The sequence below is a fragment of the Balaenoptera musculus genome, chromosome 12, assembly GCF_009873245.2.
Source record: "Balaenoptera musculus isolate JJ_BM4_2016_0621 chromosome 12, mBalMus1.pri.v3, whole genome shotgun sequence".
Lineage (NCBI taxonomy): Eukaryota > Metazoa > Chordata > Mammalia > Artiodactyla > Balaenopteridae > Balaenoptera > Balaenoptera musculus.
Window position 1 is genome coordinate 13,759,668 of NC_045796.1, and position 288,358 is coordinate 14,048,025.

The window sequence follows — 288,358 nt, forward strand, 5'->3', positions numbered from 1 at the left end:
ATTCTCTGCAAAATTCAGTATTTCTACTTTACCTTACCTCTAGAATGCTACATTCAGCAGTACTTTTGGCCCATCTTTGTGCACTTATATCATTTCAAGTGTTTCTATTTTTCATGTGCAGATCTGTTTGCTATGCATGAATGGAGAAGAATTTTAAACACCTATTTGTAGGAAGAATAATTTTATTGTTGATGTCCAACTTATAATTAGATTTCTCTATCGTGAAAAAAAGTAATGCCATGACACATTCTTTGTTACGTCATTAGGCATTTCCTGAGCCTCTGTTAAGTCAGTGTTTCTTTTTAATTATATCTAAAGTCATGTGGATTATACATCTACACCACTATTTTCACCTTTATCCCAATACCTCTTTCTCCTTAGCTTTCAAGATTTATAATCTAATGAGGTTTTCCAGTCACATATAAAAACATAAAAACATATTCCCCCACATTTTAAAACTTGTGTCCGCAATAAGCTCTTCTATTAATCAAGAGCCTTCCCAACCCTGAGGCTGACCCAGACTTAGGGTAAAATTTCTCAAGTTTTTCATTTGAGTAGAAATTACCCAAAGATCTTGTTAAAATGAAGACTCTGACTTGGCAGATCTGGGCTGGGACTTAAGACTCTGTATTTCTAGTAAGTTCCAAGGTGGTGTTGATGGGATGCCAATCTGTGCAACCATATTCTGAAAACAAAGGAGTTAATACACAAAGCATGTGCTGTGCTGGAGCCTATTTTTAGCTCATGGGAGCGTATTTATACATTTCAGGAATTTTGCAAGCCAGTGGTTAACATAGCCATTATTAAAAGTTATATTATGTAAAACTTCAATTAAATAAATTGTATTAAACAAAGAAAATATGTATCTAAAACTCATTACTCCCTAATTCATTTCCCACATTTTATTTTTATCCATGCTCTTGAGGTTATTCACACCTATCATGTCTGTATGATGAAAATACTTACAATGGGGTCCTCCTACACATCTTTTTCCAACTCTCCCTTCAGTAACATCACATTGGTCTCTCGAAATGGCCATGGTGGTACTATTTAAAACACAGAAATTGGCAAACACTACAAATCAGTTCCCCCGCTTTTTCCAAACATTTACCGGCACACAACTAGTCCCTTAATCTAAGTGAGATTTTGGTCCCTCATCTAAGATTACCCAAAGGGTAGACCAGGTAGATTCAATGCTGGGTCACTGCACCCAAATCCCAGTCTTGCAAGAGAGAGAAATAGATGTCACTTGAATTCTCCCATACCTGACAAGAACTGCACTCTTAGGACTAAAACGCATATTCACTCTGAAGAGAGCAAAAGGATACATTTAGGGGTCAAATGAAATTCCTGACGACAAACACGTGTTCAACCCAATCACTTAGAGCAGCGCAAGACTCATAATAAATACTTTGATGAGAATATTGTTTCTACCTTTATACATTAAAGCGAACCTTTATATTTGTTATTTACGATAATGTCTTTGTCGCATTATAAATCAAAGGGTTCTTGAAATATTTCTCTGAAATATTTGGCTCTTTTGCTATGCAAAGAAAATGTTTTTTAGTTTAATGGAGCTTTCTGGAGTGAAATTTTTGTAAATTACATGGATTAGAATGTATCCAGGTTTTAGGAATCTATATTAATATTTGAAAAGCTTTGGAAAAAACTAAAGTCCCCTCTGGAATGAGACTTTCCACAGCTGATGGCTTTATTTACACTTTGGTTGGTACATATACTCATATATTCACCTTCACAGGGAGTTTTCCAACTTCTAATTTTGTCCTACAATACTTTTAGCCTTGATGTATGCAGGAACACCTGGGTAAAAACTGACATCTGATAGTAAGTTATAAGTATATCAAATTTATTCTTTAATCTGTAAACAATTCACCCATTTAAGCTCAGGGTAAATATTTCCCCACTCCCTTAATCTCCACTGACCTAAAAATGTAGAAATACTCTCTCCCACCTCCCTCTGAATTCCTAGAGTATTTCCTACTTGGAGAAGAAAATCAACTAGAGCACCATTCAGATAAGACTTTATTTGAAAATGCCTGGCATGAGGAGGAGGAGTAAAGAAGCATCTGAATTGCAGAAGGGGTGGACTGTTTTATGGGGCTTCATCAGGAGGAAGGATATCGGTCAAAGTTCAGCTGGTTCTGGAAACAGGAAAGGAGGGATGTTTCATGTGGATTAGCAGCCATTGTTTGGCAGCCAGGATCTTATCTAGAGGATGAAGAGGAACAGTTCAGGATTCTGTCCCGTGCAAGGGTGGGTGGAACAGCTGCCAGGGCAAGTGCATACAAAGGCCACAGCGGAAAACTTTCGGCTCTCAAGTCCTTCGGTTTCTCTCACACACACCTAGCATTCGACATTCTTTAATACCTTATAGTTAGGGTGATGATGAAAGTGATCTCCAACACTAGGAGAATGAAAAAGAAATGCTACCAATAATTACTCCAGGAAAACAGGCATGAATCATATGGTCATTATACACTCAGTTAATTTTATCTTTTTTTTTTTTTTTTCTGTTTGCTCTGTCAGATTTTAAACCTCCATGTATCACAATACAAAGAGGCCTTTTTAAAAAAATCACTGGATTGGCTATAGTAAAATGATAAAAGTAAGACTCCTCATACAAAGGATTCACTCATTTTAGCTGCAAGGTCCCTTCCGGTAGTTTGTTTTTTTTTTTTAACATCTTTATTAGAGTATAATTGCTTTACAATGGCGTGTTAGTTTCTGCTTTATAACAAAGTGAATCAGTTATACATATACACATATCCCCATATCTCCTCCCTCTTGCGTCTCCCTCCCACCCTCCCTATCCCACCCCTCTAGGTGGTCACAAAGCACCGAGCTGATCTCCCTGTGCTATGCGGCTGCTTCCCACTAGCTAGCTATTTTACGTTTGGTAGTGTATATATGTCCATGCCACTCTCTCTCTTTGTCACATCTTACCCTTCCCCCTCCCCGTGTCCTCAAGTCCATTCTCTAGTAGGTCTGTGTCTTTCAGGTAGTTTTAATCCAGTTCGTGTTTATTACATTCTTCACTAGGCACGCCTGCTCTTTGTGCCCCTACGTCTCAAGGGTATCACCGTGCTATTCAACTAGTTTCTATGATACACACTGGCCCATTATTTCCCTGCTTTTAGAATTCCAAAGGGAGAAAAAAATTAACATTACTTCCCTAGGGAAAGGAGAAATGCAACATATATGAAAGTTAGTAAAATGGACTGACTCTTATAATTTGTGGAAACTCATTACAGTTTCTATCAGAACAGTCCTAAATTCAAGAGTGGTGGCTTTCAAAATACGTAACCACAGTATTTTTAAAGTGTTATAAATTTTTTCCAAATCCTGTATTTATTACAAATGTGTATATAAAAAGAAGGCTTTCTATAGGTTATTTAGAAATATATCAACGGCTATGAAACATAAAAGAAGATAAAACAAGATCAGATCAAATTTCTTAAACACCTGAATATTCAAGATGTCCAATTAAAAAGATACTAACTAAAGAACTCACTTTCAAAGTGTTTTATGTTATTGGATAATTTTATAAACCATTTACTCCTTCTAAAAGTTTCCATCTCTGTAATTGAACTAGAATCAATTCATTCAACTCAACAAATGTTTAACAAGAATTAACAATATGTGAAAACACGTAACTAGCTAAGCATTTTGTTTCTCTAATATTAAGAAAATAGGATACCTACAATTGAGGGGCTTATAGTCCAAGAGATAAAAACAAATATGTTAACAAATTAAATATATATATTTCTTTAGTGGTGACACAGTAGAACTATATCTAATTCTCCTTGGGGAATGAGAAATAACTTTGAATTAGAAAAATATTCAAATGATTCAAGCTAAGGAAAAAATCCTAAATTGCTTTCCTTTCAGTATTGGGCATTTTTAAAACACATTTTATTATAAAGTTGATTTATTATTATAGTTAATTTTGGAAATATATAAAACAATAAAATGAAAGTCACTCATAATTTTACCATCTCAAAGTATCATTGCTATTTTTTATATTTCTTTTTATTCATTTTTCTTCTCATAAATATACTTTAAAAATAGAATTTGAGTAATGAAAATTGATTAATCTGCTCTTTTTCATTTAATACTATATTATGGGGATTTTCTATTATTATATATATTTCAGAAACATAAATTTTAATGGCTGCAAAGTATTCCACTTTCAAATTTGTCTTTAGTAAATACAATAAAAAACCCTTTTTTTTCTAGCATAAATACATCTGTGCTGAACTCTTTTATAACATATTGTTGTGTGAATAAATTCTAGAATAAATTCCCAGAAGTGAAATTACTGAATCAAAGGAAATTAATATTTTAATGCCTTTGATAGGTTACCAAATTGCCTTCAAGAAAAATTGCTACTTTATATGCCTGTCAACAATGTATGAGAATTTTCAATTACCTGCACACTCAAAGATGCTATTATTATTTTAAAAACAAAATGACACAAAAAAAAGAGAGACCACATTTTTTCAGTTTAGCAGGTGAAACACATTGTCATTTTATTTTGCATTTCTTTGATCTCTAATGGGTTAAGCCTTTGCATGTTTGTTACTTTCATTTCCCTTATTTCCGCTTCATTTTGTGATTTACTTACTTTTCTCTTGAGTTGTAAAATTATTTTTATTATTTTTAAGAGTTTTAATATTAAAAACTTTAATCGTTTGTCATAAACATTGCAAATATTTACCCAGATTTGCTAATACCTTTTAATTGTATTGTTGGTTTGTCTTTTTTTTTTTTTTGGACATGAAGAAGGTTGAAATTTCGAAACTTAAAGATCAACCTGTTTTTCCCTTTATGTTTTTGTCTTTCTGACAAGCTTAGAAAGCCCCTGGCTCACTGTAAGATTACATAATAATTGACTACAATTTTATTTTGGTACTTTACACTTTTATTTTTACATCAAAGTCTTTAATTTTTCTTTGCCCCACTTAATGTTCTCCAGCCATTTTACCTAGAATTCTATTGATACATATCTGATGCTAATATTATAAACCTTCCATTTTTGCCGATAAAATTACCTGTTCTTTTGAAACCCTTTTGCACTTTTTTATATGACACTCTTTTAATTAATTTGATTTTTTTTACCTCACCCAAGAGCTCCATTCTTAAATTAAAACAGCCCTTCTGAATTACATTTGTTACATGCTTTTCAGATTTTTTCTTTATTTTTGTGTTTTTAAAAATTGCCACGAAATATCTAGAGTGGGTGTCATTTTAATGATGTTGCTTATAATGACTGAATCCTCTCAGACAGCAAAAACTTTTTTTTTTTCTTTTTTCTCAGCTCAGTTATAGCGCCTGTGTTTGGTCTGGCTTCTGTTATCTTGATTTAAGTTCTTGCTATTTTCTTTACCATGTGGCCTTTTTTTGAAAGTTTTATTTTAGTTATATAATCTACAGTGTTAGAAGACATATATTCTATTGTAGTAGTGCTAACCTTTAAATTTTTCAGTTTTCCTCATTCACACAATGGTCTTTATTAACATAATTTAAGATAATATATAGCAACTGCTATTATATGATTTTTAATATTACATATTTTAAATGCCTTTATTTTTGCGTAGAAATGTTTTTACTTTATTCCATTTCCACATTCTTCATCATGCCACTTAATATGACAATTTATTTATTTTTTATCTTAGCCTGTCATCAGCCTTTGATTTTTTTTTCACCTCTTTCAACTGATGTGTTATGAAGTGATTTTTCTTTCGCGAATATTATATAGATGTCATTTTTTAATAAACCATTTCTATATTTGAATATATTTTTTATCTCCCTTCACAAGCAAAGATAAATCACCTGATTATGTAATTATTAGATCAAATTAAAATTTTGCAAAATGTGCTATCTTTGGCACATAGCGTTGCATCAGACATTTTAGTAGATTTTTTTTTTCTGCATGGATATTTATAAAGGATCTGTGGTACTGGAGAGCATAGCCCGTTTGATTTTTTATTTTGTTTTCTTTTTGCAGAACCAGGATATGTCGAAGTATGAATCTGCTCTCATTGCTGTTGCATGTAGGAGTATGTCTGTTTGTTCCTGATCTAGCTCAAGCATCTAGATCAGTGTATAGCAGACAGCAGGTGCTGAATAAATATTTATTAAATCCATTAATACATTGAATATCTTCAAACAATAACAGTTATTCACAACTCAACCTCCCTGTATAGTTTGTGGCATACCTATAATTTTTTAAATATTTGATTTGATAGCATTTACTGAAGGGTCACAAGTAAAATCAGTGTTTTGGGCACACCAATCGATTATCAGTGTCCTAGGACAATGAATAATGGACCTGGTATTTACAATGGTGCCACCTCCCTTATCCAGAAGCGCCTGTGTCTGCTACCTTATACCTAGGAAAGGATCGAGTACTAAGTATCCACAAGGCATCAAGCTGCAGTCTCCTGTATAAATTCCTACTCTTAATGAACCTTCTTTGCTGGTTTACTGGCTTTTCCCACAAAGCTCTCCATTCTGGCTCCCATTGTATAGTCCCTGTCAGCCAAATTCCCCAGGGTGTGATTCTGCTCTATCTCCCTTATGACTGTTCAGACTTCTCAGATATGAGACACAGAGGTCAAGGGCATGAGACCTGGAGCCAAGTAGCCTGAGTCTGAGTCCTCACCTGCCACTACTTGCTGCACTTCATTTGCCTTCCTTGAAATTTAATCTTCTGTAAAATAGATCAAATGACAGTGTATATCTTATAGAATTTTTGAGGCTTGAAATAACAAATGCATGCAAACTATTTAATAGAGTATTTTCAAATAGTAAGCACTCAAAATGTTATGTATTATCGTTGTTGCTGCTGTTAACTGGCCCTGGCATCCGAGACCAAGGATGAATTTTTTTTTAAAGACCCTCGCAGAAACCATTTGTTTCACTCTGTTCCCTTTAAATTGGCATCAGCTACCCAAAATTTTATTTTCTCTATTTCCTTGGAAATCATAACTTGGCTGCAGAAAGAAAACATATTTGTAGATAAAACTAATTTTTATCTAATCCTGCTCTCCACCGAGGCTTCTTGCTCCCTGCTCTTTGGAGCTCCTAATATGGCATGGCTATGGGCGCCAGCGTGATCCCAGTTCTCCAGAGGAGAAATGTTTGGCTACCTGGCACTTAACCTCCCCAAGAGAAAGTTTATTCTGCCCTATGGGCTGTCCTATCTCTAGGACGCCAACTGTGTATATGAATCTGCACTTTGACTTGATGGATTTTTATCATTTTGTCCCTAATATATCTGCTTGTGAGGTTACAGAGTCATATAAAAATCATCTGAATCGAATAAATTTTGTCCCGCTTTGACACAAATCATGATTATATATGGGAATAATATGAAGTCATGCAAACTAGTTTTATCAATGTATCCCCATATTTGACAGCTTAATTTGATAAAACTTAATCATCCCCTATTATGTGCCAGTCTTGAACAAAACATACATGGTTCCTGCCTCAGCATTCTACAGTATAATAAGGCAAACAGATCTCCAACAATTAATCTCCAACACTGAAAAAACTATGAATGCAATAGCCTGAGATATAACACAGTAAATTATTAGTTTCATTGTATCAAAACAAAGTTGCTTTACCAAGTATAGACATTGCTACATCCTAAGGATCCTTAGTTGTTTTAATAAGCATTTTCATGAAATCTGTAAAATGACTTCTTTATAATCAAAGAAATGTGTGAAAACACAAACCTGTAACTTTTCTTCAAAATTCCTGATGAGAAATTCTTGTATGCAGTCGATATTTTATGAATCCATTTTGACATGAATGCATGTATCTATACCTATCTTTTACTTACAAAGAAACTTCATGAACAGTGGCTCAGCTCTGCAGCTCAGCAAGAAGCCCATTTCTTTGTAGCCTCAAAATTTACTAGAAAAATTTCACATTTTACCTAGATTTATGGAGTGTTTGATCCAGAAACAATTCAGTATGTTTAAGAGTCTCCTTCCAGTACCTTTGGCTTTTTGCCCAGTTTCAATCAAAGCAACATTTTTATTATAAAGTGGTTTCTTTTTGTCCCTTTGATGTAGCTTTAGCTTGTTAAATGCATGCTCAGATCATTCCTTTCCATCAAACATTTTCTCAGGTTGATTTCTAAAGGGAGACAGTATTTTTAAACTCTACACCAGCTCTTCCACTTGCTTTGTATCAAACCTCATAATTGCAAACAGACATTAAAGTAACTAACCATCAGGAGGGAAAAGGGTACGGCAAGTGTTGATCAAAATCCAACATGCTGATTCGGGAATCTGACCAGAGTGAACCAGTTACCACATTTCTATTTTCTCAGCTGGAAATTAAATCAAATATATGTGCCTCATCAAAATCCTTGGTACCATTAAGGTTTCAGAAAATTAACTGTAGCTTCTTTTTGCAAAATTTCGAGAACTCATATCATTTGTACTTGAATATTGCTGAGAATCCTATTTTACAGGGGTAATCTTCAACTGATGGTTAAGACTGTCCATACTCTCATTTATTCACTTTATTAATGCCAATATTTGTATTTGAGAAATCTCATCAATTACTTAACTGTAACTGGCATGGAAGAACACATAAGTCATGGCAAAATCTGTTCACTTACTTGATGCTCTTCGGTTCTAGCTAGATGTTGAGAAAGACTCTTGAACAGAAACTAAATCTAAATTTTCCCCACGGGATCTCCAGGATCCTCACAGTAAGCAGGTTAACACTTGCTCAATAAATACTTCTGGAATCAACAAATGGATGATTAAGTTAACAAATTAACTCTCAAAGAATGATATTCAGTTTCTGACCCAAACCACCACATGACTGGAAACATGAAATCTGCAGTTTGATTATTCAATAATTGCCCACATTTCTGAGCCTCCATATTTTTTGCACCTAAGAGTCCTTCCTAATTTCCATTTTTTAGAAATCTTCGATCTCATGCTTATTTTAGAATTTTGGCTGCTGAAGCCTGGGTCCCTGGCTCCCTCCTCCTCACCAGGTAAACTGAAAGGGTAGTCTTGGCTCTAGTCTCAATTCATGGTCACGTGACTCCTGTCTGAGGCTTGTTGACTTCTCAAAACCTGCCAACAGGGAAACAGAAGAAGCCGAGTCTTAAAGATTTCCGGTGAAATATTTTCTTTGAGGTTTTCTCTGAGGTTTTAAAATTTTTGTTTGAGGTTTTCTCAATTATTCTTTTCCCTCCAGAGACAAAAACTATCAAACAAACAAAAACAACCTTGATTTGCCCCATGGGAAGGATCAGAATTTACTCTAAATGTCTCTCTTACTCTGATCTTCCAGGAAACTTTCAGGAATTCACTTGACAGAGAAAACTGATGCCTCAATTACATCAGCTTAGGATCTTGCTCTATGTCCTTGATGAATAATATTAAAAATGTAAGTAGCTTCATGCATATTTCAAAGCATTATAAATATAGCAACCTAATTCCTTTTCTTTTTAATTTGAGGGGAGTTTACTGTCCAAAGAGGTGTCAAAAACTCATTGTTGGCTTTCTGATTCAAGAATGCAAACTTAGAGCCAGTGTTTATCTCCATCTCTTCCAACATTCCCAGTGAAATGATATTAAATGAATAAACCCATTACATCAGAGAAAATGGTCCATACAAAGATTAAAAAAAAAAAAAAAGTTTAACAAATTTCTGAAAAACAGAAACAGAGTGGAAGCCTGTTAACAGATTAAGAACAGCAGTGCAAAATATGCCGAGGAGGAGGACAAGAAAAAAAGAGAGTTTATCTCTCAAGTCAGACCCCAGAGAGGCTCCAGACTCAGGCTGGTAAGGGCGAGATAAAGCAGTATGATATGGAAACACCTTCAAAACTAATGTCTTTTTTTTCAGTTTTATTGAGGTGTAATTGACAAATAAAAATCATAAGACATTTAAAGTGTTTAATGTGATGATTTGAAATATATATACATTGTGAAAGGATTCACCCATCCAGTTAATTAATACTTCTATTATCTTATTTATTTATTTATTTATATTTTGGGGTGAGAACATTTGAGTTCTACTCTCTTAGCAAATTTCAGTTATACAATACAGTGTTATCAACTGTTGTCACTATGTTATACATTCGATCCTCAGAACTTATTCATCTTATAACTGAAAGTTTGTACCCTTTTACCAACCTCTCCCTATTTCCCTCTCTCCCTGGCATCCTCTCATGGCAACCTCTTTTTTACACTTTGTTTCTAGGAAGAACTTATGTCGTAAGCCTGAAATTTCCTTCATTCTTCACTCCCAAGACAGCCCGGGTTTTCCCCTGGCAAACGCCTGAAAACTCCAAATAAATTTACCGAACTACTACAGAACTAAAAGACTGGCTTCTGGAGCTCCAGAAGAAAGCCCTTCCCATTCTGGCATGTTGGAGACCCCACTTTAAAAACTAGTTTCTCTCCTTTTCATCCTCAAGCTGATAAGGGCAATGATAAGCCCTTTTCCATAAAGAGAGCTCAGAGTAATATTTCCTATTCATTGAAAAGACCTAGTGGGAAAATACCCTACAGACACAACAGGAGAGAAAGCCAGACTAGTTTCCTTCAAATTCAGCTAAGTCCTCAATTTTTAAACATGAACAAACAACTTAAGATCACTTGACATATGAAGAAAAACACAACAGCATTGAAGAAAATCTCCAAAATAACAAACAGAACAGACTCACTAGTACATTTTTAACTTCTTGTAATCAACCTGTATACACAATTGAAATCCTTCTTGTGGTTGCCAAATATAATATAAATGTTATAACCTTGACAGTGTAAAAGTAAAAGTGCAGCATACACGAAGTGGGAGGGACAGGAGAAATAGAGGCAAAAACAAGGGTACAGTCATCAATAGCATCATCTTTCAGGATGGTAGAGGCTGTCAAGATATCACTCAGATTTGATGGGATAAGAAAGAATATATTATTTAAAGGGATAAATGTAGCTAACAGAAGCACTCTATCAAAAATTATGATAAGAGATTGGGAAGAGAGAGTGTAGTGTCTGCTAAATCCTATTCTTTTAAATCTGTAAGTAAGTAGATACATCAATAAATCAAGTGATATAAGAGCAATCACCAGGGCTTCCCTGGTGGTGCAGTGGCTAAGAATCCGCCTGCCAATACAGGGGACACGGGTTCGAGCCCTGGTCCGGGAAGATCCCACATGCCGCGGAGCAGCTAAGCCCGTGTGCCACAACTACGGAGCCTGCGCTCTAGAGTCCACGAGCCACAACTATTGAGCCCACGTGCCACAACTACTGAAGCCCGCGCTCACCTAGAGCCCGTGCTCAGCCACCGCAATGAGAAGCCCGGGCACCACAACGAAGTGTAGCCCCTGCTCTCTGCAACTAGAGAAAGCCTGCGCGCAGCAACGAAGAACCAACGCAGCCAAAAATAAAAAAATAAAATAAATTCATTTTAAAAAAAACAGTAATTGCCAACACAAATAAATATAGAAGCTATTTATATTCTTTTCCTCTGGGAAACAGAACTGGGGATGTTGAGGGTGTACCAGGGACTGTTGTTTTTCATTATACGCCTTTCTGTTCTGTTTCATTTTTTATCTTGTATGCAAATTACTTTAATGTAAAAAATTAAAGCTGGAGATTAGTGCAAAAGAGAATTATTTTCTCTGATGTGTGGCTAGAATTCCAATGTTTGGATGTCATGTGCCATAGCTTACTGAATTCGTTCCTCAATTAGTGCAGGTGTCCCTGGATTGACTAAGTTGTCCTTAGGGACATGAAAAGCTCAGATCCATCTACCCAGAAATTCCCTGTCAAAATCCCACAGGGACTGTCGCAGAGTAGTTAATGTGTGACCCAAAGTGGAGAATCACTGTCTTGGGCATCCAGGCAGCAAGAAAGCCTGAACGCACATCTACTGCCTCTACTCTTGGCTCTGTTCAGTATGCTGTTTTCCCAAATACTCCTGCCTCTGATCTTCCACATTTCTCATTTTTTCTTGACATAAGGCTGACCTCCTTCATTCCTAACTTCACACTCAACTGTGGCTTGTCTCCAGATTCATCTCTTGCTTAATAACTCAATTCTAATTCCTACTTATTCCCTAGAATTATGGTTTGGTTTGGCATTTTTGGTCCCAAACTGCTTTGATGACCCCATCAACATCATCAAAGCCTATATCCCACAGCACGAAACTGGCACAGGCCAAATCCTTTTTTATAAGACATCATACAATCCTGAAGAAATTGTAATGCTCCCCCGCTGACCCCTGAGGCTCATGAATTGACATAATAACTTCGGTAGTTCAGATTAAGGGAATATCACATATCTAGGAATCTGGGCAATTAAATTCATAGAATTCATCATTCTCTGAAGGGTGTTTCAAGTGTATGCCTCTGTTCATACTACATTCTATAAATAATTTTCTGTAGAAGTTATTGTTAGATACTTAAATTATAGTTCATTTTAATCAGCTAACTAAATTAATACTGTAAAATACTATAATTCACATTTCACTACTTAATCCTAATTGCACACATTATAATGTCGTTTGAAAATTATTTGTTTTACTTTAAGCTTTGCATAACAGCATGTATTCCAGGCGAAAAATGAGAGACCTTATAATAATATTAGGTGGAGCATTTACCAATGAGAGTGCTGAAAACTAAAGTGTCATTATATATCTTAGTATTCAACTGGTAATTACCTTCTATTGTTCAAAAAATGTTTAAAAACCTTCCTTTTAAATACCAAAGAAACCCATATAACCATTTATTAAATGAATGTATTGATCATTTAAATGGAGACTAACAAAGTCTTAGAGTGAGGATAATATATGTTGCATTCCTTCTATACTATTCACTAGCTTCAAGAACTTGAACAAGATTCATAATCCTGAACTTTTTTCTTTTAACATCCAAATGGGAATGTACTAGCCAGGGTTTTTGTTTACAAACAGCAGAGACCAACTCAGACTAATTTAAATAGAAAAGGAATGTATTCAAAGGATGTTGGATTGCTCAAAGCCTGAATAGTAGCCTATTAAAATGATCAAAAGTTAAGGAGGTAAAACAATATACAGAAACATTCTGCTTAAGGCATCATTGTGACCTGTACCACAGGCACCTCAGATGCAGTGAATCATTTCAGACAAATGTCCCTCATCTTTGAATCCCTACCCAGGCAGGAATATCTCATCGACCCTGCTTTCCACCTCCCTTGGGAATCCCTGAAAATAAAAACAATAGCTAATATTTTTACAGCACTTACCTCATGACTGGTACTATTCTGAACCCCATGGACATAATAGCACATTCAATCCCCACAACAACCACATGGGGTTTTTCTTTTAATCAATTAACTAATGAGGCTGTTCATTTTTATCTTCTAACTATTGAGGTATGGGATAATTATTCCTCATTCCACAGGTTATGAAACTGAGGCACAGAGATGCCAAGTAACTTGCCAAAGGTCACACAGCTGGTGAGTGGTAATGCTAGAATTCAAACCTGCTCTTTACAGGAATTTGTGTGTCCTCTCTGGTGATTAACATGCTAACCCCACAGATTATCAGGATGCCTGGAACATAATGAATGCTCAGTAATTACGTGATGATTAGGTACTTATGTGATTGTGTGATAATTCCCCTCAATCTTCACGAAGCAGGGATCACTAATAATGAAATGCTTTATAAAGCTTTGCTAAAGTACTTACGTTTTAGGAGGCTGTTTTCCTATTCTGAGTCAGTACAGTCTTTGGAGGAAGACACAAATGACAGTACGGAATAATTGTGAAACAGACCAGGATGTTTGCACTGGAGCGTCCCCAGATCCCCCAAGGTCTCGCCTGAGAACAGAAAAAATGGGTTCTTCAGGACACCTATAATCCATTCCCAGCACCTCATTATGAGTGATGAGCACTGCCCCATCTGCCATAGAGAATGTTCTCAGACGTCAATAATTAATATTTGAGGTTATGTTTTAATGGAATATTCTCTTTTCTCTTTAAAAAAAAAATCACCAAAAATTACCAAACTCAAATCTCCTACTTATCTCATTTGCACAGATCTTCAAATTCATGCAAGCAGTGTTTTCTAATTACGTTATGTAACAAACCTAAACTACTAACACAGAGATTAAAAAGTTTAGAAAACAGAGCTGCTTGGTTACTGCTGATGCTTTGGGTACTTATCTCTGTTGCTGGGTGTCTACCTGTGCCTCCTGGGAAATGTCTTTACATATGTGGCAGGGGGGCGGGGCAGGGGGCAGAATTTCACAGAAGGCAGTGTGGGAAATACTGATTTACATAAAAAAGTCTTCTCTCTTCCCTCCTTCCCTCTACATTCCACTCAAAGTAACGTATTTATACTTCCTCAAATGTGCCCTATTTTCCTCACCTCTGGCCTTTGCATATGGTATTCACACAACCTAAAGTGCCCTCCCTCCTTTTTCCTACCCTCTACCTGGTGAGTAGTCACGTTTCAGCAAGCAGTCACGGCTCGGCCTCCCTAGGACGGCCAGAGGTGTCTTTCCTTGTCACCTCCTATCGTGGCACCTCATTCCCTAGCATATTTGTCTGTTTGCTCGGGGGCCACCCTGTAAGCCAAGCAAAAGTAGAGCCAGGGTCTTGTTCACAGCTGCCTGTACCCCTAGCACCAAGCCTTGTATTCAGCACCGAACGCTTATGGTTTTTCTTCCTTCCTAAATGGTTCATTGCTAATTTCGTATCAATTTATGTCACCTGGTATTCCAGGAATTAACCATATTCTCTTTTTCTGAGGGACAATTTCCTTTTGCATTAACACCATCGGTGGAGAATAAGGAAGTGCGCTGACACTGCGCGGCTTGTTCTTTCTTCACATCTTTGCTCAGAGCTCACCTTCCGGGTGAGAAATTCTATAAACACCATATTTAAAATTGCACCGCCCACAAGAACATCCCTTACTTTTCTCCATAGTACTTATTACCGCCTGAAACATCTTGTCTTATTTATTAATGTATTTATTATCCATTTATGCTCACTGGAATACAAATCCCACAAGGGCAGTATTTTTGTCTGTTTCGTTCACCACTGTCTCAGAACTTAGAGCTATGCCTGCCCCATAGTAGATGCTCAGTAAACATTTGCTCATTCTCTGAGAACGGAGCAAGCAGATTGTAAAGATTAACTCCATGTTATTGAGCACACAGTCAGCAGCTGTAAATGGGCATCCGTGTAGATTTCCATGGGATAAACTGATTCTACACAGCGGAGCACCAAAGCGAGAACACAGACTTTTAAGTCACATGAAATTGTTTCTGCGTCCCAGTTCTACACACACCCATTGTGCAATTTTAAGAAGAATCACAGAACACCTTGAGTCTCAGATTCTTCACATGAAATGGAATAATGATAATAATAGTAATAGTAATAATAACTACCTTCCAAGGTGGCTGTCAAGAGCAGAGACAGTGCAGGTGAAGCACCTAGCACAGAGGCCAGTATATACTCAGTGCTCCCTAAATGGTAGCTATTGCAATTATTGTTATCACTGTTATTATTATTTTGGGGGTTGGAGTGAATGAGAATAATTTCTTGACATTGATATCTATCTGGAAACTCATTCTAAACCACCTGGAAACAGAACAATTTTTCCCCACTTATTTTGTGTGAGTTGGGAAAATGTATTCTCTAGAAGAATTTTTGATGTTTTGTGACCCAACAAAAATGTTGAAGGCATGGAGCCAGCAGCACTCTATTTCTATCCCACGTTCTCTAATCTGAGCAGTGAGGGCAGGAGTGGAGGATCCTTGACAGTTCACAGCTTTCTTTGGTTGCCTGGGTAACCAAAGCCACCTAGAAAACTCACACATGAGAACCTGACCACACTGAGACTCTGGCACCACCCTGCCCACTCCTCCCTGATGGATATTTAAGGGATCTTTAAGACAGCTAAGACTTTACTCCGCTGAATAAAGTGGAAGCCAGGAAAACTGTCACAAGTTTTAAGAGGATAACTGCTTTTAGTGAGACTATTGCATGCCAAAATCAAATCATTTTTATAACAAAGTAAAATATTACAAAGACCAAAAAGAAAGCCCGATGGCTTAAAAAAATAAATCTCTTCCATTGGTTTGGATATTTCTGACCAAACATTTAGTTGACCTTTTTTCAGACACTTTTCTTCATGAAAAACTGTGTGAAAACCACTGGGGCAAGCAACGATTTTCTAATCTTGAGTGCTTTTGAACGCTAAGGGAGAGGAAAGACAGATCTCTCTAATGTGAAGTCGGCTGGGTCCTAAGAGTCTGAAAATCCCTTAAACATGCAAATCAGAGCACAAGTGAGCTCCTCAGCTACACGCAATGCTTTATTAGAGCCTCAAGTGATTCGGGCCCAGGGCTGATTAGATTAAAGTAAGATCTTTCCTTCCCAAAGTAAGAGAGGATTATTAATAATGCATCAGAAAACATTCTCTGGACAGTCCGTGTTTTCAAGATAAAGTTCTCATTACTTGCCTGTACCTGGAGCACACTGGATTTACATTTTAGCACCTGAGCAACTTCAGGCTTCATGGCAACAAGCATAGATAGCCATGTGTGAGGGAAATTCATCCTCTACTAGAACATAATTGCCAAGAGGGTGAAACTTGCATTTAGTAGGAGAAAAGATGTGAATAAACAATATTAATTTTGTGCACTGCTGTCATGGTCATTCATGGTTGCACCTTTTCTTACACTCTTAATAGGTGCTTTCATGATTCTACCCTGATCAAAGATAGTTATTTTAGGAAGAAAATGTGTATTAGCAATGGCAACAAAATTTCAATCCTCAGAACATTCTTTGTTCTGGACGATCTTTATCAAAATCCCTGAATCTTCTGCTACGAGTTCGCCAGCAGTGTTCCCAATTTTGTTTGAAATCTCACCTGATGCAGCCACAGCCTCTGCCTCCCCTCCCACCCTCTCTGCCCTGTGACTTCTCCCTTCTGGAGTGACCACTGGGCCTTAATATTCCCATCCACACCCCAAGCTGGACACAGTGCTGCTCCTACCAGGGCCTCTGTCCTGAGGCAGGTGTGAAAGCCTCTCCCCCAGTGTACGCAGCTTAGCAGCCTAGAAAAGCTAGATTTATGATCCAGCCATAGTTTCCAAGACAATTCATTGTATTCCCCCCTTCCTTTCTACTCTCTGAATACTGCATCCAAAAGCAAATAACCTAATTGAAATTGTTTGTTGTCAAATGAAGTTATGCATCTTTTGGTTCTACAAGAACCAAGTGGGCCTATCAACAGGTTACATGAGTTTATAGGATAAACCATATCCCATTTAATACAGAGATAGAGATAGAGGAGAGGGAGAGAGAGTGATAGTGTATGTGACTATGACATAATGACAGCAATTTACAAACTTCATCAAAAATCATTCTAATTTCTGTGTGTTTCCGTAGATGTCTACATTCCCATACTTCCTCTGTGTATGTGACGTGTATATGTGTATATGTCCATACATTTGTATACACGGGTACCGTGCTGTGCTCTTCTTACCATAAATTCTCTCTCTGGCAGCACCATCCATACTCATGCCCTCCATTACCACCTATAGATGGTGACTCACAGGTGTATATCTCCATCCCAGATATCTCCTAGGCCTGTCTACTTGATATCTTCTCAAACTGAACACATCATTCTATCATCTTCCTTCCTCTTCCCTTGGGGAAAGCTGGGATGAAGGGGAACCTTGGTCCTCTTCAAGTGTTTCTCTCACCCCACCACTCACTGAGCAGTATAAAACATAAATCTGCATCGCCTTCTTGCCTGTCTTCTCCTTCACCCTCAGTACCCAATCTATCGCCAAGTACTGTGTTATTTTATCATGTTTTTTTCTGGCCTAGCCATCATCTCCATTTCCTTTAACACCATTATAGCCCAAGCCACAAAGGAGTCCAAATGAGATGGTTCCCATTGTAATAGAACAAAGCAGGAGCTAAAATTGGGAACATAAAGTAAAGATTACCGCACATTCTAAAGATACCAGAAGACGTGAGGTCCAGATACCTCCTCGGGGTTTATTAAGAAGAATTCAGACCTACAGCCATGATCTTAACTGTCTCCCTCCAGTCTACAAAAGCTGACAGCTTTGAGGAGGGAGAGGATTCAAGGAGGATAGTATTGAAGAGAAGTCATGATAGAGGAGAATTCTGCAGTTTTGTGAACCACTGATCACCCCACCAACACCATCACCACCCCCAGAAAGTCAGGTGAACAGACCAGAGGATGGCTTCTCCCTGGCTTCTCTTTTGCTGGTAGACTTGTTTATAGGCTACCTGTGACCATTTGAGTGAAGAGAAAAAAGAATCGGAAAGGGATGTCATTTCAGAGATGCAGCCGCATTTGTTTTGAATTCCCACATTTATTAGAGTAAGGATGAGTAAGTGTCCCAGCATCCAGTAAACACCACGGAAGTTACTTGGATGTGAGTCACCTAGCCAGCACCTTACTCAGGAGGACTGGCTGCTGGGCAAGGAAAAGCCAGCAGCACGAAGATGTGAGTGGGACATGAAATGTGGGAGAAAGAAGAGTGAAGCAGGTAGGTAGCGAGGGGGTTCTCAACATACCAAAGGAAGACGGGTTAACAGAAAGGGGAGACGGTGCGGAAGCACAGGAAGCCCCCCATCGTTACTGAAAGTTCTTCAGGCCAAAGCTTGGGTGATGCTGAGAGCGAGGTGGGGAGGAGAGTCTGAAAGTGACAAGAGATTTAAAGTTTTAAATGGGCCCAGCGTGAACTGGACCAAATGACTGAAAAGTGTCCAAAAGGTTTGCATGTGTTCAGATGTCACGAAGGGATGGAAAAACAAGATCTGACAGGGTTTAGTTGAAGAAAGTAAGAGGAGAAAGCAAAACTGTTATATTTCATATTTATGCTTAATGGAGCATAGACCTTTTAATAAACTAGATGATGTGAAAGCTACCGACATCATTCAATTAGACCACTATATTAAATTACTGACAGGCCTACCTGCATCCACTCTGGTCTCCATCAAATGTGATCTTGCAAAAAAATAAAAGTGTATCTAACCACGTCACCCTCCCATGTCTAATTAAAACCCTCCCATTTTAATACCCATTATTTTGAAGACCAAGACAAAATGGTTTAGCTTGAACTATGAAGACCTGCCATATCCGGATCCCATCTAACATGCCTTATTCCAGGCTCTCTTCTGTAGCTATTTATTCCTGCCTTCCTTCAATGCCTTCTACTTGCCATGCTCCCCATGCCACAGGGCCTTTGCACATGTACTTCTCCCTGAATTTGTCCAACATTTTGCCTAGTGAACTCCTAATCTTCCTTCAGATTTCATCGTTTTCTCAAAGCATTTTTTCCCGTCCCTGCTAACTACGTTACTTCTCATAATTAAAACTGTCCTAGGATTGTGGATAACTTTTTCTGGTATTTGTCAGAGGTGCACTTTTATAATAGTTTGTACTTTTTTAAGTTATGTCTCTCTCTGTGCTCTTCATCCACCTTAACCCCCAACATTATGCTGTGATGTCAAAGACCATGTCTGTTCATACTCATTTGGTATCCCCACTGTCTAACACAGTGTTGGACACATAGTATAAAGTAAGTCAAAGTTTAATGAATGAATAAATTATAAAATTTTATGTATTATAATCATAAAAAATAATAGCTACTAAATTAAAATCCTGGAGTTCATCAGCAGCTTTTCTCCTGGTTAATCTGGATTCTTTTCTTGAATATGCCAGTGATTTTCAATATATTGGTTAATTGGTCCAAAGCCATCATAATAACTTTAAAAGTTGATACTGATACCCCAGATGCAAATAAGATCTCAAGTTTCGAGCCTATGATCCATGTGTCTCCGGTCACAGCAATGCTGCTCCCTGAGCATCTTCAGGTTAGACCCAGGAAGCACTTGGATGAATCCACTGGTGAATGAAAAGTAAAGGACAGAAAACGAAAATATGCAGACCCACTGACTGGATCTACCTCCCAATGCTAAACGGAAGGGAAATTATACCAACAAAAGCACTACAACAGTGAGTATACAGTAAGGCCCCACTAAATGCTAGAGAATTACTATAATTATTATCGATATATAACACTTTGTTTGCCAAGAAAGTACGATCGTGCACAAAAGTTAATTGCAATATTTTTCATGTTTAATTTTTTTAAATATAGTACTGTTTTTACAATTCTGACCAAACTATTTTTTCTATATTTTAATAGCAGACTTGTCAAAAGTTCCAAATTTTCTTACATTTTTATTTCTATTTTTCTTACATTTTTAAGGAATTCATGGTACACTGTTTGATTAGAATTCAGAGACAGTATTAAACTGACTTAATTCATTTTCTATTTCAATCTGAACAGAGTTGAATCTTACAGACATACAGCAGCCCACCTTCCCAGCACCAGGCATCACATGGAAAACTACTCAGATTTCTCTAAATGATTGGTTAATGGAAACTGTCATGGCCCAGTAGTACTTTGTGTTTCTGATACTGAAGCAATGTTAGTCCTAGAGAAGGTTATTCTGAGTGTGAAATTGGCTGCTCACCTCTGGGAATACCATTTGACAAATAACCTAATGTTTTTAGGGTTATTCTTAGAGTGATTAAATAATTTCCAAATGCCTGCTCCAGCCTGGAGAACTTTGTTCTTTCTAGAAAAAACTTCACCAATTTTCTAACCCCAGTATGTCATCTTTAATCTGCAAAATAGATCATAAACTAAAACATTAAAGTAAAAAGCAAACCTTATATGTCCATCAAAGATTCAGCCTGTGCCAGAGAGTGACAAGCTTTAAAAAGGAAAGAAAGAAAAAAGCCAGAACTCTTTGGAATATAAGTGCTCTAATGCTTCACTAGAAACTCTTTGATTTAAACATGTGGTCTGACCGCTGTAGGCCCAGGAGTACCATATAATTAAAAACATATTTAAGGCAAGAGTTTCTAAAAGATATATTTATGCAATCCTCTATCTTACTTAATTTGAAAAGAATGTAGGTAATCTTATTTTATTTATTTCTTTTACTGAAGTATAGTTGATATACAATATTATATCAACTTCAGGTGTAACCACCTTCACGAAAACTATGGCTTAGCTCTGGCAGTGATAGTTTTTCATTAACTTTTGTTGAGACTAGCAAGGTTAATAAATTAGAATTTCATTGAAATGAAAATGGCTCACTGCTTCTCAGTTCTTTTCTTGAATTTCTGGGTAAGCAGTAATCCAAAATGACTATTCCATGCTATTATTCACGATTCTGCTATTTTATGAAGTCATCAGTATCATTTGTGTGTTTCTGTGGTTCCTGCTGTATAAAGCTATTAGATCTCAATGAAAGTGAAAAAACATGATAAAAATGGCATGTTTTCTTTCTACAAGTGAAGTCTGCAAATGAATCCAAATAATATGAGGAGGGCTGGGATGGAGGGGGGTGGGTAGAGAAGCGACTGAGACCCCTGCCCTTTGTATGAGACTATGACGTTCATGACTCATTGTCAGGAAACCATGCTCTTTAAATTTCAATAATGGTGATGGGTTTGTCCTGAGTCATCCACACTCTTGCCCAGATGTTTCTGTGACTCAGCGCTTAATTTCTAACAAGTGCCTTCCAGCAAAACAAATAGCACAAGACATTTATATTAATTTATAATGTTGATAAAAATCAACAATATATCAAATTACTATAATTTCTAAACCATCTCCTAGAAATATGTGCAGATTTGCTCCACAAAATGATTGCAGCCATCAATATTTTTGAGCACTAGTGATTAAACACTCACCCTCTCTGACTTCATCTCAGCAGGGACTCTTAAGTCACCAAGAGCTAAAAGGACAATTTCATAATACCAGTCACTGGAGTCATTTTACCATCATTCCCAATCCATTTAGGACCACAGATTTTTTTCCCCCTTCATTTCACAAGACAGGAAGCGAAAAGGATTTTGCACCCTGGCTGCACACTTAGAGAGAGTGTTGATGTAAGCTAAAGCCTTCTTTACACATTAGGTTGTATGGTTTCCCATCAAAGGCAACGTGTTCAAGGTTTGGGCCATGATCATGAGTACTTTTTCACTTTTTAGCAGTATGTTCTAACCAATGAAGCCACGAGATGGTGCATTAATTTGAAAAATAATCCCAAAATTACAATCCATATCTACAAAAGTCATAAATTCTTTTATGAATACAAACTTTATAAATAAAACACTGCCTGAAAACAGACTAGTACTGTTTCCTTAGGTTGATGTGCAAAGGAATACAAACCAAGGCAACAGAGTCTTTTGGCAGGGGGGTGGGGACTGAGGCTTTAGGACGGAGAACACAGTCAGTGCTGTATAATTATGGACACTGAAATATTAGGCAAGCCTAGGCCACATGATTTTTGAAGGACTTTTACAACCAAAAAAGGGCTGCCTCTTTTCTGAAATATACCCTGGGGAAACCCTAGCCACAGTCAATCTCTCTACAGATTTCACAGTTAGTGAAGAGAACTGCTGAAACTCCGGAAGGAGAAATAAAAAACAGCAGACATGGAAAACCAAGTGGGTCATCTCAGAAATCATTATGTTGCAAGAAAACTGGTATAAATTTTAGGAACCCTGTTGAAGACCCTTCTCTAGAAGGCATACAGGCATACGCAAACTGACTTATTTTATTAATATTGAGTCTCTGAAGTCATCACATGAGATTCTCCTAAAATTCAAGAACTTCCTCTTTTTGTCCTGCTCTCTTGACATTGATTGTCCAATAAGCAGAGATGGTATAAGATAAAAATCAAGATATGTTTAGCATAGTTGATCCTAGTAGTGGCTTTGTAGTAACCTGCATGTCTACCTGATTTTTCAATATAATACCTTAAAATGAGTAAATTTAATTTTGGAAAGAAAGTGGCTTTATTTAGAATGGTAGACACGTCATGGATAGGTAACTCCTATCCCTCCATTATTTTCCTATTACATTAAACAGAATACACCATTATAGAGATTCATAAAAATAATTTTAAACAGAGGGCATTATCACATCTGCATTTTGAAAAATCCTTTGGGGGAGGCAATACTGAATGTGGCTTCAAGAGTGAAGAGCACAAAATCAATTAAAAGCCTATTTCAGTGAACTCAGACAAGTAGGAGGCAAAGACTGGAGGCCCAGCTGTTTCATTTGTGCCCTAACCCACCACCACTCCTTACCCTTCCGCCACGCTAGACCCTAGCAGCGAGCACTTTTTATCAGGGCCATGAGAATATCCTGACTTCAGCGGTGGGTGGAAAAGAAGCTCTCAAGAAGAGAAGATTTAAAGAAGAGAACTTAGAAAGCCATAGTACAGACAAGCATTGATGTGGGCTGAAAGAATCATTGCAAATCAAGGCAAATTTGAATAACTGATGTACCATTCACTACAAAGCTAAGTATAAGATGATTCTGCACACAGGCATGGGATGGGAAAGCTGGGTGCCACACTTTTACTTGACTCCATTATTTATTTACCTTCCCAGAGTGCCAGACCCACTCATATTCAAGGGGAAATTCAGAAACACAATAGCAAAGATAATTGATTTATGTGTTATCATCCATTTAGGATTATCTGTCCTATTACCTGCTCCAACTATGCAGATAATTTGAAATAGACTAAACTGTCCTTTCAACTCTTTCCAGTTTTTATATTTTGTAAGTTTTCAAGCACTCACAAAGTATCAAACGTTTAGGATTTCATTACTACATAAGTATTCTTTACTTTTAAAGTTACTAAAACTAGACTTTGTTGATGTAAGTTCTCACCATGATTTCTTCCTGATGTTGTAAGAATAATTTGGAAAGGGCAGGGATCCAGATCACTAAGAGCACAGCTTTAGGGCTACATACTTTCATTTCATGTGAGACTATATTCAGATAGAATCCAGTTAAATATCTCAAAGAAATTTTTATGCTACATGTGAGAATAGCATAGGAAAACATTATCGTATATAAGGAAGAATAGTATCTTCACAGAATTAAACCTCAAATGGGGTCAACCCTTATTTTTTATCATTGCTCTCATACTGTTTCCTTCTTTGAGAATGAACAAAAATAATATTCTGATTTAAACATAAATGTAGCTAATTTATTTTAAATACTTTTATTGTGGTAAAACATATATATAACATAATATTTGCCATTATAACCATTTTAAAATATACAATTCAGTGGCATTAAGTACATTCATAGTGTTGTACAACAATCACCACTCTCATGAGTTCCAAAACTTTTTCATCATACCAAATAGTACTCATTAGACAATAACTCCCCATTCCTCCCTCTTCCATCCCCTGGTAACCTCTAATCTACTTTCTGTCTCTATCAAGTTGCCTAATCTAACTATTTCTTATGAATGGAATCATACAATATGTTGTCATTTTGTGTCTGGTTAGTTTCACTTAGCATAATATTTCCAAGGTTCATCCCTGTTGAAGCGTGTATCAAGATTTCACTCATTTTTATGGCTGAATAATATTCCATTATATGTATGTGTCATATTTTGTTTATCCATTCATCTGTTGATGAACATTTGGCTTGTTTCCACCTTTGGGCTGCTGTGAACAATGCTGCAAAGAATATTGCCATTCAAGTATCTGAGTCCCCATTTTCAAATTTTTGAAAGTGGAGTGGAATTGCTGGGTCATTTGATGTCTATGTTTAACTTTCTGAGAAACCACCAAATTTTTCCACAGTGGCTGCATCACTTTACATTCCCACCAACAATGTATGAGGGTTCTAATTTCGTGATAGTCTCACCAACGCTTGGTGTTTTCTCTTTTTTATTATTATTATTATAGTCATCCTACTAGGTGTGAAGTGATATTCTCATTATGATTTTGATTTGTATTCCCCTTATGACTAATGCCAATTTATTTTTAAAAGCCCCATTTAGTAAAATAATTAATATTTATGTTTCTAAATGTTCATTCTGGTATTTTATTTTACAAGGTGGTCTTTAAAACTTTGTATTGTTCGATCAATATTTTAAAATGTGTTGTAAAAAAGAGAATAAATTTACTGACTTTTTTTTCTATTTGTAATGTAATCTAGTATCAAATTCAACAATGTTTTGATGGAAAAATATGGTTTTAATTTTTTAAGTACAAACATTCAGGGAGCATTTCAAACAAAACTGATAGCAGCAGAGAACACATTCAATGTCCAGATATTTTTAAACCCTTTAATAAACACTTCTTATTCATTTAATTTAAATAATCTATAACACTGTTCTAATTCTATGAGAGACTCTAAAATATTATGTAAAGGACTTTCCTTGTATTACCTTTTTATCAAAGTACATGCCCACTTATTTAAAGATGTAGCTTTGTTTAAAATAACTTCAGAATGTTACCTGATCCACATGACTTTGTAAGATATAAATAAAAATATTTGCCTGTCTTCTTAATCCTCTTTCTAATTCATTCTTGTTTTCATATTCTTATTTTGTTTCTCAAAGCGTAAAAATTGAAATTTATTTTCTAAGTGCAGTTGGATATGACAACATAAGAATTATCATATGGTGATTCTAAAAATAATATAGGTAATTAACCTATAATTTAGGTATCCAGTGGTTTTGAAGCATTAAATTCTGTACTCTGTGTAGACGTGCAGATTTTTCCCAATATTAAGTTCTTTCCAAATAATTTTTTTTATTTCACAATTTATCTGCCATAAAAGTATATATTAATTAGGCATTTCCTTTTCTACTTTCCTAACTCGCATTAGGGTAGAGAGAAAAATGAGTAATGGATCAATGTACCTACTATGACTAAATTATATTCAATAGTCTAATGACTATTAAACAAATATTTCTCATTTCTAAATAGCATTCCATTAAAAGTTCTAAAATAAGGAGTAATAGAAGCTTTTATATTTTCTCTTTTTTAAATAAGAGTCATTTAGGAAAAGGATTGCCAATTTATCTTCTAAGTTTTTTCTCTTATCTGTTTCCAACAAGCCATGCTCACCAACAAATGTCTCCCACTCAAAAGCATTGAAATAGACATGCTGAAAATGTGAGAAGGATACATATCTGTGATATGAAAACAGGAGTGGGTTGCTTCACTTCCATCTCCTTCTGTAGGATTAAGCTGATACTAATCCTGAAAAATACGCAGAGAAAATCTCTCCCAAAACATACGCTCACACACAAGTCATTCTAGTAATAGGGGGAGGGATTCTTGAACAGCTCTAACTCTGAAAAAGGGGAGAGCAATTTTCAGTTAATAGTTTTTAATTAATAGCTAAGTTATATTCATTGTTATCTCAATATCAGTATTTAATTTAAAATTAATTAATAATTATTTTTAATTAATAGCTAAGATGATAGTTTAAAACGTAAATGATTATTGATAGGTTGGGAACATTCATTGTCCAGAAAACCCTAATAATGCCCTTTCTTAACAATTTTTTAAATAATAGTAGAAGTAATTGACAGAACATTTACCAAAAAGACAGAAAATAGGCAGAAATAGCTGGTCGAGAAAACTGACAAGCATTGTACTCTTGTCTCAGCTAGACTTACTGCTACCAAGGAAGAGAAAATATATCTGGACAGTATGTAAACTTTTGAGTTCCTGGATAGCATATGTAGTCTTATTAACAACAATAAAAAATAAGCAACAAAAATGTAATCTTAGAGTAACGTTTGTCTTTGATCTTAAAAGAAATGTTTAAGTCATGTCTGAATCTGTTTCATTCCACGAAACGGAATGATGGAACACAATACTTCCCTACAAGCTCCCCTTAGGGTTCTTTTAAGGTCTGAGCGCATGATATACCGAGTAGAGTGCCCCCAATCGTGCCCAAGAGAACTGTAACACCTGACTGACCCCCAACACTCAAGCAGGGGTATTCTCAGAAAGCTCCGTCTCATTTCTTTCTCTTAAGCATGACCACAAGCCCTATGGAGCAAAAGGAGGAAACTCCCAAACCAGAGCTCTTCACTAATTCACTGCCTCTTAGTTGCAAAGAAAACATCTAAGTGATAAAAGGGTCCTGCTCTCAGCTAAGTATGGGGGGTATCCGAGAAATCCTGAGGACTATATGGGCACACACACACACACACACACACACACATCCTTCAAAAGCTTATCTGAGAGAAAGTGGCTGCGATAAGGAGTCAGCTCACTAGTAAATATTCAAACTGTTCTCTAACAAAGAGCAGTGCTTGAATTTTTTGATCAACTATAGTACATCACCTGGAGTTTCTCATTTACCATAAATAAAGAAAATCAAAATAATGGTGTCTCTAAGCATCAATCATACACAAATACTTCTATCTTCTCTTGATAAATTGACATAGATATCTTGAACAAGAATGTATCTAAATGTATTTTGGGTTTTTAAGGTACAGCAAGGAGGGATATGTCTATTACCTAGGAAATCCTGCTGGGTCCCCCCCCCGCCCGGTGCATCCACATGCAGTGGTACAAGAGAAAGAAATAATTCAGAACCCTACAACAAGCAGGATCATCAAGAGTTCAAACCTCTCAGGAATAAATTTCAAGTCACTTGTCAGCTAAAGAAACTGTCCAGTGAGGGTAATGGCTAAAAGCAAAGGAAATATGAACTGAATAGTTAAGAAAATATTATATATCAAATATGACCTTGTGAACAGCTTTATAAATGAAGACCATAGTGTTGACCCTTATTTTTTCTTTGTTCTGGTATGTTCTTATTTGCATATGATTTTTTTTCTTTTCCACTCTCACTTTTACCTATGATACTATACAGGTTGTGCAGGTAATGATACCTCAGTGCAGAGATTACAGGATATCAAGATGCTGCTGAGTTATGAACTAAAAGAGGAATGAACATAAAGCAGAAATTAATGCAGGAACTGATGAGACTTTGTGCCATCACTTTCAGAGAGAAGATTTGTTTTTGTTAGTACAGGAATGAATACATTATGTTAGACAGTAGCAATTTGGAGTTACTATGAGGTTATTTGCAACTTTAAATATTAGAAGATGGGTAGAGGTTGAATGCTGAAAACCAAAGGGATGTACTGGGCAAAGAATGATGCTCACTTAACACCCATTCCAGTCTCCCTTGAACTTGTCTTCCTGTATTGCAGTGATTGGAAGTAGAATTTGTATATTAACATACCAAAGGAGAAAAGAACATTATTTCAATAGACGCAAAAATAACATTCTGTAAAAATCAACTTGTATTCATGATTGTTTCAAAGCTCTTAGCCAACAAGAAATAGAAGTTGACTTCCCTAACCTGATAAAAGAATTTGCCAACCACTGCAGGAAAAATCACCTCATGTTGAAATATAGGTGCATTCCTACTATCACTTATGATATTCCAAACTAACACAATATAACAGGAAAAAGAAATGAGATGTGACAACAAAATAAAACAGAAAGGTGTGTCATTATTTGCAGGTGATAAGTTCATCTTCAAAAAAAATAGTAATGAAAACAATTATAATACTAACATTTATTAAGCCCTTTCTATACTAGGTACTTTTCTAAGCTGTTTGTTTACATAAAGTATCTTAATAAAGAGATTACTAACAAAAACTACATTCTTTACCAAAAAATAGGTTTTTTGGGTAAAATATTGTAATTTTTTAAAGTCCAGCCAGCAGCTGGATACATGAATAACATACACAATGTACTAATGGTCCTGTAAATATTGAACTCTAAAAAGAAAACATGGGATTTAAAAGTCTAGTCTCAGATATAAATGTATAAGTAGCCTAGGAACAACCAAATAAATAACACCTACATGGAGAAAACTGGAAAATATTATTAAAAGACATAAAAATATAAATAGATACACAAACGTCCTAGAAGAGAGGATTCAATATGATGTATATTTCATTTCTCTACAAATTTATCTATAAATCAATGTAATTCAAATCAACATACTAATAGGACTTTTGCTAAAAATTGACAAGCTGATTTCAAAATGCCCATGAAAAAGTAAATGTATGAAAAGCGAGAAATCAAAAAATAAACAGCAAAATGAGAAATCAGGACTTATTTTGAAACTATGGAAACTAAACACTTTATTCCACAGGGATAGACAAATATATCAATGGAAATAATTGGAAACAAACAAAAAGAAGCTGCACATAAATGAAAACTTGATATATGGCAGAGGTGGCATCACAAATTAGGTCAGATGGAAAAATAAAACAATATATGACCCCGAGTGAATCTAAATAAGCAAGTATAAAAACAAACTAAATAATTTAGAGCTCTTTGAAGGAAATATAGCAGAATATCTTTACGACATCAAGAGAAGAAGAAATTTCTTAAGATGTAGGAAGCGCAAATCACAAAGAAGAATACACTACAAAAGTAATATATTCCATATGACAAAAGTAACCCTAAACAAGATAAAAAAACAAACAATAGACTGAGGGGATGTTTGAAATATATATATAAGATGCAATAAATTATTTATCAGAATATATAAAGAGTTTCTACACATAAAAATTGAAAAGGTAATAAAGTGTTCAAACAGTATTTCACTAAAAAGAAACTAAAATGGGCAGCAGGTGAATTTTCCAGCTTGTGTGCATTTAAGGTGGGTCCATGTAACAGATGGATGTGGGCAGAAGTGATGAATGCCACATGTGCTTCTGGGAAAAGAAGGAAATGAAATGGAGGAGGAGAAGGAGGAAGAATAAGGGGAAGAAGACAAGATGGAAGAAGAGAAAAAGGAGAAGCAGAAAGAATAGAAAGAAGAAGAGGAGGAGGAGGAGGGGAGAAGGAGGAAGAGGAAAAGCAGAAGCAGCTGCCTCACCCGCTCTGTGAACCTCCAGCTAACTTTCCCCTCCTACGACCAAAGTTAAGTTGGCAGGGCTACAAGAAGGAAGGCCACTTGCTATTATCTTATTTATTTTTCAAGAAATTGAGAGTTCAGTGTTCATTACTGCAGCATAGCCTAATCTTAACCTATTATGACTCTCAACCCAGTTTAACCACAGTTTCTACATCCCTGTTAACGACAACCCCATCCCTCAAAATGTTCTACCTCCTTTTTTCCTTAATATCCAACATCCAATCCATCAGTGAATCCTATTGCTCTACCTTCAGAAAATCTAACTTCGATAGTCATTTTCCAAGCGACCATCACTTATCACTAGGGTTACTGCAGTGGTAGGGTTACTGCAGTGGTAGGGTTACTGCAGTGGTCTAAAAATTACTCTCCCTGCATCCTTATTCTCCTGTAGTCTGATCTCAACACAGCAATTGTGATTCTCTTGATATGTATGCCAAAATTTCTTAACATGATTATGTCAGCAATGCAGTTGTTTTAAATCTCCCAACCAGCTCCTGAAAACCAAACAGAAAAACCAGTATAGCTAAAGAGAAAGTAGATAACAAATCAGGAGATGGGTATATGCTGGTGGCAAAGCCGCAACAGGATGTGCACAAGATTAGCAGCTGTGCGACAAGGGGGTAAGAAGTGAAAGACAATGAACCATATCTTAAGCTAAAATTACTATATTTTTTAAATGATGGGGGGAGGGAATCCCTTTAGTATCCAGACAAAAGTAAATCAACTATACTTCAATAAAATTAAAATTAAAAAAAAAATCCCTCATAAGTGGACAACTATCAGATTGATATGAGAATTCTCCAAAGCAAAAATTTTATTAGAAAAAGAATGTAGCAACTTTTTAAAAAGATTTTAAAGGAAAGACAGTGTGAGATAAGGATTTTATGTACAGCCAAACTTTTCTTCAAAATAAAAGCCACAGACAGACAGCTGTAAGTTTGGAAGACCTCAAGGAATGTCATTCCCATAATTACTTTGTGACAAATCTACAAAAGAATAAGCTTCAAACATTCATTGTTTGTATACGGTTTAGCAAATATTTAACTTAATGGAACTAAGATTAAAAGATGGGAATAAGGGTGAAAAATTAATATGTAGCTTTATATGTTCAAAAAAACCAATGTAGGAATAGTGGATAATGAGATAAGCTTGCAGATTACCACATATAAATCAATTATAAGTAAAATAATATTACTTGAAGCTAACAAATAAAGTAGTAGAAGCTTAAGTATATTTAAGACTTGAAGTATACTAAGACTTAACAGTATAGCTTAGATTAATAAATGAGGTAGTAGAAGCTTAAGCAATTTATGATGTAAAGATTAACAGTAAAATAATCCTAGAGATTGAGTTTGAAAGGTGAGGGCAAAAGAGAGGAACTAATTTTAGTCTTGTTTGTGGTAGGAAACCAACAAATATTATTTAAAGAAAAAGATAAGTAAGAGTAATATAAAACATTAGTATAAATAAAACTACTAAATCTAACAGTCAAAACTTCCTAAATTCAAAAAGAAATATCAACAGAAAAGATCAAAAAAGACATATAATTGAGATAATTTAACTAGAAATATTGAGCTATATAGAAAATGTTATAAAACAATATAGAAAACTGAGTCCAAAAATATCAATCACTAAGGAAAGATAAATGAGCTTAAATCACTTATTAAAAAATTCAAATTACTAATACAGGAAAACCCAATTCTTTGTCATACCTAAAACAATGGTTTTTGGTAAAGTTAAAAATTTAAGAAAGAACAAAGGTATGCAAGGCAATACAAAATGACACAGTGAACAACATTTTGAGGTGGAATGAAGTCAAAAAGTATTAAATGAGTCAAATAAAGGTCATTTTATAGTGCTAAAAGCTACGTTTCAAAAATAGCATAACACTCACTAATATCTATCTACCAAAAAATATTACAGTCAAAATCTTCCAATTTACCCCAGAGGCAACAGCTGTTCTTGAAATTCATATGAATAAAATCACTTGATTCTGGCTTCTTTCATTCAATATGTTTATAGTTTTCTTCACGTTGTTGTATGTCTCAATATCTTGTTCATATTTTATTACTGAGTAGTGTTCTAGTCTATGAATATACCATAGTTTATTTACTCTTCTGTTGAAGGATTTTTTTTGCAGTTTGGGGCTATTATGAATAATGCTGAATAATTCAGCTGTCTTGTGGACATGCGTTTCTTTTCCCTTGGGTAACTATCCAGTATAGGACAGTTGGGTCATAGGGAATAAATATATTTAACTTTATAAAGAACTGTCAGTTTTCCAAACTGGTGGTACCATTTTATACACTAGCAACGTATGAGTCCCTATTACTCAAAATCCTCTTGAAAATATGATAATTTCAGACTTCAAAATTTTGCCTTGTCTAGGAGTTTCATAGTGGTTTACATTGTAGTTTCCAACTGTAAATCATCTCATTGTGGTTTCAATTTTCATTTCCCAGGCAACTAAAGACATTGAGTACATTTTCTGTGCTTATTGACTATTCGTAATATTTCTTTGTGCAGATTCTGTTCAAACAGTTTGCTCATTTTAATTGGGTTGTTCTTTATTACAGATTTTTAGGAGTTTTTAATAGATTCTATACAGAAATCTATGTCAGATATGTGTATTGTGAATATTTGCTTCCTATCTATTTTCATTTTTTGAACTGTGATTTTTGATGAGAAGTTTGATGACATCTAATTTATCATTTCATTTTTCATACACAGGATTATTAAGAAGTTTTGTATATTCATAAAATCATAGCAATTGTATAATTTTAGCTTTTGGAATTATAATCTATTTCAAATATTTTTTTCAAATATGGAGTGAAGTGGAGGTCAAGATTCTTTTTTTTTTTAATATGAATGTCTGGCACAATATGTTTAAGAACATTCTTTCTCCTTTTGAATTCCATTGGCGACTCTGTTGAAATTTATTTGACTGTAAAAGTGTAGATCATTTCTGGATTCTTCATTCTGTGTCATTGACTATTGACTATTCTCAAGCAAATACCACAATGTCTTCATCTCATCTTTATAGTAAGTTTTAAATCAAGCATTAAAAATGTTCCAACTTTTTCTTCTTTTTCAAGATTGGTTTGTCTAGTCTAGCTCCTTTGTATTTTCATATGAAGTTTATAAAATTGCATTAGAAATACAATTACTTTTCCAAAAATGACTTTGTATCCTCAGACCTTGTCAAATACACTTATTAATTTAAGTAGCTTTCTTTTCATTTTCCTTAAAATTTACCATGTACACAGTCTTGTCATCTGCATAGAAACAATATTGTTTCTTTCTTTCCAGTCCTCATGCCTTTATATCTTTTTCATAACTTATTGCTCTAGGTAGGCCCTCCAGTACAATATAGAAAAGAACTGGTAATAGTGAATTTCCTTGCCTTTTCCTGATCTTAGGAGGAAAACACTTAATATTTCACCATTAAGCATAATATTTGCAGTAAGTTTGTCATAGAATCTCCTATCAAACTGAGGAAATTCTTTATTTTTTTCTTCTTGGACAGGAGGTTTGTTTTTTTTTAATGTATTTTTTTAACATCTTTATTGGAGTATAATTGCTTTACAATGGTGTGTTAGTTTCTGCTGTATAACAAAGTGAATCAGCTATACATATACACATATCCCCATATCTCCTCCCTCTTATGTCTCCCTCCTACCCTCCCTATCCCACCCCTCTAGGTGGACACAAAGCACCGAGCTGATCTCCCTGTGCTATGTGGCTGCTTCCCACTAGCTATCTGTTTTACATTTGGTAGTGTATATATGTCCATGCCACTCTCTCACTTCGTCCCAGCTTACCCTTCCCCCTCCCCGTGTCCTCAAGGCCATTCTGGCTAAGAGTTTTTATCATGAACAGGTGTTGCATTTTGTCAAATATTTTGTCTCAATTTATTTAGATGAGTATTTGTTTGTTCTTTTTTATTCTGTTAATATGGTGAATTATATTGATTGATTTTTCTAATGTTAAACCAACTTCACATTCCTGAGACAACTTTTGTGATGTGTGTATTCCTTTTATTTATTGGTAAATTAGATATATTAATAACTTTGCTGAGGATTTTTTGTTTATATTTAATGAGTGTTATTGGCCTGTATTGTATTTTTCTTAAATATAATTGTGGTTTTGTATCAAAGTAGGTTTACTTTAGCCAAATAAAATCCAGTTGGAAATAAAGGAAAATCTTCCTTTATTTTCTGAAAGCTTTGATACAAGTTTGGAATTGTTTGTTTCTTAAATATTTGTAAAATTCACCAGTGAAGCCATCTAGGAAAAGATTTTTATTGTGGGGAAAATTCTAATTATGAATTAAATTTCTTCATGAATTATAGGAAGGTTCTGATTTTAAAATTCCTTCTCATGTATGATTAGATATTTTGTGTCTTTCAAGGATTTTGCCCATTTCATCTAAGCTATCAAATTTATTGGAAAAAAAATCATGTATTATATTCTTTCATTATCCTTTTAATTGCTGTGCATCTGAAATGCTATCTCTGCTTTCCCTCTTAATTTTGATAATTGTGTTTTCTCTCATTTTTCATTGGTAAGACTTGATAGTAGAGGTTTATCAATATTATTGATGAATTCAAATTACTTGCCCTTGCCTTTGTGGGTCTTCTCTATTATTTGTTTTCTCTTCCTTAGATTTTCTCTCTAGACTATTATTTCTTTCCTTTTTACTTTTGGTTTATTTTACTCTTATTTTTCTAGCTTTTTAAGTAGAAGCCTATTTCATTGATTTTACAAATTTTCTTGGTCTGGTAATATTTCCTGACCATATCTACTGATTCCTTAGAAAAGAGAAGAGAAGTTAGGACTGAAATGCAGAAAGAACACATGCAACTTGGGACATTCTCACAATGCCTAGAACCTTAAGCACTGAAGAAAAGGTAAAAGCATGGCCAACTGACTGCACTACAAGATCAGGGAGATTAACCCTTCAGTGGAAGCCAGGGAATGGGCTAATAGGAGATCATTCCAATGTCATTAAAGTTGGTTACCCTCCTCACACACACTTTAGCTTCCAGATGTAGGAAAGAGCTCTCAATATCTGGAAAAAAATATCCAAAAAAGGTATAACTTAACCTCCACTATTACTTTATATACTTCTGATATGAAATCAAATATCATGAGACATGCAAAGAAGTAAGGAAAAAGAAGCCACAACATCAAAATATTATATCTAGCAGACAAGGACCTTGAAAATACTAATACAGAGCAATTGTAATAAAAGATTGAAAGAATGGGCAAACATATATGTAAAAATACAGCTGGCCCTGTCTATCCACAGTTACACATCTACAGTTGATTGACTCTGTGAGTGAAAATTTTACAGGCATAACTTGGAGATATTGTGTGTTTGGTCCTAGATTACCACGATAAAGCGAATACAGAAATAAACCAAGTCACATGAATTTTTTGGCTTCCCAGTGCACATAAAAGTTATATTTACATTATATGTCTAAAAAGTAATGTAATACTTTAAAAATACTTCATTGTTAAAAAATTTTAACCATCATTTGAGTCTTCAGCCAGTTGTAATCTTTTTGCTGGTGGAGGGTCTTACCTCGATGTTGTTGACTGATCAGGGTTGTGGTTGCTGAAGGTTGGGTGGCTGTGGAAATTTCTTAAAATAAGACAACTATGAAGTCTGCCACATCAATTGATTCTTTCTATCTGGAACAATTTTCTGTAGCACTCAATGCTGTTTGATAGCTTTTTACTTCTTTCAGAACTTCTTTCAAAATTGGAGTCAATCCTCTAACCCTGCCGCTACTTTATCAATTAAGTTTATGTCATCTTCTAAAGTCTGTGATGCCATTTCAACAATCTTCACAACATCTTCACCAGGAGTAGTTTCCATCTCAAGAAACCATTTTAATCATCCATAAGAAGAAACTCCTCATCCATTAAAGTTTCACCATGAAATTGCATCAATTCAGTCACATCTTTAGGCTCCACTTCTAATTCTAGTTCTTTGCTATTTCCACCACATCCACAGTTATCTCCTCCACTGAAGTCTTGAACCCTCCAAAGTCACCCAGGAGGGTTGGACTCATCTTCTTCCAAACTACTGTTAATGTTGATATTTTGACCTCTTTCAATGAATCACAAATGTTCTTAATGGTATCTAGAATGGTGAATTCTTTCCAGAAGTTTTCAATTTACTTTGCCCAGATCTATCAGAGGAATCACTATCCTATGGCAGCTATAGCATTATAAAAAGTGTTTCTTAAATAATAAGACTTGAAAGTGGAAATTACTCTGATCCATGCGCTGCAGAATGGATATTGTGCTAGCAGGCATGAAAACAACGTTGATCTCATTGTACATCTCCATCAAAACTCTTGGGTGACCAGGTGCTTTGTCAGTGAGCAGTAATATTTTGAAAGAGATCTATTCTTCTGAGCAGTAGTTCTCATCAGTGGGATAAAAATATTCAGTAAACCATGTTGTAAACGGATGTGTTGTCATACAGGCTTTGTTGTTCCATTTCTAGAGCACAGGCAGAGTAGATTTAGCATAATTTTTAAGGGCCCAAGGATTTTTGGAATGGTAAATGGGCACTGGCTTCAATTTAAAGTCACCAGCTGCATTAGTCCCTAACAAGAGAGTTAGCCTGTCCTTTAAAGCTTTGAAGCCAGGCATTGATTTCTTGCCTCTAGCTATGAAAGTCCTAGATGGCATCTTCCAATAGAAGGCCATTTCATCCACATTGAAAATCTCTAATTTAGTGTAGCCTCCTTCATTGATTATCTTAGCTAGATCGTCTGGATAACTTGCTGCAGCTTCTCCATCAGCACTTGCTGCTTCACTCTGCACTTTTATGTTATGGAGAAGATGGCATCTTTCCTTAAATCTCATGAATCACCTCTGCTAGCTTTACACTTTTCTTCTGCAGCTTCCTCTCCTCTCTCAGCCTTCAGAGAATTGAAGACAGTTAGGGACTTTCTCTGGGTTCAGCTTTGGCTTAAGGGAATGTGGTGGCTGGTTTAATTTTCTATCCAGACCACTAAAACTTTCTCCATATCAGCAGTAAGGCTGTTTCACTTTTATCATTCGCGTGTTCACTGGAGTAGCACTTTTAATTTCCTCCAATAACTTTTCCTTTGGATTCACATGTTGGCTTTTTGGCCCAGAAGGACTAGCTTTCAGCCTATCTCAGCATTAAAAATGCTTTCCTCACTAAACTTAATTATTTTTAGCTTTTGATTTAAAGTGAGAGGCACGTGACTCTTCCTTTCACTTAAACACTTAGAGGCCATGGTAGGGTTATTAGTTGGCCTAATTTAAATACTGTTCTGTCACAGGGAATAGGGAGGCCTGAGGAGAGGGAGAGAGATGGGGACGGCTGGTCAGTGGGTCAGTCAGAATACACACAACACTTATTAAGTTTGTCAGGTTATATGGGCACAGTTTGTGGTGCCCCAAAACAATTACAATAGGAACATCAAAGATCACTGATCACAGATCACCATAACAAGTATAGTAATAATGAAAATGTTTGATATATTGCAAGAATTACCAAAATGTGACACGGAGACATGAAGTGAGCAAATACTGTTGGAAAAATGACACCGATAGACCTGCTTGATGCAGGGTTGCCACAAACCTTCACTTGTAAAAAAATGCAACATCTGTGAAGTGCAATAAATTGAAGCACAATAAAAAGAGGTATGCCTATCTACAAGGAACTTGAGCATCTGTGGATTTTGGTATCTATGGGCATCCTGAAATCCATACCCCGATAGATACTGAGGGATGACTATACTAAAATGTCTATTAGCAGTAGAACAGATACATAAATGGTATACTATATTCATTGTATTATGGCATAGTATATTCTTACAATAGAATACTATATAGTAATGAAAATAAATCTACATCTCATGCATCAACATGGATAAACTCAAAATCTAATATTAAGTGAAAAAAGCAAGTCACAAAAGAATACACACTGTTTAATTCTGTTTGTATAAAGTGTGAAAACAGGCAAAACTATACAAAATGTTTTTAGCAGTACGTATATGTGGTAAGTAGAATAATGTTCCCTCCAAAGATGTCCTCCAAGGATGTAATCCTCCAAAACTGTTAATATATATCTTACTTGGTAAAAGAGACTTTGAGGATGTGGTTAAGTTAAGGACCTTGAGATGGGGCGATCATCCCGGTGGGTCCAATCTAATTACATGGATCTTTAAAGGCAGAGAGTCTCTTCCAACTGTGGTCAGAAGGAGACTAAGTGGCAAAGTCACTTAGGGGGAGACTAAGTGTGACCAAGGAAGAAGGGTCAGAGAGATGCAGCATTACTAACTTTAAAGATGGAAGAAGACCATGAGCCAAGGAATGTGGAGGTGTAATAGGGGCGGGGACCCTAGGGCAGCGGTTAGAGGTCCCTCTCTGCCAGCTGGCAGCCTTGCAGGGGTCCTCACGGCAGAGAGAGTGGTGAGAGGCGGATCGGGGTTCCCCCCCAGGGCCCTCCAGGCCCTCTGGGCTCGGGCTGGCGGGTGAGCTGGGGGACTCCGGGGACAGGCGGAGGCTGTGTCCTGCAGAGCTCCGGGGGCCTGGCCACAGCAACCCACTGGCCGGGCCCAGGCCTCGAAGCAGCAGCGAACCTCTCCCCCACCCCCAGCTCTGTGAGCTGATGGTAGTGGCCATCTCCATGGGTCTCAGTCCGTGCAGCCCAGCCTCCATTTGGGCGACCCGAGAAGCCTGAGGGCCGGCGGGGTCCTGGGCGCCTGGCTCCCTCAGTGATGACGGCCGGGCAGGGTCTGGGGGCCTGGCCCTGAGGGCGCCAGCAACTGAGATCTGCCTCCTCAGCTGGGCCTGGGCCCTGGCAGGAGGGTGCAGACTGGGTCTGGATGACTGCTCCCGGGCAGGGTAACAGGGCCGTGCAGGGACCCTCTCCTCTTAGCCAGGGCCTGGACCTTGGAGGGCGACAGTTGAGCCTTGGGACCTTGCCCTTTTGTCAGAACAGAGAATAACATTTGTTTCGGTGGAGGTTTACAGGAACAGCATGACTTGACCTTGACCTGACCTCAAGAACAAAGGATCTGACACCAAGAAGTCTGCAACAACTACCCATGCCACTTCCTCACCTCTCCTGCAAAAGAGCTTTGCTGAAAGCTTCCGGGGAGTTCAGGGTTTCTAAGGCATGAGCCACTGTCTCCTTGCATGGCCCTGCAATAAACCTTTCTCTGCTCCAAACTCCGACATTTTGGTTTGTTTGGCCTGACTGTGCGCTGGGCCCATGGACGTGCGTTTTGTAACAGGTGGTCTCTAGAAACTGCAAAAGGCAAGAAAATGGACTCTCCCCTAGAGCCTCTAGAAAGAAATGCAGCCCTGTCAAAACTTTGATTTTAGAGCCAGTGAAATCCATGTCAGAACCCAAACCTACAGAATTGTAAGATAATGTATTTGTATTTTTTAAGCCACAAGTTCGTGGTCATTTACTATGTCAGCAATAGAAAACGAATACAATATACAGGTGCTAGGAATTTCTTTTAATATATAAGAATGTATTAACACAAAATCCAGAATCAGAGAGCATACTCAGGGACAGCTGAGGTACTGGGAAATGTTTTAATTCTCAAAATGGTAAATGCATGGCAGTTACTTTTATTATTTTTATTATTGTTCATTAAATTGTGCATATACGTTATTATGAATGATATATTTTATGTATAAAAATATTTTTAAAGGCAAAGCCGTAGACTAGGGGTGATGCTGTAGGAGAAGTATCACCTTAGTACCCTGATTGGACATCTGCTAAGGTTGTAGATTTGCTCATCAACCCCATGACTAGATGGATGACAGAGAGTACGAGTGACAGGATACCTTTCTGCACTCTCTACCCTTGTGGATAACAAGGTTGTGTGAATTTCTCATGATCGTGTGGACATCGTGAAACTTACCTACGTTGGAGCCAACTTGCTGGCATCCCAGCCAAGAGGACTTCCACTCAGTGAGAAGATTCCAGCCACAAGGGTCTGTGGGGAGACCATCAGTGGCAGGACCTGGTGTGAGAGGGGTTGTGGAAGTGCTGGAAGAGATATAAGGGAACTGTACAGTGGGTGTCCCTGCACGGCCCTCCTAAGAACCCACACATGCTCACAGACAGCAGCATATGGACCTGTGCCATCCAAATGAAAATGCCAGCCCATTCGTGTCTGTCTCCAAAGCACACACACAAACAAGGAGAGCACAGCAGCCAAGACCAGTTAAGTAAAGAGATGTTTGCCCTTTTCTCTACACTTCTCCTCCCTGACTCCTTCCAACCCGGTGGAGCCGGCTCCTAGAGAGAGGAGGTTGGGGACAGAGTGACAGAGCAGACTGTGCCCAGTCTTCATTCCAAGTCCCTGCTGCCAAGAGCCTGTCCTGCATGGGAAGAAAAAGGGTTTTGAAAAAGATAGAAACTTAAACTGGGCTGGGTGAGTTTAATAATGGAAAGTGACCAGGTAATTATGGAATCTGCCCAAGATATCATCAAGGAATGGTAAAAAGGGATTTGACACAGAAAGGTCAAATAAAAAGCTGTCAACCTAGTATTCTACCAAATTGATAACTGCTTAAAAAAAAAAAAAAAAGTAGATTGCTAAGTGTAGTGTTCAAGTTCAAAGCCAGTGGGGATTATAGACCCTGCATCAAGTGCCATAGCTCAGCCACTCTTTAACCCTAGATAATTTACCTAGGCTTCTTTTTTTTTTTTTTTTTGCTCATCTGAAAATGTAGACTAAATCCCCAAAAAGTATATCAGTTTGCTCAATTTCTAAAAAATGATAATAACACCTATTTTATAGAGTTTTGAGGGTTACATCAAATTATAGTCATAAAGTAAACAACAGGATGCTTGACACACAGTGGGCACTCATTGAATGTGAACTCAAATGACTGCCTGAGAGTTAGGGAACTCAGAACTCGGGAAGACTTTCTGGAAATGGTGACTTCTGGGCTACAGGATGAGTAATAGCCCGCAGAGAGGGGCCCCTGTGGGCCCTGGGGGGTGCTGGTGAACAGGGGGAAGTGAGAACCCCATAAGCAAAGAAACAAAGCAGGAGACAGAAGCACTGCGATGTTTGAGGGGTGGGGAGGGGATGGTGTACAAACCTTTTCGTGTTCCTGGAGCATAAACTGTCAGTCAAGGAGAAAAGTCTGAAAAAGGGAAGTAAGGACAAGATCATGAAAAGCCTCAAGGGCCCTACTTCATATCCTTCCATGCTCTGCATCCCATAAAAAGGTCCAAACTTTTCAGTTATTATACATACAAGGTCCTTTTGGATCTGGCTTCTGCCCACTTTTCAAAATTCAAAAGCTTGTGCCATGCACAGACAGGTAGATAGATGATTCCAGCACAACCTGAGATTTCCTGAATGCATTGGAGGTGCCCTGTCACAGAGCTCTGCTCACATCATTCTCAATGCTTGAAACGGTCTTATTCCTCTCTCATGCGGTAAATTCCTTCATTCAAATTTAATGCAGTTGGCACCACCAATGGGAAGCCTTGTCATCCTTTTGTTTTAATTCAACAAATATTCACCAGTACTTCTTCATATGTGGCACTGAGCAAGATGCTGAGGAAGCAAAGTCCTTGCCCACAAGAAGCGAAAGTCTCATGAGGGAGATGACCAAATACATAGGTAATGACTAAACAATATTATGACTCAGATCAGTACAGGGCGCTCGGAGAGTCCTAGACATCTAACCCAAGCCCCTGAGATCAGAGAATGTTTCCCTCACGCCAAGGATTCTCTTCCAGGTTCCTATCACTCCCACTTAGACTGCTAGGAGAGGTAGGAGGAGGAAGAGAAGCAAGTGAAGGCGTGATAGAATTGATTGTGCTTTAATGTGTCAGAAGCTATGATAAAGCACTTTCCATGAATGTCTTATGTAATCCTCACAACAATCCTATAAAACATCTAGCTATTATTCCCATTTCAAAGATGAAAACACTCAAGCTACAGAGGTAAATCAACTTGCCAGTGTCACCCAGCTAGTGAAGGGGAGAGCTGAAACTCTAGCCTCCATCAGATTAATTCCAATTCCCGGCTGTAAAACACTGCACCATGCTCTTTGTACAGCAGCAAAATGTCTCCGTTTTTAAAAGATGATTGTAGATGGAGGGCAATTATCACAATTCACTATAAATATGGTTTACATGTCTGTCTTCCTCACTAGGCCACATCCTTCTGGACTCTGGGAGATTCTCTAGGACATAGGAAATAGAGCTTATGTATTATTCGCCTATTACCTATGGTCTCCAACAGGTAGATGACTCAGAGTTAGCCCTCAGTAAACGTTAATTTAATGCATGAATGCAGATATGAATGAATGAATCCTTAAATGAATGAATTATCTTAAGAGCTGGAAAGAAGTGAACACATGGGAAAAGCCACAGAGCTTTAGGGGGGTGGTGACAGCAGGGAACAGGCAAGGGTCCAGGCCAGGATGGCAAGTTGCCAGCATCAGAAAGGTCCAACGGTAGGCAACAGGCAGGTGTCCTGGCTGCTAGGCAGATCTCGGTGTCAAGAAGTTGGCAATAGGAAATAGACGGACAAGCAGACTGGCAGGCGGTTGGCAGCAAGGACTTTGGAAGCAGGTAGCAGGTAGTGCAGCACTAAAGCAGGACCTCATTCCTTTGAAGAACTTGAGTAATAGAGTGGCACTCCTATTCCAGACAACCAAAGTAGGCATTCAGAGGCAAAAGGAGCAAAAACAAAAGGAGGCGATCTGAAGCCAGGATTCACAGTCAGAGCTGCACCAAGAGAGGCTATAGATGCAGAGCCAACAGGCTCTGCCTACAGGTCTCTCTGTATTGCCTCTTTCTGGAAACCTCTTGCTCTTTGGACCAAGAGACCCTGTAAGAACTGTTGGTTAAGCCTGTTTATAGTAATTTATTGGTCTCAGCTGTGGGGATAGGCGGGCTGTGGAAGAAGGACGTCCAGCACATCATTATTAAAGGAAAGTTTCAGTGAGCAGGCCAAAACTAGTGGAGTCATCCTTGATTCCTCAAATTCTTTTATACCACACATCCAAACAGTCAGCAAGTCCTGTAAACTCCACTTTGAAAGTGTATCAAGCATCTGACTGCTCCTGAAGACTTCCACTGGTACGACTCTGGTCCACACCACCATCATCCCTCATGGAGTCAACTGCAATAGTCTCCTAACCCCACGCTGGCTTCCGCTCTTGCCCTCCTCCCCCCGGCCATAGCCAGAGTGGTCCTATTCTCATTTTGCCCCATTTTCTATTTGGTTGTTGTCTTTTTCTTACTGACAATTAGTAGTTTTTCTAGGAAGTTGTGTTATATACACATTGCAAATAATCTTCTCAGAGGCTATGGCTTCCTTCGTGATACTCCTTTATTCGAAACCCTCTGATGGCTCTCCAATTCTCCAAAAGTATAAGCCAACATCCTGAGCTACAAGGCAGTACATGATTACCTTCTCTTTCTCTTTCTAACCTCATCTCATACGACTCCCCCCATGTGTTCATTGCTGTTGTGACTATGACAGACATATTCTCACCTCAGGGCCTTTGCACTGGCTGATACCTCTGCTGGAATGTTCTTTCTCCAGGTATCCACTAACTCAATTTCTTGCTTCCTTCGTATCTTTTCTCAAATATCACCTTCTCAGTGAGGCCTTTTTGCTATCCTATGTACAATTTCAGAATCCTTTCCAACTCACATGCCCACACACAGTCCTCTTTTACTGATTTACTTTTCCCCCATATCACTTATAATTATCTAACTTACTATACATTTTACTTATTTACCTTGATTTGCGTTTGTCTCTATTACTAGAATATAAGCCCCATATGGTTAGGGATTCCTATTTGTTTTGTTCCTTGCTTCGGAACTTGTCAAGGAGCTTTTCAGAGCCTTTAATATGCATTTATCAAATCCCAAGAAAGAAATTTAGAGATCAATTTGCATTATCCCAGCTTATTTATCAAGTGAATTTATTGTTTCCAGAGTACTGACTTTAAAGGGAAAACAACAGTTTGAGAGTTCTTCAAGAACTATTGTCCTGAATATAGACAGTTCCCCCTTTTTCAAATTCTTTTGACTCCTAATTGACTAGAAGAGAGATTTCAAATACTAGACAAATATAACATATCAGATATTGCTAATAATCACCATCATATTTCTTCCTTAATCTTAGATATGGCCTCAGAATTCAACTCAGCACAGTACTAGTAGTAGTTAATTAGAGTTGGTGTGGAGATAAAATGAATTTGCCATATCTGAGACTTTAACTCCTCTCCCACCACAATGTAACCTCAACTGACATTTAAAACTTTATAACGTTATATAACTAAGCCATACTAATCAAATTTTCCTATACATGTCCTGTAATTCTCACTGAACCAACACACAATCTTGATACCATATTGTGGTTTCCAACCCAAATGCCCTTCTGCACATCTCAGCATGTACAATTGGTCTCTATTCTTTACTGGTCACTCAGAGGGCCACAGTCACTCATAAGCACCTGAGCATGATCTCTCTGGACTCTATGCTACTCAGCACTTCATTTCTTATGTTCTGATTCGTCTACGCAACCTTCACAGAGCCCTGCATAATGCCTTGCATATTGAAGGTGCTTAATATTTTCTAAGTAGCCGTCAACCAAAAGTATAACCAGTAACTTTCTATTTAAATATGTTATATGCTCAATCTCCCCTTTGAATTCTTATTGCAAATCTGCAAGCCATTCTAAACCAGTCCCGTGCAATACAAAGAAAGTTTTACGTGTGCACTTCCATGGGCTGCTTTGATCCTGTGTCATTTCTATGCTGTGCAGTTGAGAGTTCTGACTGTAAAACATGCAATTTCCTTTTTCATCATTCTCTGGGCTACCTCCTGGAAAGAAAAGATAAAAGCACATTATCTTAAGTGTTCTCATTGATTTCCTCTGGCAACTTCATGTATGTAAAGCCTATCTCACTTGAATTATAAATTCTCAATGAAAGGTACAATATTTTCCACCGCATTTCTATTCCCCAGAATGCCAGTACAGATGCTTTCTAAGAGCTTTGTAAGTGAATGGGTGAATGAATGAATGAATAGATGGAAGAAACTCGAATAGGCAATCATTCAGGATTAGGTAAATGCTACTAATATTCAAATGTGAAGACAGGTGGGACTGTATTTTCATATCGTATTTTAACATATTCACACCGTAAAACTAGTTCACAGAAAATCAAGAAATCATGGAGACATTAAGAAGCCTTTTGCAATGTGAGTATAGATTTTTCTGATCTGCAACTTAGGTATATTTCAATATGGAACTCAAAAATTAGTCACCTGGGCCCTTCTGGATACTAGACATCTTTAGCAAACTATTCCTCTCCATACACGTATATACAAAGATCTGTGTTGACTTTATGCACCTCTGACTTTATACTTGCTCTGCTATGAACCAAAACATAGTAAAGATGGTGAGAAATTAAACCACTGCCTGTCTCCTCTCTTCCTTCCATCCAGCTCTGGAAGTAGGTCTGACAAAGCAGAAGCCTATTCCATAATCCCGCAACCGTCATCTACAGGCCTTTAAAAATCTCAAACTAATACAACATTGACCATTAAGTTCTGGAACTTTTCTCCATCCACAAAGAAGCTGACTGTAATCATTGATCATCATCATATTCTCTAAGTGAGATAAACATTTCACTCTTTTTCCATGGAGGAGCAGAGGACTGCTGTCCAACATTACGTGATAGATCTGTTGTACCAAACAGAACGTGAGTATGCAGAGCCCATCTACTGAGAACTTCTATAAAGTACTTAGTGTGACTCAAAAACAGCTCTATATTGTCAAGCCATTGTAGGAATGGCTTGACGATATAGAGTTTATGGTGTACAAAATTGGGCATAACTGATAAAAATCACATGAAGGTGATTATATCTACTTCAGTGGACTCATTCAATTGAAATGTAAAAAATGCCAATTACCCTATAAAATCACTAATGCTATTCTGAAAGAATAATATTGAGCCCTTTAAGTTCAATGATGGTCAGTTAAACAATGAAGAAGACATTAATAACTAATGATTTATTTAAAAATAAAGTATATATAAAATGTGTAACTCTAATTATATCTCATTTTATATATTTGGGAGGCAGTCTGTCTTGTCTTTCTTTCCTTTCTCTCATCTCCTTAAAATGTTAATGAAGAAATACAAGTATTTATTTTTGTCTCCTCTGATTCTGCACATTTCTTTTTTTTTTTACTTTATCACTTTTTAAAAATTGAAGTATAGTTGATTTACAATGTTGTGTTAGTTTCAGGTGTACAGCAAAGTGACTCAGTTTCCATCTAAATAATTTCCCTGAGAAGAGCCTCTCTCCAAAGTTTGAATGAAACTAGCCGAAGAAACATGAGGAGCCCCACTTACTAAAAATAAAGAAAAAGCATGTGTAAGTGGTCATATTTTAACTATCCTTCCATACGTCACTCTGGAGAAGTCTGTCCAGATGGAGCAGTCAGGGTTTCCTAGATTCAAACGAACTTCTTCCTTTTCCCTCCACTTTTCAAAGGTAAAGCAGTTGTTTTTAAATAAATGAGCATGTGGGAAAAGAGAGAATAAAATGTAAAGCTGTTACAGAATTTCCTTCTGAAATAACCTTTGGAGGATACCGAACTAACTGAGGTAGAGTCCATGTCTCCTAATGATGACAAATACCCTTAATTATGAGTAAATGTGCTATAAATATTATGATGCTCTGTGTTTTTCCAGTATCTCATCTGCACATACTTTGTCTTCAAATCTTCTGTCTGCCTCCTATAGCAAAATCTGCTGCTGCATCCGGATTCTCTCTACTTGAAAAACACATTCATAATGTCATGGAGATATTCATGATCAAATGCTGCTTTTCATATTTACCACACAGCTGTTTAGTGATGATAAACCCAGTGAGCTCTGAAATTCTGTATAAAGAGAAGAGAAGGCATCCCCACGGCCAAAATAAACTGAAATCCATTTCTGAGTCACTTATAATCATTTTATATAACATTTACATTTTTTGCAAAAAACTTGAAGACATAATGCCAGGCTGTAGTAGACATTAATAAAGCTTACTGAGTTGAATTATTGACCTATCCATCCTTTGATATCATTGGAACTCCAGATATTTCCTAAGACGCAGATATACACACGGAGGCTGCAAGTGATGAAGGTCATTAAAGCAGTGGCTGGTTCCACCCATCTCTCTAACACTCAGAACATGGCAACGTGTCCAGTTCCTAGAGTGCTATCACTGAAGATTCTGGCTAATACACAAAGGATTACACAACAAGCTACAACTAGGAAAGAAAGTCACCAAGAGGTTACATTTGAATTCAGCAAGTAAATGAGTAGCAGAACAGCCAAGTTGTCATAGGTGCAAACAATTGCCCAAACAGCCATTATTACAACTTAGGGAAGTTCACAGAAGTAAGATGTCTTTCTTATCAGGTATGTTTGTTTTAAAGTTGGTTCTAGGAACACTACTTTGGCATCTAGTTGAGATGTGTATCATTCCATGAAGCCGTCTTTGACAGGATGGGCAGGGGAAACAATATGGTCTATCTGTGCACTTCTGGGAACCAACAGATTCTGACAGGCAGCAGTGAGATCCAAGAAGAAATGTCAGGAAAAATAAAGAATACTTTTTAAGTGTGTTATTTATTCATTCAGTCATGCATTCATTCACTAAATACTTACTGAATATGCACAACGTGTCAAATCCCATTCTGGGCATTAGAGATAAAACAATGAAAAATGTAGGGAACCCTCTTGAGAGAATCTAACGTAAAGGGGCATGAGGAGATAATAAACAAGTAAACAAATGCAAGCTGATTCAGATAGTGAAAAATGTCTGGAAGAAAATAAAGCAAGGGGATCCAGCAGAGAAGAACACTGGAACAGATTACATTGGGTGGTTGGTTAGATAAGGCCTATCTGAGTAGGTGATATCTGAGCAGAGACCTATGGGATATTTAGGAACCTACTATGGTGGGGGGGGGGGCGGGCGGGCAGAGGAATCCAGACAAAAAGAACAGCAAGTACTGTAAGTTAGACTTATTCGAGAAACAGGCCGATGTGGCTATAGAACACATAGGCTGGGACAAGATTAAATAGATACTTCTATGCTGTGCTAAGGATTAGGGTTTGTACTTAAAGTGCAATGAAATCTCATTGGAGAGTTTAAAGCTGAAGCATGACGTGATCTGGTTATGTTTTCAAAAGATCACGTAGCTATTGTTTGGAGAATGTGTTGACAGAGGCTTAGACTAAGGTTATACCAATGGGAAGGGAGAAAAGTAGATGAATTGGGGCTACATTTTGGAGACAACATGACATGCTAATTAATTGGATGTACAGGTGAAAGAGACAAAACAAGGATAACTTCTAAATTTTTGTCTGGAGTGACTGGGGGGAAACAGAAGAGAAATGGGTTTGGAGGGGTTAGATATTTGGAGTTCTGCTTTTGAGCTGCCTGTTAAACATAATAATAGTATCTATCTTGTAGAGAAAACAAGAAATCTATGTGAAACATTTACCTCAGAACCTGGCACACAGTAATTGTTCAGTAAAAGCTATTATAATTATCTTCAAGTGAAGATGTAAAAGTAGTTGAGGACATAAAAAAGCTCTGGAAGAGGCCAGGTGGAGATATAAATCTGGGAGTTATACAGAATTCAGTGCTGCTCAAACCATTTTTGATGAAGGACTTTTTTATTTTCAATGCACCATGCATGGACCAATACTCTTTGTAAAATCCAACAAAAATGAATTACTTTACAAATAAAATAAAACATACAAAGTCCAGCTAACTAATGTGCTTGGATGTCAAGGCAACGCCAAACTGCTATAAAAGTTTCTAAGTCTTCCTCTCTATTTCTAAACATATCTCTCATTAGAGACCAATAAGGAACAATTTGCAGACCAGCACAAGCAAGGGGAATACACTTTGAAGGTCACTAGTACTCAAAGGCAGGGTGTAGCTAGAGAGGAAGGCCCTAGAGCAACCCGAAACACAGTTCAGTCAAGTAGGGGTGGAGGTGGGGGAAGTCTAGGAAGGTGTTCAGTAAAGGAGCCTGAAATCATAACGCTGTTTGAATGCATGAGCACACAAGCAATGGGAAACCATATACATTTACAAGTAATCAGTTTTAAATAGGTATAAGAAAAAAAGCCTAATCATGCCTGCCAGGAACTCACCCCTCTTCCCACAGATGCCACATCTGAAGAGAAAGACACCCGCTTCCCTAATTCACCCTCACAGATATTTCAATCTAATCATCGGAGATGCAATCTAGCGCTGAGGATGCATTAAGTATCCAAAGCTCCTTCACTACCAAGCTGGGCTCCGCTTGGGAGCAGCACGATGATCAGACCTGATCGCTACGGAGCTGTCCGCGAAGGATGCTTCAGGCCCCAAGCATCAACACCTCTGTTAGTAATTCACCACTCTTGCCCTGTCATCAGCAACTCTCACTCAGAACTCTGGCTCCAGGGGTCCTGACGTCTGAGACAGAACATATGCCCCAGACCCGAGAGCATCTGTGATCATTCTTAGGGAAAAGGGTCAGATTCTGGCTGAGGACTTCAGTAAAGTAAAGAACCCTTGATAAAGTCGAGTCTTTTTGCTAAGCACCATTTGCTTAACTTCATGCTTCTTTGGACCCTCACGCAGGGACTGCTTCCACTGGGACCCCGCTGCTGCACCTGTTTTGTTCCTTAAAGACAGGATTCTGGTTTCAAACAGTCGCCTAAAGCGCGGGGTAAAATAACGCGGGCTGCGGGTGAACGTGAAGTTGAATGAGCCTGGGCGCGAGAGCCTGTCTCAGCAAGGGAGGTTCCCAGGTCTCCAAGGTGCCCGCGAAGCCGCGGACCCCCGGCGCCGGAGGCCGGAGCTGCAACCGAGCCCCTCCGCGCTGTGGGCGCCAAGCCGAGGCGAGCGCGCGTGGGCCTGGCGGCCCGGGAGGGGCGGGGGGGGCGTGACTCAACCCGTCGCCCGCCCAGGAAAGAAGCTGCACCTCCGGCCGAGCCGGGCGAGGGGCTGCGCCCGCCCGCAGGGCGCATGCGCGCTGCCGAGAGGCTCCCGCTCCCTCCCCGCCCACCTCTCCCTCCTCCCCCTCCCCCCACCCCTCCCTCCTCGCCTCTCTCCCCTTCTCCTCGCCAGCGGGGTGCTGAAGTTGGGCGGATGGCAGCAAACAGGCTCCGCTAGAGGACCGAGCAGCTCAGCCTCGCGCCCCCGGACCCATCGGTGCGCTGCCCACACCTCCAGGCGACTGGGTAAGATGTTGCCTCTGATACCGAGCTGTGCTAAGTAAATGACATCAAAATGTCTGCTTTGCACCGGTGGATGAATTTTTTAAAGGTGGGTGGGGGGCTGCGGAGGTGAAGGAAAGAGGGGGCGGAGAGTGCAACTGCCTGTGCCCGGGCGGGGCAGTCAGCCAGCGCGGGGGTCTCGGCGCTGCCCGCGGCGCCGCGGGAGGAAGCCGGGGCCGCGCCGCTGGTTTGGGAAGTTGGATCCCGCGTTGCAGCCTCTGCGCGGTCCGCTCGTCGCCCTCCGGCTGCTGCGGACCGGCTGGGCGAGTGTCCTGCCCGTCCAGGGAACCTTCAGTCGGGTCCCCGGCGGAGAGCTGGGCGCCTTGGGGATCCGGCAGCGAGGGCCGGGGGCGGCGGGAGACCCCGCGGGGCGCGAGGACCTGCCGATTGGGGTGGCTGTTTGTTAGAAAAGCGAATGTGAAATTAACAGTGTCCAATCGACCGACCACCTCGGGGTGGTATTTTTTCTTTCTTCACCTTCGGGAAAATGCAGGTGGTGAAGGTGTGAGCCAAAGGGGGTGCAAAAATGCATACCTTGAGCATCGGTAAAATATCGGAGGTGTGTGGGTAGGGGGCGGGGGCCTCTTTTGTTCTTTCCCCTCCCTCTGGTCGGAGGGAAGGGAGTTCTAGTGTGCACGGCTTGAGGTAGGTTTCACAGCCTTCGAGGGGGCGAGGAGGTGGAACGCCTGCCAAGCCCCTAGCCGCTGCCCGGGTGGGTGTATCCGAGGCTCTCTTGCTAGAGGTGATGATGATTCTTTTCATTATCGATAGAATTACAGTTTAACAGCGGCTTGCCCGCCAGCCTTCCTCCTCCTCTCCCTCCTCTCGTGCTGCGGCATAGGCTGGGTGCAGACATTCGGCCGTTTCCTCTACTCCCTACCTCCCTGTCTCTGTGAAAAATGTCGGAGGGCTTGAGGATGGCGGAGAGACAGAGCTGGCCTCGGCAGCCGCGGAGGGGAGACGCTCCTCGCGAGCGGGAGGCTGCTGGCAGGGCGTCCCGGGCAGCCCGCGCAGCCTCAGGAGTCGCTGGGCTCCTGGAGACAGAGCAAGGGTCGCCCGGCCAAAAGGATGCGAGCCGTGCGGGGACCCGCCCTGCGCCCTCCGCCTCCATGCGGAGCCCGGGACACCCAATCACCTGGGACAATCTCGGTCGCTCCGGCAAGTCTGATCCTGGCTCCTGGCATAGTAGTTTTCCTAACCACTCTGACCCTTCGATAAACGTTTCCTTACTTAAAAGAGTCACTTGAAGGTTTGTCTAGAGAACTTTGCAATCTTCCCACAGTTGTTTCTTTTTCTTTTTAAAAATCGTTTTACAGCCAGACTATTTCCATCATGGGGTGGCTATCACAAACAATAGAGAGAAATCTTGTAGTTGGATTCCCATTTAGAATAAGCGTTTCTGAGACTGCCATCTGCATTTCCGGCGTTCATACATACTGGTTTTCCTGGTGATGAACCCTCTGAAAATCATTTAATTGGAGAAATGAGAAACAATTTTCACTCCTGTAATGAAAATTAATGTTTTTCTCTTGGTTTCATAGCTGCTAGACATTATGTGTGTTTAATACTTTTGAAAGCTGTGAAACACTTTGGGTAAATTGTATTTGTTTCTAAAATCCTTTGTGGCAACCATAGCAGGTATCTATGAAATACACACTTTGCACTGATATCTAATGAAAAGGTGATTTGTACTCATAACTTCAAATGAATGAGCAGTTTGACCTCCTCCAGTTAAGTTACTATTATTAAGCTGTTTCTTCTGTTAGCAGGAACTAAACAGTAATTAGCATACTCGTGGGAGAGGAGACTTATTCACTATTTTAATAATCTTAAAAACTATATTTAAAGAAATCGTGGTAGGGTAGTTTATTTACAATTTTTAGAAATGAGAAAACAAGTGTTTATTACTACAAAGGATTAGATGGTATCAGTTATTAAATAAGATGAATCGCCATGGCAATGACACCTGATCTCAGAGCCGTGGGCACTCATCCTTCCTCCTGAATTTGTAGTCTGAAAGATTAAGAGAACCACCTAATTTACAGAACAAACAACATAAGGTGTCTGTTGTGGCAGATTCTACCCTTTTTGCTCTGGTTCCTCAACTACTCCTTGGTGTTTAGTGGCCATGGAAGAGGATTAACAAGGAGGTTAATTTGCTATTCCTGTTCGTTAATAAGGCATCCATTTTCCTGCTCAAATAGATATCTCTCTGCTTTTAGGGCTCTTCCTACAGGGTCCTAATTTCTTTGAACTCATAATGTTGAAAGTCTAAGTCATTATCATTTCTATGGACTTTGTATACTTTTTAATAATAATAATTAAAAAAAAAACAACCAAAACATTCCTTAACATTTCTTACCACTAGGGCCAGGAGCTTTGAAGAAAAAGAGACATGTACATATCCTCACCCATGTGACCTTATTATAACAGCCAAATCTAAAACTAAATTGATAAAAATTCTGGTTGACTCACAGACTAAAAAGTAAGAAAGCATTCACCTGTTAATTTGCAGTTGTGGAGATAGTGGCCTTCATATTAGAGGCCCATTTGCTGAAAGGCATGGACTTTTCTGGAAAAGTGAAAGGTGGACATGGATGAGGAAATATGGAGCCAAGATGGATGGGAACCCATCCAACTGCATTTCTGCTGAGAATCCTTTTTCTGATAGTGTATCTCTGCTTACTTAACAAAGAAAATATTGCACCACCCAGAAGGGCAAATGCAAGGACCACTGTATACCCAGTGGATGAGAATAATTCTATGTGATGTTAAAAAGCATTTTATTTCATCTGATTACTACAGGTAGAGTATAAGCATGAATTCATTGTAGAGGCTTAAAACTGTATGACATTTCCAGGGGGTGTCCTGGATCCTCGGAAATATTATACGTTTTTATGGAAGGCTTAAAGAAATAAAAGTGTCCTTAGATGTAAGTAGCCAGGTCGTTTGATATTAGATTGATAGATACTCTCACCTTCACTATCTCTTCCCATCTCCACTTACCCCCCAAAGACTTCCCTAATATCCAAAGAAATTCCTTTATACTGTTATTCCTGCTGTTGTGCCGATACCTAGCACAATATCTGGCAAAAGGCAAGTGTTAAATAAGAACTTATTCAATGAATAAATTTTGCAGAATTAGCATGGTTCACAGAAGACTTCCAAGATTTTTACTTTTTTTTTTTTAGAAGAGTGCTCATATTCATTACAAATATACTAGTTTGAGATTCTAAAGATCATGTTCATGGTCCTACATCTTTGGAGGAAACCATTTTTAGAATTGTCACTTTGTGAATATGCATGTTTTTCCTATAATATTTCTATTGCTGATCTGTTTCCAAACAAAGTTTAAATTACCTGTGGGCAGGCATGGACACGATGAACACGAGCTTTGGGCCAAGTTGACCTTAGCTTTTGTCCTGGCTCCTCCATTTAATAGCTCTGTCGCCATGGTCAAGTTACTTACCAGCTCTGAGCCTCAGTTTCTTCAGATATAACAGCAGGGATAAAGACCCACTTCCTAAGATATTTGCAAGCATAAATGTAGTGCAATGTGTATAAAGTGCTGAACATGTGCCTCTCATGTTTCCCAATATCTAAAGAGCCGCTATTGAACATCTGGGGAAATTTACCACAGGTTCGTTTCCTGTGAATAAATGGGTCATTTTTAAAAGAATTAGAATCATATTGTAGAGCTTCATACTTGCTTTTATAAACAACTGACATTACTTTGTTGACGTTTCCCAAGAAATTGGAATTGGTATTTTTAGTATAATTTAGTGACTGCAAAATAATTCATCTTATGGCTGTCAATTTATTTGGCTATTCTTTCTTTTTTGAATGTTGACATTATTTACAATATTTTACTGTTTTAACTGATGTGCATCCTAAGGTGTAGGCTTTGTCTGCATATCTATGGCATTTTTTCCTTTAGGCTTGATACTTAGAACATCTAGTTCTCACCAACAAAATATCATCTTTTAAAAACTCTTTGCTAAATCTAAATGCCCATGGACAGATGAATGGATAAAGAAGATATGGTACATATATATAATGGAATATTACTCAGCCATAAAAAGAAATGAAATTGGGCCATTTGTAGAGATGTGGATGGACCTAGAGTCTGTCATGCAGCGTGAAGTAAATCAGAAAGAGAAAAACAAATATCGTATATTAACACATATATGTGGAATGTAGAAAGATGAACCTATTTGCAGGGAAGGAATAGATACGCAGACATAGAGAACAGACATGTGGACACAGTGGGGGGCAGGGGAGGGTGGGATGAATTGGGAGATTAGGTTTGACATAAATACACTATGTAATGTGTAAAATAGATAGCTAGTGGGAACCTGCGGTATTGCACAGGGAGCTCAGCTCCATGCTCTGCGATGACCTAGATGGGTGGGATGGGGGGGAAGGGAGGGAGGTCCAAGAGGGAGAGGATATAGGTATACATATAGCTGATTCACTTCATTGTACAGCAGAAACTAACCCAACATTGTAAAGCAATTATACTCCAATAAAAAATAAATAAAAATAAAAAATAAAAAATTTGTGCTAACTTGAGAGGTGAAAATGATATTTTTCAAACTTTTAATTCTTTGGTTACCAAGAATGCTGATAACTTTTTTGACATGCTTATAGCCATTTTTTCTGTCTCGAAGATCGCTTGTTCAAATCTTCTGCCCATTTTTCCATTGTATTCTGAATGATTTTATTATTTGAGGGCTAATGTTAATTTTAAAAGACAAGGCAAAAGCAAAGAAAGGAAATGCTTAGTGACAAAGAAGACACGTGGCAAAGACTACAGAGATCTTTGTGGTTGAATGGCTCTAGCTCAAATGGAGAGGCACGAACATCACCAAAGGCTGGAGGTGGATCAGCCACAGCATTAGAGCTGCTATGTTGTCCATAACATGCTGCCACCTGCCACCATGCTGGGGCCTTCCAAAGTGCACAGTTCCTTTTACTAGTTGAGGTCTGTCATTTTTCTGTTTGGGTACTATGCGCACACACTCACACCTTACTAACAAGAAGCATGTACATCACATGACAAGTTCTCAGATTTTCATTGATTGTTTCTGCCAGTTGCCAATGTTCTAGGGCAACTTTTGAGTTTTCCTGAGATAAATGAGATTAAAAGGAAATACGGGAGTAGATGGAGGTCCTCTAGAGCATTAATTGAAGTTTCTCATCAGAATGAAATCAATTAAGCTTCATTATAAAGCCATGCCATATTAGAATCCTGTCTTATCTCATTTTTAAACTGGAGGTGAAATTTAAATATTTAAAAGTTGAGACTAATCTAGTACCTGAATGAGCTCTGTATCTGTAGTGTTTCACACGATTCAGTGCTCTGATAAGTTCCCGGTTTTGAATTTTTAAATTCTGCGGCTATTGACAAATTTGGTTTCAAAAGCTTAAATATTTAGCTTGGAAAATCTATAAAGTCCCTTAGATATTAAACCACCTAGAAAGTGTAAAATTTTATAATTATTGCTGGTTCCAGTTTATCAAATATAGTAAAGCCTCAGTAATTCAGAATCAGTGAACCTGGAATCTATAATGAACAGGAGGCCCCTGTAGGAAGAGCAGTGAGCTCTGGTGGAAAAGAAAAGCTCGTTTCAAATAGACCTGGATTTGAGTTCTTGCTCTACTGTTTTCTAGATGTGCAGGCTTTTGCATTAAATTATATAAATGCTTTATACTTGAAATTCTAGAATGAGTAATAAACATCTAAAATCTCTCTGAATTCCTTAAACTTTGTATTTGAGATTTTTCAAAAAAAATCTCTGTGTCAATAAATATAACTTTATTATAGACAATGAATGTGGTTCACAAAGCAAATATTTACTTCCTTGGATTAGGTCACAGCCTTTTCACAGTACTTCTGATTGGCTATTGAAATACAAAGGTTTTAATTCAAGAGCCATGGCATTAAAAGAAAACAGACACAACCCAGGGGAAATTATGACATAAATGAAACGAGCAGGTAAGTGTTTATTTCATTTCTTTAATTATCTCGGGTCTTCCCAATGGCATCGTGAGTTAAATCCAGTGAGAACCTTTTGTGAAAGTTGACAACATTGTCTGTATCTCTAGTATCAATAAACGGTAGGGGCTTGTTTTTTTGGTATATTATGACAGGCTATCTATTCTAGAGATTTTAAGAGTCCATTTTGGTTCTAGGAAAACTACCCCATGTCTCCACCCTGTTTCCCTCAACTCTTCTACTTTTTTCAGGCTTCAATTAATCAAAATCAACAAATATTTGAAGGTCTGCTATAAGAAAAGTAGCAACCTATGAGATTTAATTTAGAGGGTGTGAAAAAGCATATGGAAAATTGCCCTTGAAAGAAAGAGACTTTAGAAGCAGCTTATGGAATTTGGTAGAAAGAGTGCAAATTTTGGATTCAAATAACCAGAGATTTAGCCTTAACTTTGTTGAGCCTTAATGTCATTATCTGTAAATTGAAGACTGATTGTACATACCTTAAAAATGTTGAGGGAGTAAGTGAAATTATGTCCATAATTTGTCATGTATTGACAATCACTATGCAACTCTTATATACTGTACTAGAATTAAATAATGAAAAATAAACCCAAGAATAATTAAAATAATAAATTAAATAATTAAAATAAACCCAAGAAACATCCTGTAGATAAGTGCTTGAAGGGATTTTCATTTCTTACCAGTATTTGTCTTAACTAATGGGTCCTTATTAATGTTGAGGCTGCTCTCCATGTGTCTGCTGTGTAATTCTTTCCTGACCAACTTGTTTAACCAACCTGTTAAGTGAACATTCATTCATTCATAAAATTCTTGAGCACCTACTATGTGCCAGGCTCTGTGATATGATTTTGGATGCAAAAAATTGATGCAACATGGCACCTTTCCACAAGTTCACATAGAAGCTTCTTCGACTTAGTATTATTTTGCCTTCGTCAGGTGAGCACTAGTCATTCTAAGTTTACAGGTCATAACTAGATACGACATGGAAGTAATGAACAAGGATCTCCTTCGGATTTAGGAATTTTAGGTTCATTGACCTCAAAGTGTAGAAATCTCTGCTCCTTCTACACTTTGAGGTCAGTGAGCCTAAAAGCTGCTAAGCAGAGGCTCAGATAAGGGGAAGGGAGAGCAGGAAGTGGCTCTGCTGGTGGATGATTTACCAACCGCCACCATGTCCAAACAACAGAAGACTCGAGGCTCAGCCCTCTTTGTGAACCCTCCCTACCTCCCAATTCTCTCTCATTAAAGTGAACAAATTGTCTGCATATATGTGTACTGTGCCTTTTTCCCCCTCACTTAAAGGCTACCCTGGGTAATCATCATAATATAATTTCAGGTATGTTAAAATGTTGGGGGAGGGGGTGAGCAAAGGGAGATAGAGAAAGTGATAGCCCCACCCTTCCTAAGGATCCGCATTTCCCATACAATAAAAATATTATAATTTTTTATCCCGATATTATTACAGTTCTTTCATTGATAACAATCTTTTTGTAATATAGTAAGTTGACCAGAAATCCAGAATAATCTTTTCAGATATGAAAAAAAAAACACATTTGATTTTGAAGAAAACCATCTTCAGCACCTACTTGTTGAAATCACTAGAGTGATCTCGAAATCTAGCAACTGGATTTATCCTGATCTAGGATGATTTGATACCATTTATAAAGTCAAGATGAAGACTTCAAGTCATTCCTAGCAAAATGTTGTGAACATGCAGTTAAATTGCCTGTATATGGTGATGAAAGATATTGACATTATGAATGAATTAACTTGAAAGTAAGCTAAACCCTCATTTCAGCCACCAAATTTAACTCGCTAATCATTAAACCTTTAATTGGGCTGTTAATAAGTAACTATATGTGCTAATTTGGGGTTTCAACCTATTTCTTTCTCAATTTATTTCACTCAGCACCACCATACAGCATTTTGCTGGTGACCTATGAGTTTAGTATGGTCAAGACTCACTGGATAAAAGCCCAGGAAAAATGAATATCTTTTTTGAAGGCACTAAGGCATGGTTATGCTATAAAGCAATATAATAACCAATATAATTTATAAACTGTTATGACTAACTGAATGCTGCATTTTGAATTAGAGTATTAAATAGTTTAATGTAAATTAGAGTACTAAATACTCCTGTGTGAATTGAAATATAAAATTTTTCCTTCCCTACTGTTTGGGTGGAATGTAACATTTCACTTCCCCATTTCTCTCTTACAGTATTACTAGCAGCAGTGGTAGTAGGAGTAGTAGAGATATTTCTACAGAGATAAATTGAAGAGGAAGGAGTATAATTTCTTTTTGTACATCAAACACTTTACAGAAAAATAGGTGCTTATGTTATTTTATATAATTTTTAGGATAGTCACACAATTTTGTGCCTGAAATTTAAAACATATCAAGAACTCAAATGTTAAATCTGTCAGGGAAAAACACGAAAACAAAAAAAAACCCTGCTGTTTTATTTCATTCTGCTGGTCAAGAATAAACTGGCCTACTGTTCTTATATTAATTCACTTGCTTCTCAGAATAATCCTATGAAGTAGGTTCTATCATGTTGGTCTGTCTCTCTGTATTTTATAAACAAGGAAACTGAAGCAAAGAAAAGTTAAATAACTTGCCCAGAATTAGTCGCTATTAAGTGGCAGCCTGTGTCTTTAACTTCATTTCTGCGGATTCTAAGACTTGATCCTCAAGACCAGGGGTTGGCAAATCACAGCCAATGGACAAACATCTGGCCCACTGCCTATTTTTGTTAATAAAGTTTTATTGGAATACACACACACACAAGAATAAACTGGCCTGATTGTCATATCTCTGCTAGTTTATGAGTAAGTGATGTTGACAATTTTGATTCAAGCTATTAGAGCCCATGTTTTCTTCATCAGCTCATGCCCAGTAATCTGAATTTTTGCTGTTGAAGAAATATTTCAGACTAAATTACCTTTAGTAAATCCAGTGTTTAATGACCCGCCTATATTTATATAAGTGATGGATTTAGTTGAAGGATATATTTATGTATAATTTTTAATGCTGAAAACCAAGGGATAGAGAAATCCTTGTATACTGGAATTGTTGCCAAAATTTAATATTTTGAAAAGATGTTTTATGTGTCAATGTTTGAGAATATGGGTGTGTTTTCCCTTTTTGTTTATGGGTTGAGAGCAGGAAATAACTGACCTGATGCCTGTGCAATCATAGCCAAGCGCTGGGGAGGGGATGATACAGACTTGAGAATCCAAGGGGAGACGCCAATGAGGTAAGAAAGAAAGTCAAGTAAAAAGCAGGAAGGCTGGGCTCAGAAAACGAGACTATTAGCTAAAAACTTATTACGTCTTAAGGTATGATATCATTCAGTACATTATTATGTAACTCTGCTGTATTGTGTAACCACCTCCAGTTTCATAAATTCGTGTGACCTAATCTTAAGAAGGTAATTTTTTCCATTAATTCAGTAATTTCATTGACTGAACATCTGAGTAATACAAGTGGTGTGTCATGAGGTAGAATTTCATTAAATAAATGTTAATTCCAGGAAGGAAAAAATGTACAGCACTTTTCTTGACCTGACATAGGTTATGATGAATAGTTACAAAATTCTTGTAGGTGATACCCAAATTCAACAACATTGATAAAAAAATCTGCTCCAAATTTTCTATTTAAATGTAACTACTCCTAAATCCATCTTATATAAAATTAACTTTATTTTTGTGACATAAAGGGATCTTTACACTTTGCTTTATAATACCAGCAATGAATAAATGCACATGTGAAGCTTTGTTTTATTGAGCAGTGGGCAGTACAATGACTTAATGTCTAAACTATTTATTAAGACTTCGGGGGAGTGACAAGTGTGCTTGAAGGAGATTATTTTTAAGGACATGTGGATTTATGGCTTAGTAGGAACACTGAAAATACTTATTTAGTGAAGCTGCTTATTACAGCCAAAATCAGCATTGGCACTGAGTATACTGGCCTCTGACCACTAGCCCCAGGAAAGTCCCAGTCTGGTTAGATCTCAGGAAAAAAGAAGGAGGTCATGTGCTTGAAAGTACAGCTCACAATCTAAAAAATTAAATTATGAACAGGCAGAAACAATGGAAAGAGAGAGTGGTCTTTTGGTGCACCTATAAATATGCCTGCGTGGGTCTGATTTTCCAAGTGTTTGCATTTGATTCACCACTTGCCTTCATGTTCAGCTACTTAGTCCTTTCACCCTTTTTGTTTCCTGCCTCCTTATTCACAATTAATGCAACTAACTAGAGCCTTACTCTGGAATTGGGAATAGTATAATTAAATAAATCATAGCCAAGGCTAAAGGAAACTAAAGACTAGTTGAAGAAAGAAAATATGTATGTAAATTGGGATTACTGTTATATTCTAGGAGCGAAATAAAATACTGTGAGGAATTTTAGATTCATTTTAGATGGCCAGACCAGGATCTGGCAAAAGTTTATTTGAGGTGGTAATATTTTCTCAAACTATTGAAAGTCGGAAATTTTTTTTTAACATCTTTATTGGAGTATAATTGCTTTACAATGGTGTGTTAGTTTCTGCTGTATAACAAAGTGAATTAGCTATACGTATTGTATATGTGTGCCACATCTTCTTTATCCATTCATCTGTTGATGGACACTTAGGTTGTGAAAGATGGAAATTTGACAGGCAAAGAATGGCCTTCCAGGCTCAAAGACAATGTAAAGAAAAAAAAACACAGGACTAGGAAAAGTTGAAAAATACTTTGTGGCACAGTTTTCCAAAAATATATAGTACATGCAGGAAATCACAGGATAAAGCCAAGAAGGAGACAGATACTGGCAGGTGTTAATATGCAAGTGAAAAGCTAGCATTGTCCTTGACAGACCCAGAGCGCCATGGGCACCATATGAGTAGGGGATTACAGGGTGAGGACTGTGCATGTCAGGTCTGGGCAGTGGGGATGAGAAAGGCAGCAGGAAGACGGGTTCAGCCGTCCAGGTGAGAGAAGATGAGGCCTGAACTGGGAAATGGCCAAAGGCCAACCCAAGGCAGTAGGAAGATGATGTCATGAAATCACGTTCCACTCAGAACCTTCAGGATTTGGTCACCAATGAGATTTAGAAGATGTGAAAAGGCCCTTAAAGCTGATTTAGAAGATTTGAGCCTGTGTATCTAGGTAATACAGATGCCATTAAGACCTGGAGAAACCAAACTGATGAAGAGGTTAGGGAGGAAGTAAGCTGAGGTCAGCTTGGGGAAGGGTTTGCCACACCCATCAGAGTTCTAGCAGATGTTTCGCAGGCTGTGGATTAAAAGCCCGGTTGATTCAGTAGGAAGCAGCAGGTCTGCTCTTAAGCTATGTCAATAGAGGCACAGAGTGTCTAGAATGAAGTTGATGACACTTCTGCAGTATTCTGCATTTTTCAAACCATAACTAGAATACTGTTGTGAACTTCTTTCCTCTGGACACCGTGTTAAGAGGTTTGCGATACAGATGGTTAAATGAACAAAAGCCAGTAATTCATGTGAGAACTGATTATTGGAGGCATTTGTACTTTCTTAACCTGGAATAGAGTGGTCCCCCTAGAGAATATGTGTGTTTCTCCATTTTGGGAAGAGCCATGTGAAATGATTAGACTCATTTTAAATTGCCCCAATGACATAATGGGAATAATAAAACCATATGGCAGAGTTGTAAGGAGATAATATGGGCAATGCCCTGGCACACATTTGGCATTTAGTGTATCTTAGCTCCAACTGTTACTCTTAAAAATAGCATTAGAACCAGTGGGCACATGTCACTGAGATAGATTTTGCCATCCTATTAGGAATAACTTTTCAAAAGTCGAAGCTGGCTTGGTAGATGGGCTGCCTTGAAAAGTGGTAAGTTTACTGTCAAATGCTCAATGGACAAAGAGCTGGCAGAGATGTTATAGAGGAGAGTGAAGGGTTAGGAGGGTAAAAACTGCAGGCCTTCATTCTGACTCCAAGGTGCAAATCGTTCCAGGGAATTTGGAATGCAAACTCAGGAGAGAGGCTAAAGCTAGAAATAAACCTTGAAAATCTTTTACTTAGAGGTGACAGTAGTAAGTGATTGCCAAAGGAAAACGTGTAGAGAGCAGTGAGAGCTTAGAATAGAATCCTGGAGGATATCTACATTGAATGAGCATGTGGGAAAAGAAGGAAACTAAAATACATACATATATATATATATATATATATATATATATATATATATATATATATATATATATATATATATATATATATATACATTCATACATAAGATGGTCAGAATGAAAAAAAAAGTGTTAAAAAGAGAATGAAGACACTGTAGTATACCATGAAACCAAGGAAGTGGAATTGTTTTTAACCAGTTTTCTTCATATTTATAGTAATCTTCTAAAAAGATTGGAAAAGGGAGACAGTTTAAAGAAGGAAGAGCAGCTGAGTTATGTCACGTGACAGAAAGGGTAAGATCAGGACCAAGGCGACACGTTAGATTTTGCAATGAGGAAGTTACTTGTGATTGTCTAGAAAGCACTTGTGATTAATGATTTATACACTTCCTATTTCCAAAAGGTTTGAGGCAGCTTAAATAAAAGCACTTTCACAGAGGGCAATGAAGATTAAACAAAATAAAGATAAGAAGCCACAAAGAGAAATAAATGGGGGGAGGGAGTGAACGGCCACAAGACATGGGTAGGATTGTTATCATAATAGGAGCGCTACATTTCAGCTCTGAGGTTCCAGCAGCCAAAATAAAAGGGTTTACAGGACAGGTTACCTAGAACCCGTTAATGAAAGAAAACAGTTTTTCAGGAGCTTTTTTTTTTTTTTATTCCCCCGGCACTAAGTTTTGTGAATTGTATATTCTATGGATTCTTAGATAAGGAACAGTGACATATTAGACAATGGGTCAACAGTGGTTCTGCTGAATCAGGTGCAGGCTTGCTTTGAATTGCTATTTCTTTTTTAAGCCCTTGAAGGTTAAGTATATAGTATTAAGATGAAGTCTGTAAAAGCCAGTAAGGCATTGATAATTTTAGACGAGACGGGCATCTGGATACTCCTGAGTCTGAAAAATCGCATATAAAATAGCATTAGAGACGAGGGCATCCTAAACAGGAGATACTAGGACAGTTCCAGGAACACGGGGGAGAGAGGGCACTATGTGCCTTGAGACCTCAGGTCCTTTGCACATCCCACCCCCTCTAGCTAAACTACTGTCCTCCTGATCTTTCTCATCACCCACATTTCAGTTCAAACGTCACCTCTTTAAAGAGACTTTTTCTCTACTCTCTGACTAATGTTGGCCCTTCTTTATTCCTTCCTTCATCTGTCACTTTTTCATAATAACCTGCTTTATTTAATTCATAGCACTTACTGCACTGTTAAGTTATTTTATTTATTACCAGTCTCCCTCCTTCCAACAGAGAGAATGTAAATTAGTACACCAGACAATGCCAGGAACAGAGTAGGTGCACCATATGTGGAAGGAAGGAATGTTTTGTGGATGGGGAGGAACTCAGTTCAGTATCGATGTGATAAACTAAATGGATGGTAGTTCTGGCAACAGAGTCAATTCTCCCTAAAGTGCTAGCTCAGAGGAGGAGGAGGATTCTGATCATGACAAATTTTGTGCTGGGAATTTTAAGAACACTGGGGCTTGGGAGAAGAGCACAGATTCTCTGTACATTTTCCTTTCCACTCACGAAGCAGGGGTACTGATATGAATGGTATGTTCATGAACATTCATTCATTGATCAGGGTTCTAAGGGGAGGAGCTTAGGGAAGCATACCAAGGGCCCTACATTGTGGCAAATTCCCTTTTCTTCTACTTTTGGATACGACTGTTTAACATTACCCACTTAACTTTTGAAGAACATCTTTCAAAAATATCGTATGCTATTTTAGCATAAATCACGTTGCAGGACTCTTTCTAAAAGTAAATAGCTATTAGGTGCCTCTCCTGTTATGATCCCTCCTGACAACGAACAATAAAACCCCTATTGTGTTAGGGAGTGTCATTGTTGGGGGAGGGGGCACGTGTATGTTGGCAGCCCAAGGAATGCATCAAAATGGCCTCAAGTATAAATCAAGTCGCTGACATACAAATAGAAAAGCAGAGGTGCCCGTTGAGAGAAGCTCCTGCATACTGGAGAGGAAACCGGACCCAACGGATGCAAGACTGAGGCCAGAACAGGAGGTGAGCCTGAGAACACATGGAGCATAGACTAGTTGCTTGAACGAACTATGGAGAGGAGAGGACTAAATAGAGGAGAGGTCGTGGCAGCTTGAGGTGGGCAGTAGAACCCAGGAAAACTTGTTTTCAACATTTATTTTAGGCTTGGAGAGGACTAGGGTTGTTGGCAGTGAGAAGCAAAACCATCAGTGGAGAAGGTTTGGGGAGAATGCCATGAAATTTCTTGGAGCACCGATTTTATTCATTCCTGAGAAATGTAAAATGTTTCTATATCAAAATAAAAACAAATATTAGGAAACAGCATATAATATTTATCATTCATTCATTCATTTAATGTTAGACCTAATGCTTGGAAGGAATTTTGATTACTTGAGCCCTATTTTGGGCTTTGCTTCCAGACTCTAAGGTACAAGTCTGGCATTTTAGAGGTAGTGGAATTTCCCCAAAGTTATAGACAGGCAAGGGATTTTAGAATCATAGAGCATAATAAGCTCAAAAGGCACCTTGAAACTATCTGAGTCCACAAAAATAATGGGTTCTTTTTTTCCGTCATCTCCTCATCTCTAATATTTTAACTCATAGGCAGAAGAAAGATGTCGTGGGACAAATATTACAAATTGGTTTTTTTTTTCTAATGGCTTTACTGGAAGCATCCAAAATGACAAAAAGTGTTTTCAGCTTAGAAGAAGGCAGAATAAAAAAAAAATCTAGTTTTCCTTGCATGCTGAATGAGGAGTTTTGATCATAATATTAACTATATTACTTAGTCATTTACCAAATGTTTGGCTGTTAAAATAAACAAGTAAACAAAGAATTTCCTACTTACAGTTTGTTAAATTGTTCCACAGGGGATGTTGATCTAACAAGTGTTGCCTTTGTGTAATGAGCAAAAGTAAATTACCATAGTTTTGACCAGGTATGAATGCAAGTTTCAAAATGAAAATGAGTGTCAAAAGAAGTCACAAATTCATTCGGAAAGCAGCTTTTTGAATGCAATATGAAATAAGGTTGATTTTCATATATGTTCATTCTCTTATTTGAAGGCAGAGTAGTGAACTGTCATTCAAAAGTAGAGAGATAAACAGGAAATTGAAGTTCAGATAATAGAAATTAAAGGAAGAAATCAGTGTTTAACTGCAGCTCTTTCAAACCACAGAACAGAAACCAAATTCGCCTTCTGTAATGTTTTGTGGTTGGTTGTTTCTAATGTCCCACTCCATTTGGCTTCCATAGGAAAATCTGGGAAGGAAGAACAAGTGATTTTGGAAAAAAGTTGTAAAGTAAAAGGAATTGATGCTGAATGAGAGGCAGAATTTTTACATATGGTTCATCCAGTGAAGTTTCTCTTTTAACAAATGCTTATTGAGCATCTACTATGTGCCAGGCTCTGTTCTGGGAGATTCAGATTTAGAGAACAAAACAGACAAAAATGCCTGCTTCCATGAGGCATATATGTTTGATCTTTGATTTTTTTAATTGACGGATAGAGGGAATCCTTTGTAAAAGCATTCAGGGTCCTTTGTAAAGCTGGGTTATCAAATATATGTACAGGTAATGTATTACTAATAATATATAGTATATGCATATGTTATATATATATATTTTTTTCTTTTACTCCTCCATTAATTGCAAATAAATGAGGCTAAATGAGAGAGTACCAAAGGCATAGTGGCTGTATCAGACCGAAATATAATGGGAATTTTCTACATTTAATTCTTTAAGAAACTGACATGACATCAGTCCATTTCAAATCAATATATTGTACTACTCCAAATATATTAATTGCAGTTCAGAAGATACCAGAATGAGAGGTCAGAGGAAGGAGAGTCCACTATCCTGCCTTCTCTCATTCAAGGAAATATAGAGCTGATAACATCGCAAGTTCTGGGCACCAGGGGGAGAAGTGAGCTCATTTTTCTTAGGCTAGAAATCTGACTTCCCTCCAGGAATTTCCCAGGAGTGAGCTGCCTATTTTATCTTTATCCCTTAGCTGTTTCTTGCATTTGCCTGCCAAACTTGCTTCCTAGTGTTCTGGGCTCTGAGATATATTTCAGAGAATTTAGAGCATAATTCACTGATGTAGAATTTTGAGGAACATCAGAAAATTTAGATCGCATTTAACAGAGGTAGAAAACCAAAAGGAATATGTTCCTGAAATGTGTATTTAGGCAATAAGATAGGAATGCAGTTTTACTGTGTCTGAGCTCTTGGAAAAAATTATATATGGAAGGAGCATAATGTGCAGAGCCAGAATGGGAGTGAAACGAATAAAAATGAATAAAGCTGTAAAAGAGAAGAGGCAGCTTAAAATTATGAGGAAGGATGTGGTACTTTTTTTTTTTTTTTTTTTGACAGGTGTTTAGCAGATTGCCCTATAACTGACATTACTCAGAGTTTCCAATTATATTATAGGAGAAACAATATTTCCTAAAAGAACTCACATGAAGCAATCTGACCTCCCCTTTTACCTGTGATTTGTTTTGGTTCATAATGACATATGCAGAATCACAGAATGGCTTTGTTTTCAAGGATGGCATTGAAGCAAGAACTGATGAACTATCAAGAGCTGTTAGGGATTTGATCGCTACCAAGGGGAAATGACGGAAAGAAATCTGAATGTATTCCAAGAAAATAAGTACCTAATGCTCTGGTTGGTATTTTATTTGTTTTGCAATGATGGACTTTACAAATTTACAAGTATTCCACCTCCACTTGGCGATAATTTAAGGCTGAACACAGCAAGTGATATTTTTACAGCTGAAACTTTTAAATAATAATTTTTAAAGTTATGTGTTTTGGGATGGCATTAAAATTTAATTCTCATAGTGCCTGATATGATAGAAAATATGGTATAGACTTTAAGAAGTTTATTTTTACTAGTAATTGTTTTATACAATGTGAAAATTTTATTATAGAATTTATTTAGTTTAACTTAAAAGAACAGTTAAAGACTTCATAGTGAGATGAAATCAATTTAAAGTGTTAAACTTGTGTTGAACTTGTTTTTTGACACTTTACATATAACTATAATATTAGATGTTTGCAAAAAACTTGGTGCACCAGTGGTTCTGAGTATACTGCTAAAATGATGTTTAATCTTGAGATGGGATTTAGGAGAACCGAGTTCTGGCTATAGCTGTAAAGCTGCTCAGTGGACTCATGAATCCTGGCATGACAAAGAACTGTAATATTCAGATAAGGTCACTGTCAATGTCATCATGACATTTATGGTGGCTCCCACTTGCCATCTGGGATTGCTGATCAACAGTGGCCCCTGATGCTTCACGAAGTAGTGAATTCTCTCTCTTAAAGGAAGATTTCAGATGCAGACTCTATATTGTTTGAGGATGAACCTCTCCATTCCCTTTCTTCCACCACTGTCCTACTTGCAAAGACTAATATACATACTTACCTCCAGAAAATGGTTTCTACTATGCCACTCCTGTGCCTTTGCTCAGACATTTTTTGCCTAGGATGCTGTACATGTGTCCCTTCACTTTTCTAAATCCGACCATCTTTGAAGGTCTCAGCTCAAGTCCTGAGACCTTCACAAATCCTTGTCTGGCCACCTCCAAGTGGCCTCTCCCTCTACGGAAACTTTCTACCTCATAACAATGACACTTGTATTCTTTTCTTCTCCATGAGCAAACCCTTTCCCTTCCCATATTCTTATCAAAAGGTGGCACCTACACAGTCACCCACGCTGGAACACCAACAGTCAACCTTGACTGCCCCCCCTCACACCCTGCTCATATCTAACCTATCCCTAACCTAGGCTTAGTCTACCTCTTGGGTACTTCTTACCTCTGCCCCATTCTCCATTTCTGCTCTTCCTAATTCACCATCAGCATCTTGCCTGCACTACTGCAACAACCTCCTTGCCAGCATTCTCACTTCTCTCCACCTGTCCTTCACACTGGTACCAGAATGACCAAACATGTCACTCCTGATGCTGCCTTATACTTAGGAAGCATGCACTGTCTCCCCATCATCCGTGGATAAAATTCAAATACTTTGCATGGCTCTGTCCCTGATTCCTCCCTCCCTGTCTGCCCCCATTGCTCTTTTATTCTCAGGCACCTAATACCCCAGTCACACTGAATGAATGAATGAGCCTTTCTTTAAAAGGTAGGCCAAGCTATTGTAAGTCTCCTGGTTTTTGCTCGTGTTGTTTCCTCTAGATGGAATGTTTTACCTGCCTTTATGTACCTGGAAAATCTCACCTTACATATTGCTTTCAATAGAACTACCTCTGGTTACTGCAGGCGTAAATCTGTGCTTACTCCTCCACAAGGGAAAACTTGATACAGACTTTTATGATCTCGCAGCCAAGTTATAAGCTTATTGAAAGTAGGGATCAATTTTTTTGAGGGTTGCAGAAGCTTTTCTTAAAAAGCCCCATGCAAATAATAGGTCTCTAATAAGTATTTATGTATTAGCTCTCTGTGAAGCTGGAAGCTGACCTGTCAACACTCTTTGAAATAAGTCATGCTTTATAACCCAGCAACAAAGTAGACACAAAGTAACATCTGTTTGCCAGGTAGCCCAAGATTAAATTGGCCTGATGCAGTAGACATACTTGGGATGCCTAGGAAGGAGTCACTGAAATTGACCAGATTCCAAATCCCATGAGGCTACTCTGCCTAAGGTTATTATCTTGCTTTGAGTGAATCCCCAAATCCTCATGCTGGCCTGCAAGGCCCTGTGTGATCTGTCCACACCTCCCTCTCCAGCCTTCTACCCCTACCCCATACCTCTTTGACTCCATCACCTTCCACTCTCCCCGCTTGCTACTTGGCCCAGACATACAGCTTCTTATCTGTTCATGCAGTGGGCCAGAGTATTCCCAACTCAGACCCTTGGTTCCTCCTGCCTGGAATGTTCTTCCCACAGACATCCATGTGGCTCACTCCCTTACCGCCTTTATCTTTCTTTGTTCAAATGTCACCTCTCAGGGACACCTTCCTTGACCACTGTTTAAAATTGCAAGCTGCTCCTCTCTTTCACCTTGTTTCTCTGAATAGTACTCAGAAGTTCTGTGTGATTGTTATGTCTTTTATTCACTACTGTATCCCAGGTACCAAACAGAGCCTAGCTCAAAGTAGCCGTTCAATAAATATTGGTTTAATAAATCAATGGATCCATGTGACATTTGCAACAGTTCTTCCTATATATCCAACAGATATATTTCTCTTTGAACAAACTTTATGTCCATGATCCAATTTCAGGCCTGGTAGTTAGTTAATGTCTGACCTTAGTCAAATATGGTTTGGATTAAGAGTCATTTATCTTGGGTTTCACTCCTGGCTCTGTCACTTTCTAATTATGTGACGTTGAGCAAGTCATTCCATCTTCCTGGGTACGGTTTGTCTCATTTTTAAAACAGGGTTAATAATACCTAATGAATTACTAGGAATAGGACAAACTATAAACTTCTGTAAGCATGTTAGTTGGTAACTATTTTTATTTATTATCTGTGGGAGGAGTTGAAGAGGCAACATGGCATAATGAAGAGTTTGAACATAATAATCAAACAGATATGGATTTGACTTCTGTCTCCAGCAGAATTCAATTAACTGAATTCAATAACTCCAGAATTATTAACTGTATGACTCTGAGAAAATTTGCCTCCTTTTCTATAAATACAGAAGATATTTTATTCATTTCAGAACGGATTGAAATACCAAATGAAGTAACATAGTATACCATGTTTCAACAGTTCTAAGATGCACATTTTTTCACATTTTAACATCTCAGAAATCAGTATGCACTTTACAACCGATGCTGTCTTCAGTTCAGTGATATGTGGTATGTACTTCAAAAGTTTCATATGTGAAGCATGATGGTAATTACAGTTCAGAATCTTTCAGGTCACTGACAATTTTAAGATATTTTCCTCTCTTCCTTTATTGGGAAAAAGTAGCCTTCAGTGAATAATGATAAAGTGGTCAATTTTGTCTTAAAATATTTAATAGCCATTATTTTGACAGGTTGTCTTTAAACTTTGTTTTTCTGATTTTACCCAAAAGAAAAGAAATTACAAATTAACTTAAAGCATTAACCACAAAGTAATTTGCTCAGTTTATTTCCTCTTAATAAGAGGAAGGCACTTTGTTTTTCTGTGTCCCTCTCCCTGTGTCTTCACCTCTAGTTTGGTTTAGCTTTCTCTCCCCTTTGGTTTGGTCATGAAGGGCAAGAATAGAAGAATATCCTGGCAACCCAGCGCCTCACTGTAACATAATACGGTTGCTAGGAGAAGAGAGTAGCAGCTGCACTTGAAAAGCACACGTGGCTCTCTCATCCCAGAGGAGCCTGTGGGCTGTGGCCGAAACCCACAGATCGAGACAGCATTCTCCACCCCTCCTTCTGCAGAAGGGCATGGAAATATAACTCTTCTATCATGCCCTACATAAATGGCAGGAATATTTTATACCCGATTTTAAATCAAGTATAAACACGAAGGGAATAAAAAAGTTACTACTAACGATGTCATCATAAAGATATGTAACATTTCAGCCCATTATTCCTTATACACTCTTCTCTTAAACTGAAATGACTAATCCAGTTTTCTAGTCTAGCAGTAGGTCATTACTCAATGTTATATCATCCTATATATCTTGTGGCTTGTGTAGTGTCCTGGTTTTCAGTTAACAGGATTAGAAAAGAATGAAGGGTGCTGTATGGGTTATTGCAAGAAATTCTGCACACATTAGCCATATTCTTTGTTCACTGAACTATATAAATTCTGAGATGGATGTAGTAAATTTCCATAATGACTTTCAATCAAGAAAGCTCATTGCACAATTCATTTTATTCATTCAGCAATTATGGTTGAAATCCTACCAAGTACCAGCCACTAAGTGTCAGGGCTGCGGCTAAAATTAAATATTTTAGGATAGAACGCATAAAACGAGACACAAACATGATGAGAATAGAATGCCTAATGTTTGCATTGTACTTTTCCTTTACGTGAGGAGAGCACCAAAATGTTTTGGGCTTAGCCCTCATTAGCATTTGAAAGAAAGTTAATTTTCAGAAAAATAAATATTTTGGGAGCAATCCACATAAGCCAGCCCTCAGGTGGCAACTGTGATTAGATTCCTTCACAGGCACAGAGGGCCTGGAGGGACTCTAAGGGGCACTGCTGTCTGTGACATTGGGTTACAGCCACAGGAGTGAGATGGGCTAAAGAAAGCCAATGAACTATCCCTGAGTCATTTCAAGGAAACTTGGATAGTTGTCCATCGTAATGTTTTCATTATGTGCTTAATGGGTTCTGGACAAAGTCCAAACTCAAGCATACATCTATTAGATTATATATCTACATTTTTTAGACTCAGGAACATCTGATTCTGTTCATCTATCTGCACGGCCTTTATAATTCAGCTACTTTCATTTTTCCTTTCTCTGAAGAATTTATTAACCAGATCAACATGTAGGAAACCCGTCTAACTCATGAGCCGATGCCAACTGATTCTTTGATTCTTTTTTTCCCTTTGATCCGAACATTAAAAAATGAGAACATTAGCTTCCATTTGGGTATGCTTCCGTCCAAAATAAAAATGGAAATAGATTACAGAGTGATTGGGATATGACTTCAGCATGGAAACTAAAGACATTGTTTTTCTTTGATTAGGAAAGACTAAAGATTTATATCCAATAAAAAGTTCCAGTACAGTTCATTATTCTACTCCTTCAGAGCCCAAATCACATTTCTAGGAATGTAACAACTCTAGAACTGGTCTTTCTGTGTGTTCACATATGTTTGTACACACACACATTGTATTTGTAATTCTACTTAACTTGAGAGATGTCTGAGTTTTGCCAGTTTTACCCCGAGAGAAAATGACGGAGTGTGTCTCTGGCGTATTGCATTTCCTGTCCTCCTTACTGGTGTCCCATCAGACCTTTCACAGCATCATCTCGTGTCTACTGTTAGGACTTAATGAAGGACTTAGGTGATAAGTCTTATCATTTCCCGCAATAGAAGGCTGCGAAGGAGCAAAATGTCTTCAAAGTACAAAGACAGGTCACTGCATTGATGGAAAGCCAGACAAGGAATTTGATGTTTCACTGGTAGTTACCACTTCACAACCACCCAACATAAATAATCACCAAGGGAGGCATATACTATTAACTGCTAAGGTCAATCATACCAGTCCCCATTTCCATTTTATGAAGGAATTCTGCTGTATACAGCAATGACATCTGCCATTACTTTTAAATCAATAGCAGACAATTTAGTCACGAATAGAGTAGAATAAGCATGAACTTTGAAATCTATAAGACTAGGTTCAAATATGAATTCCAGTGTTTAGAGCATGGGCAAATTTGCTTAGATTTTTTGAAGCTCAAATTTTCATTTGTAAAGTGGAGAGAATATGTACCTGATAGAATTATAAAGAATAAATTAGGTAAATTAAAACATTGAGCAATAATGTCCCATATGTATTAGTACTTAAACTATTGTTTCTAGAGAAACATTGATATGGAGAATTACATTAGAATATAAACAAGAAAGGACAGATAAACTATGACAAATAGAAGCCTATTATTGCCTCTTACAGAAAAAAATATAAAATGTATACAATGTGGCAGTGTATGACACACAAATAAAAATACTGTCTTTAAATACATAAATTGTCTGATACTACTTTCACATAAAATTTTGATTAATTAGAACACTCAGGAGACGGGAGCCTCTAGGTAAATGATCTGCCAGGTTAATTAAGGGCTCAACAAGTTTCCTTTAATTTCATGGGGAAAAGTCCTGTCAAATTGAAAATGTAGTTGTTCACTTTTCTGCCCCCTCAAGGAGAATGTCCTGAATGTAGACTTTGAGTTAGGGGCTGGTAGCATCTCGAAAATACCGTTATTAAAACTAGTTCTCAAAAAAAAACAAAAAACAAAACTAGTTCTCGTTTAAAGGGTTATAGATTTAAAGAGAAGAAGCTGAAGGTGAGTAGCCAAGTAACATTTGAGGAATTAAGTGCAAAGTGCAATGACAAGTCCTTTCATGAATATTTTCTCCTTGAATCCTCATAGTAATACTCTGAGAGTATTCTTCTCCTTGTGGAGTAATAACTGGACAGATGAGGAAACTGAAGTGTAGAGAATTTAGGTAATATGCTTACAGCTATTGAAGTAATGAGTGGTGTAAGCAGAATTTGAATCCAGGACTTCTGGTTCAAAAGCCTAATCTCTTTTTTTTCCACCCAATCCATTCTTTACTTTTCTTTATAAAGCCACTCATAAAATACAAAATCACTTGGATTCCAGCAAGAGAGAAACTTGATGTGGGCACAATGCATATTTCCTCTAAGGACAGATACAGCTATTCTTTTTTATTTATAAATAAATTTTAGAAGAGTTTTTCTCATAATTATGCTTCTCTAATAATAGGGTAGAACCATAATTCAAGTTAAGTCAGGATTATACTTATTTTAACTTCATCCCTCCCCACAGGTACTTAAAATTTAGTCTAAATCTTCTCCACTAACTGTTTAAAAAAATTAATTAAAAGTTCTGAAAGTACCTAAATGTAAATCAATAAATATTAAATATAAAGACAAAGTCACTTTTCACTAAACTCTGCTAGAAGAGAAGGAGAAGGAAAGGTATAAAAGCCATGGCTTCATTTAAAAAGTGTGTACAAGGGAGAGGGTGGATTAAACTTATTTCAGTTAAATGCCATGTGGATGTGTGTGTTCATCTTCATTCTGCAATCTACTACGTCTAGATCATATCATAAAATTTATCATCCAACTCAGTTTCACTTTAGAAAGGCTGTCACCTTGAGCTAAGACATGTGAATATGAACAGTTCCACACAAATCAGAATGAATGGGTCCCCTAACAGTGACCCTAAGAATCTTCCACTCTGGTATTTTTAGCCTTTCTTTCTCTCACTCCCTTGGTGCACCTCCTTATAACTCTTCCTAGGAACATTATGCCTAGGTCATCCTTCTTGCTCACCATTGCTCCTTCCAGACCAGTCTCTCACCATCCTCCCTAAAAATCTCCAAATTTGAACCTCATGTAATCAGATAATATCACCCTATACCACTCATTATTGCTGTCATCCACCTAATTCCTGTGTCACTCTCCCTCATTTCTCACCAATTTTCACTCTTGGCGTACTGTCACTCTCACAGCCTTACTTCGAATCTTAATAATTTTAGAGATTCATCCTAGGGTTCCTTGCCCTCCTTTTTTCCCGGTGATCCTGTTCTCCATCCTGTGCTAGACACTCACTCCCTTGTCATGCCTCCTTAAACTGACGCATGGCAAATTTCTGCAACTCCCCCATAATCTCAATATTGGGCAACAACTTCTCTGACCCTCCTGCCTACATTACTCGCTCATTCTTCTCCCAGATTTCAGCAATCCCTTGACCAAAACTTGGTTAATTCACCATCCTTCATCCCCTTGATGTCTCTCACTCCTGGCTGCTGAAGCTTATTAAAAATTCATCTCTGGATCACTATTGTCTAAACCCTACTAAATGCATAATAGTTGTTCGATAAACATCTGTTGAATTAAAGAAGAAGAAATGTGTGTAATGAACATTTAAACCCGCAGATCATTTTCCTTTGCTTTTGCTCTTAAGAAACTTTTGACCATTCTCTCATGCAGTTACAATGCATATTTTATCAAAAGCCACAAATTACAGCTGACTTGTTCACTGCTTTTTCCATGATTTGTCAAGGAACAAATAAGTCAAAGTGCCCGTTAAGCTATTACATCTCATTCTTAAGTTACAATCCGACAAGATACTGAGTTGAAACAGCCACAAAACAAACAGATTCTAGATGGTTCTCCTATCACCACTGTTATATCTAAGGAGACTTTCATAAAGGGACAGTCTATACATTTGGCCACGTTTTCAGATGCTCTCTATCATCTTTCTGAAATCCTTCAAGAAAAGTTAATTTATCTGAACTACACATGAAAATCAGAGGTTTTCAGTTTTAGTCATTCAGCCTGAAGACATGAAAGCCAATTTTTTTATTTGTCAAATTTGAATGTCAAAATTTTATAAAGGAAATCTTCCTTATAGAAACAATGTTTTAAGTTTTAGGTGTTAAATGAACTATTATTTACGTGGCAGTGGTCATATAGCTATAGTAACCTGTGACGTGGAAGAGACTAGAGGTCAGTCTATCATCTAGTTTGATCCTTCTCCTGTTAAAGAAAAGGAAGGGGAAACCCAATGAGATTAAACGGCCGACTTACTGTGATAAGAAAATGAAACCAGGTTGACAGCCAGGATCTCCTGTTTGCAGCTGCTAAAGCTTATTGAGCGTGTAAGTGGGGAGCAAACACTTTGCCAAGCATTTTACATGCATCACAAAATCCTCACAATAAGGTAGTGAGGCAAGTCTTATTATCGTCAACTCTGTTTTTCAAATGAGGAGACAGCCCAGAGAGGCTAAATAACATTTCGATATTACACAGCAAGTGAGATTCAGCCTCACTGAACTCTTGTTTCCCTAACACTTTATGTCTTTCCTAACCCTGTGCCTTTGCATATGATGTTTCTTCTGCCTGGCAGTCCTGTTGGGTTAGCTCTACTTCCTCCATCCTTATCACCCAACTGAGATGTCTCTACTTTCACAAGCCACTCCAGCCCTCTCCTCTGGGTTCCAGTAACACTTTGTTCACACCTCTATGAAAGCCTTTATTTTGTAGCATTATGAATTATCTATTCATGCGTCTTTCTTCTCACAAGACTATTAGCTCCTTAAAGACTCTGTCTTATTTTTCTCCTAGATTTCTTGGACTTAACAGTTATCTAAGACATAGAAAATGTCTAACAAGCGTTGGTTGGATGACTAAATTCTAAGACAAGCTATGTGTTTTAGAGACCTGAACTGATTATTAAAATTTTCAGGGCTGAAAGCAGTTTGGATTTTAAGTATTGTTTGTAGTTATTTGCAAACCAAGCTACAAATATTTCTCATAGACTGAATCAAGTGCCTTCCCATATGGAGAGTAATGCATTTCCTTTTATGACTCAGCAAATATGACTAATATATAATATAATTAGATCATTTTTCATAATCTTCCAATAAAATTGGAGAAATGGCATTCTGGTAAAACCAATTGAGATTCTTTCTCTTAAAATACTTATTTCAAAGAATCACTTGGAGTAGATTTAGAAATTCAATTCTGCATCTCTGTAGAATAGTGTGTATAACTCAAAAGCCTGCTGTACTACAGATTCAATTATTAAGTAGATAGATTTTCCTAGAGTAAATACATCTGATGTTCAATTTCAAAATCGTTTATTAAATGGCAGCATTTTTCCCGAACACAAAGTAGAAATATTTAAAATTATGACTATCACGATACCATTTCAGAAACGTGAAATGTTTCTCCTGTTTTATTCATGTCTTTTTTTTGCTGCTTCTGTCTTCTTGTTGTTGTTTTGTAAATATCACATGGTGGCCAAGATATACCCCCTTAAATTCCTTTTAATAGACTCTCTTTAATATCAAAATAATATCAAACATGATGATTTTCTTTCTCTGCTACTCAGGATCTCTAAATAATTTGCCAGTAATTGAACAAAACTGAATTTCATAAATATTGTTTTCCCTCAGAGAATAAGTCAATTAAATTTCTATTTTCCCCAAATTATTTTAATTATTTTTCTTAAAAAATACAATAATTACTAGTAGTCAAAATTATAGAGGCAGAAAGTAAAATGGTATTTGCCAGGGGATAGGGGGAACGAGAGAATGGAGAATAATTATTTAGGCACAGAGTTGGTTTTTCAAGATGAACGAGTTCTGAAGGAGAATGGTGGTGAGGGTAGCACATTATGAATATATTTAATACCATTGAGCTGGACACTTGAAAATGGTTAAGATGGTAAATTTTATATTTGTATATTTTACTACAATAAAAAAAACTGGGGAAAAAGATAAAGTTGTAATAATCACCTAAAAGTTTGTTCACTTTGGAAAAAGTGTTAACATGAAATAAGAGTTGCTCAATGATATTTCCCCAAAATTTTGTCAGAACTTCATTGAAAACAATTCAAGATTATGGTGCTCTACTTTCAACCCTGTCATCATTAACGCAGGTTATTTATTGAATGCCCACCATATGTCCAGCTTTCTGCTTAGATCTTAGATGATAGTTTAATCAAAAAACATGTTAATTACCTCATTGACTTCACACTCCACGACAGACATCTTACTAAGGACATAGGAATGCATACACAAAAATAAGTAGCGTATCCATGTTGGATTAGTAGAAATGATATGCATATTTTAAAAAATACAATGACTCTTTAAGAAATTCCCACAAAAACATAACTAACAAGTATCAAACTATTCATGAACACATCTGAGATACTGCATTATTATTAAAATTGTTATTTTTGGAGATATTTATTGTATTTCTTTTATTTATAAAGATTATGTTAACCACAAAATTATATTCATCTGTGAACGTGGTAATTATTAAAAAGGTTAAAAATTTTTTTAATTGAACATCCTAATTCAAAAATATTTAATAGAGCTTTAACTGAAAGCAAAACTGGATATTCTATTTGGGAGAAGGTATAAAAGTCCTCCACTAAAAATATATGCCTGTGAGTAGATAAAGAATGGGAAAAGAAAAAAGGAAGCCAGAAAATTATTTTGAGACTTCTTCCCTTCTCCCATAGATTGCTTATACAATTTTTAAGTTACCAATATACTGAAAACATCTCAAAGAGCTACAAAAAATATCTGACAAAGAATTAAAGTAATTAATTTGAAGCTCATCTGTATTCTAGTAACACAGAGCCAGCCTTCCTGTGTTCAGTGCTCTGAATTTTCTATATTTCATTTTCAAAGAGTGAGTATCATGATGAAAACATGGAAATTAGGTACAGAAACACAGAGAACTCAGAGTTGTTCTTAATACAATGGGGATTTTTTTCTCTAATCATCAACTTTAAATGGGTATCACATAGATAGTTCAACATACCTACCTTAATTCATGAGTGTGTATAAGACTGTGGAAGAGCACGTACAGGAAACCTCACCCCTTGATGAAACCAGATATAACATAATCATATTTATATAATGCATTTTCATACACATTGTGACATCTGGGCTTGAGAACAACCCTTTATGTACTAGAGGATTTTGTTCTTGTTTCACAGATGGAGAAACTAAGGCTCAGTCACATTAAGTGACTTGTCAAATGTTACCCAGTGATTTAGTATAGGTAAGGCTGAAGCTCAAGTCTTCTGGTTCCAAGACCAATGATCTTTTTCTAGACCACTTTAAGTCCCCAGAAAGCTATAAACTGAAATTTGTTGTATATTTATCCCCTTATCGACTAAGTCAAGACTGCATTGGGTAGGTGCCCTTCTGGGTACCTCTCTGTTCTCCCTATCTCTATAGTCTCTGTAAAGTCTATGCACCATGTATCCTACCCTTTAATTACCTTCTCAAAATGTGTGCCAGTGTCCCCACCACTTGTCCGCTTGTTTACTCCTCATCCTTGGAGAAAGCTGAGGAATGATCATAATAAGGAGTTGGTAGTTAAGGAGTTTGTGGAAGATAAAGTGAGCTTTCTCCTGGTAGAAAAAGAAAGATGAGCAAAACCAATACTTGAATCACGCATGCTTTATTAACTTAGAAAAAGAATCACCATACTGTGTATCAGTGAGAAGACATCCCTGGAGAAGAGTGAGTTTCAGAGGTACAGAAGGAATCAGATCAGATAACCCCGGTAATCTAAAATGCAGTTCATCTGCCTGTAGATAGCGTGAGCATACCATAAAAATATCCATTGTTGAAGGACACCAGCCTCAAATCTGGAATCAAATGAGAAACTACATGTGCAATAGTTTTAAAACTAAAAAGAAAAAAAAAATGTCTCAAGAACGTAGAACCTGGTAAGACTAATTAATTACTGTTGATAATAACATTTCCTAAGTAACATCTTCACATTTCTTCCTTCCCCCGTGTTATCTGTTGTCATTGGTAGGGCTCTCTCCCCTGATAAAAGGAGAGTGGAAATTTAGTACTCTGAAGCCCTGATAATGTCAGGAGTTAGCCAGTCCATTTTCCCCCCTTTTACTGGTTTTCAAATGAAAGCATATCATACAGGGGAAATTGAAACCATAACTGCGTCTGTAACACTCTGTTCCTCAGGGGGTACTTGGACTAAAAGGAATGCACACCAGCAAAACACATTTAAGGTACAAGTTATATGAGTCATCAGATGCAGTTTGTATAATTCCAAAACATTCAGAAGCTAAATTGTACTGGGATAATTTGTGAGCAATGTTCTGACCTCTAGCATTTCCAAGTCTCACTTGACTTTGTAGCTTAGCGGTATTTTTCTTAAGAGGACTGCGTCACTTTAATTTTGTGATATCCCAAGCCCATTCTGCTCCAAACCTTGTATAATTGTACATCTTTTATTCAGAAGGCAGAATGAGTAAAGATGGGGTTGAAGGTGAGTGAAGACAAGAAACACTTTATGACAAAACAACCAAACTAATGGGGCATCACTTTAGAATACTGATACCAAAATACTGTAATTTCTTGGAGAGATCTTAATAAAACAGATATTGATAAAAGCCTCAATGTCAAAAACCAAACAGCAAGACCACTTATGGCCGTCCTATAGAAATGTTACCTAAGTCTTCAACTAGTGCCATGAAAATCATAAAGTTAAAAATTGCGCTTTAATGTTTAGCTGTAACAACAAGGCAGCATTTTCTTCAAACAAAGAAGAATTCTCCAAAGTGAATAATCATATACCATGGGTTAAAAGAAGATGAATTGTGTCTGGACTTTTTAAAAGAAAAATATACAAAAAGTAAATCCAGTAAATTTTTGAAAATTTTTTAATGATTGGCTTAAATTAAGACTTTATGTACTGTACTAGGAAATATCAGTCTTAGGATATTTCCAGCTGAATTGGACATTATATTTCGACCAGTTTCCCTAACACACTGTTTCTTTTTCATCTAAAACTCTCATAGCCTGATCTAAAAGAGTGTCTCATCAAATACTGATTGAAAATTGCTTTTCATTATTTTAATTGCCCCAAATTTACAGAATATTATTATTCCATGGAAACAGCATTTTGAAGTCAAATATTTGCATTAGAATCATTATACTTAATGTGTTGATTTTAAGTGTTGTGTCTTTGCATAATATGTAATTATGGGGATATTTGCTCAACAACTGTTAATGAAAATTTCTTTCTCTGAAAATATTCATAGATTTACACTGGACAAAATCATATAAGACAGTTCTCCAGCTTTATTGAAGTGTAATTGATATATCAAAAAAGTACATTTAATGCATACAATTGGATGAGTTTGGATATATGCATATACTTGTGATACCATCACCTCAATCAAGGTATCAAACATGTCCATAACCTCCAAAAGTTTCCGGTGCCACTTTTTTTTAATTAACTTTTATTGGAGTGTAGTTGCTTTACAATGCTGTGTTAGTTTTTACTGTACAGCAAAGTGAATCAGCCATACATATACATCTATCTCCTCTTTTTTGGATTTCCTTCCCATTTAGGCCACCACAGATCATTGAGTAGAGTTCCCTGAGCTATAGAGTAGGTTCTCATTTGTTATCTATTTTATACATAGTATCAATAGTGTACATATGTCAATCCCAATCTCCCAATTCATCCTATCCCCCCGTCCCCCCCTTGGTGTCCATACGTTTGTTCTCTATGTCTGCGTCTCTACTTCTGCTCTGCAAATAAGATCATCTGTACCAATTTTTTAGATTCCACATATATGCGTTAATATACGATATTTGTTTTTCTCTTTCTGACTTACTTCACTCTGTATGACAGTCTCTAGGTCCATCCACGTCTCTACAAATGACCCGATTTCATTTCTTCTTATGGCTGAGTAATATTCCATTGTATATATGTACCATATCTTTATCCATTCATCTGTCGATGGGCACTTAGGTTGCTTCCATGTCCTGGCTATTGTAAATAGTGCTGCAATGAACATCGAGGTGCATGTGTCTTTTTGAATTATGTTTTTCTCAGGGTGTATGCCCAGCAGTGGGATTGCTGGATCATATGGTAGTTCTGTTTTTAGTTTTTTAAGGAACCTCCATACTATTCTCCATAGTGGCTGTATCAATTTACATTCCCACCAACAGTGCAAGAGGGTTCCCTTTTCTCCACACCCTCTCCAGCATTTATTGTTTGTAAATTTTTTAATAATGGCCACTCTGACCAGTGTGAGGTGATACCTCATTTTAGTTTTGATTTGCATTTCTCTAATAATTAGTGATGTTAAGCAGCTTTTCATGTGCTTCTTGGCCATCTGTATGTCTTTGGAGAAATGTCTATTTAGGTCTTCTGCCCACTTTTTGATTGTGTTGTTTGTTTTTTTGATATTGAGCTGCATGAGCTGTTTGTATATTTTGGAGATTAATCCTTTGTCAGTTGCTTCATTTGCAAATATTTTCTCCCATTCTGAGGGTTGTCTTTTCGTCTTGTTTATGGTTTCCTTTGCTGTGTAAAAGCTTTTAAGTTTAATTAGGTCTCCTTTGTTGATTTTTGTTTTTATTTCCATTACTGTAGGAGACAGATCCAAAAAGATATTGCTGCAGTTTATATCAAAGAGTGTTCTACCTATGTTTTCCTCTAGGAGTTTTATAGTATCCAGTCTTAAATTTAGGTCTTTAATCCATTTTGAGTTTATTTTAGTGTATGGTGTTAGAGAATGTTCTAATTTCATTCTTTTACATGTAGTTTTCCAGTTTTCCCAGGACCACTTATTGAAGAGACTGTCTTTTCTCCATTGTATATTCTTGCCTCCTTTGTTGTAGATTAATTGACCATAGGTGCATGGGTTTATTTCTGGGCTTTCTATTCTGTTCCATTGATCTATATTTCTTTTTTTGTGCCAGAACCATATGAATGGATACAGAAAATGTGGTATATATGTATATATATATATAATGTATACACACACACACACACACACACACACACACACACACACACACACGCTGGAATATTACCCAGCCATAAAAAAGAATGAAATAATTCCATTTGCAGCGACATGGTTGGACCTAGAGATTATCATACTAAGTAGAATTAGATAATTTTAAATACTAAAATTTTCTTTAAAATATTTTTAAATATTTAAATTATTTAGTCTTTATAAATACCTACATTTTGCCTAAATTATTGATTTATTATTTTATTAATTGTTAAATGGTCTTATCGTAGGCATTAGAATCCAGGGTCGAAATGTGAACTTTTTCCTCTACCTGTTGTAGAAGTGAGCACTCGGTGCTGATAACTGCTTGGTGAACACTGAATTAGAGCAAGAGGTAGGATAAGTGACTAGTGTCCTCATGCTAAGTTGATAAATCTTTCCACTGTGGAAAGGTTGGTTACACTGTGTCAGTTTGTCAAGCCATACATTTGAGCTGGGCTGATTTTGCCTTTCAAATCTACTATTTCTGCGTAAAAAAACCATCTCCTGACTGTTATTACAGTTTTCCTCGCAGAATAAAATTCAGTAGCTTAGATTACAGTCGTTTAAAATGCAATTGCATTTGTGTCATGTCTCCTAAACCACTGTGTCCCCATATTTACAAAAGAATTGGGGGTTCATTCTTGCACATAACAAATACTGAATACCTTTACATTTGAATTCTCACTAAGTTTACTCTGAATTCTGAGTTACTTTATCATTACCTCTCATGCACTGGCTAAAAATACTTTGGTTGCACTTCTCAAATTACTTTTTAAAGGTTTAGTCACTTAGACATTGATAGACATTTCTTCCTCTATAAACTTTGCCACTTCTGAGCTTCCCTGGTGGCGCAGTGGTTGAGAATCCACCTGCCAATGCAGGGGACACAGGTCTGAGCCCTGGTCTGGGAAGATCCCACATGCCGTGGAGCAACTAAGCCCATACGCCACAACTACTGAGCCTGTGCTCTAGAGCTTGTGAGACACAACTACTGAGCCCACACGTCTAGAGCACATGCTCCACAACAAGAGAAGCCACCCCAATGAGAAGCCTGCCCACCACAACGAAGAGTAGCCCACGCTCACCGCAACTAGAGAAAGCCTCTGCACAGCAACAAAGACCCAACACAGCCAAAAATAAATAAATTAAAATAAATAAATTTTTAAAAAATTATTAAAACAGGGCTTCCCTGGTGGCGCAGTGGTTGAGAGTCCGCCTGCCAATGCAGGGGACATGGGTTCGAGCCCTGGTCTGGGAGGATCCCACGTGCCGCGGAGCGACTGGGCCCGTGAGCCACAATTACTGAGCCTGCGCGTCTGGAGCCTGTGCTCCGCAACAAGAGAGGCCGCGATAGTGAGAGGCCCGTGCACCGCGATGAAGAGTGGCCCCCGCTTGCCACAACTAGAGAAAGCCCTCGCACAGAAACGAAGACCCAACACAGCCATAAATAAATAAATAAATAAATAAATAACCCTTTAAAAAAAAGGAAGTGATTTAAAAAAAAAAAAATTATTAAAACAAAAACCTTGCCACTTCTACCTACCATCTTTATTTGCAGAGTGCATTACAAAAAGAAAAGGTGCATAAAAGCAAAGTAGGTGGTCAATTATAGAGAATGGTAGTATTACTTTAGACCAGTACCAGCCAGTGGAACTCTTTGTGATGGAAATGTTGTGCTGTCCCATACAATAACCACTAACTATGTGACTGAAGAAGTCAATTTTTAACAGTATATGATTTTAATTTAAATTTAAGTAGCCACATGTGGCTTGTAGCTACCATACTGGACAGCTCAGAAGACTATTAAGATTGAAAGAACCATGGAATTTGCTCAATTGCACTTCCAGATAATGTCATGAATTAACTTATCCTAAATCATCGAGAAACAATTAGTGGTTAAGAGCACAGGCTCTGAGGCCAGATACCTGGGTTCACATCTGACATCTGTGTGGTTGGTCTAGAGCAAGTTATGTTACCAATCTCTCTGTAATTTAGTTTCCTCCTTTACATGATGGAGTTAAAGAATAGTGCCTACCCCTTAGGGTGTTTATGACAATTAAATGATTTAGTATATTCAGTGTGCTTAGAATATTGCCTGCTGCCATTAATAATACTAATAATAATGCTTAAGCATTCTGTACTGAAAGAAGATAACCTATTCTGGAAGGAAAATTGTAAGAGTTAGGGTTTCCTTCAGGGTAGCTGTAAATATGTTATCCATCACAGCCAGTGTGGCATCACTTCTTTCTCTAGAGATTTTTAGAAACAGAATTCATCATTTCTTTTCAGGGTAATTGATGTACAGGCTGAGTTATAAAGTGAGAAGTGAAATCAATGACCACTGGTGTTCTGTTACCCTAGTAATTCAATAGTAATTATTCTCAGGCTTAGAATTAACTTTCAGATAGCTTGTGAGCTATAAAATATATTTTTAAAAACACTGTATCCAAATTTGTCATTAGTTCTGAAAAATCAGTTCACATTGTGTTTGATGAATCATGGCATCATGCCATCCTGGGTTTTTTGTTTTATTTTGTTTTTTTGTTTTTAGTATTGTCATTTTCTGCTCTTTGGGGGGAAAAGGTTGCAATTACCATGTGCATTTGGTGATTAAATACATTAAAAAATTCTTGAAATAGTTATTTCTGTAGTGGTCAGGAGTGACTGAAGCCTATGAGTTAGCAAGGATGCACTTATCCTTCTCTCAGAGCAACACAGGAGAACATGGATCCCAAGAACTCTGTTGAATTATCAAGCAATAAAATTGACCAGGTTAAAAGGACAGCCCACCTCTACACTCCATGTTCATATGTGAATCTCTTCAAATAAAGTCATATAAACCCGCATGGTAAACACATCATCCTCATACTTACAGACCAAGTATGTGTGCTTTATTTTCAAAAGGTCAATCTCTTGGACACTTGTTTGATTTTGTTAAGGAAAGAAATGTAAGTGTAATGAAGTAAACGTGGCTATGAAACTCCAACATAATATTTACTAATGCTGTTGATAGATACAGAGAGAACCAGAGATTTTGTGAGTGATTTTTCAATTAGAGCTGTCCTACTCAAAGCATGATCTGCAGATTAATGCTGACATGGGAGCTGATAGTTACTGATCAATCACAAAATATAAATTAATGTCCTGCTTCCCATATTCTTTTGTAAGCCCCTTAGCTCAGTGTGACCAGCAATAAACATTTTACAGACTAGAATTTTGAAAAGCACTGAGCAAGAGTATCGCAGGTCCCATCCGTTCTGCTAGCCTGCCCTCTGTCTGTGTTATGGCTTAGGGGTCTGGTCCTGATTTGGCTGCTCATTTGCTGTGTGATCCTGATGGAATATATTCAGCTGTTTTGTATCTTGGTTTTCTCCTCTATATGAAAAGGATATGGCATCTGATAAGCCCTGAGCTCCTTTTCAGAGCTATCATTTAAATTTATGCAATGCTTGAGTTTAGGTATAGCCATGGCTAGAAACAGAGAAAAGGCTAAGTAAATTATAGCAATTAAATATTATACTATTAGAATGATGACTATGAATACTGTATAAGATAGAAAAACCAAAAAAAGACCAGGCGTAAATTTTTAAAAACACAATTTCAAAAGCATTGTGAAACTATGAGGCTTGTGCGTGAACTTTTTTCTTTCTCTGTTACCTGCATTTTTATAACATGGTTAGATTGTTCACAAGTATAAAAGAAGAAATAGCATGCAAATGCATTCAACTAAACGTAATACAGCTACAAGTTTGAGTCTTCCTCCATATACTTAGTGAATATAACTGCTCCGTTTTCACCATTTGGAATTTCCTACAGCACTTCTCAGTTCCTTCTTTCTGCACCAGCTGAGCCTCTTCCAGAGCAAATATTTGTATACTTCCAGCCACTCCGGAGTCAAAGAAGCTGTTCATTGGACAGTACCTACATAGGCTTCTATTACTTTAAAGGAGGCCCAACTCCTTCTAGCTAAGGCTGTCTCCACCTGTCCTTTATATTAACATTCCAGACTTCTCAGGAGCCGTAATCACTTCCATCTTTAAAAATAAAGATTTCCTCTCTTGACTCTATAGCCATTTGCAGCTGTTCTCTCCCATTTCTCTCCTCTTCACAACCAAACTTTTTTTTAACAAATTTATTTATTTTATTTATTTATTGTATTTATTTATTTTTGGCTGTGTTGGGTCTTCGTTGCTGTGTGTGGGCTTTCTCTAGTTGTGGCGAGCAGGGGCTACTCTTCATTGTGGTGTGCGGGCTTCTCATTGTGGTGGCTTCTTTTGTTGCAGAGCATGGGCTCTAGGCTCACAGGCTTCAGTAGTTGTGACACGTGGGCTCAGTAGTTGTGGCTCACGGGCTTAGTTGCTCCGCGGCATGTGGGAGCTTCCTGTACCAGGGCTCAAACTTGTGTCCCCTGCATTGGCAGGCGGATTCTTAACCACTGCACCACCAGGGAAGCCCAACCAAACTGTAGTTGATTTACAATTTGCAGCAACATGGATGGACTTAGAGAATATTATGCTTAGTGAAATAAGTCAGAGAGAGACAAAGACTGTATGATATCACTTATATGTGGAATCTGAAAAATAATACAAATGAATGTATATGCAAAACGGAATCAGACTCACAGGCATAGAAAACAAACTTGTGGTTACCAAAGGGGAAAGGCAAGGCAAGAGGGACAAATTAGGGGTATGGGATTAACACAACCGAACTTTTGAAAGAGTTGTTTAAACTGGCTGGCTGGCTTCCTTTCCTCACCTCTCGTTTGGACCTCACCCAGCAGTCCAACATCCTATGACTGTATTACAACAGTCCGTCCTCTGGTTGTCATTGACCACCACCCACCCCCGTCATGTAGCTAAATCCAATAAATTTTCTTGATTTCAGATACAGAATTCACTCTGCAATAAAAGGGAAAACAAATTTGCTAAGGGCTTTTAAGTAGCTCACAGATTTCTAAGGGGGTGGGTGAGACAGGCTCTATGGCGAAATATCCCAGGGGTAAGGCCCAGCTGCAGCAGCGGTAGAGAAAACACCATTGCTACATTGCTACATTGCTACAGCGTTGATAGAGCTTCAGGCTGAATGATAGAAGCTCTGCAACTCCCATCCTTGAATAGCCAGCCTTCCTACCACCTTGCATGCCAGGAGACCAATTCTCTCCAGTGTGGCCATCTCATCCCTATGCTACATAAATAGACTAGTCATTTATCCAAGTTCCAATGGTTTATCCATCACTACATTCCCACAACTCAAGACCACACATCATAGCTGAATGTTATGCATGAATACTGTCAACATTCGTATTTCATGATAATAAGGTTTACAATGATATTTTCAATATGTGGGTGTGTATGTGTGTGTTTAAAAAATAAACATCTGGAAAGCTATATTACAGTTTTTAATATGGTAAAACTAAGATTGTATTCTCAAGACGAGCATGCCATTTTATAGTTTCCAGCATCAACAAATTCAAGTGATTTTAGCTTATAATTCAGAGTTTTCTTTGTTAAAATGTAGCTCTTTGGATTTAAAATTAATTCATGTTGCAGCAGTGCTTACATCTCAATTCCAAGCTCTAGCCATGAACTAATATTTACTGGTTCTGTTTCTTGCTTGTTTCTCTTTCTTTCTTCCATCAATATTGTCCAAGAATTAATGAATCGTTTCCTTTAAATATTAGTACTAATGACCTTATTTCCATAGAAACAGACTCACCACTTTGCCAGCTTTTCCTTTTGCAAGCTTGCCTGTAGGAAGTGATCCATTAGTTAAAAAATTAAAAGAGATTAGAAAACGTTTGCCTCCGATAAAGCTGGCCATGGCATAGACCTTAATCTGCTTTGGCATTTTCCCAAAAGAGAATTTTTTTAAAAAAATCTGTGCTGACAGCTATAATAACTATTTTTTAATCTAGTCCCTAAAAATGAATGAAGAAAACTAACTTTCTTAGTGTCATGAGGCATTCTTTGTAAATGAGACAGAATTCAGATAAACATCCAATTAGAGACACAGTCTTATCTTGGAAGAGATGGAGGCTGGGATTTTGAGGGAGAGTTCCATAGAGGAGGTAACTTTTCAGATGAAGAATTTCAGAAATCTGCAAGGGTCTTCTTAGGTCTTTGCTGGGTACCAGGCCACAGATGCTTAAGGTGACACTCCACAAAGTCAAACAAAGGAGAGAAGAATTGTAAGCTAAACAGTTCCCAGGGCTTACAGCTAGGCAGGAAGCCCCTCAAGCTTTAACTAGCAAGAGTAGATGGAGAGTCCACATTAATCACCTGGAGCATTCAGTGGGAACCCCAGTTGGGTCAGGCCTTAGTAGTAGGGCTGAACTGCCCCTGGAGTGATAGACCTATACTAGCAAAGCTTTAAAAAGGGGCCTTGAAAGGATCATGGTGATCTGCAAGTAGCTTAATAGCCTGCCAGAACAAAGTCCAACTCCCATTAAAGGAAGAAAACAAAATGTAGGCATCCAACAATATAAAATTACCATGTTCAGTGTCCCGTAAAAACTTACTAGACATACAAAGACACAATGAAATATGTGAGAGACCAGGAGAAATATCAGCCTATACAAGTAGAATTTTAAAAAGGCATAGGTGATGAAACTAGTAGAAAAAAAATGTTAATATAACTATTATAGCTATGTTCAGAAATTAAAGGAAAATATGAACATAATAAGGAGAAATGGAAGATTTAAAAAAATAACAAAATGGAACTCTTATAGACGAAAATACAATGCCTTCAGTACAATAAAATCACTGGCTGGGCTGAACAGGAGAGTAGATAGTGCAAAAACAAATCAGTGAAATTGAAGATATAGTAATAGAATCTATCCAGGTTGAAACACAAAGAGAAAAAAAAAAACTAAAATAAAAAGGAACAGAGCCTCAGTGCGAAGCTGTGTGTATATACATAACTGGTGTTCCAGAGTTTGGAAGGGGACAGTGCACAAAAAATATTTGAAGAAATAATAGCTAAAAGTTTTCCAAATTTGATGAATTTCTGTAAACTCACAGAAAAAATTCAGTGAACCTCAAGCAAGATAAACCACACCAATAGACATTATAATAATACAAAGCTAGTAATAAATAGGAATCCTAACAGCAGCCAGAATACACACACATGCAGACACACTATGTACAGAGAAACAAAGATAAATCTGACCACAAACTTTTTTCAAGCCCTATTCAAAGCAGAAGATAATAGAATAACATCTTAAAATACTGAAACAGTCAACCTAGAGTTTTTACACACTCCAACTATCTTCCAAGATTGACATCTAAATTAAAATTCTATCTGATAATCAGTAACTGAAAAAATTTGTGCCAGACAGAAGTGTACTGCATGAAGTGTTAAAGTTATTCAGCCAGAATAAAGAAGTGAAGTTGGCCAGACATGGTGAATGTGTGGGTAAATATGAAATACTTTTTCATTTCCTTTAAATATTTATTGAGTGGTTAAAGCAAAAATAATAACAATGTATTATGGAGTTTATAACATATGTAAAAATAAAATGTATAACAATAATAACACAAAGAACTGAGGCATGTAAAAGGGAAGTATACTCAAGGGAGAAAAAGGAGAAAGAAGAAATGAGACAATTAGAAAACAGAGCAATATGATAGATTTAAAACTAACCATATCAATAATCACTTTAAATATTAATGGTCTAAACATTCCACTTAGAAACAAGATATCCTCAGGCTGCATGAAAAAGCAAGACCCAACTATATATATTGCCACAAAAAACCCTCGCTTTAAATATAAAGGTACAAGTAGATAAAGAGTAAAAGGATAAAGATATATTGTTAAATAAGTAATTATAAGAAATCTAGAGGACCTATATTAATCAGAGACCTAGACTTCGAAATAAAGAATATGATCGGGAATAAGAAGGGACATTTCATCAAGAAGAAATAACAATGATAAATGTGTGTGCACACAATAAGAAAACTTCAAAATACTCAAAACAGAAACTAGTAGAACTGATAGGAGAAAGAAAAAAATTGGCAATAATAATTAGAGATTTCAACATTCTTCTGTAAGCAATTGTAGAACAAATAGAAAATCAGAGAGGATATAGAACTCGAATAACACTATCAACCAATTGAAATTTACAAGCACTGCATCCAAGTACAGCACAATACACATTCTTTTCACGTACACATGAAATACTTACAATGATAGACCACTTGCTGAGCCATAAGTAGTTATTAAGTTAAAAAATTAAAGTTAAATTTTAAAATATACACAAAATGTGTTTGGTACAAAATGGAATTAAATTAGAAATTAGCAAAAGAGAGATGTCTGAAAAATATGCAAATAATCAGTAATTAACATACTTCTAAACAAACCATGGGTCAAAAAAAAAACACACACAAAAGAATCAGAAAATGTTTTGAGCTAAATGAAAATGAAAACATATCATAATTTTATAATGCGGAGTATAGGTGAAATTTAACAGCTTTCAATACTTCTGTTAGAAAGAAAGATCTCAATTCTAAATTACCTAAAATTCCAGAATAGTAAGCTTAAAAAAGAGATAACTTTTAATCCAAAATTAATAGAGGGAAGAAAATAATGAAGGTAAGAACAGAAATAATGAATATAGAAAACAGATGAACAATAGAAAATTGATGAAACCAAAAGCTGGTTAACTTTAATAACAATAACATTGATAAACCTCTAATGAGTCCAATCAAGAAAAAGAGAGAAGACAGGAATTAACACTGTCAGGAATGAAAAAAAAAGGGACATCACAATAGATACTGTAGATATTAAAAGAATAAGGGAATTCTATCAACAACTTTATACCAGTGATGGACAGCTTAGGTAAAATGCACTAATTCCTTGAAAGACATAAGAGCAAGAAACAGAACATCTAAATGTTACTATAATTATTAAAGCATTAAATTCAAAATTTTAAAAACTCCCTCAAAATAAGGCCCACATAGCTGCTTAATATTCTCTCAAATATTTAAAGAAGAAATAATGCTAATCCTCATAAAGTCTTTCAGAAAATAGGAAGAGACACTTTCAACTCATTTTATGAGAGCATCACTACTCTTATATGAAAACTAAATAGATACATTAAAAGAAAACTACAGATCAGTAGCTCTCATAGATATAGATGCAAAAATTATTTAAAATACTTTAACAATTCAAGTCCAGCAATACATAAAAATGGAGAATACATCCTGGCAAAATGGCTTCTGTTGCAGGAATACAAGTTTGGTTTGACATTTTAGGGTCAATTAATGGAATTTACCATATTTAATTACATTAAAAAACCCATATGATCACATCAGTATATGTAAAAAAAAATTAGCAAAATTCAATACCCATTTGTGATAAAGACGTAGCAAAGTAGGAATAGAAGGGAATTTTCTCAATCTGACAAAGAGGATCTATGTAAAATCAATAGCTAACACCACAATTAATGGTTTCCCCTTAAAAAGTCAGGAACAAACCAAGAATGTCCATTATTACCAGTTCTTTTCAATATTGTGTTAGATGTTCTAGCCAGTGCAATAAGGCAAGTAAAAGAAGTACAAATTGGAAAGGAAGAGGAAAAACTCTTTATGTGTAGAAGACAATTTTTGTAGAATATCCTAAAGAATTTGCACACACACATGCACAAACTACTACAACTAAGATGTGAATTCAGCAAGTCAAAATAAAAAGTTAATATGCAAAATGCTACTGTATTTCTACATGCTAGCAATAAACAACTAGAAATTGAAATTAAACTTTGCCATTAATAACTGTTTAAAGCCTGAAATATTTATAGATAAATCTTTAAAAACATACGAGGCCTAAGCCTTGAAAAACTACAATCCAGCACTGAGAGAAATTTAAGCAGACATAAATATATAAAGAGATAACATGTTCATGGATCATTAGAATCAATATTTTTAGAATGCTAACTTCTCCAAGTTAATTTAATTCAATCTCAATCAAAATCTTAAAAGGCTTTTGGTAGAAATTGGGACAGTGATTCTTAAAAAAGTATATAGAAATGCAAAGCATCTAGACTAGCCAAACCAATTTTGAAATAGAAATACAAAGCATAATCTAACCTGAACTCCTGTATCACATTTGGTTCCATTTCTCTAGTTCCTTTTCATTTAGAACAATCTTCCTACTTTTCCCCCATAGCAGTGATTTTTCAAGGAGCCCAGGTAGTTGTCCTTTAGAATTTCCTGTATTTTGGATTTGCCTTTTTGCTTCTTCTTAGTGTTGTTTAACTTGTTCCTCTGTCTCCTTTATTTCTGTAACTTGAACTGTACTTCATATTGAATTAGTTACAAGTCAGACAATGCCAGGTGGTCCCCCATTAGTGATAATTGCTTAAAGTGGTGTCTGAAACATCACTCCACTATGAAAGCACATCTTTTCCTTTGAAACAGTAAAGATTCTGTGATATTTTGGCCCCATACAAAGTTTTGTTCCTGGTCTTTTTCATGACTCAGTAATTGACTGAGTCAATTACTTAGAGAAACATGATTTTTTAATTCCTTCCTAGTACATTTGTTAGCTGTCATTCTTCTGTAAAAAAAGGAGCTTTATGGCCCCCTTTTTGGTATTACTGTGGACATGAATTTTTATTCAGTGCGTGAAAATCAAATGCATGCATTATTTTTTATTTTTTTTATTTTTTTTTTTTTTTACTTTATTTATTTATTTATTTATTTTTGGCTGTGCTGGGTCTTCGGTTCGTGCGAGGGCTTTCTCTAGTTAACGGCAAGTGGGGGCCACTCTTCATCGCGGTGCGGGGACCGCTCTTCATCGCGGTGCGCGGGCCTCTCACCATCGCGGCCCCTCCCGTCGCGGGGCACAGGCTCCAGACGCGCAGGCTCAGCAGTTGTGGCCCACGGGCCCAGCTGCTCCGCGGCATGTGGGATCTTCCCAGACCAGGGCATTATTTTTTAGATGCTTAAATTATTCTAACTTTGGCCAATAGGAGCCTTTTCAAACTGGCTCCTATTTCTTTTTACATGAACTCATTGGTCTTTAAGCATTTCCTTACTGTCTGGCGAAAGATATCCCTGGGTCATCTTAGGATTTTCCTATATCAGTCCTGGAATCACCATTTCTCCATGGAATTCTGGTTCCTCTTTAGAGTGAATAATATTTAGAACCCAGGATCCAGATGCTATGTATGTTTATTGCTACTAGGATGTCATTGCTTTTGAGGCTTTTCAGTGGAAAGAGCAAGGAAATATATATTTTTTTAATCATAAGATCATGTGAATAATTCTAATTCAGTTACGATAGTAAAATTTTTCTTAACTTTTACTTTATATTTCTGTTTTCTCTTTGAGAATTTTGATTCTTATTAATACTATTATTTTACATGAACTTATGTTTTAAATATATTTGTGTTATCTTATTACATGTGTGTATAATAATTTCATAGTGGCAATAGCAGCATCACTACTAACACAAAACCTACTGAGTGAAATTTAAGATTTCTTTGCTTCTGTCCCACCAAGGATGTATATAGTCAGAGTATGGTGTTTTAAAAAATTACTTTGGTGAATTCTTCTGTATATGGTTATATTATTAATTTAATATACTATTAGGTTTATTTGTTTATATTTGTGTTCAATTTTAGGATTTAAATTTTTTTAGGTTTTGAACATGAAAAACATAGTTCAAAAGCCAACACTATGGAAAAAGTTATACTCTGAGAAATCTGACTTCTAATTGTCCCTATTCCCTTTACTTTATTCCTACCCACCCACTAATATAACCACCATCATTATCTGTTTAGTCCTCTTGTGTCTTTTTTTTGATAAAAGTAAACAAGTATGTATGTAAAAATGTATGTGTCTATGTGTATGTGAAACACAGAAAGGCACGTATTTCTTTTTTTTACACACACATTACTTTTTCCTTTTCTTTCCTCATTTAACACATATGCTAAATAGGCTAGAAATTGTCCCATATTAGTTCGTAGAGATATTTCTTATTTTTTAGAGTGCATAGTTCTCCACTTTATAGATGTGCTTCCCAAGGAGTTTCCTTAGGCTCTCCTAACCATTCAGACTCAAGAGACCCTCAGTCTACTTGGAAGGTTAAAGGACAGGAATCCCAGCTCAGCAGAAATCCACACCACCGTCCCTGCTGGTGACAGCCCACAAGGCAGTGCAGAGCTCTTCTTCCTGAGTGACACGCCCCAGGCATAAGGAAATGAGATTCACAGCAGACAGGGTGAGAGTAGGGATGGGGGAGGTCCTCCTGTGGGGAGGACCTTGTCTCTCACAGGAGCCAGTATCTCTTGTAACATTTCCATAGGCATAGTTTTCAGGGTCCCCACAAGGCATAAGCCTAGTTATAAAAGTCACCATCCTCAGTGAAGATATTCATAATTTATTTACAATTGCCCCCAATCCAGATGCAGTGTACCAGTCAGGGGTCATTTTTATCAGAGACAATAATGTTGGGATATAGTTGATGTTCTACGTTTACCCAGTTGCTAGGAGTACAGTGCTGGGCACTGAGGCAAAAATTAAATCCTCTTGCAGAAGGGAACAGGGCTTGGCTAACGCTTTACCACAGACTGTATCACAGTTTATTCAGCCAGACCCCTCCTCCGTGGACATTTTGGTTGTTTCCAGTCTCGTATAACTATAAATTACATTGTATTGTCTAACCACGTGCAGGTGGTGCTTTTTCATGTTTATACAGATGAATCTTCACAGCAGATTCTTGGAAGTGGGATTGGTTAGACCAAAGGATAAATTCATATGTATTTTGTTATTGTCAAATTCCCCACCATAAAGGTTGAGCAATTTTGTTTTCCCTTCAATAATATATGGAAAGTAGCTCTTTCTCCACAGCTTTTCTGACAGCATGTGTTGTCAAGCTTTTGATTTATAAATCCAATATTTGAAAAATGGTGCATTAATATAATATAATTTGTATTTATTTGGTTATGTATAAGGTTAAATTTTGCTCTCTTAAGCTGAAGTGCAATTATAAATTTCTTTTTAGTGAACCATCTGTATACATCTTTTGTCCATCTTTTATTAGGTTTTTGGTCATTTTCTTTTTTTTTTTCTGGACATATTAGAATTCATCTTTATTATAATTGTTGGATATATATTATAGAACATTACTTTAGAACAATGTGGGTGCAATGAAAAGTGTATCAAATTAATAATATTTCATATGCTGAGTCCATTTTATATTTTGGTTTTAATCTAAATTTTTCTAGATTGAGTCAATGCTACTTTAAAAAATAAACTGCCTGTAAAGAATACAAATTATAGTCATTATCATGATTTGTTTTAAAAACAGGTCATTACACCTTAAGTAAGTTTCATCTGAAGGAAATCAACTACAATTGAAAAAGCAAAAGAAAGTATTGAGAAAACAATCTAAGTGTGATATTAGTAGATATATTTTACTTCTGAATATAGATAAATGTCAAATGAATTATCTTTTTAAAGTATAAACTTTTATGGGATTATTTCAATTAAAAAAAAACAGCTTCAGCTGTTAGCACAAAATCTAATAGCATTTATTGACATGCACTGAGTTGGAAAAATAAGATATTATAGTGAAATGAAAAGTGCACACATTTGATTCAATTTCAAGACAGTTGTATATTGCCCAAGCTAACCTTTGTTTTGTAGAAAGAAATAATCAGATTAACAATGAAGCCACTCCCCAATCTCAGAAAGTGAAGCAGAAAATGAAATTTAAGAAAAAGAAACTGTGTTACTTTGCAATTATCTACCTCAGCTTTAATTTTGCCTTACAACACACAGTTTAATTTTCAAGATATACAATGTAATCTCACTTATTAATACTTGTGTTGCTATTTCTTTTGGTAGCAACTTGACATATGGGCCTACTAGCACAGTGCAGCAACAAGGATATAGGACTTAAATCCAACACATTTTTTTGCCCAGAATAATTAGTTCAGTGTTTGCCCCTGAGCCAGCAATGCATTTTACAGTGATTACTTTCCTAGGAGTCCAACAAATTTTTGCGGTAAGAATGGATCAGACAAAAGTTATATTAACTTATCTCTAATAAAGGCTTTAAATATTTGGAGAAAATGTTAATCGTTGTGTCGCACATCCAAGATGATGATAAATTATTCACAATAAATTGATTGCAGTAGGTGCTGCAAAATAAAGACAATTTTCTTCCAATAAAAGCTCATCTAACCAGATTTACTTATCTTCTCAACTTTTTCTATAAAAGCATTTGATGGCCATGTATCCAGACTGTGACAAGATGCTGATTTTATGGACAATCACAGATAATTCATTTTTGTATATTTACCACCTAGCACAGTGACTGGCCCACGCTACATTCTCAGTAAAAGTACTGAACTGGCTGGAAATGTGCGTGAATTCTGTGTAACAAGAACTAAACAAAATTATGCTCTTAGGACATTATGCTGGAGTCAATGTTAAATAAAATAAGATGGGGTGGGGTGGGAATATTCTCATATATTGCATGTGTGAGTAAATATTTATACATATTTCCTGATGGCAGTTTAACAAGATTTTTTAAAAGACTTAAAAATGTGCATACACTTTGATCTAACATTCTCTTTTCTAGAAATTAATCCCAAGAAAAGTATTTAGGGTGCACACAAAGATTTGCATTTTTTTTTGAAGCTTAAATGTGAAGTATTGATATATTTTTTAACATCGTTATTGGAGTATAATTGCTTTACAATGGTGTGTTAGTTTCTGCTTTACAACAAAGTGAATCAGCTATACATATACATATATCCCCATATCTCCTCTCGCTTGCGTCTCCCTCCCACCCTCCCTATCCCACCCCTCTAGGTGGTCACAAAGCACCGAGCTGATCTCCCTGTGCTATGCGGCTGCTTCCCACTAGCTATCTATTTTACATTTGGTAGTGCATATATGTCCATGCCACTCTCTCACTTCGTCCCAGCTTCTCGTTCCCCCTCCCTGTGTCCTCAAGTCCATTCTCTATGTCTGCGTCTTTATTCCTGTCCTGCCCTAGGTTCTTCAGACCATTTTTATTTTTTTTAGATAACATATATATGTGTTAGCATACAGTATTTGTTTTTCTCTTTCTGACTTACTTCACTCTGTGTGACAGACTCTAGGTTCATCCACCTCACTACAAATAACTCAATTTCGTTTCTTTTTATGGCTAATATTCCATTGTATATATGTGCCACATCTTCTTTATCCATTCATCTGTCGGTGGACGACACTTAGGTTGCTTCCATGTCCTGGCTATTGTAAATAGTGCTGCAATGAACATTGTGGTACATGACTCTTTTTGAATTATGGTTTTCTCAGGGTATACACCCAGTAGTGGGATTGCTGGGTCATATGGTAGTTGTATTTTTAGTTTTTTAAGGAACCTCCATACTGTTCTCCATAGTGGCTGTATCAATTTACACTCCCACCAACAGTGCAAGAGGGTTCCCTTTTCTCCACACCCTCTCCAGCATTTATTGTTTGTAGATTTGTTGAGGATGGCCATTCTGACTGGTGTGATGTGTTGATTTGCATTTCTCTAATGTTAGTGATGTTGAGCATCCTTTCATGTGTTTGTTGGCAATCTGTATATCTTCTTTGGAGAAATGTCTATTTAGGTCTTCTTCCCAGTTTTGGATTGGGTTGTTTGTTTTCTGATATTGAGCTGCATGAGCTGCTTGTAAATTTTGGAGATTAATCCTTTGTCAGTTGCTTCATTTGCCAATATTTTCTCCCATTCTGAGGGTTGTCTTTTTGTCTAGTTTATGGTTTCCTTTGCTATGCAAAAGCTTTTAAGTTTCCTTAGGTCCCATTTGTTTACTTTTGTTTTTATCTCCATTTCTCTAGGAAGTGGGTCAAAAAGGATCTTGCTGTTGTTTATGTCATAGAGTGTTCTGCCTGTGTTTTCCTCTAAGTTTTATAGTGTCTGGCCTTACATTTATGTCTTTAATCCATTTTGAGTTTATTTTTGTGTATGATGTTAGGGAGTGTTCTAATTTCATTCTTTTACATGTAGCTGTCCAGTTTTCCCAGAACCACTTATTGAAGAGACTGTCTTTTCTCCATTGTATATTCTTGCCACCTTTATCAAAAATAAGGTGACTATAGGTGTGTGGGTTTATCTCTGGGCTTCCTATCCTGTTCCATTGATCTATATTTGTGTTTTTGCACCAGTACCATACTCTCTTGATTACTGTAGCTTTGTAGTATAGTCTGAAGTCTAGGAGCCTGATTCCTCCAGCTCCGTTTCTCTTTCTCAAGATTGCTTTGGCTATCCAGAGTCTTTTGTGTTTCCATACAAACTGTGAAATTTTTTGTTCTAGTTCTGTCAAAAATGCCATTGGTAGTTTGATAGGGATTGCATTGAATCTGTAGATTGCTTTGGGGAGTATAGTCATTTTCACAATATTGATTCTTCCAATCCAAGAACATGGTATATCTCTCCATCTGTTTGTATCATCTTTAATTTTTTTCATCAGTGTCTTATAGTTTTCTGCATACAGGTCTTTTGTCTCCTTAGGTAGGTTTATTCCTAGGTATTTTATTCTTTTTGTTGCAATGGTAAATGGGAGTGTTTCCTTAATTTCTCTTTCAGATTTTTCATCATTAGTATGTGGGAATGCAAGAGATTTCTGTACATTAGTTTTGTATCCTACTACTTTATCAAATTCATTCATTAGCTCTAGTAGTTTTCTGGTAGCATCTTTAGGATTCTCTATGTATAGTATCATGTCATCTGCAGACAGTGACAGCTTTACTTCTTCTTTTCCGATTTGGAATCCTTTTATTTCTTTTTCTTCTCTGTTTGCTGTGGCTAAAATTTCCAAAACTACGTTGAATAATGGTGGTGAGAGTGGACAACCTTTTCTTGTTCCTGATCTTAGACGAAATGGTTTCAGCTTTTCACCATTGAGGACGATGTTGGCTGTGGGATTGTCATATATGGCCTTTATTATGTTGAGGTAAGTTCCCTCTCTGCCTACTTTCTGGAGGGTTTTTTTCATAAATGGGCATTGAATTTTGTCAAAAGCTTTCTCTGCATCTATTGAGATGATCATATGGTTTTTCTCCTTCAATTTGTTAATATGGTGTATCACATTGATTGATTTGCGTATATTGAAGAATCCTTGCATTCCTGGGATAAACCCCACTTGATCATGGTGTATGATCCTTTTAATGTGCTGTTGGATTCTGTTTGCTAGTATTTTGTTGAGGATTTTTGCATCTATGTTCATCAGTGATATTGGTCTGTAGTTTTCTTTTTTTGTGACATCTTTGTCTTGTTTTGGTATCAGGGTGATGGTGGCCTCGTAGAGTGAGTTTGGGAGTGTTCCTCCCTCTGCTATACTTTGGAAGAGTTTGAGAAGAATAAATGTTAGCTCTTCTCTAAATGTTTGATAGAATTCGCCTGTGAAGCCATCTGGTCCTGGGCTTTTGTTTGTTGGAAGAGTTTTAATCAGAGTCTCAATTTCAGTGCTTGTGACTGGTCTGTTTATATTTTCTATTTCTTCCTGGTTCAGTCTCAGAAGTTTGTGCTTTTCTAAGAATGTGTCCATTTCTTCCAGGTTGTCCATTTTATTGGCATAGAGTTGCTTGTAGTAATCTCTCATTATCCTTTGTATTTCTGCAGTGTCAGTTGTTACTTCTCTTTTTCATTTCTAATTCTATTGATTTGAGTCTTCTCCCTTTTTTTTTGATGAGTCTAGCTAATGGTTTATCAATTTTGTTTACTTCTCAAAGAACCAACTTTTAGTTTTATTGATCTTTGCTATTGTTTCCTTCGTTTCTTTTTCATTTATTTCTGATCTGATCTTTATGATTTCTTTCCTTCTGCTAACTTTGGGATTTTTTTGTTCTTCTTTCTCTTATTGCTTTAGGTGTAAGGTTACGTTGTTTATCTGAGATGTTTCTTGTTTCTTGAGGTAGGATTGTATTGCTATAAACTTCCCTCTTAGAACTGCTTTTGCTGCATCCCATAGGTTTTGGATCGTTGTGTTTTCATTGTCATTTGTTTCTAGGTATTTTTTAATTTCCTCTTTGATTTTTTCAGTGAACTCTTGGTTATTTAGTAGTGTATTGTTTAGCCTCCTTGTGTTTGTATTTTTTACAGATTTTTTCTTGTAATTGATATCTAGTCTCATAGCATTGTGGTTGGAAAAGATACTTGATTCAATTTCACTTTTCTTAAATTTACCAAGGCTTGATTTGTGACCCAGGGTATGATCTATCCTGGAGAATGTTCCATGAGCACTTGAGAAGAAAGTGTATTCTGTTGTTTTTGGATGGAATGTCCTATGAATATCAATTCAGTCCATCTTGTTTAATGTATCATTTAAAGCTTGTGTTTCCTTAATTTCATTTTGGATGATCTGTCCATTGGTGAAAGTGGGGTGTTAAAGTCCCCTACTATGATTATGTTACTGTCGATTTCCCCTTTTATGGCTGTTAGCATTTGCCTTATGTATTGAGGTGCTCCTATGTTGGGCTCATAAATATTTACAGTTGTTATACCTTCTTCTTGGATTGATCCCTTGATCATTATGTAGTGTCCTTCTTTGTCTCTTATAATAATCTTTATTTTTAAAGTCTATTTTGTCTGATATGAGAATTGCTACTTCAGCTTTCTTTTGATTTCCATTTGCATGGAATATCTTTTTCCATCCCCTCACTTTCAGTCTGTATGTGTCCCTAGGTCTGAAGTGGGTCTCTTGTAGACAGCATATATACGGATCTTGTTTTTGTATCCATTAATCCAGTCTGTGTCTTTGGTTGGAGCATTTAATCTATTCACATTTAAGGTAATTATCAATATATATGTTCCTATTACCATTTTCTTAATTGTTTTGGGTTTGTTATTGTAGGTCTTTTCCTTCTCTTGTGTTTCCTGCCTAGAGAAGTTCCTTTAGCATTTGCTGTAAAGCTGGTTTGGTGGTGCTGAATTCTCTTAGCGTTTGCTTGTCTGTAAAGGTTTTAATTTCTCCATCAAATCTGAATGAGATCCCTGCTGGCTAGAGTAAACTTGGTTGTAGGTTTTTCCCTTTCATCACTTTAAATATGTCCTGCCACTCCTTCATTTTCTTCTTTTTAAAAGAGCTTTTTATTTATCTGGAAACTAATCCTTTAAGCTATAAATTAAAATATTTTCTCCCACTTTGTCATTTGTCCATTGATTATGCTTATGATGGTGGTCTTTTTGTTTTGTTTTGTTGTTTTGCTTCACAAAGTCTTTTATTTTTTCTAAAATTTGATCATGGTTTGTAAGACTTTCCCTTCTTCCATGTTATAAAGGAATTCACCTATGTTTTCTTGTAATACTTGTATATTTTCAATTTTTGCATTTATGTCTGGAATATATTTAGAGTAGATTCTGATATGTAGTTTGAAGATTTAATTCATTTTATCTCTCTCCAAATGGTGATTCATTTCTTCTAATCCTATTTAAAAGAATCCTTTTCACTTTTATTCTATATTAAATTTCAATTTTTTTCTCTGTAAATGGGATCAATTTTGACTTAGTTTACCTGTGAATGCCAAATAAGAATGAACTTTTACAAAATAACAAGTCAAATTATTTTCAGTTTATTTAAAGCTAAGTTACCTAATTTGATTTATGTAAATCTTTGTAAATACAGCACAGTATAAAATGTGTGAATTTATTTATGTTGTTACTTACTCATCATTTTGTAAATTCATCTAGTTGAAATAATCAGCCCAATTTTGCTCTCTCTTCTGATCAGCCTCCAGGGAGGGCTGCTCATGGTTTCATGCTGAATTGCACTAACAGGGGAGCAGATGATGATCTCTGCCTCACGAAGCTTTTTTTCTTAATAGTGTATTTCAAAAGTAAATCTCAAAGAATAGATTTTAGTTCCTTTCCTAACCTGAGGTTTCCATACGAAAGGCAATCAATCAGTCAATGAACAATCTATCTTTGATACAAACCATGGATGGCTGTATGTACAAAAATCCTTTTTAAAATACTACCAGTGCAATTAATGGTGAGACTAAAGATTGCTGACAACATCTAATTAACTAAGCCTAAGGGGGAATTTCTAATAAACTGCATCCTGTTTATAACATCTATATACCTGGCAACTAGGAAGGCAGCCTTTTTCCTGCCAATTACAGAATTAAGGAGACATTTTTTTTTTCATTCTACTCCACGGTCATTTCAATATTGTTACTAGAGAACTTCAAATATTTCTGACATCCGTTCTGCTTTAACGGGGAGTTTTATTGTGAGGAAGCTGTTGAAAATGAGCAGTGTTCTTAACATATTTTATGTTACTAGTTGAAAAAATAGGCGTAGAGCCAAACACAATGAAAGGGATGTATTATTAGGAGAAATGCTACTCCTGTTGAATTAATTTTGTCTATGTGTTAAAACTCAGAAACACTGACTTGGGAGCAACAGAACACTGCTGACTTTTGGCTGTGCTGGCTGTGTGTGAATGAACAGCCAGGAGTAAATTGTTACACAATAAGCCACAGAAAACACTATCAGTTTTGGAAATGTAAGGAATTGTGTAAATTTGTCTTATACATAGAGGCAGCTCATTTCTTGAGGATAGCAGAGTTCATTTCCTCCTCAAAAGTTTTTTTAATGCTGAAAAAAATGCCTTCTTTGTTTATTTCAAGAATGACATGAAACACTTATCTTAATAGTCGCAAAATACATCTGAATTCTAGCACACCTCTTAAGGTATATCCAAGTTTCGTTGCCATCTTATATTAGGTCAGGGTATCATACTTAGCAACAATAAGTAAAGATAAGAACTCCTTTCAGTACATTCTGTTATCAATCAATCAGTACACAGAATACACATGAAAATAGGCCAACAGAGCAATCCTCACCTCTGGATAGCCATCATTTGCCCAATATCATCTCCCAACAAAGCTAGTTTTGACATTTGGTACAGACAGTAAGTGATAGAACATCACTACCCAATGTGTGGCCACATGCGACCCATGCGCTGATTTGCAAAACATTTCTTATTGCTTCACAACAAAGTAAGTAATGAAATGGAGAGGAAGCATCTAGAAATGTTCACAGCAATTTGACAGAGTAATTTTATGTCTATTAAATCTAATAGTAAAAACTAATTGGGGCTTGTACATTGCTTTTTTTTCAATTTATTATTTATTTTTTTTATATTTGACCAAAGTATTGCTCCAAGGCTGATTGGAAATTTAAAAATGAAGAACAAACAAAAAAACACCCTGGTCCTTTACCATCAAGTGTGAGAGTCACTCTTCTGAACCAGAGGATTAGTGAGCTGGGAAAGTGTCATAGATGAAGTAGGAATTATGATGGCAATCTGGCTAGCTAATGATACTTGACTACCTACTATTGTGTCTATCATTGTGCTTAGTTTCTTTCTCTCTCTCTCTCTTCCCCTATATATATGTATATATATATCAATGTACATATGTGAATACATGTTACATATGTATACATATACCTTATAATGTATATAAGTGTATATATATACAGCACCATATATATACACATATATGTATATATCTGTGTATAGAGAGAGTATTTAATATCTTCACTATAACCCTGAACTTTGAAGTCGATATTTATCATGCCCATTTGACCTGATTATGTCCTGGATATTACTGCCAATGTCCACTTCTCCCCCTAGAGTTATTCTTTGTTAAAAATTAAACCAACAGAGTTTCTTTCATTACCAACATTCTTCCACGAATTTATGAGGATGGAGAATAATTATGGTTCCCCACCGCCCCCCCCCCAAAAATAAAACCTGTTATTTCTTATCTCTTTTCTGTATTTCGGAGGGTACTTGGTGGGCAGCTGGGAATAGCCGTGTCAGGGGCTCCTGGGGAGAGCCTTTATTCCTTCATCATTGTACTCAGCCTTTCTAATAGCTGCTGCCCACTCTTCCTGGAATGAGTAAAAATGTTTTGCTGTGTGAATGAAGAGAGCTGATTGAATTGATTCCATCACTGGTGCACTTCCTGGAGATTGGTGTGTTTATTTAAAAAAAAAAAAAAAAGGCTGAACTGGTATGAACTTTATAACAGGCACCAGTTTGCTGAAATTACATTAAAGGCAAAGTGAAGGGAAGTAATTATTTTGATTAAATAGATACAATGTGCTGAAGGGAAAGATGACCATAACCCTCTTTGACAAATTTTCACCTTGAGTAGAACATGGGCTTTTAAACAGTTTACTGGTTACCTGATTGTCTCTTTACATGTTCTTTTAAAGATGTCTATGAGTATAAGACAAAATATACAGAATGTAGCTTTGGAAAGAATAGATAATATACTACCTCATATGCTGCATATGTCTGAGGAGTTGGCATAGTAGAGCTGTAGTTCCATATAGACGTGTTATGAAATGCAACAGAGAATCAGAGATAACCCACACTGGCTTAGTTGTAGAAAAAGATTTGAATAACATACAGGGATACGACATTAAACACAAACATAAATGGGATATATTTTGTATGCTTTAGATCCTTTTGGGGATGCTTCCACATGGCATTATTCTCTTTATTCCCATATAACGTGTTTATATAAACAGTGCTCTATGTTGAATTTCCATAGCAATTATCCCTGCTTGTGTAACTATCTTAAATAATTACATGAATAATTACTATTAGGAGAAACAGTCTCTGGCACACCCTTTTTCCAAACGTTGTGATTTTGTTTTCTCTACTAAATTCTTTTTCTATTCACATTTTAAGTCTTTTTTTTTTCTTTCCTTATGTTAACTTGCTTATCTTCTTTATGTGAATTGAAATAATGAGCATGTCTGCTCTCTGCAAAGCAGTTTGATGAATCTCAAAATGAGTATGTCACAGAGAAGAAAGTGCTATCAGTACTTTCCTAAGTAAACACATTATGACTCCATATTAATCACTGGTATTTTCTAGAATGGCACAATGACAGTAATAGACTATGCTAAGGAGTCTCATTGTCACCAGGCAGTGTTTATGACAAAATTGCTCTTACTGTAGTGTAGTTTTGGTCCCATTTCTGAAACATTTACCTTAAGCTAATGCTGCTGTTCTAAACTAAAGCAAAGCCTGAATGAATCAGGTAAGAATGGGATTTTTAAAAGTGCTACTTTATCTGTATTGGTCTTCTAGACTTTCTGAAATTACCAAGTGATTGAATAACCTTCCCCTTCATTTTAACTGTGCGACTCTGGCCTCTGTCGGAGCATCTATCTACTCACTCCTGCTAGAAAAGCCTTCTCTTTCTCTGTTTCACTCATTTAACAAGTATTGACTGACCTCACTGGTTCTCAAGCTTATATATGTGGTGAAATTCCTGGAAAATATGGTGCTTTTTACCACCTATCATTTTGATGATATTAGCATCAAAATAGCTAAATTTTACATTTATGTATGGAATTAAATACTGGCTTATATTAGATTCCAAAATACACAAACATGAGTAGGTACCAACATTTTAAGAAGAAACAAAAGGGGGATAAACTTTATGAGAGAAATTTCTCCTCATTAAATTAACACTTTCCCTCAGAGCAAAGTAGAGGGTTGTTTCTATGACCTGCTCCAGCTCACAGAATATCAGTTCTTAGTGGAATCTTAATTGAAACACATAAGTATTATTTCATGTGTATCAAAAGTACCAAGGTAAATGGCCCAGACTCTGCCCTCAAAGAGCTCACAGTCTTGTAGGAAAAACTCACAAATGGCAAAGCTATAAAACAATATGGAATTACAGGTCAGAGAAGGTCAAGCAGTGCCGGGCACCTTCCCACAGGCTGGAAGGGTCTGCAAAGATTGCCGCAAGGAAGCATCTCCACCAGCTGCTGGGGATACCAAAACAGGTGAGACTGTTTACGATGTCAGAGTCCGGTTCTAATATAAACAGGCTTGTACACAATCGCAGCTCAAAGTGGAAGGCACGCAGTACTGTGTGACGCTGAGCGGGTACACCTATTTCTTCCCAAGTGGGAAGAAAGGAGACAGAGAGAGGACGACAAGTGAATGAGCCTGACAGCGGAGCAGTTCAACAAGCCTTCTGCGGCCTTTCCTTCCACCGGGTGCTTCCCTAGAATACACGGTGTCTTTCCAACTCTCATGAATATACCTTCTCTACACACTGATCACGATGCCTCAAGTTCACGACTTAGCGTGGCCTGAACCGGCTTTAATGTGTATATCCATCACTTGTAAGTCCGTATTGTTTTGTATTGTTAAAATGCAAAATCAGATCCATTACATCTGAGGTGGGACTTGACATCCTCATTCCTAACAACCTCCCTGGGAATGTGAGGCTTCTGGTCTACAGCCCACACTTTGAATGGCAAGGGCCCAAGTTTTAACTCTTCATATGAGAACCTTGGCAATTGCCAAGTAAATCTATCATCTTTGCCGTTATATTTTAAAACGCATCATACAATTCTGAAGAAAATCATCAGGTATTTTTTTGTAAATAAATATGAAGACAGGAGTTTGTCTAGAGGTGATAATAATAGGAACGATGATTGTGATTGTGATTACAGATTATTGAGTGCTGTTCCCCTGGCACGCTGCTAAAGTTAGTAGTTATAATAGCAATAGATATGTTTTCTATCCTTACAACTACTGAGTGAAGTAAGTATCGCTCCCCATTTGACACACTGAGGCAGACGTTAAGTAACTTAATGCCATGTAGCCAGTACAAGGCAGCCCTTTGTGACTCCAGTCCAGATCTCTCTTACTGCAAAGCCACTACACTCTTAAAAGCATGGTCAAAAGAAGAAAATAGGAAGTTGATAGAAGTGCAGAATCACAAGAGTAGAAATTTCTGTGGAATGGAAATGGCTGAATCTTCTGGGGACAAAAATTAGCAGCTGAACTGCACAAGGTGCCCTTTTCAAACAGCCCTGTCAAATAATGCTTTTCAGCATGTCCGATAGATGCTCATGAGCCGAAACAGGAAGAGGACTGACATGGCTGTGATTCTGTACTTTAATGAGAGAGGAAAGCACAGGAGGAATGGTTTTTTAGTCTTTTTATATATTTATATGTTATGATACATATTTATGTGTTTATAAATATGTATGAAAATATCATGAACATGGAGAATCGCTGACTCAACATAATGTGGCATTTTTAGCAAGCTTCGTGTATAACCAAGGAAAAGGAACTGCTGGCACGTATTCACTGATGGAACCAGATTCTAACTACCAAAGGAGCGGACCGAGTCCTATTTTTAGTAATTACTTTCTCTTAATGCACGAAGAGTTTACTTCTTGAATTTTTCATAGTTTAATGTAATCATAAAATGGTGGTTTTTGAAAAAAGCACACTAAAAACTATCCCTCTCCCCCCCCCCAACAAAAAAAAAAAGGAAAACTGGTTTGGATGCCACTCTTTTTAGATGAACAAGTCACGAGACAGGAAGTGACACTGAAAGCTTGCTCCGTTACATAGATATATGCTGGCTTAGCTGAAGCAAGGTAGTTATCAGAAATTTTAAATTGAGGAGTGGGTTGTTTTCCTTCACAGGGAAAATGCATCACAACTAAGAATAAATATCGGTACATGGCGAATTGCTTCCTTGTCCATCCCAGTGCTAAAAAGGGCCTCACAAATTTGGCTTATTTAGCAAATACCTTTTGGGGGCTAAACACTGAATCAACAACTATATGACAAAACTGAATGCTTTCACTAAACATGACAAAATGGCTACAATTATAATGAAGTGTGATTGTGGGGTAGGAGTTGATCGTGGATACTGTGAGTCACTTGAGACTCAGTTCATTTACATGTGATAAAAATTGCAGTGTTAGTGGTGAAATGAAAATCCAAACCATTAGTCTTCTTTCTTCACTGAATAAGCCTTTGTGTAGATCCCTGAGCTAGGAAGAGCCTAACCAATGGACACAAAAACTGTATAACCCACACTATAAGAAGTGAAATGAGCTCTCAGCAGGAAGAAAGAGCGGAAATCTTCAACATCTGTAGCCTGAAAACATTGTACCACACCAACTTTTGGGCGACATCATGAACAATGCTCTCCGGCATTACCTTGAGAGAGCTGTCACTATTAAGTACTTACTGTATGTACAAGGATTTTTTCCAAGTATTTTACATGTTCAGTCCACTTAGTAATGGTGTACTGATGTGTCCTATTATAATCAATAATTATCTGCAGATAAGGACACTGAGACACAAAGAGATTAAATAACTAACCAAAGGACATCCAGTTGATGATAGAGGCAAGATCTGGACACAGCCCAACTCCAGAAGTTGTTTAATCACCATATTGTAGTGCAGCTTGGCGGTGGGGATGGAGGATATTGTCATTGGTGTATTTCTAAGTTTGAGTTCTAGAAATATTGTTACACCAAGAGTGAGATGATAAATCACTAATATTGAGTGCAGAGTCAGTTCTTTTGCAATTCAGCCTAATTTTCCAAAATTGGTAATCTCACAGGAGCAGCATCTTGACCATTAAGAAAGATGTAGGAATATCCTTTTTCTTCTAAAGTTAGGATATGTAAAATAATTAGTCTTGTGTTTATGCATGAATATATCAAAATACCAAGCAAATTTTCTGTGGGTTTCTAAGATAAAGTATGAATGTTTCATCTAAGATAAAATGTAAATATTCACATTACAGTGGGCCATTCAGGCTTCAATTCTCTAGACTTCCTGAATATGAGTTTACCCCCATCCTCTGTGAAAGATGCTTTGGGAAAAGACATGGAGCACTGTTGAAACTTAATAATGTGTCTTAGAGCTATAAGAATTTGTATGCAAATCTTCCATATTTCTGCCTTAGGCAACTTCCAAAACTTCCCAAATTTCTGCCTTGGGAAAATAGATATTTTTAATAATCAGAGAAATCATTCATACTCACCATCATCAATACTCAAAATTTATTGTGCATCTAATATTTTGTATTGAGGTATAGTTGATGTACAATATCATGAGCATCTACTGACAGAAAACATTGCTAAATTCCAGGAAAACCAATATATGAGAAATATATTTTTTATCTCCTTCCCCATTAGAGTTTTACAATCCACTTGGGAAACAATATGTAAACAAAAAAGATGAAGAAGAATACCAGGAAATACTCAAGGATTGACAATATCATCAACAAGAGTACAAATTGAAAACAAAACAGGGATTCCTCATCTCCCTCCCAACTGTATTTTGAAGAGAGTTCTCAGCTTGGGCAGCCCATTTTAAGAACAGTAACTTCAGAACTAAGAACAGTTTTCTCAGTCTAACCATCCATGTAAATTTAAGACCCCTGTAGATCAACCTCTTTCAGAATGTCCAGCCTTGGCTTGAATGCTCAAGAAAGCTTGACTTGATACTAACCTCACAGGTAAATTAAGATCTTACCTGAGTATCGGACAGACTTTCTATTTGTGAAAGCAAAACTCTCTCAGTTGCTTCTGCTTATCAATCCATCTTCTAACATTTGGGATCTTACAAAGCAGATTGACATTCTCTTCTACTTGGTATCACTTCAAATGCTAGATAATTATGATTCTGATTACATGAATCTCCTTTAAACACTTCTGTTCTAAGAGTAGTATTCTTATGAGATTTTCTTTTTAGCTTTTTTTTTTAACTCTCCTTCTAGTTTTCTGAGCAAATTTCATTTTTCTTCTTAAATTATGGGGGCCAAAATTGAACATAATAATTTAACCAGCCCAGAGAAGACCTATCACCAGTTTGTTTTAGAAAACATGTTTTTATTAATGCATTCTAAATTTCCATTAACTATTTTGTTTACATCATACTGTTGATTAGTACTGAATTTATTGTCCAGTAAATCACCTAGATATGCTCCTATTAAGCCATGTTTCTCCCATCCTAGTCTTCTGCAGTTTTTTAAAATCTAAGTTCATATCCTTATATTTATCCTTTTAAATTTCATCTTGTTTTATTTGGCTCACTGCTCAAACTGTAAAGATTTTTTTTAATTGAGATATAATTGACGTATAACATTGTAAATTTAAGGTGTACAATGTGTTGATCAGATACATTTATATATTGCAATATGATTACCTCCGTAGTGTTAGCTGACACCTCTGTCCCATCACATAATTATCATTTCTTTTTTTTGTGGTAAGAATATTTAAGATCAAGTCTCTTAGCAACTTCAAGATATGCAATGCAGTAGTGTTAACTATAATCACAATGCCATGCATTAGCTCTCCAGAACTTATTCATCCTCTTACTTCAAGTTTGTACCCTTTGACCAACATCCCCCCAATTCACCCACACCCCAGTTTCTGGTAACTATGATTCTACTCTCTGTTTTTATGAATTCAGCTTTTTTGGATTCTACATATAAGTGATATCATACAGTATTTGTCTTTCTCTGTCTGCCTTATCACATTTAACATAATGCCCTCAAGGTTCATCCATGTTGTCGAAAATGGCAAGCTGTCCTTCTTTCTCATGGCTGAATAATATTCCAGTGTGTGTGTGTGTGTGTGTGTGTGTGTGTGTGTGTGTGTTTGTATGTGAGACACCTTCTTTATCCATACTTCCGTTGATGGACAGCTAGGTTGTTTCCATATCCTGGCTTTCGTGAATAATGCTTCAATAAACATGGGAGTGCAAATATCTTTTTCTTTTTTTTTTAACATCTTTATTGGAGTATAATTGCTTTACAATGTGGTGTTAATTTCTGCTGTATAACAAAGTGAATCAGATATACATATACATGTATCCCCATATCCCCTCCCTCTTGTGTCTCCCTCCCACCCTCCCTATCCCACACCTCTAAGTGGTCACAAAGCAACGAAGTGAGAGAGTGGCATTGACATATATACACTACCAAATATCTTTTTGATATCATGTTTTAATTTCCTTTGGACATATACTTAGAGATGAGATTGCTGGATCATATGGTAGTTATATTTTTAATTTTTTGAAGAACCTCCATACTGTTTTCTATAGTGGCTGAACCAATTTACATTCCTACCAATACTGCACAGTCATTCCCTTTTCTCCACATTTTTGGACAACACATTATCTCTCGTCTTTTTTTGATGACAGCCATTCTAACAAGTGTGAGGTGATATCTCATTATGGTTTAGATTTGCATTTCCCTGATGATCAGTGATGTTGAGCATCTTTCCATCTGTTTGGTGGACATTTATGTGTCTTCTTTGGAAAAATGTCTCTTCAGTTCCTCTGCTAATTTTTTAACCAGATTGTTTGTCTTTTTGTTATTCAGTGGTATGAGTTCTTTGTGTATTTTGGAAATTAACCTCTTATTCGATATGTGGTTTGCAAATATTTCCCCCATTCTGTAGACTGACTTTTCATTTTGTCTATTTTTTTCTTTTGATGTGCAGAAGCTTTTTAGTTTGATGTAGTTCTGCATGCTGATTCTTGCTTTTGTTGCATAAAGATGGTTTTGATCATTGCATCCGATCCTGAAAAAAGGGAAGAAGCAACATGGGGTAAAATTGTACACAACTGGAAGTGAGATCAGAATTTTCTCTTCATTTCTTGGAAGATACAATTAATTCACAACAGAAGGAAAGCCCTCTCTGATCACTGTCTCGTATAAAGCTATATTGCATGTGTGTGTGCATGTGTGTGTGTGTTTGTGTGTAGAAAAATATATGTATAAGTACAAAAGATGATTAAAAAATACTCCTGCATCCAGTACCCCAATTGAACAAATATTAGTGTTTTGTTTTGCCTCAGATTTTTTAAAAAATTATCAGATAAAGTTAAAATCCTGTCTCCTCCAATCACATTCCCATCATAATTCCCCAGTATCAACCAAAGTCATGGATCTTGTTCATGAATTTTTATCACTTTGCTGTATATATTACCCAGAAAAAAAACACGATTTATATTTTGTATACTTATGAAAATTTTGTTAATGATACAGACTGTATCTAATTATTTGCAGCTATTTTTTCCATTCAACATTTTTTTACAGTCTTCCCAAATTGTTTCATATAGATTTAAATTATTCATTTTAAGTGCTGTTTTATGTATCACCATACAGTGTCATCACCATTTTGTATTCATTCCTGAAAAGATGAAAATATAGATTGTTTCTAATTTAAGGTAATAAAAATACTGTAATTAGTGTCTTCATATGCATATGAAGACACTAATTACAGTATTTTTATTACCTTATACACTTTCAAAGTATAAACATGAAAGTGGAATTTGTTATAAGTTACGTATATCGTTAACTACATTGTTACATAGTCAGTGTTACTCTTCAAAATGATTGTATGAGAGCTTTTCATTACCCAAGTTCTCTCCCCAAATTGGTATTGTGTGACTTTTTACCTGTCGGAAATTTGGATATGAAATAATTTTTTTATTTGAATTTCCCTAGTCACTAGTTTTGACCATCTATTCATCTAATCTGGGGTATTTGTATTTTCCTCTTCTGTAGACTGCCTGCACATTTCCTTTGCCTATTTTTCTATTAAGTTATTTGTATTTTTAAACTGTGATGTGTTATGTATATGCTATAGATATTAGTCCTCTGTATTTTCCAGTCTGGTTCTCATTTTTTTACTTTATGTTCTTTTATTTGTTCAAAGGTTTTTGATAAATTAGCTGTATCAAAAATCATCTTTTCCCTTTTGCCTTGGTTTTGTAAGAAATCCTTTTCCTTCTCTGAATCTATTAGTGCTTTCTTCTATATATTTTTTCCCCCAATAATCAGATTACATTTATTTTTAAAAACATTTTAAAATTGAAGTATAGTTGATTTACAGTAGTGTGTTAGATTCTATTGTACAGAATGATTCAGTTATACAGTGATTCAGTTATACATATACATTCAGTTATACAGTGATTCAGTTATACATGTACATATATTCTTTTTCATACTCTTTTTCATTATAGGTTATTACGAGATATTGAATATAGTTCCCTGTGCAATACAGTAGGACCTAGTTGTTTATCTATTTTATATATAGTTTGTACCTGCTAATTCCAAACTCCTAATGTATCACCCCCCCTTTCCCCTTTGGTAACCGTAAGTTTGTTTTCTACGTCTGTGAGTCTCTTTCTGTTTTGTAAACAAGTCCATTTGTATCATATTTTAAATACCACATATAAGTGATATCATATGATTTTTGTCTTTCTCTGTCTGACTTACTTCACTTAGTATGATAATCTCTAGGTTCATCCATGTTGCTGAAAATGGTGTTGTTACATTCGTTTTTACGGCTGAGTAGTATTCCATTGTACATATATACCACATCTTTATCCATTCATCTGTTGATGGACATTTAGGTTGATTCCATGTCTTAGCTATTGTAAATAGTGCTGCTATGAATATTGGGGTGCATGTATCTTTTCAAATTAGAGTTTTGTCCAGATATATGCCCAGGAGTGGGATTGCTGGATCATATGGTAACTCTATTTTTAGTTTTTTAAGGAACCTCCATACTGTTCTCCATAGTGGCTGTACCAATTACATTCCTACCAGCAGTGTAGAAGGGTTCCCTTCTCTCCACACCCTCTCCAGCATATATTGTTTGTGGACTTTTTAATGATGGTCATTCTGACTGGTGTGAGGTGATACCTCACTGTAGCTTTGATTTGCATTTTTCTAATGCAAATTAGATAATTAGCAATAATGAACATCATTTCATGTGCCTATTGGCCATCTGTATGTCTTCTTTAGAGAACTGCTTATTTAGGTCTTCTGCCCATTTTTCGATTGTGTTGTTTGTTTTTTTGTTGTTTAGTTGTATGAGCTGTTTGTATATTTTGGAAGTTAAGCTCTTGTTGGTCGCATCATTTGCAAATATTTTCTCCCATTCTGTAGGTTGTCTTTTCGTTTTGTTTATGGTTTCCTTTGCTGTGCAAAAGCTTATAAGTTTGATTAGGTCCCATTTGTTCATTTTTGTGTTTATTTCTATTGCCTTGGGAGACCGACCTAAGAAAACATCGCTATGATTTATGTCAGAGAATGTTTTGCCTATGTTCTCTTCCAGGAGTTTTATGGTGTCCTGTCTTCTATTTAAGTCTTTAAGCCATTTCGAGTTTATTTTTGTGTATAGTGTGAGAGTGTTCTAACTTCATTGATTTACATGCATCTTTCCAGCTTTCCCACCACCACTTGGTGAAGAGACTGTCTTTTCTCCATTATATTCTTGCCTTCTTTGTTGAGGATTAATTGACCTTAGGTGTGTGGCTTTATTTCTGGGCTCTCTATTCTGTCCCATTGATCCATATGTCTGTTTTTGTGCCAGTGCCATACTGTTTTGATTACTGTAGCTTTGTAGTATTGTCTGAAGTCTGGGAGGGTTATGCCTCCAGCTTTGTTCTTTTTCCTCAGGACCGCTTTGGCAATTCTAGGTCTTTTGTGATTCCTTATAAATTTTAGGATTATTTGTTTTAGTTCTGTGAAAAATGTCATGGGCAATTTGATAGGGATCACATTAAATCTGTAGATTGCTTTGGGTAGTATGACCATTTTAACAATATTAATTCTTGCAATCCAAGATCATGGGATAGTTTTCCATTTCTTTAAATCATCTTCAATTTCCTTTATCAATGTTTTATAGTTCTCAGCATATAAGTTTTTCACCTATTTGGTCAGATTTATTCCTAAGTATTTTTTTTTTTTTGATGTGATTTTAAAAGGGATTGTTTTTTACTTTCCCTTTCTAATATTTCATTGTTAGTGTAAAGAAATGCAACAGATTTCTGTGTGTTAATCTTGTATGCTGATACCTTGCTGAATTCATTTATTAGTTCTAGTAGTTTTTGTGTGGAGTCTTTAGGGTTTTCTATATATAGTATCATGTCATCTGCATATAATGATAATTTTACCTCTTCCCTTCCAGTCTGGATAACTTTTATTTCTTTTTCTTGTCTGACTGCTGTGCTATTCTGCTGTCAGTGCTTGTTACTCCTCTGTGGGTAATTCAGCTTATATCTTTATTTTGGAGTTCTGTGGTTCTATTTTTATGTATATATGTGTGGATTTACTTTTATTTTATAAATCCTGCTGAGCATGTGGTATGCTCCTTCAATGTAAGGCTTTTGTTTGTTTTTTCCTTCCAATTCTGGAAAGTTTCCAGCCAGATTCCTTGAAAATACTTCCCGTTAATATTCTCTGTTAATACTCTCCTGATGATGAAAATCTTGTTGGACACATAGGGGAGTCTTTCAATGTTACTGCTATGCTTGTCTCAATTCCCTTTTTTATGTTTCATCTTTTTATCTCTTTTCACTGGATTCTGGGTACAGTCCTTGACACTTATTCTCTTGGGGGTGGATTTGGGAAGATATTATTCCATCTGAATCTTTTTAATGGCTATGTGTTTTGTTTCTATATTTTCCATTTTTCATTCTGTCTATTCTTGTTTCATTTTTGCCTATATTTGTTCTTATAATTTCTTGTTCTCCTATATGAACAGTTTTTTCCTTTATCACATTGTTTATATTAAACATATATTTATTACACTAATTTTGGATGATTCTGTTATTTGCATTTGCTCAGGAGTATATTCATTTCATGATTGTTGAGTTGGCTTTCTGATTTTAGTGTTAATTGGATTTTTTGCTTTCAGGCAACACACTGAGTAAGAGGTGTATTTCTCACTCTCACTCTTTATAATGCTTCTCAGTTGTCTCCACTAGCCCCCCAAGACCTTCAGTCCCAAAGTACCTCTTTCATTGGCATCTCAGGATTTCCTCCCATCAAGGAATGGCTTTGGAGACATCCTTGGCCCAGTCACAGAACCTGTGGGCTGCTTGGCTTAGGTCAGGTTTCATTGGCTCTCTATGCATCCTCTCTCTCCTGAAGCTAGGTACCATTGATGGTACAGATAGTTTTTTTAGCAACTTTTTATGAGTGGCAAAAACCCAGCCGCTGATTTTATTCAGGTAAAACTCCGGTCTGAACTCTGGTCTCCCACTACTCATGGTGGAGCATTTTTTACCCCACTAGAGTTTGGAACCTTTGCACCTTTCTGTTCCCATACCTGAATTACAAAATTACTGTGACTTTACCCCCATTTATCTACCATTGTGGTTTTGTCATCTGTTTCTGGTCTAAAGAGATGTTTATCTTATTGTTAAGAATACAGTATTTTTTAAAGTATCTATCATTGTATTCAGAACTGAAAATGTATTTTTTAAAGCATGAGCTCACAATGCCAAAAAAGCTCAAAGTACTTTATGTTTTTAACAAGTATTGTTCTCAGTCACACATATGACAATATATATGTGTGATTTACATACATTGCATATTTGTGAAAATATTATTCAGTAGAATTCATTCCTTTTTCTAAAAGTTCATGCTAAATTTTATATTAGTCTACTAAATAAAATTTTATTTTTTTATCATCGACTAACTCCTAGATCAGTGTTGGTCTTATAAATCTGTAGCAACTCACTTGGCTGCATTTGTAAAGTCACAGGTAGGGCAGCCTGCACCTCAGTATTTTTCTTATCTGCCATGATATATAAATTCCACCAAAATGATTCTCCTGGATTTGATAACTTTTTAGTCTTGCCACGGTTATCTACTAAATGAAAATAAATTTTGAGCAGTGCAGGACAAGGAGGTGATGCCTTTGCTACAGGGACACCTAACACAGAGTAAGGCATTTTGCCCATATTATCAGGAGAACCCCTGGACGGTGAGCCAGAGTACCAAAAAGGAGATTGTATGTTTTAAAAGGAGATGAGAGAGGACCAAAAACAAACTGTTCTTCACCATGTTATAGAGTTAGAAACCTTGCAGCAATGATTTGTAAAGCTCAAATAATAGCAGAGAAATGAGTTATTCATACCCCCATAACCATTTAAAGGTGTTCATAAAGGCAAGCAGGTGTAATCATCCTTGAGTACAGAAGGAAGTTAAAAATAAATTTTCAAACCTTATCATATTTACCTTGCCAACTGATTCTGATTACGTGGCAACACTTACCAAGATTGTATGTAGCAGATAATGGTCGAAGTTTGTTCCCAAAGTTTTCAGAATATTCGCCTTGAAAAATTTCTGGGGAATGTTCAACTTGACTGCTAAAGCTTATTCATGTTTACCTTTTGTTAAACTATCTTTTCCTGACCCCTCAATTAACGTATGCTTCCTTCAGCATAGGCGACTTAACCCTTATCATAATTTTTTCAGACCTTATGTTTTCTCTCTTCTTTCAGCCAGTTGGGCACTGCAGTAGCTGAAATGCGAAAAAGGCAGCAACCACAGAATGAAGAAACACCTGCTGTGTCTCAAGCACCTGGAAACCAGAGGCCCAACAACACGTGTTGCTTTTGTTGGTGCTGTTGCTGCAGCTGCTCCTGGTATGTCTTCTTATCTGTGTGACACCACACCTGAGCTGGGTCATAACTGGTGTGAACGTGCACGTCAGCTCTTGGGACCATAGAAACTTCTCAATCTGTCTTTTTTTCTTCCTTTACAAGTAGGAATTACTGGAAACGATCGTTGGTTTAATGCACACATTTCCATAAGCAAAATATAATATTTCCTCAGAATCTACACTGAAATTGGTAGTAAGGTAAAGAATGAAAAATGGTTTTATATCATGGTTTTCTCCATCTGTGCTTCTTAAAGGTATGGGTAAAAGTAAGATTACGGCTATATATTTACTGGACAGTAAACAACATTCTCCCATGTTACAGAAGGTGCAAGAACACTAAGATAATCTCTAGTAGTATTGTATGTAGTATTCAGGGTAGTGTTTTAGTTCTCTGCTATTCCATGGGGTGTTGATTGTTCTGTCACAGAGTTGGGTGGCAACTTCAGCCATAGACTCCTGAAAAGGACAGAAAAAGAAGTGCCGCAGACTCGTGTCCACAGATCTAAAAGGCCAGGGGCTATGATGGGTATGAAGGTCAAGTCAGTTCATTAAAAACTCTGAACTTAGAGCCAGAGAACCTGCTTTCTATTGCGGTTTTGTCACTGACAGGCTCTGAGACATCAGACAAAGTTGTAATCTCTGTTTTTTGGTTATCTCACTGGCAAAGTGATGAAGAGTCAGACAAGTTGGTTTTCAAGGTCCCATCTCGTACTAAATGTCCATGGTTCAGGCACCTTAGAAAACCTACTTTAGTTCCAAATTCCCAAAGTCTTCAAATAAGAAAATCAGTGAGACCCAGAGTCCTGAGATTTACAAAGATGAGATTCCTCGGAGGGGAACGGGGGGATGCTAGACTTAATGGAATTTCCAGAGAACCACACGTTTCAGGGTACTATAAGACCCAATTCACAGGTGGATCTTTTGGGTTAGCAGTGGTCTCCTGGATCTCCATGACCTGTTTCAAAACCCTAAAGAAAGGCCCAGATGCTTGAGTCATCTTCTCACGCATGATCTCTACAGTTTCTCAATGTCCATATTATGATGGTTGGTGTTATGATATGGTGGCATTATGTTCTATCACAGTGGCCAAAAGAGAAGATGAAATATGTAATGCTCCAGTGGCAGCCTTGGTGTTGAACAAGCTCTGAGCTCTCTAGGAAACTTCATTTCCAGAAAAACCATCCGATATTGTAGCAATCTGGAACGTTTAAAGTAGTTTTTATAAATATCAAAATTGCTTCCCAGATGATTATTCTTTTTTGGGGAAAGTCATGTACGATTCCTTTTTCTTTCATTCTTAAGCCTCAAATTCAGCATTTCAGATGGAGGCAACAGAGTCCTAGAGGAGAGAACTATTTCAATGCAACTGTGTAATATTTTTCTGTCTCATTCCTCAAGAGATCAGCTAGCTCTGGTCTTAATCCGTGAAGTAGTGACTTAATGTGGTGGTTCTGAAATCAGACTGCCTGGGTTCAAACTCTTCATCTTTCACTATTTGTTTGACCTTCAGCAAGTTGCTTAGTGTCTTCAGATTCCTCATCTATCAAATGACAGTAATAAGAATCCCTGCTTCATAAGATTGCTTTAAACATTAAATGAAGTAAAACACATACAAGCTGAGAACAGTGCCTGACCCACAGTATGCATTTAATAAGAGTTAGTTACTGGGCTATGGAACACTTCATATTGGGAAAATAAAATCTCTTTAAAAAAGATCTGGCTTCAAATCATGTATATTTTTTTAAAAAGATCAGCTTGTAGATACAATACAAAAAATTATCTTGGAAAGGAAAGCTATTTTATTTTAAAGTTCATATGAAACATCGCAAATATATTGTTACATCATGTTGAGGATTATATTTCTATTTCTCACTTGCTCTACGCCATGTTCCAGTAATTAGTATATGATTTTGTTTGCCTGCAAAAACTAATTTCTGAATTACTTCAGGATTAAAACAGCAAACACTGAAGTTTTTTTGTGCAATATTTGCTGTCAAACAGATGTGTAGTGAGATTTGCTTTTATCTGTCCTACAGATATTTAGCAAGACTTGCTTTTATTAATTCTTAAAGTGCACATTAAATAACAAAATAGTCAACGTGAGCTCGTGAGCATCAGATTATCACAGAACACAGACTATGGATGGAGAACAAAACAGCTTTTGGAAGCTGCATTAACTCTCCACACATCTAGGGTGACAGGTATTTGGACCCTAAACACGTGGTGCCTTGGATGCATGTTCTATTAGTTCTAGATGAGAGAGTATCGTTAAGAACTATGTTTGCTAATAATGAGTCATGGACACTCAAGTCCAGGCCATAAAATGCAGAGTCTGTAAATGTATGTCTTCTTTATATGATAAATGATAGGTAAGGTAATTTCTAATGTAAGCAACTATTTAAAAAAAAAAGAATGAAAGTTAAATTGCATTTTAATTGTAACTCTGTTATCTCAGTATAAATGGGGATGTCCTTTACACATACATTTTTAGAGTATCATAATTTTTGCATTTTGAGTTTAGGGAAAAAAATTTGTAAAGTCTTATTAGAGTGGAAAAAAAAAAAGAAAGAAATCAGTGTTCTTCAAATTTTCCAGGCTAGGGGAAAGGAGTATAACAAAAAGAAACACTAAAAAAAATGTAATTTAGGGACAAAAAAGTTAGAAATAAAAGTATGAAATAACTGTCATTCGTAAATAGAAATAGTTGTCATGTAGCTGATTTTACCTCCTTTTAAGGAAATAGAGTGCTAAGAAAATAAATTTCTATATCTAGTAATAAATATAAATACCTCACTCAAGCCTCACGTTATGGGTTTTTAAAACAACTTAGTATTTTCCTCAAATTTGCATTTCTCATTCATATTTCATCATCAGCTCCTCTCTCATGTTTAAATTTATTCCTGCCTTTATAAAATTACCACTATGCTTTATTTTGGGTGGTGATACAGAGCAAATATATAACTGCTGAATAGTTCCACAGTTTCCTTCAAAAATCTCAAAAGTTAGGATTACTTCACGATGTCCTCTGTCCCTGTCAAGGCACCACTTCCTTCCCCAAATCCATCTATCTCCCTTTTCTCCCCAGAGCCCTCCATTTCAAGAAGAGAAAGCAAAGGAATGAGGTTTAGACCATTTAACCTGTGTTACACAAATAAGTCATGGATGCCCGAGTCTCGGCCATCGAGCAGACAGTCTGTAAACTTGCAAGCCCTTCTACACGTGGGACAAAGCTGTTCCCAAACAGGAGAGCTTTGTCAAGATCACGTGTCTAGAGATTCAGAATTGTCAAAACAATGTTCCCCTTATATCAGGATTCAAAGAGAATGACCTGCCTCTTCAGGTCGTTAACCCTCTTCCCTTTTCTTTATGAGAAAGAAACCTTTTAAAGATGTGGGATCCTCGCAAAACTGCCGACAGTGTGAATCCATGAGGTGGTTCAGACGCCTGTGAAAGTGTGTCGGAAACCAGAAATTGCGTTGTGCTCACAAAACAAGGTGCCACAAAAAGGAGGTAGAAAGGGAGAGCTTCCAAAATCCATTGCGAGCTTAAACCTAATTTCCAAATTGTCCCATGAACCCTCCTCTCCTAACATCAGAGGTTAAACTAAAATAACCCAGAGTATTTTTTCAAGGAAAGCTCTAGCTGCTAATCCACTTCTGCTTTAATTCCTCGTTGCTCCCAGGGGTATCCTGGCAAGCAAAACAGATTGCTATGTTTACTTATAAAAAATGAGAACTCAACAGACTTCAGATACCATGCCTCCAAAACGTTCCATTGGCTTCTCAAGCTGCTGCATGGTGGTGAGGGGATCACCGGGGTGGGGCAGCCTCAGGCTCCCCACCTGCAGTTTCCAAGGGAATGGTTCTCTCTTTCGCTACTTTACTTACTAGATTAGTGTATAAGCTTTTGTTTGGAAGAAAAAAATGTCCTCACTTAAAAACTAATGTTCAGAAGACTCTGTGTCTCATTTTACAGATAAGGCAACTGAAGACTTGCCTACTGTCACTAAGCTCATTAACGACAGAAGTGGGACTAAAATGCAAGTCTCTTAACATCCCAGTCCATTGTTTTGTCCATTTAAAGAGAACACTTCCAAACTTTTCATTTCCAGGCTGGATATGAACCGTTTCCAAAGCTTTTTACTTGGCAAACTCTTCAAGAATTATATTAAGTAACACTTTTCAAATGGAATTCACGATCCCATGCACTACTATATATTGCCTACAAGATTTGGTCCACTGCATCGGATGGTCTCCATTCTTCTCGGGAGAAATTGGTCAGAACATTAGTACATTAAATAGCCCTGTGAAAGCTAAAATTGTCTCCCTTTTGACACGTTAGTTTCCAGACCACGGAACAGATCTGACTAAGTAAACTTTAAGCACTTCATAAACATACTTTTGGTTGCCCCTCCCTCCATTTTTAACAAGTACCACAGCCTCTATAATTCAAAACAGTGCAAAAATAATGTCCTATTTTATCCTCTGACACTGTCACACTTTAGCTCTTTGCCAGTGGAAACACTAAAACGCATTCTTTAAAAGCCAAAGGATATTTTTTGAAAGGAAAAACAAAATCCGCGTCTGCTCCATGGTAAAGAAACCACCCCCTGGAAATAAATCTGCTCACACATGCAAGCTGAATCATTTCATCTAAGGCACCAGTGAAGAAGCAGTCTTTTCTCTAGCTGTCACCCTCAGAGACCTGATTCATCTCACATGGGAGCACAACTTATCTGCATAGGATTTCCAAAGGACGTGTAACCAGACCATCAAAAATATCACTTACAAAGAACTCTAGTTTTGAAAACTCTATCTCACCATGTCATAGGTAAAATTTTTCAGTAGTTTCTATAACTTACACAATCTTTTAAACGCACACAATCAGAAGACATGTACCAAAATGAACCCAGGTTTCCCAGCCATATACACAAAACCAAAAAAGTGGACGTTGGCACAATGGACCATCTCTATGTCATGCACTTGTTTATTCACTCCTTTACAGCTGATTGAATGCTAATTATTGCCTGGTACTGTTGATGTCATTAGCTTTCACCAGATTCTCCCTGCCTCTACATTGACAGGGAACAAATGCTCAATAAGCAACTGAACATGGACATGAACATTTGGTTTACTCCCCAGGTCACCCTCCAGAAAAGTTTAGGATTCAAGCTGCCTCTGCCAATAGAATGCCTTGACCCTTTTCCAAGGAAGGCACACCATTCTTCTTTTTTTAATTTTATTGGAGTAGAGTTGATTTACAATGTTGTGTTAGTTTCAGGTGTATAGCATAGTGATTCAGTTATACATATACATACATTCATTCTTTTTCAGATTCTTTTCCCATTTAGGTTATTACAGAATACTGAGTAGAGTTCTCTGTGCTCTACAGAATACTGAGTAGAGTTCTCTGTGCTCTACAGTAAGTCCTTGTTGGTTATCTGTTTTATATATAGTAGTGTTTGTATGTTCATCCCAAGCTCCTAATTTACCCCTCCCCCCTACGTTTCCCCTTTGGTAACCATAAGTTTGTTTTCAAAATCTGTATGTTTCTGTTTTGTAAATAAGTTCATTTATATCATTTATTTTAAAATTAGGTTCCACAAATGAGTAATATCATATAATACTTGTCTTTCTCTGACTTACTTCACTTAGTATGATAATCTCTAGGTCCATTCATGTTGCTGCAAATGGCATTATTCCGTTCTTTTTTATGGCTGAGTAATATTCCATTGTATATATGAACCACATCTTCTTTATCCCTTCCTTTTTGACTCTGTGTTTACTGTAAATGTACATTTTTTCTGAGTGTCACATTGCAGTGCTTAGACCATCAATGGAAAAATGGATGTGAAGAAAACAAAATACTAGATGAAAATATCATACCCAATTTTATTTAAGAGAGTAGAAAGAACCAAAACAGAATGGAGAAAGAAGATTAAATTAATTCCAGCTAGAAGAAAGCAAGAGCCAGCCACGAAGGTCAGGCAGCTCACAGCCAGTGGAAGCGAGGTCGGGGAGGAACCAAGGACGTGTCCTGCTGGCTGTCTCGAGGACACCTGTGGGGTCACCTCTGTCATGATTCCCGTGAGGTGGAAGGTCAGAAGGAGAGGGAAGAGTCCAAGTGTGTGGAGCCTGGTGAGGGATTGCAGAGCTGAGGGAGGGGGAGGGGGGAGTGGAGAAGGGGAAAGTCGGAGAGCGGAAGCCTCAGTGGATGTGGAAGGGGAACGCCACCCCCCGGCTGGCCCTGTGGTGAGTGGAGAGGAGCCGCCTCGGAGAGACGGAGTGCCAGGTGGGGCGGGGAGAGGACGTGGGCCTTACCAGGTCGAGATGTAGGAGAGTTCTGACGTGGAAAGGGCATTCCAAAGAAAACACAGATGGGTCCTCAGGAGGGGAGAGGATGGATGGTGAGAGGACCCTCGCTCTGTGAAGAAGCCCAGAATTCTAAAGTGACAGGAGGAAACAGACTGTAGGCGAAGAGGCTGGGCAGTGCGTCCAAGGACAGCACTTGGCACCGAGACTTGAGTGCCGTCCACGGGCCCACATACCCCAGTTGGCTTCAAGTCATTTCGGGGTCAGATCCGGGGAGGATCTCTCAATCTCGGCTGACTCACTGTATGTCATGATGGGGTGGGGGAGGGCCATCTGGGTCTCAAAGGGCAGGATGTGGAGGAGCTTCTCAATGACCTTGGCAGTGGGCCGGTGTGCTGGTCATCCCCATGGCCACGCTTCCCTCTGCCCTGGACAAGCCTGCACACTTGGGGGGCCGCTCTGACGCCCAACTCACTGTGCTGGTTTTCATACTAGTGACTCTCCCTCTGTTTGACATGCATTTTTGTTTTTTAGGTGAAGGCCTTCAGTAAAATTATGTTATATGGATTTTATAGTGGAATTCACAGCCATTCATATCAGTCAGTTGGCACTGGGCCTTTTCCTAAACGTATACTAAAGTTTTAAAATAACTAAAAGTATATTTTGGCTTATAACATAATATTTGGCATATAGTATGTGTTTAATGAATAATAAGGTGTTGAATGGTTGATGGAATTTGGATTTTCCAATTGAGTCTACTTTATAAAATATGGAAATTTTTATCACAGATTTTGTTTTTCAAAAATTACAGGTATATTCTCCTATCATTAACATAATGATGTGACAGCTAATGCGTGTTAGGGAACCACCAGATTTCTTCTTATGCACCATGTTCTTCATTCCCCTGTGTGTGTGTTAGTAGCAGTACTAGTACTAGTAGTACTAGCAGTTAGTAGTAGAGAAAGGCCAGGATTCCAGGAGGGAGTGCTAAAATCTGGTTAGTACTACTGGGATATAAAGTCAAGAAGGACAAAATAGAAGACTAGAGAGACAATGACAAGTAATAAAATGCCTTTTATGGCATATTAAGAAGTTAAGACTTTACACCTTTTTGGTTATGGTAAGTGACTGAACATGATTAAGTAAGAAGGGGACAAAGTCCATTTTATGTTTTAAGTATATCCCTGTGGAGACCTTGGAAAGTGTGTGGAAGGACAGGACAGAATCAGGAAGCATGTTAGAAGACTTCTGTAATAATCTCGGTGAAAGATGCAAGGGGCTCAAAATTAAAGGTGATTAAAAGGAATGGAGAGATTCCAGTTTCAAGAAAAAGGAAGTACTGTCAAGAATTTGCAATAGACGTAAAGTAGAAGGGAAGGATAACGCCATTGCTTTGCTTGAGGGGCCGGGTTGATGGTAAGCCCATCAGATGAGAGAATGCTGGAACAGGAGGTGGTTTAGGCCAGGATAGGATGGTGGGTTGGGCTCGCTCCGTGTGTGGTACCCAAGGATTAGCTGTGGAAATGATTTTGAAGCTTGCAGGGCATGTCTTGATTAGATATAACAATCAGGGAGTCATCAGCATACAATATACAGGAGATAAAGAGGATGGCCCAGCATGAAGAGCAGTGAGCTACAGGCTGAAACCTCAAATATAAATCCTTAAACCCACTACTGGGCATATAGTCCAGGGAAAACTATAATTCAAAGAGACACATGCACCCCAATGTTCATTGCAGCTCTATTTACAATAGCCAGGACATGGAAGCAACCTAAATGTCCATCAACAGAGGAATGGATAAAGAAGATGTCGTACGTATATACAATGGAATATTAGTCAGCCATAAAAAGGAATGAAATTGGGTCATTTGTAGAGACGTGGATGGACCTAGAGACTGTCGTACAGAGTGAAGTAAGTCAGAAAGAGAAAAACAAATATCGTATATTAACGCATATATGTGGAATGTAAAAAAATGGTATAGATGATCTTATTTGCAAAGCAGAAATAGAGACACAGACATAGAGAACAAACATATGGATGGATACCAAGGGGGAAGTGGGGAGTGGGATGAATTGGGAGATGGGGATTGACATATATACACTATTGATACTAAGTATAAAATAGATAACTAATGAGAACCTACTGTATAGCACAGGGAACTCTACTCAGTGCTCTGTGGTGACCTAAATGGGAAGGAAATCCAAAAAAGAGGGGATATATGTATACATACAGCTGATTCACTTTGCTGTACAGTAGAAACTAACACAATGTTGTAAAGCAATTATACTCCAATAAAAATAAAAATTTTTAAAAAGCCTTTAAAGAGAAAGCAGTGCAGCTCTGCAAACACGGAATGCAGAGACTAGACAGTCTGGGAGGTAACATATAAAACACACCACTGGGCTGGCACAGAAGCCCAGACAGTGAAGAGTTTCACACAGAAGGGAATGATGGATGTTGCAAACACACCAAGGAGGTCTGATGGGATAAGTATCATAAAACTTCTTGTCATCTGGCCCACCAGGCAGTTATCAGTGAACTCTGTGAGAATCAAGCATCTCCTTAAGGTGCACGAGGAAGAAGAATTTGGAGAGAAAAGCTGCTGAGTGCAGCCCTTTTCAAAGGCACTGAGACACCCTGATCTTTGGGGGTGAAGATTCAAGTTGAGGGAAGCCAGCGTTCCCTTTCTGACTTAATCAAAGCAAATTATTCAATTTCTAAAACAATGTGAAATCCAGCTCTTCTAAATCCTGGCCAAATATATTAGCTATCTGGACAAAGTTTAAGAACTGCCCATCCATCCCAGCCTTTGCAAATCAATAATAATACAAAAAGTGAGGTTATGACATTTTGCTACCCCTAACCTATCTATAAAATGTCATAGTTGTGCTACATCTGATTGAAATTAATATTAATTATTTTCATCTCTCTCACTGGAACTCTTTATTAGTCCTTTTAAGCCTAACTTATTTAGGTCTAGGCCTGGTAGACCTATTAAAATCTGCCTGATGTTTTAGGACATCACTCAAGAATTACTAATTACTTGTCAGATAAGACAATAAAATCCACTTCTAGCAAATATGAAGTTGATTGTATAATAATTCTGCTTCATTGGGTTTTATAAATATTATAATTTTCGATGCTATAAAATTCATATTTTGTTTCAGATATCAATATACTATATATTAATGTACATTTCATGCCTGGGAGCATGTGCTCCTAAGTATAAAGCAAATTTCTGCCATTGCTACTTTTCTGTATACAGAAACATGGATTATTTAAAAGCACAAAACCCTTTTAATTGACCAATTTCATCAGTAATAGTTGAATAATAACTTCATATGTTTCATTGTAAATAGATGTGGTCTTGCCATATTTAAAGATTTCACACAAATTCTAATAACATGCCTTCCTCAGATAAAGCCTACTTTCCAGAGGCAGCACTGGGGAGGGAAGAAAACCACACTGGAATTAGACCTGGATCCATCTCAGTTTCATAACACATAACTGTGAAATGTTTGGCAAGCTGCTCAAGCTCTCTGAGCTTTAGTTTCTTCATCTGTAAGATGGGATTCACAACAGTTACTTTAGGCTTCAGTTTCTTTCAGGAACCCCTGAATAATCCTTTATCGATAGATATTATTTGCAAGTCTCAGGCTGAAAGGAAATTACCAGACTTTGGCCACTGTATGCTTAGCATGTTCTATTTCCATGTTGTCAGTTAATGTAACAGAACCTGTTTTCTGCATTCGGTATCCCTGGCCCTTTCTCCCCAACTCTCACATGAACCAGCACAGGTATAACTCAGCATTCCTGGAGCATGGACCACACACTCATTGATACACAGAGTGATGTGAGTTCATCATATCCTGGGGTTAAGTCTCCCCACAGATCAGGATTGTTGCCTTCAATCATAGTTGTTCTCAAGGATGCTCCCACCTCATCCCAAACATACTCACACACACAGTAACTGGAAAATCCCCGGGGACGAATGAATGGGTGGATGGGTAAGTGACCCTGCCAGCAAGCAGATGTTTTTCTGAGTCAACTGCTAGGATTTTAACCTTTTCATTGTCCTTTTTAGAATAGAGACACAACTAAAGCTAGAAGCTTGAGCTCCAACTTAACTGATGCATTTAAAGATCTGGATGATTACATGCCATTTTAATAACAGTGTCTACTAACTAAATAAAAGTCCATTTGGCTTTTTCGCATCCAAGATATTTGCTTTCCCACAAAAGCATCCACTAACTTAATTATGACTTACAGGGAAAATTACAGTGGGTTGAAGGAAGAGCTTAAAATAGGATTTCAGTCAACCTGAGAACTGAAGTAGAGGATTCTATTGATTGGTGTATGTTATAGAAATTACATCTAAATGTTCAATCCTATAATTCTCTTAATGTTAAGGGGAAAAAAAAGAAATTCTATATATGCCAAATAGGAGGCTTTGGTTATTTAACTGAACATCAGCTGACGTAGTAGATCCAGATTTTAACCAGGTAATAACTTGTTAAATGCAGTTGGCATTCTAAACCAAATGAATGCCCATGAACCTAAAATACGTGGCTTAGAGTGTGAAATAAAAATTTAATACCAATAGAAAAAGGGAGTTTTGGAAACCCATCTTTTCCAACAAAAGCATGTATAGAGGGAAATTGGTAGCAAAGAGGGTGAGTATGAAAAGACGAAGTGATTTTGTTTTCAGTTTCCCTGCAGCAAAAGAAGCAATTAACGTTTACATACAACCCAAACTGGGACTGAAATCGTTTGGAGAATCCACTTTCACAGTGGCTCTTTGAAAACATTTGAAATAACAAAAAAATTTCCTGCCTGTTGGTAGCTAAAAACCTTTTCTAATTAATTTGTTCTAAGAATGTATCACCCAAGATCTATATTACCCCAGCAAGAGACATAATTAGAGTTCAAACAGCTTATTATTGGAAAGGATAACTACGATGTTAATAGGATTATGCCTGACCCTTTTTTAAGACTAAAATATTCCTAAATTAAATGACCTAGGGTGGGAAATATCCAGAACATTTCCTAAATAGCAAAAAGGAAAACTGGGTGTAATTATGTACACCTGTCAAGATTAAATTTATCCCTTTTGAGTATATTTCACTCACAGAAAATTTGATGACTCTTTTCAAAGTCCTTAGAAAGATGTAATTATCAAAACCCCATACATATAAGAATAGATTTTTTTTCCAAATAAGGGTAAACTCAGAAACTTTTTCAGTTTTATTGAGTTGACTAAAATATTATATTTATAAGGGCAACACAGCCCTCTAGTGGACAGATTTTTTATTTTTAATAGCAGGTTATTTTACTTCTGCTAGGCTTTACATCTATGAAATAAAAGCTTAAACGAAATGAAACACTTGTTTTATAATATATGATACATGATTATGAAAAATAGGAGGAGTACTTCTAGGGGCAATGTTTATTGAGACAAGTGTTGAATAACATTTCCAGACACATTTCTAACCACCATTCCCATCCTTACACACCCCAGTCAAAACCAAGTTGTTCTACCAAAATGTAGAAATGAAAGAGATAAGGTTCAAGACATAGGTTTGATTATAACTGAGTTTTTATATGTCTGAAGTGGTAGATCGTATATGGCTACTGTCCCCCCTTCTGCTGCCTTTTTTCTTCCTTTTTATAGTCCTTTCTAAGCAATGCATCAGTGCACCTCTCCTTTCCCTTCTCCCCAAAGTTGTCTTTGCCGGTGGGAGCGAGTTGTATGTCCCAGGGGAGGGGTGCTCTTTGCAGTAACAACATCTGTTCTGGAGTCATGAGTGGCACCACCTCTTCTTCCCCTTGTCAGGCTTTGTTGTCAAACCTTCTGTAACAGTTCCTTTTTCCCTGGCAATCTCAAGTTCCAGGCAATCAAGAAGTTGCTCCTCACCAATATCTGCTGTATATTCAGTCCTCTGGGCAATACCTCCTGCAGACTGGCAGCTGTGGGGTAATGTTGTTAGAAGGGGCTGTGCCCTCAAGACATGGGTTTGTGATAAGAGGTTTACCCTTTCCAGACATTTAAGAGCAATCCATTTCTCTAAATACCTGAAAAGGTAAAATACCACAAGTAATTCTTCTATATCAAGAGACGAAGCATTGCACAGTGAAAATGAGCCTGAAATAAGAAGTTGGAAGGTGTGAGTTCCATTGCTGGGCCTGATATGCTTTAGTTGTGGGTACTGAGTAAGTCAACCTCGGTGACTGCTTTTTCTTAAATCAGATGGGAATGATTAATAACAAAGCCCCTGCTTACCTTACAGGACTGTTGTGAGGAAGAAATGGTAAGGTGTTGTATGCGGAAGTGTTTTATAATAACAGCACGGTGTAAGTTTTTACTCCCTCTAGTTGAAATAAAAAACTCTTTGATAAACTTGGAATTGTCATTTTAATATGCCACCAATTTGCCCCTCCACTGAATTAAGCATGTGTAATAATTTGCCTTTTTTGTCACAAGTGTTTAGTCTTTGCTTTCAACCTTGTGTAGTAGGTCACTACCTTTGTCCCCATTATGAATGGGGAAAATAAAGCTTGGAAAACCAAAATCGTCGTAAAGGAGATATATTCGAGATCTGGAGTCCACCTCATTGTTTTCTTGGCCCATTACGTAACCACACCTCCCTGACTATTCTAATTTATTGCTTCCATCCTGAAACATCTGATTTGTCCATTTTGCTCTGCATTGATACCATGCATTTTTACAACTCTACACATGATTTTACCCCCTCTGCTTGGAATTCTCCTTGTCTAGGTCTCCATCTGGCAAACACATTTATTTCAACTCTCATTGCAATGCTCTGTGATGCCTATTTAACTGTCAGATCTCCTCAGTTTCAGAGCCTCTGTCTTGTTCAGCTTGACTTTCCAACCCAGACACCGCTGCATAAATCGGGTGTCTCATACATGTTTGTGAATCGTTGTTGATGCCTAAATAAAGCTGTAGTATTATTTTACCATGGTATTTTGACTGAGAAAAATGACACATTTAAAGAATAACTTAGCAATTTTTTTCAGAACCTGAAGGAAGTTGATTCCATTTTTGCACTGGGAAATTTGAGGTAGAATTGTTAAATGTAAAGGAAAAGCTGATAGTACAATGTGAGAATATTAAAATAACGAATTGCCTTTACCAATGACAGTGGTTCTTTCTTGAGCCTTGATGTCGTACTGTATTAAATTTAAGCATCTTATTAATTCCTCAGCTGAGTGTTTGTGTAAAGATATGTGGTTTTGTGATCAGCCTCTACCCCAGAGTTACCATAGCTACGGCAAAGTTTTCATCTTATTTGCAACCATTTCAAGGATTCTCCCTAAGAACCAATTGTTTTCTGAAAGTAGACTGTCTTCCAAAAGAGTCCCCACACATAGCCATGATGATGAACCAGTAGGTAAGCTCGTTAAAGGGCAGTAGGTAATGTTTTCCCTACCCCACTACCCAAACTCCCCTGTAAACAAACAAAAAATCCACCCACACACAAAGAGGGCATAGTTCCTTATTTTCTGAAGTATACCAAATGTATTTCTCTCTTCTCAACGTCACTATTCGAGACAATCTCTAATAAGATTTTATATACTTATTTTAATATTCTTAGCATAGGCTATTGGCATTTTCTCCCATAAAATATTTCAGCTTTGACTAAGACTGCCACAGTGAGCATTGTATATGCATTCTGTTCTCTTCATGGCTTTAGCTGTTTAAAAAGTGGAAATGTTAGTTCAAAATATTACAAGCATTGTAAAAGTGAAAAAGAACACGTCTCTACGTGACTCCTCACATTAAGCTTGATGTTTTCCTTTTAGAGCTTTTCTCCAGCACATATATATATATCAAATATGTCCTGTATTTTATTACCTTAAACGAACCCACTGTATTACTTACAGCAAGACCAAGTAAAATTGGGGACAGACATTAGTCATGCCTAAGACATAGATGGCAAACAGTCTAGTACCAAGTCTCCTATCATTTTCTCCATTTCTCTTCATCTTAAAATGGCATTATTTTAATGGTTCTTGATAATTGAAACTTTGAAACCGATTTTTAAAGAACAGTCCTAAAGGACAATTGATTAAAAAAGGACACATCGATTGCTAAAGGTCAGTTTCTTTCTACAGGGCAATGTTGTGTCCAATATTAGATCAAGAAATGGAGGAAACTGAACAGTTAGGCACTTACTGAATGTCTGTTATAAGTAGTTTTAGTACAAATGTGTGTCCATATTTTACCATCTGTAGAAGTCAAAGATATAAACACAACCCAATATTTCATAATGATCACTCTAATATGGTGGCATTTGGGATGTTTGTAAATATCACAGAAACAGATACAAGAGCCAGAATTCATCTTCAGAAACTTGTGAATCATGTATGTAGATTCCAGATTTGTTGCTCCACAGCAAACACACAATGGAGAACACATTTTTTCAAAGATGTTGTGTTTCAAAGTTTTTTCAAATAAGGATTCCTGCATTGGTGTGGCACGCTCCGTAGGATACTGTGTGGAAATGTAACTGAAACAAATTCTCAAGGAGTTTATTCTTTAATCAGCAAAGCAAGCTCATTTTCCAGTCTTGTTATAGTCCCTCAGTATGTGTGCACACACACGTATGAGCTCGGTGAAGCTTGGCAGAATGAATACTAATTTCCTATATAAATGTGATCTTTCTACGATTTACCCCCCAAGTTGCATATTTTATACATTTGGCATCATTATTTTCTCCCAGGAAATTTCACAGCATATTGTCAATGGTGTCTTCCTATCTCCTCCCACCCACTCTCCCATAATTACCGGAAATACATCAAATTCCAGAGAGGCACCTTTACTCAAAGACACTTTGAGAAGTTAATGATGTTCCCCTCCAACACATTCCTAACCTGCAGACACGGTCACAGCTGGGCAGGCAGAGACTCAACCAGCTGTGCCGCTCTCTGAATCCCCCCTCACTGCTTCCTCGCGGCTCCGCACACTGAAGGTTGAGAGGGGTCTGGAATTGCTGACTACCTTGCAGAGCAATCGTCAGTCTTCTGGGCATTTGAGTAACAATCAAACTATAGTTTCTGCTTCCCAGAATTCCTTGGGCCATACCACCTCTGTGAGAGGTTTCTCCTTTCCTACACCAGTAAATCTGCCACGTTCCCTAGAAACTGGTAGAGGAGAACTTAATTTACTTCCCTCTGACATTTTATTTTTTTCATTGATGTGTCCTGTTTCTGACTGAAGAATCCTTTCCACTTCCTATTGAGTTCTCTTTTCTCCAGGTGGTCCAATGTCGCAACTAAATTTTCCATCTGGTCCCACTTTCAGTTGTAGATTGACCCCTTTGCCTTCCCGTCTTTGCTACATTCTCTCCATCCTCACCCTTGCACCTGAGAATGAATGAATGAATGAGACATCTCTCCGCTTCCCTTACCGGATGTTCCAGATCAATAATAGCTAATTGTTGGAAGCTTTCGCGCACTAAGCCACAACCATGTGTGTGGCACTTAGCCACAAGCCGCTTTTCTGCATTCACATAAGTACTCTATTGCCTCAGTGCCTATCAGAGAGCATGGTTCATAATAACAATTACAGGGTGGTTCAAGAGAATTGGGTTCAAATTCCAATCATACTGCATATTTAGTGCCTGCCTTTGGGCCAACCTACCAGACAGCTCTGTGCCTCACTTTGCTCATCTGTAAAATGGGGATAGTAAAATTAAAGTAAAAGAACAGCGCCTGGCACATAATAGGTACTAGAAAATAATAGTTTCCATTTCCCTTTGTTGAATAAATAATGAATGAACAACTGAAAGAGACATCATCTAACTTCTTTTGCTCTCTGACAGGCTCTCATGAAGCTTCTCGGCTTCTAGACAGAGGGATCAATTTGCTAATTCAGTAGCTTGGCTTTTCCAAGGCCACCGAGTTATCCTTCCCACCCTGCTTCTTAATATCTGCCCACAACCTCCTCATCACGTTGTCTGCACCTAGAACCCTGAGTGTTTCACCCCCACGAAGCTGCTCAGCTACAGTTTACCTGAATCAGACAATTCTTATTCTTCTTCTGGGTTACTAAAGCCCATAGGATTATCCTAGCTCCTGTAATCCTGTAGAATTCCCAAATTTATGTCCCAGAGACACAGAGACGCCTCCCACTCAGTGCTCTAATATCCAAACCCCAAACCCTCAGAGTGACTGGCTTTTCCCTCTTGAGATGTTGGAGGTTTACTTAAAGGGATGAAAGGGCAAAGAAAAAATCAAATATAAATCCTGTCGCTCGAACTTGAGTGGATGGAGGAATGATGACAGAAAACCTGGTCTGCAGAGAAGGGTGATGTGAACTTAGCGAATTCTGTTGTAGACTCTAATACACTTTATCTTTTTAGCAATCGATGGGGGAAAATCAATGGAAAACAAACTATGAATAGAACTAACCAAAAATCAAAATGGCATTACACTAAAGAGTAATGTAATGATATATATCAAATAGTAAAGCATAGAACCATGTAAGTTATCTCGGAGATTTTAAGTAATTTGAATTATGCAAGGATGAAGTCAGAATGTATAACAGTATCCATTTTTTGAGGTTATGATTTACTTTATTTTATTAAATAATGATTCTCTTTCCTTTAGTTGACATGGGCTTACCCAACATTTAAAAATGGTATTGCTCTTTTTGTACTCTAAATACTCTCACATAGTTGAAAATAAAATTCTTCCATGAAATATTTTCCTGGAATTTTTTTCTTTTCTTTAAATAATTGGTTTTCCCTCGACAAAATAAAGTGTTATACTACATTACAGCCTCACTGTTAGGAATGAAGAAAGAGGGGAAAATGCAGGAAGACCCACACATACCACAAAAATGGAGAGTATCCAGGTCCTAGAGGAATGGTGAGTGTGATTCACGTTGTAATTGTGTGTTGCATGCACGTACTATGTACATCTACCCAATGCTTAAACATAATCTCTTGCTTCCCAGTAACTCCTCAAAATGGTTTTGTGAAATGAATGTATACTTAGTCTGGGAGATCTTATTTTGTGATTGCAACTGCTTTTTATCCCTTTTTTTTTAATTAGCTGTGTTAAACTATCAGCTAAAACATTGCTTGAGTTTATCCTTCCCTTTTAAAAAACAATGATTGATACATGAATTAACCTCCCCCCCCCCAAACTGCCCTAGTTCTCTACTTCCCTTTTCTAAGAATATTTTTAAGTTGTTCTCTTTATAGAAGAGTCTAAAACACACACAAAAAAGATATGGAACTACCTAAGTCAGTGAGAAAGGGCACCCAGCTGTTCATCAGTCCCATTTCCATTGGAAGGGACTCTAATTAAGTATTTTCTCCAAACTGAGAAGTTGAAATGCAGTATCCACAGAATAGAATTAAAATACAAGCAGATTATTTGTATAATGATAGGTGCTTTCTTTTTCTACTTCTTATGATAAGGTTTTAATTTTGATGCTTCATAGTAACTTTTCTGTCTTTTACACTTTTTTTTAAACAAATGAGGAAGTTCAGACATCTTGGAATAATAGCAAATCTATATAAAATATTTGGTCAAAAAGGTAAGAAAAAATAAAATATAAGTATTTTTTGACCAAGCGCATTTTAGGTTGGAAAATTATTAAACAGACGAATGAATGGCAAAGCAAAATCAGGACCAATTTAACCATAAGGATCTCCAAGCTTCTCTCCTTTACTTCTTTGATGTGTAAGCAAAGGAAGTAATAACTGGTGGTTTCTGCAGGAAAGTAGTCGCTGAAAACCTGAATATAGATATCTAAACAGTCCCTGATGTCATTATAAATGTCCTGTGCTTTTCAATTGTGATAACTCCATTCATAGGTAACAATTCAGTCATAATAGTTACCAGAATAATTATTAAAGTTTAGGAAAATATGTGACAAGTGCACACAATGTATTCTTATTTTTGATTCAGTGAAAAATGAAAAGACAGCGACCAGAAATGAAAAGAGAAACTGTATCTTATGGCTTGGAAATTAAAATCTACATCAGATGCAAAGAAAAAGGTTCAGTTTGCCTTTCAAAGTAATGCATAGACTTGCAGTAGATTGTTTGGGTTCAAAAATGCCCAAGCTTCATTAGGAATCTATGATGACCACGTGCATAGCGTGTGTAGCCCCTTGCTATTTGAATGCTTGGCTCCCTAATACACAGCTTGTACCTACACGAATTTTTGTCAAGACCCAGAAATAACTAGCCCAGTCCTGGCAGATGTTTGCTGGTCAGGCTGGACTGAGTCTCAATGACCACTAGATGGCAGCAATTGAATGGCATTTCTATCTGCTGCTCACCATCCCGGCACCAAAGTTGCGTTTGATAACGGCCCCATTCTGTCTCTGCAGCCAAAACCCCACTTCAGATGAAGTCTTGTCCTGGTCTCAAAATTTTGACAAGATGATGAAGGCCCCGGCGGGAAGAAACCTTTTCAGAGAGTTCCTCCGAACAGAATACAGTGAAGAGAACCTACTTTTCTGGCTTGCCTGTGAAGACTTAAAGAAAGAGCAGAATAAAAAAGTAATTGAAGAAAAGGCCAGAATGATATACGAAGATTACATTTCTATACTCTCACCAAAAGAGGTAAAAATCTGGAAAATATTGATGTGAGCTTCTTAGACCAAGGATGAACCTAAAAGGACTTCTGTCCAAATTGAGTAATGAATGCATGGGGTGTGGACAAGCTAGAAGTCTTGTCTGGGTAGATAATCTATATTCCATTCTAAGAATCTACCTGAACACATGTATCAAGGTTAGGTCTCCCCAGTATGCTTTGATCATTTATCTCTAGCTGAATCATGTGATAGTCTACTTGCTTTTCAGAACTACCGTTAGGAAACCTGGTAATACAATTTGCCATGACTTAAAGTGGAAAAGAACAACTTACTTTGGGGCAGTGTTTCTCAAAGTGTGATCCCCAGATCACCTCTATGGGAATCACCTGGAGCATTTGTTTGAAAAGCAAATTCTCGAGGCTGACCCAGGACTTCTGAATCTGAATTTTGGGAAATAGAGCCCAGGAATCCATACGTTTAACAAGCTTTCCACATGCATACTAGTTTGAAAACCTCTGGTATAGGGGAAAAAAACGAAAACAAAAGAAACCCTGCCATGTTGATGCTTATGATAGAGTTTTTACAGAACTGAAGTATGACCCTTTAGGACCCATTAATATTCTTGGCGGAGAGATGTGTAATGGCAATCATTTTACTTGTTCTGGTTTTCCTGTTATTGTAAGTGCAAGCTATTTTTCCCATTGCCAGAATGTACCTGATAAACAAGGAACCTTTCAAGCAACCGGATTGACACCGTTCCGTTAGCTTTCTAAAAATCAGTTTGCTCCAGAGAAATGGTCCCGCTACCAGAGTTAACAAGCATTTGGTGAGGGAGGGACTAAGAGTGCGCCTGGCCTCTGAAGTGCCCAGTGACTGAGTTCCAGCGGGGCTTTTCAGAATTTGAACTTAGAATTTCCTAGAATGCCTTCTCTTCTGCACGCCACCCTCTTGTTGTCTTTTCTGTCTCTCTTAATCCACTGTGATTTTACCTGTGCATTTAAGTGTTCTGACCTGGTGCTGTCTGCCTCCGGACTTTATTCTCCACACCCCTCTCCTGCACGCAGACGTTTATTACATCCCCTAGAGACAGGCATCTGTCTCCTCCTGCACTTGGTGCGGCCCTTACCTTTAAATCTGTAAGATGAGTTTGCGTCTGGTCAATCAGCTCTGTGCTTGGGATGCTATATAAGCTATTTCACTTCTAATCAGGTATACCTAAGTAATTTTTTATAGATGTATCCGTTTGTGCCATTGATATTCCAGAGTACTCCAATAGCATTGTCTCTGCAAAATGAGAAACCTTGAATTGGATACACAAAAGATTCTTATTTTTTTATTTCCTGCATTAACATAGAAAAAGTATTCATAGAAACAAGGTGGGGAGAAAATTTTCTATAGCCTCAATACATTTATGACTGATGCCACTTTGCATTTCTAACGCCATTAAAATTCTACATCCTAAAAATACATTCTTCAGGTTTCTGGTCTCTCTAGAACCTCAGCATCTAACCAGTTCTACTTGAATTTTATTAGTATATCAAGTTCACCTTCATTTTTATTTAATATTGCAATACATGGCAAATATATCAAATAATCCAAATGTGCCCCAAGATGTGCTTCTCTTGTCCATATGTACACATAATTACAGAGTCTGTGGGAAGATTATCTATCCCATTTCTCTCCCGCAAATATGTAACATGTATCATTTGAAAATGATTATTGTTTAAATTATCTAGTCCATTCTTTTGTACTATGTATCCTCTTAAAATGATGACTGTCCCATTTTAAAATAATGTTAGTAGAAAAAGTACTCTCTATATTAAGTACATACAATTCCTTTATTTTACAGTCTCCATTTTCTAATTTTAAGTTTTTATGGGAAACACTTCCACATTGTTCTCACAGCTCTTGATTTTCAGATGTCACTCATTGATGGAGCTTTGTAAAATACTTAATTTTCACAAAATTACTTCTTCTCTGGGCCACAGTTTAGAGATATCATAGTTATTGATTACTGAAATATAAATTATTGGATTTTCATTATTTTTCAAAAGTAATGGAGCTTTGTTTTAACCAAATTTCTTTACTTTGAACATGAGTTTCACCAACAAGTCATTAAAATATTGTTTCCTGAATAAGAACTGACCTTTCCTAAATTAAATAGACTAATATTTAGTGTAATAGCCATATTTATTCTCTCCTTTAATATTCCCTAAATACCAGAGACAGAGGTGAAATTCAAATTTTTATCATTTGGCTACTTGTTTGCTGATATATAAATAACTCTCAACATAGAATCTAAGTTATTGGACGGTATGAAGTACCTATGTTTAGCCAACTGATTGGTCTCCTGTCAACATAGTAATTACACTTATTATTTAGCAGCAAAATTGAATAAACCCAAAGTAGGCAATTATAAAAGATAATTGTTAAAAAGTTATATTTTAAGCCCACGTATAGATAATTTACTTTTGAACCAAGTCAAATGACTTGACTCACTGATATACTCCCAAAATGGCACTCACTTTCTAGCTATCCCCGGGCCCTTTCCAAAATATGATATCTCACTGACCTTCTATGCAAAAACTTGTCCATTTCTAATCAACAATACACTGCTAACTGTTTAATGATACTGTGTTATCACCCTTCAAGTTTTGTTTTCCACCACTGGAGAGAACACATATCCCATCCAGAGAGCCCTGACTATGTAGTAGTAAGAACACTGAACTAACACTCAGGTGGACAGGATTCTACTCCGCGCTCAGCTCCAACTTAATTGTGTGGCCTGGGATAAATTAGTTCACTTTTTCTGGGCCTCGGTATTCAGTTGATTTGTTTATAAAAATCAAAATTCAAAGGGGCACAGAGGATAGTAAACCAAATCCAGAATGGCAGCTGTAAGGCCCTTGTGGTACTACTGCATTCTCCCCACCAAATGTCATGGCTAATTAGTCATGGTCTTCCTCACTGCTGTACCCAGATTCAACCTCAGAGTCTGTCTTAACATGGTCCTCAGAGCAACCACTGCAAGGCAATCGGAGTTGGGAATCTACTTCTCACTTTGGAGCCAATCTGTTTCTACTTAGAATATTTTTAAAGAATATGAACATTTGAATCACTTGTAAAATGGTAATAACTGAATAACTGAAAATTGTCAGGACTTTGTTCTTAACCAGAACCTCAGTTTTCTTCACTAGACTTTCATTTTACCTTAATTAGATTGGGTCATCATGTTCCCCTTTGTTAAATGTTGAGGAGGTCTACATTCTTAAAATTATATATGCATAGCATATTTCCTTCATGAAGCCAGAGTGCTGAACATTACATTTCGTTGTTTTAAGATCATGTTATATGCATTTTTAATAATTTGGACATTATATTATAAAATAGATGTTTACAATCAGGAGGCAATATAACTTCCACTCTTGGTATAGCATACATTTCAAGAGGGGAAATGACCAAATTTTAAATTAAAAAAAAAAAAATCTAAAAACAAACAAAAATAACATTTCTTTCAAAAGTGAATTTTCTTTTTTGTCCTCAAAGGGAAAACAAATGGACGAAATAAAGAGGAATTTAAGACTAATAGTAGCCTTGCTATGCATCGCAGATGCCAGTGGCAGCTTATATTAAGTATTGAAAAGACAAATCCAGCAAAATAAAGAACTTTAATAAAAAGTCTGCTTAAAAGTTATGACCAACTTAAACAGCATTGAGCTGTTGAATAAAGAAATATCTATAAATGCTGAAACAACTGTAAGACTTATTGGAATTGAAGAAAACTATGTGTGTTCAGATATCTAGTGACAGCATTGTCCTTAACCAGGGCTGTAATCCAGCCCCACCACTTAACCATCTGTTTAACACTAAGCCACTCACTTCAGTGCTCTGCAGCCTCAGATACCTTGTTCTGTAGAATGCGGGCATGGAGAAAGCTCAAAAACCCACTACATCTATGACTTTCAGGCTCTGCTGAATGACAATTTTTATAGTAGTAGGAACTGTTTGCTTCTTCTCATTTCACCCTACACTTCCAGTTGCTATTTGGGAGAAAAAAGCAAAAAACCTATTTAAACACCAGAATTATCTAAACATAATGCTTATGTGAAAGACATGCGGGTCCTATGTGTGCACATAGACAGATGTTTCTTCGTGCAAAATCATGTGAATTTAGCACTTTCAATAATTTAAATCAGTTTTTCTAAACAGGACTCATGATTGTACTTTCCTAGATTCATTTCTTTGTGCATGCATATTATCATTCAAAAAATATTTATTGAGTACTTCCTATGAGCCAGGTACTGGGCTAGATGTTAGGGATATGATGGTGAACATTAGCCTATACCTTATGGAGCTTTCATTTTAGAAAGACAAATCACGTTAAAAACAAGTAACTAAAAACCGTGATAAACATTATGATGGGGGTGGAGGTCAAATGATGTAGTTAGAATAGGGTTAGTCAGGTAAGGTCACTCTGAGAAGGTAAAATTCAAGTTGATACAAAGTCTAAAGACATTGGGTTTGAGGTGTCATTATACATATGCTCAATTATTATTATCATTACTATTATTACTTCACACTGGGCTTAAACTTTGCTGTTGACAAAATGGTCTTATGTATATTATTACAATATAAGTCTCACAAGAATCCTTTAGCCTCTAGGACAGATGGCACCATTTTACAGGAAAGGAAATTGATTTTCAAAGGGTAAAACAAGGATATTAGAATTATATCTGGTAGAGAGAGAACACAACCCTAAGATCTTCTGATTCCAAGTGTGATGCTCTTCCAACTACAATATGCTGATGAGTTATTCCATTGTATTCTATTCATGATACTACTATGGATTTCTATGAACCCAAACTTAGAACTTGAGACAGGATAAGAACTAGTAACCTTAACCACATGTCTGAACTCTCCTTCAGAAACAAGATGAACTTTCCCATCATTTGTATGCCATCAGGAATATGGTTACTCCACTTTATCCTACCAGTGATCTTTGGTCCAAGAAATACATTCCAATAATCAATCTTATTTGTAATTTATAATTATTTTCAGTAGAAATAACCAACACAAAATAATATGACTAAAAACACGTGGTAAAAGTGTATTAAAACAGATAGGAAAATCAGATAGCCTTCAGATCTGTAAAATTTTACATGAGAAGACCTAATTTAGTTAAAATTATAAAGAACATTTCCAATGGCAGAAACTATAACTGGTAAAATTGAACATGGACTTATAAAGGAAAAAGAAAAAAATTAATCAGAATTTTACTTAGAAAATACTCCTAAATAAAGCAGCTTCAGTAAAATTAAAAATAAAGTGGAAAAAAAATGGGAGAAAAATTAAATCATTATGTGTAAAAAAAATTGTCCAAGGAATTAATTGACTTAGGAGGGTCTTTATGAGAGTAAAAGACTTTTAGTGGTAATTCATCATGTTCAGTACAATTCCACCGAAAAAATGTCCAAAGAGTCAAAATTTCCATTGCATCTTGATGGCTAGAAGAGGAAGACAGGGTCAAAACTTGGTGTGCTCCCTTTTGGCAATAGTGACCTATTTTACATGAATTGGCTCCATTGCTAGGTAATCCATCAAGCATAGTATATAATTCAATTTGACCCAGGTTTTCCCAACCACACTAGAAAGATTTCTGTTTTCGTCCTCCCCACTTTACCCCCCATACTCTTGTTGAACCTTTAGCTTTCATTTCATTTTCCCCCCAATTAGTTTGTGGAGTCGCTGGTGCGTATTTTTATGTTTGCAAGCCACGTGCTTTTCTTCTTCCCTGTCTCCTACTCCCTGTGGGAATGGATGCTTCCAAGTTCATTGAGTCCTGTCACAAAGTCACTTACGCCTTTTTTTTTTTTTTTCACTTACGCCTTTTTAAAGCTTCAGTTACCACCTCTCAACACTGCCAACATTTCCAGCACTGCTAAAACTGCCAGTTAAATGCTGCCAAGTCTATCAGTGCTGTCTTGTGCCCTGTCCCACAGTAGTAGATCGTTTTTTAATTGTTATTGCTGCACTGCATCCCTCCCTTCACCCCACCTAAATGGGAGTCTGTGAGGACTAAGAAAAGAATTTCCATTGCCCAAGGATAGCTCTTGTCTTGTGCTACTCAACTTTCTCTTCCCTTAGGATGAGTTCTTTTTTTTTTTTTTTAATTTATTTATTAATTTTACTATTTATGGCTGTGCTGGGTCTTCGTTTCTGTGCGAGGGCTTTCTCTAGTTGCAGCGAGCGGGGGCCACTCTTCATCGCGGTGCGCGGGCCTCTCACTATCGCGGCCTCTCTTGTTGCGGAGCACAGGCTCCAGACGCGCAGGCTCAGCAATTGTGGCTCACGGGCCTAGTTGCTCCGCGGCATGTGGGATCTTCCCAGACCAGGGCTCGAACCCGTGTCCTCTGCATTGGCAGGCAGACTCTCAACCACTGCGCCACCAGGGAAGCCCCAGGATGAGTTCTCTACAGGAAACTCCTCAGTCCTATGCGTTGGGCTTACAAGCCATCCAATCATGGGTGAATCCTAGGGTGACAATGGCTCAGGCCCATGCTGGGATCCACCCCCACTAACTTGTACCATAGATGTTCCACAATCGAAGCACAAAGATGCTACAAGATGAAACTATAGATTGTTATGCTCATGGGGTTTATCCTCGTTGTTTGACCTCTCCTCTCTACACTTCTTTTGACTGACAGACAACCTTTTCAAACAAACAACCAGATATTTAGGAAAATATTTTATTTTTTAAATGGAAATAGCAAATGTGTTTTTGTTACAGATTACTAAATGTTGAATGGTACTACTTTCTGTACTGCATTTCACTACTGTTTTTAATTTGCCAAAATTCTTAAATTATACAATGAAGACTCAACACATTTAATAATTCAAATTATTTTATTTCTCTGTCTTCAGATAACTAATATTATTCCAGCTACTGATAAACTGTTATCAGTTTATCACATGTTAAGTATGTTCAATATATGTGTTAGGGAACATATATGTTAAATAGCATATATTTCATTATGCTATTATTTAAGAAATAAATGACCTCTTTCTTTATCACTAATCTAATGGTTCTTTCTCCAATGAAACAAAAAGTTCCCAAGTTTGAAAGTAAGAGCACCATTTACAAAAATAATAGAATGTGTTTGTTAAGATTCACTTGACCATAACACCACATTTCAGAATAAGATCTATCAGTTTAAACTCCAATGTCAATATTTTCCTTTTGAGTAGAAAAACAAATGATATTTTTAAATAAAAAGCTTAGATAAAAATTCTGTACTTTTTATTACTTGGTACTTGACGATGACCTCATATGGCAGTAACACAGACAATAAAATGTAAACGATCCATTTCCAGAACATCTTTTCTTTTTTTCTTTAGAATTTAGAGAGAAGAATATATAGTTCAGCCAAGAAACGTTTAATTTTTTCTATATATAAGTTAGTCTAGCTAAACCACAGAAATTTAGTCTGCATCACCATTTCCCGACACATCCTTCCCTAGCAGCCATCCCTGGTGTGTATCAAGGAACCCAACGCCACATGGGCTGTTGAGCTCAGGCATCTGGGGACACCAAATGGAATATGAGTGGCTTCCGTCATTGGGACTGTTTCAGATCCCGGGCTTAGTCCGAACAGTGGGTGGGAAAAGAAGCCAAAACCAAAAAGGCTTTTGCAAAATGCTTGTGACAAAACATTTAGCTATAAATATGAAAGGTTTGTATAGACCTGAGTACATCATGAGACAAATAACTGTGGATCACAACGCCCTAGTCTTTGTTCAACAGTGAGAACTATGGACACCAGTCAAGACTCAGAGGTGGTTTGCCTCTTAGAGGGTTTTGCTAACATGTCATTTCAGGGCAGATCTTAGTTCTCTTCCCGGAGTGTGCATTTATTGGTATTTAATTTCCCCCCCTTTCCATTCCAACATGCTCTACCAGTTCCAACCAGATTAGCATTTAGGGAGGAAAAAGCCAAAACAAAACAAAAAACAAAATTGAATCACTTGCAGAATTTAATTTCTTTACACTTTTCAAATAACACTGTATGATTAGTGGGTACTCTGAATTCCTACTTACATTTCTCCTTTCAAAGATTGAATTTCAAGTAAATATTCTGCTTAATCTTTAGTACAGAGACCTTTGGATGTATTCCTAGGTAAGGACTACAGTGTCCTATGCCCTGCCAGGTAGATAGAAGACCTGAAGAATGTGTGCTGTCGTTCTGCTCTACTCAGCCCTTCCACATTCCTGGTGTCCTCTTTCTGACGTGGGAGGACTTGTTGGGATATGAAACTATTGGGAATCAGCACTTGATATACATGTTAAGTTTTGACGGAGAACTACTCTCTGCCAGATCTTTACCTTGTTCCATCAAGAGAGTTAGCCCAGCAGTCTCATAATAGGAGGACGTCAATTTGTATTCTGGCCAGGGAATTCTCTAGCACCGCAACAATGAATAGAAATTGTCAAAAAACTCCTGAGTGAATGCATAGAAAAGATACATCCAAGTAAGCCAAGATATCTGAACTAAAATTCTGGTTTAAAAGTTGGTTTTTGTTTGTTTAATTCAACTTTTCAAGGAGAAATGTATGCAGGGTTATCATGTAACCTTTGAAAACATAACCTCAAGATTTTAGGTTTACTCTTTGAGGTTCCTCTGAAATGTCATGAACCTATAGTTACTTGGTTGAGATCTTTTGAAAAAATATTATTTAATGTATCTGCTCTTATTTCTTTTTAGGTCAGTCTCGATTCTCGAGTTAGAGAGGTGATCAATAGAAATCTGTTGGATCCTAATCCTCACATGTACGAAGATGCCCAACTTCAGATATATACCTTAATGCACAGAGATTCTTTCCCAAGGTTTTTGAACTCTCAGATTTATAAGTCATTTGTTGAAAGTACTGCCAGCTCTACTTCTGAATCTTAATTTTTATTTTTAAAAAATCATTTTGGAGGGCTGGGATGAGAAATAAAAGTAGTTAAATAACACCTGAAACTGAGTTCCTGGAGAACTACAGTTTAGCATTCCTCAGGCTACTGTGAAAATACAACCATATGGTCTTTGTCTCCATTTTTTATCAAGGCTATCCATGGTTAAGTTTGGAGAAAATACCACATGAAACAATGAATTGCCAAATTAAGTTTGTTTTGTTCAACATGCATTCTACTTGCAAGCAAACTGTATTTGTAGGTCCTATGAACAGTCTCCTAGTGTATCCAGAGACTGCATGTGCAAAGTAAAACTGCTTCATTTGCCATGTAGTTGTTAATATTTAAGCCAATGGCATAACTTATATCTGTATTTAAGGACTTCTGTGCAATATGGTCTTATAGAAATAATTGCCAAAAAGTTGGCTGTGGTTTGCATTTTTAAATATAATCTAAGACAGAAAAAGCCAATTTTTAAATTGTAACTATGATATTCAACATGCTATATACTGTGCTCAGTACACTAATTTTGAAGCCAATATTTCTGTACATGAAAAAAGAGCTATTTATCTCTGTTTGTTGGAAAATCCTAATGGGGAATCCCTCTGGTTGTTCACTGCCAAAACTGTGGCATTTTTATTACGGAAGAGTTTACTTCATATATATATATATATGAAGAAAAGAGAAAAAAAAAAGCACAAAATAATTTGAAGATATTCTATCTCAAAGACAAATCAAAGAGTGATATTGTTTTTAACTGTAATAGGGAAAATGAATCTATGTATCAGATGTCCAATACTGTAATTAATTTATTAAAGACTGGCTCTCCAGTTCTAAAATGGTTGTGTAAAGTATGTACTTTAGCCAAAAAAAAATAATAATAATAAGCTTGATAACTTAGTTTTGGAATATAAAGAAAGGATTTAATAAAGGAATGCCTATATGTAGCATCATAAAACTTTTGATGAATAGCATCTGTGCTGTGGCATATTTTCCTTGAAAGTGAAATCCAAGAAAAGCTAAGTTTTTAAGCAAGAAAAGTTTTATAGGGGTTCTCTAGAAGATAATTCTCTACTTCAGACCTTAACTGTTTTCACATAGTATCTTAAAAATGACTTATTTAAAAAATGTTAAAACCAAACCACTCTGGTCCATAATTGAAAGGCAGTACAGTGCTCAAATCTTTTAGCTGCCATATTATTTTTTATATGTACTACTAAATCTTTAAGACAAAAAATACTTGCCTGACATTGGCACGTACTTTTGACATTCAAGAAAACAGTATCCTATCTCGCACACACACACAAAAGTCAGTGTCATATTTATATCAAGGTGTTACATTTGAATATTAATATCCCCTGGAGGCTATTTTTTTAATCTTAAACTTAATAAATACTGAGTAACCTAAAATGAAAGTTTTAAAAATATTTATATCCACTGAGAATACTGGCCTTATATTAAGGATATTAAAATTATAAGTTTCCTTTCTCATTTTTTTAACTACCTCTCATTTTTTTAATTTATTAAAGTTTTTTTAAAAAAACAAGTTTGGGGTTTTCTTTTTAACATTTATTTTACTTGAAAGGTTGACATCGTAATTTTCTTTTTCCATAAAGTTAAAACATTTCAAGAATTGCTTTTTTAAGTGAATTTGATTTTCTAACTTACACAGAATTCAGGAGATATGATTAAAAGGGCTATTATCTATTCCCTATGCAAATATTTTAACTGTTGCAGTGTTTGACAAAATGGGATTTAAAAAAAAAAGTTTGCAGAGTAGAAAACAAAACGTTCTGTTTACACTGGCGTTGCTGACTATCCTACTATATTCAGCACTTTTAAATACATTATTTATGAAAATGTAATTAAAATACAAGATAGAAAATATTTATAATGATCATTTCTTTTAACAAATGTGTGTTTCTGTCTGAAAGTGTTAGTGTGTTAAGACATGCTTTATCCGTGTCAATTAGATATTTACTATTTGAACAATAGTTTTCAGTAAAATGGTGAAAAAATATAGCTATGAAGATGTTTACAAAAAGTCATATTTTTTTCCTAACGAGTGAAGAAAAAGCTAAAAGAATCATCACTTCTATTGTGAAGTTTATTGTTCCTAAATTATCTAATTTTTTTCTTGATTAGAATTGAGTTTGTTATGCTACTATGCTGTATACACATATATGTTGTAATATCGTACTCGTTGCTGTGTTTGAGGCACATGACTAGAAAATATGTAATATACTATGATACACTGCATGCATCAATCTTTTTAAATGTAGACTTTATATTCTTGTTGTTACTATATATGATGGTGACTTGCTAGTCATAAGTTATCTTTATAAGATACTTTGGACTATTAGATGAATTGTCTGTTTGACAATACCTTTAATATTTTACCAAATGTAAAAGATAAGGGCCCTTATAAAGAGTCCTAATCTCTAACTCTGGTCATTTGTAGAATACAGATTTTGAAGCTAGTATGTCCTTTTGAAATCTGATTAGGAAGTTGTGTTGAGAATGACTCTAGAGTAGATTTACACATCAGATGTTGGTAACCATGCTATGTGAGATTTCCGTGCTAAATTCCTATTTTCAGGGGAGGGCAGTGTTTCTCTTTTAATTTCGAAATGTTTAAAGTTTCCATGTAAGAGTATGTCTGTGTATTTGCAACTCTACCAGTTTTGAAAGTATGGTATAATTCCTTCAGTTTTAATTACAGAGCTATAATAAACAAAAAAAGCCCTCAACTGGTGTCTACGCTACCATTCCAAGAGCACAATATTTGTTTTGGTAGAGTTTGATTTTTCCTAGTGAGTAAATTCCTCCCTGGGGAAAAATTAGCACTTTAGAAGGTACACTTTATATTTTACATTGCCAAGATATCTTTGTATACTGTTAGAATCTGCTAATGCACACAGAAAGAGGTTAATGCTCTTTAAATAATGCCTAACTTCAGATGTGTCTATAATGGAAAGACAAGTAGAGGATATAGATTATATATGAATATGTATACATATATTTATATAAATTGGAGAGATTTCTTCAGAGATGGATCTTGAACATAGATCACACTAATAATGAATGCATGATGCTTCTTTACTCTGGATAACTATTATTATGTTACCTAAAGGTAATACAGATGTCCCGACAGTGTTATAGGGCAGCTCTAAGCACAGCAGGTGCACTGGCAAGAGAACAATAGCAAAACACAATTTTGATATCAACACTATGAAGTGCAAAAATCAAGACCATAATGTGGTCATTTTTTTTTTAATTTTAAAATATGTACATAGGATGACCAGTTCTGATATTTGGTCATGGTGCATGGGGTGTTTATTCGTATCCTTTAATGCTGCCTAGATTCTTACTTGTGGAATGAAATGTGTACCATATATTTACCTGATAGCTCAGTTTTGCAAAAAGACTATAGAAATAGGTAAATAGTATTTATTTATTAGGGGCAAAAAAATACACTTTCACCCCATTAAGCTGATTTAAAATAATACCTGATTCTTATTTTTTGAATTTATCCATTTTTTTCTATACACTTTTAACTTACATTGAAAAAAATGTCATATTGTAATTGTAACAAACTACATTTGCCAAAAAAATGCAATATACCAGATGTGTTGAGGAAGAAATATACAAGGAAGAAATTTTAACTACAATCAGAAAATAGGAAAATAAGCCACCTAAAATTTCTTAGATCCAAAATGTCTATAGATAGAACCCTGTCAAACTTGAGTTTTGAAAACTTTGCATTAGATACATTGGCAAATTATTTTGAAAAGTGGTAAAGATATTTCCAGAATTTTTTTGGCCCGTGTATTTATGTTGACAGTTTATGACCTTAATTTTCATAGTTTTCAGACACTTATATTTGCATGCTCTTTTCAGTTTTTTAAAAATTTCTGACCAATATAAAATGTTTGTTCTCCTGAGAAAACAATACTCAATCTGCAAAAAGTTTAGTTACTCCTTACTTGCTGCAACTTCAGATATTTACCAATGAAACTGATACCAAAAACTTGCTTCAGATCTTCCCTGCAGCACTCTTAGTAGTATCCTTGCAACACACAACAGTGCACAGAGCGATGTTGTGTTTCCAGATACCAGGCTTTAATTATAAATTTGGTTTCAAGTTATGTTTCTGTCTCATGTGACTTTGGGCAAATCACTTATCCTCTCTGAGCCAGTTTCTTTATCTTCAAATGAGGAATATAATAATTTACAGGATGGCCATGGGAATGAAATAAACATGGAAAGAGTAAAGTGTTACATATAATATTATTATTTTATCAAAGTTCTCCAGCTCAATAATAATTCCCATTTTCAAGAATGTACGTATTAAATGCCATTTTAATGCACTTTCCCCCGATTTTTTTCAAACTGTACTTTAAAAATCAGATTTAATTATTCATTAAAAAATACAACCAAGCTTATTTTAAGACAGAGGAATATATGAATATGTTATTGCTTTGTTCAATAATGTGATTCAAAATCACTGTTCTCAGCTCACCAACATCACACTGAAGCTACAAACAAGAAATATGTTTCTTTCAATGGCACACACACACAAAGATATATATAGATGTGCATATGCATATGTGTGTGTGTATAATATTGTAGGTTTAAATCAAAGTTTAAATAAGAGAAATCATTTGAAAATTTTATTTCCACAGGAAATAAAACATTCCCAAGGATAGGAAGAATATAAATATCAGTTAATTTGCCAAATAAATATGTGGTGGTTAGAGGTAAAACTAAATTAAAAGAGATTGGCCTGTAGAAAACATTGATACTGGCACAGAATAGAAAGCATTCTTTTTACTATTAAGGTAGTATGATTTTTTAAATAATTTTATCATGAAAATATGAAAATAAAAGAATAAAAGGCAGTTGTATGTCCATAAACTTTTTCATTAAACCTTTTATTTTAGAATAGTTTTAGATTTACAGAAAAATTGCAAGGACAGTATAGATAGAACCCATATATGACACACCCATGAAACATTTGTCACAATTAATGAAACAATATCAATGCTTTATGCAGTCTACACTTTTTAGATTCCCTTAGCTTTTAACTAATGTCTTTTTTCTGTTCCAGGATTCAAGATACCACATTACATTTAGTCATCATGTATCCTCTTAGCTGTGACATTTTCTCAGACTTTTCTTGTTTTTGATAACCTTGGTAGTATTGAGGAGTACAGGTCTAGTATTTTGTAAGACGGCCCTCAACTGGAATTTGTCTGATCTTTTTCCCACGATTAGACAGGTGTTACCACTTTTTGGAAGAAAGACGGCAGAAGTGCCATTCATATCACACCATATCAAAGGTACATACCATCATTACGACTTATTATTGTTGATGTTGAACTTCATCACCTGGCTGAGGTAGTGTCTGTTAGGTTTTTCCACTGTAAAGTGATACATTTTTTAAGAGGGTATATTGGACGTAAATCTACTGGACATTCACACTGAGATAAAAATATTCTGAGCAGATTCCTCAGCATTGCTACTAGGTTCCATTAAATGACTGCTAACCAATACTATGAAGCAAATAAAATGAACTGGAAATTGATAAGGGAAAGTAAAACTCCAAAATAGTGTTAGCTTCAATATTCACTTAAAGGAGGTGAAAGTTAACTTTTTCCCTTGAACTACCTGTATAATTACCTTAATCCTCTGCATCCCTTGGATAGTGAAGATTTTAGTTTTACTGTCATAAAAGGTAATCTAAATTGATGATCATTTTGCTGAGTACTTTTCTATATTGCCTTCCACTGAACAATGAACACTGAATACTGGAATAATGCTTGATTTTTTTCCCCTTGCTTTAAACTATTTGTCATAAATACAGTGTATCTTGTATATGATTTTAGGATGTTTGCTAAATATTAAAAAGTATATCAATGTGTTTGGTTCTGTAAAATTTATATTGAACGTGTGTAATTTTTTCTACCATGTTCATTGTACTTAATAATCTATATCCATATCTTGGACTTCACCAATATTTATTAGTGGACCATAAAGAAATTCTGAATGCATGAATATAACTTGAGACGCCATGTTTGGTTATTTTGCAATGCCAGAATAACTGTAGGTACTTATAAATTGAATAGATAATCCAGATTATTTTTCCACCAACTTAAGTTGTTTTGGGTTTTTATGCCCCCTTCCTTGAATCTATTTTATTATTTTACCTATGTACAATAACAGACTTCCTGAAAATGCTAGAATTTTCAACATGTAATAGAATTTGAGCATGACCATAATGGAAAAAAATTCAGAAATCTTGAACAGTGTATATTTCTTTGAGTTTTCAAAGTAAAACTAAAGCTGTTTTCATTTGACTATATTGTGGAAACCTATGGATATTATTGTAAAATGCACATGCATTACACTGACTTTTTTAAAATGTTTTGAATAAAGAATTCACCAATGTATCCTTAGAAAAGTTACTGTTTCCTCATTGGTGTAACACTATAGGAGTAAAGGTGCACTTAATTATGTTGCTTAAATTGCTTACACATCTGAGGGAAAATAATTTCTGGCAGGTTTCTTTACATTGTTCTATAAGGTTATCACTTATTACATTTTTGCACTTTTTATAAATAATAAAGTATATTCTTGAAATAACTCGTTTTGAGAATTCAGCTGAGAGATTTATGTTGAGTTCAAGTAGCTCCCACAATTTCTATGCTTAAACTAATATTCAAAGTTGAGTTTAGACATGGAAAATAACTATTCCTAAAAGAGATACAGACAACCCAATCAGTCCTGTTCTATACTCGGATTAGAATTTTTTAAGTTGGGTTTGGATCACTATTTTAAAGCAAAACAATTTTATAAAGTAGTGTGGCTTTAATACACATTCAAAGTGAAAGAAGATTTGAGTTAGTTGAAGCTTCTAAGTAGCAAAACCTATTTTTGTTCTATATTATTTGGAGAGTCAGCTCACTCTACTTCACTTTGCATTTGTATGCAGAGAGCAAAGAAACGAACAGAGGCAATACAAGCTCATTTTATAAGAATTTTATACTTAACCTCAACAATCCTGATTAGATGACTTAAGGATGACTTAACCTTGTCAAGGGCTCCCGTACTTTACCATTTTTTTAAAAAAATAAATCGGAAGATTTTGAGTATGTTAGGTCTCTGTACAGTTACACCACCACTTAGTAAATCCTGCGCAAACCAGTTAGGTAGTGGGAGTTCCCAAATTGAACGTTCAGCCCTTGCATCCTCGGGCCTGTCTAGATTGTATTATTCCCTCATATACTTTCCTCTGGTGGGCTATGGAAAGGTCTTTTGAAAAATGCAAAAGCATTATACGAGTAAACGTCAGTATTCCTGGCACTAATCCACTCTCAAGTTTGGGGGTGGAGGTTGGTGGCTTTGGGGGGTGGGGCTACCGGAGGCGGGGCTCTGAAGGCTTTGCTGGGCTGTGATTAGTTGCAACACGCAACGGCTCAACCACCTTAAAAAGTAGCTCAGTAACAAGGAGTAAGTGAGAATGGGCATGAGACTCGGTGTGGAAGGAAGCCGTTTAAAAGCAGGTAAATTAAGTGGCAGATAAAGGGCAGGAAAGCGGACTGCTAAATCACTCCGTGGTCGCCTTCGAGTCCACTTGTCACGTCTTTGTTAATACGAACCTTAACCACCGTCGAAAAGAGAAATATGAGCAGGAAAATTGGAAGAGTAAACACACGTACACAGTGATAACCATCCTACAATTCGCTCTTGGAGACGACAGTCCAGGCTAGCACGAGAGAGGACATCCGTGCTGTGACCTCAGCCCCTGTAGCGGACACTACACTGCCCTCCATTGCTGTACTTCAAATTCTCACTGAGGGCCTGGGAGACAAATCTTCGACGTCAGAAAACGTCATGACAACCTATTGCTTTCTCCTTCCGGTCTAACACTCCGCCCCCGCTCGTTCAAGGAGGTGTGTCTGACCTAGCCTTTAGAGGAGGTGCCCGAGGCCTCTCGGACCCGCCCCTATCGCTTTCGGCTCTGCCCCTCAACTTCCGGCCTCCACGCATAATACGGCATTTAAAAATACTTGGCCGGAAGTTCCCAACCAGGCTTCCGGGAGGCCCTTTTAAACCGGCGCGTGCGCTGGGCGGGGCTTGGCTAGGTCTCGCCCCTATTGCCAAGCTGCGCGGTGTCGCGAGATTTGCTCTGTCCGGAACTTCCGGCTCTTGTCCGCTTCGGACATCCGGCTGTAGCTATGCGGTCCAGGTTTCTTCGGAGTGCGTTTCGGGGCTTTTGGGCTCGGCAGGCTGCTGGCCCGGCCCGCCGACACGTAAGCTGCGGTAGCCTTCCACTGGAGGAGCTATTCGCCCGCGGCGGACCCCTACGGACCTTCCTCGAGCGCCAGGTACGGTCTGAAGTCCAGTTGCCGGTCAGGCGGCCTGAGCTGGTGGCGGTGGCCAAGCTTCTGAACGAAAAGGAGCAGGAGCTGCAGGAGACTGGGCACCTGCTACATGGTAAGGGCCGGGCCTAGGGGAACGGAATTCAGAGCAGATTCTTGACTCTTCATTTGCCCTTGCCACTAAGCCGCTGCTCAGATGTCCACACTGTCTCCGAGTCTGAAGTCTTTACTCGGTTGCAGCCCTTTTTGATTGCATCAGAGGTCAAGGCATCATTATGTGAGTTCTGGTCCCATCCTCTCCTTGGGCTCCCTTGACAGTGCTCTGCGCCCTTTTACAAAACTTAAGTTGACCTTTATTGGTTGCGTATTTAATAGCAGGAGATTGATAAGTAAAAATATATATCAATAAAGACCTAGGAGAGCAAGGAGAACTTGTTGGGAAAGACTTGTACAGGGATAAAGACCCACCCTTAGATGATTTAATAATAATTTAACCTTTATTGATCCTTGGCCATACTCCAGGCTTTGCTTAGCTTCCTTTATCTAATAACTCATACAATTCATGTAATAAATTATGAAGTAGGTTCTATTAGCCTCATTCAACAGAAGGGGAACCTGAGACATAAAGATAAAATAACTCAGCTTGGGTGACACCGCTTGTAAGGAATGGAGCTTGGATAGGACTGACCCCAAATCTCATGCTCTTAATCACTGAACTCTATGTTAACCAAGGAAGGGGAGGTTATGGGGAGCGGGAGGTTGGAACCATTTTGTAAGGGAGCTCAAGTACTAACCTACAAAGTTTGATTTCATCCTGTTGGCAGAAGCCAACCAGCAGAAGCTTTCAGATTGGGAGTGAATGACAGGAATAGCTTTCTTGCTTAGGAATCTTGATTGGTGGCAGTTTAGAAGCAGCCTGGAATAGGACTGAAGATGCCATGGAAAATAGGAGACTAATGCAATTGTATAGTTGAGCCATAGTATCCTTTGGGAAAAAATTAAATCGGTTTCATTCCTTAAGCCAAGCTTAAAGTCCAAGTAGCAGCCACAAAGCCTTAATATTAAAAAATATATAGTATTTTTATATTGATTACATGTTGAAATTGGTAGTGTTTTGGGTATACTGGATTAAATAAAATGTAGTATTTAAATTAGATTACTTCTACAATCTTCTTAGCCTTACCAGAACACTGCATTTCAGAGCTGAAAGGCCCCTTAGAGATCATCCAGCTCAGATCTTTCATTTTATTCTTGAGATTACTGAGACTCAGAAGTTGGGTGTGTTGCCCTAAGAGAACCTTGGTGGTTGAACTAGGGCTAGAATTCATTTTTCCTTTTTCTAATTAAGCACATTTTACATTTCACCAAATTCTTGCCAAAATAATTCCCTGCCATTCCACCAACACACCCTATATTCGCCTATCTCAGTTTTGCTGTTATCATTCTCTCTCCTTAATTCTTTCCTTTTTCTACCCATCCCCAAAACAAACAAAAAATCCTTCAGCATGCTGTTATTTTAGTATTTAATCACATAATATTTTAGGTTATTTTTTGTGAGTTTTTCTCCCCTAGAATAATATAAAGAAAGTAAAATGATCTAAAATCCTGGCTTGAGGGCAGGTCTTAACATATTATCCCCAGCTCCCAGCATAATTGGCTGTTAATAAATGAATAAGCATTCCAGCTGATAGAGTTTGTTCTTCCAACAGAGACAGTAAATTGTAATAGCTAAGAAAATTTCCCCCTCTCTCCTTTCTATAGGCTGCATGTTGTCCATAGGATAGAGGAATGAGGAGGTATATTTTGTAAGGTAAAAATGAAAACTGCAAGATGAAATAAGAATTAGGTAAAGCCTGAGAGAGAAGACTGCTTCATGTAAATATTCTGTCAATATTAGGCCGGGTCTAAATGTTTATTTAGGTGGACACTTTTATATTAATGAAGTATTTACTAATAAGACAATAAATAACTTCCTACTTTTTAACTCAGTTTTGGTCTAACTGGTGGTACCTTCTGTTCCCCTTCCGGTCTTTCTAACTAGCTCAGTGTATTCATTTGTTATTGTAGAGTCTGAATTGGAAAACTAAAAGTATATTTGTTAATATGAATATTTTGGGGAGGCAGAATTATAGAAAAGTTTTGTAGCTTCTTTATATTTTTCTATAGAGATTCTTTTTGTTTTGAACATATACTTTGGTCATCAGGAAAACCTTTAAAAAAAAAATTTTTTTTTTAAACTACATGCTTTTGAAAACTAATGCATAAAATGCTTTAAATTAATAACAGTTATTAAAAGGACAGGGTAATTGTTATTTTTCCCTTAAGCTACAATTAACAATAAAACTATTACCTTGAATTCTGTTAGCAATTTAATACTAATTAAGGAAAACTTAACCTGCTGCCTTTTTTTCTTAGATGAAAATGAAGACTTAAGGAAACTTGCAGAGAGTGAAATAACTTCATGTCAAAAAGAAATAGCTCAACTGAAGCATCAGGTATGGTATTTGTGCAAGGAATAAAGCATCCGTGCATGCTATTACTTCTAATGTATTTTATTAGAAGTTTATAAAAGCAAGTTGAGAACTAAGCAGCTTGCTAGTATTTATGATTATAAACTGGTTTTTAAAGAAGGAAAAAGCATACTCCCCATGGCCCTGTTTTTTATCATGCTAAAAGGATTGTATTGATAGAACTCTGAAAGAAGGATGACTGTCACATTAATAGGATTTGCCAGAAAGGCAGTGAAATGTTGGTAGTATATTTTCCTTCTTTTGTTTTTGTAAGAGGGGTGAGGATGGCGATGGACGATGAGAAGAAGAGGTTATGGAGCGATGGCAGGAGGAAGCAGGAATATTTCTTTATCTTTGTGTCTCTGACACTATTACAGTGCCAGCCTAGAATAGGCCCTTAGGATTTTTAAAATGGAATTGCATTGCTTTGGCTTTATATCTAGGAGAACTGCAGAACATATGGAGTTAGACGAAGGATCATGAAATTAGATCCACCCTTCATTACTTCTGTAAAGCATAGCTTAAAGGTTTACAGCAGTTATCTCTGGAAATATAAGTGAAAGAATATGATAAGGTGAGGAAGGATCCTGGAAAGGAGGTGCTTCATTTAGATATTCTCTTTATCCAGGTGTAGAACTTACCAAAAATTAATGTCCCCACCACCAGTCTAGGAGAAAAGTTCCACTATAGAGTGAAAAGTTTCATGTAGCTTGCCTTCTACCCATTTTCTAAATTTTTCGTGACATAGAAGGACATACGTATTAATGGTTTCTGTTCATTGGCTAGTAATTAACAGATGTAAATTCTATCATGTTAGTTCAAGATTTGAGTGGTCACATTCTATTGGCACAGGCTAGAGAGATGGAAAAGTAGGAAAGCAAGTATAGCTCCTGACCAACACAAAGTGATACTTCAGAACTCAGGTAGACTCGGGTTCAAATTCTAGCTCTTCCACTTTCCAGTTGTAGGATATTGGGCAACTAGAGTGAAACTTCGTTAAACTTCGTTTTCACTTCTTAAGGTGGAGCTGTTAATAGAAGCTGCCCAGGATGTTTTAAGAATTAAAGTATGTAGAGTGCTTAGCAGAGTGCCTGTCAATGTTAAAGAACCAATAAATGTTGGCAGCTTTTTTTTAATTCACCTCATCTAAGAAGTCTTTTTTCTGTATCTCCTTAATTAGTACATACTGAAGTGTGAAACACAGAATTGTAATGAAGACTGATTTAGGCACAAGGATCTGAGTTCTTGTGCCTGCTGGGGCAGTAACTAACGCGAGCCTTCTCACTTCTGTTAATCTCATTTTCTTTTACTTGTAAAACGAGGGAATTGGACCAGATCTTCTCTAAAGGCCTCTCCAGTTCCAAAATTGCAAGTTTCTCTTCCATGTTAAAGAGAGAGGCTTAGAAAAAATACAAATGCAATTTGAGTGTTTTTTTCCTGCCATACTAGGCTATAAATTTCCAGGGATAGAGCTAGAATCTTCTTTTGTATGCTGTACACAATATAGTGTACTACTCACAGCAAGCACTTAATTATTAACTGAGTAGAGAACAGATATGTATACATGAACACCAAAAAGAAATAAAAACACCTGTAAGTTTTAGCTGAACCATATATAGCACTTATAATGTAGTTATAACATTAATATTTTTGGAAATTATGCATTATACAGCTCTAATTGGCAAGATAATTGAACAGTAATCAGCAATATTAAATTATTTGCTTAGGGAAACTTTAAGTAAATTAAATATTTAAAATCCTACATCTAATCACTGAGGGTTTTTTTAAGTTTTAAATCTTAATTAAAGGAGGGGTGATATTTTTGTATTTGCAGATTATCTTACTTTTGGTTCCCTCGGAAGAAGCGGATGAAGATGATTTGCTCCTGGAGGTAACTGCCGGAGTTGGGGGTCAGGAGGCGACGTTGTTCACTGCAGAGATGTTTGATATGTATCAGAAGTATGCTGCATTTAGAAGATGGCATTTTGAAACCCTGGAATATTTCCCAAGTGAAATAGGTCAGTAAACTGTTTTGCAAAAAGTATAGACTTAATTTATCTATCTACATATATTTTAGGAGAGGGTTGGAAAGATCTGACTAGGCTTTATAATTTATTTGTAAGGATGCTTAAGTAGTTTTATGCTTATCATTTACTTAATAATTTTGAATGCAAATATACCAATTTTGAAATGGCCTATAAAACGTTAAGTCATTCAGTACTAACCACTGAATGACTAATTGTCTTTTAAAAGTGGTCCTTTAGAGGTGTTACTGAACAGTTAACACCATAAATGCTTTATGTTTAATAATTATATGAAATAAAGATATTAAGTGAATATCATAGACTTGTTAAAGGTTTTCAGTATGTTTTATAATCAGTATGCTTATATTATTTTGTAGCGCTTTTAAATATATTTCAAGATGGTAGAAGTGATGGTCAGTTGTTTATAAATGGTAGGAAAAATAAAATAATTCCCTTTTCCCAATGTTTTCAAGGTGGCCTTAGACATGCATCTGCCAGCATTGGGGGTTCAGAAGCCTATAAGCACATGAAATTTGAAGGAGGTGTGCACAGAGTACAGAGAGTGCCCAAGACAGAGAAGCAAGGCCGCATCCACACCAGCACCATGACTGTGGCGATCTTACCCCAACCCACTGAGGTGAGGCACCACAGGCCCCTCTCCTTGGAATCCTGGGACCAGCACAGTGCCTTGCCCCCAGAGTAACACTCACTTTACTGAATTGAGTGTCTCGTTTGCATCATGTATTTTGAGTTGTTTTTACAAATACATTCTCACAGTCCAAAAAGTATGATTTTAACAGTAGATGGTAAGAATTAAGGATATATAAGTGATCTAATCTTACATTGCCTATTTATTATTTTTTTCTCCACCACTAAGCTTCAAGTAGATATTTTGAGACCATGTACAGGAGAAACAATATTAAATAGAGTTCAAGAGTGATTACCTTTATAAAGACTTTTGCTTTGTGTGACTTGTTCCTAGAACATTAATAGCGAGAATCCTGTTTTGACAAAGGATAACTATCACTTAACAGAATTGCTACTTTATAACCCAATCATGTTAAAATGGAAGTATATTGCTACAGTGTTCATAATGAGTATACTTCATTTTCACAGATAAATTCTCAGACTGTATAATATTTTTAAGGTAGCTTAGTTGGGAAGTTCTATTTTGCTTATATCCCTTCTGCTGAAAAGTGATAGGAAATATATAACTTGTTTTTCAGAATGGAGTATGAATGATTTGAGAAGGAAGTTTGAGGGTTTCTCTCTAATAGGCTTAACGGAGTTCCTTTCTTCAGGTCTAAGTTTTGTGTGAAGCCTAGATGAGGAACAGAACAGTTCAGGGAGAGAGTGAAGTGGGATAGATGTAGTCACTTTGGCTTAAGCATCTTGGAGATGTACGGAGTCTTCAGACAGAGGTGGAGACTGAAGACTGAGGCCGTATGTCGTCGCATTTCATTCTTCCAGCCGCGGTAAGAGGGAGCCACACAGGGAGACATGGAGGGCCTGTGCACGACAGGATTCCTGCTCCTGGGGTTGTGGACAGCGCACAGACTGGGCTGTAATGGCTCCTGAAAGAGCTTTTTAAATACAGTGCTTTGGATGGTGACTCGCAGGACAGAGCGTTGTCCTGATGTCAGATCCCAGTGTATTTATGAACTGAGTCTATACCCTTGACTTCTTGGCCTTTGACATTTCCGTTTGTCTCTCCTCTGCCTCTAAATATGTTTAAGTCCTCCTTTATTTAAAATTAAAAATAAAATCTTCCTATAGTTCTTAAGCTAGTGTCATTTTTTTTCCCCTCTGCTAAAGTCTTTTTGCACTCAAATCATTTTAGCTATTATAGTCACATTTCTATTAGTAGCTGAGTTCTGCTATTGGTAAGAAGAGGGTAATTACAGAGAAGTCCAGTTTTTGAGGATTAGGGAGGGTTTGTTTTTGTTTTACATTATGTTTTGATAATGCACTTTTCCAATAAGAAAAGTTTAAAAAATGGTATCCTTCCAACTACTTTCTGTTCTTAAAATTAAATCTTCTAAACCTTATATAAATTCTATACATGACATGTATTTATATTTATAAATAGATCTTCCCTTGGAACAGATCATACATGTAATTTTTAAATCCCAACTTTTCTCTTACATATAGATTAATCTGGTGATTAATCCTAAAGATTTGAGGATTGATACTAAGCGAGCCAGTGGAGCTGGGGGGCAGCACGTAAATACCACAGACAGTGCTGTCCGGATAGTTCATCTCCCAACAGGTATGTACTTATTTCTTCAACATAAAACAGTGAAGAAAGAAATCGAATTCTGAATGACTTGATTAATTTTCCACTGACCCAGATCCTCAGTTATCAGAGGAATATAGTTGTTATTTAATACTTGATTTATCTTGAATCCTTAGCTGAAACTCTGCAGGATAATTACAAAGCCAGAAGGAGGGAAGGATCTAAGCCCAGGTAATTTCCATGTTAGTGACTATATCATTAATTTAAAAAAATCCTCACAATGAAGTAATATCATGGGTTCTTCTTTATCAAAAAATGGTCTAAATCACTAGTTCTTACCGTTTTTTGGAGGGAGGAGGAGATGGATTCCTTTGAGAAAATGAAAGCTTGGACCTGCTACCCAGAAAAATATGCTTATATGCAGAGTTTTGCAGGTAATTTCAGGGGCTTCTTTCCATTAAGTCCATCTGCAGACATCCAGGGGTTCTGTCTTAATTCTGGATAGTAAGGCAATGGAGTTATAACTCAATATTCCTTAAGCCTTCAAAATACTATTAGTGTACAATACACTATTATTAAATGTGTTTTTGCTGTTGATTTACACGTGATAAAGAGCATATGGTTAACAGAGCTCCGTTGTCTAGAAAGGATACAAGAATCGCCTACTGTAAATGACCTCAGTCATAATTCCTGTTGACTGGGAGTGGCTGATGGGAGTGCTGGGTTCATTTTCTTCTTTTTTAATATGAGGAAATCCTCACGTTAAACTTGAAGATGATGTCTTATGTAATACATATTATATAAACAGGAATAGAAAAAAAAAAGTGGATGGAAATACTCAAAAATATCAATAGTGACTAACTCTGGTAATAAGATTAACTTTTATAATTCAGTTTCTATAATGAGTAGTTACTACTTTAAAAAAAATTATGGTGCCTAGCTGAAGGTACCAGAAAATAATCCATTTTAAATGACTAATGCTTATTGTTTAGTATGTATGCCTTCAATGTGGAAATACTTTGAGCTATAACTCAAATTTTCAGTTTTCCAATAACTGTAAAAGTTATTTGTTAAGTTTACAGTCTTCCTTTTTTATATTAGAGTCCTATTTTTTCCCTTTATAAAGGAAGAAGAAAAAGAATGAGAAGGAAAAGGAGTATTCCTTGATAATAAATGAAGAAGATTTTTCTATTAAAACTCTTTAATTCTCATAACACTATTCAGGTGTTGTTTCCGAATGCCAACAAGAGAGATCTCAACTGAAAAATAGAGAGATGGCTATGAAAAAGTTACGTGCAAAACTATACAGCCTGCGGGTAGAAGAAGAAACAAGTAAACGATACAATGCTAGAAAGATTCAGGTAAAACTGAATTCTTAAAAATGCCTCTAAAAGGATAAAAATATTTTTAGATAAACAAGTTTTTGTATGTGTTAAAATCATTTCAATGTATTTGTCAAAATTAGAGTACAATTCAAGTAGCTCAACCAAGTGCTATACTTGTTTTATAGCAATCTTACACCTCTGCCCCGTTTTTTATATTCAAAGGTGTCTTTCTCATTCACCAAAGTTATTTTAAAAAGATATATGGAATTCCCATTCATTTTGAATTCTTTGAAAATTATGGAAGAAAGTTGCAAAGGAAACTGAACTTACTTCCTGTTTGGCATTTGACTTTATAATTACAGACCCCTTCTATTAACTCCTTATTATAACTTTGTCATCACTGACGATAACCAGATTAATTCACAGGGGTTATATATGTTTAGCTAGCACTTGATGGTCAACTGTGTGCCAGGCTGTATGTATGCACGCACCATCACTGTGCAGCAGGTATTGCCTGTATTTTACAAACGGGGAAAGCTAAAGTTTAGAGTTGAAATAAATTACCTGGAGTCATAAAGTATTAAATGGCAGAGAGAGGATTCAAAATTCAAGTACTAATCTGTCTGACTTTAAAGCCTATATTCTTTTTTCTCTGTCAAGTTCCCATGTTATTTGAGGATTCAGAATGTTTAAAACTTGCTTAACATTGTTGTAAATTATAAACCAAGATCTTAATCTCCAGGTAAGTTAAATTTGTAGGTTTAGTTGCCCTGAATTTAACTGTATTTCATATCTTTTTTTTTTTTAATATATAGATTGGCACTAAAGGAAGGTCAGAGAAAATAAGAACATACAATTTTCCACAGAACCGGGTCACAGATCACAGAATAAACAAGTCACTTCATGATCTTGAAACTTTTATGCAAGGAGAGTATCTGCTGGATGAACTTGTACAGTCATTGAAGGATTATGCTAATTATGAATCTTTGGTAGAAATTATTTCCAGCAAAGTTTAAGTTGATTTGTTATTAAAGACTTGTATAGCTTATGAAAATTCTATTATGGCAAGTCACATTGTGTACATACCAGTATTCTCTTGAAACACATGAGTTAACACAGTTGGGAGTAACATGTTTTTAATACATAGGTAATTTATATGCATCATCTCTCAATTTATTAGTAAAAAGTATTACAATATAATCATGACTCTGGTTGTACATTTTGAACTCTTACTTATAAGAAAGGAAAAGAGTCCTTTGATTTATGTAAAATATTTAATGAATGATCAGAAATTTGGTTTAACTCTTAAGGAAAACTCCAAACATAAAACAGTAGAAATATGACAGTAATTATTGTTATTAGTCAAGGTTCTAGTCAAGAGACAGAAACCATACCTTTAATTTGAACAGGGATAATTTTGATATAAAAAAATTCTTAACCAATGATGGGATTAGCTATTAGGAGATAAAAGATTACTACTCTAGGACTGAGAGAGAGTACCCAAGGAAAGAATACCCTTGGAAAGGGCTTCCCTTCCCTCCAGGTGGAGAGTCAGGCCCGTTGGAGAGTAATGTTGACTAGAAGCCTAGGCACCCTGTGGCCCAGCCAACTTGACACATAAAATTAACCATCAGTGTCCAAGAGCACCCCTGGCAGCTGTGCATAGAAACAGAAACAAGAAAAAAAGCCCCTTCCTCCACTGTCTGTCCACCTCCCCTACTGACAAAGCTTAACATGGTACCAGCTGGCAAAGGAGAAATGTTTATAGGTCCAGCTCCAGTATCACAAAGTAAGGCAATACATCGGTAACTGGCACAACCATACTCACTGCTTAGTTTCAGTAACTTATGTTTTCATATTTGCTTGGTGTTAGAAGTTGTAAATATGTTACACTTCACCCTTAAATATTTCAGCTTGTATTTAAAAAAAAAAATGACACTGTTCTACTTAATCATACACTATCATCACACCTAACAAAATTCACAGTAATGCCCTAACATCTTCAAACACCCATTTCAAGTTTTCCCCAGTTCTCCCCGAAATGTTTTAACTGGCTTCCTCAAACCAGGATCCAATTAAGAATCACAGATGGGAATTTGTGATTATATTGCTTAAATTTCCCTTATTGTAGAACAGCCCTGCCAACCGCTGCCCCTTTTTTTTTCATGACACTGCAATGAATTTTCATTTGAGAAGGCGAGACTATTATGGGTCCCATCATTTGTTCCTCAAGTCACAGTAGTTCCTGCAAATTGGAAGTTAAGAACTTAAGACTAGGTTAGTTTTGCATAGTCCTTCCCTTTCCTGTGACTTGGCATTTTTGTCATTAAAATATACACTTAAGTAAGCCAGCCTGAATGCTCTGATATGCTAAGATGTATTAGATTTGCTAAAAAATGACTTCACCCTTGTGAAATAAGAATTTGTTGAAAGTGAGCTTAAAGCTAAATCAGTATAGTCTTTTTTCTATCATAAGATGTAAAAGAAGTTGTTCTTTTTTCCCTGGCAATCCTGGTTATGATTAGCTCTTTTCTGATAAGCCTGACTTCAGAGAATTGAGCCTGGGAGGGAAGGAGAGCACAGGAATGTCTGCTTGAGGCTGCACAGCTGGTAAAAGACCTCTTGGTGTTGAGAGCAACAGCAAATAAAGTAGTATGCTTGATAAATAGACGCCCCCCATGGTTCTCCCATGGTGTGTGCTTCACTGCAAAAAGCAGTCATAAATTCAAGCTGTTTAACTACAAAAACGGAAAAGAAACAGGACATGTCAGTTACCCCATAAAAAAGTGAGAAATGCTAGAAATGCTGGCTCGAGAATATTTTGAAAACGAGGTAAACTAAGGACTACAATTACGAAGAGCTCTACCTAGTGGATAATGAATAAATGTCAAATTTATGGTAGTTACAACAAGGTAGGATTTCAAGAGAAAGTGATTTCACTATTAAGGTTATATGATTGAAATGTTAAAAGTATTAGGAGACATTTAGTTAACTCAAAATTGCACATTTTTTCATATGTGTTTGAGTCAACAGTAGTCTTAATTTTTATAAACATGTACTACATAAATTCAAAACTACATTATTGTCAGGCAATTGTTTCCTCTTTAAGTCAACATTTATTGGCCAAATTTCCTTTAAAGCCCCAGCATGTGCTAAATTTCAGAGTAATTTTATATTGATAATTTCTCACCTTATTGCTCTAAAAGGGAGGTGTAGAAAAACCATTAAAGACAGTTAAGAATTTAAGCTGGCCAAAGGTTATCAAATACATCAGAGAATTTTAATTTGAAGAGTATCCGTCTCCCCTGTAATGTTCTGCTCATGAAGGCCATTCTGTTCTGCCTTCCCAGGAACAGCTGATGAATGCCCCTTTTAGTGACCTAAGCGACTCAAGAATACAGCAAGACGCGTTCATTCAGCAGTCATTCAGCGGTCATCGTCACTGAGCACACGGCCCAATGCAAGCCTGTGTCTCCCAGATTTACCACTTTCCCCTTGGGTCTTCTGGTTTCCTTTCTGAATGAAAGGGACATAGCTACAGGTTATTAAATATTACAATATACTGTTATTCAATTTCTCTTTACCTCCTCTAACAGGTAGTAATTGGAAAAGTTGCACTGAGATTATGAAAGCTCTCGAATGTTGTATTTCATTCTGTGAACAAGGGAGAGCCAAGTCTACTCATTCTGTCCCCATCCCTCTCCACTCCCTCCCTCTCTGCACCACAGGAAAGGAAAGTGTGAGAGCTGTACTAATGGAGGTGGGAAAGAACCTTCGGTCAATTTTCAAACTTCCTGCCCATTAGAACGTCACAGTTGGTTAGAAAAGAATTATCAGAACACTTTGGTCATTTTAACAGTATAACTTTAAGATATGTATCACCATGTGCCTTATGAACACCTGTGGAGTAACTGACAAATTCTGGTCTGTGAACTGACATTGGCTTCCACTTCACTCACTAATCTAAATTAGTTATTCCTATATGATCAAATGTAATTTCTGGAACCCAGGAAAAGGTAAGAGGAGAGCAACAGAATTTTGGCGTGAAGCTTACTAGAACCCTACGTCTAACATGTTAAGGGCCTTAGAACTTTGTAGCTGTTTGCACAAACTGCATCTACACAGCTACCTGAATTATAAAGCACCCATTGTCGCTCCCACCTGCCTTTGCTTTCCCTGCCCTCTCTGCCTAAAACACGTAATTACCTCCACAGATTTCAAGTCCAACCCAAAGGGAACCTTTGCACCTATGCAGAATTAACTGCTCTTCATTAGTATTCCACAGCACTTTACACAACAGTATGAAAACATTTATGGCAAGGCAATAAACTCACTGGGTTACTCCTATCTCAGGTTTGTGTGCTTAAGGAAAAGGGAAAGGGTGCTCAGGAGATGGAATGTATTATTAACCCTTTCACATCATTTCATTAATGGACAAAACTTTTCTTCATTCTTGTCTCTTCAACACCTAACTTCATGGCACTAAAAAGATGTCTAAAAGGCAGCTAGATCTAAAATTATTTGTCTAGAAATCTGGTGTATTGTTCAGGAAGAACCAAAACTGAACTTCATTTCAAAACGGCCTACAACATTAGTTAATCAAAACTCATTCAGCCAGAATGGAAATTTTAAAGATGTATAAAATAGATAATCACTATGTCTAAAATGAAACGTCATATTCCTCTATAACCCGTTTCCCGTTGTGTGATCTCAGTTTCTTTCACGGCACTACCATTCTCCCTCTCTCAAACTTAAATTGTAGTCATCTTCAATTCCTCTTCCTCATATGCAGTTTACTGCTAACGCCTACTCTCCTAAATACCCTAAACTTCACTGATTCGGTTACCATCACTATGGTCCACAATTGCTTCTCCCGGACTACTTTAATAGTCCCCTGCATCCTAACTAATTCAGGTCACACATACATAACTGCCAGATTCATCTTCCTTAAATGCAAGGCTCTGATCTTGTCACTCTTCTACTCAACAACTTAATAGGTTCCCACTGCCTCCCAAATAAAACTCCAACTCTAAGTACGCATACAGCACATCCATATCCCTACCCAGCATCCTTTCATATTAGCCCACTTTACAAACCACCCCTTTATGTCACGTCAAATTAATTTTTCTTGATAAATCCTCCTGCACTTAAGCTTGCCCCCATTTCGTTCCTATGCCAGGGAGGGCCACTCTCCTCCCCATTCCCTTAAAAGACATCCCCAACAGCAAAGGTTCACATCTAGAGGCAACCTCACTCCCCAGGGGATATGTCGCTATGTTTGGAGACAGTTATCACAACTTGGGGCGGGGGGCAGGGGGAGTTAGAGGTTAAGGCTGCTGCTACACACCCTACAATGCACAGCATAGCCTCCACAGCAAAGAATTATCTGGCCCAAAATGTCAGTAGTGCTGAGGTTGAGAAACCCTGTCCTACAGAGTAATCTCTTATCCTGGCATACAGCAGTAACCCCACTGTTCTGTAAAAATTCCCACGGTATCTAGACGTATTTGACCCATCCAGTGTTCACAGCTGTATTTTGTACACCTTATCTCCTCCCCCCTGTACTCATGATGCTTTTTATTCACAGATTACTTACTGAGCATCTACATCTATTAGGTGGCAGGCCCAGATAGGAAGCAAAGGGGCAGGTACCACGTCCCAATTATTTCCAGACATTCCAGGATGTCTTGCATGCTGTAGATCTGCAATAAGGATTTGGTGAGAATAAGGGCAATTCTCTCTGCACTTCATTTTGCACCTAAAAACTCAACAATTCTGATTGATACTGATTTGTAGAAAAAAAGAGGTACATGCATCTGTTGACATCTAGTAAAATTCAGAATAGCCCTTTCTAAATTTCTCACTAAAAATGAAACTAACAGGTGCTCATGAACCTACTGAAAAAGTTAACTCTCAGTTAAGAATAATATTTCAACATAATTAAAGCTCTAACAGTTAAAATCAATATTAAGTAACTTAATAAGCCTAAAGAAAAAGACTCTAACAAACTATTCCAGCATGCAATAAAACATGCTTCACTCTTTATATTACCTTATATTATGATAGTAATTTTAATTTTTCCAATATCTTAGCCTTTTTCTGAAAATAAATTTTAAAAATAACTGCTGCAGTATACCTTTTAAGCTGTGGTTAAGATTCAAAGGTAATTAATTTAATGAGAACCCCCCTCCCCTCAAATTTCACATATTTGCATCTAAAAATAAAAGAGGTGAATAAAGATGATCTCCGAGGTCAAATGGGAAAGTAATATGAAAACGTACTTAAGCAATCAGGCCTCCCACAAATATTATTACTCCTCAGTATAACACAGAGGAAAGAGGAAAGTACATGGACTTATCCCAAGACTGGTGGTTCTGTGGGAATGAACTCACACTTTTAAGCACAATCAGAAAATGAAAACCCTAAGGTTACTGGGAGAATTAAAGGCTAATATTACAAAGTGCCTAGTAGATAGAAAAGCTACCATAGCTTTAATATTCATTCAACAAATCACTCCCTTGCTAACATTCCTCCAACAGTTAACCAAGTCCTACAGGATCTGGCTTCTACCTATCTGAACCTCACCTCCTACAGTCTTTTGCTCTGTAGGCTCTAGACTTCCTTCTAGCCCTGGAACAAGCTATGCGCCTTCAGTCTCTTTCCTCTGCTTACTATGCAGATCTCTGCATTGCCAGCTCAGCATTCCGATCTTGGTCCAAAGCCTCAGAAACCTTCCTGACCACCCAAAGTCCTTAACCCTGCCCCTACTGCCCATTCTCTACCCCCTTATGTTGTTTTATATTCCTCTTTCATTCAGTGAAATTGTTAATTGCCAATTTCTTTCCCATTAGAAAGTAAACTCCCTGAAGAACAGGACTTTTTGTCTTTTCAACCCTATGTCTCCAGGACCTAGCACCAGGGCCAGGTGAGAGACGTGACTCAGGTGCAAAAATTTAAGCGGATGCCAAAAATTTCAGCAACCCAGAAAAATACTAATTTAATGCAACATTCTGAAAAATAAAAATTAACACAAAAAAACATGAACTATCAAAAATTTTACCTAGGGGCTTCCCTGGTGGCGCAGTGGTTGAGAATCTGCCTGCCAATGCAGGGGACACGGGTTCGAGCCTGGTCTGGGAAGATCCCACATGCCGCGGAGCAACTAGGCCCGTGAGCCACAACTACTGAGCCTGCGCGTCTGGAGCCTGTGCTCCGCAACGGGAGAGGCCGCGATAGTGAGAGGCCCGCGCACCGCGATGAAGAGTGGCCCCCGCTTGCCGCAACTGGAGAAAGCCCTCGCACAGAAACGAAGACCCAACACAGCCAAAAATAATAAATAAATAAATAAATAAATAAATAAATAAATAATAAATTAATTAAATAAAATAAAATAAAAATAAAGGAATTCCTTTTTTTAAAATGCAAAATACTCCATTATAAAAAAAGAAAAAAAAATGTTTATCTAAAGACAGGATCCACTCAGCACTTGCATGATTCATCCTGATCCCGGCCCTGCTTCACGTAGGACTTGACAACAATTTGAGCGCTTACCACAAGCCAACTATTAACTCTCCCCGAGGCTGCAGAAAAGCAAAAGAAAGAGGGAAAACTGCAAAAGACAGGGATTCGGACTTTGGGGAGCTTACCTCCTGTAGCTTCACTGTGTTGTGACCAAAAGCTGAGTCGGGGGACTGCAATGTCACCACTTAAAGCATACATTCAAAGAGTGAAAAGTTCAGCATGACAAATTATACGGTACAACTTGTCATAGAAGACTTAATTAATACTTCCTCCGTTTCCTCCACCACTAGAAAATCATGGCCAGGAGCCTTCGGTCCCAGGGTGTGGGAATGGGAACTCCCAGGGCAGGATGATTGATTCATTCATTCATTCTAGAGCAAGGACTACTGTGTGCGCATGGCCCTTGAAAAGAAACGAAACCCGGGCGAGTACAGTAGATATAAATTTAATAAGCTAAACGTCCATGACAAAGCAGTGGTGGCTGGGGAACAGTGGTTGAAAATAAAAACAAACACGCTTACAAGAAGTGACTGTCCCAGCCTCACTCCCTCCGGAAGGCTCCAGGGAGATACGGGCCCATGTCTCCCACCACCACGGCAGCAGGACCAGCTCCACGTGCCGGGAGAGACGCGGCCCCACCCACCGCGGCCCCACGCTCTCCGCCCCCCAAACAGAAACGCGGGGGACCCCAGCGCGCAAGCGCCAACCCGCCAACACCACAGCCACCGCCCGCCACAAGCGCCTGCGCGAAAGCACCGAGCCGGGGGTGGGGCGAAACTAGGAGGAGAGAGGAGCGCGCCTAAATCCTAGAGAGGCGGGCTAAGTAGGGCTGGGGGAGGGCTCCTCTTCCGGAAAGTCTGCATTCCCGGACGACCACAGTCGCCACTCACCAAACTCCAGCTTGTGAGATGACCGGAGAAAGTCGGCCACCCTTTCTACCCATCGGAGATCTTCAGACAGAAGCCGGAGCTGCCTTCAGGATGAAATTAGGACCCGCAGGAGGCCCGTTCCCCAGGCGGCGAAGGGAAGCGTGGCGGGAGCGCGCATGCGTGGTAGGCTCCCTCCACGTGCGGCCCGGCAGTGGCCTCCCTGCGCTCCGAGGTCCCGCCCCCGGCCTCAGCATCTTTCCGGACGCGCGGAGCCGCCGGGGAAGAAGGAGGTTGGGCCTGGCGGCTCGGCCCCGCCTCGGCAGCCTCCAATTGGGCGTGGGTGAGGGCTCCCCCTCCCGCCGCCTTCCCATTGGAGCGCGCGTGCGAGCGGCGCGCCCCATTGGGCCGTGTGGATTTGGGCACCAAATTCAAAGATTTTAAAAGTACCAGCTGGCGCCTTTTAGAAGCTAGAGCTCTGAGAAGCGGGTGGCCCGTTTCTCTGTCGCGGGCGCAGCTCCCTCACCTGAGGCGGACCCCACTTGCCCTGGCATGAGCCGGTGCCCCTGCAGCTGCTCCCCACGGCCGCCCTCCGATTCCTGCCGCTGCAGCTACAGCGTCCTGACAGCCGCCGGACGCCCTCGCCCCTCGGACGGTGGGTGAGAGGAGAGAGTGCGAGCGGGGTGCGCCTTCCAGGAGGGGTGCCCAGTGGGGGGGGGGGAAGACGGGGGACAGCGCCCCGGGCTCGATGCGCTCCCGAGTCCGGCCGTGGGACTCGTCGCTGGGCCTCGGGCGGCCGGCGGTGGCGGCGGCGGCGGGTCCCGGGTTCCGGGATGGATAAGGCAGGGGTCCGGGGAGGGGAAGCAGAGGTGCCGAGGCGGGACGGCGGGCCCGGGTCCCGCCGTGCACGCGTAGCTGGGCGCCGGCTCCCGAGGAGGTGCGGGTCGCGGCCTCCCCGGTGGCCCTCTCTCCTCGCGCGGGGCCACCGACCTCCACCCCGCCGGCCCGGGCGCCAGACGCCCCTCCTTCCCCTCCCCCACCCCGGGGCTGCGGCTCTGACAGGGCCCGCGAGCCGGCGGCCCGCAGCGTCCGGCCGGGGGCCCGACCCCCGCTTCTGTGCCCCGTTTCCCCGTGCGCCCCGCACCCCCGGGTCGGAAGTCAGTTCCCCCCGGTTTTCGTCACCTCAGCCTTCCTGGCGGGCGCGGGAGATCGTGCTCGCTGTTATCTCCCGCCTCCTCTGCCGGCCCGCGCCCTGAGGGCCACCCCTCCGACCCCTCGGGATTTCCAGGGTCCCCGCCGCCCCAATCCCGCCAAATGCAGGGCCCCCCTCATCGGGCCAGGCTCTGCTGGGACGTCCAACCAAAAATGTTCAGTTTCTCCTTTTTTCCCTTTACCCAGTGACTCAGTCTCAAGGCCTGGAGTCAGAAGGAGGGAGGAAGAAAGGCACTTTTTAATACAGAACCCTGAATTTGTCCAAACTGAGACGGTCTTGAAGAATTTGGGAAGCAGATTTGAGAAGTGAAGCATCAGTTCTCTTTTTCCCCCGCGCTCCTGAGGAGCCAGTCTTTTATTCCAGCTCTTGGGTGCGATGGGAGGCACTCAGATAAACGCTGACTTTTTATCCTCTTTGTTGCTTCTCCCAAAAGAGATCCAGATGCATTCGTTTTACCTCAGAAATGGCCAAGAATTTTAGAAATCAGCAACTTGATATTGTATATTTGGTCATCACTGAAAAGTGCCCCTTTCTTTAGAGAAGGAATGTAGAAAACTCAAAAAATGTTTTAACAGGTTAAGTCTGTTTCTAGAAAACCCTGAATCTTGAGCCCCTCTGAAATTCTGAAGCTTGGTGGCTCCAGGAAGGGACTTTTTTGGTTGCTTAATTCCAGTTGTCTTTACTGCCTTGCCCCTCACGAGAGTGTTTGCTGGTCCCTGGATTTTTTTTTCCATATTTACAAATTTGAGGAAATGAAATTAAAAATCTATTGCCTTCCATTACTTCTGAAAGTAGGCTTTTCTAAAATTTTCTCTCAGGGATTATGGCTGGTTTGCAGTTGATGGCGGCAGGCCTTGGGGCTCTCTTAAATTTTTAAGGAATAGCCGTGCCTCATTAGTGTTGGGCACATGCTGGTTGTCTTATAGGTATTGGAGATTGTAGAACTCGATTATTTAGCATTGGGATAGTAGAGATTTTTAATTCCAAGCACTGTAATCTTTTTAACTGTTGTAATATGACGTGTCACACCTACAGTGGAAGGTTAAATGGAAGGTCAAACTTTGTGCAGTTAACTATCATACCACTTCCTCGTGATTGGATTGTCGAGTGGGTAACTAAGAGGTGTTAAGAATAGTATCAACTCTATAGAGTTGACATTAGTATTTCCATTTTAAAGAAACTGAAAGACTAATTCAATGTTCTAGGTCACATTAGTCACAACTAGTCAAAAGGCTGAGCAAGGATATTCATTTGAAGTCGGGTATGATTCCTAGGGAAAGTATATAGTAATCTGAAATGCATAGACCTGTGTAGAATGCATTTTGCTACTTTTAAAATGTTCGTGATTTACAGTATAAAGAATATGAAGGGATTTGGCTTACAAAAATAATATGGTGAAAATAAGTTCTATTTATTAAACTATAAGTGACAGGGACTCTTCCATACATTTAATCCAGTTTGGTTGGTTTTCTTACCTGCATTTTATAAATGAGGAAGCTTGCTTAGTTTTTTGTTTGTTTGTTTTTTGTACCTGAGATGCTCAAGATTTAAACCCCAGGGTATTCTTTACTCCCCTTTCCCTCATCATCCACATCTAATACAGTACATCCCCAACCTCTGTTGACTTCACCCTTCTTTCTAAAAAGATCTCAGATCTATCCAGTTATCTTTATTTCCGCTGCGGCCATCCTAGTTTCAGGTACCCAACTCTCTGAACTCCTGTGATAGGCACCTCCAACTAGCCCCCCTGCTTTCACTTGAATCTTCCTACAATCCATTTTCCACAGTTGCCAATCTTTTTTTTTTTTTTTTTTAATGTAAACCAAATGTCTCTACTTAGAACCCCTCAAAGGCTCTTTTTTACACACTAAATAAAAGCCAGTCTACCCTAAGAATCCTATAGAGCATTCTGTACCTCTCCAACTTTCATTTTCAATCAATTCTTCCCCTAGCTCACTAAGTCACAGCCCTGCAGGCCTTCCTCTTCCTTGAAAGCTCCACACTTGTCCTTCCAGGGTCCACCTCTGTCTGGTTTTTCACAAGGCTTTTAGATGTCAGGATTTCACCTCCAAAAGATCTTGCATGACTAGTTTCTTTTCTACTCCACACCCTGTCACTAAAGAGGCATTAGATAAATGAATGAAGTGGCAGAACTAGACTTACCCCTCACCTATCTGAGTCAAGAGGTCACAGAACCATGTGATACTTTTTTTTCCTTCCAGGATAATATCAGATCAGTTATATTTCCCAGATTGTTTAGGGGCATTTGGCTTGGTCATGGGGAAGCACTGAACTAGTTAAAAGACATGGAATTAGCTTTTTACAGTCTTTCAGCTTCCTTTTTTAAATAAAAGATGGTATTCAGTTTATTTTGCAGTATAAACTTCACACTCTAAATCTACAACCAGCATCCAGATTTTGGAACCAATGAAAGGAACCAAAGTTCCTTGGAGAAATAATAGATTTTCTGGCTGGAACAGGAAAAATACAAGATGAGCCTGGAGCATCTTGTTTAGTGCCAAAAAGTAAGGAATGTCAAATGAACATGAACTTAGAATGGCAAAAGCTGGAGCAATTTGAGCAACAATGTAAATAACGTAGTATTAAATTATAACCCAAAGTCCATAAGTTTATACTTTTATGCTTTTTTTTTTAATGCTCTTTATCTTACTTCCCAGGTGAGATAGTGGAAGGAACAGTGAATTTACAGTGAAGAAGAATAATCTGTCCCTCTTAACTACCTGTCAAATCTTAGGCAAGTTACTTAGATAAGCTGCAGTGTTCTTAACTGTAAATAATAATGCCTCTCCATTCTACCTCGAAAGGTTGTGAGAATCAAGTGTTTGGAAACACACTGGAAATTAACTTCTAAACACTTAATAAGGAAGTTGAATCATTATTAGCTCTAAATTTAAAGACCTGTCCGTATCCAAAGAACAATGTTGAATGAAAGGGGTTCTATAGGATAGTCTCGCAGTAACTAAGTTCTAAAGACAACAGAGGAAGAATGCTTTTGAAAAGAATTTTGAGTTTCTGAAATACAGTTTCAGGCTTCTTCCCTTTAGGCAACTAAACAAAGTAAAAGGTGTGTCTTTGTTGGTGGCTTCTTTTTTATCCTCTCAGATAAAATGTAGTCTTGAGTAAATCATACTTAATTCTTTACTTGAGGCAAAAATAAAAATCTCTTGGAATTTTTTACTCTTCTGAGTAGAAGAGAACCACTCAGAATAATTTGTTCTAGAGTTAGGGTTAATTGGGGGTTTATTTACTTTTATGCCCCTGAACTCTTAGTTTAAACCTAATTAAGAGAGTCTCTACCTACAAGGTTACTTGCTATCAAGGTGTCCTTTAGTACTTAGAGGTTCTAAGTAAAAACAGTAAAATTAATATGAACAGATGCTGTACCTACATTTACTTATAGGGTAAATTTTTACCTACCTGTGGTTGGTTTGCAGGGGGTATAGTAGATGGGGGAGTACATTAGAAGCACATACCATCCATATACTCTGCCTTCAGAAATGCTAAGCAGTTTCCTTGAACCCATTCCTTCCCAGCCTCTACTACCTGGCAGGAATCCTAATCATCCTTTAAAGCCGTGGTCCTCACCTAAGGAATGGGGGAAATTTGGCTTCTGCTGGCTTCCCCACACTCCAGTAAGTGGTTACTGGAGACATTTTTTATTGTCCTGACTGGGGAGTAGCGGCTGCTAATGGCATCAAATGACTAAAAGTTGCTAAACATCCTACAGTGCACAGGACAGCCCCCAGCAAAATTATCTGGCCCCAAAACTCAGTAGTATGGTTAACTTTCAAATGATTAAATTTATTGCCTTTTCAGTCCTTTCTCCAAGCTACCTATAGATTTCTTGGTTCATTATTGTAAGGCTTATAATAATTGCTAAACTAACATTTAAATATACAAATTTTTTTGCTACTTTTATCAAAACTATTTTGACATTCCCCTCCTCCATTGTCTTAACCATACTTCTCTAGAAGTATTTGATTTCTATAAGGATATTTCTTATCTCAGACCCCGCTCTTGGTGCATCACATTTCCTTATTTGTTCCATAAGCACAGATATTTATTATTAAATAGTCCCTTTTGTCACTACTTTCTACCCAGATATGACTCTAAAAGTCAGATGGTAGACTTATACAGATTTAAAAGCAGTCTGTACTGAAGGTACCCCCTCAAGAATATATATGTGTATACTTTTATAAGGTTTTAGTAATGTTTTCTCATATTAAACTTGGATAATTTCACAGCTACATAGGCAGTACACAGTGCTGAGAGAATGCAAAGTAATTAAGTCTCTATATCCCAAATTTAGAAGTAGGGATATGTGGAAATTTTGCCATTAGGAAGTAAATATGTTATGTTCTTTTTGTAGGTTGTAAAGAAGAAAGTTCCACTGTCTCTGTCAAAATGAAGTGTGATTTTAACTATAACCATGTTCATTCTGGAATTAAACCGGTAAAGCCTGATGACAATAGAAGACAAGGTTCCTACACTACTGCGAATTTGGAAGGTTCTTATAAAGACTTCATTAAAGACTATGAAAGGTTATCAGATATTGGGTCACCGATTGTGAGCCCCAGGATTGTAGAACTTGAAACTGAGAGCAAGCCCTTGCATAATAAGGAAAATCTACATGTACAGCAAACACTTAATAGTTCGAACGACATAGAAGAACTAGAGACCAGTGGACCTTATGAAGACAGTGGCTACTCTTCATTTTCCCAGCAAAGTGGCCTCAGTGAACATGAAGACAGTAGCCTTCCCCTGGTGGAAAATTTCAGTGACAGTCCACAATCTTGCCTGCTACGGACGCAAAGCCCAGACCAATATCCCAACAAAAACTTGCTGCCGGCTCTTCATTTTGAAAAAGTGGTTTGTTCAACATTAAAAAAAAATTGTAAACGAAATCCTAAAATAGATTGGGAGAAGCTGAAGGAATTTATATCCAGTGGAAATTTTAGACTACAGAATATAATTGGCAGGAAAATGGGCCTAGACTGTGTAGATATTCTCAGTGAACTCTTTCGAAGGGGACTCAGACATCTCTTAGCAAATATTTTGACACAGCTCAGTGATATGGACTTAATCAAGTAAGTATTGTTGCTTTGTGTTTGTTAATATAATCCATGAACATTTTGTTAGATGGCTCAGTACCACCAGCTCATGCAAAGACATAGTAGGGTAGTCTTGCACTGTTTTTAATTGAAGTGATGACTTTTGTCTGGTTGCTGGTATTTTACTACTTATGTGTCACTAGGAGGAAAGAAAGATAATTTTTAAAGTATGCATTTAATCCAGTTATTTCAAATTTCATATTTATGCTATTAGAAAACTATTTCTGTGAGATTGGGATCTTTGTTCCTTTTGGTTCTGAAATTGTTCATACGTAAGCTCCATCTTTTAGTCTTAACTATAAAACAAGAGCCTAGGTCTGGTGTACAGGTCCAATAGGCATTATGATTTTTGTCACACTTGAAAGTATGAAATAATTTCTGTTCTTTTTAGGCCGTTTTCAAATTTGAGAGTGATGAAAATACAGAAACCCACAAATGGGTCTGATTATTACTATTTCTTAGAAACCTTATACTGACCACCCTTTCGCATTCCACCAAAGAAAACCTGTTAGGATGAGGTAACTGAGAATTAAGATGATTATCCAGACTATTGGATTAGATTGCTTCCAGCTCAACTGGGTTCATTTTTGGCTTTTTGAGAAATTTTTTAGAGGTACTCTTTGTGTTACTTTACACTGGTCCATGAAATATAGGTGAAGCAAAACAGACATAAGTAAGGATTGATTTTTATTATTGGCTAGCTTCTCGAGGGATAATCAACCTCACAACATTTTTGTTAGCAAAATGGATTTTTTAAATTGATTTCTACTAATAGCAGTATGTCCTCAAGTTGTTTGAAATTTGTCTAATGTTAATAAATAACCAAGATGGTGCCATATATACAATGGGGCGTCTTATTTGATATTTGTGGATATTGTGAAAAAGTGAAGTACGAAGTGTAGTGGTTCTTAAGCCTGGATCCACTTAGAATTACTTGATGGTGAGCTTTTAAAAAAATACAGCGCCCTGGCCCCCATTTTAGATCAATTAAACCCAAGTGACTAGGCATGGGCCATCCTTAAATCTTAAGTGCATGCCTCAGGCAATTCTAATGTATAGCCGAGTTTAAGAAGCACTGCTAATAGAAATTTCTTTTTTGCACTGTTAATGTTTCTGTAATATAGTCATCTTAGCTCTTTGTGGTGCTTTAATTGTTTCCTTTATAATCATTTACTTTTCCAGTGTGTCTAAAGTGAGCACAACTTGGAAGAAGATTCTAGAAGATGATAAGGGGGCATTGCAATTGTACAATAAAGCAATACAAAGAATTACCGTAAGTCTTTTGCAGTTGTTTTAATTTTAAAATATAACAGCTAGTGCTCTTTACCTTTGAAATCGTAGGGGGAAATAGCAAGGATAACAGATGATCTGGAAATCCTTTACATTCGTAACTCATTAAAATAATTCAAAGATAAAGGGGATGGGATCCCACCCCAGTCATTTATTTCTTGGGTTCTCCATGAAAGGAAATGTCCGAAGATAAAGGGAAAACTACTCAGATCTCATTGAGAGTTGACCATATAGCTAATCTTGGTTGCCATTTGTAGTTTAGCTGTTAACAAACAGTAATTATCTACATATTGAAGATTCTTAATGCAGGAAAGGAATTCATTTACTTTACCAAATACTTAGTAACTTTGGAGATGTTTCTGAGAATCAAAATCGACACATGATTAAAATTTCAGGCCTAGGAGTTGGCAGACTTAGGTCCAAATTTTGGTGCTGCTACTTACTAGCTGTGTAGCTTTAGACAAGCATTGCTTAACTTCTCCAGGTTCAGTTTCTTTATGTATAAGCTGGTGTTAATGGAAACTTTTCTACTCCAAAAGATTGTTTTGAATCCATTCATAGCACTGAGGGGACACTTAAACAGTGACTGTTGCCATCTACTGGTGGGTGGGGAGAATGACCTTTTGTTCTGGTGGTAGTGCTTTATAAATCATGTATTAAATGCTACATACTAAGAGTGTAAAGCGCTTTCTCACAATTTCTGATTTGCAGTTTCGCTCAACAGCTTGGTTGTTAGGCTTTAAATGTGTGAATAGTTGTGGGTGGCTGTGTTTAAGCACATGCAGGTAATTTGGATACAGGAATAAATCCTTTACATTCTCATTTGTCCCTTTTACATGTACAACATGTACAAACATAATAAAAATTCCTGCTTGTTGAGAATATAAGAGAATATTTTTTTAATCCTATTAAAACCTTTTTTTTTTTAATTAGGAAAAGAACATTAAGTTTTCACCACACGCTTCAACCAGAGAGTATGTTTTATTCAGAACCCCATTAGTATCCGTGCAAAAGTCAGCCACCCAGACTCTCCCCAAAAAAGACGCTCGAACCAAGTTACCTGATCCAGGTGATCAGAAAGGTTCTACTTACAGTCGACACAGTGAATTCTCTGAGGTAATTTTTTGTTTATTAATAAATTAGAAACATATGGGACATTTATTGTTAAAAGGATTTAGAGTAAGAAAACCATTTATAACTCAACTAATCAAATTAGGGAAGTACACAGAGATGTCTTTCTATGCCGAAAATAATAGATATCATTTGGCATTGTTAATGACAGTTCAGTGTTGTTGAGATCTAATTTGGATATGTAAGAGAATAAGGAAAAACCTTGATTTTGAAGGTTTTTTTATAAAACTGTTAAGTACTGCGTTTCACAATTACTGCCTTTAATAACTGAGGAAGAGAGCTAAGCAAGAAGTCAATTTTATCAGGCACCGCATAGATATGGAAACATGGTAACCTTCATAGCTATATAAAGATAAATGCCATATAATGTAATAGGTGTTTTTAAAAAAGTAGAACTAGAGGTGAAAGAGCAACCAACTCCTGAGTGACTCCAGGAAGAATTCACAGAAAAGGTGACATTTAAGTTCTGCATTGATGTGTGAGTAGCATTTATGAATAAGAGCATGTTTGTAGCATTAGGAAATAGCCACTGGATCAGTTGACAGTGGTTTCTCACCCGTTGAACAGTAAGCTCCTTAAAGGCGGGAGTTGTGACATTAGTGCTTTATACGTGTATTGGGGAAGGCACAGAGGTGCCCTTGTTTTGACTACCTAAATTACATTCAGTCCTTACTAAAATTTGTTTATGGATTTTCTTTTTTCTAGGTTGCCAGAACTTTGAAAAAGAACGAGAGCCTCAAAGCCTGTATTCGCTGTAATTCACCTGCAAAATACGATTGTTATTTACAACGGGCAACCTGTAAACGAGAAGGCTGTGGATTTGATTATTGCACAAGGTGCCTGTGTAATTATCATACCACTGAAGACTGTTCAAATGGCAAGCCCCTAAAAGCCAGTTTTAAAATGGGTCCTTTGCCTGGTACTAAGAAAAGCAAGAAGAATTTACGACGACTGTGATCTCTTAATAAATCAGTTAGTTGTAAGTGATCTTGAAGGTTAGTTAGAAAATGTTAGGTTTTAACTTAAAAAAATAAAAAATAAATGTACTGTGATGTTCAATTTTATGTTGAAATCAGTGTAGTACATGGGATTTTTTTCCCCCAGTGAGAAGAGAGGATACACAAACTCTTAAAATATTTTACAATTTAATGTGAAAAAATTCAAAATTCTCAATATAAATCAGAAAATTTAAGTATTTTAAGAAAAACTGTTTTTCTGATGATTGTGATTCAGAGATGAAATAAAATTGTCTCAATTTTATGGTAAAGGAGGACCATGTAATTTTACCTGGACAATCTTAAATGTAAATCTTCTTTACCATCCATTAGCATTTGAGACATTTTATTTGCTTTACCAAATTAATAATACCTATTGAAATATCATCTTCTGGTGTCTGTTAATTTAAATGTTTTGTCACCTTTCTTGAACCTCTTTTTCAGTGTGTGTATTTCCCAAAAAAGTATCTTTTGTGAAATCTTGCTTTTCATTATTCGTAAGGTTTGTATGTTTTAATATTTTGTACATATGTAAATATATCTGTATTTTTTATGTGCCAGAGTAAGAAAATAAATGTCTCTTTTGTATATACATGTACATAAATTTTTTTCCTGTTATGAATAAAAGTGTTACAAGCTTAATAAATAATGTGAGTCTTTTATTTAAACATTTTAATCCTAGAAACAGCTGAAGTAAGAAGCTGTAGGACACTGCCTGGTATGTGTGAAGGCATTGAGTGGATCTTTGTCTCCTTATCTGAGGACCTTGTGAGATTACTGGGCTCTGTTTCAGGCTCTATTCCAGTTTTCTCCCCACCCAGTATCCTAGTAGTTGTGTAGTTGGGTCTTGAAATAAGCATCTCAGGATGGTTCAATACAGGAAGACCATAAAACACTCTGAGGAATACTGGTGTATTAATTCATTCATCACTAAACCAGTTAAACTGTATGGCTTAAACAGCCACAAAAGAAATACATAAAACTATACTAGAAAGATTAAAAACGGTATGTAGAATAAAATGTTGTCTTTGACTGCAATCAGAGCATTTGTGCTAATAAGAGCCCAGGATAAGGACTTTTTTTTTTTTTTATTCCTTAATTCTGAAGTTGAATATATTTTGGTTTTAATTATGGATATGGAGGAATTAAAGAGTTTTAATTCAGATCTACCAAAGGCATAGACTTAAAGGTGGGCCACACGGATCCTTTCAGTAGGGCCTCACAGAAGCTTAAGGGCTTTGCCCTTGATCTCAGCAGAAACTTAAGGTAGAGGATTTATCTCAAATGGGTTTGTGGGTGTGTCTTTTGTCTAATGGAGTAGAACCTCCAATAAAATTAACACAGGTTTGCTTACGGTTTGTTGATGTAAAATTGACAGACAAAAATATTAAAGTGTATAATTTGATGTTTTGACATATGCGTGCATGAAGCCATCATTATCGCTGGAACGAAGGTAATGAATATTACCATCATCCACCAAGTTTTTCCTGCTTATTTGTAATCCCTCCTGTTAGTCCCCAGGCAATCACTGATCTGTCACTGTAGATTAGTTTGCCTTTCCTAGAATTTTGTATAAATGAAATAATTATGTTATTTGTCTACTTTCAAAGAACATTACTTTGAGATTCATCCATTTTGTGTGTACCAGTAGTTCATCCCTGTTTCTTAATAAGCAATATACTATTGGATATACCAGTTTGTTTATATGTGTGTTCACCCTGGTAGTTGGACATGTGGATTTTTTGCACAGTTTTTTGCTATTAGAAATGAAGGTGTTGTAATCATTTGTATATGAGTCTTTGCAAGTGGTATTCTTTCATTTCTCTTGGTAAATATCTAGTAGTGGAATTTTTGGATTATATGGTCAGTGTATGTTTAACTTTTTAAGAAAATAACAAAATGTTTCCAAAGTGGCTGTACCATTTTACATTCTCACCAGCAGTGTATGAGCATCCCATTTACTTCACGTGGTCATCAGCACTTGGTATGGTCTGTCTTTAATTTTAGCCATTTTAATATGTATGTAGCAGTATGTCATGGTTTTAATTTACATCTCCCTAATGACTTATGATATTTGGCATTGTTATTTGCCATCATACATTTTCTTTGGTCAAGTGTCTAGCAAATGATTTGTGTGTGGGTGTGTGTGTTATTATTGATATATGAGAGTATATACTCTGAGTACAAGTGCTTTATCAGGGTGTGTCTTGTCTTTCATTTTCCTATTGTCTTTGGAAGAGTTTTTATTTTTGATCAAGTATAAACTATCAATTATTTGTCTTTAATACATCATGCTTTTGGTGTTACATCTCAGAAATTTGCCTAACCTAAGAGCATATATATGTTTCTCCTATGTTTTCTTCTAGAAGCTTTATAATTTTAAATTTAACATTTAGGTCTATGATCCAGTTGCAGTTTACATTTGGAACATAGTGGGAGGTATTGATTGAAATGAGTGTCTGCTTGTTCCAGCATCATTTGTTGACATATCCTTTCTTTACTGAAACGACTTTTCATCTTGGTCAAAAATCAATTTTACATAAACAGGGACTATTTCAGGACTCTATTCCGTTTAATTGACCTATTTGTCTCTCGAACTCCAAAACTGCACTGCCTTGATAACTAGCTTTATAAGTCTTAAAATGAAGTAGTGACAGTCCTTTTTTCTTTTATTTCAAAAAAAAATATTTTCTAAGTTGTTTGTCGTAGGTCCTTTGCATTTCTCCATAAACTTTATAATTAACTTGTCAATTTCTACAAAAATACATAATGGGATTTTGATTGAGATTGCAATGAACCTATTAATCTATTGGATTAGGTTAGGAGGAGAGAATTGTCATCTTGACAACACTGAGTTTTCCAACCTGTGTACACAGTAGTTCTTCCATTTATTTACATCTTTTAAAATTTCTCTTAGCGATGTTTTGTCTTTTTATCGTCATGTCTTGCACATCTTGTGTCAGATTTATTTCTAAATGTTTTATATTTTAATGCTATGGTAAATGGTGTCTTTAATTTCAATTTTTGATTATTTATTGTTAATATACTGAAATGTAATTGATTGAACTTGTAGCTTACAACCTTGCCAAACTCAATTAGTTATCGGATTTTCTGTGTAGATGATCTGTGTCTTTGAAAGTAAAGACAGTTTTATTTCTTCCATTACAGTCTATATGCCTTTTATTTCTTTTTCTTGCCATATTATACTGTCTTAAACCTCCAGCAAAATGTTGAATAGAATAGCCTTTAAAATATCCCCCAATGATCCCAACCTCTTGGTATTTACAACTGTGTGTAATCTCCTTCTACACTGCCTCAGGTTTGGTCTACGTGACTAATAGAATACAGCAGAAGTGATGGCGTGTCACTTCCAAGACTAGGTTATAAAAGACATGGTGATTTCTGCCTCCCTTTCTCTCTCTCATCACCCACTGGGACAAAGTCCATGGTGAGCAGCTTATAGAAAGGCCCACACTGTGGGGAACTGAGGTCTCTGTAAAGTGCCAAATGGCTTCCTCCCAATTGCCAAGTCAGTGAGTCTTCTTGAAAGCAGGTCCTCCGGCTCCAGTCCAGCCTTCAGACTTCAGTCCCTATCAACATCCTGAGTACAAACTGAGTCACCCAACTAAGCTGCTCCCAAACTCCTGCGCCCACCCCAGGTCATAACTGTTTTTTGTTTTAAGCCCCAGAGTTTGAGGAAGATTCCTTATGCAATAATAGACAACTCATACAAAGTGGGCACACCTTTCTAGGAGCCTCGGACAAGAGAAAGATGAACAGAAGTCTTTCCTCACCTAACCCTTCACTTAGCTACACTAATTAATATTAAGAAGGTCAAGTCTTCCCCAGGACTCTGAGATGTATAATTTCTCGGCCTGGAATCAACACTAACGTTAAGTACAGGAGGCTAAGCCACCTTGCATCTGTGTAGAATGTCCCTGAATAAAGAACACATACTCCCAGACCAAAGTAGGTTTGGGACTAGTACGATCACCAAAACGGACTATTTTAAGTCTGCTACAGAAGGAGTATCATGAGTAACTTATAGATGTTACTATTTTCATGGTGACTGTGATACATATGGTATTTTTTTTTAATGATTCATTTTTTTTACAGAAAATCATAGTACTGGCTTAAAGCTTCCTAAAACTTCTTTGTATTCTGGCATCCAGGGAGACCCTATATGTCTTATGGATTGAATCTAAATAAATTTTATGTCAAAAGATTCCTTAGGTGGTTCAAGTTGTGACAAGAACACATGACTACATTCAGAAGGGCACTTGAGCTGAACCTGGTCACACGTGGTCTCTACTGGGAGCTAGTCTCCAAAATGACTTCCTTTACGTGGCTTCTCTGGTCAAGCCAGTGAGCAGTCTGACTTCTCAGAGTCACTCCTGGCCCCCCTAACACGGTGCTGGGACCAAATGGTATTTCTGATTCGTTGAAGTGACCATTTAGTGGCAAATGCTACTTCACTGAGGACTTTAATGAAGAAAGTTCAGGTTTGGCAGCTCTGTAGTAGATCTGTCATCGCTTATGATGGTGGAGATTATATTCTAGGGTTTCTGCTAAAATCTCAATGTGTTCATATGCATTGGTCTTTTGTGAGCGTTCTCCTTGTCATATTTCACTGGAGTAAATACTGTATTCACATATTAGCACTAAAGCCTTGCTTGCCTTTACCAAGGTTCATGCTGGAGTGTTATCTGACTCCCAGAGTTTAGCATTTCCATGTCCTCTATCTAGCTGGGAAGTTTGTTAAGCCCGGTTCATACAACTCGAGGGTCTGCCCGAAAGATTGCAGATGAGAGAGGACAATGGTCGTTCCTCCACTATTACTTAAAATTTAAGAAATTTAATTTCTTAAAATCATAATCTTATCCTGATTGCTTGGCATTGTTCTCTTTTCCCCAAATTCTGTTTCAACAATATAAACAGCACAATGCCACAAGATGGTGCTCTTATAACACCATACTTTTGAATTTGTTCATTCATCTGAAATTTAATATAAAAAAGGATGAAACAATATTACTGCTTTTCCATTCAATTTGTACTGTCAGATTATAACACAAAGCCCACAACATAGTGTTTAGCTAGGATAGGTAAATATAAACTATTTACATTTTGGTCTCAGGTATTAACAGAAGCCTTGCTTATCTTCAACATTTTTATCCATGTTTATATTCAAAGTTGAGATCTGCACAGTCCAATGCAGTAGCAGCATGAGGCTGCCAAACACTTGAAGTGTGGCTCATTCAAATCCAAACAGAGATGTGCTGTAAATGTAAAATACACCCCAGATATTGAAGACTTGGAATGAAGAGAAGCAAAATCTCATGTATACTTTTTATATTGACTACTCGTTGAAATAATGATATATTGGATATACTTGGTTAAATAAGATACTACAAAAATTAATTTTACCTGTTTCTTTTCATTATTTTTAGTGTGGCAACTAGAAAATGCTAAATTACATATGCAGCTGGCATTATGTTTCTATTGGACAGCGTTGGTCTGAGATCACACAACAAACGATAACAGAAGAAACTTTTCTGGCCTCATAACCTAAACACGTCACACTCTAGTACCCTAGTACCAAGATCTACCATACTTTCTAAAAATAAGTTTATTCTAGGTATAGAGATAAGAGGTATTTGCTAGAAAAGGAAGGACTAGAGGTCACCTAAATAGACTTGGATGCTTTTTCTCCGAGCCCCCAACACTCACGGTTTTGCAGCAACTTGCTCCTTATCTGACCTCTGCCCATCCTCACTCCCAAACAGGTAACTGCTCTTACCAGCGCAGGCCAGGTCCTATCTCCCCATCACCCAGAAAATGCTTACTAAATAACTGTTGAAGAAATGAATGAAAGAACTGACTGTGTGGATTCAGGCTGACATCTCTGGGAGTCAATGGGTGGAACTGAACTTGGGCTTTGCCTCCACATTAGTGGCGGAAACTGCTGTGACCCTTTACAAATTCTTCTCTACTCCCTTTCCTCAGGAATAAGGCTTTGCTTTCTTCCTGAGCTTTGAGGGCCATAGAGAACCTATAATTTGAGGTTTGTAAAATACTGTTTTGCTAATGCCTTTTTTGTTTTGGTTATGAGGGCTTATTTTTTGGTCCAATATCATTTTATATATTGGACATAGATGAGAATGTCCAGCTACACTTTATCATTTGGTTTCAAAAGGATTATAAAATAGACAAAGTTAGTGAAAAGAAGTGGTGGGTCATTAGGATGAAAGGGAAGGGGAAGGAAACCATCCCCTTTCTTTTTTTAAGCACTTATGGTTAAACATCCACTGCATTTCATTAATGTAATTCTTTCCATGTTGCCAATATTCAAAAGATAACTCAACCCATTAACAGAAGCAGGTACATAGTCATATATTAGATAAACCTGAATTTTTATTTGTCTAAATCATCCGTGGGGTAGTAGTGTCCCAAAATGGAAAGAGCAGACATTTTGTACCGTCAGACATTTCTGGTTTGGAATCCTAACTCTTCCACTTACTATTTAACATTGAGCAAGTTTTTAACCTCTATGAGCTTCAGTTTTCATATTTATAAAGAGAAGGTAATAACACCTACTTGATATTATTAACATAACAATTAAGTGAGAAAATATAGGTAAAGTGTTAATGCAGTATCTGATACATAGTAAATAAATGTATATGTTGTAATTTTTTTATTATGGCCAAAATACGAATGCTTAGAAATATCTGGATGTTTATGATAGTCTAAATAAACAGGCCCCTTCCTAAATAATTCTATCATTTTGATAAGGTTAGAAAAATCTCATGTTAAATTTTCCATTACCTATGTTCTTAACTCTTGAGAATTTAAAAGGTTTTTCGTCCTCAGCAGATGAGCAAAGAAAGTAACCTTACTAGAAAATAACTTTGTTAAAGCATGAACTGAATGAAACTTCAAATGACTCACACTTAGAAGTTTACAATCATTCATTTATTTGTTTATTAAAAAAACACTTATTGTAATGGAGTACAGTGCAGTACTGTGGGTGATGTCAAATGCGTAGCCTTTCCCAGCCAGGGTTGCAGGAAAGAACTGAGCTTTAATGACCTAAGGCATCTATTATATATAATAAATTAACATTTCTTTTAGGCATATAGAATGGTACCAGTTAAGAGCCTTCCTTGAAGAAATTAAGAAAATAATCACTCAAATAATTTTCTGTATTCTATGGCTCAGATAAGAAATCCAGTTGAAAAAGTCTAGGGGGTAGAGAGAAAGAGAAAAAGAAATACTAAATTAACCGTAATAGAAAGCAAAATGAAATAAATATGAAGTAAACAAAATATGATAATAGAATGGAAGGAAAAATGACTTCTAACAAGAGGCTCAGAACAAAGGAAATATTGAAAATAATCTTGATGGTGATAAGAATGACCTCTTTTCTTGTTCCCTCCTCTTTCCCTTTTTCAAATGTGCAAAATTTCTACTATGTCCTGTGATTGATTCAGAGATGGATTGGTCAAGGAGCTTATATGGTTTCTGGGAACGTAGTAAGTGCTGAGAGAGAGGTACACAAGCAAATGACCGTGTGAATTCAGCATGGAAACACTGATGTCCTCCGAAATTCCTTTACTACTGTGAAGAAAAGCAATGCTCATCACCTATTTTCTTCACAAGACAGAAAAATCCATTTCTATTTCATGCCAAGAGCTAGGAAAAGTCCGTAGAAAATTATTTTTTAAAGCCTTCAGAATAGGGTGGCAGAAAAGGAAACTCTGAAGTGATATTAGAGATTGTGACAACCCAAAACAACATGTATATTGTTGACTGAACTTCAGAACACAGTTACGTAGTTATTTTTAAGGACTAGTACGATTTTTTTTAAAAGTAAGTTTTTTTTTTAATTTTAAGTAAAAATTCTAAAAAATACTTTATACTTTTAAGGATGAGTTTTCTCATTCCAGAGGATGCGCTAGAAGCACTAAAATGAGTGGAAGATGGATTGTAGGAAGATAAAGAGTAGAAACAGTAATGCCGGTCCATCAGCCAACTGAAGGATTGATTTTCTAGTCCCAGGGCAAAATAGGTCATGTTCTTTCTCCCTAGATAAATTAACATGCACATAAAGTCCTAGATTCTCCGAAGATGGATGCACAGCAATCTCTAATGTCACTGCCATCTTCCTGAGAGACCCGAATAAGGAGCGGAGAGGGCAATCCTTAGCCAAAGAGCCTATAGTTGAGAGTGACTGTTTCTTACCAGCAATAAGAGTCTTCCTGAGGGGCTCCTGGCCTCCACGGAACAAAGGTGCTTATCTTGCTGGGACTGCGAGGAAGAGTGAAGAGAAGCATGCAGTACTTCCCTCCCCTCCTCAGCTGCCTGAGCACAGGAAAAGTATCAGTGTTGGTGACTTCATACAAAATGCTGTGCAGTCTTCAAGGTCCACCAGCCAGCTTACATTTAAGATCTATTGCCTTTAACCACTTGAGTGTATAGTCTGAGAAGCAAAGAAATAATGTTTTATTTTACACCAGCTTTTGCTTGGGAGGTGAGGTTACGGAACACAGAATCAGCCCTTAGGGCCTTAGGAAGGCACGTCCCAGGAGTTCATGAATCCTGAAAATTCTAGCACTCCAGAGGGGAATACCACATTGCCTGCTCTCAATTCCTTCCTGAGAAGGCAGTGTACAATAGCTACATGATCATGTTTTTTTGACGTTCTGGCAAATACTTGTTTTAATTAAAATGATTTCTTGTAAAAACTGTAATTCTGATATTCATTCTTTGAGATTTTACAAGATTCCTTCGCACAGCTGCCTCTGTAGGGACTCTGCCGTGTGTAGCCAGTGTGTGAGGCAGCTACGTCGTGTTGACTATTTAGTCTTGCTCAGTATTCTTATGCCTTCTTCCTGGTAGATTTTCCAGCCATTTTCATGAGCTTGCAAACTTTTCTAGAGCCCAGAATGTCAGTGAACTTGTTCCTGTCTCTTCCTGTTGCACTTCACATTCCTTGTCTTTCCTTCTTTGGTTTTCCACCAGAGGGCATACTAAGCCTAACTAACATACAGTTCGGTATGGGCAGTTTTAATACATGAAGTGAAAATTTGGGGACTTATTTAGAATGGTTCTAACTTTATTACTCCAAGGTGTTGTGGTTAAGACCTTGTCTCTGAAGCCAAACTATGTGAATTCAGATCCCAGCTCTGCTATTTACCAGCTCATGGTCTTGGTAAGTTCTTTAATTTCCTTTCTAAGCATTGCTGTTCTTATCCTTGTAAAATGAAAATAACAACCTGCCTCATAGGGTTAAATGAGTGTGGATAGATACGTAAAGCACTTAGAACCATGCCTGGCTTATAGTAAGCATGAGTAAGTGAGAACTGCTATGAAAGTTTGTGAAAATGGCAGTTCTATTGGGTTGGCCAAAAAGTTCATTCGGGTTTTTGCAGAAGCTGGTACCAAAAACCCGAACGAACTTTTTGGCCAACCCATATATACTTACCTAGGAGTTAACTGGAAAACACCAAGGAGTTGAAAGCTACTAAGGAATGCTAATTACTACCATTTTTGATGGTCAGATCCTATTTATAAGCATTATTTCCACCCCGTGGACACATGAGGAAGAAGTCTATGTTCATTTGTTCATTCTCCCATCTCAAGAATTAGAACAGTGCCCAGTACATCGGAGGTGTTCAAGAAGTATGTTTTAAATGAATGTAAGATAATTTTTATTAACCCATGTTTACAGGTAAGAAAACAGAGGCTCAGAGAATTGAAGTAAATTGCCTAGGATCACACAAGTAAGCAGAATATGTTGTATCTAAACCCAAACGTGCCTGATTTCAAAAACTATCTTCTTTCCATGGGGTTTTCCTACTTGGAAAAGAGTTGAAAAAGTTGAAGGGATGAAGAAAATGAACCTTTGGTTGATCCTCATAACTGAACTGCCAGGTTGCATTTTTACAGTTATTGGGGAGAATATAAGACATTCCCTTTAGTAAAACTTATGAGGATGGTGGCCCCCAGGATTTAAATGGTGCTTAGCAAAAAATTAACCTAAATGAGGGAATTAATTACTCTCAAGCAAGTCCAGCCAGTATTCCCCATTCACATTTTTCCCTGGGGCATTTTGCACCCTATTTCCCATAATGGAAATGTAATAAGCCAAATATAAAGCAAAAAGAAATTTGAAAGCCTGCTTGCCCTTAAATTTACTCTTTGGAGGGCACAATGGCTGGTTCAGAGTTCATGTTCAATACATGTTTGTTGAATGCCTATGTGTGAGAGTGAACAGCAATAAATACCTATGGCTAAGGATTCTGGAGCCTTGATAAGCCTCGTGTGTCGACTGCCCAGCTGCATAAGCAACTGAAAGCTTATTAGAAATGTCAGTCTTCGCTCAGACCTATTGAATCCGATTCATTCCACAGTTTAATAAAATCCCCAGGTGATTTATATGCACATTAAGGACTGAGAATCGCTGTTCTAGTCAATATGGTTAATTGAGGAAAACAAATGATTGATTCCACTAACTGATTAATAGCTTCTTATTGGGCATGTTTCAGAAAGCAAGGAACTGGAAGAAAATTAATGCTGGGCACCATAAAACTCCAAAACATGTGTCTTAGAAGGAAGGGAAGGGGAACTCTGAATGTGTTAAAAAATGGAAAGTGCAAACTTATTTATTTTTTCTTTTTAGGGACTTGTAACCATCATGCCAATATAGGATAGGTGTCTTCAAATTTACAAAATGATTTCTTGCATGGATTACTTGTATGAAAGGTTTGATTTCCCTTTATTTATGGGTTTATATAGCCTGAAGTCATTTTATTGTCAATGATACCTTTATGCCATATATATGAATCATCAAAATGTGTTTCCTAAATTCAAGGTGGAGGTGAGCCAAGCTAAAATTTATGGAACTCTCTTTCTCTGTGACAGATGTCTCATGTTAGGTTATAAAACTTCTGTCTATGAAAAGGAAAGGAAATCTCCAGCAATATAAGTTTCAGTTACATGAAAATACATTGTAAAAACATCTCTGCCTAGTATACCATATACCATATACAGACATATGTGCATATATATATATATATATATATAAAATACATGTATACATCTATAGATATCATTTTAATGGTATATTATTTATATGTATTTTTATATGTAAATGTGCATAACTTCTATAGAATATGTAGTATCTTCTCACATCTTTTCAAAAGTTTATAGGCACCAAAATATAATTTGTTATAGTAAAAACACATCTTTGTAATTACTCTAAAAAATTATAACCCAGAGTGATAACACTGGAATATCTTGGTAGATTTTTTTTTCTTTTTAGTATTCAATCAAATCTGTATATAGTCCAATACTATTAAAATTTGTTAGTAAACTAGGAATAACATAGTAATAAATGATTCACAAAGTTTCTTTCATTAAATTATCTACACATATGTTTTTCTTTCTACAAAATTGAACTCTTTTTAAAATATGAACTTGATTACTATCCTTGGGTAAGTTACTTGTGCCTCTCAGCCTTGAAATTAACTCATCTGTAATATTGAGTGTTTAATTAGATTACCTCTGAAATTACCTCAAGTTCAGAACCAAAATGGCAATGTTTCTTTCCCTTTAAATCTCTATGAATTGCACAAAGTCACAGATTTTTATATCTCCAGTGTTTTCTCCTGACTCCAAAATCTAATTGAATAAAACAGCAGCATTAGTTAGCTCACTGTACATTTGAGGACTCTTTCCTTCTACCAAAAGAAAAGGGAAGGAAACAAAATGGCGTCATTGTCTGCTGCAGTGTGTTCACCTGAAAAATACTGTTTCCATTTTATATTTACTTCCAGAAAGCAGGAGCTTTATTCTGCTGAAAATAGTTTGCACTTGTTTGTGAAGACAGCTCTGCTCTTTTGCTCTTTCTCTCTTTTGAACACTATTGGAGACGATGAGTCTGTAGAAACTGAAAGGGAGTTTGGCAGTGTTTTACTGATTATTGGAGGTATTTGGAAATGTAGTCAAACTGAAGAATTTCTTCCATAGTAAGAGTTTAGGTCATTAGCAATGTAAAAGTATTTATGAAGCATAATTTTGGTTATATTTTACTATATTGCTATCTTATTTTAGTTGGAAATGGTTTCCGTGTATTATAGAAGTCATAGTCAAGGTCCTAATCTTATGATTCAACATCTGTAAGAAAAAGGAACATCAAATATAAGGAAAGGCATACACTGATGGTTTTTTGCCAGTTAAATGTAGCCTATGGGAATTTGATCTCTGAGGACTGATAAGCAAAACATTTTCAAGGGATTTCTAGTGACAGATATTTCACGGTGCCCAAATGGATAGAGAAGCAGAATGAATATTTTCACTAACAGCAAGACCACTTCAGACTCTGAGGGAACCCACTAGTTCCTATCTTCACATAAGGCTTTCATCTCATAGCTTATTTCTTTCTCCACTTTTACACTGAAATTAGTAGATTCAGAGAAAAAAAAGTATTCCTTCTATTCAATTTAATGTCCATCCTAAAGCTGTTTAGAAAGTGATTTTTTAATATACCTCTCTCTACATAAAGCAGTGGTCCAAACCTGTAGAAATAGTAGAGAGAGTTATTAGATCTCTAGTTCTCAATTGTTCTACATTTCATAAAAATGTTGGAAATGAATCCAGTTAAACTTTTTTTTTTTAATGCCAAGAGATTTTAACAGATGTGCTTAATGGATTTAAGTATGCTTCCTAAGTCTTGTACAGAAACTCATTTTCATTATAGAACAAATAATCCCACCACTGTAGTCACAGAAATGACTACATTTCTGGTTAGATGGTTATCAGGATGATTAGATGGTTAGATGGTTATCAGGATGATTATCAACTTGATGCAAATTAACCTTCACAAAATATTTGACTTTAAAATACAAAGTGCTGTGGAAAAAGTGGACAGAGAGGAGGTTGGAAAAACGTACCCCCAGTGATATTGCAAGTTAATCATTCATTCATTCAAGTGTTTGTTTTATACAGGGTGGCAGATTCTGTTTTGCACAGGGGATTCATCTTTGAAGACGGCAGGTATGGTCCTTGATCTCACAGCACCTATAGCACCCAGTCTAGAGGGGAAAACAGATAATTAAACATTAATAACCAAGTGTGATGGATTTTATAGAGCCCTCTATCCCCACTATACCTGACCATGAGTAGATATATCAGAGAGACTACTATAGACTGAATATTCAGGTCCCCCTAAATTAATATATGGAACCTAACCTAATTCCCAAGGTTGATATTTGGAGATAAGGTTTGAGGAGATAATTAGTTCATGAGGGTGGAGACCTCATGAGTGACATTCGTGTCCTTATAAAAGGGGCAACAGAGAGCTCCCTCAGCTCTCCCACCAGGTGAGGACACAACAAGAAGAGGACCATCTATGAACCAGGAAGTGGGTCTTCACCAGACACCGAATCTGCCAGTGCCTTGATCTTGGACTTCTCAACCTCCAGAACAGTGAGAAATCAACTTCCTTTGTTTAAAAGCCATCTAGTCTATGGTATTTTGGTATAGCAGTCCTAACATTCTAAGATAGAGACCTAACACAGTGTAGGGGAGAGTCAAGAAAGGATTTCTGTTTGGTCGTGATTGAAAAGTGTAAATTAAACTTAAATAGCACAAATTCAATGTCAGTACTCATGGTTTAAATATTTAGAAATTCATTCGTTGATTAATTCAGTCAACAAGTATTTATTGGACAATTACAATGTGCCAGGCACTGTGCTGTATTTAGAGGGAAAAGCATAATCTCTCTGGTGAGATCTGACACCTGGCATTTCGTTTGTGATGGCCAAGTAAACTGCACCATTTGTTTGCAGGTTAATAAATGGCTTACAGAACTGATTTATATCAATCACTAAACGTTTCTAAACAGATAATAGAGCACATTAGCCTTGCAAATACTTGCAAAAATTACTAAGCACCAAAAATTGCTACTTTGGCCCTCTGTATTTTGCCTTGTCCTATCCAAATACTGCTTCCTTTCTGTCCTTACCATTGTTTGTCACTTTTTTTCATCACTTAGAACATAAACATTTAAAATTCACCTGTAACAAATCAATGAATCAATAGATGCATTTATTTACCACCAATTCTATGTATAGTGCTGATGGACCTGAGACATGCTTGGGATTCCTCGCCTGCACACTCCAGGACAACAGCCATAACTGTGCTATGTGCTTTGGGGGAGTAAAAAAGTCTGACATGGTGTTTTGCTTTTTAGGAGCTTAGAGCCAAATTTGAGTGATATGAGTAATATGTATGACATAAAAAACAGTGTGCATGAATTTAAATGCTGAATTTTGAACTATTCTGAGATTCCAAGAAAAGGAAGACCAATGGAGACATGACCTGGGTAGAGGGTGTTGGGTTGTCAGGAGGGAGAAGGCTGGAGGTTAGGGAAGGTTTCATGGGAAGAGATATAATTTGGCCTCCAATTTTAAGGAAGGACACTGTGTTGATGAGGAAAAGGAACATTGTCTAGGCAAGAGAGGGCAGAGTATGAATGAGAACAAGAGAGCAAGAAGTAAGGTGTGTTCATAGGAATGATAATTTTTGGACAAAGCACATCACTGGAGAATGTCTTGGGAGTTTACTGGAAAATTAAATTGAATAGAACAAGACCAAATTATGAAAGAATCTGGAAACCAACCACATGGTTTAGGTAGCCACAGAGAGTATGAGAGACAGATTGATGTTGATGGCCGTGTACAAGGAAGGTAAACCTGGCAGTGGTAGTCCAAATAAATAGAACCAGGGAGACTGGGTTTGGAGACCATTCTCTTTCCTCATTTGATTCTACTCAGAAATCCTGTGCACACACACTCTCCATGCAAACAAGAGGGAAAAAGCAATGAAACCAGTAAGATGTCATTAAATACTATTTACATATTAAGATACCTCAGTGACTGTCATGTTTTTTGCATACTTGAAAGATTTTTTTCCTTTGTGGCAAAGGGCCAGGTGCCTTATACATTTTATATTCATAAATCTTCAGATTCTGGTCACTGAAAAAGTGTTACACAGTAAAGACTTTGATAAAATGATTAAAAGCAGGACAGATTTTCATTTTTGGCAAAATAGCAGGATGAATGAGCTAGCATTCTCAAAAAACATTTTTTTCTAAATAGTCTACTTAAAATCAGAAGGAATATGGCTAATATCCGAGATCTTATTACTACATGATGATATTCTTTCTACATGCAGAACAAATAACTTTCTAACCGTATGTGTTAAGTGGGACCTGATCTTTTTTGGATTCTTAAAGAGACTGTGCTTCAAAGGTGATGTAGAATCTGGCACATCATGAGCAACTCTATAATGTGAAATGCCACTGATTGGATTTGTGCAGCCCAGATATCAGAGGCCACTCAACAAATTGCAATATTATTGAAATGCATGACAAAGAAGGAAGGACAAAAAGGGATTAATTGCCAATTAGGATCTGAAGAAAACATTTGTTTATGATTACTCACATTTTTAAAGGTTATTTAGCTACATTTTAAAAGTCTGGAACCATTAAGCCATCTTTATTTCTTTTCAAAAATGATGAAAATAGGAAATTATTACTGCAAAGAATATAACTTTAATTTTTCTACATGCATGGGTACGGTAGTAATAAGATTTTAATTTTCATTAGGGAAAGATAAAGGAAACAAATTGCTGTTAGCCATCAATCCACTCCTTTTGTGAATTAAATGATGATTCATATGCATTCAACACTGACCAGAACATTATTCATATAATGGCTACTTTTCCAAGCTTCAAAAATTCACAGCAATGTAGAAAACTTGAATAGGTTTCAGGGGAGAACCAGACGTCCACATTGGTAGAATATTAATGCATAAGACCCAAGAGAAAAGCCTAAAGGAACTAAAATCACTTGTCTGGGAAAAAAATTCAAATATGTGATATCTTTTCTAAGAAGAACAGAACAAGAAAAAAACAGTACTAGCTAAAAGATAAGTATTTTTGAATAGCTATAAGGGAAAGACACTCTTTACAGTTAGTTCAACTAGACAGTTAAAATGTGATCCTTCTCTGGAGATATTTTAAAGCAGAATGAAATCATATTCATTCATTCATTCATTCAACAAGTATTTATTAGATAGCAACCAATGTACAAAATAGACAAGATTCCTGATCTCTTAGATCTTATGTTATACTAGAGGAAATAGACAGTAAATAAATAAACTAATACAATAAAAATTTCAAATACTAAGAAGTGCTATGAAGACTACAAAATAAGGCAATAGGAAAGAGAGTGGCCAAGTTGGGAATTTATCATTTTAATTGGGAGTTAAGGAAGTCTCTTTGGAGGTGGCAAAGTTGATGCTGAAACTTGAGTGATGAGAAGGAAACAGCCATACAAAATCTAGGAGAAAAGCTTGAGAGACAGGGTAAATAGCAAGTACAGAGGCCCTCAGTTGGGCCTGAACTCAGGATACTCCTGGTAGACAAGAAGGCCAAAGTGCCCAGAGAGCAGGACAGGGAGAGGACAGGAAGACAAGGGGCTGAGGCTGAGTCCCTGCAAGCTTTGTGGCTACAGTTAGGAGTTTGGATTTTACTCAAGTCCACTGGGAAGCTACTGGGTGGTAGTAAATAAGTCAGAGAATTAGAATGGGTAGGGTTTTCAGTTTGCTTCATCCCTATGATTTGACAATAGTAACCAAAATGCTGTTTTAAAAAAAAAAAAGTGCTGTTTTCCATAGAAAAGGACTTATTTTAAATTTGGGAATAGAATCACTTAATTTTTAAACTAAATTTTTAAAAAAATATTTATTTATTTATTTGGCTGCACCGGCTCTTAGTTACGGCATGTGGGATCTAATTCCCTGACCAGTGATGGAACCTGGGCCCCCTGCATTGGAAGCGTGGAGTCTTAGCCACTGGACCACCAGGGAAGTCCCTTAAACTAAATTTAATAGCCTAAAAACAATGTGAGTCTTAATCTATTAAAGTATGTCTGAAAAGACCACAGGAATCTGGCTATCTTGTGAGCCTATTTAAACCCCTTCCCATCTAAATACCATTCCAAGATGGCATTCCCTATCTATTGTCCATTGCTTTAAAAGAAGAAAGAATATTATTTCAGCATCAAATTTTTTATGAATAATAGTAGCCATTAAATTAACTAAAATTACTGTACTTGTTCTATTTTCAGTGTAAATTTGTTTACTAGCTTAATATTACCGAATCCATATTTCCTATATAGGGAAGCATAGATGGAAAATAATCATTTAATATTTGGTAAGGTAGAGAAAGAAGGAGGTTAGCAAATATTAGGGTTTATTACATCACTTTCACTCTAACTAGAGCTTCACCTAAAATACCAGGAAAGGGTGACTGTCCTGAAGGCGCAGAGGGACTCCAGAGTAGAGCCCTGGAATTCTGAATTCCCACTGCCTTTCTACAACTATCTGGAGCAAGTCAAATATGGTGCCCAAATAAAGGCTTTCTACAGAACCCAGCCCTTAACTTTGCCTTTTGCCAGGGGCTAATTACTGTCAAAATGAGTTTTTCTTTTCAAGGAACATTATAGGAAATAGATTTGAGCTTCTATTCCACCTTTGCCTACACTTCCCTAGATGACACTTATTTCAAGGCTTCCTTTTGGTGTTTAAACAGATTCTGTTAAAGGACAGACTAAGGACATGTTCATATTCATTACCATTCTTCTAGGTTATCATACTCCTAAGAAGTACAGGAAAGTTGGGGCCAATTGATAGAACCCTGATATGATAAATTTTTCTTCCTCACTATTCCTTGAGCTTCTACCATATTCACCATTTTCCCCCAGGGCTTACAATAGTGATTTACACATACTATATGTTCAGCATATTTTGTTGAGAGACTGAATCTGTACTGACAATGTTTAATATCCTTTATGAAATTCTTATTTATAAAAATATCATAGAAAATTATCCTTTCCTAGAAGAATGACAGTCCAGTATTTATTCTATTCCAGTGTCAAGAGGCACTGACACTCTTTCTGGTATCTGACTTAAAATTACTATTTATGTTTTACTTTGCCTGCTGCCAAAAGGATTTGAGGTAGCTTACAATAATTCACTGAAGCAAATCAATAAAAACGTGTTGGTGTTATCTGTGTGCCTGGCACATATGCGATGTGATGATATCACCTGTGTGATGGGAATACTGAAATGGATGTGATGCATTCTCTGTACCCAAGAAAATCACTGCCCAGTGGAGGCTAGCAATTAACTATAATGCATGTGGTCAGTGCTACAGTGGTGATCTGAGCAAAGTGCTCTAATGCAGTTAAGAAAAGACAAATGCAATAAGACCACAAAATCATTGCAATTCTGATACAAGAACAAGAGTCCTGCATTGGGTGGAAGCAGATATGACCAAAAAAATAAAATAAAATAAAACCTGAACAAAGAAATAAACAACTATCAATGAGCTCTCAGCTAATAAGGAGAATCATACGACTTTCTTAGGAGAATTATCTTATTTTTATGGCACTAAATTTATCGTGGCTGTCTTCATCTGAGTGCAGTGCAAAACAAAACTGACACTGCTTATGTGGTTATACGAATACAAATATATACAAATGTACAGAATTTTTAAAATAGTGTATTTTTCTTACATCAATACTTGACAATAGCTGATAATACAATTTTCTATTATACCTCCATGAAGACATTCCTGCAGGAAATAAGAAGAGGTAGCCAGGCTGAGAGTTTCTTTCTTTTCTGATCTGCTCTGAGAGTCTAAGCTAGACGTTATAGACAAGTACAAAGCATATTGCATATCCCAGTTGGACAGACCAGTGCTGACCTCTTCCGTCCCACACCAGTGGTCTCTGCTTCCAGGGTGGCACATATTACTTGTACTGTCTCCTTATAAATGCTCAGCAGTCATTTCTCCAAGCAGCACCACCATTTCCTTCTTCAGAGGCTGGCTCCTTAAACTCTTCACCAGCCTAAAACGCAGGCCACTAAAAGCAGAAAGTAGATTCCTTGAAAGTAAGCTTTTGACAGCTTTAGACTGATAATGGTGCCACGGTTGAAGAGATTTGGGTACTAATCAAAGGAAAAAGATATGACTACATAACAAACTTTATTGGGCAGTGCTTGGAGAAGATTGCATGAGAGCGGAAAGTGCCTCACAGCAGGAGGCTGTCCAGACGCTCACAAAGGGGGCCACCATCCAGCAGGGAGGAGGGCAAGGGAGCTCCTGCGGGAGGTGGGGGGATCAGAGGAGGAACTTAGGCTTCTAGGTGATGTGGCTCAGCAGCATCGTGGGGAGTCCCTGGGTCAGAAAGGCCACGGCCACTTGGGGTTTTATAACCACAAGTCTCTATTTTATCAATGGCCAGCAGATGGCTGGTGAGGTTTTGCAGGATATACAAAGTAGGAAGGCTCTAAATGGCTGAAAAATCTGCTTTTTTGTGCTGTTTTAAAAATAAGTGGGTGCATAAAAGTTTGAGTTTGGTGCTCATGAGCTTCTGAACTAACAGGTCTCACTCTACAGTAAAAAAAAAAACCTAGGTGCCAATCCATAGAGGCTGTCTTGGGCTCATTTATATATATAACAATAAATTATTATTATTTTTTATTACAAGGAACCAATTTCAGTAATCTTCCCATTGATTAACTGGTAGCAATAACTAAAATATCTACCATACTTTCATAAACTTCTATTGAAATGCCTTTCCTATTTCCTGTCTTCCTTAGGTATATGGTAATTCACCTAGGGATAATAATATAATATACTGAAGTATATATTATACTGAAGTATAATATACTGAAGTATATATTGAGTTATACTATTAAGTCGTGTATTCTTTAGCCTAAATAATTCAAGTTTCTTGCAGGTTAATTCCCATTTTTTTTCATTCTATTTTTTAACTCAGATAAGCTTGAATAAAACTACTGCAGTGATTTCTTTTACATTCATCTATGTGCTCAAATACCAGTCAACTATTTTTTTCCCCTCATACAATGATGTTAATCAAATGAATATTTCATGATTTATAAAGGTTGCTAAGAAAAGCTTGGATTAGAAAAATAATCTCACATAAACCATTGCTAGGTTCACATGCTCATTTATAACTGTAATTATTATTGTATAATTTAACTCCCAAAAAATTAAAGGAATTTTAAGCTATTTTTATAAGCCTAGTCTTTAGACTGTGTTTAATATTTATGTATTTTTCTTATCATATTTCTAAAATTTAAAAATGTAAAGTACTAAGATTAAATATATATATTTAATAAGATAGTAATAAGATTATATATATTATAGGTATATTATATATATATAAAATCAGTGTATATAACTACACAGCTTCAAATAGAGTATTGATAATCCAAAAATGAATATGTGCAGCATAATCTTGAGCATGGTATTTCTTCTCATTTTGTTGACCCCTTCTAAAAACTAAGGTGAAATAATGATTAAATGTATTATCATGTGTCATAGGCACTTCAGAGACATTATCTTTTTTAATCTTGAAAAACAACTTTATGAAATAGGTTCCATTGTTAGTGCCAATTTCTATATGGACCTACTTAGGTTCAAAAAAGATTAAGCTACCTGCTTAACATCACCAAGCTTAAAAGTGGGAGGAATTCAAACATTGGCAGTTTGGTTTCAAAACCCAGCGGCTTTCTATTACACCATACTGCTTATGGGAGAGGAATCCTGAGTGCACTGACAGAAAATTTGGGGAACTGTAATGCACTGGATAATATTAAATATTAATTAAAATGGAATAACCTATCATTTATAAATTATAGATGGTCCAAATTGAGTTATATCTATCTATCTAAAGAAATAAGCATTTTAAAACTTGAATATTTCTTGCTTTCATTCAAAAATTTATAGCCTCATATCACATCTTATTGATCTCTCTCTTTTTTTAAAAGTTATGCTATTTTTAGTTTTCAGTAAAGGTTTAACAGTTGTCCTTATGATCAGAGAAGCAGGAAGGATAATCTAATGACAAATCTAAGGTTAAGAATTTGACATGGCATAGAGGAAGAGATATTCTGCAGAGCTATTTAACAACTAATCTATATCTCATGGTGCATGAGCTGGTTGAAATACTGCTTGATGCATCTCATGAATCACTTAAACTCAAGTAATTAAATTAAGTATTTGAAGAGTCAGAGACCCATCAGATCTATTTGTGACTATGGAGATGAACAGGAAGTGATCTCTGCCTTCTGATTTGACCTCCTGTCAGTATCCTTTACTTTTCCCCCAACCCCATAGAGCCATTGGATAAGAAATTGTGACTTGTAACTTAATTCTCCCTGGTCCGATTAAGCAGTGGTAATAACTAAATTTTCCATTGCTGTTTTAAGAGAATTTGCATGCATATTTTTATATTTTATATTCAAATAATATTCAGTTGTGTACATCATTTAATAACTAATTGATCAAAATAGCTTAAACAAATTTTACAAAACTTTGAGGAGTAATTTTCCATAAAAATTATGGAGCAAGCCTTTAGTGAGTGTTGAATGGTTTTATTATGAAAACGAACATCTATTAAGTAAACTTTTATGTGTAAACAAGTCTCAATTGTTACTTTTCTTTTCAACGGTCTTAATTTGTATATTCTTAGTAGCTTACTTTTAGTTTGTGACTTTTAATATAGACCACACTACTGTACTTTAAAACTTCAGTTTCTGTGTTCCAACCTTAAATTTTTTTAATGCTATGATGAATGATTTATCTTTTCAAAGTCTTGAAAATTGTGATGAATTGATAATATCATGATACCGGTTTTTCATTTCATAAAAGCAAATTTTTCTTTTTTGATAAATGAAAGTATTCAAACTTAAAATATAGTAGTAATTTAACAAGAAATGTATATCATAATTTTTTTGAAAATCTGTTGAAGGCCTTGTGCAGTAAGTCACAGTTCCTCATTCAAGGCAGGTATCATCTAGTGGGGAAGAAAAGACTAGAAACAATCTGAAACAAATTCACTGAAACACATGTCCAAAATTGTGTATACAAAAGCTTCAGGTATTCAAAATAAGTTAAAAAATCCAAGGCACATTCTACTGTAAAATAAAAATCTGATATTGCTTTATTAAAATCAGCCAAAATAAATTTTAAGGCAAAAAATTACTTGAGATAATGCAAGTCATATCATAATCTATCATAATGCTAGAAGACTCAATTTGCAAGGAAGACATAATTGTTTTAAATAAAAATGCATCTAGTGGTACAAGTTTGTAATATGGCAAACACTGGCAAAATTACAAGGAAATTTGGCAAAATCCTTATTTATAATGAGAAATGTAACATATCTCTCAGTAACTGACTGAACAAGCCTACATGTTCTTCAGAAACAATAACTTCTACTTGATATGCATGTAATTCTGGAGAAGTGTTACATAATTCATTGACCCATTGTCAGGGAAATGTAAACCAAGAATTGAAATTTTTACAGATATTTCTTCAATAACCCTGGGTCAATCAAGTATTGTCTGAAGTGTGAGTTATTCTGCAGCACTGTAACAACTTCTGTTTGAATTTAAAAATTAGAGTGAAGGAGGAATTTTCCATAAAATATGTATGGGAGCAATCTGTTTTTAGAATAAGTGGGAAGAGGTGCTAGCAGAAAATAATAGATGTTGATTAAAAAAGAAAAAAAAGACACAAAATTAAAAGCAAAAAAAAAAAAAATCACAAATGTAGAAAACAGCAAAATAGAATTTATAGAGGTACAAGTCAAATTTTTAAAGAATATTTTAAGCAAAGGAAACAAATCTAATCAACATAAGTAAAATGTAAACAGATGCAAATAAATGATTCTTCAATAGGTAGATAGATATAATACATATGAGGATATATTTATGTCTATAATCTACATCAATCAATCTATATCTGTATATAATTCATAGAACCTATTTGAAGAAAACTACAAAACTATTCTGAGGGTCACTAACTTAAGTATCTGGAGAGACACACAAGTATATTCAAACGCCAATTTATCACAATTAATATATAGATATAATGTAATTAAAATGGAATTTTCTTTTTTGATTTGTAATATTTGATGTGAATATGTAGAATATGGTAAAAGAAGCAACAAGAGGGACTCCCCTGGTCATTCAGCGGTTAAGACTCCACGCTTCCGGGGATCCGGATGTGCATCTCCACGAGGTGAACGCGAAATGGAGGCCTCGGCTTCTACCCCACTGTCAACCTCAGCCGAAACTTCAGCTTCGACTCCAGCGACCCCGGTCGGCCTGGAGCAGCTGGACGAAGAGCAGATTAAAAAGGCAGTAGAAGCTCTGTTGGCACATTACAGATCCAGGAAAAACGCAAATGGATTGCTTTTGAATGAGAATGAAAATTTCTTTTTAATGGTGGTATTATGGAAAATTCCAAGTAAAGAACTGAGGGTCAGATTGTCCTTGCCTCATGGTATTCGATCAGATTTAGCAGATATCTGTTTATTTACCAAAGATGAACCTAATTTAACTCCCGAACAGACAGAACGTTTTTTGTTTTGTTTTGTTTTGTTTTGTTTAATTTATTTATTTTTATTGATTGATTGATTGATTGCTATGTTGGGTCTTCGGTTCTGTGCTAGGGCTTTCTCTAGTTGCGGCAAGCGGGGGCCTCTCACTATCATGGCCTCTCTTGTTGCGGAGCACAGACTCCAGACGCGCAGGCTCAGTAGTTGTGGCTCACGGGCCCAGCTGCTCCGCGGCATGTGGAATCCTCCCAGACCAGGGCCTGAACCTGCGTCCCCTGCATTAGCAGGCAGACTCTCAACCACTGCGCCACCAGGGAAGCCCCAGAACGTTTTTATAAGAAGCTTTTGAACAAGCATGGAGTTAAAACCATTTCTCAGATTATCCCCCTCCGAACTTTAAAAAAGGAATATAAAGCCTATGAAGCTAAGCTCCGCCTCTTGGGTAGTTTCGACTTCTTCATTACGGATGCCAGAATCAGGCGGCTCTTACCCTCACACCTCGGGAGACATTTCTACAACAGAAAGAAAGTTCCAGTACCTGTAAACCTTCAGGCCAAGAATTTGTCCTGAGAGATCAGTGACTGTGTAGGGGGAACTGTCTTAAACATCTCTAAAAGTGGTTCTTGCAGTACCATCTGCATCGGTCACACTGGGATGCAAGTTCAGCACATCGTCGAAAACATTGTTGCCGTCACAAAAAGGCTTTCACAGAAACTGCCGGAGAAGTGGGAGAGCGTGAAACTCTTGTACGTGAAGACTGAGAGGTCGGTTTCCCTGCCTGTCTTTTCTTCTTTTGTCAGCAGTCGTGGTGAAGCCAGGGGACTACGCACACAAAGTCAGAAGAAAAAGGTAGCAAAGAAAAGCCAAAAGAAGAAAGAACGTCTTAAAAGACAGCAGGAGAAGAAAGGAGACAAGAAGCTTATGAAACAGGCTGGAAAGGCTGCACCAGCCCCGACTACAGATGCACCGGCCCCCAAAACTGGTGGTGCTCCAGCCCAGGGCCCTGGACCCCAGAAGGAGACTGGTGGGGTGAGCGCCCCCCCTAAAGCTCAAGACGAGTCTGAAGATGAAATCCCACTGCTGGTACCAGTGAAGGAAACTCCAGCTGCAAGAAGCGTAAAGACACAAAAAGATGCTGCAGGAAAGAAGTCTCCAATGAAGAGTCCTGGTCCCAACACACTTCATGGGAAGAAGAGAAAGGCCTCCCCAGCTTTGGAGACCCAGCAGCTGCGGAGCCCAAGACCCCAGGTAAAGGCCCAGGGAAGAAGGCAAGAATCAAAGAAGAGATGGAGAAAGAAAGAACCTCTTCGCTGGGGAAAAAAGACCCAAGACAGACTCCTAAAAAGCCAGAGGCCAAGTTCTTCACTACTGCTAGTAAATCTGCGAAAAAAACTCCCCGTACCCCCAAAGATGTGGCCCAAAAAACCCAAAGTACCCCAGTCAACCTAAAATCAGAAACTCAACCAGCAGGAAACTCATCAGAGCTATCTAAAGAGCTTGTAAAAAATACCTGGGTCCTGACCCCTGTTGCAACCACTGAGTGAGGCCTAGACTTAAATAGTTTTTAAAACCTCCACAAGTAATTCTGATACATGTTCATGGGTGTAAGAACCAGTAGTTTGAAGTAAATCCATTCATTTCATTGCTCTTCTTTGTATTTGCTAATGCAGTAGAGGGAAAATACAGTGCTTCTCTGTGGTTGTGTTTTTTATTATTAAAGTTAACATTTGTTTCTCAGTATAAAAAAAAAAAAAAAGACTCCACGCTTCCAAGGCAGAGGGTGCTGGTTTGATCCCTGGTCAGGGAACTAAGATCCCACATGCCACATGGAGCGGCCAATCAGTGCTGAAACAGAAGGGTAAATTACAAACTATTTTATTGTCTAGAATTATCTATTAAATGCCACTGATATATCTACTTTTGTGTTTAGAATTTAATTATTGTAACTTTAAAGCATTCTTTTAGAACTCTTGTTTGTCAATCCCAACATTTCAAAACTATTTTGTAAAATTCTGGTTTATAACAGTGAACAAATTCTGTTCTTAAGCAGCTACACTCGTTGTTCTTGTGTGATTCCTTCCTTGCAGCCTTTAGTTAATATGACCTGGCATTTTCACAAGGCACGTGTTGATTATTTAATTTGTCTTATAGATAAGTATTGCATCTCGCGGGGACTGCTTAAAAATTCATGAAAACAAATTGGAAAGAACCACTTTTATGCAAATGAAATAGAACAAACGCATTTTATTTTTGTTTTAATTCTAGTACCTCGTAAATCCATATTAGCAATCCCTATTACTGGTCTGCTGAGGTGCCTGGGAACAATTGGATATAGTTTGGTTTTTCTTAAGTTACTAACTTACGCAATTACTTTCCTATAGGTTTCCCTCTTGAGATGGCTTTGTCACTCGTTTTCTATGCTTACCTGTTTCCTTTCTACCTTTGTCTTGTTCGATGCCTTCATACCTTCTCTTCCCTCTCATCCTCAATAGCTGTTTTTCCACCTCCACATTGGCCCCATCACGTTACTTGTGTAAAAACTCTTCAGTCATCTGCCTTTGTTTTCAGGACAAAAGTCAAGCAATAAGATTGGCCCCAAACTGTAATAGGCCAAACTTGTTCTGAAATCCTTTTCTTTCCTTAACTTTGTTAAAGATAAATTATTCATGACACTCATAAAGATGGTAAGGAAGGCATTATTTAATACAACAATGAAGGTATTGGAGTTGGGGAGAGAGACGGGGCTGAACTCCAAATACGAGGACAAGAAGGGGTTGATGGCCAAGCAGCAGGGTGGCGGGGTCAGTGGATGGAAAATTACTGAGGAAACTAAGTCTGTTATAGAGATTCTTGCTAAACAGACTCTACTGGAATCTTGCTGAATGCAGGCCAGGGTGAGAAAATATTGAGGATGGAGATGAGAAATTGGATCAGATATGGAAGGTGATGATACACCAAGGGTGGGGGTCTTCACTAAACTGACTCAACAGAATTCTTGCTAAAACCTGGCTAACTGGGCCAAGGACAGAACTCAAGGTCAAGGACTAGTCAAGGAGAGAGTCATCGTCAATCATTTCTTTTTCACTCTGACACTAGTATTCTTTGCTGTAATTGCAACATAAAGTTCCTTCATTGTATTCTGCCAGTTCGTACATGTTGTGGTTAAAACATATCATTCCCTCAGCCTGAATTTTTTTTCCTACTTGGAAAAAGTTTATTCCTAGTTATCTTTTAAAACTCAGCTTAAATATCACGTTCTCTTAAAAGTCCTCTCTGACCCACAAGTCCAATTTGGAGGCTCCTTCTCTGCGTATCCCCTCATACATTCAACCAATATTTATTTATTCAGTGTCTACTATGGATTATGTCGGGAGCTGGGCACTGAAGATATGGTGGAAAACAACATGAATGAAGATTGAAGCTTCATCCACTACATGCAACAGGCCTTCCTTTATTTCCTCCCCCGTTCCTGTAGTCTTTAGTTCTGTGAGAGAAAAGCTGTGTTTTATTCATCTTTGCATCTCTAGAACTAACTCAGAACATGCTGTATACAAACACTATGAAGAGAGTAAAGTAGTCATTAACAGGGCTGTACTTATTCTTCATAATTTCTGCCACAATCTTGAAGACAGCCTTATTTACCCCCAAGATAGCATTTGGAGTCACACATCTGGATTTTGTCACTTCCCATGTAGCTTCATTGTAGTATCAGATCACTGAGTTCTAATTACATATTTTAACTGTGATGCAAATAAAGAAGACTTCGGGGTTCTTTTTCAGCTATTCACAAATTTTATTGTTGTGTAATGCAGATAGATGGAATGCCAGTAGAATAGCATTTTAAAAAATATCCTGGAAGAGTAGAGTGATGGACAGCCTAGATATCATCTGCATTGGTATTTGGTCTGTGTTTTAATTATTCATTTCCAAAAACGGAGGCAATGGCCAGACGGAACCACAGGATGATAGCAAAATCCCAGGAGCCTATGAAAACGTGGGTCTGCGAAAGACCCCTTTTTTATGGCCTCCTTAAGGGATAGGTGAACAGCTATGAGTTCCGCCAATTAGGCTGAGCTGGGAGTACCCTTCTCAATAGAGACGTGCCTGAGGCCGGGTAAAATGCCGTGACCCTCCCGTGAGCTGCATCCCTTACAGTGGTGGCACTGCTACTGATGAAGGACAGCAACTCCCTGTGCATCTCAGACAGTTGGTCCCAAGGGGCTTCCCACGTAGCCAGAGGAGGAGGAAGTGGGGGCACTGCTACCAGTTCCACAAGGTTCTCAGGCAAGGGACTGAGCATGTTGCAAGCCACATCCTTCAGTAATTTGGAAAAGGCTTTGAGGTCAGGTTTCGCCCTCCCCTGAAGGTACCATTTCCATTTTACCAAAGAGGTATCAGTGACTGTGCTGAACTTCTGTCGTGAGGCATGTCTAACCCAGGGCATTTTAGGAACTTGGATACAGAACAGTACCAGGTAGGGTCTGGTTAGGACCTTGGTTTCTAAAAGAGCCCAATAGGATGTCAAAATTTGGCACTCCAGGAAAATATATTGTGCTGCTGCTGGGGGAAGGCATGTAGTCCAAAACCCCATAGGTAGTCAGGTAAACTCATGTTTGGTCCAGAGGCTCTGGGAGGCAGAGCAAGACATGGCCAAGAACTCAACTGGGAATGCGGAGCCAGGTGGGAAGTTTATCTCAGTCTCTGCTTCCTGATTTTCTCCCATTTCCTTGACCCTACGTGTTGTTACCAAGAAAGTTTGTGAAGGATGTCCCTGTAAGCCCGCTTCATAACTGGCCACATCTTCCCTGGATGTCCTGGTTGATGTCCCCAGGATGGAGGTTTGCCCCCACTAGTGCCATATGTACAGGGTCTTTGGAGAAGCCCCTAGGCCTCCGGAGCAAAATGCCTGAGCCTTAGCATGGTATGCTAAGTTGGTATGACTAAGCACTAAGCAACACCCGGGAAGCCTCCACAGGGGGTTTGCATTTATCAACGAGTTGGTGAACCTCCTCAGGGGTTTTAGGAGTTACTGGCACAAGTTATTCAGGACATTTATATTTTTCCATAATTTTTTTTAGCAGCACTGTGCCAGAACAATGTTCATGTTCATTGACCCATTGGGTCAGGGAACAAAGACCAGTAGCATCCAGTGAAGGCAGCAGCACAGAGACCACAGGCCTTTGCTGCCTTCCCTGTTTCATGGTGCCATTACTTTCCTGTTGCAAAGATATTTCACTCAACAGGGTTAAAGAATTAAATTAAGACCTGAAACTGTAAAACTCCTAGAAGAAAACAAGGGGGAAGCTCCTTGGTATTGATGTTGGTGACCTTGTTTTTTTGGATATGACACCAAAAGCACAAGCAACAAGAGCAAAAAAACCCAAGTGGGCCAATATCAAACTAAAAACTTGTGCAGAAAAAGAAGCAGTCAATAAAATGAAACGGAAACCTATAGAATGACAGAAAAGACTTGCAAACCACATATCTGATAAGGGGTTAATATCCAAAATACATAAGGAACTTGTATGACTCAATAGCAAACAAAGCAAAACAACAACAAAAAACCAAAACCACAAATAATCTGATTAGAAAATGGGCAGAGGACCTGAATAGACATTTTTTCCAAAGAAGACATACAAATGGACAACAGGTACGTGAAAAGATGCTCAACATCATTAATCATCAGGTAAATAAAAACCAAAACCACGAGATATCACCTTATGCCTGTCAGAACAGTTATTATCAAAAAAGATAAAAGATAAGTGTTGGCGAGGATGTGGAGAAAAGAGAGCCCTTGTGCACTGTTGGTGGGAATATAAATTGGTGCAGCTGCTATGGAAAACATTATGGAGATTACTCAGTAAATTGAAAATAGAACTACGTTACGATATAGCAATCTCACACTGGGCGTATTTCTGAAAAAAATAAAATCACTATCTTGAAGAAATTTCTGCACTCTCCCATTCATTGCAGCATTATTCACAATAGACAAGACATGGAAACAATATAAGTGTCCATCGATGGATGAATAGATAAAGAAAATGTAGTATAGACGCAATGGAATATTGTTCAGCCATAAAAAGAAAATTCTACCATTTGTAATAACATGGATCAACCTTGAGAACATTATGCTAAGTGAAATAAGTCAGACAGAAAAATAAATACTGCATGATCTCACTTATGTGTGGAATCTACAAAAAGCTGAACTCATAGAAATAGATAGCAGAATGGTGGTTGTCAGAGGCCGTGGGCAGGATGTGTGTGTGTATGTGTGTGGGGAGCAATGGGGTAATGTTAATCAAAGGGCATAAACTTCCAGGTATAAGATGAATAAGTCCCAGGGATATAATGTACAGCATGGTGACTATAGTTAACAATACTATATTCTATACTTCAAGGTTGTTAAGAGCGTAGGTTTAAAAAAAGGTAATTATATGAGGTGATAGAGGCGTTAACTAACCTTACTGTGGTAATCATTTTGCAATATAGGCAGGTATCAAATCATACCTCTGTATACCTTATACTTACACAATCTTATATGGCAGTTATATCTCAAGAAATTTGGGGAAAAAAAATCCAACTTCATATACTGAATTAAACTTGAATTTTTCACTTAATAAAAAATTCTGAACACCTTCCTCTTTCAATAAATATAGGATTAATTATTACTTTTAAGGTACATTGTACCCCACATGGTTTGGTATGAGAAAATACATATGAAGTACCCAGCACAGTGCCAGGCATAAAAGTCCTGGTTGCAATATATATTAATATATTTAAAATGTAGGTATTCTTAGGTATAAATCACCACAGAAACTATAATGCAAGCGGTCTTAGAAGGAGCAGTGAGGTCCCTGCACAAATTTGAGTTACACTAATAAAGGCAACACTCAATGGATGAGCTCAGATGTAGGCAAATATCACAAGAGAAAGATTGTCTTCCAGGGTAAAAGGAGGGAGGGGTCACTAGGACTGCAGCCTAAGCAGTGGTATTGACCGGGCTAAAGATTCTGACAACAGAGGGGGGTGGCCAGTTTTGAAAGAGGAATACTGGAGGGGGTATGACCCAGGCACAAACCAGGGGAAAGTGTGCCTGCAAACTGACGCCCATGTTTGGCTCTGTCCCCCCAGTGGTGATGGGTGAATTCCTGTCCCAGCCGGTTGACAATAGGAATGACAACCATCCAGTTCACACCCCTGGCTCTCTTCCCAGGCTTATCAAAAAAAAGTTACTGTAAAACTTATATGTAAAAAGTGCATTTGGAAATACATTGATAAACTTAAAAACTCTCTATGAAAACACAGTCTTAGGTTGGCAAGAGCTTAGCATATTCTGAGAAAAATCTGCACAAAAGGGAAATACCTTCTGCCCTTCCTTTTTTCACAAGTATTGAGTGATGAATCTGGTGCAGGCATGTCTATAGGCCCTTAGTACACAACAGCAAACAAGTTCAGTGAAGGCCTTAGTATGAAGGATAATAATCCCAACAGAAGCCATACATAATAATAAACCAAAACAAAATCTCTCTAGAGCTGAACTAATAGTTTAATAGTCACCTACAATTTAAAAACTCATTGAATTTTAATTTTAGTACAGATGGATTAAAAAGCAAATTATCAACAGAAAAGCAATCTATCATAGTTTCTTTTTTTTTTTTTAAAGGGATTTTTTTCTTTTTTTTTTCTTTTTTTTTTTATTGGTAGTAGGGTTTTATTTATTTATTTTTGGCTGTGCTGGGTCTTTGGTTCGTGCGAGGGCTTTCTCTAGTTGCGGCAAGTGGGGGCCACTCTTCATCGCGGTGCGGGGACCGCTCTTCATCGCGGTGCGCGGGCCTTTCACTATCGCGGCCCCTCCCGTTGCGGGGCACAGGCTCCAGACGCGCAGGCTCAGTAGTTGTGGCTCACGGGCCCAGCTGCTCCGTGGCATGTGGGATCTTCCCAGACCAGGGCTCGAACCCGTGTCCCCTGCATTAGCAGGCAGACTCTCAACCACTGCGCCACCAGGGAAGCCCTATCATAGTTTCTAAATGATCTTTCAAGTGGAAACATGGAGTGTGGTAATAGATACTGAATGAATTCCATTATGGTTCTGGTGTGGATAATTCTGCATTTTATCTCCCCGAAGAAAAAATTAAACAACTTTAATTAAAGCTAATTAATTAATTAATAACAAATTAAAAATTTAATATTAAGTAATTTGAGGGTTCTAATAAATGCAGATCTTATCTCCCATCTCACCAAATATTAGTTTAGCCAGAATAGAAAACTTCAGTATTTGATTCAAACTCATAAACAGATCTCAATGACTTTATTACAGATGTGTTTAACTAAATAATTTTACTGTCTTCAAAACCTATTTTTGGGACTTCCCTGGTGGCACAGTGGTTAAGAATCCACCTGCCAATGCAGGGGACATGGGTTCGAGCCCTGGTCCGTGAAGATCCCACATGCCACAAAGCAACTAAGCCCATGAGCCACAACTACTGAGCCTGCGCTCTAGAGCCTGCGAACCACAAATACCGAGCCCGAGCACCTACAGCCCGTGCTCCGCAACAAGAGAAGCCACCGCAATGAGAAGCCTGCACACTGCAGCAAAGAGTAGCCCCAGCTCGCCGCAACTAGAGAAAGCCCGTGCACAACAACAAAGACCCAACACAGCCAAAAAATAAATAAATTAATTATTATTATTTTTTTTAAACTATTTTGGAAGACATTATGGGAGAATGTGGTGGGCAGGGGAGAGCAGAAAAAAAACCAATAGGTTAATTTGTCCTTCCTAGAATTTTGACAGATAAGACATATGAAATGATAAAACAAGTGAAAAAAATCAAAGTTTAAATCAAGCAGAAAGAATATTTTCAGAAGAATAATAAGTTGTTGCAACATTAGTAAAAAGAAATTTAAATTGTCTTTGGAAATAATGAGTAACCTATACAGCAGTTCATCAAAATTTGACAAAATTTGTTCAGAATTTAAATGCACTTCTTATATTAACTCAAGCATTATTCTTATTAGTTATATAAAGACTGCGTGACCCACATATAAACTCATATAAATGTGAATGCTTTTAAGAGGTTTAAAAATAAATGTCATAAATATTTTAACCAGGAAGCAAAAGTCCTGCAATCTTTGCTGTCATCTCCCATACACCCACTTTCTCTATTATCCCTTAAAGTATACCACTTGAAAGAGGATCTAATTAATTGAGTTCACCTTCCCCCAAAACTGTTTACATCCCTCTTTCAAGGTTGTGGCACTAAGGGGTAAGAGTTACTTCAATTATCACCTTGAGTCATCTAAGATCAAATGCTTATAGAAGATAAGGTTTTGGTCGACCATGTACTTGTTGCCATAGAAATTTTTAGTGAACATAAGAAGTACGGTGTTTTGTTGGTGGTTTCTAAGAAGAACCAATTTGGAGAAAGAAAATTTATGTTCAGGATCAAGGTCTTAGTAAAAGGCCAGGACTTCTATGTCTGCCCTAAAAGAAATTCCTGTTTCGTAAAGCTGCAGGACGGATAATTCTGAAAGGCAAACACAGGGTCTAATCCTGCACTTGGCTGAAGAATAATGCAAAATGAATCCCCACTCTCATTGGGTCTCTTAAGTTAAAATTAGGGCATTGACTGTAAAAGGTTGGACTCCCACAAATTTGGGGTGATAAAATGCAAGCAGATTCTGATGAAACTGAGAAAATCAAATCCTAAATTCTGCCAAGACTTTCTTTGCCAGTAGAAGCATCCTTTTCTCTCCTGCCTTACAACATTAGTGTCCCCTTGGCTGTAGAAACCATAATGGTCTCCATGAGGTAGTTGTCTTGCAGGGAGTCCTGATTCCCCTCAAGACTCCCCTCCACCACAGCACAGAACTCAGAGTGAAGTTCACAAGTGAAAGTCTCATGCTTGTGCAAAACTCCCAATCAGCTCTTTTTATTCTACTTTTATATATGACCTGATAATCCAGACTCATCAGACATCTTAAGACATCCTATATGAAAGACAAGAACAGATAAACAATAACAAAACCACATCAGCTAGCCAAAACCAACATCAACAATAAAAACAAACCATAAACTAAGACAGTTGGGAAAAAAAAATGATGGAAGAGGGTGAAATAAACAAAAAGATAGATAATATATCCATGAAATAAGAACAGAATACTATACAAAGAGTAGTCAGAGAATGAGAAAGAGCCCATGGGAATTAAATATATAATAGCAGAAATGAAAACAGTAAACTATTTTAAAAGATAAAGTAAAATCCCACAAAATAGATAAAAAGATAGATATATAAACTAGGAGCAAATGGATATGAAAACTAGATGATTAATCATAACTGTAAAACAAAACTAGGAAGAGAGAATAGAAAAAACAAAAGGAAGAAATTTTCAAACATAGTTCAAGAAAATTTCCTAGAGCTGAATGACCTAAGTTTCCATAATGAAAATGTCCACAGAGATGCACTGTAAAATAAATGAAACAGAACCACATACATATATCATTGTGGAATTTCAGAACATTTGGAACAAGAAGATTCTAATTACTTCCAAGAAGAAAAACACTTAAAAGGATCAAGAAGCAAAACGTAATTGAATTTCTCATTAGAAATACTTGAAGCAAGACAACAATGAATCAAGGTCCATGCCTCCCTTATCTGGAAGCTACTGAAAGATACATTCCACTAAGATGAGAAGACATCTAAAGCAGAAGAAAAAGAGACATGAAATGCACAAGAGACATTCAGGGAGTCCCCAGGATTATGGTCCAGAAGCTCTCAGGATGATGATTTGTGCAACAGACCCAGAGGGCAAGCAGTTCTCATGGGACTAAGTCAGGAAGCTTCAGGAAACTTGCCTTTCAAAGCTGAATCTAATAGAATATATCTAATATGTTTCAACTTAATGAGACAGGTTACACAATAGGAAAAAAATGGAAGGTGAATTATTGCTAATTATAGGTACATAGTAAACCAAGGAAACAAATAATAAAAGACTCCTGGGAGAAAAATGTACAAGTCACCATAGTATACTACATGGCTTGGTACTAAGTATTTAACCAATTACAGTGTTGATATACAATATTGGGAGAATGGAGAAAAAAGGATCATGCCTATGGGGTAGGTAGTGGTGGAGAAAAAGAAGTAAGTTCTCAGCTTCCATAGTGACAAATCCATAGATTATACCTAAAACTGAAAACTCAGGGAGTGGCAGTCAAAGGAGGTTATACAGAGGTAAGCAACCAAAAGAATTAAAATTGTTGCCTGGAGAATGTGATGGAGGTGAGGGGTGTAAGGAAGTTATGGAGTTTTTATGTTTTAGGGTTTTTTCTGGGGGGGTGTAAGTCATGAAGAACTGTTTGACTCCTTAAAATATGTGCTTGAATAACTTTATAGAACTGTTTGACTAAATATGTGCCTGTACAGCTTTAATAAACCTTAAAAAATTAAAAATAAATTAAAAATAATTTATTATGAATGATTAAACATTTATGATCATGCCTAAGTGAGGTTTTAGGAGATTAACCACAAACTAAGATAAATAGGTGGATAATTGTCGTTGAATACATTATAGTTCACATAATTGAATCCAAACACTATTCATCTTAAACTGAGTCATTTAAGGGTAAATCACTAATAATGCATAGATGACACTAAAAAAGGAACAACTTGGTTTTTTAAGTTATTCACCTTTTTTGGGGTCAGATTATTCAGGGCATGGTTTTTCCAGATGTCTTCATTAGCTGTAGTCCAGTGAGGTGCTTCCCTGTACATTTTGACACTCAGGACAATTTTTCTTGTGATCCTCCAGATCAGAGTTGGATATCCCTAATCCCTTAATCTAGATATGTTGATCTCACTATTTTTATATACTATTCTTCCCTCCTAATCAGTGGTGTTTGTGACCAGTCCCTTTAGCCCTCCTTTCCTTGTCCCTATAAATGCTGGCCAGCTTGAAAGTCTAACGTCAAAACATAATGAGCGTAATCAAGTGTTGGAGAGAAAAGCCATCTGAAAATGGTTATTCTCCCCCTACCTAAAGTATATGTTCTTGTGAAAATGTTCCTTCTGTTATTTTTAAGGCTGTCTAAGATGGAAATAGTTTCCTCATTGAATGAGCTATGGAGAATGAATACATCCAGGTCAGGGTCAACCTGGTCCTCAAAGACCTCCTAGTTTATTTGATTAACTCAGCCAAAAGATAAATTATATAGTTATGCGAGATCTGAAAGTCACTTTGCTAAAACTGGGTATGTGGTTACCTAGAAAACTTTAGACTTTGTCAGATAAGAGTAAATCCTTTTTCTCCCTGTGGTCAATACTCCCTGGATCAAAATAACCATTATGTTATCCTCTGTACTTCTGTCTGCACTGGCTGCTTTCATTTAATCAGATGCTTGTTTGGAAACTCTATTTGTCCCCTCTTCAGCTTTGTTTCCTAGAAAGAACTTGTTTTTGGCCTAGATTATCTTGGCATATGTTCTGTCCTTCCATTTGGTAATGGAAGAAAAAAAGAGAAATTGAATGGGATGTGATGACTTACGGTTCCCACGTAGTGACTTATAAATATGATGTTTATTAACACAGTTGAATTCGAATTTAAAGTCAGCGTTTCTGAGATATGTTAAAATACTACATAGGAAAGTCTAACATTAAACAAGTTTATCCAATCGGTTTCTTAAGAAGCAACTTATTTAACAGTTTTAACCCTATAGGAAGATTATGCAAATCCATTAAGCTAAAGTAATCTTTCCTTCATTTAGCCCTTCCTTTTATTCACCATTATTTCTTACTGTGTGTGTATATATATATATATATATTTGCTGGTAGAAAGAGAACAGAGAGGGGAGTTTTTTCCTCTCAACTGTGGCATCCTTACCTCCCTTACAAAGTAGGAAATCCTTACAAAGTTATGTTTATTGTCTCCAGAGGCCCTGTTTATAATAATTTCCATTGTATTACCTTACATCTAATTAGTCCAATCATCAAGGTAAAAACCTCAAGCTTCTTTCTAAATAGATTTAATTTCTAGATCAATACGTCACAAACAGAACTTAATAAGGAAGTACCTAAGAATAAAAAAAATTGTGTTATAGGTTTGGCTATTGTTTTGCTCACTAATTTTGTCTTTGTTTCTGTTAGCTTATAGGTTTAACAGTGATTTGGACGGTTTTGTTGGAGAAATGAGTCCTGAGGGACTATTTGAAGTAAAATTAGAAAATTGCTTTTCTACTTTCCTAAGCCTGGTCAAAATGAAAGAATAAGAATAAAATAAAAAGAAGAGGTTGAAAATATTCAAATTTTATTTTACTATCCAGAATTAAATATTTGGAAAATATTTGGAATAATGAAAGAATTTATTCTATCCACATATGAACAATTTGGACTGATGATGGTAATGCAGTGATTTGCTTGATTTATTGCCTTTGCATCAGCTTTTTAACAAAAAGACAATGAAAGCGCTTTTGTCATTGTACTTGATGCAAACAACTCACGCAAGAGTTACCAGCTGACAGTCTCATGAATACCAACATTGGGATATATAACGCGTCATAAAAAGGGTAAGCTCAGGGAAAGGGACAATCATAAAATTCACATTTCATTGAGCGAAGTAATCTTCTGAATTTTACTCCATAGTCCACAGTGTTCTGTGAAGTCATTTTTTTCCCCTAACATAACTGAAACTTAGGGCAGTTTAGAATGTACTTGACAAATCAATTCCAGCACAATGTTCTATTAGCTCTGATGATACTAGTGGAGTGTACATTTCATTGGCATAAGGATTCTGAGAAGTCTAAGGGAAAAGCAACTCAGAAATCCAAAGCTTTTAAGAAGCTTCTCAATGGCATTTGCCTCAGGCACATGACCTTTCCCCTACTTGAACACTGATGAAATACTCTCATAAAATTCTCCATATTGTATTCAATAAAGGATCCATTAGAATAATTTTCTAAATTTAAGATTTTGAAACTTCAACTTCATCATTAGTGGATGTCATGTAAAAAAGTAAGCAATTGTATCTAATGCTAAGTCATAAATTTAATATACTTTATTTTTAAAATATATTGACCACCTACTATATCCAGGTACTATGCTAGTACCTGCAAAGTGATAGATCCAATACAACTTTCACCCTCTAGGTTTTAGGGTTCCAGTGTTTGCTGCCGACATAGATCCTAAATATGCCATTCTATCAATACAAACTAAATGCAACAAGTTTGGTTTAGAGACAGAGGACAGAGCTCCCTGGAAGTGCTAAGGATGCTTTGAAATTTCCAAAGCCGTCACATAGGTGATATCTGAGATGACTTGTGAGGGATGAGATTTATATGTAGAGAGAACTACATACAATTTCTGAACTGACCTTCTAAGGCAGCGGTCCCAACATTTTTGGCACCAGGGACCGGCTTCATGGAAGACAATTTTTCCATGGGAAGGGGGCTGGATAGTTCAGGTGGTAATGCAAGCGATGGGGAGTGATGGGGGGCAGCAGATGAAGCTTCGCTCTCTCATCTGCCGCTCACCTCCTGCTGTGCGGCCCGGTTCTTAACAGGCCACAGACCACTACCAGCCCACGGCCCAGGGGGTGGGGACCCCTGTTTTAAGGTATTCATCTTACATCCTTTATCAGTTGATACATCAATAATTTGGGAAAACTTCTAGATTACTCCCCTACTATTTAGAAACAAATAATATTATACTGTTACTTTAGATGGGATAAAATATACTCCAGCATTGGAGTCATTTTTTTCATATTTTCTTCAGAAAAACATCTTCATCTGTTTAAAGCCAACCTGTTTTACCAACTTCAGTATGATTCAAATTAAGTCAGTTATTTCTCATGAAAGTTCAGGGAATCTCTGTCTTCGCATGCAAATGGACAGATGGTATCTAGAAAAGTTCATTCATTATTAGTAATGGAGGCTAAAATAGCAAGTATGGAAAAGCAATCTTGAAGTAGTCTTCTGTGTGAAGCGCAATATATCATATGAACCTTCATATTGAGTGGCAAAACTACAATAGATTTTGGACACTAGTTTTTTTTATACAGGCAATTTTGAATAAGTCATCCTCTTGATCTTTGTAAGCTACATAGAGTTTCAAATAAAGTCGTATGCTTACCATAACTACTAAATCGTAGGAAAATTGTACTTGACTTGATAAAATAGCTGGATCTATACATAACTTCACTGCTTATGTATGCACCAAGACGGGATCCATCCTCTGAACACTGGACTGCACAGATGCCTTAGTCCAATTTTCCTACAGTGATGATTCATGCAGTTTCAGCATGCCAAAGGTCACTGAGAGTTGTGTTTGTGCAAATTTGGGAAGGCTGCTGGTTCAGAAGATAACTGGAGGCTAGGTTCTACCATCATCATATGTTATCAAAGGGTCTGCAAAAATTTAATCATGAAGCCACCCATTCTCCCAAATAATTTCTTCAAGGGGCCAAAAGAAAACAGTAGTTGAGAAAATAAAATCAAAACCAATGTTGGAGGGGACTTCCCTGGTGGTCCAGTGGTAAAGAATCTGCCTTCCAATGCAGGGGACATGGGTTCAATCCGTGGTCAGGGAACTAAGATCCCACACGCCACGGGGCAACTAAGCCCTCGCACCACAACTACTGAGCTCGTGCGCCTCAACGAGAGAGCCCACACACCGCAACTACAGAGTCCATGTGCCCTGGAACCCGTGTGCCACAACTAGAGTAGAGAAAAAACCCGCACACCACAACTAGAGAGAAGCCCACACACCGCAACAAGGAGCCCATGCCGCAATGAAAGATCCCGCATGCCTCAATGAAGATCCCACATGCCGCAACTAAGACCTGACGCAGCCAAAAAAAATAAATTAAATAAATAATTATTTTTAAAAAAAAATGTAATGTTGGGAAAAAAAAAATATGTTGGCAATTACAAAAATATACGCAGGTGATTTCAGTAAACAAAGACCGAAGATGAGTATGCTGTTCGTTAACAATTTTGGTGTTTTGAATGTTTGTTTTCACTTTGAAGAAACGGGACCTAATGAAATATACAAGTCTTGAATATTTCAGAGGGTAAAGGAATAAGCCCATAGTATAAATAGGCTAGAATGAAAAATTCCTCTAGCTCACTGTTTCTATCAGTGAATAAAGATTAGTCCTGATAGCAGACATTATGCAGTTTCTGACTGGAAATGACCAAACTCAAATGAGAAATAGTAACATTTGTGTGTAATAATTAATGCCTACTTCTATGATATAATTCAATCATGTAGAACTTTGCTATAAAGTAATATACACAATAGTTTCTCCAGCAATAAATAAAATAAAATGCCTTCAGACACTAAATAGATTGCATATTCCAGTGTCTCATAAGAACAACATTTGTTTCCTCTCCTAATTCTCTGTTCTCACCTTTTTTCTGATCATCTCTCTTACTGATTCCAAAACTTTATGATTTCTGTAATTTGGAGGCTGTATTTTCACAAATGATTATATGAGATTTATTCTGGGGACTTGTTATTGCTCTCCTTTTAAATTGGCTCTAGGAGATTTTTCGATGTAGCACATTTAGAGGTTAAGTACTAGTGTACTTATTAGTGTACTAATCTTTCTTACACCCTACTCTTAGGTAGATAAGGACTAATTCTCCCACTATGTTAGCATATTCCACAAGCATCTCTGTTTGCCTTAATTTCTTCTATTACTTGCACTCTCTTTATGATCATTTAAATGTCTTTATCATCCCTAGCACACTTGAGGGATAAGATATATTCCCATCAATAATAGTGGCTCATCATGGCCCTGATGCACAATCATGGGAACGTGTCACTCTAGTCAGATATCTGATTCATGGTTCATGGCGCTTGCACACGCATGCCTATGGTGTGGTTTTGTAAAACTACCCAGATGGTTCTGCGGCATTTCCCCCTTCCTTCAGCCCCCCATAATCACTGATACAATGTCTCATTTTTCCTTTAAAGGTGAGAATTTTTTCTACTACTTATTAGGTCTTTGACATCTGAGCACGTTATTCCTCCCATTTGCCACTACTTTACAATACTGTTTTGTAGGGTTTCTTTTTGCTGTTTTTGGAAGTTCTTTCTCTTGTACTCAGTATTTCTACACAAATAAGAGGAATTAGAAGCATGTATCTCAAGGACTGTTCTTGATTTTAATACTGACAAATAAAACAAGGCAAAACCGTAAAATAACCTTGTACTGACCACAATAGTACTAAACAGGGTTTTAAGTTTCGTCTTGTGATTCTAGAGGGCCATGGAAAAGGTTTTCTTCAGGGGAACCAGAGTTCCCATTGATGTGTTGTTGTAATGCATAGCTAGCTACTCAGCAAAAATTTGGCCCCAGGAACAGCTTGATCACCCTCATCCTATGTTATAAAATTATCTTTTAAAGTCTGCATTTTCTCCCTTTTTTCCTGATTGCTTGCTCTTTTTAAAAAATTACTATTCAAAATGTACTTCAAGATTCTCATTAGTCTAATTTCCCATTTTACATAATCATGCACACATTCTTAGAAGTCTTTTCTAATTCTTTGCCTCACATAAGGCATTTTTAAATAAATTTTTATTTTCTTCACTAAACTGTTACTTATCTAAGATTGAACATATATTGAATATCATTTATCTCGAACATTTAACACTACCTGGCACATAAATAAAATGACTGAATAAACTGTATTACCATTTTTCTTAGATAATTTGTTCACTTGACTTGTATTCCAACTTCTATATCAAAAAAATTTAACATATTTTAGTAACTTCCTCTTTTCTGTTCTTGGCAGTATTATGTGTGTGTGTGAGTGTGTGTGTGTGTGTCATATGCCATATACTTGCGTTCAGATTGTGTTTCAAATTATCTTTGTCATCTTCATTAATCATGTCTCTTATTTGATGCTGTTCTTAAGAGCAGAGCTGCAGTGGACAAATACGGTAAGGACATATGGACAGGGTCAGCCTTGATGTACTTACATTTCTTTCCTCACCAGCACATTAAGTGTGAGGATGCTATTATCTTTCGCATCAATGTCTTTAGGTATCTTTGTAATGTTTCTGGCATCCACTAACTGCATGGTCTTAAGAGAAAATGATGGCTTTAGCAAAGGTTTTCTTTTTAAAAAAAAAAAAACTAAATATATTAAGCATTCTTTTTATTTCTCTTCTTTAGTGTATTCTGCCATTTCTCTGAAGTTTATCAAACATATATTTCCTGCCTCGTTTGACTCTATCTTGTGTCTCAAATCCTCTGTTGTTGTTTCTACAAGTTTAAGTCTTTCTATCTCCTAAATACAAATTTTCTAAAAATCTCCCTCCTACTTCAGCCTCATTTCATTAGTCATTCACCTGTCTCTCATGAGCCATAGAGAACTTGTATCAGAAGTTTGCTCAAGAAAAACAAATCACAATCAAAGCTGAAGTTCTAAACCAGAATGAAAAAAAACAAAAAAAAGAAAAAAGGTGTGAAATGATGAAATTTGCCAAATAGAGGTGTGGAATCAAGTCGCTCTGTGTCTAAATCTTGGATCTGCCACTCACTATCTGTGTCAGCTTGGGTAAATTACTAAACCAATGAGCCTAAGTTTCCTCGTCTTTCTTTAGGATCATAAAAACCTTTCTTTCCATCATGAGATAACCTTGTAAAACTTCTTGCACTGTGCTTGGCACTTACAAGTTGCTTCAATACAATTCAACATACAATTTTTTTTGTCAGCACAGTGCCTGACTCTAGCAAAATGAAAGTGAAAAGATACACTCCTGTTCTTAAGGAGTTCACAATGTTATTTGGTTCCCACCACACCCCTGACACCCCTTCCCTTCAAATCAGGTGCCTTCCCAGTGGAACACAAGAAGGCCAATGAGTTCTGTTCTTCAAATCTCATGTTGGAGAAGGTCTTGATGTGAGTTACTGGATGAAGGTTTATGATTTAGAGAACATTCTATTAATAAAACTACAAGCACAGATGGCCCAGAGTTCTTTTTAGGGACAGATTTCTGAACCATATCCATGGCAGCTGGTTCATATGACATGGTCTTTACCAAAGGAAGAAGGAATCAGGTGGCCTGGCTCAATTTCAGCTGTGTTGTGCCCCATGGAGTTGGACACTATTTAGCATAAATTTCCTGATTTTTGAAACATTGTCTTGTGATTCTACTGCTCTTTTCTTATTAAGAGAGGTTTCATTAGCTATGAAGCTGAGCTTGGTTACTGCCTTTCTAGCTCGAACTTTGCTTCTGTGTGATTTATCAATGCCATTTGTGTTTCAGATAGAGATAAAATTAAAACTGAAATTAAAAGCAAATTTTGTTTTTAATATAGCATAATGTGACGTGGAGCTATGGAACAAGCAAATATTTTAATGCTGCCAATGCTGTTTGGTTTAAGTTAACATCATTCAACACCGCTCTTTGTCAATTGTCACTCCATGAAAAAAAATCTCAAACATGGAGAAGGCTCAGCAGTAACTGAATGTGATCTTCATTTGTTGAGATGGAGCAAGAGAACAGGCCAAAGAAATGTTTACCATTTTAAGTATCTTTATGCCAGAGAACTATTTTAAATACTGTTGTAAAACAAAACAACCACAGCAAACTTTGATGACTTTCTGTGCTGGAAATCTACTGACCGCGAGTCATTGTGTCAGCCAGGCAGTCCACAGGCCTTTTTCTTCTCAGCATCTACCCCTGGATCTCAGTGACAGGCTCAGTCATGACCTTTGGTTGGCGAGGGTTGTTATGGTGCTCGTGGTCAGAGAAGAGAAGGACGAGGAGTCCTTGTTCAGTGCTCCTCAAACCTGAATAATATCAGAATTACCTAGAAAAACTTTTATAAAAATTTATATTTCTGGGCTCCACACTCAGAGATTCTGATTTTGTAGATCCAAGGTAGGGCTTAGGGATATATGTTATTATAAAACTCCTTAGGGAATTCTGATAATGAACCAGAACTAAAAACTTACTTAACAGGCTTCCCTGGTGGCGCAGTGGTTGAAAGTCTGCCTGCCGATGCAGGGGACACAGGTTCAAGCCCTGGTCTGGGAGGATCCCACATGCTGCAGACCAACTGGGCCCGTGAGCCACAACTACTGAGCCTGCGCATCTGGAGCCTGTGCTCCGCAACAAGAGAGGCCGCGATAGTGAGAGGCCCGCGCACCGCGATGAAGAGTGGCCCCCACTCACCGCAACTGGAGAGAGCCCTTGCGCAGAAACGAAGACCCAACACAGCCAAAAATTAAAAAATGAATAAATAAATAAATTTTTTTAAAAAACATAAAAAACAATGAAGTTCATATAAAAACAAAAAAACTTACTTAAGAAAATGGGCTTCTGGGTTTACTTCTAGTAACTAGGGTTCTGCCTTTCTTATCTTGTCCCCCATTTCTAGTAACTAAATCCTGGGCGTGCTGTCCAGTGCCCAAGTCCTTTTTTGATACACTACCTAGAACACTTTAAAACTGTGGGCTTTACTTTGCTCTTTCCAATTGGCTTTCTCCCTATATTTTCACCTAGAACAGAGTCCTTAGCTCTAAATCCCAGAGAGAGGGACTTCCCTGGCAGTCCAGTGGTTAGGACTCTGGGCTTCCACTGCAGGAGGTGCAGGTTCAATCCCTGGTCCGGGAGCTAGGATCCCATATGACAACAAAAAAAGAAAAAAAAGAAAGAAAGAAAGAAAGAAAAAGGAATTAAATCCCAAATAGAGGGGACAGAATGCCTTCCTTGCGGCAGGCCTCTCTGGACCTCGTCTGCTCCCGGGTTTCCTGACCCTGTGCTGTGCTCTGTTTGTCCACCTGCCTTTCAGAACATCTGATTTTCTCATATTTGATGTCCCTAACTCCAGCTGCTTCTCCGCACTACCACCTGTTACCTACCATCAGGACCCTGGATCAAGACTGTCAAATTTATGATACATATGGATCATTTGCAGTATCGTTTAAGTAGATTTTTGCACTCACTCACCCGAGTTAATAAATCAGAAGTGTTGGGAATTGGTCTTAGGCGTCTTGATTTTTAGAAGTACCCAGGTAATTCTGATGGACTTACTGCTGGACCATATTGTAAGTATGAGAAGCTATAGCTAAGTTCATGTCCCTAAGTTTGGTTCCTATTTTGTGGGTATATCTTATTCAAGTTTTAATTCATTTAGTTCTAATCCGTCCTGCTAACAGTTCACATGCCACCCACCCAGCTGTGTGATGAAATTCATCAGCACTGAATCAAATCCACATCTCATCTCTTCCATTTCTGACCCTCTGCAATTGAGATTAATCTTGCCCTTTTCTGAACTTTCATTACTCTCCGTCTGTTTCCTTCTTTTGCTAGTTACCACATCCAATCTTGTGTTATAGACGTTTATTCATCTTAAGAAACAGCTCTTTGAGGGCAGGCTCTGGATCTAGGTTGTCTTTCTATTTCCAGTGTTTAGCACAGTGACACGGGGCTTGGCACATAGTGGGTGATCATAAGTACTTACTGAATGAGAGAAAGATGGTGCTCGACTCGGACCTGGAGGTTTGAAGAAGTTTTCCAGAGGTCTGTTCTCTTTTTAGAAAGTAGTGATTTGAAGGTATTTTAAGACTTTATTTTAAAATGTCAGTAAAAAGGAAAATTTTTCTGAAAAGAGTAGTTGGTTGTAATAGTAAAGGAAGGAATATTGCAAGAAGGACTATAAAAATGACAATGCTAGGCCTTTCTATTTGGTCATGGGTTTGACTAGGAGATTGTTGATGGATAACAGTTGGGAATTATTTGACTTAGCAACAAAATGGGGTTCTTAAAAACAGTGTGTGCTGTGGTATCTCAGTCTCTATAGTGGTTGCTTGTTTTTAGGTCAAAACAGACTAAATCAGCGAGCTTCAGAAATTGACTCCTTAGAAACATTTTTTTCAGAATGTTTGAAACACTTTATTTAAAGAGCTGCCTCAACATTGGATGTGATTGTTCCATTTCAACACAAAGAGACCTAAGTTTTTCAGAGTGCTTAATAAAACCCTAAAAAGTGGAAAACCAATCCACCTGACCATTTCTCCCACAGAGCCGTTGATGACCCGGCTTGGGCTCTCAATTTTAAGTATTTCTTTTCCTTTTCATCAAGGAAATACATTAAAGGAAATGTTTGTCTTAGTTCCTTCACTTATTTCTCTTTCTTCTATCAGCTCTGCAGTGTCACTCACAAAACAAGGGAGTAAAAATTGAAGTCAAAAGCATCTATTTACAAGAAAATCAGCCAATGTCAGAAAATTCCTAATTATCATTATTAGAAGCCCTAATGCATTCACTAGTTGGAGGAGTGGGATATGGGAGTTGATGCAACTTGACAGCAAGACCCCAATGGAAAAGTATATTTAAAGAATAAAAAATTTAAAAAAATCATTTGTGTACAAAGATCTGTATGTAAAGGGCACAGGTAAACTTTCAAAGTGATGAACTCAGCCAATGCACTATTCCTGTCTTCTGGACATTTTTTGAATCCTCTTTCCTCTATTAGCCAGGATTCAGTCAAGAAAGAGAAACCACACCAGTTAATTTAATAGGATTTGATATGCAGAATTGTCAATCAGGTATTAGAGAACTGAAAATTCAAATAAGTAGGACCAGTGATTCACAGAGATAGTAACTGCAGGAAGTAGGTTCACCCCCATGGCTGGGATAAAAAAGAAAAGACTGGGATTATTAAATTTAGAAGTTAATTGGAGAGCTTTGTAGAGCTGGGACCCACACTTAGGAAGAAGGGGGCTTCCTGTCTACAGTTGGTACCGCAGGAACTTGCCAGAGGGCATCCATGGAACTTGGGATGCCTAAAGGTTACAGCATGAATGAATTAAAATCTCTTGCTCTTGAGATAACTCACAAGGTACTGGGGAAAGTAATCATATATGTGAAGGCACTTTGCATACTGTAAAGTACTGCATAAAAGTGAATTTATATTATGGTTATTACAATACATTTTAGGGGCTTCCCTGGTGGCGCAGTGGTTAGGAATTCGCCTGCCAATGCAGGGGACACGGGTTCGAGCCCTGGTCCGGGAAGATCCCACATGCCGTGGAGCAACTAAGTCTGTGTGCCACAACTACTGAGCCTGTGCTCTAGAGTCCGCGAGCCACAACTACGGAGCCCACGTGCCACAACTACTGAAGCCCGCGCGCCTAGAGCCCGTGCTCCGCAGCAAGAGAAGCCACCGCAATGAGAAGCCCGCGCACCGCACTGAAGAGTAGCCCCCGCTCACCGAACCACAGAAAAAAAAACCTGCACACAGCCACAAAGACCCAGCGCAGCCAAAAATAAATTAAAAAAACAAAAAACAAAAAAAACAATACATTTTAGACTTATATTTTTCATGAGTTATTCTGGGGCAGGCTGAACTTCATGTCTTCTGTCTGTTGCCAAACTATGTGTTAGACTTTGGCACTTGAGTTTTGGCTTGGAATGTATAATAATCAGCTATAATCCTACACATCACAATCAGCTTCTAAACCTAACTGACTGGGATCTAGACTTACTAAAAGTAACATAAACATTTCAGAGGGCTCCCTATTCTTTTTGGTATTCAAGATCTGTCTATTCTAGTCTAACTTTCTTGGTTAGACTCTGTGACCTTCTTGGGAGCTGGACAGGGTAGAGTCAGGACAGGGGAGGAAGTATGGTTGTAGCCGTACCTTTTGAGATATTTTACTCACTGAGCAGAGATTGAGTCATTGAATACAGGGGAGAAAATACAAGCTGTGTTACTCAGTTTCTGATTCTACCTTTTCATCTCATGGGCAAGAAATTGTTTATTACAAACTTTAAGAGTCAGAAAACAGTTCATCAAGAGTCCACAAATTACCTACTCTTTCAGGTGGAAAATAACTTCATATCAATCCTTCTCAGCTCTACTTGGACACACAGGTGGCAAAATCGTTTACATTTTGGTTGATTAAGAAGGAGCATGAAATGTAAGTATGAAATAATGGGGATAGGGAGTACTTCCTCTTGATTTAGGATAACAATCTTTTGCTGCCCCAGTTCATCCTAGAAATCAGCTGATTCCCATAAATGTCACAGAAATATTCTGCATTTTGTCAGAAAAGAAATATTCTACAAATATCTGCAGCCAGGATCTCTCCCTGTAATTAGCTTCTCATTATGCAGCTCACCATTCCCTCCACTCAAATAGCCTTTATGCTAATTGCATAATATTTCATTGTCAGCAGAATGTGCAACAGTGCTCTTGTTATTGAACAGAAGTTGGATCCTTAATCCAGATCTTTTGTAAAATAAAGCTCATTGCCCGGCATATGTTACTTATAAACTTTTGATAGATTTATTGACTATTGTTATAGTTAAAACACAGAGGTACATTTTAATGATACTTCATATCAAGTGTATTTATATATATTTTTGACTCAACAATTGGTTTCCTGAATGGCCCAGTATGTCTCTGGATTTCTCTTTCTTACATCTAAAACTATAAATAAGTGACGTTAAAATTACTTGTGGAATTTAATAACTCATCAGAAGTTATGAATTATAAAGAAGTCTATATTTAAAATATTTATGGCCTTTTAACAATTATTTTCATCTTCCCAAAAGCAATTCTTTTGATTAATAATAGTAATACTTAATAGTTAACCTTTTTGAATCTTTCCTATGTGACAAATAATGTGCTAAACTCTTTACATGATTATTTCATTTAATACAACGTGATTATAAGTAAGATCCTATTACAATTCCTATTCTATAGAAAAACTAAGGTTAAAAGGGATTAAGTAAATGGCTAGAAGATACCTAGTTAGCACACGGGAGAGCCAAGATTCAAAGCCAGGTCTTTTTGACACCAAAATCCATTTTGTTAGCTACTGTGCTATATGTAATAGAATACATGGTCCAAAAAAAAAAAAAAAGATCCTTTTCCAATTGTAATAGAAGACCAGATGTTTTCAGAAGTAAACCCGGGTTGGATGTGAGACATAAAATAAGACATATACTAAACAATTGCAAAGTAAAGTCTGAAATTCAGAAAAGAAGGAATAATTTTAATAGTCCATTGAGTGAGAATTAGAAACAAAAACAAAAAAAACCTTTCAGTTTATATTCCTTAGACTTGTCAGGCAAGCTACCCCTGAGGGAATTTTCTTTGTTTTCCACCCCTTTGAATTCTCTTGCCTTAGGTATCTGCTTGGCTGACTCTCTCCCTCAAGTCTTTGCTCAAATCATACTTTTGCAAAATGGCCTCCCCTGACCATATGAATATTAAAATTTTGCCATCCCTCCTCCCACTATTTCTCTGTCCTCTGGTCCTGGTCTTCCTTTCCCTAGCAGGCCATGCTCAACTTCTTTATTACCAGCAATAAATACCTTCTGAAGTACATATTTACTAATTATTGTGTTCTTTATTGTCAGCCTATTCCCACTAGAACACAACTTCCTTGAGGCTAAGGATTTGTGTTTGTTGTGCACCCTGATGTACCCCAAGCATCTAGAATCATGCGTGGAAAACAGTACACTTATAGCAAATATTTGTGGGATGAATAAAGGTTTAGCAGTGAATTAGAATTTTAAGGGAGTTTATTGCCAGAAAGTGCCAGCGTCTGAAAAGAGAACCATAAATGCTCCTAAGCAAAGGTAATCATCATCCCTTCAAAATATGCCAACAGGAAGAGAGGTGCCAAAGCAATGTATTTCCAGAAAGGGAGTCTTCCTCCTGCTTCCTTGAGGTGTGGCAGGAAGGTCCTCAAGATCAGGCTGTCCCCTTAGGACTTCATTCTAATACAGAGCAGGAAGTCATTTCACCTCTCCATGGTCCTACTTCTCTATTTCTCAAACGGAAGGTCTTTTGGTGATAATGATGTTGTTTATCCTTTCCTGTGTATTGTGAGCTTGTTGGGATGATCACATTCATCATTTCGCTGGACCATTTATCATTTTCTGGACCATGAGGAGCCACATTTGAAACCCACCAAGAGGAATTCACAGCCCACAGAGATCTTAAACTCAGAGCACAATTCAGAAACTGGACATGATTTTGGTGTCTTTCTTTGAGAAGAGGATGATGCATTTTCAGTTGGGCGTAGGTATTTGAATGAGATTAGATGTGCCATTTTTGGAATTAGATATATGAAGAAAAGAAAGTGTGTGGATGTGGGCACTGAAGAAGGTGGTTAATAATGAACAATAATTGCTTTTAAAAGTAGATTTTATTGACATGAGACATAATCAGAAAAATGTACAAGTTATAATAGATTTACGACTTTACTATAAAGTGAATAAGCTCACACGATGAACACCTAGATCAGGAATTAAAATTTCCAGCATTTCAAAAGCCTCTCTGTCGTATACCAGTTACAGCTTCTTACCAGCCCAGGAGTGATGACTCTCATGACCTCTAATACCATAATTACTTTTGCTTATTTTGGGCTTTAATAAATGGAACCATGCAGTGTGTATTGTTTTTGTACCTGGCTTCTTTTGAACAATATTAGGATTGTAAGATTCATTATGTTGTCTCAATACCAACAGTTCTTTCCATTGTCATTGTTGTATAGTTTCCTATTGAATGAACATACTACAATTTATTTATCCATTCTACTGCTTATAGATATTTGGTCTTTTTTTCAGTTTGGGGCTGTGCAAACATTCTTGTCCATATCTTTTAATGTGTATATGCATTTCTACTGGTTATTTATCTAGGAGTGGACTGTAGATTTGCTGGGTCATAGGATATATACTCCTGCATATATTCAGATTTGGTAGATAGGAGTAAGCACTTTTTTAAAGTAGTTGTACAAATTTATACTCCCACCAGCCAGGTATGAGGGTTCCAGCATTTTACAATTGCTATTATCAGTCATTTTATTGATAGTTTTAGCCACTCTAGTTAAATTGATTTTCATTTTCATTTACCTCCTCACAAATAAGTGTGAGCACATTTCCCTTTTTAAATTTTTTTTTTTGGTCCATCCAGCTATTTTATTGTCCTATAGAATTTTCTACTTCTTTCTTATTAACTTATAAGTGTTCTTATATATATAAATCAGTCCTTTGTTAATATATGAATTGCAGATATCTATTCCCAGACTACAGATTAATTTTTCACTTCCTTAATGTTATCACTTGGTGAACAGAAATACTTAATTTTAATAAATCTTAATTTATCCATCTCTTATTTTATGGTTTTTGTGTTTTAATTAAGAAATGTCTGCAAACCCCATGATCATATATATATTATTTTATAATATTTTTCAGAAGATTTATTATTTTCTCTTTTACATATGGAATTGATTTTTATGTAAATTATGATCTAGAGGTCAAGGTTCTTTCTTATTCAATTTACATTTAAACCAGCACTATTTATTGAAAAACACCATCCTTTCCCTATTGCTTTGTAACTCCACTTTTGACAAAAATCAAGTGTTCGTATATGTGCGGGTCTCTTTCTAGACTATTTTGTTCCATTAGTCTATAGCTTTTCACCAATACTATCCTGTTTTAATATTGTTAATTTATTATAAATGTTGATTTATGACAGTGCAAGTTTTCCAACTTTATTTTTTTTCAGGACAGTTTTGGCTATTTCCTGGACTTTCACAGGAAAGAAATATATATATATATATATAAAATCATATTGATATTTTCCATTAAAAATTCCTGCTAAGATTTCGATTAACGTTGCATTGTTTTTATGCTTTTTCTCATATTTTAAGGGTTATTTATGTATTAGGGATATAGACCTTTATTATAACATACATTACTAATTAATTCTTGAAGTCTGTCATCTGCCTTTTGACTTTGCTTGTGTGTTTTTTAGTCATATACTTTTAAATTTCAATTTGGCCCTCACATTCTTTCAAGAGTTATTCCCCAAGGAAAATATACAACTGTGACTAAAAGAGGCATATAATCAAAGCACTTCAGTATTTTATTTTCCCTTGCTTATTACTTTTATGGAGTCTTCATCTGTAAATTTCCATCAGTACAACAGAGTCTTCATTCAGTGCATCAAGAGTGCAGTCTGCATCTCCCAGAAGCATTTGTGAAATCTGCACAGAGAACACACCACATGGGTGAATCGCTGTGGAGAACTAAAACAATTTCCATTGGGTGCTTAGTTAATTCACTCGAGTAGACAAATATCTTTTGAAGATTATTAAATTGTTGCATTGAATTTTTGTAGCAAACACAAATGTGTTCTACTATTACATAATTTACCTCTTACGAAGGAAGTACTTTAAAGAATATGAATGAGTCCTTCAAAACTGTACAATGCATTGGATATTTGTACTTCAAACTATTGAGATGTAAATACAACATTCATTACCATCAGAACAAGTGGTGTTTCATTCAACGTATAAAGCATGGGTTTAATGAAACCAGTTTCCTGTGTTATTCTTTTGACAATTTTTATGTATGTTATTGTTTCATCTAAGTAATTCAGTGTATTCTTTTCTGTGCTAGTCTCATTTGCCAATTAATTATCTAAATACAAATAAATGGCATTTAAAACCTCAGTTGATATATTCGAACCTTGTTCTTCAATTTTTGAATTCCATGTTAAGCACTTAGATCTGTGAGACAATTGGCATTTAGCAGACAAGTTGATTTAAACTGATCCCAGATGAATCAGGAGCAATGTGAACTTAGAAAAATTATTTAGAACTTTCTTTTTAAACGCATGTATTTACATTTGGTTACAAAATATAACCACTGTCATTATAGACATTTTGGAAAAAAAGAAAAAGATGAAAAAAAATCCTTCTGGTTCCAACATATTTAAACACAAAGGGTGTTGGCATTTGGGTGCAGCTTCCTATCTATTAGTCCATACATAGAGAATTTTTACACATGTATTATGTACTATTTTTTACACATATGTATATTGCTTTATGTTTCTCCATTTATAATACTATATAATATTTTATTTCACCAGATTTAAAATAACTTACATGTCTGTATTTTTTCAATATTTTAAATTGAATTCACTTTTTAATTGAATGCAATCCTTTCATTTGAATCTTTAAATATTTATGGAAATAGTTATAGAAGAGAGGAAAGTATAGTTAAAATTTTTTAAATCAGATACATTAATTAGGAAAATTAGTTGCCATATTTTATTTGTTTAGTCTCATGTGGTATTATTAAGAATAAAAAATGTTGTAGACTGAATGGTTGGCAGAACTACATATTCTTCTTTAGTAGTTAATGGTAATGTTTACTTTCTAGGATGCATATATTTAGATACTGGTTCTCCTATCTCAATCATTTTTGCTTAGTTCATATACTTACCAATTCCTTTGTAATTGCACGGTCTATTCAAGAATGTATGAAGAATAAAAGAGTAAGTTATTGCCAAATTCTGCTCCATGTAGATTTTACCAACTGCCATAATTCAGATCCTTATCTCCAGAATTTAATTACAGTGATACGCTTCTAATTTGTCTTCATCCATACACTGTCCACTCCATTGCCAGATGAATCTTCTTAAAATACGTCTTTCATAATAACTTTACTGTTTACAGTTTTCAGAGGCTCCACATTACTTCTTGGGTAAAGTCCACTCTGGGCCCTGAAGACTTTCTGCTTCTGACTTCAGTCTAACTCTCTGGATTTTTCTTACACTCATTCTTTCACTGCACAATCTCCCATCTGTGCTTTGTTTTGGCTTGTTACTCAGCTGGTTAGAATGCCCTTTCTCTGTTCACGTCTACCTTTAAATATTTAATGCCAGGTAAAGTCTCAATTCTTTTGTGAAGTTTTCTTTATGGACTTGTAGCATTTGTAAACATGCATTTACCTCATCCTTAATCATATATAGCATTAGGCAATCATATATGGCAATATCATATATGATATTAGGATATCAAATTTAATCCATAATTGTTTATACACTGGGAACTGCGGGCAATAGAAATATTAAATTGATCCACAATCTTGGGAAATGTACCATCTAGATCTGCACTGTTCAGCTGGGGAGCCACTTGCCACCTGAGGCTATTGAACACTTGAAAATGTGGCCAGTGTGACAGAGGAACTGAGTTTTACATTTTATTTAATTTTAACTAATTTGCTTTTAAGTTTAAAATCTGAAGGAGGGTAAAGGGTTTTTCTGTTAAATACAACTGTGTTGTTTTGGTAGGATTACATTTTACTTTCCTTGTTGCATCACATAGATATTATTGCATGGAAGTGTGTGTAGGAAAGAGGTAAGCATTTCTCCTAGTATTACAAATAAACACATCATCCATCCAGTCAGGAGCAATAGACTGACTCCATTTCAGTGATGTTTTCTATGCGTTGATATAACATTGTAATGTGTTTATTTGAGGTTTTAATTCAGACAGCACAAGTTACAGTGATATCTATTTAATTGGTAATATAATGGGAATACTTATTAACATTTTAATTATAATATAATTAAATTATTTTTCTAGTTAGAAAATAAGTATAGACATATTTTTAAATTTAAAATAAAGACATGCTACTGATGTAAAATCAAGAGTTGCAGAAGCTAGTCCTATGTCTGGAACAGCTAGAGAGAGAGACAGTGAGACAGGGACAGAGAAGGAAACAGAAACTGGAAGCAGATACGTCACAAATTTCACATGAACGACAATCACAATTTGCTGTAGCAGAGCAAAATGTAAAGCTATTTGTTGTAAAAAAATATTTTAAATAATAAACTGGGTAATATTAGAGGCATTTTCAGCAGATACATAATGAATTTGATAAGAACTTTCCTTGCAACTGTGAAAAGTCAAAAAAGAGTAAACGAAATTAGTCACCTAAAAGCAGAATAGTCTGACGATCACAACAAAAATATTATTAAAATTCTAACAGACTCTGAGTTTGTAACTGTGGCCAGCTATTAAGTGTTTTGTATTAATGTACAAAGAAAAAATTTAAATGGAGATATATAAAGGAAGACATTATTTCAGATATGGAAATTTTGTTAGAAAACCTTGAGGAAAGCCTAGAAAAGTTATATTATAGAAAGTGAAATATCTATAATTAAGCCATCAAACAGTTGTTTCATAATACAAGAGCTTTCTAACAATATCAATGATAAACTGAATCCAAATTGGATATACTTTTCTTCCCTGCAGTAGAGTCTTATGGTAGAAACTGTCCGATTAGCACTGAGTACCTTTTGTCTCAAAGGACTTTTAAATATAGAAAGAAATGTTGATTCACAGCTTCATGGTACATTTAAGACCCAGTTCCTGCACCCAAGGAACTCATAGTCTAATAAGAAAACATATGTAAATAAATAATCAAAGTATGGAAACCTAAGAGCTAAAAAAATGTAGGTTCAAAGCACTATGACTCTATAGAAGAAGGAATGACTAAAGTACCCACTATAACATGCTAGCCAGCAGAGAAATCCTCTTTGAGACTAATGTAATAAATGGAATTTAAACATTTGAATGTAGAGTGGAGTCTGAGCAGTGGAAAGAAATGCTAGTGGGAAAGAGATGGTAATAATAAAATTGAAGGTGAAGTAAGAATCTTGAGAGAAAATGAATTAAACTATGTCCAGTGGGTTGGGATGGAAGTTTCATGTGAAATTCACATTGAGAAAAAAGGATGTGATGGTAGAAACTCCTAGGTTTGTTGCAGACTTTGGGGGCAACCAAATGCAGTAATGTAAAAGCATGCATCTCATCACATCAGCCTGTTTTAAAGATACTCTTTACCTTGCATTGGTGTTTGGAGCAGGACAATCTCTAGACAGAGATACAGAGAAAGCAGTTCTCAGAAGAGTTAATATGGTTTGGGACTGTCTCACTGGTCCTGCTTTGGTGTACTCAAGTGATCTTTTGAGACCCATCATTTAAACTATTATATTATCGATGTAATGTGCTTATTTGAAATTATGCACCTTTCTTGCATTAATTGGTTTTTGCCAAATATGTCATTAATAGGTTGCCCTTTTGAGGATGTGAAGCTTTTGGTAAATTATCCCAGATAATTTTTCTTTCTAAATAAGTGGAGAAAACTACCACTTTATAAGTGGATGGTCATTTTAGGGATTACAAGGCCTAGAAACAAGGATAAACTGAGGGTCTTGGGTGTTCTGAGAGATAAAGGTGAATCATTAGACTTTTGAAAATTCTCTACAAACGTTTCTGTGCCAAAAAAGAAGATTTAGAACTCTCCAATACTCAAGGAGTGTCCCTTAAATGTCCAGGGTTGACTGACAGAAGAAGTGGTCATCTAGATCTTTATCTACATACTGCAGTTCTTTACACTTCCCCTGGTTGTAGAGATGAGCATTATGGGTCATTGCCCAATAACCAACCTTAGCCGTGGGCACAATGTTTTTGAATACATAATACTCCATCCATCACATATACTTATAAAGTCCCTATTATGACACAGGCTATTACATTTTGTGACCAAGTGAAGATTCTCAGTTGTTAAAACTCAGTATATGGATATGTCCCAGTCATAAGAAATGAATGTGACACTCATTCTTTTAGGGGCAATTGGCTGGATTTCATGGGAAGATTTTATACCACATTCTAATTTCTGACAAAGTGTAAAATGATGCCACTTTAGTGGGATGAATAAGACTAAATTTATTGTAGCACCTTTCTTGTGAAAGTTCAAAGTACTTCATAGTCTATAATTTCATTAATCTTAACACAGTTCCTCTAAGGCAATAATTGTAATTCCTTCCGCAGCTTCTCAGATTCTTCAGTTTAATAGAAGAGCTGACAGGACTGGGAAATAAACAGGACTTGGTAATTGATATTTGGTAGAAGGAGAAAGAATTCTGAGTCACCGACTGGGAATTAACAGATGCAGAAGCTATGCTAAATAAAAATCCTAGGAGATTGACTATAGAGCCAGATGATATTTTATACATTGTGGACAGTGTATAAATACTGGAAATATATTTCCAATTTTCTAAAACCTAGCATTATGATACGAAAGTTCCTCTCATTATAAACTACAAAGGAAAAAGAAGAAACAATGGTATGGCAAGATTCTGTTGTATGATATCTTTTATGAGCACTTTCCATAAATATTTATGTATTTTTGTTATTGTGAGATGAATCTAATATGATTTTCTAATGAGACATTAATTTAATCTGGATTTACAGTACAATTTAAAGATTTTTCCACTGAAACCCTGACACTATTGCACCTGATTTGACTTACTTTTATGAGTCATGGATGAAAAACCTTTCAACTAGGCAGATCTCATGTTAGCATATTGGATTTGAATCACACGTGGCATTAAGTATCAAAAGTATATTATTCATTCAACATATATTTATTAAAGGTCTGTCATGTATAACTACCAACTCCTATATAATCTCTTGGAACAAAAACCTCAATCAGAAATAAAAGGACTTGGGGGCTTATACTTGCATATCTTCAAACAAGTAACATTGGCCGCTGTGAGTACTTTTGTCTCACTAGTAACGTAGGTAGGAAAAGACCTGTGGGTTTGCTTTTTTTTTTTTAACTTATAGGGTTTGTAAAGAACAAATGAGATAATTCATGTAAAAGTCATTTTGAAATTCTAAAGTTCTAAATTCTAGTTGTAATTCACTCTATTTTATATATATGTTACTAGATCAACAAGACTAATGAATTCAGACAATGGCCTCTGTTTTCTTACATTATTTCTCCATGGAAAATAAACAATGAATAATTTCCTAAGTGTATAGCAAAGAAGAAAAAAAATCAAATGGTGATTTCTGTTTAGCTCACATAATTATTTAAGAAAAGACCTTTTGTCTTACTATATTTTATCCTTTCTGAGGTAAATGTTTGTATCTTATTTGTTTTTGAATTCTCTTTGCTCTAGCCAAAGGCTTGGCAGAAAGTAAGTGCTTAATAAGTTGTTTTAAGTTTGTTAATATATTAATGTATTAGTAAGCTCTTGGCAGATGGAAGAAACTCTTAGCAATGAGCCAGAGTGTTCTGGTAAAGGCCAATGTGACTATAATAGTCACAGATATTAGAAATCATAACTACAATCATGATTTTGTAATGGTCATTATTTTAATAGTATGCTAAAGTTGGTTCAGTCTTCATAAATTACAAAAGATATTGGAACACAGAACAATTAATTGGTGTGCTAAGTGTGCCTGGGAATTTACCAGAAAGCCGAAGAAAGCTTAGCAGTAGAATGACTCACACATCATACACTTGGAGAATGATATCCTACAATCGTTAGGGCAATGCAGAGAACTCTACTTAGATAAGACTAGATAGAGAAATCAAGATAAATGAACTCTGGAAAAATGAATTCATACCTAAACCTGGAGAATAAAAACATTCTTCAACTGACAAGAATAATACATTGAAAATGCACAGAGGCAGAATTTTTTATGCAACTCCATGTGAATTCTGCATAAAAAGTCCAGAGGGCTTCCCTGGTGGCGCAGTGGTTGAGAGTCTGCCTGCCAATGCAGGGGACACGGGTTCGAGCCCTGGTCTGGGAAGATCCCACATGCCACGGAGCAACTGGGCCCGTGAGCCACAATTACTGAGCCTGCGCGTCTGGAGCCTGTGCTCCGCAACAAGAGAGGCCGCGATGGTGAGAGGCCCGCGCACCGCGATGAAGAGTGGTCCCTACTTGCCGCAACTAGAGAAAGCCCTCGCACAGAAACGAAGACTCAACACAGTCATAAATAAATAAATAAAAGAACGTGAATTTCTTTAAAAAAAAAAAAAAAAAAAGTCCAATAAAAATGAAATTCTGAGATGTTCCATTGCATATGACAACTGAAGCTATGCGTCTTCTAGGTACCCAAACTTTATCCATGAACTCTGGATAGAGGAAAACAGTGTGGCTGTGGAATATGTATGTAGAAATAAGTTGGCGAATTAATTTTGTAATAGATAAATCTTTTGAAAACCAAAACTCTGTTTTTATTGTTATGTCTTCAAAATTAATTCTGAGATTTCATTTTTCTAAATAATTTGATTCCATGTTCTCTGGAGTAAAATACTTCTCTATGTAAAAATAAACAATAATTACTACTACGTTTTACACAATAACTTCTGACTTATATCTTTATTACACATGTAGAAATACGTCAGAATTCTCTACCATGCCATTCAACATCCTCTACAACATACCCCAAGCAGATATTTCCAGCTCATTTCTGAACATTTACTCCTGTTTTGCCATATTCGTTTGTCATCCAGAACTAGCTCACAATTTAAGAGCTTTAATCAAAGTTTCCTCTTATCCCCTAACAAAAACAGAAAAACTCAAACAAACAACAACAATAAACTGGGTCAGACACACAGCATATGCTATGTGAGTTCCTTGACACCTGACATTTTGACTTGTGGTTACACCTATGTTGGTTCTGTACTCCATAGTCTGGCTTCATTTTGAGTTATAACCAGCTATGTTCAGAAGTAACCCAGTTGGAGTTAAGATATTAAGACATATCCTCTAGGGAAATTCTCTATGCCATGAAAAATAAAGTTGACAACCAGAGACTAATTCCTTGGTAATAAGAAACCAGCAACAGGGGACTTCCCTGGTGGCGCGGTAGTTAAGAATCTGCCTGCCAATGCAGGGGACAAGGGTTCGAGCCCTGGTCAGGGAAGATCCCACGTACTGCGGAGCAACTAAGCCCACAAGCCACAACTATTGAGCCCACATGCCACAACTACTGAAGCCCACGTGCCTAGAGCCTGTGCTGCGCAACAAGAGAAGCCATCACAAGCAGAAGCCCGCGCACCGCCACGAAGACTCAACGCAGCCAAAAATAAATAATTTTAAATAAATAAGTGAGTACCAGTTAGTCAGGACCTAAATTTTGGAACGTTGCTTTAGCTAAAAACAAGAAAACAGAATGACTTCTGGAGGACCCACACTATAAAATACTCCCATTAGTGTTAATAACTGAGAATGGAAGAACCATATATCTTTTTAAAAAAATTACGGTTAATGGTTTTAGCCTATTCCTACAAGATTGTAAGAACACAGTATAATTACCTTCATATGTATGAAGACAAATCCATTTGACAAATATATATAGGTTACTTTCTAAGGTCTTTTTGCTTTTCTGGGCACTGGAATTCCAGGATCGTCATGGTGATTGAATGAAATAGTACACTGTAAAGGTTAACAGTTTGGGTTTTGACTCTGGAATTATGCTGGATTTGCCATGAGGCTCTGCTTTGCGGTTACTAGCTTCTGGGGAGGTGGCTGAGCCTCTCTGAGACTCAGTTTTCTCATTTGCACAGTGGAGATTTTTAATGTCTCATAAAGCAGTGAATTAATAGGGTACAAATGTTGGAAATTGCTGAACACTGCCTGATGCATAGCTAAATAATTAAATAAGGAAATAAAGAAAAATGATTAAATAATTAAATAAAGAATAAAGAATTAAATAAAGAATAAAGAATAAAATAAATGGCTCTGTTTTGGGACCTAGGTTTTGGGCCATCTGCCCATTTGGGAACGTTTCAAAATATCTTTACAGATTTCCAGAAGGTAGTCACCTAAACTGAAGTCTTCTTTTACGTTTTGTCCCATATACATTTTGGGGGCTCTTTCTTTCATTCTATTCTGCATCATTCACTTTTGCAATATGAGATTTTTCTTTTGCATGTATAGTTTTTTTAATGCTTAAGACAAATTTTCAAAGTGTCTTAAGCCTATTTTATCTAGACCGTTAGGCTTTATTGTTTTAACAATAACAACAAATAAATTTAACTGAAATAATAAACTTTTAGTGAAAATATTGGGATATGTTTTAAAAAACAGATTTATTGAGGTATAATTTATATGCCTGAAAAGTCACCTAATGTAAGTGTACTGTATAGATTAATGATTGTAGTACATTTATAGTTGTATGATCATCGCCACAATCTAGTTTTAAAACATTTCCACCACCCCCAAAAGTCCACTCGTGCCCTTTTGCAGTTAATCCCAGTTCCCACCACCAGTTCTCGGCAACCACCAACTTATCTTGTCTCTATACATTTGCCTTTTCTAGACATTTCCTATAAACATACTTATACAGTATATAAACTATTGCATCTGGCTTCTTTCACTTAGCATACAGTTCGAGGGGTTCATCCGTATTGTGACATGTATCAGTGCCTCTCTTCTTTTTGTTGCTGCGTTGCTTCATTTCAAGGATGCATATATTTTGTTTATTTATGCACCAGCTGATGGACATTTGGATAATTTCCACTTTGGGGATGTTATGAATAATATGAGATTCTTAGGATTGGAATTGCTGGGTCAGAGGGTAATTTATGTTAACTTTATAAGAAACTGCCAAAGTGTTTCACAGAGTGGTTAAGCCATTTCAGTTCCTATCAATAATGCAAGAGGGTTCCAGTTCTCCACATCTTTGCCAACGCATGTTATTGTTTGTCTTTTTAATTATAGCCATGCTAATAGATGAGAACTTATTAGTGATTTTTATATATTTCATTGTGATTTTATTTTCTATTTTCCTAATGAGATTGAATATCTTCCATCTTCTTATGCGGTTACTAGCCATTCGTATATCTCATTTTTCTTTCCTTTCTTTCTTTCTTTCTTTCTTTCTTCTTTCTTTCTTTCTTTCCTTCCTTCCTTCCTTCCTTCCTTCCTTCCCCTTCCTTCCTTCCTTCCTTTCTTCCTTCCTTTTCTTTCTTTCTTTCCTTTCTTTCTTTCTTTCTTTCTTTTCTTTTCTTTCTTTCCTTTGTCTATTCAAATCTTTTGACCATATTTTATTTGAGTTCTTTGTCTTATAATTGAGTAGTAAGTGAACACATTTTTAAATGGTAAACTCTATAAAAATATTTGTATTCTACTGAGCTCTCATTCAAGGAGAATAATAAAAACAGTTATGTGGGGGAATTTTTAGCAAAATTAAATTAGAAAAGGTTGATATTTCTCAGGTAAGAGGTGTATGGGGATACCCTGTCAAGAGCTAGTTCAAGGACATCCATCAAGGATTGGGCTTCACTTTTATTATGGTGTGACCTCCTTCATCAGGTTTGTAAGCTAGCTGATGCATCCCTAGGCATCACACCAGTATTCCAGGCAGAAAGAAAGGAGAAAGGTAAGGGATAAAAGGCATGTAACATCCTGATTTGGGTTGCTTTTATCTGGCCATCCTACCTAGCACAAGTCTGCTTATATCCAGTTGCCCAGCACTGGGTCCAATGACCATCCCAAGCTGCTACACAACCTGAGGTGGGGGGTTTTTTCAATGTGCCTGTTGCTGCAAAGGAATCTTTTATTAAGAAGAAAATAATAGCAGGCGGGCAACCAAGGTTGATACGGCTATATTTATGCAAAAATATATCTAAAGGATGTTCATCACAGATTTATTTGTAATAGAAAATTTAATAAACATTAATTAGGAAATGGAATTAGCTAATTACGCAGTATCTATCACATAGAATTTTATCCTATTAAAATTTCATTTAAAAGATTACTTAATGATATGGGAAAGCATACTTATTACATTAAGTAAAGAAATGATATACCAAACAACATATAAATTTTTCAAGGTTTACAAGCAGGTGTATCAAATTGTTAATAGTATTTATGAATATGTAGGAAAATTAAGTAAACGGTCATTTTTTCCCTAATTTTGTTAATTTTCAAATTTTTTTCTAATGAACTTGAAATACTTATATTTGTCAGAAAAAAAATTCAGTATTTAAATTAAATAAACTTAAGGTAGAGACAGAACTAAATATTGGCAGATATACCCTATGGTGTCATCATAGAGTATTAAAAGCAGCAGGATGGGAAAAAGTTTCAAATTTGTGTCTTGCCCAGGAAGTTGGCATACTTGAGTGGACATACTGTGGTTAGTAATAAAACACATGACGACATTAGGAATCTACATAAGGAGAAGGAAAAACAAGTGCCAGGAACTAGGATTGAAGACAGAGGAGAAAAGGGGAGAAAAAAAGCCATATTTGATGACCTCTGCAGCTTACTGGGCTGTTCTTGCCTGTTAGAGAATCTCTGGTCGTGAAGTTATTATTCATGTTATTATTCTCCTAGATTTTCATTGCTTTGAGGAAGTAACGTACTCCAGGGAATATCAGCAAATGGATACGTATTCAGTTTGGCTCCAATACTTATTGACACACGTTATCTAAGGGCTTTAAGATACTGAAAGGTCTGTTTTGCAGGAGGAGTAGAAGTTTGGGATCAGTATCGCCTAGGCAGAGCACAGCGGGTCTGGTGGCAGGAGAATGTCAAAAGAGAGTTAGGTCATCTAAAACGTTTGAATCACTTGTTTAGACTTCCATCTCTTAGACAGCTCTTCATCTTTCTATTATAGCATAGTCTAGCATCTGGTACATATGAAGCATTGCAAGCGTTTGTTGAATGAGTCAATTAATTAATGAATGTGAGAGGTCCCCTCTAGGATCTGAGACACTTGTTTAGATACAGGACTTCAAATGAGGAGAGGCAGAAAAAATAGAGTGAATTGTTTTCATGACAGATGTGGCTAAAGGATCCCTTTATAGGATGCCATATAATTTTGGTATAACAATGATGCTACCCTTGGCTCCAAAGGGTAACAGTGTCATGTGAGAACAACAAACTCTGCCTCAGGGGATGGTGAGGCAGATTTTCCCTATGACCTAGTTGCCATGCACTCTACCTACTTAGTAATAGATTCAACTAGGTATTGAATTAAAGCCTATTTTGCCTGCTGGAGCAAGCTTAAGAGAGATATAGTTTATTTCACAATTTTTACTTGACTCCAAACTGCTTATTTTATTTTAAATTAATTTTCTCTCCCACTTTTTCTTAGGGTAGACTTTTGCAAATCTATAAATCATTAAGGGAACCACTAATTATTTCATTTGTATATTACAAAAACAAGCGTATCTTGGAATTTATTTACTAACGGATTATTTGGTAGTTCTTATTAATGTCCTTATTTCCCCCACACATTTACAATTTTGCATTGAATAAGCTCTTTGAGTCTCAGAATTTTTCTTTTCTTAGTTATACTTGCCAGCCTTAAGGCACTCTGGATGGCTCGCTTGCTCTCTCTCTCTCTCTCTCTCTCTCTCGCGCTTCTCTTTTAATTAAATTTAAATTTAATGAAATAGGAAGGTATTTAATTACAGATATGTACTAGTCAACTCATACAGACTTTACTTGTCATTCCAACAATTATTGGTGACAAGTAGGAGGTAATAGTAAACAGAGCACTTCCCAGATGGGAAGACTAGAATTCAAGTCCCAGAATTTCCATGATATGTTACTTGGTTGCTACAGAAAAAAACCAAGTATAAATAGAATGGAGTAGAAGTTAAAAATGGGCCCCAGCAGAGAAGAAGAGATAAATAAAGGCAGCGAGGGAGTGGCCAGAGAGCTAGGAAAATGATCCCAAAGGGCAAAGTACCACAATATTTTGAAGGTTATTGAGGAAAAGGAGAGCTGTTAAAAAGCCACTGGGGGTAAGTGTAGGCTCCCGGGCCAACTAGGAAGTTTCTGGGTGCCTTTGAGTGCAGTTTAAATTGAGTGGAGACAAAAGTTTGATTTAAAGAGGTTAAAGAGTAGTTGGGGTGATCATAAAATGAGATCAGTGAAGTGGAGGTGATGAGAAAAAGACAGAGCAACACTTTGAGGGGACAGCAAAGTCAAAGCAAGTTTTTGAGTTGTTTTTTTATCAATGGGAAGACACCCAAGATAATTAGACAAAGGGTCAGGTGTTGCAGAGATTGAGGGATCCAAGAGTAGAGAGAAAAAGAGGGATTAAGGCCATGCAATGAAGAAGTTTGGAGACTATGGAATTAAGAGTACAAGTTTCTACTTGAAGAGAAAGAGGGAAGAAGCATCATTTTCAGAAAGTGGCAGGAGGGAGCAATGAGGGAGCAAATGTATACGGATTTAAACTGGGGGAAAAGGAATGTGTAAAGTAAAAGGATTGTGTAAAGTTTAAATGGTGAAACACCAGTCATTAAAATAGTATTCTCAGTGGAGGGCTAAGGGAATGCTTTGATGGAAAAAGGACGGTACAAAATGTGTGTGCAATATGTTCACTATCACTTTAATAGAAAGAAAAAAATAGAGAAAGTGAGGGAGAGAGGAAGAAAAGGAAGGAAGGAAGGAAGAGAGGGAGGGAGGGAGAGAGGGAGGAAGGAAACTTACACTTCTGCATAAACAAAAGGCTGGAAGGAGATCTAACATGAGACTAACAAGGAGAGGAATGGAGGCATCCTGGCCAGTGAGAGTAACACCAAAGGGAGGGAGGTGCGAATTCTTTTGGGGAGATGGGAAACTAAATCAAAGAATCTCAGCTACCATGGCCATTTTTGAGCACACTTGATTTAGAAATGGCAATAGCTGTAGGGACCGTTCGATTCTATCAGGGATATTTTGGGGGATTGTGAGTTCTTCTATTTCTGCTAGTATAGGTTAAGGTAGGGTAGTTATACTGATTATTTTAGAACTAAGAAGAGTCCCAGTAGAAGGTTGGTGTTTGTGCAAGATGATGTGCAATAAGCATTAGATGTATTAATAGTTTGCTTAACTCAAGACTGATGAAACAAATGTCAGCCAACAAAGATACAGAAAGGAGTTGGGGAAAGATGTATTTCCCTTTAAGAGATCACTGCTTAAAACTATAACCATTTTAGTATTCAGTAGTATTAAAAAGTACTATAGCAAACCTCAAAAGGAAGTCACAGAGGCAACATTCAGAGACAAACGAATTTGCAAAGGAGTTGAAAAATCTTAACGTGAAAGTAGAGGCAACTTATAAAACTCAAATCCCACAGAATCTGAAGTTCATAAAAAACAGGGTGTTTTTTTATACATAGATGCAGTGGAGTTTGATGAACTCCAAGAATATCCTTAGTCCTCAAGCTCCCCCCTTTATTATTGGCCAAAATTATTGCCAAAATGCTCAGAATTTCAATATTAAAAACAGATTCCTTTGTTCGAATACTTTCCATTAAAAGTTAGCAGAACTTCCGGTTAACGTTGGTGGATTGAATGGACACACGTGTTTATAAGGGTTTTTACCCACAAGAGTACAGGAGGGGGATGATAGTGACACAATTCTGGAAACTTAAAAGTAGATGGACACTTGGAAATCAACTTTGCAGGCTGCAGAAATCTCAAAGCTCAGCTGATAGCATATGTTACCCAGAAATAAGTTGATTTGCACTGCAAAACCTGAGAAAGCTCAGGAATTGGATCCAAACTCTAACAGTGAGATTCAACGGAGGCTAGAACAGGAGGGATTGTTAGTTGCCTACATGGGAAAAAATTACATTTCTGTTTCTGAGGTTCCATGCAATATAAAAAGATTTAGGAATAAAGACAAGTCACCTAAGAAAGTTTCTGTGTACTAGATTTCCAAATAAGTTTTGACTTGGACTAGATTCAGAAAAACTGTTCCTCCATATCTTTGGAAGTTTGCAATGCATACCCATTACACTTTCAAACCCAGCACTTTTTTTCCCCACAAATGAAGGTTTATATATTGGCAATCTTTCATTATAAAATAGGAGCTAGAGTTTTTAGCTTGAGTCATCCTTCTAAATAGGCAGCTGGTCTCTTTTGCCAGCTGATATTACATATTAAATTGTCCCCCAGATATTTCATTAAAATGGCTTGCGGCATACACCCTGCATTTACCTCATGTCCCTTTTGTGGCTCATTGTCAATTCACACAATGGAGAAGTCTGGGTGGCAGCTGCAGATTTTCTGGTTCTCAATACACACAGCATATTTGTCAGCAATTACGTCTCAGCCTCTCTTTCTGCATTTGTATTCTCAGTACAGAGTAGTGATGGCAAATTAATTATTCCAATGATCTGGACTGGACACTCCCTTCCCTATAATGCACACTGAAGTCCTTCCAATTCGCAGATCATTCTAACCACCAAGAAGCAGAGATAAGGAAACTGCAGCCTCTGTATATTTTGAAATTCTTTGTGGCTCCCAAAATTTCTTCCTAAAGAGAGCATTCTGTTATCTTTAATGTACAGATAAATTTGCTACACATACTCATTGCCTTCAAAGAGCACTTTTCAAATTTTTCAATCGTATACTTTTAACAGTAGAAGAGAGTAAACACTCATCCTTGGAAGGGTTAAGAACACAGCATATGATCATGGAAAGGGTGAAAAAAATTTTAATCCCAAGTTTTAGCTTAAAACTTTACTAGCTTTACGTTCTAATCAAAAAGATCATTTTTCCATGTCATCATAATACTCAAATTACTGCCTAGGGGGGAAAATGATGGTACAAATCTTGAGTGAAATTTATGCCATAAATTTGAGGAGACCTTGGCACATCCTCTCATACGCCTGAGCTCTGTGCATTCCAGATTTCAAAAGCAAGGGGAAAGATTCCTCACAAGGAGTCATGACTTATGTTGCCTCTATATCCATTAAAATTTCTTTCTTTTTCTATTATCCCCTTGATACCTCATGTCCCTTTACCTTTTCTGAATTTGGCAGATATTGATGGTTTCCTTATAAATCCTTTCTGGTGACCATCTATAGTTTTGTCCTCCGGTGACCTTTTAAATTTCAGAATTCCAAATTAATTACTTTAAGGATGTAAATGTACATTTAGCATAGTTCCTAGGTGTGCAGGCTTGAAAGTCAGACAATCTGGGTTTGAAACACAGCTTCTTCATTTTCTTGAGCTGTGAATTTGAGCTTCCTAACTACTCTATTCTTTAGTTTTCTTACCTATAAAATGGAGGTGAATGTAGCACCTACCTTTTAGGGTTATCATAAAAATTAAATGAAATACTATATGTAAAATTCTTAGAATAGTGCCTGGAAACAGTACAAGAGATCACTATCATTCCTAGATGAGAAAATTGAGTCCAGAAGGAGAGAAGTTCAAACTGCAACAAAGTTTTTAGTAATTTCCAAAAATTACAACCACACATACTTGTTTCTAGAATTCTCCCGTTAAGAAATAGTGACTATTTTTTTCTAGCTGGCCACCAGTTCTGCAAAATGTTGACACATCTTTCTATGTAGCCATTCTCAACAAAAAGCCCAAAGCAACAGGCTATTGTGGTCATCTTGATAATGAACTCCGAGAGAGAAAGCAACATATACAATATATATATTTATTCCTTCATTTGTTCATTCACTCATTCCACACACGTGCTCAAGTACCTGCGGCGGCTTGTTCACATAAATTGAGTGCCACTGAAAGTTTATGCCCAAGTCCATTTTATTACAAATAACATGGTAATCCCTGACCTTGGGTTACAGCCCCTGTTTCTACTTTTGGGTACATTTATAAGAGCTAATGGTTCAAGTCACAACACTATACTGAATGGTTTGAGCTGTATTTTGCAAGCTTACCTGGACTTGTACTACTGCTGAAAAAATTTTCTCTAGGAGTTTGCCTGTTGAGTTACCTACTCAGCTCTTCCAAACCTTTTTTTTTCAAACTCCTCTACTCCACCACTATCCCTTTACTCCTAACCAGTGACTTATCGAGATTTTATGAAGTTCAAGGTTATTTACAGTAAACAGCCTCAACTCTTCCCTCTCCTTCTTAAAATTGAGTGTATGTGAGCCCATCTTATCCTTTTCCTCCTTCTCTCAGAAAAACAGAGGACCCTCTTTGCAAAGGCTAATCCCCATCCCCTAAGTTCTTGATCTTGTTCAAGTTCTTTGTTTCATCAGTTCCTGTGTTCTCTCCTTCTCACCTGGCTCCTTTCCTGGCAAAATCAAATCTTCTTCCCAATTCCCACTGTTCACTAAACCCCATTGTTATTAGTATCTCAGTAGAAGTTTCCTCTTCCAACATAACCATGTGTCTTCCACCAAAAGACCTAAATTTGCAAGTAAAAAAAATTAGAATTATTTTCCAAACAAATTTAGTTAATAATTTAGTTGCATATTATAAGTAAATAATTTAGATTATTTCCTAATAACTAGATGTAGTTACATGTAGATTTAGTTGTACATTATGAGTAAAATAAAATATACCAGCTCTAAAATAATCTCAAAAATCACACAATATTTTAAGAAAAGGGGCCCGCATAGAAAATAAGGACTAGCTTATGAAGAAGTTTTCATGTTAATCTATTTACTGTGTACTATCCTGGGATTTGCATGTGCTAGACATTGTAAAGGAGCCACCTCTGTCTGTTAAGAGTTTACCTTCAAAAGATGCTATAAGCTCCTCAATAGGCCAATGAACCACCATGGAGGATGTACAGGAAATGAAGTTGTTTTATAGACTTACATTATCATCTTCCAATAATTTAGGCAAGAAAAGAATCGGTATTAGATTCTCCCAATACTTCAGGCTAGGAAAAAACTGATGTAGAGATGCCAAATTTACCTGCTTTTAAATATTTATGTACTGGAATCTCAAGGGGATACTAAGTGACTCATTAAGTTGGATTTCTTTCACTTAAATCGTGATGATTAGATTTCTGACTCTGTGAACAGCGAATACAGACCCACATTTCTCTCCTTCTATTTCATTACTCACTGATAATTTTATTTTATGCTGCTTTGGAATTCATCTCATAAAATGCTGTATGTTCTCACATTGTCTTGTGCTCCTGTTGCTTGATTCTTGATGACATAGAAAAACAAAGGTGCATAGAAAAAAAAAATTGTTCTCTGTTTAGGAACATCTCAAATCTATTGACATTTGAGAATGAGAAAATGATCATGTTTTAATAAAGCTATATCTAGAAAAATTTGTTCTTAAATTACAAAATATTTTATAATAAAGAGGTATAGAAAATAATAATTTCATAGAATTACAATAAAATAATTCTTAGCTACCTAAAATGTTTACAATAAAGAAATTTGAAATTTAAGTAAAAGTAAGTTTTATATGTAAAAGTTTTTAACATATTAAAAAAATCTCACAGCTTTTTTTCTGTACCCAGACACGAAAATGTCGCCAAAGCTGACCCAGCTCTGTGTTCGGGTAGCATGGAATACTCTACCTGCCACTATAAACCTCTCCTGTTAATAGTAAAATCAGTGGAAACAGTAACCTACATTTCAGTGCCCTCTCTAATATAATATATCCCACACAATCCTTAATCCATTGCAATTTGGCTTCTGCCTGAAAACATTTATATAAGCTTTTCTCTAAGGTCAAGAATTACTTCCATGTTTCCAGATCCAATGAACACTGTTTTGTTGTCATTTTATTTGACTCTCAGCGTCACTGACACCTTTCTCCACTTCTGTCCTTTGAAAGGCTCTCTCAGCTTTTGAGATGCCACGCTCTAGGTTTGCCTCTTGTTAAAAATTTTTCACTGCTCTTTCTTAGTCACTTCCTTGGTTCCTTTCTTCTACTCAGTTCTCAGAATGTCTGGACTCGAAAACAAACATACTTAGACAGGACTTGGGAAGCCCAAACGATATGGCACATTCTGGAATGATAGAATTAACTAAGTGCAGAGAAAGTAGAGTGATGAGAGAAGATGTTGCTGAAATATGAAAAAGGACAGGGCTCAAAGTCAGATGAATTTTTACTTTTTGATTCTTCCTTTCTCTTTTCCTATAGAGAAGTCCTACTCTTATCTATTGAATTTTGAATGATTAAAGGGGATTCTTATAGATCCTGAAGTTTATTTCTACGTTTTTATAAACCATAAATGGTTTTATACTGTGTATTTTTTGGCAACTATTTTTTCACTCAACATTATATTGGAGAAATTCATGTAGTGCAGCACATTTAGCTCTAGTTCATTTATGTTCCCTACAGAATAGCTCAGTTTTATGTATATGTTCCTTTATTCATTCGTCAACGATTCGTTGAATATTTACAATTCATTGTTTTGCGTTCTGGAAATATAGCACCTAGCTTTTATAAACTTTACATTCTATTTGAAGGGGTTAATAACAAATAGAATAAACATGGAAATATATGGTATGCTGGATGGAGAGAGCAATATGAAGAGAGATAAGAAAGAAAATGGAAAGAAATACCAGGGAAATGGATTGCAATTTTAAATGGGAACTCAGGGAGGTCTCAATTAGATGGGAACATTTGAGTAAAGACCCAAAGGAGGTCAGGAAGCAAGTCATGTAGGTCTTTGTAGGAAGAATGTTCTAGGCAGATAAAGCAGAAAATATAAATGTCCTGAGGCAGGAACGTAGCAGGGGTATTCAAGTGACAGTAAAGAGGCTGGGTGGACAAAAACTGATGGCTAGTTCATTTATTTCTGTTGTAATACTTATTATTTCCTTCCTCTACTTGCTTTGGGTTTAATTTGCTCTTTTTTTAGTGTCTTAAGGTGGAAGTTTAGGTTATTGATTTGAGATCTTTCTTCTTTTTGACATAGGCATTTACTTCTACAAATTTCCCCCTAGCACTGATTTTGCTACATCGCATAAGTTTTGGTATGTTTTCTTTTTGTTTGCATTCAACTCAGAGTATTTACTCATTTCTCTAGTGATTTCTTTTTGACCCATTGTTATTCAGGATCCTGTTGTTTAACTTCCACATATTTGTGAACTTCTCAAATTACATTCTGCTTAGGGGTAAATAGTAAAAAAATATTTACCTCTAAGATACATGCAGAATTACTACAAATTAGAGTAAATTTTTTTTTTCATATCCTTAAGTTTATTAAATAGATTCCTTCTGTACCTAGTCACCTTTGGTCCACCTCAAAGTGTGCCCTTTTCAACATGGTAACTGTCCTGCATCTCTCTAACCACCTGACAGTCTCCTGTTACCTATGCTGAAATAGCTGTCACTACTTTTTAGAGCTTACAAGATTTCCTATGTGTTCCTATTTGTAGAACTTTATAATAAAATTCTGTGAGCAATGATTATAATTCATAGTACATAACTGCCATCTTATCATCTTAATTGCGTATTTAGGACTTACTAATATAAAAACACTTTTGGTTCTACCTGACCTCAATCCCAATTGAGATGATTAGATTATAAGTGTTCTCTTGCTCTGCAAAATATGTAAATGTTAAAAATGAAAAAGCATATATGGAAATGAATAGTACCTTTATTTCTCTCCACCCTCCACTTTCCCCTCCCCCAAAGAAAAAGAGAAGAGAAGGAAACATTGCACTGCTTCTGAGTTTTGGTCAGGTCAACTTGAATTAGTCAGGACTAAAATGCCTGTTTGTGAATCATGGTTGCCTGCACTCCCCAAGTTCACTCGCATCTGTCCATCATGCTTAACAATCCACAATTCCCTGACTCTGGTCTCCCTCCCAGGCTGCACAAAATATTTCTAATTTCAAAAACATATCTCTAATTCTGACAAAGCAGAAAATAATAATTTTCTAAAATTAAAGAAATTCTGCTTTTCAGAATATCTGAAGAAAAAAACTTTTAAGTATAAAATGTTTGAGGTATAAAGTGACTTGGCAAATAAAAATATAAGTGTAGTATAAATTTACAAACCAAATAGGAAACCATTGAGTTGAATTATTTTTCTCAGCTGTTGAACTATTACTAAATAGGGAGAAGAGAACAAGTAGATAAAGCCAAGGAAAATCAAAGGAGATGGAATAAAGTCAGGTAAAGATAGAACATTGAAGGATTTATACCATGGCAATATTTGTCTTTGCTTTTTACACAGAATAATCTGGAGTTTGAGAAGTGTTGAAAGCAAAAATATGATAGTGAATTAGAGAGAAAAACTTCAAGATTGACATAAAAAGGTCTGCTGAACTCAAGGCCTTAGACATGGAGTTATCCTCTAAAACCACAAAAGCTGAGTGGGTGAAGATTTTTGTAGGAAGGGCTAAGGGTAGGCTGGCCCATTTCCTTAATGTATTCTGCCCTCTGGTTAAAAAAACAACTGGAAGGAAAAAGTATTTTCTATATTTAAAAGAAAGACATTCTTATTATGGTCTTCTTTTACTTCTATTCCCTCAGAAGTTCTTTTAGGTGCTAAACATTGTAGTGTTCCCTACTGCAAACTTAACTTGACATTGGAATGACAAGATAACAATACACCTGTAGGAGATTCTTGGAAGTAAAACCAACACCAAACTAAACTAAACTAAACTAAAAGGGTTGCGTGTTTCCATGGTGATGTTTATTTTGTTTTTATTTTCAGGTTCCATCTTATCTACACCAATTCGATTTTAATAGCAAATACTGCACTCACTTGTAATGGATATATAAACACATTGAAGGCAAAAGGTTGCTTTTATTTTTTAACATCTTTATTGGAGTATAATTGCTTTACAATGTTTTATTAGTTTCTGTTGTATAACAAAGTGAATCAGCTATACATATACATATATCCCCATATCCCCTCCCTCTTGGTCTCCCTCCCACCCTCCCTATCCCACCCCTCTAGGTGGTCACAAAGCACAGAGCTGATCTCCCTGTGCTATGCAGCTGCTTCCCACTAGCTATTTATTTTACATTTGGTAGTGTATGTATGTCCATGCCACTCTCTTACTTCATCCCAGCTTACCCTTCCCCCTCCCCATGTCCTCAAGTCCATTCTCTACGCCTGCATCTTTATTCCTGTCCTGCCCCTAGGTTCTTCAGAACTTTTCTTTTTTTTAGATTCCATATATATGTGTTAGCATACAGTATTTGTTTTTCTCTTTCTGACTTAGTTCACTCTGTATGACAGACTCTAACTCCATCCACCTCATTACAAATGCCTCCATTTCATTTCTTTTTATGGCTGAGTAATATTCCATTGTATATATGTGCCACATCTTCTTTATCCATTCATCCAATGATGGACACTTTGGTTGCTTCCATGTCCTGGCTATTGTAAATAGAGCTGCAATGAACATTTTGGTACATGACTCTTTTTGAATTATGGTTTTCTCAGGGTATATGCCCAGTAGTGGGATTGCTGGGTCATATGGTAGTTCTATTTTTAGTTTTTTAAGGAACCTCCATACTGTTCTCCATAGTGCCTGTACCAATTTACATTCCCACCAGCAGTGCAAGAGTGTTCCCTTTTCTCCACACCCTCTCCAGCATTTATTGTTTGTAGATTTTTTGATGATGGCCATTCTGACAGGTGTGAGGTGATATTTCATTGTAATTTTGACTTTCGTTTCTCTAATGATTAGTGATGTTGAGCATTCTTTCATGTGTTTGTTGGCAATCTGTATATCTTCTTTGGAGGAATGTCTATTTAGGTCTTCTTCCCATTTTTGGAACAAGACAAGGTTGCCCACCCTCGCCACTATTATTCAACATAGTTTTAGACATTTTAGCCACAGCAGTCAGAGACAAAAAAGAAATAAAAGGAATCCAAATTGGAAAAGAAGAAGTAAAACTGTCACTGTTTGCAGATGCCATGATACTATACATAGAGAATCCTAAAGATGTTACCAGAAAACTGCTAGAGCTAATCAATGAATTTGGTAAAGTAGCAGGATACAAAATTAATGCACAGAACCTCTTGCATTCCTATACACTAATGATGAAAAATCTGAAAGAGAAATTAAGGAAACACTCCCATTTACCATTGCAACAAAAAGAACATAATATCTAGGAATAAACCTTCCTAAGGAGACAGAAGACCTATATGCAGAAAACTATAAGACACTGATGAAAGAAATTAAAGATGATACAAACAGATGGAGAGATATACCATGTTCTTGGATTGGAAGAATCAACGCTGTGAAAATGACTGTAGTACCCAAAGCAATCTACAGATTTAATGCAATCCCTATCAAACTACCAATGGCATTTTTCAGAGAACTAGAACAAAAGGTTGCTTTTAAGTACATTAATCTGAGAAAGGAAAAAAGGGAGACCTGTGATTACACATGGTTCTTCCAGAAGTTATTAAACAGGGTAAAAAAGATTCAGTGATGAATTTGCAGCTCCTCATTTCTCCCATAACTCTTACAAGCAAGTAGAGGAGATTTTGATTTCTTTAAAGCATAAAGTTATGTGCATGTCTGCAGACACTTCTGCAACCTAGAAGGCAGCTGGAGTCCTATTCTTGCTCTCAGAGTCAGATATCTTCAGATCCCCTTTAGAAGTTCAAAGCCCTTTTCTTATGAGCCACAGTATCTAGGAGTTAGCCCTCTCTTCTGCACCAGACTCCTTGATTCATGTTATCTTGGCTTGTTTTGTTCATATCAGCCCAGACACAGATCTTACGTCTTTTTACATTTTTCCATAAAAAGTTAATACACACTAGGCCTTTGGTGTGATTAATAGTCCTAACAGAAGATTTAGGGATGACAGGAATGGGTCACGTTTGAGTGTGTGAACTTTCTCTATCTCATCGAGTCTCTTTCCCATTTTGCCTTTTTTTAAAAAAAATTTTATTAAAATATGGTTGATGTGCACTATTATATAAGTTACAGGTGTACAGTATAGTGATTCACAATTTTTAAAGGTTATACTCCATTTATAGTTATAAAATATTGGCTATATTCCCTATGTTGTACAATAAATCCTTGTAGCTTATTTTATACACAGTAGTTTGTACCTCCTAATCCCCTACCCCTATATTGTCCCTCCCCCTTCCCTCTTCCCACTGGTAACCACTAGTTTGTTCTCTATATCTGTGGATCTGCTTCTTTTTTTTCCCACTAATTTAGGGGTAATCCACATGTTTGGGGGTAATTAACCAGCCTCTCTATCCTTTCTCCAGGAATTCTGCAAGAAGATCCCACAAGAAGATGTAACAGGCACTGGACAGAAACCCCAAGTCAAACTCAGGTTTATATCTCTTACCATTTATCTCCTAACACCAGATGTAACTCTAACCAAATGTCCACTATTTTATATAGGAGTTAAACACAGGTAGTGGAAAGAGAGGAAAGATGTCCTTTCTGAAACACTTCTTTAATAGTTTACACCATAGAATCATCTTAGTTCTTGAATCAGAAACTCTAGTTCCTTCTGCTAGTCTTAAATATTTTGTGTTTATAAATGTGTGTCACAATTCATATATTTCTCTTGCAATAAGTACATCTATGTTAAAATGAGTAAGTGGGACCTGTCTAGACACAGAGAAAATCTCCACTTTATAATTGAGCAATCCAAGAAAACTTGGAAAAATGCAACTTTAGCTTCAATTGCCATCGTCCAGAATCTACCTGAGGTGTACCATGCTTAATTTGGAAATGCTGACTCAAACTTTTCCAGAAGGGCTTCCCTGGTGGCGCAGTGGTTGAGAGTCTGCCTGCCAATGCAGGGGACATGGGTTTGAGCCCTGGTCTGGGAGGATCCCACATGCCGTGGAGCAGCTAAGCCCGTGTGTCACAACTATTGAGCCTGCGTGTCTGGAGCCTGTGCTCCACAACAAGAGAGGCCGCGATAGTGAGAGGCCAGTGCACCGCGATGAAGAGTGGCCCCCACTTGCTGCAACTGGAGAAAGCCCTCACACAGAAATGAAGACCCAACACAGCCAATAAATAAATTAATTAATTAATAAATTAAAAAAAAAAAAAACTTTTCCAGAATTTCCAAGAACCTTGTCTTCACTCAATAGTTATTGGCTATTTTGCCTCTGAATTAGACCCTCAATCTAGGATTTGAAGACTTTATGTCTGTTACAGTGCGTACTCTCTTTTGCAGATATAATCATTTCTGTAACCAGGTGTTTTTTTTCTTTCAAATTAAGTTTTAATCTGTCTTCCTAGGTACTTCATGATTAAACTCTCCACCTCCTCTAGTAGAATAGATTTTAGACACTGAAGCATATAACTGAATTGTGTAATTCAGAATTGACCTCTGGGTTTTGTATGTCTCCAGGAGAATTGTTTAAACTACTTGACATTAAAATATGAAGCCATTCTTTCATTTTTTTTAGCAATTTCCTGAATAATGTCCAATTTCCAAGCCATTTGTACACAGGAAACTGCTGATTAACAAAGGTTGCACCCAATGAAGTCAGTAGCCTTTTATCTAATTATGAGCATCCCTTATTATCTTCAGTTAAGTCTGCTGTGACCTTGAAACAACTTTGCATATCTGAAACCAAACTGTGGAAAGATGCTAATAGGTATCAAAAGCACTACTCACCTGCCCAAGCAACTAATAGTTAGGATTCTGTCAAAATCTCTGCTGCAGAGATGTCTGGAGAAGGCAGGTTTAGCAATGGTTTCTATTTACTAAGAACTCACTTCCTATCAGGCTTCTAGAAATAGCCTCAGCTCAACTTTGGAGTTAACATTCCCCCTTAAAGAGACTGAAGTCCCTTGGAATTAGAGGACAAGACGAGTCTTTCAAGAAGAGGCATTCATTACAGATATGAGCATTTAAGTTTGGAAGACTCCCTTAGGGAGGACTGAAAAGAATAGCCTTTTCAAGCCATGGGGCCTGCATTTCTACAGCACGGCAAGAATATGCACTTCGAGTCCTCCATATTTAGTACCATGATTATATCAGGAAAGGCATCCTATTGGAGGAATGTGAGGAGATGGTGCTGAGTTAATGTAAAAGATACCAAATTAGATCACGTGTGTGTATAAATATATATATATACACACACATATATAGATACATATTTTTTTTTTGGCCAGGTTACTACTATTTCTGGAACTTATGGTAAAAATTCCATTGCAAAAACTTAGCCTAAATCAACATTTTATATTTTAAAATATTTTACACTGAGTTTTTAAATATTTGCAATATGAAAAGAATTTAACTCTAGAGTACATACACTTTGACTTCTTCAGAAAATTAATCTGGGGAAATTTTAACTTCAGATACGTATAAAACAGCATTTAAAACATAAGTTAGTCCTGAGTCTACATATGTTTTCCCTATATTCTTTCTATACTCAGGCTATAGGACTCTAAGAATACCTCTGCTATGTCAAGTCATAAAAATGAAGAGGTGGGCTTCCCTGGTGGCGAAGTGGTTAAGAATCCGCCTGCCAGTGCAGGGGACACGGGTTCAAGCCCTGGTCCGGGAAGATCTCACATGCCGCGGAGCAACTAAGCCCGTTTGCCACGACTACTGAGCCTGCGCTCTAGAGCCCGCAAACCACAACGACTAAAGCCCGCATGCCTAGATCCCGTGCTCCGCAACAAGAGAAGCTACCGCAATGAGAAGCCCACGCACCGTAACGAAGAGTAGCCCCTGCTCGCCGCAACTAGAGAAAGCCCGCGCGCAGCAACGAAGACCCAACGCAGCAATAAATAAATTAATTTTTAAAAAAATGAAGAGGTGACTGAGGTAAAGTGAAATTGGTCTTCATAAATTCTAGAACATTGTTCACATGATAAAGTCTAGCAGAGAAATATCTATTTAGTAGCTGTAGACGTTAAAATACATTATGACCTGTCCTAATTTCTATTTAACATTTGCTAATGTCATCATGGAGAAAAGCCAAAGTTAGAATGTTAGAAACAGTTTTTGCCATGGAAAACTTCCAACATAAAAAAGGTAGAAATACTTCAGAATGATTAATAGGTGGTCAATCTAGTTTCATTCATTTTTACCCAATCACCACCACTGGAATATTGTACTTCAGTTCCTAGATATAATATTACTTTACCTGTGAATACTTGAGAGTATATCTTTAAGGGGCAGGGACTTTTCAAAAAATATAACCACAATACTATTATCACATCTAAAGACAACAATTTCTTAATATCAACTTTTGTCTAGACGTGTTCTAACGTCTCTGACTATATCACAAGTGTATTGTTTCAATTGGTTTGTTCAAATCATGATACTAAGTTTACACATTGCAGGTGGTTAATATGTTTCTTAAACTTCTGTTAACCTATAATGGTCCCCCACCCTCCTTCTTTTTGTCATGTGCTTGTTGGAATCCCCCATAATCTGGATAGCAATCCCATGGCACTATTTAAAACATGCTTTTTTACTTTATGAATTTCCTATGAATTAAGTAGTTAGATCTCCAAGGTTCACCTAATCCTTTTTGGCAAAAATACTTCCTAGGTGGTTATGTGTACTTCTTATTGCAACACACCATAAGGTACCTAATATCTGGTTGTTTCTATCTCTTTCTGTGTTGTGAAGATTGATCTGTGAATTCATTTGTGATCAATCTGACCCGTCTATTATAAGGCTCCCTATCAGTCTTTCATGTAATGATTTTAACAACCATTGATGACTGTTGCCTAGAGGTATATTTCATTAGCAAAAATACTGCATATTGTTTCTTTCTGCATTTTTTAGAATTGTTTCATAAGGAAGAATTTTTCTCATCAGCTATGTGGTTATTCTCACTTGCATTTTATACAGGAAAGGCAGAATAAATGCTTAATTTGCAAATTTATTGTAAATAAACTGGGACCATTTATATATTCTTATCAAGAGCTTTTCAATATAGCAAGAATTAGAAAAGAGCCTTAATTTAATTTGATTTCCTTAAGTAAAAGAAAGTTATTTTGTGTTGTTTTATTTAGTTTTCATGCTGTTGTGAGCAGCTAAGAAGAGTATAATCCTTTTGTAGGAGATATGATTGATTACCTAGAAATCATTTCGAATCCAGAAATCCTGTGATTTAGGGTAATGACAGTGACGAGCTGGTGAACTAGAGTGGAAGAAGAAATGATAATGAGAAACTTTTCTTTTACAAGATGGTTTGAAATGAGATGGAAAGCATGGGGCAAAGAGAAAGGAGTAGAGTAAAATGGGTTATGCTTTTTTTGGTGCACCTTTTCATAAAGTTATGGGTTTTAGAACATGTTCTTTTTACATATTCAAAAAACAAATTAACAAGAATAGAGAGGGAACATGGAATACAAACAGAAAAAAATTAATAACACAACACACTAAAGCGGGAAATAAAGAACTAACTCAATGAATTATTAAGTAAAGTATTTTGACTATATATACTTTCAGGCTAAAGGCAGAGAGAATTGTAAATAGTAGCTAGTAGGTTTGTTTTTCACTAGTATAAGTTAGTAATTCTGAAATTATGTAATACGAATTCTAGGAGAGAATAAATATATGAATGAATTAAGCATAGCAGAAGTCAGGAAAGGGGCATAGCAAAAATGGAAAGAGGCAAGAGTTGGGAGAAACAATCTACTATGGGCCCTGGGCCTTCCTGCACATTCTTGCTAGGCAAGGCCCTGATCACTCTTTAACCAGACCATTTCTCAGGGTTGGATTTACAAGCAACTTTGAGGGATGAAGCCATGACTCACTCTAAGATGAAAAGTAGGTTTGCTTACTTTGCTATAAGACAGTGAGTTCTCCTAACTCTGTTCTTCAGCTGCAATACTAATCCACTGTCTAAAGCAAATCCAGTGTCCATCCGGGCCCCTAGCATCATCCCTGAGGGGCTTGTGTTCAAGGGGGAACCAATGTAAATGGTGCTGCTTGCTGTGCTGTGAGTAAAATGTCCTTTGTCTCTGGCTCAGAAATCTTGTGTCTTCTGCCTGCATCTAAGAAACAGTAACAGGCTAATTTATTAGATTATAAGTATAGTAAAATCAAATTCCAACTCAGAAAGACTACTGGAATGATATACAATATTTTATTAGAATTAAAAATTTGAGTATGAAGTCATGGTTTTAAAGACAAATGACGATAGATAGATAGATGATAATAGATAAAGTAGATATTGATGTGGGTATATGTATGCAAATAAAGAAATATTTATACAAATATTTTCTAGCTATGTATGCTGAGAGGAGCTAAAAACATAGATACCCCCACTAGATCTTGGTTCCTTCTAAAAAGAACCAGGACTCCCTAGAGGACTGGTTAAATCTAGGACATGGAATGAGAAAGTATAAGGTGAACTTGGAGGAACTTTCTATTCCAGAAGGTAAAATGGTACTCAGAGAATGATGGGGACATGTGAAAAGGATGTAGAGGTCACTTTCAAAGGGATCGCATTTGCCAAACCTAGGATAATTTTGAGGAACAAAATAAACAATGAGAGTAAAGAGTTATAACCCACTGAAACAAATGCATAAATGAATAAATAATGTCATCCCAATATATGTTGAAGGAAAAATGTAAATGCAAGATCATTTGGCAACCACCATAATGGTAATTGTTTCGGGCAAGAAACTTCAATGGAAGTTGAAACTGGAAGATGTAAGTTTGATAAGAAACAGGATATTTACACAGTCTCAAAAAATCTCCTCCATATGATACTTCTTAGACACAAAGTAAAAATAGTGACTTTACAGTGGAGAAACCTGTCAGATGCCAATGTAACCAAGAGATCAAGAGGGACAGTAATGGGGAAAACAGATAAAACTTCCACCCTGATTAGATGCACTAACTTCTGTGCTACTGCTTCTCAAAAACACATAAATCTAATCATAAGGAAACACCAGAAAATTACAAAGTGGGCAAAATACTTTATAATAAATGGCCTGTGTTATTAAAATAGGATGGTCATGAAAAACTAAGGCATAGTCCCAGATCAAAGGAGACTGAAGATGCACAACAATTAAATTTAAAGGCAAATCTTGAATTAGATTTTGCACAAAAAATACATTTTATCTTTTTTATAAAGAACATTAATAAGAACATTAGTGAAATTTGAACAAAACCTATAACATGAGATAATAGTATTACGTCAAAATTAATTTCTTGATTGTTATGTGGTTATATAAGATAACATTTTTGCTTTTAGGGAAAACAAACTGAAGAATTTAGGAGTAAAGGGACATGTGTCCACTCAAATGGTTCAGAACAAATTTATATATATATATATATATATATATATATATATATATATATATATATACATATTTACATATAATGTATATATATATATATATATATACAGAGACTAAAGCAAACATGGTAAAATGCTAATATTTGGAGGAATTTTATTGAAGGTATTACAGAAATTATTTTATGCTTTTTGCAACTTTTTAAAAAGTGTGAAATTTTTTTAAGTTTATAAGAATTTCAAGCCTTACATAATCCAGTAAATTTTATTTTTATTTCTTGGGTTTAGTCAACAGATTTTAGAGAAAAGTTAAGGAATTGAAATTGACAAAACCATGTTTCCAATTCTAGCTGACATGGACTAGTAATTTAATCTCCCTGAGCTTTAAAGATATGTAACTGCATTTTTAACATACATGCACTCATTTACCTCATTATATTTAATAATTTTATATAGCGAGCATAGGCTGAATCCTGCCTTGTTTTTAAAAGAAAATTAATGGCAAGAAACTGAATAGAGAGTGATTATAATATCAAACAACAATTCTTAATCTCAGGTTGATGACATACTAATATGGTATACTGCAAGTAGTTTATTTCCACAAATATATAAAGTAAAACTTAAACTGATTATTTTTCTTTGCAGATTAGAGCATGGCTACCACTATAGTAATATCACTGGCATTTCTATAAGTTTTCTTGAGTGGCCAATGCACTGGAAATTGTGTACAAACAGCAGCTGATACTCCAGTCTGTGATTGAGCTGTAATCCATAAATCAATAAGTGTGGTATGTGTGAATCATTGCAGTGCTTCATATCTGTGTAAATATTGGGTTTCATCAAAACCTAATGTATGCATGGGAGGAAGTGTGTCACATATGTGAACATCATTTTTCATGTATTTATGAAAAAACTATTCTAAAAATTGCTGGTTTAAAAATGCAAATGATTTGAAAAAAAAGTATAACTTTTAGTTTACAAATATGTCCATAATTTGAATAAGGTTTATGAGGGATAGTTCAGTGTTTATAACTTATATAAGTAAAAAGTGAGAACTCTTTTTATCATTTACAGATAAAATAATTTTCAGAATTAAAACATTTTGAAGATAAATATGAATACAACATTTCCTAGAAGAAGTTCTGGGTCACTGAAGTTAACATTCTTATAATAATTGCAAACAACCTTTGATTTGATGAGTACATTATTGCTGCAAAAATCACATTTAGCTCTTTTAAATTAACTACATTTGTATAAATAGAATTGCCTTGGTCAATGGTTACATTATAATGAACTAGATTTTATGTTCAAGAGTTAGGAAAATCCCTTCATTCAGAACCAGAGATGAAAAAGGAGCTGATTCATCATCATCAATTACAAATATTGTTGTACAGTTATGTTTATGTATTAGTCCACTCATTTCCTATTCACTTGTTAGTCGTGTTACTGAACTCAGGTTTGGCTGCTTGCTGCTCAAAAGCCAATACTCCAGAGACAAGTGTTGGCTGGAAAGGAAAGACCAACAACCTGGAGAGATGGTGAACTTGTGTCCAAAAACCAACTCTGAAGACTCTGCTCCACTGTGAAAGTTTTTAAAGGGAGAATCATTTGGGGAAGGGGTCAGAGTCTTCGTTATCTTCCACTGTGTGCAGACTTTCTTCTGATTGGTTGGTGATGAGGTAACAGGGTGATGCTCCAGGAACCTTGTGCTCAGCCTGAAGTTACCATCCTCCACGTGGGTGGGGCCTTAGTTCCTATAGGAGAACTCAAAAATATTATGTATCCTCCTTGAGGAGGAACCAGGACCCTGTCCCAAGGCTACACTATTGTTTCTTAAGTGCTCCTCCTTTGTTTCTGCATTCCCTGCCTTCCCTGTTAAGCAACTGTTTGAATCTGCCCTTTGGGACTCATGGTTAAGGTCAAGGAGGTTGAATGAAGCTTATTTCCTACAAACAAGAAACAGGGGACACACAAGGGGGACATGGGAAGGGTTTGTATCAGGGAGGGCCCCATAGGGTCCTGCTCAGTTTCATTACTACGAGTCTACTTTCTTGCATCTTTGTCTCCGCTTTGTGAGCCTCTCTCCCCTCCAGAACGTTGCACAGCTGCCTGCTGCCCTCTCACTGCATCCGTGCCATTTTAAGTTCTCATACTTCAGGACTATGAGAATGATGTAGCTTAATGTTATAAATATTTTATACAAATTTAATCCAAATAGTAGCCTGCCCTGAAAAGCGGCCCAGATCATGTGCTCACTTTCCTATTTTCTAAAATAATTGGGGGAGTTAGGGTCAAGTTTATAACCTGGAGTTGGGGGTGGTTGCCTAGTAGAAGTAGAGAACAATTTACAAGTGGCTATTTCTAAACACCATTTTTCCCCCCCTGAATCAAATGAGCTTGTACCAATCTCAGAGTCTTAAAACCAGAATTTCCCCTGACTCTATAAAGAGGAAGGTTGAATACTCACACGACATACTAATCACGTACACTCTAAATGTTATTTATTGTACATAGGTTTAGTTTCCTTCCATCGTTTTCATACACATATTATGTGTTATTCGTTTAACCTTTTTAATCTCATATAAGTTTAAAGCATTTTATTTTATGACATAATTGCTATAGTGAATTATCACCAAATTTATAAGTTCATTGTGCAATTTAAAAATGTTAACAGCTCAGGAAGACAGACAAAATATTTTCCACTAATGCTATCTCTTCCTACATATTGTCTATATTACTCACCAGTTAGACAAATCTGGGTAGGCAACTGAAATTTCTATTTCTTCATTTCCTCACTACAAAATGAGGACACGATCAATACCCATCTCACGACTGCTCCAGGGACCCACTGAATGGACATGTGCAAAGTACCCAGAACACTGCCTGCTGTACCGCAAGTGCCCAACCCAGCAAGCGTAAACCATCATCATTATCATTATTAATATGCATGGGGTTCTCCACATGCAAGTACATTTGTCTTCTTTTGTCTAAATTGTCTCTCACGTTGAATAAATTGGGTCATTCTGAATTCAAAACAGAACTCAATTATTGTATTAATCTTTTTACTTTGTGAAATGAATTAATAAAAGGGGCATCACAACTTACAAAAGAAATTTTTTTCCTTACTTTTTATTGACGACCAGGATTTTCTGGAGTGGGCAGGGTCCTACATATGACAAAGAATTCGTCTTATTAGGAAACAGAAATAAGGGATAGAGAGTCGGGGTGTTCTTTTTGTTATAATGTATTTTCCAGACTGGAATAGATAGGAAATGCTAATCAAGTGATACTGAAAATATTCATTTAGATAGAGCAGGAACACAAAATTCTAGAGGTTTAGGTACGTCTTCTCTGACTGGGAAAAAAAACATTTTACAGTTCTTCAAGTCTGAAGGTTGGACAAGATGATCTTGTTTTTAGGAAAAGGCTGGACAAAAATGAAACTTAAACTTGAAACAACTACCTTCAGCAGGATTCCACTCACTTAATCATAGAAATGTAAAGCCTGAAGGATCCTAGAAATTACGTAGTTTTACACCTACATCATGTTTTGAGGGGGCAGTGCCATCCCACATAAGTCCATGGTGGTTAGGGTAGACCTTGGTCTTAAAACTATGAGTTTTAGCATATCTAAAATTTGTCTTCCATATCAATTCCTTTGGGGTTAAAATTTTATCAAACTCGTCAACAATGGACTTCTGTTTCCTTCTTTTTTTTTAATCAATTTTTTTATTGAAGCATAGTTGATTTACAATGCTGTGTTAATTTCTGCTGTACAGCAAAGTGATTCAGTTATACATATATATACATTTTTTCATATTCTTTTCTATTATGGTTTACGGACTTTTGTTTCTAATTTCTCACCTAAAAGACTATACTTCTGCTATGTAATGCAAATGACTTAGTGGAACATACCACTTCAGAGACATTCTGTATATCTTATCCTGATATCTCCTTGGATGAAGCATTAGTTGTTAAGAGAATTGAGTTCTTAAATTTGAAGCAGAGGAATAACTCTTATCCTTTCCCAAAAAGAAATATCTATCTTTAAAAGAATTATTAGAAAGGCTTCTCTCTATCCTTATTTTATTCTGCTTTTCCACAAATCAAGTGTAACAGGTAATTTTGTCAACATAATAACAAAGGCAACTACTGTTTATTAAGGGCTTCCTGTATGTCTACATATATTGTCTATTTCAATTCCTACAATAATCGTACAAGTTAGAAATTTTTGAGCCCTTTTTATAGATGAGGAAACAGAAGCTCAGGGAGCTGCATGACACACTCAAGGACATGGCTAATAACCTGGACCCAGATACTTCTGACTCAAATTTCCATAGTTTTAACCACTATGCCATAGTGCAAAATTTTTCTATTTCCTGAAAGACATTTTAAAATATTTATTTATATACACAACTGTTTTAACTATTTTCTTCACTTTTTCTATGTATAATGAATCTTAATGACTTTTAGTAAGAAGATTATAGAGCTCCAAACAGGAATTCCCTCTGACATCTAGAACCAGGAATTCCTTGTTACAATAATTTTTTCTATGCTGCTAGTTGATTATTGTTTGCCTTTTAAAATTATAACTTCATTTTTCAATATAAATTCAGAGTAAAAATGTATGGAGATAGGTAACAGGAATCTATTTAGTTCTAAGAATAGTGTCTGAAGTACAAAAAATCAGGATGATGAGTTTCTTTTAGCTTTTTCATGATTATCTGTGAGGACGTGAAAGAGCAAGAGTTCCAGGAGAAAGACTTGCTGGGCAGTGTTACCTGCAGAAGATGCTACCCTCAGAAGAGAGTGATTCTCTCCCTTCAGAAATGCTGGCTCCAGGAAAGGGAGGAAAAAGAGCTTACTACCTGTTCTTGGAGCTTGTAGGTAAGGATGAAGGAGACACAGGTGTTTACTTTTCATCTATAGATTTCTGAGAGTAGTGTTTGCTTGAAGAGTTCACAGGAGCATGGCAAGAAGGGACCTGCTCTATTGTGCCAGGGAAAAAGATGGAGGCGACCCCACCACTCCATTCCAGGCCTCCATTGTCCTCAGACATGTGAAAGAGAACTTCAAGGTTCTCGTAGTTTTATGTGAAGGGACATGAATTTAGGGGAGAGGGCAGAACATGTCCCACCCACGACATAAATGGACAAAGCAAGATAGAGGCCCAACATGAGTGGGCCTAGCCATTGGTGGTGCTGGAAGGAGAAGAGGCTGTGCATCACTGAGAAGTTTCTAAAGATCTCCCCGAGAAAGTCATCCACATCAGTAGTAGGGATGCTCCAAGGTGCAGAGACCGCCAGCAGCAGAAAAGAACGGTTTGCACCAGAGTGAGACCAGGGTAACTAGACGGAGCCAACATAGGACCAGAGTTGCCTCTTCACCACCAATACGTGGCCAGGTCAGACAAACCTGAAAATTCTTTAGTTACCCCTTTCTCCTCCCTGCCACTGCCCCAGAAAAGCTAGAAGAGAAAGGAGAAGAAGGTGTGTAACTAAGAAGTTACACAGAACTTGGACACAGAAGTCCAAGTACCTCCACCCTCACCCCATCCACTCCAAGACCCTGGTGAACAAGAAGGGGAAAGATCAGACTTTGCGTCCTCCTCACTCCAGTTTTCTCCTTAATAGGAAAGGAGGGTAGCCTTCAATTAAGTCTGAGATTGAAGCCTTAAAGGTGACATTATGTGCTGGGAAAAGGATATTACAGGGTTTTGTTAAAGGCAGTGAATGGAGAAAGAGAAAATGTTCATGTCTATATTCTACTGAGTTATCGCCTCAGCAAACCAGGTGCACTCACATGAGATGCAAGTAGCATGGTGTGAATCTTGTTGCTTTTCTTCCTTTGATGCTTTTACACTGCATTTAGCATATTACTTGTGATTTTAGTTGATGATGTATACACTAAATATTAAATTTAGCAAATTTAATTGATTGGGCCAATGCTATATAATTCACAGTGCTAGGTAACATGGAGGGCACAAAGGTATGTAAGATAAGGCATATCACTTCCTTTCCAAGAGTTTACAATCTGCTAAGGTAATATATAAGCACTTTATAGGTTATACAAACAGACAGAAGTCAGTTAACAATATAATTTTGCCAATATTCGTATGAAACCATTTTTCAAAAACTGCATTTGTGTCATGTTAGAAAAAAAAATTAAATGAACTTTCTCGTATTTTCTTCAGCTACCTCCTATAATTCTCTTTGAGTCCATATTTTTTGTGGTAGATCTGGTGATACACTTCTAGTTATTACTATTAATAACATGAAAGTGAACAGAACACCCGTGAAAATAATCAGTTTTTGGCAGCCTCAGCAAATGGAAAATTTTTCCATCAAGAGCCAAACTGAAAAGGTCAAAGTCCTCCTCTTTATTGTTTCTAGCATTTGAAGCTTACACAAAAACTACTTTGATCAGTCCTTGCTGATGTGACTATCTGCTTTCGTCCCCTTTTCCTCCAGCAGATGCCCTGTTAGCCTTGTCCTAGATTTCCTTGATTTTGACGCTTTGCCTGGACAACCTCTTACCATCTTTCATATGCCTCTCCAGCTCCTATGTTCTCTCCTGATCAGCCTAGACTTTTTATCTTGTCTGAAGCCAGAACTGCCTTTAAGCATCTACTCAGCCTTACTTGATTATTTAAGTTTCTAGGCTTCACTCCCTCTTGGCAGGGACCATATATATATAACCACTCACTGATTTTTTTTTAACAGCCTTATTGAGGTATAATTGATATACAAAGAACGGCACATAATATGTACAATTGGATGAGTTTGGACATATGCAAATACCCATGTTATCATCACAGTAGTAGAAAAATTACCACCATCAGATAATAAATATATCCAATACCTCCCAGAGTTTCCTTGTGTCCCTTTGTTGGTTTGTCATATGGTAAGAAGACAACATGAGATCTCCTCTCTTAAATTTTGAAGCACACAATACTACATTATTCTCTATAGGCATTATGCTGTACAGCAGATTTCTAGAACTTACTTACCTAGCATAACTGAAACTTTATACCTATTGAACAACTCTGTAATACCCTCAGTCCACAGGCCCTGGAAACCACTATTGTTTTCTGCTTCTATGCATTTGACTAGCTTACTTATATAAGTGGAATCATGCAGGTTGTCCTTTTGTGACTGGCTTATTTCACTGAGCATAATGCCCTCAACCTCCATCCACGTTGCCACAAATAGCAGGATTTCCCTCCTTTTTAAGGCTGAATAATATTCCATTGTGTGGTGTGTGTGTGTGTGTGTGTGTGTATACCATATTTTATTTGTATTCAAATATATACCATTGTCTTTATCCATTCTGTCAAGGGACACTTGGGTTGCTTCCACATCTTGGCTATTATGAATAGCATTGCAGTGAACATGAGAGTGCAGATACATCTTCCAGATCCCAACTTCTGGACATATAACTAGAAGTGGGATTGTGAGATCACATGGTAGTTCTATTTTTAATTTTTTGAGGATTTCCTTAGGTGCTGTACCATTTTATATTCCCACTAACAGTGTAAAATTTTTTTCACAATCTGGTCAACACTTGTTATCTTCTGTGTGTTTTGGGTTTTTTTTTTTTTTTTTTTTAGAATAGCCATCCTATAAGTGTGAGGTAATATCTCACTGTAGTTTTGATTTACATTTTCCTGGTAATGACATTGAGCATGTTTTCATATACCCGTGGGCCATTTGTCTTCTTTGGAGAAATGTCTGTTCAAATTTAAATAGCAAAAATCCTACCCAGTTTTCCACCTGTGTAGGGTAAAAACCCAGTTCTTACCTCCTGTGTCTTTCTTTCCCATACATTTCCTTTACTTCTACTTACTGACACACTCACACAGGGCACTTCACTTCTGACACTTCTGGCCACCAAATGTGTGATGGTTTTGCCTTACTCCAAGCAATTCTGTGACACCAGCTGGGTGCCCTACAATTTTACTCAATTCTGACACTATATACTTGGAGATAGTGTCAGATTCCACAGGTTAAAGACTCAGTCCCACAAGAGTGCTCCCAACCCATGCCAATCACACATAGTAAGTCCCCGGGTTACCCACAACTTTTGTCTGACTTGGCTACAAATCAGAGCTTCCCACAGCACCCTCCTCGGGTTTAATTAATTTGCTAGAGCAGCTCACAGAACTCAGAGAAACTTACCTACATTTAACAGTTTTTTATAAAGTATATGATAAAGGATACAGACGGACAATATCACAAAGTCCTTTGCTCGTTTTAAAAAATTGGATTATTTGCTTTTTTTGCTACTCAAGTTGCAGAAGTTCAGTATTTTACATAAATAGGAAAAAAATCCTAAAATACATATAGAACCTCAAAAGACTCACAATAGCCAAAGTGATCTTCTGAAAGAAGAACACAACTGGAGGCATCACACTTCCTGATTTCAAAATAAATTACAAAGCTACAGTAATTAAAACAGTATGATACTAGCATAAAGATAGATTATATGGACCGATGGAATGGACGAGAGATCCCAGAAATAAACCCACAAATACATAGGTAACTAATCATTAACAAAGATGCCAAGAACACACACAGCGAGTAGTCTCTTCAACAAATAGTGTTGGGAAAACTGAATATCCACCAGCAAAAAAAGGAAGAAAAGAAGGCAAGAAGGAAGGAAGGAAGGAAGGAAGGAAGGAAGGAAGGAAGGAAAGGAAAAAAGAAAGAAAGGGAGAAAGAAAGAAAGTGAGACCCCTAGTTTTTTGTGTGTCCATCATACACAAAAATCAATTCAAAATGGATCAAAGACTTAAAACATAACACTCCATGTAAAATTTCTGGAAGAAAACATGGGAGAAAAGATTCTTGACATGGGAGTTGGCAATATGTTTTTGGATACAACACCAAAAGCACAGGCAACAAAAGCTAAAATGGACAAGCAGGATTACATCAAACTAAAAAGCTTTTGCACAGCAAAGGAAACATCCAACAGAATGAAAAAGCAATGGAATGGGAGAAAATATTTGCCAACCATATATCTGTTAAGGGGTTAATTTCCAAAATATAACAACTCATTCTGAAACATCACACACAAACACACACACACACACACACACACACACACACACACACACCCGCTACAGAAAAACCTAAAAAAAATTTTGAAATGATAGTCATCAATATATTCTCTTACATTCACCTGACATAAACAACACTGTAGATTAGAAAATCATATCTAAAATGAAGTCAAGGTATTATTATGCCCAGAAATCATTATTTAATTCATTGAGAACATTTTAAGCTGACGTCAAACATTGTAATACGATTTTCTTGATGGGAGAGCATAATATGACAAACAAAACACTTGAGAATGTTTAGGTATTCTCTCAAATATATTAACGTATAAAATTTAGTCCTCAAACTGGAAGAGAGCAGTTAAGGTAGCAGGCACTGGCCGATAATCAAACTAAGGCTTGCTCATTAAATTGTGCTGCAGATAACAATGCAGTTGATGATGCCCAGCGTGTTCCATGATTGTCACAAATTGCTGTTACTTATGAAACAGAGCAGTAGCTTGAATATTTTCCAGACCAAAGAGAACTGCTTGTATATATGTAAACATATGTTTACAGGTGTTTTGTAGCTATTTCTATTTTAAAATAGATGTTTTAATACAGCAAGCTTTGGATTTCTTTTTTCCTGTGAATTGACATTGTCAAGTACACGGTCACTAAGATTAAAGGCAGAAACCTGGACTATAATATATATGTGTCATATATATTTTTCATCACCTTTCCATCATTATGGTCACATATCTCATTAGAATACGGAACTAATACTGAGTTTTAACTCTCAGGAGGTAGCTATACCTTAAACCACTATACAAAAAAAAAAAAAAAATCTTTACCACTCTAAAGAGCTCACTGAATATGGAATGTGCTGCCTTAAGAGGACCCTCCTCAGACTTTCCTGGTGGTGCAGTGGTTGAGAATCCACCTTCCAATACAGGGCACACGGGTTCAAGGCCTGGTCCGGGAAGATTCCACAGTCCACGGAGCAACGAAGCCTGTGCACCACAACTACTGAGCCTGCACTCTAGAGCCCGTGAGCCACAACTACTGAGCCCGCGCACTTAGAGCCCGCGCTCTGCAACAAGAGAAGCCACCGCAGTGAGAAGCCTGCACACCACAACGAAGAGTAGCCCCCGCTCGCCAAAACTAGAGAAAGCCTGCGCATAGCAACGAAGACCCAAGGCAGCCAAAAATAAAATAAATAAATTTATAAAAAACGAAACAAAAAACAAACGAAAAAGAGGATTCTCCTCAACACTTGAGGTATTCCAGTATACTCTAGAGAGCCATGTAGCTGTGATGTTGAGTTGGGATTTCGAGCACCGGGTGGTGGATAAGCATGCTTTGGCTAACTCTTAAGTCTCACTGCTGAGAACCTAGTCACAGAATACAGCAGCTAGGGGTCTGATTGACTGGCCTGTGCTACGCTGGCAAAATTCAGTGTAAATGACGACTTCTACATGTTTGCTCAGAACTGGTTTCAAGAGAGCAGAAAATCTGTCATATGAAACCATGGCTAAAGTGACGGCCTGAATCCTCAGATTTATATACCACTGATATCTTCAAGTCTAGATCACCCGAACAGCAGTCAGTCAACTGGTTAGGAGAAATTTCTCTAACACACACGATGTGGTGGACAGTCTAGGGAATGGTCTGTGATGTAGAAGATCTGGGTTATAATTTATACTCTAGCTGATGGTGGAACCTATGAAATGATCATTTCCCCTATTATACCTTTTTATATCACCTTAGACCTCTCCTCAAGAGGCTTATCACAATTAGAAATTTTACCTTTTAAGTGAACATTTGATGAATGGCTGAATCCCTCCACCTGATTAAATTCCATGGGAACAGGAACCCTATTAGTTATCACTCTGCACTGTATATCTAGCATTAAGCAGAGTGCCAGGCACGGTACAGATGCTCAAACATTTACTGAATATGTGATTGAATGAGTTTAAGTTTTCTGGGCCCCAGTTTCTCTGTATGTATAATAAAGAGGTAGGATTGTGGATTACTGCTTTATAGTCCCTACGCTTCAGAAGCTTAGCAACTACTTAGAAACAGAAAACATGTGTATGACACTACCAGAGAAAAAAGATATAGTCAAAGTCAAGGGTTTTCTTACAGGTTACTGGGTTCAGAAAATAAAATAAATAAATAATGACGGTAAGTAGGATTTTGTAATTTGGATAATGGAAAGGATATGGGAAGACATTTCCAGGTGACTGGTAGAGAAATGACAAAAGCAAAGACAGAGGCAAAAATGAAGATGGGATATGCGGGGGAATGTGAAAAATGTTTTCCATATCTGCATATTTGTTTGATTAAAATCTCAACTTATTCTATTAATGGTGTTTCTTTATGTAATTAAATGATGGAGTAAATGTCATAGCCCAGATCTCTGTGACTGGTTTCATCAGAGTTATTTAATTGTATTTGCTGGCTCCTGGAAGTTCAGATTACAAATATCACATCTCAAATCTTGGGCAGATCACATGACAATGCAATACTCTCAGAAGAAAAAAGTGGCCATCCCCATCACTCTGTGTGGAGGCAGGCTGTGACAATAGAGATGTTTGCCTTCTTTCAAAGATAAAAGGGAAAACTTCAAGTGCTTTAAAGTCTGAAAAGCAGGTAGATAGTAACAGTTTATAATAGTCTCTGAAATGACCAGAAGAGAATTCCAATTGCCTTAAATGATTAGAAGGGAGACTTGAAGTTGGGAAATTCAAAGGCTCTTTACAAAGTCATGCCCCGCACATTTATTTAAGGATATATGTGATCCCAGGCACACAACTGTACAAGTGCAGCATCCTTTTTGCCTGTCCAAGAGAATATACAGCCACTGGCACAATGGTTTTGACTAATGCTACTGAAAACAGAAAGGAGAAATCCAAGTGGGAATCAAAGCCAACTAAAAACACACACACAGTAACAAAGAGCTCCATTTGTTTAACAGGAAGAGTGAAGAATGAGGACTACTCTTATTTTTAGGTAATTTTTTTTTTAAAAGAGAGTCAACAAAGTATTTTTCAACAAGTAGAAGCCCATGTGTATGCTTTGTAGTTTTGACTAGAGGTAGAAGGTACACTTAAAAATTTTAAACTAGAAATGATTAGCAAGGAAAGCACTGTTTTTAGTGAACCTCAGATTAATAAATTAACACGTTAAACAAGGATTATAGCAGTTAAGAGAAGAAGGATGACTGGCATCCCTCCTTGAGGGACGGTGGTTTAATGTGGGCTCTGTAGAGTTACTGAAATTTTGATGGTTGAAGAAATGGTAGATGGAAAATGGAAAAGATACAGTGAACAAAGGAGTGGATGCTGGATTTGGTGGTTCATTTGGGATAAGGAGAGTAGGACACTCTGTTGGGAGTGGAAGATGCTTAATAAAGGTGGAGGGGGAGCAAGATTGATTTTTAAAAATAAAGATCATGAATAAAATGAAAGAGTAAACATTATAATTTAAAGCCTTCTTCAATATCTATAGATCCTCTCATTTTTCCTAAGTGCTAAGTTTTTCCGTGATTTCTAATATCATGGGGACCAATGATTTTCAATCTTAGATTATCTTAAATTCAGTAGTATATTTGATTTTGGAGAAAACAGATTAATCATGGAGGCTCGCCTAGAGTTCAGGAGAGAATTCTGAAAGCAATGTTTTTATTTTACTGGCAAGCCCTCATTCTCCAATGGGAAAATCATGTTTGTATTTAAGTATCATTTTTAGTATCTGCAAATGTCACACACAGACCTTTTGTTTTTACTTCTATAACCTGCACATAGTGTATATTTAGTTAGAAGCCCTTCCAAATTTAAGAGGTCTATTCACCCTCCTGAAAAAATATCCTTAGTTGATATATGGCTTGTGTAGACTCACCAAATATCTATCTTCTAATGTAAAGATATGATAAGACAGTGGGTTAATAATTCTTTACATGCTTTTAATATTGATAAAGAAGGCAATCTTTTTTCTGTAGCCACTTCTGTCAGAGTGACAATACACAGTGTCTGCAAACTGAATTCTGACATATTTTAAAAATTTAAATCATGCTTTAATAAAATTTAACAGTACATTGAGTGCTATTTTTAAGTTTTTAAAGAAGTTTTTAAAACTTGTTTTTTAAGTTTTATGGATAAGTAAAGCAGTTACCTATAATTTGACATTATGATGTCTATTTCTGTTTATTCCTGTGCTGGTTTATCTACAAGCATTTATAACCACATACAATTTGCCAATTTGCTCTTTCATTTAACATTGTATCCCAAATATTTTTCCATGTTTCTATGGTTTTAAAAATATCTATCATATTAGTGTCAATAAACTTATTTCATACACTTTTTAAATGCTTCTTTTAAATCTTCTTAGTAATTTCGAAAAGCTGAATTTACAGTTTTCATTTATTTTTGCTTTCATAATGATTAAATCAAATTCCCTTTATTTTTTCCAATGCTACAATTATATATTTATATTTTATCTTCATGTTACTTTCTATTCTCTTCTAGAGAAGATAAGGTGTAAACTCAAAGCCTTAGGTCTTCTCTTAGGTCATTAATTAAATTCCAGAATCTGAAACCCCAATTATTTTTATATAAGCAAACTTTTGTTTTATTAATTTAACTTTTTATTCTGAAGTTTACTTCAGTTATTTAGACTAATCAGCAACACCTCTTATCCGTGTAAGATCCTTATTTTACTACTATTAAGCAATAACCATGCACTTTAGTGATTTCATTCTATAATGAAAACATGGCTTCAAAGGCGATCAAAGGTGTGTGTTCGTTTGCTTGTTTGTTTGTTTTGTTTTTAACCCCAGTTCATCATCTAATTGGAGAGTTTACATATCATTCAGGTTTGGGGTTCTGGATTAAATGCCTATGTATTTTACCAAAAGAATTCTTGGGTCCCTATTGCTTTTCTGTACACAGCATACACTGCTGAGTATTTTGGTTAAGATCTTTTACCACTCATATACCAGGCTGTGAACTGACATTGACGTTTGTGATGAAGTTCAAGGTCACAATTTTAATGCGCTTGAAAGTAAATTTCCTTTGCATGAAGACTTGAAAAAACCTTTATCTTTAAAGTTTAAAAATTTCACCAGACTATGTGTAAGTACTGACTTCTTTTTTATTTTTTAGTGCTGACTTCTTATGATTGATTTTGCTGCAAAATCAAAAGAACTTTGAATGTCCAATGATGTTATTTTTTAGTTTACATCATGACCTTGACTATAAAATCTTTTTCATATTCTGTTTTCTTCCATGGTAGTAATTCCCATTAGTTGCATATTGGCGAAATTAATTGTGATCCCTTCTCATAGCTGTGATACCTTGTTTTATTTCCCTGAAAATGGATAGCATTTTTGCCCTGAAATACTGCATCATGTATATTGGACCTATTTCCAGGGTGAATATCAGTACCATGATTTTTCTTCCTTTCTTTCCTTTTTCCCCAGAATTTTCACATTGTTTTAGATTATTTATTTCTGCTTGTCCATGTTTCATTGAAAAATCTGACTAATTCTTAGAGAAAAATGCAGCATGGGGCCTTCCTTCAAAATTCTCTTTTGGTCAATTAACAACAGAATGTACTTCCTTTCCATCTCCCAGGTCCCTTGTCAGAGTCAGATTCTTTAGTGGTACTTCTGGAGCATGAATTAATAAAATGATTCTAATGAAGAAAGAAGTTAACAAGTCTATTCCTTGAATTCAGAATTGAGAAACACACTTATTTATCTTCCACCTTTACTTAACACAAAGTGCTTCTCCAATATCTTACTGGGAACAGAGTAAATGGAGGAGTTAACTTTTGACCAGCTAAACTTCATAGGACTTCCAAATTCAGACTCTGGAGGCAATTTTGGATTACAGAGTGGCTTCTAATTAATTTAAATTTTTCATTACATATGCTTGCATGTAACTTTATATAAAAGTGATTATAGGGACTTCCCTGGTGGTGCAGTGGTTAAGAATCCGCCCTCCAATGCAGGGGACTCAGGTTCGATCCCTGGTCAGGGAAATAGATCCCACATGCATGCTGCAACTAAGGAGCACACATGCCACAACTAAGACCTGGTGCAACCAGGATAAACTAAATAAATAAAAATTAAAAATAAGTTTTTAGGGGCTTCCCTGGTGGCGCAGTGGTTGAGAATCTGCCTGCCAATGCAGGGGACACGGGTTCGAGCCCGGGTCTGGGAAGATCCCACATGCCGCGGAGCAACTGGGCCCGTAAACCACAACTACTGAGCCTGCGCGTCTGGAGCCTGTGCTCCGCAACAAGAGAGGCCGCGATAGTGAGAGGCCCGCGCACCGCGATGAAGAGTGGCCCCCGCTCGCCACAACTAGAGAAAGCCCTCGCACAGAAACTTAGACCTAACACAGCCAAAAATAAATAAATAAATAAATTTATTTAAAAAAAAAAAAAAAGTGATTATATACATTGGTAGAAATGATTGTAGGAGGTCATAAATTTCTCCATTTTTACTCGTCTCCCTCCTCTTTCTCTCCTTTTCGTGTCCCACCAACTTTATACTCCCCCGCACAGGTAATTCATGTTGAAAACTCATCAATCCATACTTTCTCCATGTTTTCTTTTTAAAAATGGGATGCTATTTTGCACCCTTATCTGCATCTTTACACACTCAACAGCTCCTAGTGGTAACCTAGTCAAGTGGCACGATTTATTCTTTTTAATGGCTGCATAATATTAAAAACAGGACAAGAGGCACAAAATGGAAGTACTTATGCTGGGCTCCACATCAACAAACTGAGACTTAATTACAGCTGGGCTCTCCCAGAAATGGAATCTTAAATCAGTCAGTCAGGAATTACTCGATCAGCACTAGTTAGGCAATCTGCCTGATAGACCTCCGCCAACCCTTAAAGGTGAGTAATCTTGCAATAATCAACCCACTTTTTGCCTCGTATAACTTTCTTGTTCCTGCTCCCTTCTGCCTCTATAAGTCTTTCATTTTGTGCAGCTCCACAGAGGTCCTTTCTATTTGCTGGATTACGTGTTGCCTGATTTATAAATTGTTGAACAAAGCCAATAAGATCTTTACATTGTACATAGTTGAATTTTGTTTTTTAACAATAATATGACGAGTGCATAATGTTTAATGGCATAGGTGTAGCATAATTTATCCAGTCATTCCCTTACTGATGAGTTTGACCACAGTGAGCAGTGTTGTATACTGGTACTTTGATTTCTATGGGACAGATTTCTATGAATGGATCAAATGACGTAGTATTCTTAATTTAATAGCTGATTGCATATTACTGCCCTAAAAGCCATTATATATCACACAACAGCAGTATATTAGAATACCCTTTCCCCCATCCCTGTTAGCAATAGGCTTTTGAACAGTGTTTTTAAGTTTAACAGTGATTTAAGTAGAAAGTATATTTTGCTAATATAGTTTGCATTTCTCTGACTATTGGTTGAGCATTTTTTCAAGTTTATTAGACATCTGAATCTGTTCTTGGATGGATTGTTAATTTAAAGTCATTCCCCTCTTTCTCTACTGAGTTTTTTATTTGTTATAACTTATTTTATACTATAGATATTAATCTTCTGTCTTCTGAATTACAAATTGTTTTTACCAATTTATTGTTTATCTAGTGCTTTTTTATATGATGTCTTTTAAAATGGGTCTTAATCCTATCCCCAAATAATAGAATATTAGAGAATATCCTACAAAAAAATATGTGAATGGTTGTTATCATTTGTAACTGTGGTTCATAGTTCATCTACTTTCCATTTGTATATTATCACCTGTATTCTTAGGAGTTTATTAGCAAGATGACCCCAAAACATTTTATTCCTTTCTTTCTCCTTCCAGAACACTCTGGTTTTTGATTCTCTTAATTCTTTCCAATAATATACAGCCTTATTTAATTACTCAAATTGAGTGGGGAATAGATTAAAAAAACAACTCTGTGATGTTGAAAGAAATAGTCCTTCCTGGAATCTGGATTGTATTTTCCAGAGTTCTTTTTTTTTTTTTTAATTGGAGTATAATTGCTTTACAATGTTGTGTTAGTTTCTGTTGTACAGCAAAGTGAATCAGCCATATGTATACATATAGCCCCTCCTTCCCAGATTTCCTTCCCATCTAGGTCACCACCGAGCACCGAATAGAGTTCCCTGTGCTATACAGTAGGTTCTCACTAGTTATCTGTTTTATATGTAATAATGTATATATGTCAGTCCCAATCTCCCAATTCATCCCACCTTCCTTTTCCCCCCTTGGTGTCCATACGTTTGTTCTCTATGTCTGTGTCTCTATTTCTGCTTTAATGCAATATATTTTAATGTTGTTTTTCAACAAACATAAAACAGTTTTGTTTTCTGTAAGTGAAAATCTGAATTTAGAGCTTAAATTATTGAGCTCTGTCTTAAAAACCCTCTTAGATTCCTCATGATGATGGGCAAATTAACATCTAAGTATGCTGTTAAGTGCTTTCCATGTTATATATCATTTGATTTTTACACCACCACCAGGAAGAAGGTGTTATTATCACAATTTTACAATAGAGAAAACAGAGGCCAAAATAACTTACCATGATCAAGGCGATAATAAATATGAGAGCTGGGATTCTAGCCAATTCTGTCCTTCCTCCTGTAGCCTGCCCTGTATAAGTTTAACAAAACAAGCAGTTGAATCTCAAAATCGAGAGGCAAAACCAAAACAACTGCCTTGCCCTGATGGTTTAAAACATAGAAAACTGATGTGCATGGCCCCCTTTTTGCTTTGTTGAAATCCATCAAAGAAGTAACTGAAAAAATTTGTGATGACAGAAAGTGGGACCCATTTTTTATCTATTCGTGAGAAAAGGGGAAGCTACCAGTTCAGTCGTCTGGATTTTCATGAATTTACCAATGCTTTCCACTGAACATAATCAAGTCACCTTCTCTAGTGACTCCACATCGCTGTCTCAGAGAAGTCCTTGGCAAAGGAACTCAGCCCCTGCCACTTTCCCTACACTTCCCAGGGAGTTGAAGGGCAGGGCTGATGAATCGTGTGCTATGGGCACGGGCTAGTCTGTGAACTATTTGCTACCTGGCACCTATAAGATAATTACATGATATAAAAGTCCACTTTCAGAAACTTTACAGAAATTTGAGAAGATAATTTTATATTTGCTGAATCTAATCATAAAAAAGGTCTTATATTTTATATGTTTCCTTTTTAAATTGCATCTTTAGAAAAGCACTTAGCTCATATCTGCTAATGGTAAATAATAATAAAATTTTAATTATAACTTTATTGTAATAAACAATATAATAAAATGTTATAATAAATATTATTAACAAATTTTTTTAACAAAAGTATGGTCTGTGATAGATTGGGGGGAAGAAAATCTGGTCTTTTACTACAGATTGTTGGAGAAGTAGTAGTGTAGAGCTTTGCCTACTGGTAAACTTCACTCCTGACAGAGATCTGGGCTCTACCCATCTTTTGGCTCTTTCATTTCAACACAAGACCTCCTCCCCAGCTGCTAAGGCAGGAGAAAGGAAAATATCTCCGTGTGTTTTTATTCTATTAGATACGTGTGTATCCCTGAAATGTATATGTGTATCCCTGAAATGTTGTATCATGTGAGTCTGAAGGATAAATAGGTATATTTGTTATAAACCTCATTTCTAGAATGTCATCTCCATGAGAAACTTGATTCTTTTGTTTACTGATTTGTGCCCAGTATCTAAAACAGTGCCTCACACATAGAAGAAATTCAAAAATTATAAATGAATTATCTTACTAATTTTATTTTTTACTGAACATTGTGCATCTGAGACCTATCCATGCTATTGTTTTTGGACTAGCTTAATACTTCAGACTGCATCATTTTCATTGTATTTACATATCATACTTACTTATCCATTCCCCTGGGCACGCTGGTTACCTCTAACCCTGTTATGAACCATTTCTTCTGTGAACATTCCCCTGCCTGTTACATCTCCTCCTGAACCTCGCATAGAAAATATCCAAATACCTAATTTTACTAAGGCTTTCAGATTGTCATCCAGAATGGCCGTATCCACTCACTCCTCATAAAGTGAATGGTGTCAATTCCCAATGTCCTTGCTAACATTTGACAGGTGTAAAATGTTAAGTCATTGCTGTTTAAATTTTTCTTTAGTCATTTTCCTATTTGATTTTCTCTGATACTCTTGTTGACTCTTAGGAGCACCTTTTCATTCCTAATATTATTTTCTCTTGATTTTACACATTGCAAATATCTTCTCTTTCTTTATCTTTCTCTTCTTGGCTTCTGTGTACTTTAAACTCTGCTTACCAATACCTTCTACTTACACATGGCTTTTTTCTTAATCATAATTTCTACTGCCACGGTATCTGGGTTTGTCTATTTCTCTGAGTCTTAAACTAAATGCCCCCAGTATCTGATTGGATTAATTAATCATTGTTATTCCTCTTGAGCAAAGTTCTCATGTTACTTTAACCTCAAAGACCATGGGTCTAGCTTCTATTTGTAACTTGGATTATATAATCTTTCATGGAAAATCAGCTGTGGGGTTTAAGTGGCAGAATTAGGTTGTTCCAACATGTCATTTTATGTAGAAGCAAAATGGAGGTGCACATCCTTTAGAAGGGGATAGTGAACATGACAGACATTCTGAAACTTGGGCTTTTCAGTACTAAGCCCCATGCAGTTAATAAAAACTCTTAGTAAAATAAATAATCATGTCTGGTTTGTGTTTTCTTATAGTTGTTATTTAAAATTTGTGTAAATTGATTACCTACTTATTTTTTATTTGTACATAAATGCTTTAATCCTTCTGGCAATTATTTTCCTCTATGGTATGAGGTAGGGGTAGAAAAGTAATTGGTCTCACACATCTATTAAATACTCCACCTACTGATTTGAAATACCACCTTCATTATGTATTTAATTTGTATATATTTGGCTTACTTTCTGAACTTTATTCCATCAATCTTTCTATTCTATTATCAGTATTTTACCATTTTAAGTACTGCTGCTCTGTGATAAATTTCTATAACTCTCTTGAAAATTCTTGGCTATATAAGAATTTTAACAAAAATATTAGTATTTTAAAATATCAGTTTTGTTCGGTGTTGAGGAGCACATCTATTTTATTTGGGAATCCATTTGTAAAATCATTACACAATTTACCTTGAAAACAAGAATCAAATATAAATTTTTTTTTAAAGTGAATCTCATATAAAAGTCGAATTTCAATTTAAAAGACTTTTATGGGGTTCTGTGGAATTTGTTTTTATGAAATGTCACTCAACAAGTAACGTACCCTTGCAATTAAATAGTAACAAGGAGAGATAATGAACCTATACATGATTTGAGTGAGCTATAATAATGTCATGAAAAGGCTGACCATGATCGATCTCTTTGCTGAGTGGTCTGCTTAGTGTCTATGCCTGGCTAGTATCCAGCTCTTGCCAATTAATGGCAATGTTTCTTATCTGAGCTCATTTAAAGGAGCTTCTAAGAGTCCAGACAATGAGGACTAGATTGCCTTAGATGCTATCTCTGTGGTACATAGGTATGAGTCACATTGGATGATTTCACCTTAAAAAGGCAAGGACATCAGAGTTTAACTCAGCTTACAACCCCAAATATTCAACATTTTGATTCATTTGTAATAATCCATCTTCTCTTCATCTTTTTTCTGGGTACTTAGGTTATACCGTTGGGTTTGAAGTGAATACAAGATATACAGGTGAAAATGCCCAGTAAGACATTAAATATATGGATCAGAAGCTCTACAGAAATGTGTTAACCAAAGAATTAAATTGGGGAGTCACAGATTTCGTAAATGCTAGTTTACAATTTGGGAGTTGATGACATCAACCTGAGAGAGGACATACAATTAAAATAGATGTACAGGATGAAACTCTTCAAGAATACCAAAATTTAAAGTGTGGGTAGTAAAATAGAAGCCAATAAAGGAAACTAAGGAAAAGTTTTCAGAGAGAGAAAGGTCTGGTGAAACCAAGAGAGAAGAATGCCAATCTTCAAAATACGAAGAGGATTGACTGAAAAGCATCCATTGGATTTGAAAATTAGTTGGTCGTCTGTGAACTTACCACAAGACATAGCAGTGTGGGGTTGTGAAGAAAGCCAGCTTGAACAGAGTAGAAGAGTGAGTGGAAAAGTGAAGACATGAGGATATTGCTTTGTTTTAGCAGAGGGAGCGGGGAGGAGGAGAGGAAGACGACATATAGTTATGTATGAGAGGGATGTGGAAGCAAGAAGCATACTTTAAGGGAGCATACATAGTCTTGAAGAAACAGGTAAATAGAGTCAGATCGAGTAGAAGAGTGTGTTAATGACTAATGGGATGACACAGGAACACTTCTGAGGAAATGGAAGTCAAAGTGATCAATAGCACAGATAGGGAGATTTCATCATGAACAGGAAGAAGAGCATCTTTCCTGTTGAGAATGAGTATTGTGGCTTTAAAATATGTTCAATGGGAAGAGCTGGAAGTTGACCTTTCCCTGTAAAATACAAGATAAAGTTGTCTGCTGAGAAAAACAAGGGCAGAGGTAAAATGGATGGCTTTATAATGGGTGGGTAAGTATATAAGAAACTGAGGGCTCTGTGAAAAGAGTTGGCAAGTAACTCAATTTGAGCCAATGGTTGGAAACCACAATACTCCATTTGCACAATCTCAGTGTGTTCTCCAATCATCTTCATCAGTCTGAGTGTGGAAGCAGAGCTGATGGAGAGCAAGACTGGTCCAGAGACTGAGGTCTGTTGAGTAGGCAAACTAAGGAATTCAGGGGGATGAACATATTGCTCAGAGAATGTCCAAGTGACTTGATATAGGTTAACGTTGGGGAGGCAAGGTATGAAATGGGAAAGATAAACTGCAGGGAAACAGGGAACTGAATAGATAGTAAGCGTCTATGCAGTTGAAAAAGAGGAGAAATAAAAGGATAGGAAGTTTTCAATAAAAGAATGGAATATTGGAGTTTAAATTTTTGGAAGGTGATAATATGGTGTAGTCATAAAGATATTGTCTGAATTTACTAACATAAAGATAGTTTATAGTTAAAGAGATCAAGAATCTTAAATTGTGCTTCTATTTCTAACAGTATTCATGGTTGTGCTTTAAGCTTATCAATAAAAAAGCTAAAAACTAAAGAAAAGATTTTATCATCAGTTTCATAGATCTAATTCACTGGCAGCAGCTCTAAGAACAATAAGAAACTCAGTTTTCTCTTGGCTGTAATGAAATTTTGAATCCGCATGACAAATCCATGTATAATGTTTTCCTCTAATGAATTAAAATTTTGTTTTTCAGCTGTGCTCTGTGCAAGGGTCATGTTGGCCTCTAATTAGACTGTTCCCTTAGTGTTTTTCTTATATTCACAACTGATGAAATAATTTAGGGATGATATCAATTCCTTTATTTTTTTATTGAAGAAACATACTAAGTGGTGGCCTCCTCCTTTAATGTGGTTTTACTAAGTATTGCTTTGTTCTTGGGCATAAAAACAGCTTACTTATTCAAAGAAATAAACAGTAAAGTATTTAGCACTCCCATCATTTAGCACTTTTTAGCTTACACTCCTGATTGTTCAGACTCATAGCAAGCATTTCTGCTACAGTAATGTGCCTGAGATTTCAAGTTCTTAGTGTGAACCTATAATCTTTATAGAATTCCACACCTATCAATAGGTATCAGAAGCTCAACAGGTAGGAAGAATCTAGAGTTATTTTGCTCCCTATGATTCAGGTAGAAAAGTACAGAGGCAAAAGAAACTACTCCCTAGAAGGATAGGTTCATTTGTATTAAACAACTTGTGTAATTTTCATGCTGGAAATTATGCAATATAAGCACTAAAAAGTATTCAGACATGGTGAATACACTTATTTAGAAAATAATCTTAAGATTCTGCTAGCAGCCTACTAGAGAATGGACTTGAGGACACGGGGAGGGGGAAGGGTAAACTGGGACAAAGTGAGAGAATGGCATGGACATATATACACTACCAAATGTAAAATCGATAGCTAGTGGGAAGCAGCTGCATAGCACAGGGAGATCAGCTTGGTGCTTTGTGACCACCTAGAGGGGTGGGATAGGGAGGGTGGGAGGGAGGTGCAAGAGGGAGGGGATATGCGGATATATGTATACCTATAGCTGATTCTCTTTGCTATAAAGCAGAAACTAACACACCATTGTAAAGCAATCATACTCCAGTAAAGATGTTAAAGAAAAAAAAAAAGATGGCGAAAAAATAAATAAATAACATACATATTTTAAGCCACAAGTGTGGAAACAAAAAGTATTCTAGTTAGATGTGGATTTGTTTGGAAGTGGTTAGAGATTTAATTCTTAACCCCCCTTTTTAATCCTCTAGAGTTTAAAACCAATTGACAGAAATAGGAGTTGAGCAAATAAAAATAAAATGTACTATTATTACCAAAAAAAAAAAGATTCTGCTAGCAAATTAAGATGTAATATTTTGTAAACTCTAAAAATTGAGTAATTTCCATTATAAATATGTTCAATTTAACCTAAAGAGATTAGAAAATAATAGAAATCAAATTATTTTTTAAAACTCTGCTATAGCTTAAAATTTTTTGTGCTATTATCAAATGGAAAAAGATAAAAGTGGTAATCCTCAGATTAATGAGCAATAATGACTTTATTTATAAATAAGTCAGAGAGAAAATATTACTTGTCCCACCTCATTAGAATTAGAATTCTGTGATCTACAATTCACTAAATATTGCTATCATTATTGAAGTCATATCTTGATTTTTTGAGCCCCCAAAAGGATTGCTTTTTCAAAATGTTTCCTCCATAAACTTTCATGAAAATAAGCCAAACAATATGAAAGTTTGTGTTTTTTTTTAAATTTTGTTCTTCCATTTCATATAACTTGAAGTTAAAATAATATTAAATGGACTTAAAAGGCAAATATTAACATAACCTTATCTGTGACCCAGCTGTTCTCCTTCTAGATATTTCCTCCAAACATTAATTGACATATAACTGTGGTTTTGCACAGTTGAAATCAGTGCATTTCTTGTGTTTGTGTAGTAATATTATTACTATGACACATCAGCTCTTTTTAAAAACATTAACTAATTAGTGTGCAAATAAATTAATGTTTTTATTTTTTTCTAACCAATTTATCAGAAACAATAAGTTCACATACCAATGTAAATACCAGAGGTTGCATGGATAGTGGTTAAAAGATGGATTCTGGAGACAGACTGCCTGGATTAAATCCTAAATCAGCCACTTGACAAGTAACAACTTTTGTGTCTGATTTATCGGGTAAGATGGATATATTATGTCACTTTCTTCATGGGTTATTATGAAGATTAAATGAGATATAAAGATTAAATTCATGTAATCTCTTAGAAAATTCCTGGCATTAAGTAGGTAAAAGTATTAGACATTAATATTAATCAACAGAAAAATGGACCTGCAAATAAAAAGCTGTAAAAGATTTGGTAAAATTTTATTAAGTCGCTTGTACTGACAGTAATATTTTCTTCCTATAAGAGAGATTGGAAAATAATAGAAATCAAATTCTTTTATAAAACTGTACCTTAGAAAATAATTTCAAGTGTTATTGTCGAATAAAGAAAAGAACTAGTAATACATAGTGATGTATTCTGTATCTGATGTCTTGTAGAGAGACAGTATATATGTAATACCAAACTCACCATTGTTTAACTACTCCTGCTGGAAGAGATGAGAATAAATGCAACAGAGCTTCAGAACTATGTTCTATTACAGAGTAAATGGTCATCAATCAGGAATGAATTACTGCTTTAGGGAAAGTTCAGAGATGACCCCTCTGATCCCTTCCAATCAGGAGATTCTAGGATTCCAGTGTTCCTTAAGACATGATTCTCTAGAGTGACTCAGTGGTTTAAGGGACAAACATCATTTTCTGATTCATTGTAACCCTTCTACTGCTTGGCAAACTGGCTAAGCAATTTGTGACTTGTTTTGTCAAATGAGAGCAGTAAGATGAGCAAAACAGATTGATTCATTTTGGAAACTATTCAAGGAAAATAAGAAAAGGGCATTTAGAGGAATAATTAAAAAGACAATTCATAGTGGCATTATGAAGTAGGCATTTTAGTGGTATATTATTATTATGCAGATTTATATGAATAAGGAATGATGTTGGTGGTACAGCCCCTTTAGGTTCTTTCCATTCCTAAGCCTCTATAGGATTTCAGATAAAATAGTTGTGACTTGAACTCTATGGATGCTTGCTAGGGAAGAAGCATTTAGCACATGGTATAAAGAAAAGAAAGCGGGATTTACATTATTTCTTATTCCAGTTCTGCCGTTGATTGACTCCGTGACCGGGTACAAGTCACTGCTTTCACGGATCTGTTTTCATAACTCAAGAATGGGCTACATAATGCTATTTTTCTTTCATTTCTAATGTTAATCACTTTTTAAAAATCCATTCCTTTAAAGAATGTTAGACACCTATGTTGCTAGAAATGTACCAGATACAGTAAGTTATGTTGTAATTTATAAGGTATCGTTTCCACCTCAATTAGGTTAAATTCAAAAGCAAGGACTCCCCAGAGAGGCTAAGAGTGAATAATTTTAGAAGTATGAAGAAGACATGAGAGAAGGGTGTCTTAGATTCCAAGGAAGAAGGAGATTTGAAAGAGTATGAGATTATTCAGTCTCATAAACTGAAGAGTGGCTAAGTAGGATGAGGATGAATTTTCACTGATAGATTTGGATTGCGTTTCACTTTGGGGCTGTCGCTAGGAAATTAGAATAAGAATGGTTGTGATTGGTGCGAAGGGGTAAAACAATACTGAAAAGAGTTTAAGAATAAATGTGCTGGAAGTAAAGAGGAGAGAAGGTAGAGATGACTCTTCATAGAAATTAACCATGTAGGGAGGAAGGAAGATAAGGTTGTTTAAGGCGGAGTTTGGGTTTCTTGAATGATTTTATCACTTTACTTAATATTTCCAATTGTCAGTGATCACCTCCCTCTTTGAGATTTTTACTGATTTTTTTTTTTTTTTTTTACCAATGGCTTAATGAAACAGAGGCATTTTTGTTTTTACATCGAACATTATAGACAAAGAGAACTGTATCGTTACATAGAGCAGTGTGACAATTTCCAAATGACTCTTCAATCAAAGCATTCTAACGAATGGGACAGTATTTGGGGGGCCCAGCTTTACTGTACCTATTCATAAACCTGACACTACTCACAATTATCCACCCCCTTAATTTTCTCATTTTCATGCCCACAATTTTAATTGTTTCTCAGATCACACATTAATATGTTAACAGATTTATATTGATAATTTATTCTGTGCTAAGGATTATGCTGACCATCAAGTGGGAAGGAAGCAAGTAGGTGAAATTATGAAAGTTCAAGATGCTCTTGTCTACCTCAGAAAACACACCAAAAAAGTATGCAGGGCTTCGGAATTTAAAACATGTAAAACCACCGTGTTCAATAGAAAGCATTATATTATTTAACAATAGACAGATTTAATTATCTACACGTGTTCAGGAAAAATAACCAGGAATAAAGACTGCAGCAAACACACAACTAAGAGAATAAATACAGTGGCTCTCAGAAGAAGAATCTCATTGCAGAAACAATGTCAGAGAAATGGAAGAGAAAGAGAGAATACAGAAAATTGAATTCGTATTCCAGGTATGATGTCCTTGAGGGTGTATAAGTGACAAGAGACACATTCTGCATGGAAATGCATATACTTGATATATAATATCAAATAAAATATGTTGTTGATTTTCTAAGATCATGGCGTGACTGGAGGGACAGCAGGATGATAAGTTGGTTTTCTCTGAGGATTAAACAGAAGTGGAATCAACACAGAGTAATCCAAAAAAAGGGCATCCTTCATGTACAAATGACAATGGCATCTTTTGTCACAGGATATGTGGTGCAGGTTACTGACTTGCCAGCTCTCTCTCGTTACATTTAAACTTCACAGGCAACACCTCTTGGGAAAAAACATTCCTCTGGGCTGCAGATAGGGAACCTCTCCTTCCCCACTGAGCAGGTCAGATCCAGAGCATGTCTTCTTCACACAGGGGAGCGTGAAGGATGTGAAAGACATAACAGGGAGTCACAAGACCGCTGATCCTATCAAAATGCAGTAGATAAGCTCAGAAAGTTCCCAGGAAATACTGTAGTCTCTCT

The 288,358-nt window shown here is 36.8% G+C and overlaps 4 protein-coding genes across 8 annotated transcripts; all 4 read left to right on the top strand.

Annotated features, from left to right (window-relative positions):
- The first annotated feature begins 50,008 nt into the window (after window positions 1-50,008).
- RGS17 (regulator of G protein signaling 17) lies at window positions 50,009-146,950 on the top strand. Of its 2 annotated transcripts, none has more exons than XM_036871371.1 (5): window positions 50,009-50,143; window positions 117,494-117,637; window positions 134,782-134,859; window positions 136,337-136,571; window positions 145,303-146,950. In XM_036871371.1, exons 2-5 carry the CDS (start codon window positions 117,519-117,521, stop codon window positions 145,489-145,491), a joined length of 621 nt encoding a protein of 206 aa, XP_036727266.1. In that variant the 5' UTR covers window positions 50,009-50,143; window positions 117,494-117,518; the 3' UTR covers window positions 145,492-146,950. The 2 variants fall into 2 exon arrangements, with proteins under 2 accessions (XP_036727266.1, XP_036727265.1); XM_036871370.1 differs by having other exon boundaries at window positions 134,770-134,859; window positions 145,303-146,169.
- A 169-nt stretch (window positions 146,951-147,119) lies between these two features.
- Window positions 147,120-163,129, top strand: MTRF1L (mitochondrial translational release factor 1 like). The gene is made up of 7 exons (XM_036871369.1): window positions 147,120-153,992; window positions 156,293-156,372; window positions 158,222-158,405; window positions 158,885-159,048; window positions 160,563-160,680; window positions 161,872-162,008; window positions 162,788-163,129. Exons 1-7 carry the CDS (start codon window positions 153,734-153,736, stop codon window positions 162,986-162,988), a joined length of 1,143 nt encoding a protein of 380 aa, XP_036727264.1. The 5' UTR covers window positions 147,120-153,733; the 3' UTR covers window positions 162,989-163,129.
- A 7,284-nt stretch (window positions 163,130-170,413) lies between these two features.
- FBXO5 (F-box protein 5) lies at window positions 170,414-180,764 on the top strand. 4 transcript variants are annotated; one of them, XM_036871366.1, is made up of 5 exons: window positions 170,414-170,545; window positions 175,963-176,680; window positions 177,887-177,977; window positions 178,928-179,110; window positions 179,831-180,699. In XM_036871366.1, the coding sequence occupies exons 1-5, from the start codon at window positions 170,539-170,541 to the stop codon at window positions 180,080-180,082; spliced, it is 1,251 nt and encodes a 416-aa protein (XP_036727261.1). In that variant the 5' UTR covers window positions 170,414-170,538; the 3' UTR covers window positions 180,083-180,699. The 4 variants fall into 4 exon arrangements, with proteins under 4 accessions (XP_036727261.1, XP_036727263.1, XP_036727260.1 ...); XM_036871365.1 differs by lacking the exon at window positions 170,414-170,545 and adding an exon at window positions 170,819-171,014 and having other exon boundaries at window positions 179,831-180,764; XM_036871367.1 differs by lacking the exon at window positions 170,414-170,545 and adding an exon at window positions 173,990-174,097.
- A 22,506-nt stretch (window positions 180,765-203,270) lies between these two features.
- Window positions 203,271-205,358, top strand: LOC118905163 (ribosomal L1 domain-containing protein 1-like). The gene is given in 4 exon segments (XM_036871607.1): window positions 203,271-203,634; window positions 203,943-204,836; window positions 204,839-205,023; window positions 205,025-205,358. Coding segments are annotated over 4 exon segments (1,446 nt in total). The 5' UTR covers window positions 203,271-203,312; the 3' UTR covers window positions 205,070-205,358.
- Window positions 205,359-288,358: the final 83,000 nt, after the last annotated feature.

Bases quoted from the DNA above. Each gene is read 5' to 3' on its own strand.
- RGS17 (XM_036871370.1), top strand. From the start codon at position 117,519: ATGCGAAAAAGGCAGCAACCACAGAATGAAGAAACACCTGCTGTGTCT. The intron at 117,638-134,769 runs GTATGTCTTCTT...ACTACATTACAG, and splicing joins TGTTGCTGCAGCTGCTCCTG to CCTCACTGTTAGGAATGAAG. The intron at 134,860-136,336 runs GTGAGTGTGATT...CTGTCTCTGCAG, and splicing joins ATCCAGGTCCTAGAGGAATG to CCAAAACCCCACTTCAGATG.
- MTRF1L (XM_036871369.1), top strand. From the start codon at position 153,734: ATGCGGTCCAGGTTTCTTCGGAGTGCGTTTCGGGGCTTTTGGGCTCGG. The intron at 159,049-160,562 runs GTGAGGCACCAC...TCTTACATATAG, and splicing joins TCTTACCCCAACCCACTGAG to ATTAATCTGGTGATTAATCC. The intron at 160,681-161,871 runs GTATGTACTTAT...AACACTATTCAG, and splicing joins GATAGTTCATCTCCCAACAG to GTGTTGTTTCCGAATGCCAA.
- FBXO5 (XM_036871365.1), top strand. From the start codon at position 170,912: ATGAGCCGGTGCCCCTGCAGCTGCTCCCCACGGCCGCCCTCCGATTCC. The intron at 171,015-175,962 runs GTGGGTGAGAGG...TTCTTTTTGTAG, and splicing joins ACGCCCTCGCCCCTCGGACG to GTTGTAAAGAAGAAAGTTCC. The intron at 176,681-177,886 runs GTAAGTATTGTT...TTACTTTTCCAG, and splicing joins AGTGATATGGACTTAATCAA to TGTGTCTAAAGTGAGCACAA.